The 245,147-nt window shown below is 40.2% G+C and overlaps 10 protein-coding genes and 2 long non-coding RNA genes across 22 annotated transcripts in view; 2 read left to right on the forward strand and 10 right to left on the reverse strand.

The window, feature by feature from the left end:
- Positions 1–21,980, reverse strand: part of arhgef10lb (Rho guanine nucleotide exchange factor (GEF) 10-like b) — a 37,416-nt gene extending 15,436 nt beyond the window's left edge. The window contains exons 1-11 of the mRNA XM_044352590.1: positions 21,802–21,980; positions 18,676–18,784; positions 18,010–18,113; positions 17,446–17,523; positions 16,075–16,254; positions 14,384–14,500; positions 9,768–9,860; positions 4,706–4,876; positions 4,396–4,541; positions 2,239–2,405; positions 479–594 (exon numbers count right to left, since the gene is read on the reverse strand). Of these exons, the coding sequence (XP_044208525.1) occupies positions 479–594; positions 2,239–2,405; positions 4,396–4,541; positions 4,706–4,876; positions 9,768–9,860; positions 14,384–14,500; positions 16,075–16,254; positions 17,446–17,523; positions 18,010–18,113; positions 18,676–18,784; positions 21,802–21,810 (1,290 nt within the window). The 5' untranslated portion in view covers positions 21,811–21,980. The remainder of the gene's footprint in view (positions 1–478; positions 595–2,238; positions 2,406–4,395; positions 4,542–4,705; positions 4,877–9,767; positions 9,861–14,383; positions 14,501–16,074; positions 16,255–17,445; positions 17,524–18,009; positions 18,114–18,675; positions 18,785–21,801) is intronic.
- A 5,112-nt stretch (positions 21,981–27,092) lies between these two features.
- On the reverse strand, positions 27,093–27,922 carry LOC122983130. The gene is made up of 2 exons (XR_006403593.1): positions 27,773–27,922; positions 27,093–27,687 (listed from the first exon to the last, which is right to left on the reverse strand). It is a non-coding gene; the product is annotated as an uncharacterized LOC122983130 (long non-coding RNA).
- A 7,922-nt stretch (positions 27,923–35,844) lies between these two features.
- On the forward strand, positions 35,845–46,555 carry rcc2 (regulator of chromosome condensation 2). Of its 4 annotated transcripts, none has more exons than XM_044352368.1 (13): positions 35,845–35,951; positions 37,152–37,366; positions 37,492–37,585; positions 39,553–39,696; positions 39,819–39,950; positions 40,072–40,160; positions 42,543–42,657; positions 42,818–42,984; positions 43,085–43,265; positions 43,352–43,457; positions 44,811–44,883; positions 45,156–45,233; positions 45,425–46,555. In XM_044352368.1, the coding sequence occupies exons 2-13, from the start codon at positions 37,166–37,168 to the stop codon at positions 45,527–45,529; spliced, it is 1,485 nt and encodes a 494-aa protein (XP_044208303.1). In that variant the 5' UTR covers positions 35,845–35,951; positions 37,152–37,165; the 3' UTR covers positions 45,530–46,555. The 4 variants fall into 4 exon arrangements, with proteins under 4 accessions (XP_044208303.1, XP_044208300.1, XP_044208301.1 ...); XM_044352365.1 differs by lacking the exon at positions 35,845–35,951 and adding an exon at positions 35,975–36,077; XM_044352366.1 differs by lacking the exon at positions 35,845–35,951 and adding an exon at positions 35,984–36,091.
- Positions 46,556–51,269: 4,714 nt separating this feature from the next.
- On the reverse strand, positions 51,270–56,879 carry LOC122981951 (60S ribosomal protein L22). Of its 2 annotated transcripts, none has more exons than XM_044350836.1 (4): positions 56,776–56,879; positions 55,942–56,052; positions 55,322–55,446; positions 51,270–51,464 (listed from the first exon to the last, which is right to left on the reverse strand). In XM_044350836.1, exons 1-4 carry the CDS (start codon positions 56,785–56,787, stop codon positions 51,320–51,322), a joined length of 393 nt encoding a protein of 130 aa, XP_044206771.1. In that variant the 5' UTR covers positions 56,788–56,879; the 3' UTR covers positions 51,270–51,319. The 2 variants fall into 2 exon arrangements, with proteins under 2 accessions (XP_044206771.1, XP_044206772.1); XM_044350837.1 differs by having other exon boundaries at positions 55,942–56,049; positions 56,776–56,861.
- A 5,197-nt stretch (positions 56,880–62,076) lies between these two features.
- On the reverse strand, positions 62,077–67,351 carry icmt (isoprenylcysteine carboxyl methyltransferase). 2 transcript variants are annotated; one of them, XM_044350834.1, is made up of 6 exons: positions 67,284–67,334; positions 67,098–67,144; positions 66,346–66,434; positions 65,507–65,676; positions 64,138–64,355; positions 62,077–63,526 (listed from the first exon to the last, which is right to left on the reverse strand). In XM_044350834.1, the coding sequence occupies exons 4-6, from the start codon at positions 65,670–65,672 to the stop codon at positions 63,347–63,349; spliced, it is 564 nt and encodes a 187-aa protein (XP_044206769.1). In that variant the 5' UTR covers positions 65,673–65,676; positions 66,346–66,434; positions 67,098–67,144; positions 67,284–67,334; the 3' UTR covers positions 62,077–63,346. The 2 variants fall into 2 exon arrangements, with proteins under 2 accessions (XP_044206769.1, XP_044206768.1); XM_044350833.1 differs by having other exon boundaries at positions 67,098–67,351.
- A 1,456-nt stretch (positions 67,352–68,807) lies between these two features.
- Positions 68,808–96,230, reverse strand: rtel1 (regulator of telomere elongation helicase 1). 2 transcript variants are annotated; one of them, XM_044350832.1, is made up of 33 exons: positions 95,971–96,230; positions 95,334–95,532; positions 94,337–94,430; positions 93,381–93,462; positions 92,999–93,059; positions 92,177–92,252; positions 90,929–91,013; positions 89,704–89,769; positions 88,998–89,154; positions 88,833–88,871; positions 88,657–88,732; positions 86,692–86,789; positions 86,009–86,064; positions 84,641–84,712; positions 84,448–84,529; positions 83,667–83,799; positions 82,408–82,521; positions 82,017–82,057; positions 81,731–81,816; positions 80,874–80,951; positions 80,296–80,373; positions 79,306–79,452; positions 78,174–78,289; positions 76,290–76,413; positions 75,627–75,792; positions 75,392–75,549; positions 75,084–75,179; positions 73,832–74,042; positions 72,566–72,703; positions 72,003–72,125; positions 71,118–71,306; positions 70,920–71,033; positions 68,808–69,099 (listed from the first exon to the last, which is right to left on the reverse strand). In XM_044350832.1, the coding sequence occupies exons 1-33, from the start codon at positions 96,073–96,075 to the stop codon at positions 69,029–69,031; spliced, it is 3,531 nt and encodes a 1,176-aa protein (XP_044206767.1). In that variant the 5' UTR covers positions 96,076–96,230; the 3' UTR covers positions 68,808–69,028. The 2 variants fall into 2 exon arrangements, with proteins under 2 accessions (XP_044206767.1, XP_044206766.1); XM_044350831.1 differs by having other exon boundaries at positions 72,003–72,131; positions 95,971–96,228.
- Positions 96,231–96,297: 67 nt separating this feature from the next.
- On the forward strand, positions 96,298–98,196 carry LOC122981952. The gene is made up of 3 exons (XR_006403363.1): positions 96,298–96,392; positions 96,665–96,761; positions 97,397–98,196. It is a non-coding gene; the product is annotated as an uncharacterized LOC122981952 (long non-coding RNA).
- A 1,151-nt stretch (positions 98,197–99,347) lies between these two features.
- On the reverse strand, positions 99,348–153,648 carry LOC122983041 (voltage-gated potassium channel subunit beta-2-like). Of its 4 annotated transcripts, none has more exons than XM_044352743.1 (16): positions 153,487–153,648; positions 145,067–145,118; positions 144,373–144,713; positions 142,503–142,546; positions 138,055–138,092; positions 114,578–114,657; positions 112,106–112,150; positions 109,746–109,790; positions 106,682–106,725; positions 106,440–106,526; positions 104,265–104,350; positions 103,720–103,840; positions 102,879–102,973; positions 102,186–102,306; positions 101,861–101,949; positions 99,348–100,228 (listed from the first exon to the last, which is right to left on the reverse strand). In XM_044352743.1, exons 2-16 carry the CDS (start codon positions 145,100–145,102, stop codon positions 100,139–100,141), a joined length of 1,362 nt encoding a protein of 453 aa, XP_044208678.1. In that variant the 5' UTR covers positions 145,103–145,118; positions 153,487–153,648; the 3' UTR covers positions 99,348–100,138. The 4 variants fall into 4 exon arrangements, with proteins under 4 accessions (XP_044208678.1, XP_044208679.1, XP_044208677.1 ...); XM_044352744.1 differs by having other exon boundaries at positions 145,063–145,118; positions 153,487–153,509; XM_044352742.1 differs by lacking the exon at positions 145,067–145,118.
- Positions 153,649–157,785: 4,137 nt separating this feature from the next.
- dedd (death effector domain containing) lies at positions 157,786–174,742 on the reverse strand. Its single transcript, XM_044351590.1, has 5 exons — positions 174,433–174,742; positions 171,479–172,115; positions 166,106–166,210; positions 165,820–165,957; positions 157,786–163,064 (listed from the first exon to the last, which is right to left on the reverse strand). The coding sequence occupies exons 2-5, from the start codon at positions 172,038–172,040 to the stop codon at positions 162,658–162,660; spliced, it is 1,212 nt and encodes a 403-aa protein (XP_044207525.1). The 5' UTR covers positions 172,041–172,115; positions 174,433–174,742; the 3' UTR covers positions 157,786–162,657.
- Positions 174,743–180,563: 5,821 nt separating this feature from the next.
- On the reverse strand, positions 180,564–186,166 carry tnnc1b (troponin C type 1b (slow)). The gene is made up of 6 exons (XM_044352693.1): positions 186,014–186,166; positions 184,166–184,196; positions 182,565–182,711; positions 181,942–182,056; positions 181,416–181,552; positions 180,564–180,886 (listed from the first exon to the last, which is right to left on the reverse strand). The coding sequence occupies exons 1-6, from the start codon at positions 186,035–186,037 to the stop codon at positions 180,855–180,857; spliced, it is 486 nt and encodes a 161-aa protein (XP_044208628.1). The 5' UTR covers positions 186,038–186,166; the 3' UTR covers positions 180,564–180,854.
- Positions 186,167–194,752: 8,586 nt separating this feature from the next.
- On the reverse strand, positions 194,753–208,501 carry si:ch211-218o21.4 (actin-associated protein FAM107A). 2 transcript variants are annotated; one of them, XM_044352344.1, is made up of 6 exons: positions 208,434–208,501; positions 203,740–204,276; positions 202,220–202,521; positions 199,615–199,717; positions 196,898–197,039; positions 194,753–195,433 (listed from the first exon to the last, which is right to left on the reverse strand). In XM_044352344.1, the coding sequence occupies exons 3-6, from the start codon at positions 202,335–202,337 to the stop codon at positions 195,314–195,316; spliced, it is 483 nt and encodes a 160-aa protein (XP_044208279.1). In that variant the 5' UTR covers positions 202,338–202,521; positions 203,740–204,276; positions 208,434–208,501; the 3' UTR covers positions 194,753–195,313. The 2 variants fall into 2 exon arrangements, with proteins under 2 accessions (XP_044208279.1, XP_044208280.1); XM_044352345.1 differs by lacking the exons at positions 203,740–204,276; positions 208,434–208,501 and adding an exon at positions 203,255–203,311.
- A 2,684-nt stretch (positions 208,502–211,185) lies between these two features.
- On the reverse strand, positions 211,186–227,679 carry efhd2 (EF-hand domain family, member D2). Its single transcript, XM_044351408.1, has 4 exons — positions 227,114–227,679; positions 217,335–217,482; positions 217,104–217,238; positions 211,186–216,235 (listed from the first exon to the last, which is right to left on the reverse strand). Exons 1-4 carry the CDS (start codon positions 227,398–227,400, stop codon positions 216,104–216,106), a joined length of 702 nt encoding a protein of 233 aa, XP_044207343.1. The 5' UTR covers positions 227,401–227,679; the 3' UTR covers positions 211,186–216,103.
- Between the last annotated feature and the right edge of the window lie 17,468 nt (positions 227,680–245,147).

Consider the following 245,147-nt stretch of genomic DNA (forward strand, 5'->3'; position numbering starts at 1 on the left):
CTGAGAATACAGGTAATCATTCAGAAGTCTTGACTCCAAAACGACGTATAAATCTTATTGATGTAGAGTATCTTATGACTCCTAGAAAGAAAGGGTCAGCTCATGAACATGTAGCCCATGTTCTGGATCAAAAAGCATGACCAGGGGGTTGTCTACCTTTATACAAGAGAAGACGATGAAATGTTTGTAAATGGAACAACGCCTCACATCCAAAGACTGGGATCATTTCAGAAACAAAATCTGTAAAGAGCTGAGCAATTCATCAGGTCTGTACAAAGCACAACGGGATGGATCAGTTCCTGGAGAGACTGATCATGTAGAAACAGACATAGATGTGTACGACCCTGAATTCTACATCTTTTTCAGACAGTGCATGGACAATACTGTTATTCAAAATGCAGGAAAGGGTGACGTGACGAGGATACCAAGAGACAAATCCTGCAGTGTACCTTTAACTGAAAGCAGTAATCATTATTACCTGGTAGGTTCCACTGAGTGTCCCCACCAGCAGTGAGACCTCCTCCACCACAGCCAGGTCATGCTGCAGCTCCTCCAGCTCCTGGTACAGTCTGGGAGGACCCAGGAATACTTTACCTAAATCACAGGGAGTCACCCTTTACCAATGTGACACACACCTGATCAATATAATCAACAAGTGGTGGACAAGACTGAACTAGATGTAAAAGACACAAAGGAGTCTGACTGTGCTGCAGAGTTCAATACTGTGATCAGTTACAAGGAAGCATTAGTGCTGACACTATTAGTCAACTAGTTGGTAAATTTGATAGACAGAAAACGAATCAATAGGTAAACTAATCATTTAGAGGCTCATTTTAAAAGTCTAGGGAAAAAAACAGAAGCCGCTACTTTACAGACATGGAAATATGACTTTACCATAGAAAAGACAAAGATGGAAGATAACAATAAAACAAAGCATTATTTTGGGGGCTTTTTGCATTTATGTGACAGTCAGTGCAGAGCGACAGGAAGCATGTGGAGAGAGGGATATGACAAACCATGGACACTGGTTATGTGGCATGCGTCTTAACCAACAGGCCCCCGGGGGCCCCATTGTTTGTTTTTTCAGATTTTTGGGGGGCAATTTAGAGAAAGCATGCATGCTAATTCCCTTAATTGCATCCACGTTTCCCACACTTGTGTTTTTTCCTTGCATCTTAGTCCCTCCCACTGAAGATGTGAGAGAAGAAACCAGGAAACATGGCTTTAGAGAGATGAGTTGCTGTACTGTAGAGTTTATATTTGCACATATATGCACTGTCCAAATAATAATAAAGGTGCAGTGTTACCACTGCTGGATGAGTGTTGTTTCCTCCTCTTTCCTCCTCAAACACCTGCACATCAATAAAAACCTGCATTCTGTATTTACATTGTGTACAGATCAGTCCTGCTCAGACACTGAACACAAATGAACCATTTCTACTGGCAGAATGCCTTTTTTAAATTCAATTTATTCATTATTTTATTTAGTTATTATTTGCATCTGCATTTGCTATCTTAATTGTAAATAAGTATAATAAGTATAATATAATTAGAATGTCATATAAACTGTAGAAATTATTCATTAAACCAACTGTTTTAGGGAAAGTGGAAATCATGTAACTCAAATTGAACTTCTACCTGTCACTCAGGGATTCCCAGACTCATATGTGACTGAATGGAAAAGACAATAACTTATTAAAATGTGTTTCTTCCTGTCTCTTTGCTCCTGTCTCCCTGAACACAGATCCTCTGTTTTTAACTGGATGGTGAATCAGAAAACAAATCAAATATAAAATCTGGGAGTAATACACTTGAGCTGAATCTGTTATTTGTCAGTCCCCTTTGGTATAAAACTGCAGTGATGTTGTGATGTATCAGATCAGTCTGATCAGCTGTACAGTCATCACACATCAGTGTGTTGGCAGGATGGTGTTGTGTATCCTCGTTAATGGCTCCTCAGTGATCTCTCCTCGCTCCTCAGAGCACTAATAAACACAGTGGAACAGCCTTCATGAAGGTGGACCAGAATGATTTCTGGGTCGAGTGAGGATTGGGAATCGGCATGTACCCTGAGAGAGAGAGGGGCGCACAACATGCAAGAGAGGACCCTGGCTGGACCTGAACCGAGCACATTGCAATTATATATTTATTGATTTCCTAAGCTGTGAGTGTTTGTATTTACTGTACTGCACATGCGTGGCGGCTGTTGACAGGCTGGATGTTGAGTGGTGGATGTACCAGTGGTGCTGAAGGTGGAGCTGCGGTGTCTGACTGTGACTACACTGTCCTTGCTCTGCAGACTGTCCTGTCCCACCTCCACCACCTGAGTCTGCAGCAGAGGAGTACACCACTTCATCGTGTACTTAGGACCAACAGGAACCAGGGTGCTGATGTCAGGGGGACCCCTGGTGGACAAACACATTATGGATGTTTAGTGATGGAGGTGACAAAATACCCTCTGACTGGTTGACGTCTGACCTGGTGCCACCAGTTATGATGTCATGTTGGTGTAGTGATGTGATATATGATCTGGAGTATGCACAGCGTGTTTTATTTTGAAAATTGAGCAGATGCCCTATGCCCTTCCTGTGTCTGACTTACTGCCCGGCTCGATCTGCTCTGTGTAGCTTGACATGGCTTCCGTCAAAAATAGACTAGGCATTAGGGATGTGCAGAGGGCCCAGTATTTGTATTTGTATCTGTATTTGTATTTGAATAAAAGTGGAAAGATGCTTAAAAATCCTGTTTTTGTTTTTATTATGCTGTTAATTTTAGAAAATTAAAGTGTTATAATAAGTGTTCATAAATAAACTACCTTATGAAGGAGGTCCCCACACCAGGTCTCTAACTGGAATCTCCCAGATCATAGACGACTGCACTGACTACTGAGCTAAATCTTTCCTCATCGCCTCATTGCAGACAAACCTCTACCTATTTATACATCCATAACACAGAGACAGCACTGCGTGTAACGTGCAGAGAAAACTTCAAAGGTGATTATTGCTTTGCACTTTTCATTTATTGCCTAATTTTTACAACCTAACTTTGTGGAAAGGAGAAGAGGAACAACAGGTTATAGAGAGTCCCTTGGGAGCACTTCACATGTCAGTATCTCAGCTTTATCTCTGGGGAACACCCCCAACTCTGGGAGTGATGTCCAAATTAGGAAATGTGCGTCATGTAGCAGGTGGATGTGACTCCCCTTGTTGAGACCTGCTGATAGATGTGTAGCCCAGTCTAAAAGTGTTTCATTTTAGACAAATAAATATGTAAATAACCAGAGATGAATAAATAATCTTAAATGTTTAAAAAGTATTCAATTAAAACTAGTTAAGTTGAATGTTTAATACAGTTCATAGTGAATTAAAAACACTTACAGGCAGATGAATAAATCTTTGTCATTGTGTTGGTGAAGTTCATGCAGTTCAAGAACAACAACTGTCATGTACGTCTAATAGACTGAGGACCAGGAAACAGTCCTTGGACTCTATGGACGAGTTGATGTCTCCCGCTCAGCTTTCACTTCATCTGGACTTTTATAATTGGTTTAAATATTTGTTTTCATTAACTAAATTCATTATTTGCATTTAAAGTACTGTGTGTGTGTCATATTCACATTTCATTAAGGTGAGATTTGAGTTTTAAAAACAGGGAATAGTAATTAAAAAACATAATTCTTAGTGGGATTTAAAATGAGTGATTCCTACTATGCATTCCTGCTAAGTGGAGGCACCGTCATTTATTTGTAGTTCATAGTTAGGTTAAGTTTAAAAGCTGGTAGTTTCATTTCTGTTACACAGGTTAGCACGGCCGGCCACAGTACTACAACACTTGTTAGACAGATACTAACTGAATAGCAACATGGGACGGATGCTACAGACGTAACGGCGGAGCAGAGGAGAGAGACTGAGACAGCGACGTAACCAGCCTGCGTGCTGGTATTTGACATGGTTTCTTTTTCCTCCCGAAAACAAATCATTTTTAAAATATTTGTATGAAACAAATATTTGTAAAAACCCAGTATTTGTACTTTGCCAAATAATGTATTAGGGTACAGCCCTACCAGATGTGTATTTTTAATGGAGCAGAGCAAGAGAGGACACTTCTGAAATGTACTGCGGTGCGTCTGGTGGGATCACAAGCATCCATCAGCCAGAACATGACGCAGATGGGCCCGGTGGAATCAAGCCGTTAACTGCTTAAAACCAGTTTTGATTGGACTCTAGGTAACTCAGTAAACAAGCATATTTTGCTAAAATGTTTGACTGTTCCTTTCAATGTCAACTAAAACCTAAAATACACACTTTTAGCTAAAACTATTACAATTGTAATGGAGATAACAAGAGAAAGATTCGAGCTAAAACAGAGCAGCTTCAGGGTCAGCGAGGTACTCACTTCAGGTTGACATTAGCACAGATCAGGGTGTCATTGAGGAGGAAGATCTTTCTCTCCTTTGACTTGAGAATTTGACCTTTTTCATCATGAACAACTTCAGTCAGCAGTTCACACTGGATCAGCTGCCTCTGCTGCGAGTTCAACAACTGGAAGGACAAAGAGGACAATGTCTCACTGAAAGCATGTTAATCAGTAAATGAAGATCTGTGGAGTCTGATTAGTTCCTTTATATATGAAGACACTTCAACAATCTCAGACCAAAGCATCACACTGACTCAGATGTTTCATGAATACATCATGCATGTGTCACCTTGTTGAGGTTGCGGTCTCCCACGCTGTGTGCCAGCTGCTGGATCTCAGCTTCCTGGTCGGCCAGACGTTTCTGCTCGTTGAGTTTCTTAGCCAGTGTCTCCAGCTCAGTGAGAGCCAGCTGCAGGGGCAGCCGGTCAGTGTGGGACTTTGGTGTGCTCTTCAACATGTCCTGATGCCAGGAGACAAAGTGTTAGAAAAAAAGTCCACCAAAAATATACCCCCACTCCCCCCACCTGAATGATGACGACTTCAGGGTATTCCTAGAGGTAGTTTTAATGGGAGTAATGGATTCTCATGAAACTACAATGAAGTCCGTCTTCTTAAAGAGTAACTTCACACCAGGCTGAGCAGCAGTGTTTCTCTGTTTAGTTTTCATCTGTTTCACTTCTGATGGCAGCCAGTATCCCTGAGGTCTGAACTACGAAGCAAGTTCAACACACCCAGGATATCTTTTCGTTATCTGGCTTCACTGAACCTAACATTGTCCGTCCAGATAACCAGAACTATGAAGCTGGTTATCAAGCAGCTCAGTCAACCCGTGGTTTTCCTGTCCAGCTACGAACCATGAATGAAGAACTTCATGACATGAGATGAAACAAACCAAGAACCTGCAGAAAACTTCTGTTTAAGAGACAGCAAAAAGTCATATTCAACCATTGAAATGTAAATGAGCCTGTAATCATCAACAGAATAAGAAGATGTAGAAACACTAGAAATAATTTCCACATATTAAAAGTAGGCTACGGATTAAAACACATGTAGGATTATTATATATGACTTTAGTACAGAGAGAGTATGTTTTGCTATTTAGTTGGATGATGAAGAAAACATCTCAATATGTCACATAAAAAAGTAAAGTTAGACTATTTCTGCTACCGAAGCGAAGAGTGTAAAGTAGTTAATGAATGACGAGGTCTATTTGACTGAAATGTTGCTTTATAATCTGATAAAAGACCATATTTGGTTTTTATTTCCAGTTATCATCACACAGTTGTCTCATGTTATTCTGAGCTGCAGTGATGAATCAGAGTGTAAAATCATCCAGACTGTCAGCTTCACTCTGGGGAGAAATAAACTTTATACTATTAAAATGCAGCTAAAAATGAGCACTTTCCAGGCTTGGCAGGAAACTCGTGCATTGCTGGGATTAGATATCTCATTACTGAGAAAGTCTCCTCTGTGGAACAATCCCAATATACCTTATCCTACTGCAGACGGAGCACTACAGAAATGAACCAGGAAAGGGATCGAAACAGTTAGTGACTTTTATAGTAACAACATACTGTCGAGCTCCCGACAATTATCTTCTAAATTTAATCTATCACAGAACAATCACTTTAAATTCCCTCAAATTAGGCACCGGCTCCAACATATCTCTGCTGACTTCCCAAAGTTACCAGAGGAATCACTCTTTGAGAAGCATCTGCTTGATACACAAGTCTCCTCCGCAAGTGGACTGACTGGATCCTCTATATATATATATATATACACACGTCAGTATGCTTAATGCAACTGAACACAAAAAATATTTTGTCTCACTAGCCAGCACGGCAGGGAAAAAAATTATACTGGTGAACTGGAAATCAGAAAACCTATCCTCTCAAAAGCACTGGCCGAAGGAACCTTCATCATACTGCACACCAGAGAAGATTCTGTACAACGTCAGGAGAAAGCCTGAAGCATATAACAGAATATGGGGCTCAATTTGAACATTTCTCCCTTCAATCATTCCTCCCAGTTAAAATATGTATATCTATTCAACATGCCTCTCTGACCTCTTAATATGTCTTTTTGTTTGTCTCAAATAAGGACTGAGTGTTGTGGATTGTACCATTCAGTGGTGGTGGGGGTTGGTGGGACTGGGTTTTTAAACTCCAAGAGTTAAGCCACGTTTATTCTTTTCCTTTCTCTGTTATTCTATTTTATATGTTGTTAAAATGTGTCAAATGTACATGTGCATTGGCAATAAATAAATCTTTAAAAAAAAAATGTAGCTAAAATCATCATCATGTGTTTAGTGTCATAAACAATCTCTCCGTTTATTAGAAGCTCTGTTTTGAAACTAGAGTGGAAATAGAAAGTCTGGAACAATAAAATGTTTCCACTGACCTATAAAAATATATATCGCTCTTTTTACTTGTCACTTTATTGTAACTCAGGACTTTTGTCCATGTCGGGATCTTGTAGGAATGAGGACTCTTTCTTTTTTTTCCAGTGATCTGATTGGTCAGTGGTTGGAATGTTGACAGGTTGTGACCTGCTCCGGAGCAGGTTAACTGTTCAGCATCAGTTACCATGGTGATTTATCCTGGTAAGAAGTGAACCAGCATCATAGGACTGAAAATCCAGAGTTAAACCTGAAGTTACCTCGCTAACCCTAAATCCTGCTTCGTAGTACAGGCCTCTGATGACTGGTTGGATGTGGTCAGAAGTATAAAAAAACAAAAGTGTGCTTTGTTGCACATGTAACCACACCCAACAGTGATGTCACAGTGTACTCTAGTACACTGTGACATCACTGCAGCAAGGTGAGAAGTTAAACCACTGGAGGTCAGAAAAAACAAAAACATCAATGAATTGCACGTTGCATTAGGGTAACGCTACTTTACGATTTAAAAATACAAAGATTAGACAATTATGAATTAATCAATCGACAGAAAATTAACCTGCAGCCATTTCATATTGATTAATCGTTTCAGTCATTTTTCAAGCAAAAATTTGTTCTTTAGTTCCAGCTGCTCAAGTGTGAGTTTGCTGCTTTTCTTTATCACATATGACCGTAAATTGAATATCTTTACGTTTTGGACTGTTGGTTGGAGAAAACAAGTGAGGGATCTTGTTTTACTCATCAGAATGAACTAATCCTGTCTGCTGATCTTAGTAAGTATCAGCTGGTTCTAGTAGTATCTAACTTGGAAATCATACATGAACAGTCTGATTGCAACACCTGCTGTTCACTAGTAGAGGTCTTGGATTACTTTAAGCCCCTGTGACCATTGTTAAGTGGAGCGGAGCAGGTGGATCCAAACGCAGGAGACCGAAGGCAGAGCAAGGCTGAAAAAACTTTTAGCTTGAGTGCAGTCAAAGAAAACCAGAACTGAACAGAACTGATAAACACGGAGCAGAACAAAGGATCCAACAAGACTGTACTGAAAACCAGGACTTCAATATAAACTGAACTAATGAAACAGCAAGGAACAGGTGGCGAGACACAAGGGCAGGCTGGGAGCTGATTGGCTGTGGAAGACAGGGAGCAGGACAGGGCTAGTGAGACTGATGCAGGGCAGGTGTGGAGGGAAAAACAGGCTGGGAAAACACAACAAAACACACAAGACACAACAAGAACAGAACTTCTTCTATGAGCTAAATAAAAGTCTACAATATAATCGTGCACAATCCTCTTCATATATAAACTGCCTCAGAATTACATTAATATAACTTAAAGTGCACAAGTCACACTGAGCAAACAACAAATAAACTTCAGCTTTACTTTGCCAACCTACAAACCTTTAGACAAGGCAAGTTTACAGCACATTACAACAACGAGGCAATTCAGAGTGCTTTACATAGAGCATAAAAGACATCAAGACAGAATATAAAAGCAACACAAGGCAATATAAAAAGACAAACACAACTAAAGAGTGTTAAATTGGAAATAAAAAAAGCTAAAATAGAATAAGACAGACAAATACAAGAATAAAAGTTACAGTGCAGTGTAAGATATTAACCCTTAAATTTGGTTTAATTAAAAGCAAACAGAAAAGTCTTCAGCTGTGATTTAAAGGAACTGAGAGTTGCAGCAGACCTGCAGTTTTCTTGGAGTTTGTTCAGATATGTGGAGCATAAAAACTGAAACATAAAAACTTGTTTAGAGCAGCAAGTTGTTCAGCTGTTGAAAAACAGCTTTTTCAGTGATTTTACTCATAATTGTTCTCTCTAGATCTCTTTTAAGAGTAGCTCGATGACGGCGGTTTTCAGGGCCTGTGGGAAGACACCTGAGAGAAAAGACCATACCATACCATAAAGACTAGAAACATTAATTGCTGTTGGTATAAACATGAACCAATAAATCCGTCGAGCAGAGTGGCCTGTTTAGTACGTCTGCGTGTAACAATATAAAGAAAGACAACTGTTGCTCTGAGTTTCAGTTCACTTTTGAGAGAGTAAATGAAGTAAGCAACAGTATCTCAAGTGGTTGTTAAATATAACTGGCAACCTCTGATCATCCTTGTCCCCCCCAGTCCAGTCTGAACAAACAGGGAAAAAGTCTGAGGGCATCTGGAGGACTGGTGGAGGGACATAGAGCCAGACTTATTTTATGTTTATATGTTACCCAGATATAAAGAAAGACAACCAATAACCATGTTTATCCCTTCTTTTTATCCTTTCACATTCCTACCACCATCTAACAATCTATGCTATATCTTAACAAGCTATGCAGCAGCAGGATGAGAGAGTAATGCCCACTTTTATTTGTTATTTAAAAGCAGCTTTTAAGGGGGAGATTGAGGTTATTTTTAGCTTCTAGGACTCACAACACACTGCAGCAGACGCAGGAGTGACTGCCTTTCACTTCCTCTAGTCAGAAACTCCGACAGAAAGTTTCAGTGCAACAATTAAAGCCTTGAAATGAAACAAAATGTTCCAGTGGTGGTGCTGAGTTTCATTTGACTGCACACCACTTTACTGTCTCTTACTGCAACATTTGCATTTTCTGTTTGAAAATGCAGAACAGCAGCTTCATAACTAGATATCCATGCCCTGGTGGTTTACAGGTGAAGAGACATGTAGGTCGGAGGTCATTCATCTCTGCTGCATTATAATGACTGTAATTTAATGTGTGGCAGCTTCATTGAAAGTGGTTCTATGTCATTTACACATACATGTAAACAGTCGCTTCATTTTGAACATGCTTTCAACAACTAGATGCACCTCATCAAAATCATGCTCCCTATGATGTAGCCGAATTCAAATATTTCATAAGTCATGTTTTTTCACTTTTAACTATTATGTGAAAATACGTGCTGATGTGTGATCAATGACTGCTGTCAGTCACTCACCTGCAGCAGCAGAATGAACTGAGGAAAGCGCTGGATCGGTTTCACCATCAGACCGTACAGAGTGATTCTGTCTGGACTGGACACCTGCTTCTTCTAAAAAGCCACATGGAGAAGAGAGACTTATGATGAGACGTGGTATTTAAAAAATACCACAGATTAGGAATGAAAAGTATTTTGTGTGATCATTTTAATCCTTTTGTATAAATTACAGTGATTATTCATACAGGTCTTTATTTCTTACAATAGACAGTTCACTAACTGAGACCACATTGAGAACATTAGATTTCAATAGTTTAATTGAGATAATGACAGAGAGCTGATATGTTGATGGATGGGTTGGAGAACCTGATGAAGGATTAGAGATGGGGGGAGGAAAGGGATGAGGTGTGAGAGTTGAGGAACATAGAATGGAGGCTTGAGGGACGATGATGGATGTATGGTATGTCGACTGGACGATGACTGCCAACAGTAGGGAGGTAGGAGGGAACAAGGGGGAGAGGTTGAGACTCTGAGTGGGGGAACTGTCTCTCCAGTCCATCGCCTGGATAGAGCCCCCAAAAACTTCATGCAGAGATGTGTTCAAGAACGTGGCTGGTGTATGGTTCTGGAGAAATCACCGACTTGTGTGAAACTTGCAGGTTTGCAACCAGGAACATGTAGCAACTCTGGTTTGGCGGTGGAGAGCGGGTCTTGTGGATATGCGTGGTGGGCTAGCCTCTGGTTTATGTAGGTTTGAATTGTTCTGAAGGCTCGAATAAGAATTTACATGAAGAGAAATGTGGGGCAAGAGAAGCCGAGCTGGTTGGTTTGCTTGCTTAAGGTTAAATATGAGGGTGTCTGGGAGTGGCGTCCTTGTCTCCGAAGAATGAATGGGAGTATCAGACGTCGTTGCATGCTGTAGAACGTCTGTAGAGACGTGGATTCTACAACTTTGTCAGGGTAGGGAGGCAGGTGGCCTGTATGGGGAATTCTGGCGTAGCGGGCCAGGATGATGATGATGATGAAGTCAGGGGCAAGCGCTTCGGCTTAAGGCTAGGTTCGGCCTTACTGACCTTTGGATAACATGCTGAAGTGTGGAGCGAGGCTGGATATGATGTCCTTGAGGATTTCTTGTTTATAATGGTCGGCGATGATATAGCGTGGGAACGAGGATGACTAAGACCTCTCTTGCCCCCAAAGAAGGGCTTCGATGGTGACTTGGCATGGTTCATCGAGCAGGGTGGGGGTGGGTCTGGGGGCAGTTGAAGTGGCCGATTGGAGGTGAACCACTTACAACCGCTGTAACCCCGGAAACGGAAAAAGACACTGAGTCAGTGCAGCTGTATGTTGCGAGAACAGGCACTGTGGTTGTCTCCGGAAGGGTCGAGTGTCAGGACTTGGTAGAAACTGTGGGACAATCACGTACGAAAAATGGATGGTCTGGCGTTGAGATAGTTCTTTGGCGTTAATGGCAATTAGCGCTTTAGGATATAGTGATGTCATGGACCGTGCTTGGTGGGGTTCTGAGGGCTGCTGCACCTAACATAGACACCACTGAAGGAGGGATACTGTACATGGGTATCGACAGGCGTGATGCACCTGGATGGGTACGATGCCGTGGGAAGCAAGAAGAGAAGTGCGTGGCCTGTGATGAGCTTTAGCTGTTGAGACTTTAGTAGCCTGTGACGGGGCTTGAGACTGTCAGGACCTGCAAAGCCTGCTGCATGAAGGGAGTCGAAGAAAGGGGGAACAAAGGCGGAGATGGTTGAGTGTGAGGGCTGAGTGAGAACTGTGGGATGACCATTTACGGGAAAACTGATGGTCTGGATGGCTCTCTGGAGTTGACCAAATGGAGTGGGTCGGAAGAAGGAAGCTCCGTGGCCCGCTGATGTCATGAACTAGTGGTGAGGGGATAGAAGCTGACTGGAGCACTGAATTGATGATGAATGGTTGTACTGAAGATGATTCGTTGGGTGAAGCATTTTATATAGTCGGTTGACGGCAATGAAAGAGTGAGGGCGCACCCTCCATGATGCCTTGAGATTCAGATGAAGGTAGAATGGATGAAAAGAAAACAGATGGATTTGAGTGAGCCATATCAGCTGTGGCTAGAAAGTGAAGAATGAAAATATGCTGTTTCATGGATAATATGAGAGGATGAAAGCCGAGGTGATATATGAGGAAAAGATAGAAAGTCTGGAGGGAGGCACGTGGGATGAAGGGGTGAAGGTTGGAAGGATGAAGGGTGGGGGATTCAATTCAATTCTATAATATAGCACCGAATGATGACGAGGTCGTCGAGGGAACCTGGAAGTGAGCAGCTGGATACATCGGTGATGAGCTGGAGGCTGTGTGGAGCGGGAAAAGCACGGCTTTTGAGACGAGGAGGTGACGTCTGAGTCGGCTAGAATGCATGTATGATACGCTGTGGATGATCGATGGTGGGTTGTTTGGAGGGAAGAGGATGAGAGTTCCTGAAGAGGAGTAGAAACGTTAACGAAGAAACACAATAACAGAAAAGTGAGTTAGTATGAACCATGGAGTTACACAAGCACTTAATAAATAAGCAGGAAAATGGGATGAAAATTTAAAAAAGGGGGTAAGAAAAGAAAGTGGAGTGTGCCCTGGCCGGGGCTGGAGAGTCAGGGCTCCGTTGTAGCGGGCAGCATGGTGACGGGTCGGGTTGGCGTTAGGCGGTGAGCCCGGAAGAGTGGGATGATATGAGCTGCTGGCTGGAGAGGTGAAGAAAAGGTTTCCGTAGAGTTGGAAAAGTTTGGCAACGCTATTGTTTCACTGGAACGGTATGTCCGTCTGTCTGAGAGCACTCTGTAGGTGAGTGAGCATCCGGCTGAAGATGTTGATTGAAGGAAAACGAGCCGCGTGGGAATCGGCTATAGCGTGGGTGTGTGTGGGTCCCAGCTGATCAGCAGTGTGGCGTCTGAGGGAGTAGCTTTTCCTCCGAGGAGCCGCGGTGTAAAAGGCCTCTGCAGGGATGTGGTGGTGAAGGAGGTATCTTGTTGGTACTGCTGGATCGAGTCATGGATGGTATTGCTGGGGAACGTGGTCCATGGAGCGCGGGCGAGGGGTAAGCGTTTGCGATGCGACCCTGTCACGGATCACTTGCAACTGAGACGAGGGGAGAAGAACGGATGGGGTGTGCCTAAATACTTTGTTGTGCAGAGGTGGGATGTGTACTCGTCGTGGTCTCTGTTCCCCAACTTCGTTTATTAATCTTCCAACTTCATTAGTTCCATAATTGATTCTATTTTAGTTTATTTGTGGCTTACAGGCAGTTTCTGTGTTGTATCTACCGTCTGTATCTCACCTTAAGAATCTTTTTATTTTACCTTGATATTTAACTTTCATTTGATGTAAAAATGTTCTGCATATACACTCACTGATCAGACAGATATGCCCAGTACAATGTCATTAAAGCAGTGAACAAGGCTTTGACGCTGAAACAATTTGTCTCCACCGGCTGCGTGGTGGAAACACTCAGCAGTAGTGCTGAACGATCAGCTGATCAATCAATTAGTTGATATTTGAGAACAATTTCAATAATAGTGTATAAAAGTCATTTATCAAGTAAAACTTACAATCATTCTCAGATTGTAGTTTATCAGATGTGAGAATTTGCTGCTTTTTATATCATCGACTGTTGGTCGCTCAGAAGCAGATATTTGAACACATCACGTTGAACCCTGGGAAATTGTGATGGGGCATTTTATTGGCTAAATGATTATTGATGCTTTCTGTGATTGTCTGTTATTTTCATACAGTTATAATATCATCTATGTTAATATGGCTAAATGTCCAAAACCTGAAGTGAACGTATGTAGAAATGCTCCCTGTGAGACAAAGCTCAGGTAACAGCTGCTCTGACACTTAGTTTGCAATGTTTTCCTGACGAGATGACATCAGCTTGTCACACATGTCTATAAACGTGTGTCCACTCTGCAATGTTCACTACTGAGGATGTTGTTATAGTTGCTCCATGTGTTCATGTCGTCCACTCTTATTTCAGATCTGTCTGTGGCTCGAACATAAAGAAGTTGACATTTTGAGTAAAGAATGAGAAACAAAAGTGAAATCCTACCACTACTGAGGGGCAGCTTCTGTGAGCTGACCAATCAGAGCAGACTGGCGGGGCCTTAAAGAGACAGAAGCTAAGACAGCCTGTTCCAGACAGAGGCTGAACTGAGGGGCTGCATAAAGGACCAGTAGAAGATAAATAACTGTGAATGATGCAAAGATAGTCCAGGAGAGCCCCAGAATAATGTGATAAAATGCATGATACATCCCCTTTAATATAAAAATGGGCTGACAGATGAATCAATAATGTAAATAATCATTAGTTGTAGTCCTAGTCAGTAAAAATACAGCAGCAGCTGTCACACTGTCTGTTCACAGTGCTGCTGTGTGCTCAGAGATGTTGTGACCGACTCACAGCCCAGGACACAATAAATGCAGATATCTTAGGCCTTTAAGACATTTAAGGGTCACGCTATCTGTGTTGGTCAAAGTAAAATGGAGGCGTATCAGTTCTGTCAGACAACTGAGAAACTGGATTGAAACCCGTCCAGTCTGAAACACAAAACATCACAGGTTTGAAATGGTTAAAAACAAAGAGCGAGCACCTTCAGAAAGTCCAGGAAAGCAGGCTTAGACATGCAGGCCTTCTTGATCAGCACCATGGCGTTAGTGAAGTTGTTGATGTAGTCACTGTACACATTCAGCACCATGGACTTTGAAAACTGTGGAGGAAAGAGGTCAAAAGACATGTGCACAGCTACCAGTCACCATTTCTTTTCACACACACTGATTGAACGCTACCTCTGCAGAAGGTCACTGCTAGGTTTATAGATTTTATCTAAAAGTAACAAGAAATGTTTAACCTCTTCAACCCCAAACAAACTTTATTATTTGAAATTCTAGCCGAGATAAAAATACCAATTCTGTCAAGCTAAAGTTTGGGGAAATTCCATCATCCTACAAGCTGTTGTGGATCACCTCTCTCGGTGAGTAACACACACACACGTCCCCCTGATGGTTAATATACTGTACATCTTTTGGTTTATATAGGTGTGTGTGTGTACATATGCGGAGGAATTTCAATTACAGACTTAGTCGTGCACGCAAGACTGTGGAATGTGCATTTGGAAGGCTCAAAGGGAGATGGCATTGTCTGCTGAAGATGGATGTCAGCATCTTGAGGGTCCCAACCGTTGTAACCAGCTGCTGTGTCTTGCACAACTTATGCACATCTCAAGGAGATGACTTTTTGGAGGAATGGAGGGAGGAAATGGAGGAGCCAGCAGAACTTAGGGAACCAGACCTTCCAGTGCCTCATGAAAGAACAGCAGAGCCACAGAATGTTTGACAAGTACTCTCTACATCGTTCACTGAAAACTGAGCAGATGAACTGATGTCACGTCTTGTGTCATTGAAAGAACCGACAGGGAAGTCACTCAGAGGCAGACGATGGCCCTCCATCCTACACTCTGACCCACCTGTGAATTCATTTTTCTTCTTTTCAACATGTAGGGACATTATTGCACATTATTTTTTAAATGTTACATTTATAGTGTTTTTACTGCACTTGATCATATATTGTGAAGACAGTGTTTACACATGTGCAGTGATATCCTGACATGTATTGCACACATATGTAAACACTGTCTTCACAATATAAAATATTCAAACATTTAGAATAATAGCTGTCGACTATAAATCCAGATGTTTGCTCCTGGAATCACAGCTGTTAAAACCTCATTAAAACACTGAAGGCACAGCGATGTGAGCAGCAGAGTCCCAACATTGATAAAAACAGTGTTTCAGTTAGAGTAACGGTCTGTCAGTGAGCTGAAGCTGTTAGCAGCTGCTGTCAAAAACATCAGTATTTGGTTAATGCTGAGGTTAAAGAGAGTATGTTTAATGCTGTCCAGACCAGGAAAAAACAACTCAAATAAATACTGGATCATAAAACAAGACAGCGATTAGTCAAAGTCTCATCCTGAGAACACGTTTCTGCACAAATGTAAGCTAATGTTAGTCATACAGGAATATGAATAACCAGGTTTCTAATGTTTCATATCTACCCTGAAAATGATTAAAACCAGAATAAGACATTACAGGGACTAGTGTGCATGCAAAGGTACTAATTCACAGATAATGTGATAACAGGACGCAGACCAGAAGATGAGTGAAGATGAATAAAGATTCATTTAAAATAATAAGATTATAAAAAATATCTGTTAAAGTTTTTTTTTTTTTTTAAAGATTAGTAGTAATTAGAGTTTGGAGAGAAGTAAAGATGTGTGTGACTGACCGAGGCAACAAACAGGTCTCCGATCTTCTCGCTGTGATCCCACTCGGCCACGCGGGATGCCAGAGCGATCTGGAACATGGAGTGGCATTGATGGATTTCCTGCAGACGGTAAAATATCTGACGCACCTTCTTGGGGCTTAAGATCCAGTTCTGTGACTCTAGCAAAGGCCTTTGGTACTCCTGACAGATTTAAAAAAAGGTTAATTTAGCATGATGTAGATGTGTGTTATTATCAGCTGTTACTGTGAGTGAGCATCTGTAGACCAGGTGAAACGTTTCCTTAATTATTTATTAATGGCTAAATGATAAACTTGTCAAGATTAGTAAGTAAGATTTGTTTATCATCATAAATCACCTTCATAAGTTAAATTAAGTTAACCTGAGGCTTTGTTTTCAGTCTGTCTCATCATCTGACCGCTTGTGTTTCTTGACCCATCTCAATGTCTGTGTGTCTGTCAGTGTGTCTGTGCATCCACACTACTCCATGACCTCCAGCCTGGCGACTGGGTAGTGATAAAGGACCTAAGAAGGAAGCACTGGCGCTCCAAACGCTGGCGAGGTCCATTCCAGGTGCTCCTAACAACACACACTGCTGTGAAGATTGCTGAGAGAGCAACGTGGATTCACTCCAACCACTGCAGGAAGGTCCCAGAGCCAACAGAGGAACACCGCTGCCAACCCGGACGACAGGAGGACCAACCACACGAGGACAAAACGTGAGGACCAACAACACAAGGATGGACGACGCAAGAACAACACAAGAAATAACTCTGTGAACCCAACAGACACCGGCCAGATGTGCAGGGTAACACCACCACACTACAACATGCGTCACCTGATCCTGATCCCATCGTGTTTGGTGATGCTTACACCTACAAACCCGCCAAGACCATCACTCTGACAGGAGGACAAAGTGTTACATTCACCTGCACTGTTTAATCCTGACATTCAGCCTCACTTCACATTCCTGACGCCCATCATTATCCCAACTCAGACTCTGACTCTGATGATGACATTTTGTAAATAATGTTTCATTTCATTCTTTTTATTATTATTATTATCATTGGTATTATTATCTTCCTCAGGTATAAATATTTAGCTCTTCCCATGCTCGGGGTCTTTCTTCAGTAACCGCTCGCATGTTGAATGATCTTGTCTTTGCAAAGAAAATAAAACCTTGTCGGCCAGCAGAAGTCTCTATTTTGTTCTTCACCAGCAGCAGAGAATTTCCACTACAGTCTGTTTGTGTGTTTGTCAGTGTGTCAGTGTGAATAAATCCCTGTTTTTGTTTTGTTTTTGATATAAAAATGTTGTGGTTCTACTGTCTCCCATGAAAAGGAAGCTTTTCTACACTGACATGAAGAGACTCACCTGCAGGATTCTCTTGAGAGAGTCCAGGTAGCTGCTCTCACTCTGCACGATGGAGCCGAGGATGAGACGTCTGACAACCTGAAGGAGTCAGTGAGAGACTTTCACATCACACACCTGCAGTAATTCTGCTACGGCTCACATCAATAGACCGTTTAAACAATGTAACAATACACGTTGTACTACAGTTTTACTGCTCTCTGTTTTTTCATTCTCTTAATTCCAACCACTTCCTCTTTGCTCTTCTTTCAGTCAGCGTTAAGTTATGATCAATGAAACTCGAGACTTAACGGGGGAGGGTGTTTCCACTTGAGCTCCTGGGAGTTTTAACTGACATTAACTTGACACCAGTTTGACTTCACTTGTGGCAACATTTGGAGAATTTTCTGCATTTATAATAATTCATTTTCTTTGTAACATATTATAAAATTGATGCCCTGCCACTGTGTAGTTGACTCAAGGAGGCAGTAAAGTTAGATGATATTAATGCAACAGCCATGCAGTGTAGAAGTTAACTGTCAAGACTATCTGCTCTTTTTTTATATACAGACACATCCACACACACACCTGCTGACTGCTGAGCCCCTCTGGCATGGGACAGAGTTGTGGTGGAGGGTGTTTTATATCACACACAGACACATCCATGTAACCGTCATCATCCTTTCCTTCACCTGGAAAATCAAACACTTCATTCACAAAGAACAACATACAGACAGAACTGTTACTTACTTTAATTGCAACTAATTTTATGTATTATTTCCATCTCTGTATGTTAATAGTGATTTCTTTTTCATGCAGTGTTTAGGGTCTCTGCAGCAAAACATCTCCAACTCTGAAGAAAAGTAAGGATGCTGAACAGGAGCAGACATGGATGTTTATTGTTTGTCTTCTAAGACTGATGGTGAAACAGTCGTTGTTTGACGGGTCTTTGTATGTTTGTCTGTGGGTTTGTTGTACTGCAGAGACACTGAGGAGAAGGTCAAGAATGTCTCGACTATATCTGAACTCAATATGCTGATGTTAGTGCTCGTGACTTGTCCACCTCTGTGGGCTTGTTTATGTGCACGGTCAGGAGTGCTTTTAAACATGTGCATAAGCACTGTTTACTCACAAAACTGTGTGTAATGAACGAGCCTCCGGTCTGCACAGAAGTGATGAACCAGACTCATAAACAACTGAGTGAACTTTTACTCGTACCAAACATATTAGGTGAGCTTGTTACAGATGTTGTACCTGTGAAGTCTTTTCTGTGCAGGAAAGACACTTTGCGGATCATGGCTAACTTTGTGTTTTTTAAACCGTCCTTGGTGTCATTCCTTGATGTTTTCATCATCTGCTTCGCCTGGAAAACACAACGAAAGTCCAGCTGTAGAACCAAGGTTACTGCACATAGTGACACCTGACTCTAATATTAAATCCAGTTGGATGATACTCTAATTCATATCTATCCTTTACTTGTCATGTATACATACTGATTATACTTTCTATCACCTTACACTATTGGTTGCTGCAGTGAGCCCCAGTTTCTCCACGGAGATCATGTAAGTTCATCAGATACGACACCTGAAAAGGACCATAACAACAAGTCCTTTCTCCCTGGCAGTAGACGTTGAGTTATAACAATACAAGTAAGCAGAGGTCAGAAACATGAAGTGGGATTCGTCTCAGTCAGAGTTCTACCTCAGTGTCACAGCTCTGTCTGATGTGGGCAACATGAGGTGTACTGAGACGTGCCGACAACTCCTTCAGCCTCAGCACATCTGCAGACAGCTGGCAGTCAAACACCAGACAGAAGAGTAGAGAAACACTATGGACAGGACAAAATAATCATAATTTGTTGCTACTTGGGTTTTATTTTCATAGCTCTGACCATCATTTCCATCATGATAACATTGTACTAATCAAGCAACGTGGTGGCTTTACTACAAAGTCTGAGAGATGAAGAAACACGAGCAGTAGGATGATCAGACAGGTTGGAAACAAATCTCCAGGTTAGTCCAGATTATTTGGAAGAGAAAAGGGAGGTGACTGTAAAATTATCACCCAAACTGATGTGCTCACAGTTTTCCTGTTCAATAAAGGATTATTAGTTAGATTTCAGGTGGGCTCGCTTTCAGCTTGGCCTCCAGATAAATTGGTTTCTGGATATAAACTGTCTGACTGCTTCTGTTTCCTGCCCAGTTGGACTTTGTTGTATTGATGTCACCATGTTCCCAGATCTCAGCTATGACCTTGGTGACTCCAAAGTTATTATTTCTGATACAGACGATGGGAAAAGCTGAGGAAACAAAACCCAGGTTGTAGGAAACAAGAAAAATCCTTTAATTCTAGAGGGAAAAACAAAAGCAGTTTCATAAACTGTTCAACCGACTGATGCCCTCTTGCAGATGAGTATGACAGTATAATGTACTATGATACATTTATAACGTGACATCTACTTCTACCCTAGCTCTCCCTGAACCACTCTATAGAGGTAGAGCAGGTTAGCAGGTTATCCATTGACCTGGCTCTTCCTGTTCATGTGTCAAAGTGTCTTTGAGGAAGACACTGAACCACAAGTTGCTCCTGATGGTCGGGCCTGCATGGCAGCTCCTCCGACATCAGAATGTGTGTGTGTGTGAATGAATGAGGCAACGTAACGTGCTTTGTCTGTTAAGGTAGAAAAATGCTACATAAGTGCAGTCCACGTACCATATAATGTGTTAGTAAGTCTGTTATCCATTAACACCTGTTAGAACACTTTCAGTCTATTAAACTGTTGATCTACAGCCGCACCTGACAGGCGGTCACTGTCACCCATTAATAGGCTGTAGGCAGTACAGATGAAATGAGTGTTGCTCAGTAGAAACGATACCACATTTATAAGCCTTAATGTTCAAAAACAAAAAGTAAAACCTTAAAACTCATTTCCAAGTTCTCCAGGAACAAACAAGCAGCATTGCTCCACTTAACATGTGGAGGAGAAGGAAAGTCAACTTTAGATCAGTTATACAGAGTCTTTCTCATTCAGGGGAATGGGAAGGTGTGTCCAGACTTTTGACTGATACTGTAGTTCACATTTATTTTTAGAAAAAACGAACACTAAGGAATTATTTTCTGCCAAATGTTCAACACTGAAACAACACCAAAGAGCGTGAAAATGAGAGTGAAATGCGGCTGGCTGGAAAAATGACATTTTTCTGCGGCTGGGGGACGTGTCCTTTCATTTCTGTCATTCTGTGTGCTGCAATAATAGACTATCAATATGAACCAATATGAACCAAAAAGCATTGTTGACATATCTGATAGGTTATGTTCTCTGAAGTGAGATGGGATGCTGTTTCCACCGCTGTGTATACGGTCCAGTCTAGCTGGTAACATGTGAGACATGTACTGTCTCCTGTGTGCTGTCACATATATGATCATGATGTTGCCCACATGTCCGACATAAACAGACTGTTTTATCACTTGTGTGTGAGGTGGATATTGAACTTGAAGAGCAGAAAGGCAAACTCTGGTTCAGGAATATTATGAAACTAATCATCCAAATACTGACCCACAAGCAACTAGAGCTCCTCAGTCCAAGCTCACCAGTGACACCAAGCAGACTGGTGATCTCCATCCATACAGCCTTCTTTTTTTATGCATCTCTGTGATTGTACAATGTGTTGTCGTACAGTCTGGGGTGTGTAGAAACAGCCACAATCAATTTATCTTCCATTGTTAATGTGTTTCAGGCGGGAAGAAATTATTTAAAACACAGGTCGGCAGGTCAGAGGGCTCTGCGTATTGATTGGCTGCAGGTTTTTTGGCCGTAATTTGCCACAAAAAGTTAAACTATTCCCAACTTTTGCTGCTCTTTGCTGTGGATTCAGCATCAGAGAGACCTCGCTCTCAAATCCATCAAAGCTCCTGGTTGTCCATTACACCATGCAGGAGCATTCTTTACTTTGGTAGCTGTAACAATACTTTAATGTAAAAACACTCCAGTGCATGTAAAAGACCTGCAGCTCTTAGTAAAGTAATGTCAGCAGTAAGTATTATTTCTCTCTAAAATGTAGTGGAGTGGAAGTGTAAAGTAGTACAAAACAGAAATACTCATGTAAAGTACAAGTACCCCAAAACTGCACAGAAGTTGAGTACAGCAGTACTGCAACACACTAAGAATCCATCTAGCAGCAGCCCTCTTTCTAACTGAACTCAAGCCTGGTCGACATGTGTTTAATATGCTCTTAAAATGTAACCAGCACACAAGAACTTTGCAAGAACTGTGTAATATAAATGTATCACACTCTCATCTAAAAGCAGGAAATATCTGATGCAACAAAAACTCAGAATCTGATCCAGCACTCAGTGTCAACTTTAAACTTGACCACCTACCTCATACATCAGTGCATCTCCCTTCTGACAGATCTGCTCTCCTGCACAACCCTCAAACAAAGATGCAGGTTTTCCAAAGCAGGAACAAAATCATCTGGATGGAAAGCCAGCTCTAAACAGTCTTATCCTTTTGAAGTGTGTAACACTCCCACTCTGAAGTCTTCCTCAAGTGGCACTGTGTCGTCTCTGAGACACTACAATGTGAGCTGAGGGGGAAAGTCCAACAGCGGGAGCGATACATGGTGGCAGAAGCAGAAGACAGAAGTGCTGACAGAGCAAGGGACTGCCAGAAATATTTTACTTCCTCTTTTCATCTAATCTGGTTTCATTCATGCTGTATATTCAACCACACTTACTGTTAGTTGTGGTCATTCCACCATCAGGGTTGATGTTTAGGTCGGAACAGTACGGATGGAGTAGCAACACTCATTATCTGTAGATTCAACAGTGTAAAAGCTGGAAACAGCTCTGGAGCAGCTGTGAAACTTTGTCCGATGTAAAAGTTGCACAAATCTATTTTTTCACCCACATTAATCACATGACCATGAAAGATGTTGCCAGTAGTGAAGAAACCACAGAGAATTAACGCTGACTCTGCAGTTCCACGGAGCGTTTTTGAGTCTTTCAGCTCATTGTTTTGGTTTTATGGCCCATGACTTCACTGTTTCCTCAGCGTTCTGATCAACGTGGTTCCAGCAGCAGCAGCAGCAGCAGTAGCTGTTTTCAGTCATAAACCTACTGTACTCTGTACCCACACAGTCAGAGACCAGCTGGTGAACATAGTGGAGCGTTTAGCAGAGCTGACAGGTGTGAGTATGGTGCTTACATTCATCAGGTGAACACTAACATGACTCCAGATGAATGATAATGTTGTTCTGTGTCTGCTGGCAACACATCAGTCATATCAACACAATATGGTGATAATATGTCAGTGTTGTGTTGATCATTTCTTATGCTGCCTGCGAGTGGCCAAAATGTATTAAAGCTGCTTTAAATCTTTATTGTCAGACTTCTTTTTGTACATTTGTAATTTGAATTAAATCTGTGTTCTTTTGCCATCATGTTTATTATTTGTTGTTTAATATACTGTATGATATTCAGTGAAAACAATGTAATCATAATGTATTTCATATATATGTTTATCTGTTAAGTACTGAATTGACTCTGAATTTTCTTTTCTAAGATACATTTAAAAATGTAAGATAAAGGGCTGTAACTAACGATTATTTCCATTATTGATTAATTTGTTGATTATTTTCTGGACTAATCGTTTGGTCTGTTAAGTGGTTGAGTGTTTCTCAGAGTCCAGGATGATCCTCAGACGTCTTCAACTCAATGATTCAGTCGACAGTCACAGAGGAACAACAGAACCAGCAGGACTGAAGAAAGTCTATTACCTTATTACTTCTGCTTCACTCCTTAGATTTATATATTAATTTATATATCTGAGCTGATTAAACTAAACTAGGAACATTTCTAAACTATCAACCATTTGAAATAAGTCAGAAACAATACAGAAATACAAGAGAAATGATGAAAAACAACAACAAAACTGAAATAATATAAAAGCAGAAGTAACGGGACAAAGTGCAACTAAAGGAAGTGATGAGCAGGCGACCTACACAAGATGTCTCCTCGTTTCCACTGTGGCATGAAATAAGTTTCACATCTGGCATCACTTCTTCATATGATGTGTGCATACTGCTGGAAAAATAACATTCAGTGAACAATTACATATAAATTCACCTCTGTGTCATGGACACTATGAGTGAAAGGAAGCGTCTTTATGGACAACATCAAGACCAACTGTCTCAAACCCAAACACCAGGGAAATAATACATATTTAAACTCTTCAGTCAACTGATATTCACGTCCTTTTTAAATATGTGAATGAGTCACCTGACTGCTGTCATGGAGCTCCAGCTGTTCCAGCTGTTAGAGGTGTGACGAGCAGGTCTCTGGATGACCTCACATGTGTCATCAACATCTACACACAGAAGCCGACAGACAACCAACACACACACGACGCTGTGTAGTTGTATATGACAGTTAGACACTCACACTGTGTCTATAATGTAATCAGATCAGCATTCAGCTGGGTGCTGTATGTTGTCAGCAGGTATGTCATCATAGACTGAGCTGCAGCTGACTGGTCTGACTGGTCTGACTGGTCTGTCTGTGGACTGTGCAGTGGTCTCCTGTGGACTGGTCTGGTATCTGCAGTGCTGGACCCGTCCTGACTGGGATTAAAGAGACTTTCCTACAAAACTATGAGACCATCAGTTGAAGTGACAAAGTGTTTTTCAGTATCTTAGTCTGATGTTAATGTTACGTTTGTCTTTGAGCCAAAGATTGTCAAAGAGGATTTTCTGTTTCTCTGTACAATAAACATTTTACCTTCAATTCAACAACTGAATATTAGCAAAAGAAATTTGAGATTTTGAGAATTAAAAGTGAAATATTTTAAGTAGTCATTTTAAAAGACTAAAGCCATGTTAGAAGAAAAAGTCAAATTATGAGAATTAAGTTTTTAAGTTGTAAAATGTAATTAAAATGTCCTTTTTAGTGCCAGTAACCCGTTTAAAACTAGAACGAGACTGATAAATCAAAATACAACACAGTCACAGTCATGCAAACAATGCTGTGGAAAGAATATGACACATGATGTTGAATTTACATTAGAAGTCATTATAGTTCAGGTCATTTTGTTTCCTCTGCTGCTTTGTTAACTCAGTATAGAATAATCATCAATATACTTTATTTTCAGGCTGTGATGACGATGCAACGTTCTCTTTATCAACTCAACCGTCTGTAACAGTTGTTTCCATCCTCTACGCAGCAGTAGGACGACTACTGTACTCTAATGTTTGAGAGTACATTACATAATACTGTGAACTATTAAAAACCCAAATATTTCTACATGGTTCATGCTGCCAGTGAAAGCTTGTTATAAACTGATGCTTAAAGGATTTGTATTATCTGTTATGCTGACACACTTTGCACTTCTATGAATGTAACGTACAAAGCGTGCAAAGGCCTGTTGGTCAAACCAAAATACATCTAAAAACACAAATATGTGAACAAGAAGTGCAAATCACACAAGTGAAATGAAACGGAAAAACATCACATAGAAGCCAAACATGGTTCCCTGTCTTCATTAGAGGTGGCAGTCTACTTACATCTCTAAACACGGAGAAAGATTGTGGGTTGAATTACATTTAGTCATCTTTTTTTGCAGTTCTGGATAAATATTAGAAACTTTATCTCTGACTGACAGCAGCAACTGTGTTCTGGGACAAGAAGAAGAGACAAAGTAAACCAACTGTAGCCATGAAAGTCATGGACGGACCTATACGTTCTCTACGATGTGTATTCAACAGACGACGGGTGGAAGAAGCTGTTGTTGGTTCATTAGTACGTCAGAAAACAATGACATCCTCAACACAACACACACACACACACACACACACACACACACACACACACACAGCAACAGATGAATGAAAGGCCACAGACTCAACGCTACTCTACCTGCACACACACACCAACATCTAAGCTGACTGAAGTCACATTCGCAGCTACGTTCACATGATGTCAAAAGTGGAATTTTTCCCTTTCGGTGTCTGATTTTGTTTCTCAAAGGAAAACAGATGATTTTTATGCTGCAGCAGAAAAAAACACTCACCATGCCCTTTAATTAGAGGTTTTTCTTCCAGGCTGTTTCACACACATACTGCACATATACAAAGTTATTATTTCTCTGTTTTGTTTCTTCCTTTAAGCTTAACTTAAACTCTGAATATGGGATTCACAAGTCTTTTTAAGGCTTTAACTTTCAACTTTTTATACAGAATCTGCTGTATAAGACGTATGTTTGTATACTTTTGATAATAAAATGGTAACTGAGGCCAGTTGTAAGGCTGGGCAATATGGACAGAACAATAAAAACTCTTTTTTTCATATTTAATGATTTTAAACATTTGTTTGTAATGCAGAGGGGCATGATGGTACCTGTGTTATCACACTGAGCACATGCAGCGAGTGTGTGTGTGTGTGTTGTTGCTGTGACAGATGTGTGTCGGAGTCGATGCACAAAGCTCTGCAGGTGGAGCTGCAAGACTGGCAGAGACCAGGAGCCGGATACAGACCAGCCCGCCCACTATCACCACACAGGTTTACACTACACAATAAACACACACACACACACACACACACTAATGTAGCACTAACATGGATAAAGTGTATTTACTAAAATCAACAATATAACTTTGTGTCCTTCTCAAGTCTGATTTATCAAATCCAACATGCAGAAATCAACATTGAATCAATGCATCATGTTTCAGTGCTGCTGAATATGAAGCAGTAAAACCTCAGTCTACACTCTGGATGGATGTGAGCTCATCTAATTGACCTTTCTCAAGTCATGTGTGTCATGATTTGAAATGTTTTTGATCAGATGCTTCAGTTTAATCTGTAAAGTAGGAATAACGACACACTTTTAAATGAACAAACCCGACAGCAGCTGGCAGCAGTGGACCAGTGTGTGATGAACAGTACAGTTTAACACTTACAACAACTTACCCACAACATGTTTATGTGTGTTTGTGTTTGGTGGGTAAACAGAGAGTCAGTTTTATAACTGAATCTGCTTTTTTCCTAAAATTATTTTATGTATAGACCTGATTCATTTTCTCATGTATGGCTAATTATTCACATGATGCACCTGTGATATTAAAATATATCAATAACATATAACAAATATCCATAATTACAATGGTCTAGCTTAAATTGGCTTATGTTTTTGACATATGTGAATTAATAAATGTTGTGACAACTCGTCACAGTTCACTTATCAATTACTATTTATTAACTATCTTTTCAATCGTAACATTTTTTCCTTAAGTAACTAAAGTACAGTTTACATAAGTTCATTTCACCCACATAGTTTACACGATACATACACACAGGAGGCGTCTGTGTGTCCCCGTTGGATTAAAGCTCAACAGTCATAAGTTATCACGAGATGATACGACACTGTATGTCCACATATGAACTGTGTCAGGCTCATTGTCATGACAGGGATTGTCTTTGGCATTTGGAGCAGAGACAGTAGTGATGACTGTAGGCATCACAAGGCATCATTACTGCCTCTGTCAGGAAAAGCCAGTGTGTTGAAGATGAGGTGGAAACAATCTGGCTGACTGCTTTCACTAAACGAAAAATACAAAACACATTTAAACATATTCGAAATGCACAAAGTCAGTGACTCAAGAGCAAATGAGTGACTCAAATTTAAGTTTGTCAGTTTTTCATTTTTAACGCCAAAACGGAGCTGACATTAAGGCCTTATCGCTATTTGTTCAAGTTTCTTCTCTAGTGCTAATGGAGCTAACAGAGCTAATAGAGCTAACGGAGCCAACGGTGCTAATGGAACTAACAGAGCTGACAGAGCTAACAGAGCTAATAGAGCTAACAGAGCTAATAGAGCTAACGGAGCTAACAGAGCTAACTGAGCTAACAGAGCTAATGGAGCTATATGTGAGTGAAAGGTGAGAGTGAATATCATGCTGGGAAAATGTCACCAATAGAAAGGCTAGGATGTGAGTTTTTAAAAGGACTCAGCCTCGCTGAAGCAGTAATACTTATGAGCCAATCAGGTTTTGTAGATGTTTAAATATCTCACAACTGGAACGAATAGTAATGTGAATGAATAGTGACAGTAATGTGATTGGACGAGACCGTGTCTGTATGATCTGACAGACTCAGGTCTGTTGGTTCTGCACAGTGCAAAGTGCCAGTCGATCAATCAGTTGGTCCGTCTGTGAAATGCTCTTCACCATGTCAGCCAGTTCTGTTGAGTCTGTTTCAGGATGTGTCTTGTCGTCTCTGTGAGGAAGTAAGAGTGTCTTCAGTTTTACTTCACAGACACACAAACACAAACACAAACACCAGCTTTTTACTACAGTCTTACTTCTGTTCCTGTCGTAGTTTGTCGTCTCCTCATCGACTGGAGGAGAGAACGATATGATGAGGCCCTTTATGATGAGAGCAGCAGAAATAAGCATTTTCAAGATTAAATCCACTTCTGCTGGTTGAGTGCAGCCTCAACTGATGTAGCCTGCAAAACTAAAGAGGAAAAAAAAATTCAGTTATGAAACGGACAACAGGTGGAGAGTATAACATATATATAACATATTTCACATCTTAATACATTGTAGAGCAACTGCTGAGATGTCCCATCAGATCACTGATCAAAGACTGGAAACTACAGGCTTACTGGACTTCATTCATGACTTCTCTTTACTGTGTCCTGGTGCATTGAAACAGAAATGAAAGTCCTGGAAACATTGTAGACTTTCTCTAACCAGTCTGTCCTTGAGGAGTAAAAATCAAGCTGGAGACCTCGGTGTGATCCTGCCACATGAACACTCACCAGGTTGAACAGACGCTCTCATACTATCCCTTCACTTCAATCTCTTCATAGGATCCAGTTTAATGTTCTCAGATTGACAGAGCATTACACGGTCAGGATCCTGCACATGTGGCTGATCTACTAGAGCTTTACTCATCAGTTCACTCTCCAGGGTCAAACATGCTGAAGTTGCTGTCTGTCCCATGTAGCCACCTTAAGACCCGTGGTGATCGAGCTTCAGATGTAGCAGCTAAACTGAGGAACGCTCTGCCTGCAGCCTCACAGTCTGCAGCTCTACAGTGTCTTACTTACTCAGAAACTTCAGTGTTATTCTGGATTCAGACCTATATTTCAGTAGTCACATGAAATCAATAATAAAATCAGCCTCCTACCACCAGACTGGTCTACTGCAGTGGACTGTTGACAGCTCTGTCAGGGTTGTTAACAAGGACCAAAAGAGCTCAGCATATAACTCCAGTTCTCAGATCACGACACTGGTTACCAGTTTCTCAGAGAATCACCTTCACAATATTACTTCTTTTCCATAAATCACTGAACAGTTGAGGTCTAAGATACATATCAGATCTCCTGATCCAGTACGAACCCTGCAGACCTCTCAGAGGTGAACTCAGCGATGAAGACATAGAAGGACTGGTGACCAGTAGATTCAGGGTTCTGCACTTGGAAATCATCAACAACATCAGTCAGAATTGTTTTTTTGTTTTATTTTGTTTTTTTTTTACGTGTGCACAGAATGTTGTCTCACCAGAAGAGGAGGAGGAGGAGGAGGAGGAGGAGGAGGAGGGGACATTCAGGTTACTCTTCAAACACACCACCAGGATCATGAAGGGAACCACTGACTGGAAAGAACACAAACACACCAGATCACTAATGCACACTAGATCAGCTGACCCTCAGAGATTCACTTCCCACTAGAGACGTTTTCCTAGAACTCACAGAGAATTACGTAATCAGACTTCTCAGATTGTTGTACAAGTGCAGTTTGATCCTGCTGGAAAAGATTTAACAAAAAATGTGAAATAATTTGTGTTATATTCATAATTCATCATTATTCCAGTTAACAAGAAGTTCACAGTGAAAAGTGCATTAATACAAACTGTAACTATTTATGTGACTAACCAGTACAACAGCTGCATCTGGTGATTTATGACACTTCAGTCCCAGATGTGCAGAAAACACATGAATATGTATACAAAATAAAAGCCAAGTAAAAAGGTCAAAAATCTAATATGAGCAGAGTTTGAAGTAGAGCTACAATGTTCATGAGAAATTATATTTTGATAATGGATTCATTGTTTCCTTCTTTTTAAAGAAATATGCTCATATGAGAGGTGAGAATAATGATAATAGATCGTATATAAATACTGACATGAACATCTCAAAGGACTTTTCAAATGTCACAACTCTTTGATCACATTCATGAAGCTGCATAAACATAAACTGCATAAATGTCAGTAACTATGGTCAGATTATGTAGAAATGAAATACATAGTGCTATAAAAATCTAGATTCAAGAATGACATCATTATAATGGGCAGGTCTCTGTACCGCTGACTCATCTTGTCACACCCTGCCTGGACTTTGTGTGTTTTTTGGTCTCTTTATGTTCTTGTGTTCTTTGGGGTCTCCTGGTTTGCACTTCTGTTTAGTCCTTCGGTTCATATGGGTCTTGTTATGTTTGGGTGGTGGGTTTGAACTGCCTTTTGTTGTTTAGCCTGGTGTGTTGTGTACGTTAGTTTGGGTTCATGATGGTTCAGGTTGGTGAGGGTTGTATTTAGAGTATTGTGTTTTTTGGGGTTTTGGTTTTGTTACTGTGTTTCCCCTGTGTGTTCATGTTCTCCTCCTCACCTGCCCTGCTTCACCCTCGTTAGCCCTGCTCTGCTCTGTCTTCCCCACACCTGCCCTGTAACAGTCTCGTCAGCCCTGCTCTGCTTCCTGTGTTTCCCTCAGCCAATCACTCCCAGCCTGCCCTTGTGTCTCGTCACCTGTTCCCCATTCCCTCATTAGTTTAGTCTATATTTGAGGTCTGGTTTTGAGTTGAGTCTTTGTTGGATCATTTGTGTTGTCTCGTCTGCTAGTTCTGTTCAGCTCTGTTTGTCTGTACTTGACCATCTATGATTAAAGGAGATTTTTGTCAAATCTGCGTTTGGGTCGACTCCTGCTACCTCACCTGACACATCTTATCATCCTGACACTGATCACATCATCACAATACTCACCCTGTTAAATCCATGATGTTTCTCCTTCATTCAGAACCAAATGTTGTACGTGGTTTGCCATCATAAACATGAAAATATGATGTATTCTCTGTGTTTTACAGACTGTCTGAGTGAGCTGATGAAGCTCATGTTTGATGAGGCGTCTGTTACAGCAGCCCAGTAGTATCAGTATCAGGAAGTCTTGGTCTGTCTGTCTCTGTCTGGTTGAGTTTGTATCACTTCAGCTATTTAATAACTTTTCAAAGAGGCTGATGAAACATGTCAGAAGGTCATCGTCTCTCTTCTTCATCTGTTCCAGATGTGGAGGCTTCTGTCTCGTCTCATAGGACCTGTTTGATGAAGCAGCTCCTCCAGCTGGATGAACGTTCCCTCCCACAACGTCTGCTGCTGTTATTCCTCTGACTCCACTAACAATAAATATAAAAACTTCAATATCAACTGTCTGTGACTCTGGTTCAGACATGTTTTATGTTGTTTTACTGTTTATTTTGTAAGTTGTCCTGTTGAACTCAGCGTTAGCATGTCAAGTGTCTGATGTGGCTGACTGTGATTGTTGTTTGTTGTTTGTTGTTTGTTTGTCAGCGTCACCAGTGATGATCACTGGTCTCAGGTTTGTAGTCACTGAACATTCAGACTCAGTAGAATTAACATTTCTTTGATTTGATTGGTCTGAAGTTTGCAGGATTTGCTTGATTAATGTTTTAACATTTGTGAAGATGAACTCTGGTGTTTATCACTGTGACATGAAATTAGGTTTTTAAATGTGGAACAGTGATTGTTGAGTGATGAATCTGTTTGATTCCTGTCACAGTTTGTGTTTGTTCAGTAACTAAAGAGTGCAATCATTTATCATCATCATCATCATCACTGATGAAGCTGAATCATCCTAGAGCTCTACATTAAGAGCATGGTAGGTACAATCACTGAGATCATGAGAGGTGAGAATAATGAAAATAGATTGTGTATAAATACTGACATGAACATGTCAAAGGACTCTCTGATCACATTCATGAAGCTGCATAAACTCTGTGTTCTTTACAAAAAAGACTTATTTAAATGTCAGTAACTATGGTCAGATTATGTAGAAATGAAATACATAGTGCTATAAAAATCTAGATTCAAGAATGACATCATTATAATGGGCAGGTCTCTGTACCGCTGACTCATCTTGTCACACCCTGCCTGGACTTTGTGTGTTTTTTGGTCTCTTTATGTTCTTGTGTTCTTTGTGGTCTCCTGGTTTGCACTTCTGTTTAGTCCTTCGGTTCATATGGGTCTTGTTATGTTTGGGTGGTGGGTTTGAACTGCCTTTTGTTGTTTAGCCTGGTGTGTTGTGTACGTTAGTTTGGGTTCATGATGGTTCAGGTTGGTGAGGGTTGTATTTAGAGTATTGTGTTTTCTGGGTTTTGGTTTTGTTACTGTTTCCCCCCTGTGTGTTCATGTTCTCCTCCTCACCTGCCCTGCTTCACCCTCGTTAGCCCTGCTCTGCTCTGCGTCTTCCCCACACCTGTCCTGTATCAGTCTCGTCAGCCCTGCTCTGCTTCCTGTGTTTCCCTCAGCCAATCACTCCCAGCCTGCCCTTGTGTCTCGTCACCTGTTCCCCATTCCCTCATTAGTTTAGTCTGTATTTAAGGTCTGGTTTTGAGTTGAGTCTTTGTTGGATCATTTGTGTTGTCTTGTCTGCTAGTTCTGTTCAGCTCTGTTTGCCTGTACTTGACCATCTATGATTAAAGGAGATTTTTGTCAAATCTGCATTTGGGTCCACTCCTGCTTCCTCACCTGACACATCTTATCATCCTGACACTGATCACATCATCACACTACTCACCCTGTTAAATCCATGATGCTTCTCCTTCATTCAAAACCAAATGTTGTACGTGGTTTGCCATCATAAACATGAAAATATGATGTATTCTGTTACTGCAGCCCAGTAGTATCAGTATCAGGAAGTCTTGGTCTCCACAGCTCCGCTACCAGCTGACACATCCTCAGTATAGAAACCATTATGACAGAAACATTATGGCTTTGCTACTTTGTGAATTATTTAGATACACTTTATGTTTCCATTTCATTGGCTATTAATAAAGTGCATCATTTTAAGGAGGGTTTTAGTCATTTTTAAATTTAGCAGTAAGGTAATATCATGTTCATAAAGGTTTTATGTAATTACTGTTTAAACAGGTGATTATTTGATCTCATGCATGTAGAATTAACATCCTGACTGTGAGAATGTTTGTAAATGACTACAAGTAATAAATAATGACTGCAAGTATCACAAGACATTTATCTCAAGGTCCAACTTTACTACTGTGTTGACAGATCACAATATTAAATACACAATATTCCTTTACAGCATTTTAAAAGGGTATCTAACAGATCATCTGCAGCTTTGACAAACATTTATGTGAAAAAGTTATTCTGTCAAACATGGACACAACAATCATCAACTATATTATTACTTTGATTACTATCATATGTTTATTAGGTGTCTTTTTACCAGAAATACATTCTTGACTAATATTTCATTAGTTTTATTTGTTTCATATTGTGCGTCTACATCCTGACAGTGACTATAAGTGTTACATGTTAGCTCTGCTCTCTAACGTTAGTGTGGAAGTGAGTAAACCAACAGGAGGATCAGAGGTTACTGAGGTTTGGCAGATCCTTGTTCCTGCAGGAGGAAGGTGGGTTATTGACTGCTGGTTCACTGGTGGACTGAAGCAGGAACTACTGACAACAACTGACATTTATTGTTTTCATGTATTTCAGAGCTGCTTCTCTGCTGGTAGGACCAGGTATTTTAACATGTAATCAGTATGTATTTTAATATTTGTGTAATAAAGTGTTTTTAAGATTGTTAATATTTGCTTCCCTGCAGATTAGCTGCTCTTGCTGTGAGACTATTTTCATTGTTGCTTGTTTGTTTTTTGGGTGTTTCTCTTTCTGTTAAGTGAACTGGTAGCAGACAGAATATACGTGTACTGTCCTCGGAGCGGACTACTTTTCTTTTTGTTTTATTGTCAGTCTGCTTGCTGTTCCCACCCGTCACGAACGTTACTCAGGTTCAGTCAGGCTGAAGGTCTGATGTGGTTGTTGATCGTCTGCAGTGAAAATGATCACATGTAAACTTTGGAATCTATTAACTCATCGTTGATGACAGTGTCACTGGTGTGTTTAGTGAAACTCAGCCCGTCCTGTTAATGACAGCTGGGAGGTCAACTGTGAGGAGGTTCAGGTGGGCAAATATAAATCGTCAAACAGAAGTTTTGTCTTAAAAATATTTACTCTTTAGCTGCTTTATGCTGCTGACCTGCAGTGGGTCCAGCATGTTGGTGTATTTGGCAGGACTAGCTAAGCACTCATGTTATGTTTTGGTGGGAGTGGATGGCAGTGTGGAGGTTTTTTTGGGGGGGTTTGTTTTTTTTTGATAATGTGAAACAGCAAAAGCAGCGGTGGGTCAGACCATCTGACTGAGAAGATCAGGACCATAGTTTTCTTCTCAGGTCAATGAAGCAGTGCATACATGAAGTGGAGCAGCTGCAGAGACACTCAACAACTTCTCCACCAGGACCTTCCAGCAGTACCACAGACACTGTTGAGACTAAGGTACCTCTAATCTGGATACAGCAGACTCTCCTACTCTGGAGGAATGGATTAAACTGATTGAGAACCACATCCAATTGAAACCTACTGAAAAAGAAAGTCAGTTGTCTGTATCACCATTTGGAAGGGGCAGCCCACATAGAGGTTGAATATCTGCCTAAACAGGAGAGGGAGACTGTTGATGGTGTATTTAGTTTTGAGAGAAGTATATGGATGTTAACACTCACTAATCTTCCTTTAGTGCAGGTTTTTGAACTGTAAACAACATGAGAGAGAGTCATTGTTAGATTATTCCCATGCCTGGATGTCCCTGATGGATCAGATTGTAGGATCACAGTTGTACAATCAGTGACCAGTTTGGCGAGGGTGTCAGGGATCACAGTCTGAGTATAAGACCGAGAGACAACGTTAGTTTAAACCCTCAGTGGACAGTTCAGGATGTATGCAGGGAGGCTGTTCAGTGGACATGTGAAGGCCAGTCATTTAATCTGAAGGACACTGAGGTGCTGTTACCTGCCAGCGCCACTAGGAGGATCCTTACTGAAAACGGGCTTGATAGTGTTTTATATATATTTAATGTGAGATATCTATATTATATCTAAAAAATATAAGAACATAACTTTAGATATAATTATAGTTAATTACAATATATAACCATTATCATTAATATATTATACATGTCTTAACATGCTAATAATAATAATAATAATAATAATAATAATAATAATAATAATAATTTAAAAGGCAGAAGTGTATGTTTTATGTTGTTAAAATCTCAGTGTTGATTTATAAGTATTTTGTGAACCTTTAACAGACATAGAACAAACATTATTTCAACGTTGGAGAACAGTTGTAACCGCAGTGTTTACATTAAAAAATGAGCACGTGCACACCTGAGGTGATTGTTATATGTTAGATTGTTAGACTCCAGTATAAACCAGCACATCAGTAACAAGCTACTGGTATTCAGCATGATGAAACATTGACTTTATATCTGCTGGTGTCTGAATTTAGATTTCATTATTGAGTTAATACGATCACAAGAGTCGACCTACATTTACAGTCACCGTGTAATTACTGATCATCTGTAATTATACTGACAATTATAATGTGAAGTATTGCAGTGATTAGATTCAGGGGTATTTTTTGAGGTTCCTTGTCAGAGAGGGCGAACAGCAGACTTGTTGGAGGTGAAGATGACGTACACATGTCATCATAGTCATAACTTTTAATATTATAACCTATAAGAACACACTGAACAACACGAGGGTCGAAAATAAACAAACAGAATTCAGAGAAATGTTTTCCAAAATAGAAATGACCCATTTCAAGATTAAACTGGGATTAAATCTCCCCTAATCAGTGTGACGTCGTTGTGACGTAAAGCTTTTCATCACACAATAAAACGCTCAATAGACGAAGCTTCAAAATGGCCGCAGTCACTGTCGACGTCACGGCGACGTATATGTGCTTACAGGGAATATATGTCGACTGAAGATTATCATTGAATTACAACTTTATGTAGAAATGAACTGAAATGCGCAAAACCCTGAAATACATCACAAAACAATACAGAGAAATAAATCAATACGAGCTGTGATTAGTGTACAAGGTCAAAAACTGTGATATTCATTCTTTATTAGCCTGAAAGTGCAGAGAGTTGTGTTGTTGCATTCATTCATTCTTTGTTCCAAGTTTTGTCTGATGCCAGTGTTTTATTTCTCTACATAACTTTTCTTCTGTGCCAGTAGTTGCAGTAGTCCAGAGTCAGGGTCCAGCTGGATCAGACACGTTTAATAAAGTCCCTGTTCTGGCTTCGCGGTCCGGATCAGCTGTGGGTCCAGGTGGAGGCTGGATGTGGACTCTCGGATGTGTTGTGGGCTGTACCTGGACTGGTGAGTCTCGGCTTCCTGTGTGAATAGTAAATGCAAACCACGTGGTGTGAAAGCAGACTGCAGCTTCTTTTGTTCAAATCAATCAAACCGGAGACGGACGGAGAGCTGCTGAATCAGGAAATCCCGGTACATGATTTATTGTAAGCTTTATGAAATTACAAGTAACCTCACCCGAAATCAGAGAGGCTGAGAGTACTTTAAACCTAATATGCGTCCAATCAAGAAAATGTTGACAAAGTTTTAGTAGTAGCATCGTTTGATGTAGTAACGTTATAGGCTCTATATTTAGAGCGGCTGTTAGCTTAACGTATAGTAGCAAGGTAACGTTAGCTTAATCAAGTCCGCTTTTTTGTCTCATACACGCTTATTCAGTCTGAGGTCTTTGCTGTTTACGATCACCTTGCTCGTACTTTGCCTTGCTGGTTTGTGAAGCGGCCAACTATATAAGTTCATATGTTGCGCGTTAGCACGTCAGCTAGCTGGCTACCCAACCATTATGTGAACAAAGAGCGACAGTGGTCGGCTGCTTAGCCTAATGAAGCTAGCAGCTAGCGTCGACACGGACACCGGTTGTCCGGTACATGTTTTAGTTTGCTGCTTGTTTTTATTTAGTTCATTTAGTTTTACTATTCATTCATTACTCAGACATTGAAGAGAGTTATTTGAGGAAATGAGCCAACATTTAAATTGTAAAGGCTGGTAGTTGACAATAGAGGTAACCTGTGTAGTAAACTTAGTTCCGTTAACATTACCACTCACTCACCAGCAGGTAGCGGCTTGAGAGCCTGTTTAAAGTCTGTATTGTTCACTTGTTGAAGTTAATTTACCGCAAAGCAGAAGCATCAAAGCTATTGTCTTCATGATGCTCTAACAGCCTGCTCATGAGTTGATCTGTGTGTTTCTGGCATATTTTATATAGCTGTTAGTTTTAATGTGGCTGTTTCATTTGTCTTTGTGCTTTTCTACAAACATGATTGATCCTGTGAATCATGCAGTTTTACTAAAGTAGTCTTGAATGTTTTAATGTGATATGTAATATCTCCCACTTGCTTTGTTCTTAATATTTGTCTTTGCTGTGGCTCAATATCCCTGCAGATTGTTACGTTTCATTGTTTATTTGAAGATTTTGGCTCAAGTTCAGCCACTGAACTACAGATTGTTGCTCTCTGTATTTACTGATCATCGTCTTCTCACAAACAGCTTCTGATTGAAAAATGCCACGTAAGAAGGTGACAGATGTGTCGGGGAACGGTGGGATGAAAAAGAAGAGGGCCAGTGGTAAGAGGAAAGAGAGGGACTTCAGTAGCGATGATGAGTTTGACTACGAGCAGGAGAACAATAAGAAGCCTGGAAAACCTGCCGCCAAGTCCGGTCTGCAGCCCATCACCGTGGCAGACGACGTCAAAGAGAAAATAGTGAGTTTGATGTCTTAACACGGACCATTGTGATATTTTATTAATGTCAATATTTTATTTTTTTTTTACATTAGACTACAATGTATACGCGTTTTTATGTCATTGACTTTGTGTCCTTTCTACAGAAACTTGAGTGCCCAAAGGTGAAAGGTCAACTGCTCATCTTTGGAGCCACTAACTGGGATTTGATTGGAAGAAAGGAGGTGCCCAAACAACAAGGTAAAATATTTAAATATCACAGATACCTGAGGCTGATAACTCCATTTTTAAACAATCATTAATATCATCATAGTAAAGTAACTTCTTCCTGTTAGCAGGCGTTGGCCTGGTGCAGCCATGTGAAGTCTAATCAGTGACAGACATTAGCTTATTCTCCTGATTAAAATATTGAAATGACGAAAGAAAGAGAACAGGTGTACTTTCCAAAATGTTGAACTACTCCTTTAATTAAACTTGCTGATGAACCTCGTTAGCTTGTTTAGGCTCCGCTGCCTCCTGAAAACAAGTCTTCACAGATGTATCACAGTCGCCGCCGTCTGGGATCCCTCAGTTCTGATTAAGAGATTCTTACATTGATGCCGAATAGTTCAAGAGGGACTGTGATTCAACTAGTAATCGATTTACTTTTGATCTCAATCTTCACTGTGTCTTAAAGCAGTGCAGTGAACACAGACCTCCTGTAGTGATACTTAGTGATCGGGCTTTGACGTGATGTATTGGTCCTCTGCATTGAACAGTCAGACAGAATCAATAAAGGACTGATCAGCTGCTCCAGTGTGTCTGACTGAGGATGTCAACATGTTAGATGTACATGTGTCTTTGTTTGGGATGCACTAGGCCACACATGTTCAAGCCAGTGAGATCCCATTAATTGATTGTGACAGTAATGTCTATTCATATGTATGCATGTTGTGTGCTGCTCCCCCCTGCAGTGGGCCCTCTGATGCCTGGGGCAGGCTGCCGACTGCCTTGTTCCATCCTTGCCTCCCTACTCTGGTACACACTGATAAATCTGCTTTGTTGAGACTGGATGGGGGTTGGGGGTGTCGGCAGGAGCAGCTGCATAGACAAAGACCATCTCTAGATGGGCGATATGCTGCGCCTGCCAGAGCACCAACAACACGTTGAAATCATTCCTTTGTTAGGCTCTTGATTATATAAAGCTTTAGTGGAGTATTTTTAGCAATCGGTGTACAAGTATAGCAGCAGTTAGTCTGGAATTAAAAGTGGCGTCTTCTGGTAAACTTCCTGTTAATCTCAGTGATGTCGATTTATTCAATTAACTGACAGATTTAACAATCACACACTCCTGATAGTGTTATCAAGATAACGAGTGCAGTTCAGCTTTGTGATCTAACCAGAAATATAAACATAGTTTCTATTAAAGAAAAAAAAAACATTTTCATTTAAAGGCAGGTTTTATTCTATATTTTTCTTATAAATCCCATGAAAAGATCAAAACAAATGTTAGTTTGTGTCCCAGTACTGTCTGTGGCACTGGTTCCACTGGTTCCTGCTGAAGACTTCAATGTTGAACAACTCAAAAATAAATAGTTTTTTTTTTTTTTTTTCAAAAAGGCTCAGTAATTTCCTTTTAAAAAAAGGGACTATTTTCAGGGGTGGATTAATCCGCATTTCTGGCAGCAGGACAGTGTATGTGGGAGTGTTTCTGTGACACAGAGGAGGGAGACGTATCAGGCTGTAAGAGTTAGTAAGTTCTCAAAATATTCAAAGTAACAGTAGCAGACAGGAGAATGATCCCAATCCTGAACTCACTGTGTTGAAGGGGGGAGTGTTTGGTTGAAGAGGGGGGGGGACATACGTCAGCCTGAAGCCTGGAGGGTGGGGTGGGGGGCAACATGCTCCATGTGGATCTATTTCCCTTTTGATTTTGGAGATAATACAATAATAAAATCTATTGATACATTTATATGTGGAATTTGATCAAACATTTCTATCAGTGTCAATTCACACAGAATAATTAAATGAATGTTTTTAGACTCTAGATCATAGAGAAATACCTCGGTGGCTGTGGTTTGGGTTTTATTAGGACGCAGTATTTAGTAAATTGTTCATGTTCTCCACCCACTCATACTAAGACAGTCAAAGCAACATGAATCAGGTCTTGACGTCTGATGCACATATGAAATGTTTCATTGTGTGTGTGTGTGTGTGTGTGTTTCCAGCGGCTTTCCGCAACCTGGGCCAGAATCTGTGGGGTCCTCACCGCTACGGGTGTCTGAATGATGTCCAGGTCAGCTGTGTGATGGCGGGCCCCTGTGCTGCACACAGTCTCCTCCTGACCACTGAGGGAAAGCTGTGGAGCTGGGGTAAGTTACACTCACAGCCCTGATTGACAGCAAGTGGATTTGTATGCAGGTTTTTGTCAGTGTTTGAGTCCAGAGTGCAAGGAGTGGTCCATCAATGAGCTCTTTGTTTCTGGCGTCCTCAGGTCGTAATGACAAAGGTCAGCTGGGTCACGGTGACACCAAGCGCCTGGAGGCTCCCAAGTTAATCGAGGGCCTGGCAGATCATGTGATTGTTGCTGCAGCCTGCGGACGCAATCACACCCTGGCACTCACAGGTAGACTGCACCATCATACGTGCTTATCATGGGGGGGGTGGTCACTGAATGAATGGTAGTGTGATTGTATTGGTTACCAAAGTCACAGAATGATGTTTGTTGCTGTCATACTCTTCCTCAGAGGACGGCACCGCGTACTCTTTTGGTGAGAACAAGCTGGGTCAGCTCGGCCAAGGCAACCAGACTGATGCGGTCCTCAGCCCAGCACCAGTAAGCCATCACTGTGACACCTGCTACACACTGAAACCAGGGGACATACTGTCACTCATCATCCATATCTCTGCTTGCTAGATCTTGTTACGTTGGCAAAGGTCCAGTTGATCCAACCCAAACACATTATTACATCAATAAATATCCATGAGTGGATGTTGCATCATTTCATATTAGCCAGCAGATGTCTTAGTCTTCCAACGTGTTCTCCATCGTAACTCGCGTTAGCATGTAAACATTAGCCACATCTTGGTCAATATGGTGGCTGTGCTCTGATTGACACCTCACTTGACCCAATAGGAGCCTCCATGTCTTGTCCATAACCTACAATAACCAACGAGAGTCTCCATTGAAATGGCCTTTTTTTTAGAAGACGCCTAGACATACTCTTAGAGAAACATGTAAAATATTCATCTGTGTGGTTTTGTCATTACATTTAAACTTGGACTGGTAAGGCTCCATGCTGTGGTCCGGTTGAGTTTTCCAGCTATAAGTCATCTGCAGGCATCTGTTAGCAAAAACATGTTCAGATTATGTTCAGACTTGTATGACTCAATGCCAGTAAGACTTAAAGTGATTCTGACTGTTGGGGATAAAGCTTCAGTGTTTCCTTTCAGAAGAGACTAAAGCCATGCATTTACTCCTGATGTTAATGTAGATGTTTACTATCCAGTTAGATAATGATAATGTAGATGTTTACTATCCAGTTAGATGATGATAATGTAGATGTTTACTATCCAGTTAGATGATGATGATAATGTAGATGTTTACTATCCAGTTAGATGATGATGATAATGTAGATGTTTACTATCCAGTTAGATGATGATGATAATGTAGATGTTTACTATCCAGTTAGATGATGACAATGTAGATGTTTACTATCCAGTTAGATGATGATGATGATAATGTAGATGTTTACTATCCAGTTAGATGATGATGATAATGTAGATGTTTACTATCCAGTTAGATGATGATGATAATGTAGATGTTTACTATCCAGTTAGATGATGATAATGTAGATGTTTACTATCCAGTTAGATGATGACAATGTAGATGTTTACTATCCAGTTAGATGATGATGCTAATGTAGATGTTTACTATCCAGTTAGATGATGATGATAATGTAGATGTTTACTATCCAGTTAGATGATGATAATGTAGATGTTTACTATCCAGTTAGATGATGATGATAATGTAGATGTTTACTATCCAGTTAGATGATGATAGTGTAGATGTTTACTATCCAGTTAGATGATGATAATGTAGATGTTTACTATCCAGTTAGATGATGATGATAATGTAGATGTTTACTATCCAGTTAGATGATGATAGTGTAGATGTTTACTATCCAGTTAGATGATGATAATGTAGATGTTTACTATCCAGTTAGATGATGATGATAATGTAGATGTTTACTATCCAGTTAGATGATGATGATAATGTAGATGTTTACTATCCAGTTAGATGATGATAGTGTAGATGTTTACTATCCAGTTAGATGATGATAATGTAGATGTTTACTATCCAGTTAGATGATGATAGTGTAGATGCACTACTACTACTACTACTACTACTACTACTACTACACTTATGACTGGTTTTACTGGAGTCGTCAGTAACCACCGTCTTCAAGGATGTGTTTAATAGTTTAAAGACAACATCAGAGGTCTACGGCACAGAGGAATGAATATATATATATATATACACACACACACACACACACACACTTGTTAGTAGAATGAGTTCATTGAATTTTGTCCTCTTTCTTTCTCTCATTGTAATCGAGGGCTTCACCCTCAATGATTTCTGAGTTTAAATAAAGACAAATATTGTTGGTTTGGATCCAAACATGAGATTGTTGACAATAAGACAAACATAGAAAATCAGCAGTCCTTATCCTTCAGATGATATGAACAGGTGGCAGTATATATATATATATATATATATATGTATATAATGTTAACTACCAACCTATTTCATTTTTATTTATTTGACTTTTGTTTTTCTAGTTTACTGCTGCAGTGTTAAACTGATCCTCTGCCTGTATGTTGGTGTTAATGTTGGTGGATTCATACATTTTTAAACAGTTTATTTCTGTACCTGCTGCTGATTCACTAATTATGATCCACTGACCTTGTGCCACTGTAATTTAGCATCACTTCATGTTGGTGTGCAGTATATAAACATTAGTGGTAACAGTACAGACGGGCTGATTCACATAGACAATTGTGATGACAACCAGTGACTGTAACTCCAGTCAAAACTCTTCTTTCCTCCAGAGAAACAGATGAAAGAGAACACAGAAAGTAGTTAGAAAACACACACACAACCTCTCAGAGGCGTCATAGTAAACATGTTGGTGTTTCTCCTCTGTTCCTCTAGATCTCCTACAATGGCCAGCCGCTGGTGAAGGTGGCCTGTGGTGCAGAGTTCAGCATGGTGGTGGACTGCAAAGGAAACCTCTACTCCTTTGGCTGCCCAGAGTACGGACAGCTGGGTACGTTCCCCACATGCACATCTGTTGTTTTAATGTGTCTGCTTTGTTAAAAGTCTGCTGATCAGTGGGACAGATGGGAGAATGTTTGTGTTGGTTTGTTAATAATACTGCGTATAGCTGAAGGAGGCCAATGTTTGTGCTCTCACCTTCCTCATTGCAGGTCACAACAGTGACGGGAAGTTCATAGCTCGTGCTCAGCGCATCGAGTTTGACTGTGAGCTCATTCCTCGGCGGGTCGCCATCTTCATCGAGAAGTCCAAGGACGGTCAGGTCATGCCTGTGCCCAACGTGGTGGTGCGAGATGTGGCCTGTGGGGCGAACCACACGGTGAGAAGACACTTCTATCCAACTTTGTCCATAGACAGTGAAGGCACCACGCTGTTATCCTCAATACTGAGCATTAAAACTAGTGTGTGTGTGTTTGCAGTTGGTGCTGGACTCTCAGAAGCGGGTCTTCAGCTGGGGTTTCGGTGGGTACGGACGTCTGGGACACACGGAGCAGAAAGACGAGATGGTTCCCCGCCTGGTCAAACTGTTTGACTTCCCTGGACGCGGTGCCAGTCAGATCTATACAGGCTACCAGTGTTCCTTCGCTGTCAGCGAGATGGGTAAGAGCCCTGATGATTACAGACAAATAATATTCATACTACAAGTAATGTGTACAGTAGATGTCTGACCAGCGTTGTATTCACAGGGGGTCTGTTCTTCTGGGGGGTGACAAACACATCCAGAGAATCAACCATGTACCCCAAAGCTGTGCAGGATCTGTGTGGCTGGAAGATCCGCAGTCTGGCATGTGGGTGAGTGACATGAACTGGTTGGTTTTTCATTTGTGTGGTGGACATTTTACTCCTCATGTCCAGTGGAGACGTTTGAGAAGCGGAGCGTCTCTCCTTCAGCAAACACTTCTATTATATAGTCCAGAGCTGTTAGAATCTGAGTGTATTTATCTTTAAGGACACTTCAGTTCAGTCAGGCTGTATGCAGCAGCTCACCACCAGATCAACACACAGATCACAACACTGAAAACATTCACAGGCTGTTAGCTTAAAAGCTAAATGTGTCATTGGTCATAAATAAAGAACTATAATAACTAAGTTGAACCATCTAACAAACTGAGATCTTAAGGTTCAGACACACATGGATTCACCAACAAGACACTGGGCCTCATGCAAGAACATTGTCTTAATTTTATCCTAAAACACTTTTCTGAGGTTTGTTTGTACGATCGATCCGAGTCAGACTCTTAACTGCCTGAACTCGTCCTGACTGGCTGGTTCCAGCCTGATGAATAACACCTGTTCATCAGTAGATGCACATTAGTGAGATGTGATCACTAGTATGATCCACATGTCCATATAAGGCTCCATGTTCTGCTCTGTTTGTGGGCGAGTTTCATTCACTAAAATGTTACCGAAGTGTAAAAACACTGCAGAGCTTCAAGTCGTCAGCAGACAGAAACAACAGGTTGATGAGTGTCAGTAGCAGGAAACACTAAACAATTATTAAATATGAATCCAGCTGCTGATGACGTGTCATCAGAGCAGCTGAGAGAGCAAAACACTCCATGACTAATATGAGAGGAGGTCATGTGACTGTCATGGAGATATTAGAGGAGAGTATTATGGTCTGCAGGAGGTGATGCTGATGCTGGAACTACTGAAATGTAGAAGCTGCTTCACCAAAATATACCAATAAACATCTAAAAAACCTTTCAGTAAACTGGCAGCCAGTCATTTACTTATATATTTAATTTTTGTTAATTTCTGTGTCATATTTAAACTCCACATTGATTCAGATTAGGACATTATAATATATATATATTTCTCCCAGTGAAGAAGGCCAGAGATGATCTATTCATGACTGGTAAAGTTCCTTCATTCCTGAGAGAAAACTGCTGAACGCCACTAATCTATCAGTCCGATGCTTCTTGCACGAGGCTCAGTGTGAACAGAGCAGCTCACCAGCTGACATCCATGAGCTGATTGTGCCCTCTGCTGTACAAAGTGTGTATTAGTTGAGGGATAGCGTTAGTACCACTGATAATAGATCAATAACAACATGAGGCCACGTACTGCAGCTGGTCATGTGTCTGTATTGTGATGTTTCATATGATGTGCAACACTTTGACTGTGTGTGTTTGTGTTGAACAGGAAGAGCAGCATAATTATCGCTGCAGATGAGAGCACCATCAGCTGGGGCCCCTCGCCCACATTCGGAGAGCTGGTAAGACCTGAAGCCTCGGCACATGTGACACACTGAGGTCTGAAGCATCGCTGTCACCCTCCTCTAACAGGATGCACCGGTCCTCATCCATATGTACTGTACAGTGGAGGAAGACGGTGGTGGTGTTAACGGGAAGCTGTTGGATGTTTCAGCGTAGCCTGGTCTCTCTGACCGTGTGGTTCTGTAGAAAACTGTTCAGATATGAAATACTGCTGGATTATTGTCTGTGTTGATGGTCTGTGGCTCAGCGCTGATTCTCATGTGTTCTTCAGGGATACGGAGACAACAAACCCAAATCCTCCACCACCGCTCAGGAGGTCAAGACCTTGGATGGCATCTACATCGAGCACGTAAGTGGACATAAATCTGATCGGTCATAAAGCTGCTTGAATTCAGTAGATTTACATGCATTTACAGTAAGCAGAGAACATATGAACATGCACTGTAGTATATAAATACAGCTGATCACACATCTGGAAGAGGATGTGTGTATCTGCCGCTCTAACTGTGATTACTGAGCGTGGTGTGTCTGTTCTTGCAGGTGGTGATGGGCTACGCTCACTCTCTGATCATTGCCAGACAGGACACTGAGCAGGAACAGGAGAAACTGAAAAAGCTGCCTGAGTACAACCCCCGAACAATCTGATTGGGCCTCCAACAGCAACACCTCAACCTTTTTCACTTGAGCAGAGACCAGCGACGCGAAGCAGGAACACCTGGCCGGGTGGTGCACTAGTGGGATGGTTGAGTTCAGGGGGGAGGCACTCACAAGTCTGCAGGAAATCCACACATCTCAACTACCAGCAAACTAGTTCTCCACCAATTTGGACTCTGAAATCAGACAAACTGGGACTGGAGACGGACAGATCCTCTGGATGGTCCCGCTCTCTCAGTGAACGGTCAAGTTATCTTCACTCCTCAACCTCAAGTGAACCTGCAACAGTTTGCTTCAAGCACTTCACACCTAGCAGAGTTGTGCTTCCCAAAAACCCTTTTTCCATTTTGTAATACAGCCAAACGTTCATGTCTTCATTTCTCTTGTTCTGTTGTTTCTTCGTCTCAGTATTTGAAATGATAGAGTTGTTTGTCACATTTACGGGTGCTACAGCAGAACCCTCAGTCTTTTCCTACTGAGGGCTTTTCAAAGACCAACACTCCATACCTGTGCCTTTTTCTACGTGTATGTTCAGGATATGGAAGTTTTGTTTGTGTTGTTCCAGACTGGTCAGCTGATCAGTCTGATTTCACGTATGTGGCGGTGCGAGCAGGTATGTGTGCAGCTGCCACAGAATACAATCAGGATTTGGAACATGATGTTCTGAGTTTGTGCACTCCACTCGATGTTACATTCCTTTTGTTCTCTTCTTCCTCAGTGTTTGCATCAAAGATGCACACCTCAGTCCTTCCCAGACCACAGTGTCTGCTAGCTCTAATCTTTGCTAATATGAATTAACTATTCCAGCGCTCAAAGCGGTTTCACATGCAGGTCAGAACTTTCAGAACCAATAATGCACTGTCTGGAAACGGTTCAATGCTGGAGAAGGCTTTTTCCGAGTTTTAAAAACAGCAGAGGTGTTTTCCTCCTACCTGTACTGCATTCTTTTTTATGGAAATTTCTCTGGGTTACATTGTTTTTTCATTGAAATGGTTAATAAAGATTCATGTAAATTGATTTGTTGCTGTTTGTGTATTTATGTCAGAAAGTCTTCAAACACTTTTAGCAGCCATCTGTCATATCTGAGCGTTTACATGATGTTGCTGTGTGCAGAGAGAGCAGGTGTAGGGAGGCTTGTGTCGGACTGGAATGGTGTCACGGCATCTTCTCTAACTCTGGATCACCTGGTAAAATACACACAGTATGTATTTATCCATCAATCAATCAATAATCAGTATCAGCACATAGATGGTGTCTGTCAGATACAAGTAAACATTTGACCTTGTTTCATTGATGAAATCTCTACTGTGTATCTGTCATATTCCATCTAATCACGCTGCAGTGTGTTGATGTTCACTGACAGCCCAGTCACCTGTCAACCAATCACCATGGAGACAGTAACGTGTCATCCATAGCAGCAGGGTAAACCGGAGGTTTCAGGAGTTCTGGTCTTACTAAACGTTACTCTCAGCAGCTTTGTGAGTTGGTTTTAGAGGATGTGTTAAACCAGCAGTCTGGTGTCCATGGTAACAGTGAAAGAGGTTTTCCTCACTGTGATTAAAAGATTCACCTCAGACGTGCTCTCAGTGTAACTTGGTGCTTGAAAGTCTGTAAACACTTTAGAATCTTCTCTATTTCTGCATAAATGACCTAAACAGTGAAAATAAGAACCTGATTAAACAAATGAGACCAAAAACATTCAACATTCATGTATTTATTGAGGAAAATGATCCTCATTATCTTACACATTCATGTGAGGCAAAATATGTGAAGCCTTGCTTTCAGTAACTGCTGTGAACCATCACAGCTGAAGGTCTGATTCAGTCTGGAAACACTGAGGATAAACAAACAAACAAACAATAAAAGTTCTTTAAAAAATTCATATATATATATATATATATATATATATATATATATAAAAGCTAAAACACACCTGTTTAAGAGGTGATTGTCAATAAAAGAATACAACATTAAGCACAGGATAATAAAAGTAAACAGATTTTACATGTATATAAACAAGTTCTACAGAATTCATATTCAATAATAAGGTCGACGACTGAGACGTTATATAATGTTTGTATAAATGTTTAAACTGTAAGAAGAAGGTAGAGGTTCATATATGTACAGAAACATGATCTTAAACCATGATTGTTATTAAAAGCAGGTAGAAGATTCAGCTCTGCTTATTCCTCCAAGTCTGATGGAGTTATGTCTTCACTAAATAGAACAAAGTATAAATTAATACCATTAAATACTATATAATTATAAAAAATGTAACAAATGAGATTGTGAAAATACTTCACAGTGATGTGTGCAAGCAGAAAATCTAAGATGAATTTATAAAGTCTATCAGCTGTTGGATCAATAAGAGACCAATGTGAGAGACTGTGAGACAGTTTTGAAAGTGTGATGGTATGAAGATATGTGATAGAAACAGGAAGTCTAAGATATGACCTGATCTGCTGTAAACATAGAGTTTCTGTTCTGTTATTAGTCTCTGGAGATGCTCTTCATATGGAAGACACCAAGATGTTTCAACTCTGCACTATAGTAGTGCTCTGGTTGGACACAACTACAGGATGAGACATGAGGCAAAGATCTTCTAGGAGAATGACACACTTGTTGTGAAGCTCAGAGTTTGATAGTGAAGATTCAGATTTCTCTTCTTTAAATAAGACAGAGCCTCTCAGACTCACACATGATCTTCATCTCATTGACTGAAACACCGACTCTAACTTCCCCTTCAATGAACTGATAACCCTGAAGGGTTCACACACATCATCAGATCATTTTCAACTGTAAGGTTTTTGTCTCATTTGTGTAACTGATGTCTCTTTATCTCGTTATTCTGATCATGTTTGAGGTTATATTTCTGCAGAAATACAGCAAATTCTAAAGTAAACTTTCAAGCAGCACTCTAACATCCACAGTCCTCATTTAAAGGTTGATGTGGAGCTTGTTGTGGAGTTTTCCATCTTTAGGGGTCACAGGTTGGGGTTACTCTGGGTCAAGTCTGGACTGTGATTCTTCATCAGGAGGGAGACATCGTCTCTTCTCCTTGAGACTCCAGCTGTCTGTGATGTTTTGGGGAAAGCAGAAACCTCTCTGATAGAGCCATGATGATCAGCGTTGCCATGGTTACCAAGGTCGAGGGAGGCTTTCCTAGACGACACAGATAGGTGGAATGTCTGACAGTGACCTGAAGTGACACGAGTAAAATGCAGTTCCTTGTTTAGACCAATTAGACTAATGTTTCATATTGAAGGCTGATCTGCTGAGGTTAAAGACTCAGACAGAGACAGCATCTGAGCTGCAGATGACTTTGATGTTCCATCTTTCAGTTCTCCTTGATCAAGTACTTCAATAAACATTTTCAGCTTTAAGACATTAAAGGCTGGTGTTGGTTGTTCTCCACCATCGCTCCAAATATCCACAACAATCTGGAATCAGGAACAGGATTTCAACACAACAAAGACGCTGTAAGTGCAGAGTTTCTATGATTATTGTGTCGTACCATGTCTGAATTGAACAAAAAGAAGTTAAAGGAGCAGATGGTTGAAAATCTTAATACATAGAGATGTTGAAAGTGATTAAGTGAGGCTGAGATAAGTTGGTTGCAGAGAGGAAAGGCTTTAACCCCTGCAGTGCCACAGAGTGGCTGTTGATGTCTGGGCTACGCTGAGGTTTAAACTGTAGAAAAGACGTGTTCAGGGTAGTGCAAAGAGGCCTGCTTCATTTAAATCAAGAACAGGGATCATCTACTCCACGTCCTTTGAGATGTTGAGGCTCAGGATTCCAGATCTCAGAGTCCAGGTGCCGATAGTTTTAAAAGTGTGTTCACAAGACGAAGAGCCGGCTTCAGACTGCTGCTACTGTACCAAGGACAGAAGTGTGAAAAGAACTTTGATGCTGCAGAAGATGTTGTTGAAATCTGTTTGTGTGTGAAAACGGGCGACAAAACGTCCAAAGCAGCAAGTAGAACAGAATCTACAAACAAATACACACACTCAGAGACACAACACAAAGCAACGTTCTCCCCACAATAACCTGCTCGAACTGCTGGTAGACTGAAAGGACGGACTTCTGTTTCCATTTACTTCCCTCATGAATGAGTGGACCAGTAGTGTCTGACTGTATGATAAAGATAAACTTCAGGTCACTGAATTCAATGTTAACCCTGATGCCGGTGACCCATGTCGGAGCGTAGGATACATGAAGGACTGTGTGAATGTGTTGTTGACTGTTGTGACTGTATTTATGATGAGCTGAGAGCAGCAGTGGAGAAGTGTGTTAAATGTGTGACAGTGTGTCATCTGTTTCAAACAAGAGCTTTAGAAATGATGAAAGTTAACGGCATGGTGATAATTTAGAGGACATTTCAGAAGATATCATGTATGGTTGGTCGGGCAAAACACCAAACTAAAGCTCCCTCTCCACGAGCTCTGCTGAACATTTTAACAAGAAGTCAGGATGCCGTTGCAACTTATCCACAACTGTCAACTATAAATCCCTTTTCAGCTGCTAATATGACCAAACTAGTTCACTACGACAGACGAAGAGTTTCTATTAGCCACAGCTGTAGAGGGGCAGAGAGGACAGGATGAAGCAGAGAATAGAGAGAGAGAGGAACAGGTACAGAGAGAGGAGAGAGAATTAAGCAAGAAAAGAAGGACAGAGCTGAGAAATCTGCAGAACTAGAAAGGAAAGCTAATTTGTTGCTCAACCAGGAGGAGAAAGAGCAGAAAAGGAAAGAGAGGAAGGAAAGGCAGTCAGCTGTCATGGAGACAGACACAGAGGACGGCAGCGGGGACAGAACTCTTCTTCGAGTTAGTCCTATCAAGTAGATATCTGACATATTTCCCTCTTTGTTTCCCTGTCGAGCTGCAGTAACAGAAAGAGGAACTTTGGCACTAAAAAGATTAACACTGAACATCTAATCTGTATCTTTGATTCATTTAATTTCATATTAGCTTCAGATCAACTTTAAAATATATTTTTACACAGGAGGGTTTCCATAGTAAGGTCATTATGAAGGATCTTCTAATGGTCAGTATGATTACAGCAAGAAACACAGCTTTAATGTTCATGAAGGCTCCTGACTGATGGTTTAAGACAGACTTTATGAACTCGTCCTTTAAGAGGAACCTCTTAGTTAGAAAGTTCAGGTGACTTTGGAGGACTCCTGGTGGTGGATCAGACTCTCTGTTAATGCAGATCCTGGTCTGATGTGGTCTTTGTTCTATTTCTACTGAAAGCATAAAAAGCTCTTACAGATCAGAGACTGTGTGAAACTCTGGAGTCTACATGATGTGGTCTGTTTTTAATCTGGACCTGGTCTCATGATACTTCAGTGGAAAATGATCACTTATGACTGAAGATTTATTTTAAACTGCTTTAACACTTTTTCACAACTATAAGTTGAGCAAAAACAGAGAATGTGTCTCTGAGGACGACGTCACTGTACAGACGTCATTACAGTACATTCAGAATGAAACAACAGACTGCTGAAGACTCAGGTCAACTTCACACCATCACACACTGCTACTCCTGAACGCAGCCTGTGATGATGGTCCTTCTGTGTTTCCTGTCATCTTCAACATGTTTAGAAACCAGTGGTGATAAACGTGATGCTCCACGTTCATTATCACCACAACGTTACGTTTCTCCTGCTCACTGATGACACCCTGGAGGTTTATGTGTCCTGTGACAAGAACCCAAACAACACACGCTGGACTGTAAACAACATTTATTTAAATGTACAAAATCAGATGAAGTGTGAATTTAATCCTCATCTTCCTCCTCCTCTTCATCCTGGTTGATCTGGAAGTAGCGGAGCTCGTAGCTCTCCTTGGTGTTGGCCACGACGCGCAGCCAGTCACGAAGATTGTTCTTCTTCAGGTACTTCTTGGTCAGATACTTCAGGTATCTGCGGAGCAGGAGACAAAACACTTTATTAACTTTGATTCATTCACAGTGAGAGGAAGCTCCTCCTCTTCAGGGTTACGTCACATTCACACCTGGGAGCTGCCCAGTACAACCAGTATGACCAGCTGCCACTGGAGCAAGTTGGTTTAAGGACGTATTCAGACCAGATCAGGCCGGGTGGTGTTCAGCTGCAGGGTGGTGGGGGGGAGGGGGGTGTGGGTGTGTTTGTTTGTGCTCTAGAACGTAACCGCTGTGAAACAATTAAAATAACATTTTATTGATCTGATTCACCAGCTTCCTCACTACCAGCGCTCCTCTTCATTCACTCTCTAGCTCGCTCAACCACAGCTGCTCTCTCTCTCTCGAGTGGAGAAGCCGACAACAAAGTCTAACTTTACTTTTAACGTTATCATAAGAGGAGAAATGTCCTCGTTTTGTCCTCCCTCACAGCACAGTTTACTGATCAGTCTGATCTCCAGCTGTGATTGGCTGCCGCAGCCTTCAGCTGCAGTGACGTCAGGTTGCGTTTCTCCAAAAGTTGACTGTGACTCAACTTTCTGGCCACAGTCCGGTGCGGCGCCGCAGCAGCCAAAATGGCCGCAGCAGCCAAAATGCATAATTCCCATTGAAATGAATGGGAGAACTGGTGTTTTCACTGCACCGCCTGATTAGGTGTGAATATGACCTGAGAGCCTCGATTCATCCTGCTGGTCACAAGTTCACTGCTCATCAATCACTAATCCTCACCCGATCACAATCAGTCTGACCAGCAGACACTGAGGATCAGTTCAAACTTTCATTACTGAACAACAACATCAAATATAACGAAGTCCCATCAAACTGATACTGAAACTCATGTTCAAACGGTAGAAAACAACGACCTCAGTCTGTCATTCATAGAAAGTCCCTAAAAAGTCTCCAAATATTTTCACTTTTCATATCTTTAGTTGTCAGTGATCTCCAGCTCTTACTACACTTCATTACTAATCATTTAACCAGCAAACTGCGACCTGAACGTCTGTCTTCACACCAACTAACACTTATCATCATGATTGATTCATCCATCTATCAGTATAGATCAGTATATAGATTATCCTGAAATAATATGAAACACACATTTAAATGTAAAGATATTAAAAAGACTAAATCTGATGATCAAGTGCTGTTTATACTAAAGTTAGTCAACTTTATAAGTAAAGTGATGAGTGTTTGATGACCGACTCAACGTGTCCACATATAGAGAACACAGGACGGTGTTATTACATTAAACAGACATGACATCACCTGTAGTGTCTGATAATAATCAATAATAAAATGTAACAACATCTCAAAGTAATTATGAATCAAATAATACTAAATAATGACTTCATTTAAAACTGTGGAGCTCCAGTCTGTAGTATGAGTCTTATTATAACACAGTAAACAGACCAGACGTGTTTCATATTAAACAGTTTGTCCTTCATCAATAAATAAATCTATAAATATATATGATGGACTCCAGTCTGACATGTTTTATATAAATTAATCTGCAGAGCTGATCTACATGATGGCTGACGTGTTGTTGACTGCAGCTAACATCAGTCCAGCTGCTGGAAACAGCTGCTCAGCTGGAACAGCTGTATGAAGACAGCAGGATGTGTTTATCCTCAGAGCAGAGGTTCATTTATTCATGACTGACTGATGCAGACTTGATTGATTTGATATGAATCTAACTGGGCTGAGTGAATAATCAAAATTTACTTTCAATCATAATTTTGGCTTTTAACAATTATGAAAACAAGATAATTGAGATAAAATGATTATTGCGCCGCATTCTGTTTCACAACGATGCTCTTATTCTGTCTTGTGTTATAAATCCAGCGCACCCCTTTCCTCCCGCCCTCCCCAGACACCCAAACTCTCTCTCACTGGGAATCCACACACACATCCATCCACACAGTAAACGAGACGTGATCGGTGAGTCAGCGCTGCGTTCAGCGTCTGTCAGCTGCTTCACCAGCTGACTGACAGCAGAAACTTACTGAACCACAATAGTTTTCACGTCCAAATCCAAAGTGTTTGTATTGATTGATTCATTGATTTTATGTCCCCGCCCACTGTAGTGAGTGAATGGGAGCTGATCAATCAACAGATACTGTTGATAAATGTTAATACTCTTTAGTTACAGTTCCATCATTTCTCCTCACACGGTTTCAAATAAATAATGTTTAAGGCCCAAAGACATTAAACTCTGAAATATTTCACAAAAATACAATGATTAATTAAAAACTTATGAAAAATTAATCCAAATTCAGTTTTATGTAACAGAACTGTTTTTCCGTCTTTTCCACTCGGAGTGGGAATCTTTGGGAATCTCATGATTCCATTCAATTCTGATTCTTGGTGTCTGATTTGATTTTCAATTGAATGAATAGGAAATGCTGCTCTAGTCTCCAAACCCTTCACTGGTGTCATCAGTCCACTGAAACAACATGAAACATGTATTTATTATAAAAAGTTAACTGCATTAATGAATGAATTCATTGATTTTAAAGCCTCATCTATGAGAATAACAACGAGAGGAGGTGGAGTTATTTTATTACTGCTCCGCTCCGCTAACGTTAGCGTCTGAGTGACGACAGAGAAAGTTGACAGTTTACTTCATGTTCATCTCACAAAGGTAATTATTTAGTCATTAAATTAAAACACGCTGCCTTTTGTGAAGATGAACTCTATCATGTGCTGTAGACTGTCCGGGTGCTGCTCTGCTCTTGAGTTTCACCTTTTTTGTTCTGTCAACATCACGTTAAAACCAACATTTAGAAAATCAATTTATAACATTTGTGAATTGATTCTGAATCCACGTCTGCATCAGGATGCATCTAAGAAGAGAGAGAGAGAGATGTGTGCATGTGTGTGACTGCGCTGACACCGGTCTGCAGCGCACACAGACACGGGGGCAAACCAGAGGACGACTGCTGCTGAGAACCAGAACCAGAACCAGAACCAGAACTAGAACCAGAACCAGAACCAGAGCAACCTGCCTGCCATCCGGAGAGAAACACACTGAGAGCAGACAGAGAGTGAGAGAGTTTCTGAGAGCAGCTCTGTGTGTTTACGGCAGAGAGCAGCAGGGAGGACAGACGTCTCACTCTGCTGCTGTTTCTGCTGACGGAGCAGAAACTGAAGTTCATAATTGTAGCGTCCAGCCGTCTGACTAAGTATTGATAAGACGCAGTAATTTACAAATTAGAGTTTTTTTATTTGATGAACATGAGCGCTGATACACGAAAAATGAACTAAATGGTTTTTATCTCTTATTAAAAAAAAAGCAAAACGACGATGAGTGAATGTCTGAACACCGTTAACACCTTTACACACGTTTAGCTCACCACCCACCGCCAGCCCTAACAACACACACACACACACACACACACACACACACACACACACACACACACACACACACTGCTCTCCCCATCAGTTCTCTCCTTTAGTATCTTCCTCTTCCTCATGTAACCAGGAGCTACTGTGCATCCTGCACTGAATACTGGTAAAGTTAAAATAATGAAAGTCTGTGTCAGCAGTTAAAGACAACATGTTGTGTAGCCCTGAAGTTAACTACACTGTTAGCTAACGTTAGCGCTGCTGAGTTACAATCATCGCCTGTCAGTCAAACGTATATCAAACCTGTGACTGCTACAGCTCGTTTCTTTTAGAAAAATGAGGACTTTCCAGTCAATATGATCTCAAAAACAAGCGGACATTCAAGAAATACCTTCAGGTAACATCTGGTAGCAGCGTACTCTGATGTTGACGTGTGTCTGCTACACAGATATGTGTAACGGTTGGCAGGTGTGTGAACTGTGAGCGTCTTACCTTTTAGAGAAGGGCACTTCAGAGGACACGGTGATCTTGCTCTTGCTCCTCTCGATGGAGACGACACCGCCACCCAGGTTGCCAGCTTTCCCGTTCACCTTGATGCGCTCCTGAAGGAACTGCTCCTGGATCCAGAACGACACCAGACGTCACACACACACACACCACTGACAGTCATCACACACTGTTCAATATCTGTTTATGGCAAATACCTCATTAAAATATTCACTCAACAGCCCAGAAATAAGAGCGCTGAATATATTTGACAGAAACACATCTGAGGTTTCATCTCATTTACTGCAAAACACATAAACTTTATATTTTACATTCAAAATGTACCACGGTTTTACATTTGAACGTGTTCAATGTGCAAACTTGACTTGTAGAGACTTAATTATGTTAATGTATCACAGTAGACATAGTTTCTTGTATTTGTTGTCAGTTATGTTGGTATTAAACTTGAATGCAGTGCAGATTTGTGTAAAATCGTTCCAACTCTCTACAGCTTGATTTTTATACTAAACTTCAGTTCATTTCTGCATGTGGAAACTTGATTCGTGTTCAAGAGAGTCAAACACAATGAGATGTTATAGAAACCACCCGGTGAGTGGTGGACTTACAAAGTTGGCAGCGTCCATGATGCCATCTTCAACAGGATGGGTGCAGTCCAGTGTGAATTTCAGGACCTGCTTCTTCTTCTTACCACCTTTGCCGGTGTTCTGCTTCTTCTGCTAAAAGTATAACAGTAGAAAACACTGACTGGACAGATAATACAGCAACACAATGACTGTGAGTCCATGTTTACTTCTGGTGGAAACTAAACTTTGCTTGTTGACAAATGCACAGACTTCACAAAACATTAAACCTTTAAAATAAAAAACATATTTTTTGATTCGGACACAATGTTTTCAACTGGAGTTGGTTCACTGTGTATTTTATCGAGGAAACTCGGATAGAAACTGTTAAAAAATGCTACAACACTACAGAAAGTGAAGAATGATCCATTTATTGTTCACGTTTCGTCCTCTGAAGGCACGATGGTTTGCCAATAAGAGACACAGTCCGTCAGATATCACGTCCCGGTGTCCGGGCTAAAACACGTTAAACGGGGCGAGCTAACTACACCGTCACATTGGACATGTATCGATTATGCAGCTAGTGAAACATAAAGTGCTGTCATGCAGACTCCACACAGGCTGGCTGAGCCACAACGTGGTGTTTCAGTCCCACCGACGTTTTCTAGCCCGCTAACGTTAGCCGAGAGGCGGCCATAGGCCACAAACACTCCGCTACATGTGAGCTCATTAAAAACACTTCTAAACCCGACCCCGACCCCTGTATCCCGACCAGGACTGTTTAAACATGACTGCTGTTACACCCTGCTCGTTTTCTCTGGCTTTCACAGAGGAAAATATACAGTTTGAGTGCATTTATCGACACGCGATTTTACTTACAATAGGCGCCATGGCGGAGAAGCTAGCAGAAAGGAAGAGCGAGCTGTGCGCATGCGTCACATTTGGCTGTACAAATCAAACACCAATATCATCGATTGAATCCGCGGATCTGATCTGAGATCGATTAACAAGTTGGGTTGTTTTTTTTACCACTTCAAAATGTAAAAACACACAATACAAAACCCTGACAACGATTTAAACAGCAGAGAATAAAGTAACGATGCTACCTGGAGGATTAGTCACATGTCAAACAGGCCTCTGTACACGCTTAGATTTAATATTTCAAGTCCTTTCAGAAACCTTGCATCTATGTAGGCTACTGTATGTAGTGTTTCACTAATTAATGGAGGAGCCTTGTGTGGTAATTTGATTAACCACATTAATTTAGGAATATAGAAAATGAAATGAAATGTAGTTTTGTCAAACCAGAATGATGTTTTTCCTGTTAGTTTTCTAAGGTCCCTGTATTAAGTTCAAAATCTATAGCTGCTATGTGTTTATACAGATGAATATTTACTGATATCTCAGACTCAACACTTCTTTTTTTTCTCTGAAGCGTCTCTGAAGACACTTTGACCTCTGGCAGAAGGTTGAGGGACTACTCTTCACGCTGCCTCAGCTCTCCTGTCTGGAGGACTTGACTGACCTGGTTCAGGTCCAGATCTTCACTCTCCTCTTCCACTTGAATGAGCTCCTGGTTCTCTGACAGCCTTTCAGCTTGACTTCATCTCAGCCTCAAGCTCCATCAACCGGCATCGTTCTGTTTTCAGCCTGGAGCTCAGGTTCATACCTCAGGTGGAGCTCACGGTACGAAGCCGTCTCTAGTGATCAGCCAGCTGTCTCAATGTCCTCCAGATGTTGGAGCAGAGTCACCTGGGGTCCATCTCAGAAAGCAGTTTAACAAACTCTGAGTTGATGAACCTGAGATGAAACTCAGATTTCATTTCCAGAACAGCTGATCAGAGTTTGTTCACTCTGAGTTAAGCTCATGTGTGATGAATGAAAACAGCCATCATCAATAGAGCTTGATACTATGAGTCACCATGGTAACAGGTAAATAAAAGGCAGAGCCCTCATTTGAATCCAGTGGACGTAGAGAAATTAATGCATGTGTATGCAGACGATGCACATCTATCTTTGAATAAAGAGCCTGAATCAAAGTGGGAAACATGTCAATAAGTTAACACAATAAAGTTTTATTCATTGTCCATTAATTCATCATTTATCAGATTTACATTTCCTTCATGAGTGGAATCTGACTGTGTATCAGGCTGCAGCTACATTACATTTAAATATATTTGTTCAGCTTTAATCTGACAAAACACAGGAAGCAGCAACTGAAGATGAAAAATATAGTTAAAGATGTAAAACATATATAGATCAAAGACACAGAGACGTGACTGTAGCTCACAGTCTGATCAGTAATAATGTGTTTAATGATTTGCACTTAAAGAAAACATGAAGGTTAAAAAAAGTTTGAGACGTCTATTTGTATCTCAGTTCAACAGCATTCAGCGACTTTATTTCAGCTGCTTCAACAGATGCAGTAAATTAAAACTTTGTCACTGAAATGCTGTTAAAACACGTTCAGTTTATGCTCCTTATTTAAAAATCTCACTTTCACCTTCTGCACCAGGATCCTGCTCACTCAGCATATTAACATATAAGCTACAATATTATAGGAATGATGATCCATCTGTGGACCAATCACATCATGAGTGATAGAGATAATTATTGATTGATCCCATGTGTCTGAAATAAATACTGTTTTGTTTTATTTATTTAAACTGAGATTAAACATGATGTGCAGTAAAGATTTGAGGTCAGCAGCTGCTCTAACTAACTGAGCGTCAGTGTTACAACAGAAGGACGTGAAGATGAATTCATGCTGCAAAAACAACTGTTCAAAGAAACAGATGACTGATGCACATAGAAGTAGTAACTGTATAAAGTCCTGAGTATCAAACTATTATCCAACCAGGATTTAGATTCTGACAGACAGTAAACCTCCACTAATGAACGAGCTTTAATACGACTGAATGAACGAGGAAATGAACCTCTGTAAGAGGAGACAGAGAGAAACTCAGCAAGAAAACCTGCCAGCGAGCAGGTTAGCTTCACAGAGTCAGTTACCACGGTAACTGAGCCAGAGTTTCCCTCATCTTAGGGTGAACAAACTCAAGAGTTTTCACTAAACCAGCTTTGTGGAGTTCAGCCCGGCTCTGTGTCGCAGTAGAGAACCAGATCCGGTCAGAACTGTAGCTTCACCTGGGACGGTTCTGTTCCTCCACGTCATCCATCACAATCACATGACTTGTGAGGAACTGTCATTTACGTATATCACAGTTTTTTATGGGGTTGTTTGTTGAGGGAAATCTTCAGGTCACCCACAACTTAAACTCAAAACTTATAGAGAAAGACTCAAAAAATACACTTGAAGCTGAGTTCAGAGTGAAGAAGTTTACTGTGAATAAAGAGCAAGACAACACAACCCGAGGATTAAAAACCTGATGCAAAATCATAAAACATGATCTTATATACTTCTCATAACCTTCATATTGTGGAGCCTATTCTCTAGACTCAACCTCATATTTAAATCATATTCAGAACTATTTGGTTTGATGCTTTGGTAATAATCCAAGTATGATTTATCTTAATAAAACTGTCTCAGCATCTTCCGTCTTCCTCAAAATAAAACCAGACTGATTACTGATTAGTCTTCTCTTTAACTTCCTGGAACTGCCTCTTACTGACATCATGTTATCTTTGTACACTCACCGGCACATGCGTCTGATCATGGGAAGGCAGAATAATGATGATGTTAAACATACTGTAACAGTAGAAGTACAGAAGAGTGATGCAACCTGCAGACAGACTCAGTAATGTTCATTTCTCAGCAGTATTTATCTGATATTTGCTACCATTACTGACTGTAAGCTGCTGGTCGTACCAGACCAGGTGAGAGTGTGTCCAGGTGATGTTTTATCGTTTATCAACTCAACATTTTCAGATTGTTTTGTTTCATCTTTACAAAGTTACATAATCTAGCTTTAAGATTTCAACTTGTGTCGTCTGGAACAACATCAGGTGACTTATTTAAACCTGCTTTATTATTTATTTATCCTGAAAATAAACCTGATTTACTGAAGTAAGCCTGACTCAGCTGATAATCCAGCTTCATCAGACACCACCCAGGACTTTATTAGAGAAATACAAAAGGCATCTTTTATAACTTCATCTCTTCCTCTGTGTGACAAAATAATTATGTTGTTTGCTTTTTCATAAAGTGACAAAAATGTGATCATTTTTCAGTCATGACTGTAATGACATGTAATCTGTTCGCCCCCATGTTCACTTTATTAATATCAGACATCACTCCTGCATGATGGGAGATATGAAGACTAATCTTTTACAATAATTGTCTTGATTTTATTTGACACAAGTGCTGCTTTGTGAATAGACGCACAGTAACGAGCCGACAGTTTTCAGTCAGTGACGTGTGTTTAATACAGGCTGAAGATAAACAGAAGTCTATACACGCTGCAGCAGTCAGCTCATACAACGGCCTCATGATCGAACCCTGTACAGTGCACTTCACACAGATGCTACAAGTGTGTCACTTTAAACTCATCCCCAAACACACACACACACACACACACACACACACACACTTTAACTGCATTACAAAAGTCCCGTATTCAGCAGATTGTGCCATTGGTCAACATTAAAGCATAAAGACCAATAAATAAATAAAATTTAAAAATTCACATATCCTTGGTTGAATATCTTCAGTTTCCAAGCGAGTCCTGAGTGTTAGATCAGTATTGATGAAGAGGTTGTTTACTTGTTTACTTCAGACCATGTAGTGATCAGTGCTGGATATTGTTTAGTATTTGAGCAACATGTTTCTCCACATTTAACTAATAAAGCCAAACTTTTAAACATTAAACGTTGTCTGTACATATTTCAGACATATGAAAACTGTAATTATAATAATGATCAAATAATGATCTAAATCTGCAACTGTCTTAAAGAATAAGTAAAGAAAGATTCATTCTTGTTAGTGTCACATGTGGGTCAGTACCAACACAGGACTGTTAGCTAGTCCTAGTAGTGCTAACAGGTTAGCATACAGTATTTTAAATGACAGTAACAGTCAGAGTCTGCAGCTTCAGCATACATGAACTCATGTTAATAGACTTACTGTAGTTTACATCATACAGACTGATGTTACGTCAGTGAGGTTTGAAGTGGTGACAGAGTGAAACAATGTGAGTGAAGTTAACCAGCTAAACCTTTAGCATTCAGGTACAAACATGCTAATCGCTTTATGTTTTTATTGCAGCTGTGACGACTCAACATCCTTCCTGACACTTAATGTCTGAACGTCCGTCCAATCACAGCTTCCACCTCTAACTCTTCACTGATGATGATGATGATAGGTCTGATGAAGGTGAGCAGGTGCCATGCTCCAACACTAACACACGCTGTTTTCAGTGACTACTTGGAAAAGTCTTTATCTATGAACACAATGTTAGTTTTCATGATCTGTAGATTTGTAATGACTGTTTATTTCAGGTTTATTCATCCCGTCACGTCCTCCAATGGAAACATTAAAAACTGTGACAGCTACGGAAGCCCGGCAGGTGTCATGGAGGGAAAAAACAAACAAAACATTGTGTGAACAAATAAATAAATAGTGCACTCAAATTAATATTTGCTGCTCTCAAATGAACATTAATTAGTTAATTTTTGAATGAATCGTTTGTTAACACAGATGAACAGAACATGTTAATCGAGGGTTTAAGAACAGCAGCTGCTGTTCAGACTGTAAAGCTCTGAGATAAATCTGCCCTATATCTTATTATAAATATCATATTCTGGGATATATTGATAACAAATGACTTTTTCTATTTGTTTATATACAAGTTGACCAATGGCACAATTTCCCCAAAGCATGTTGTATTTTTACACATCCTGAAGAAGAAGAAGCTTTGACCTGCGTCAACACACACAGACACACTCGTCATGCTCTACAGTGGCCACTAGAGGTCAGACGCTCCACACGGTACCTTTAAACATCCTACAGAGCGTCTTCGCTATCAGACTGATCTGTCCGACACACAGTGGGGATCAGGGTCTGCAGAGAGAGAGCAGCCTCCCTCCGACCCTTCACCAACACTCCTCCGTCATTTGGTTGGTTTCTAGCACAAAGTGAGTATGAAAGATGAAGAGGAGGATGATGAACTCATGCTGATGGAAACGACAGGACAGAAACAAACTGATGCTACAACACAGGAGGAAATGGAGACACTTTTAATGATCTATTTTGTCACATTCCTGTGTGCAGAAATGTGACCAAATAAATTAAATATAAAATATTTCACCAGAGACGATCGATTCATGAGGCTTCAATATCCAACCATCCAAAAAACACCTGAACGTTAAGTTTCATCCAAACTGAAGGTGTGACTAGTGGCTGAAGGACTTTAGCCTGAGTGGATTACAGTGTTAAGACATTAGAGCAGCCCAGTACTGACCAGTATATTCAGTCTCTGTCTACCAGTAGATGATGGAGCTCCCCAACAACGACTCTACCCTCTTAAAAAACTTCAATATTTTGGTGGATAAAGTTCTAAATGAAGGCGTTTTATGACCTGTTGTTCCTTCCTCAGTCAGCCTGTATTAAAGAGACTCTGCGTTCAGGGAGAATAAAGTAATGAGGGACACTTCAGGATCACTGTGACCGTGTGACTGTTGTTAAATACGCTACGTGTGTCTGAACTTTGGGACTAAAGCAGGACGTGAAGCAGCGTCTTCAGCTCTGTCGTCGGTTTGAGAAGCTTCTACAATCATTTTGTTTTTAACCGTTTTTGTCGTGAATCTGAGATGACGACAGCTGTTGTCTTCTGCAAAGATACAGATGATGTGAATGAATTCATTTCCAAAGAAAGACCTGATCCACATGGACCAGATCCACATCACTGTTCCTGCACATTTCACACAGCCATCAGATCCATGTGGACCCTGTTCTGCCTCATGGTTTGTAGATACAGAGTGGAGGGTGAAGAGCTCTACTACAGGGGATGATTGTTTTCTATTTAACTGACAGACTTTAGTGAGAACTGGGGGCTGATATTAACGACCATAATCACTCAAACACCTTCTGAACCTGGTGGACTTCCTGTGAAACTGAAACATCTCCAAACATTCGTTGTAACAACATCAAAGAAGCGTCATTTCAGTCTTCAGCGCAGGTCATCATGGTCAAAGCATGCAAACAGAAACAAGTGAGACAGATGGAGTGAGTGCTAGTGGGAGACATGGAGCTCATTGGTCGTCTGGCCTTTCTAAGTGGACTATGGAGGTTGGTAGAAAAACAGCAGCCCAGCTGCTTCCGCTGCACCAGCTGTCATGGTCTCTGTCTGTGAGCTACAGGGCTCAGCCAGCTGCAGGGTCCCCCCATCCCCCCCCCACTCCGGAGGGCAGCCATGGCTAATGCCTCACATCCACCAGGTCTGACCTGCTTCAGTGCTTTAAGTCTGTTAGGTCCAGCATCCAGCTCCTTGGTCTAGTTGACGCGGATTCCTGAGATGAAGGGTAGCCCGGTGGGAACCTTCTTCTTGTACTCCACATAGTCCTCTGCAAAGAAATGGATGAGGGACAGCTCCTCTTCCTCGATCCGCTCCCGGAAGAACCGCCAGCTGGCTATCGTGTATCCCAGTATACACACCGGGTTACACAGCAAGACCTGCAACAGAGACCAGTCATCAGTCATGTGGGACAGATATTAATACTGAACTCTGATCTATGACTGGACAGAGTCTTTATGGAGAGAACGTCTCACCACCAGACTCACATATCTGTTAACACATCAGATTATTTCTAGATTAAAGTGTACAGATGTCCTGTATCCTCCTGTACTGTCACCATGAACTGCAGAAAAACATTTTGTTTGTAGAAAAGAAAAAGTACAAAGTGTACAAGTACTGCAGTACAAGTACTGCCTGGCTGCCTCCACTAGCAGCTGCTTATTGAACATGAATCAAGTCTTTGCTTCAATAATTCTGGTCTAACTCGCTGACTTTGATTCTAACAAACCATCAAAGCAGAGATCACACATTACAATCAGGGAATAATATTTATAAAGCTCAGCATGACTTCTTTTGTAGTTTTCAGTAATAACTGTATTAAACAGGATTGGGTGACATGTAAACCTAAATTAACAGAATATAATGACATTAAACAAACTACACAAAGTTCAACAAAACAGAGAAATCCAGCTTGCAGGTTATATTTCGTGATATTTGTCAGGATGCATTAATATCATTCTGATTAAAGAGAAACACTGCTGTGTCAGACCTGGGTTCCTATGCTCCAGTAGAACCAGCCCACGTAGGAGGGGTGTCTGAAGTAGGAGTAGACTCCGTCGGTCACCAGGACGTGGCTCTGGGCCTTCTCATTTTGGACGATGTGGTTGAAGTTGGAGCCGGCCGTCAACATGGCTGCCTTGCGCAGGCCCTCGCCACACAGCACCATGAGCAGACCCACCAAGCTCAACCAGCTCAGCTGCTTCAGCTCTGAGAGAGACGACAGGACAGACACTGGTGATTCTACACATTCATCACCGTACGTCCAGTCTAATGTGATGCAGGATCTGTGACGGGCCTCCGAATGTGAAGAGATGAGAGTGAGATGTGGTGGAACTTTAATCAACGTCAGGTTTGCACCTCTACTGGTCTCCTCTCACTGGTTTCCCTCCGCAGCACGTGCACCACTTCCTGCTAACAATCCCACAATGCAATACGCCGCATAGTACAGATGTGAAAAATGACTGCTGTGCAACTCTACATCTGTCAGTGATGAGACGAAATGACGATGATCAGTAAACCCTCTGAGTTAACGACAGTCTTCATCATACAGAGAGTAATGAATGAAGGAGTGACGACAGTACAGCTGCTGCTAGGCAACGGTCAGATTTTTCAGCTGTGTCATCGTACGCACAGTAACAACAGGTCTGAAACTTTTACAGAGTCTTGTCTCAAGATGACTGAACATCACTGTGATGGAGACGGACAGGTGATGGACATGGAGGACAGAGCAGAGCGACACGGTTGTGTTCACTGCTGAGTGTCAGCAAAGTCAACTAAACTGGTTTTGAACCTGATGCTGGTCCAACTTCCTCTGTGTGTGTGATCACTCATCAGCTGACAGCCAGTCAGCAGCCAATCCGACGCCACGCTTTGTGGTGCAGTTGGATTTTAGAACTGAACTGTGATCGTGACTTTTTATTTTTATCTGGACGTAGCGACACGTAGCGACAAACCAAACATATGAGTGAGAAGTCTTGTTCCTGCAACTGCATTTATACGTCATGTGATGCTACTTCACTACACTTTAACACAAATATTACTGGGACCACTACAGGAAACTGCAGATGAACATTTAATATTCAGGAATTCACATTATAGACACGACTGCTGACTATCACTGTAACACACTGACCACACAGAGTCCAAACATGTACGAGGTTTTGACCTCAGGCAGCAGCAGGGACATGTGTCAGAAACCTCACGGAGACGCATCATGTGGTCATTACACTATGAAGTCATCCATGAGCTGGAAGTCACTTCAACAGGGTTTATACTGACAAATACACAACAGGTCTGAGTGGACTGAGCGCAGTGACAAAGAGACATACGAGAACATAAGAGACAGGTGACACACCAACCTGGAACTGTGAGCTTCTCCACAGTGAACTCCACCCATGATGAGACAGCAGCCAGGGTGTACTCCACACTGTGGTTGAGCAGGAACGAGTCCAGTGACAGACTACGAGGGTTAATGATGGCCGTCACCAGGTACTCAGAGTAATGGAAGAATGACAGCGAGCACATGTACCTGCAGAGACATGGTCACACTGTAACGGGCAGACTGGATCCTGTTCATACTGGATATTAAAAAGATCCTTCAAATGTGTTTTCAATGTAAGTGATGGAGGATAAAATCCACAGTGTGTCCACACAGTCATTTAAAAGTCTGTGTGAAGCTTCTATTCAGCTTCATCAGTCTGAGTTAGTCATATCAAGTGGATATCTGACACATTTACAGTCTTTTTAGCATCAAATTCCCTCTTTGTGTTTCCTCAGACAGTGTTTCCCTGTTGAGCTGCAGGTGGAAGTATAGTAACAAAAAGAGGAACTTTGACACTAAAAAGACTGTAACGTTGAAAGATATCTACTTGATTTGACTCATTTGGACGCTGAAGCTTCATATTAGCTTCAGATAAACTTTTAAATACATTTTGTCCTCCATCACTTCCATTGTAAGGTCATTATGAAGGGATCTTCTAATGGTCAGTATGAACAGGAGGAATGATTATGATAACACTACTATGGGTTTCATTCAAGTTTAATTCACTGATTCAACTGTAAAACAACATAAAAAGGTCAGATGGGTATATTACGGAGTGGGTGCTGTTTATAAGCACATTAATTAATTTCCACAGAGCAGCATCATGTTACTGATGCTATAAAATGACTAAATGAATGAATGAATATATTTACATACCAGCCAAAGTGTGTCCAGGTGGTTTCAGAGCAGCTTATAACTAAGCCACAGCCGAAAGTAACTCCCAGAAAGCAGGCTCTCACAGCAACCTGCAAGGCAGGACAGTCAGGTTATCCCGGGTCATCCCGGGTCAGACAGACACATAAACAAACTGACCCTCCTTTCTCTCTAGTCAGCCCCGAGACCACCGGAAGTTACTGCGGACACCCCGTCACAACACTCACACATTTGAATTATGTATTGTCTGTTCATAAAGCCACACATCTTATATTTACATGATATAGAAGAAGATATTTGTTAATTCGTCAAAGAGCTCGAGTCATGTTATATAAACAGCTTGGGGACCGACCAGGACAACAGTGAATTATCAGCCCTGTGGACTGGGCTTTGTCACTTCTTTCTACTAACAGAGTCATGAACACACACTAAGCCGCAGTCAGGATTAAGCCCTGCAGCTTAGACGGTACCTGGCTCAGGTTTCTATCTTGAGCACATCAGCGCCGCTTCAGCTAATGAGCTTAAAACGGCAGCTATGTTAGCTAGCTAGGTGATTTAGTTAGCCAACATTAGCTGTGCAATATTTAAGTTTAAACGGCAAAGTTAAGTATGTCAGATTCCACAATTAGTTTCCATGTGGTGGATCAAATACTTTACTGCTCAACAGCGCTGAAACGTGTTTAAAGTTGCTCAAACTGAAGTATAATCTGGATCCAGCGAGGAAGTTAGCTAGCTGTTAGCTAACGTTAACTTACCTTGTACAGAGGTCCCCTGTATGTGATGAGCAAGAGGCCGTTGATAACTGCAATGTAGATAATAATGGCTATTTTCCCTGGAGTTTCTGTCAGATAATCAAAGACCCAGTCAAGATGTCCAAAGCAGGTTCTGATCAATGGGATTACGACCACGCTGAGCCCTAATATAAAGCTTTTTATACTTACTCTTCCTTCTAGCACCAACTTACTGCCTGCCATGATGGAAGCACTGCTTAAATAAATATCGCGAGAGAACAACGAGACTTCCATCTGGCATCGTGTTTTGATTTTGACAGCTTTTACTGTATATAAAGGAGACCAACATCCACAGTGTGTCCACATAGTCATTTAGTGCAAAAATGCATTTAAAACTTTATCTGAAGCTTATACGAGGCTTCAGCAGTCTGAGTTAGTCATAACAAGTGGATATCTGACACATTTACAGTCTTTTTTTGGCACTAAAAAGACTGTAACATTGAAAGATATCTACTTGATTTGACTCATTTGGACGCTGAAGCTTCATATTAGCTTCAGATAAACTTTTAAATCCATTTTTGCACAGAAGGAGGACTGTGGATTTTGTCCTCCATCACTTCCATTGTAAGGTCATTATGAAGGGATCTTCTAATGGTCAGTATGAACAGGAGGAATGATTACAAGAAGAAAAACATGTTTCACTGTTCATTTGGGTTCCTGACTGTTGTTGGCTGGACTGCGACAGCAGGGCAGGGCTGTAAACGTGACTGAGGCCCAGACCACCTCCAAATGTGGTCTGAGTGGCCCTGTTTACACCAGGTATTAACACGCGTCTCCACACGTCTTGAATGATCACTTGTGATTGGATCTCACGTCCCTGCTCTATCTGCAAATAACCACGTACATCATTTCCATTTGCAAAGACCGAATTCGTTGTTGTTTTGACAACAACGGGGGTCCGCTCCGTCCACAGCTGTGTGTTCAACTTGTTTGATAACAGGATAAACAAATATAAAATGCACTGTATCCCTCACAGAAATCAAATGCTGGTCCTATTGATTTGCTCTGATGCTGCGTTGGATCATATATATATGTGTGTAACAAACATAGGGGAGACCAGGGACAGTTGTAACACCTTGAATATTTCCACATCAGAAACAAGCTGCAGTGCTTACACTCACTGTGCACATGCTCAGTTAAATTGTCTTCTTGCTTAGAAAAAAGGAGCCACATTTGAAACTTCCAGAGAAAATTACCAGCAAAAGTGTTTTTTGAGGTATAACTTAAGATACTGTATTTTTTAGACACTGTCCTGAGATCAGATGTCTAGAAATCCAAACAAGTATTATTAGAATCACTGTTTTGTAGGTTAAAAATAGAAATGGCGAACATGTGTCAAAGTCTATGGGCGGAGCGGGAACTTGAGGGCGGGGCCAGCGGGGGAAACACTACTGTGCATATTCAGTGGGCTGCACAACACGGAAGCAAACCCAGAAGCTAGAAACTTTGCATTCAACATAGTTGGGAATTTTGTCACCAGAATGGATGAAATTCCTGACTTTGTCCAGCCAGAGTGTTTTCACTGACTAAACATAACATGAATATATGGCGTCTCCTATCATGATGATAAGATGTACAAAAGCAGTTTGTCTGGTGGAGAGTGAAGAGTATCTGCGTACTTCATCATAGACGCAGTGCAGCAGCTGGAATAACAAAAGAAACACGATGCATGTGTAGGTTTTATGAATTTAATTAGCTTAAAAATATAAAAACATTTTAATTCAATATTACATTTGACCACTTTCCATGACAGTAGTTAAATACAGATCTGGCTTTATTTAGAGTTACCAGGTTACTGCACCAGAGCAGAGCCCGCACAGTTCAGGGTTTGTTAGCAGCAAGTTTATGAGCTGTTTGAACGGAAACATACACACAACGTTCCTGTAACTCAGATCCTACTTTCTCTGGCTGCTTGAGAAAAAACTGGAAATCTTGCTTTGTGTCTTCAGAGAAGGTGATGATGAAGCTGCAAAAAACAAGCACAAAGTGTTTCAGGGTCTCACACATGTATAATTATATTTAATATTCATATAATAGACAGTTTTGTTCTGTAAATAATAACATATTGAAAGATATCTGTAATGTTCCCACTTATTCTCTGACAAACATCAACACGCGGTGTTACATCAGCCCCACATATCTGATCCACCAACACTGAGAAGAAGGTAAAACATTGTTCTGTTTGTTTATTTTAACTCAACCATCAGACACACCGTCCTGCTGCCAGATACTCATGACAGCACCAAATGAAAATAGTCCCTAATAAATGCACCTTTCCCTCCACTTTCAGTAACATTGATAAAAACTACAGTGAGCAGCTGTTCTAGAAAATTATTGAGCCTTTTAAAAATTGAAACTATATATTTCTAAGTAGTTTTTAGAGATCAATATCTTAAGTAGGAACCAGTGGGCCCTGAGCTGAGAGCCACAGACAGAGTAGGGAAGTCAGAATGTAAAGAGAAATAGTCAATCATGTTGTTGGTTTTGGTTTTTCATGGTATTCATTGACAATAAGAACAGACCGGATAAATTTACTCAGTCTTAGTGAGTTACACCACTGGTCAAACGTCTAGTTTTCCAGTTTTTATTGACATTTAAGCAGTTCAAGTGAATAAACTTGAATGGTACAAAAGGTAAACAACAAACTGTCTGAGGTGAAAAATTAAGTTCCAGTAATTGATTACCAACTACAGTCATGATTTGATCAATTTAACAACTCACATCTTTTCTGCAGCAATGGAAGTAAATTAATTTCATTCCTCCAGGTGTCCTAACCTCCAACTTTCAAACACTGAGACATTACACGACGTAAACCTCAATAAAAACTGGAAAAGCGGAGGTGTTGTAGAACTCTGGATAAGTAGTGTAAAAATGAGCTCAATATATAAAAATATATACGAGTGAGGACAAGTACTCAACAGTGTGTGAGATTCTGTAATTTCTTCACAGTCAAGAGTTTTTGACTTTATACACCTGTCAATAAGATTTTATGGTTTGCAAGAACTTATACGTTATAATTGTTCTCTGTGTTAAGAACAGTGATATCTCAGTGGTGCGTTACTCTGCTTAGCACTGGAAGCAGGGAGGGAACTGGTAGCTTCTGTTAGAGTAGTTGACTGATCTTCTCATCTACATTTTAGTTTGATGTTCCTGTAACCATTTTCAGGTCAGACTGGAAGGCTGTTCCAGCGCCGTGGTGCAGTGCAACTACTAACATCTATCAACCACTGACAGGTACGGACTAGACTGCCAGACGGTTCGTTACAGACATTAACAGCACCGTGCTGGGCACGTGACAGCTGTGTTTATGGTGTTTCTGTGCTCTGAAAGACGTCACGCTGCAGATATAAAGTCACATAGCTGACAGACTGTTAGCCTAGCATACTAATCCTACCGTCTATCTGTTATTAGACCATCACACGTTGCTGTGATTGAGACCGATATGCTGCCAATCAGTGTGGTAGAGATCGATTATACCAGCACTACTGTGACTAAACACATTGAAAACACTTTGAGGTGAAGAAGCATGAGCTGAAAATCAAGCTAACCAGGGCAGACAAGCTAGCTCTGACCCCGCCTGCTGGACAGCTCTTACAAATAAAAGCTACATCACAACTTTTCTTGAAAATGAACCTGTTAGTTACCTAATGATTATATAATAATTCCTAATGATGTCAATGACCTCTGAGCTCGTACGTAGCACTAGAAGAAGATACAAAGTACAAGACAAGATATCAAGTATGTAAACACATGTTGCTATTATACTGTAATACAGTTGTTCTTTACCGTTTGTTTGCTGGTCTTCACTCACAGCAAGAACATCAGCTGGCTGACCTGCCAGAGCAGCCAACATCTCTTTGTACTGCTTCTTATGATGAGGACGAATGAACATGCCGAACCCTTCAGAGGAGACGATAAAAAGATCAAATGAATGGAGAACCACTGACAGGAAACATTTTGATGCAGCGATGAGACAGAACTTACTGACGAGAAGGTTGAAGTCCTCGTCTTTCTCTGTGAACAAGCTCACCACTGTGGTCACCAGGTTTTCATAGTTGTCCGTCATCTTATAGCTTCGAATGGCCTGAAAGAGCTGAGCTGATTTTTCTGCTTTGAGAGCTTTTTTCACGTCAGCCAGAAAGACACCGTGGACTTCAGTCTTTGGAGCAGAACCTGGTGGACATGAAGAGAGAGTTGTAGAGAGTTAGAGTTAAATGTGGAGACCTCCTTGAAACCAGTAACTACAGACCAATAAGTACGCTGCCAGTACTCTCAAAGGCTGCTGAGAAGCTGCTCAGCTCTGTAACCACTGACCACATCTCATCTCATGAATGTAAATAATCTTGCTTTTAATTTGACAAACTTTAGTCACTTCTAGTTGACATTGTGGGTGTATGTGATGTGTTATTGTGAGTAGATTTGTATTTTGTATTATGTGTCCTGTGTGTTTTTTTTTATTGTTCTGTTCTATGTTTTAATTGTGACCTGCTGAAGGGACTGCAGATGAAAATGAGCTATAAACTAACTCTAGTACAGTCCATCAAATAGTAACATTCATGTTTAACACTCTACATGCTCCCAATAAATACATCCAGACTTTCTCAGCCAGCAAACACAAATTTGGACCAAGCACTAAGTTATCAAGTCTAACTGGCAGCTGCATCACAGTAAAAGTCTTCTCATGATGCCTCATCGCTTCATGTAAACTCTCTTCGCTCTACATTTGCTTTTTTACTGAATGATCACACTGAACATTATGAGGCAGGAATGGACTTCATTACTGAACCTTCTGTCATATTCATGTCTGTATACACTGGTCAGGTTAAACGATCACTGAAGTGTGTGCAGCATCAGAGGAATGAGTCCTACCAGTCTGAGTTTCTCTTAGACCTTGATGGTTCAGGTGGTGTCCTCCTTGATTGAGCTGCTGTGTATTCAGCTGACTGCAGCCAGATGTTCCAGTGGATGTTAGAACCACTTTGGGTTTTCCATCTGTTGCTTTAAGAGAAGAAAACATTTACAAATTTTAGTCAAACTGCTGTGATTCCCAGTTTCTAGCTGGACTCTTCTGATCCATCGCTCTCTAATGCAACACCATCAGGGAGGCGTCTGATCATCTGCAGCAGGACAACGAGCCCAAACATCCAGCCAGAGTCATAAAGAACAAGAAGAACAAGGAGTCCTGCAGCAGATGGAGTCAGTCTGGGATTAACATGAAGAGACAGAAGAAGAACTGTGGCAACTTCTCCAAGATGCAGGAACAACCGACCTGCCGAGAACCTGAAACACTGAGAACTGCTGCTGTTAAAGACAAAGCTGCTATTGATTCACTTGATCCTTCCTTTATTTTTAGTGTCTAAAACCTTTTCATTGTACCGTTTACATCTAAAACAAGATAAAACATCTCGAGTGCATCGTGGAGTCTGACATACCGCTGTGCAGCATCAGGGCTTTCTTCTCGTCCTTGGACAGCGAGTGATCTGGTTTGTATCCACAGCCGCGTCCAGTCAGCTCCTGACATTTCTCATCAAACCTTTTCTTGTGGTGCGGTCGTACAAACTGGTAGAAGCCTGTGAGACAGAGTCTGCTTTATTAATCAACTCTGACAAACTGGACATGGACAGACACACACGTTCACTGTCTGGATGCTCAGACAACAATATTACATCAAGATTATTTGTGTTTCTTAGGTTAACTGCACTTGGAGCATTTGAAACAGACATTAAAACAGGTGATCACACTTTCACACTGGGCCTGGATCAGACCCAGTCCTGAGATTAGCTGACAAACACAAAAGTTCTCATTAATTACAGTGCACACAGTTAAATGATGAGCCTAGAGACCAACCAGAGTTTATGGGCCGAGGTCAGTTGTGGGGAAATTGATGAGCACAGTGTGGCCAATAAAACAAAACACTACAACCACAACATTAAGTAGTAATGTTCTGTAGTTCTTATAAGTTGGCCCAATTCAGTCGTTACTGTCGCCAAATTTGCAAGTAATCAAATTATATGCAACTAATTAACGGCAGTGAATGTTAAGCTTTCTGGGAGCTTTGCCTGGTCAGTGATCCAGCCTTCCTGATAGGTCACCAGGTCAGTGATCCAGCCTTCCTGATGGGTCACCAGGTCAGTGATCCAGCCTTCCTGATGGGTCACCAGGTCAGGAAACAGTGAGAAAAACTACCTTAATGTGTCTGGTTCTTTTGGTCATTTTGAGTCGGTGGTGGAGTTTCATATATTGTTGCTCCTCCATATTTGTGAATGAAAGACAGAGTACAGTCTTCACACTTGGATTTAACTCACAACTACAGGGACATACAGCAGGATGGATGTATTGTTGTGTTGCAGAGTATTATAGGCAAAGGTGGTGAATCAAAGCAATACAATATTAATCTATCAAGCTCACTGACAGCAGAGAAATCACACTATCAAACCTCTTCACAGGAACTAAACTAGGAACTAGAAGTCCCTGCTGTGCAGTCCTGTTTGTGTTTCATCTGAAGAACCAGGTGGATCATACAAACTGGACCCATGAGAACAAAAACAGAGTCATCCTGGTGCTGTCTGCAGAGACGGTTGATGACTCTGATGTTTGACTTATTGAATTAATGAAAAGGAGACTGAAAACTCAGAGTTCCTGTGGTGGAAACATGCTGTAAATGTGCAAGTTGCTGTTCACTACAGCAGATGACCTACCCCAGAGGAGACTGTGAGTATTAGAGTCTTCAGTCAGGACCGCTGTCTCCGTCAGCAGGAGGTCCAGGTTGTCAGTCTTCTTGTAGGTCTGCAGGGCCTGGACAACTCGCTCAAAGTTGACCTGGCTCAGTGACTTCTTCATCTCTGCCAGGAACGTCTTTGCCTTGCTGGCTTTATTTTCCTCAGACAAAACCTGTGATGCAGTCGTTCTCTTCAACAAGGACGGAGACAATCACACAATGTTCATCAGCAACACTTCTTATATCTAAAACATCATTTACATGAGTTCGTCACAGAATATAAAGCTAAAGGAATCAGAGCAAGACTGTAACACATTTCAACATGCAGCATGTGTTTGGAAGGTCCCTTTAAACTAACAGCTACTATAGATGAAGTAGAACAGGAAGTATGCATGTAAAAACTCAGACCATCATGAACTGGAGTCTTATGACCTCATCTGATGTGGATAGTGAACTCTCAAAAGGACAATGATCCAAATTTAAGACACATGGTTGCTCATTAGCAGACCTCCCAGCATGCATTGTTGGTTCGTTTAACTCCTCAGACACAGAGTGACTGATGATGATGAAGACTTATTGTGTCTTAATCTCTGTAAGTCTTCATTTAATTGTGTATTAAAGAAGCCTGACAAGTTGAAATGCTTTGTGTTACATGATAAGTGTTGTTTGATTATGTTCTAAAGACCCTGAAGACACCAGCAGGGTTCTGTTGTCAGACCTGAACCACAGAAAACACTACTGAGTGCTCCTCCTCATCACTCGTCAACTCACCTTTACTTTATGTCTAAATATGGTGGAGTTTCCCTTTAACAGGCAATAAAACAACACTAAATTCATTTTAATGTGCACGTCTCCACGTTGCTTTATGCGTTAACATTTACAGATTAATGTAAATGTCAAAACACTGTAAGAATGACATATATCCAACGCATAGAGCAGCAGAGGGAGCTGTGATTGGCCAACAGGAAGCCCAGGTGGGATTAATAACAGTAATGATGCATTAAGGTGAGCTGGTCCAGGTTCCAGGTTATGTGCTCACTGACATGACTAACTGGGACAATTAATGGGATGAAACCACTGTTAATGTTATTATTTGTGTTTTTCCTGCCTTCACAAGTCAAATGTCTGCTGTGTGAAGGGTCTATTTAACATTTCTTCTGTTAATCATCATAAAGACAAAAACCAGGAACTCTGACACCACTAGTCTCTGGTGTTGTTCAGCAGACATGTACCTGCTCTTGGACCAGTTTGATTTTACGTTTTCCTCCTCTCAGTTCATCATCCACCTTCTTGTCATATTGAAGAGACATCGTCGACAAACGGTCGGCCTGCAAAAGAAAAATACACCATTGAACAAATAAATATAGAAATAAAATCAATAACTGTTGTTCTAAGATGTAAAACACTGAAATCAGTAATAGTTGGACTGACACACTAACTGTTATTCACACTGACACTGGTTCTGTCCCAGTATGAAATACAGCACATGTCTTATTTATGTATAAAACAGAACCAATGTGTCTCACAGGACTCAGTCTACCTTCTCCTCTCCCACAGCAGCATCATCTTCGTCTCCACAGCGATGGTCACCCTGCTCCAGGGCGTCCAGCAGGTTGGCTGGTCTCCTGTGACTCTCCTGAACCTCACACTCGTACTCTATACAGATCTTGCTCATCCCCGGAGCTCCAGTGTGGTCGTCTGAGCACAGAAGACAACAAATCAATGAAGGACTAACTTTTCCTCTGTGAAATGTTTCAGGTTCTTTTTATACTGACTGAGTCTCCTCCTCTTCAGACTGGGAGTGTGGGCGTCCAGCGCCTTGGCCTTCTGGGTCTGGGAGCTTTGGTAGGAGGAGCAGGACGTGAAGCCAGAGGACTGAGTGTCTGGTAAACATGCGGCTCCACAGCTCTCTGAGGCCGCCTTCTTCTCTACGACGGGTCTCTGACACGTTCAAACACAAGCAGCGACGGTCAAAGTCACAATGTTAACGTCTTCTACTGATGTCGACATTTCACACTAGATAACTGCTGGAGAGCTCTATAATACACTGGTTTATTATTACTACTATACAAAATATACAGTATATCTCATCATTTTATTAATTTCTATGAAGAAAATAACTAAATGTAATAGTTTCTAAAAATGTAAGAAAACTCATCTCTGATGTAAAACAGGAAATAATCTGCTCATAATTCATCCAAACTGCTCATTTTAAACATCCTGCAGTTATTTTATTCACTATTTGGGTTCATTGTTCTGTTTATCAGTTGTTCTCTGCTGTTATTGAATATGTCTCTTCGTCAGTGGTCATCAGTTTACTACATGATGGAGTAGAGGTCAAAGGTTGGGAGTTATGACAGATACGCTTTGTAAGGAAACTGTGATTTGAGGGATGATGGTTTTTAGCTCCACATATCAAACACCGTTCATTAACTTACCATTTTCTGTGCGACCCTGAAGAACTGAGAGACGTCTCGGACGATGTTCCCAAAGTTGTCATACACACGAACGTAAGGCCTGACCCACGACGGCAGATTAGCTCGAGCATCTGTACTTTTAAACCTGTAGAAAAGTCACATATTTGTCTGTTATTTCATGACTGTATTCTAAATATCATCGTATTCAGAGCTGCACTACTCTGAAGATAAAATCTGACTACTTATTCTACTGTTGTGTTTTACTATCTGTAATACTGTGATGCATGTAGACAAGAGAAAAGTGCAAAGCCTTTTGAAGAGATGAGGAAGAGGAGGTGACGGGCCCAGCAGAGGAAGTCACTAACAGGAATCTCTGAGCTGAGCTAGAACTGAACATAGTCCACCATCAGAGCAGGACCTGAGACTCATTTATCAAGTGTCCTCTGACTTCAGTGAGGAAGACTGAAGTCAGAACCACAAAGTAGAAAATATGATGACATGTTGTAGTTCTCTCACATCTCTGAACAGCAGCATTTATTCAGGTTTCATGTGTATTTATGAATAACTGTTTGGTTGTAACAGTTTTAAAGCCGACTGTTCCCGTTTATAAGACAGTGTAACGTCGTCAGGACATCAAGGATTCTCCTCCTTTGTTTGGTCCAAACCATCTTTCAATAAGCTGATTGTCATCAAGTGTTCCCAAAACGTCTCTCCTCTCGTCAAATATCTCTGCCTGAAGCTGCTAACAGGTCAGGACGGAGACAGGAGTCATTTAAGACGGTTGATAAAATGTCTCTTACTGCTCGTCCTGAAAGCAGGACGGAGACGTGTGACCTGCGTTCATCACACACATCTCTGCATGTTGATGTCTGAACTCAAACAAACTGGACATGAAGCTGTAAAGACAAGTGTCCAGTGATGAGATGTGAATAAAGAAGATTTCTCAAACACTCATCAGGACAGACAGCGAGAGTCTAGAGTCTTTTAAATCAGGAGCTTCTGGTGGATTTTTACTCAAGTGTTATGTTTCTACATTTTGAGTTTGAATTGTTGATCTTTCCTCGTGATGATTCATTCATTCAGTTATTATTTTTCATGACCAGTGGAGCCAACAAATGATTTAGATTCTGCTTTCTATTTCTTTTATAAACTAAACACAATTGTAAGAGAAAAGAGGAAGTTAAAGCTCCTTTTATCCATGAAAGCAAAGTTAAAGTGGATTTGAAGCTGAAGAACTGTGATTATTTTGGGTTAATCTGAGTCTGCTCTCACATCGCCAGATCTGTCTCCACATGTGGTTTTAGCACTGGAGGAGGGTGGGGGGGGGGACTTGTTTTGGTGGAACATTTGCATGGGGGGGGGGCTGGCATTAAAATGGCTAAATCCCTGTAAAAGAAACTTATCTTTACAACCACTCACTGAAAGAACCAGCAGGTTATTACTGCATGATCCAAATCTTCATCAAAACCTGTGATAATGATGATGAGGTTTACACCACAGTCTACCTCTGGTGAGTCAGACTAATCTGAGAACTGAGAACTCTTTTAAAAAATATCCTGATTTTCAATAAGTCAGCTTTCATACAAGTTATTGTAACAAGACTTTAACAGACTAAAGATGTTACAAAACTGTAACTGCTGCACAGTTTCTATTTTTACAGCATCTCCAGACTCAGCCCATCTGTCCAGCTGCCGGCTGATGTAGAGACTGACATGAGTTTCAGAAAAGCAAATCTAATCAGAGTGTTGTTTCACACTCAAACTGCAAAAGTGATTTTATCACAAGATATTCTGGGTAACTTGGTAAAGATTCAATAAGTCTAAACAGTGCAGGTTGATCAGAGTCACGCTGGCAGCGCTGCAGGATCTCTGTTGATGTCTAACAAGTCGTCATGATACAACTGACCTCTGATCACACAGGAAGATGGCTCCATAGTCGTCTTTGTGGCGAATGACTCTGCCGATGGCCTGATTCACCGCTCTGAAAGCCTGCTGCCTGTACCACTCCTGCCCCGACAGGTACTATACGCACACACACACACACACACACACACACACACACACACACACATACAGAGACAACATCAGAACAACTAAAGGCTAGCAGTGAATCCCAGACTGCACACTGACTCTAAGCAGCAGCTCCTGAATGAACAAACAACCAACAACAACAAAACCAAAACAAAATCAATATAAAATCTGAGAAAACACGTTGTGAGAACTATTAATTAGCAAAAACATTTCAAAGTCTCAGTTTGACATTCACTGTTATACATATTACATCATTTTCTATATATACTGTGACCATTAGCATGTACACACTGTGGAGTCAGGACATTAATTAAGAGTCTACAGTCATGTCAGCTACAGTGTTGTGTGTGTTATTTTGTCTGAGAGAAAAGTTTACAGTTGTAAGAGCTTTGAGCTAAATGCTAACATGCTAATGTTTAGCATGTATAATGTTAATCACTTTTACTGGTGTTTCTGCTATAACTGTACAGGCCTGGTGAGTCGCCAGGACAACGAGAACCACCGCCAGGACAAAAATGTGTCTTTTCTTTTTTTTTTTTAAATGCAAAAACAATGTAAAATATCTACTAATTAGGAAATCAACAGTGTTTGCGAGCCTCTGTACAGCACCGTTCCAAAACATGAGTCAACCTCTGTCGTTGCCTGGGAAACTGTTGGTAATGTAGCTCCTTTAAGGAATAGGACAGGGTGTAATGTGTGTTTGTAACGAGGGTGTGGTTGAGTGAGAGAGCGAGCGACAGAAAAGTGATGGTGAATGTGAGCGGAGCAGGTTAGCAGTCAGTGTGTCAGTTAATAAACGCTGCAGGTTCTCAAGACCAAGAAAAGTCTCGTCTGTTGTTTCACCAACTGCTGGAAAAGTGAAGGGGTTAGCTCCAAAGTTAGCAACAATGGGTTAGCCTAGCCTGACCAGGCTCACTTAAGGTGGACTGACCTTTAAGGTGGACCAGCAATTCTCATTTTAGTGTTAATCTCACAGTTTTAGCTGCTACCAGACAGCTGCTCCTCACCTTCACACCAGGAGGTTTCTTCCGGTTCATCTCATCCAAGAACTGCATTTTCAAGATGACTCGAGGGTCCATCTTCGGGGGGAAGGGAAGGCCGGTGATGATAACACCACGACCAAAGGTGTTTGCAAAATCCAGACCCTCACTAGCCTGGAAGAGGAGATGCTGTGAGACGGAAGCTTTTGTCTAATCTTACATGTTCATGTCTAAAATATGTCATAATAAACATTAAATGTTGGATTACTTAAACATTTTTATTGGATTATAAGATTAGACGTCCTTGCAGTAGCCTGCTTTAAAGATGAAAGACTGAAGCTGACTGACAAATCATTCACACAGTTTTCTAAAACTAAGATTAGCTGGGACAGTTGCTGTGCAGGCAAATAAGACGACGACTTTACAGCTTTAAGATGAAAACGCTGAGAGTGTTTGGAGGGAAAAGTGGGAGAAGATGGACACAAACACACAGCTGTCTCTGCAGCTTTTAAAACACAGAACAAATAAATGCAGAGTCTGAAACCTGAGTCTGAGAGGGTCTTGAAATAAAATATATTTATATTTATAGATATATTATCAACCTTTATATTTTATCTTATCTCTTGTTAAGGGGTTAAATTCTTATGACTTCTGTCATCTCCTGACTTTCCCTCTAGCGCCACCATGAGGTCCTCATTTGTGGTTTTTAGTGAAATATGATATTACTGGGTGAAGTTTGGTATATTCATGTTTTGTTCCCCGCAGGATGAACTGTCATAACTTTAGTAATCGTAACACCATCATCAGGTCAAACTTACAATATGTCCAATATTTTGTTTTATACCTTCAACACTAATGACATTTGTGTCTTTGTGTCTACTGCTAATTAGCAAATGTTAGCATGCTAAACCCTGCAAACAGACACCCGCTGAAGGCCACAGTCTGATTCAAACACTACAGAGATGTCAACGTAAAACTGTAGATTTTTAAGCATTTAAGAGCAGTGAGTAACTTCACCTTCCCTCGACAGACAGCAAAGAAACTTCCTCCTCTGGATGCTGGATCATTGACTTTGTTGTAGTAACCATCAATCACCTGAGAACACACAGAGACGTCTTCCTTCAGTTAACACTTGAAGACCTTTACAGATACATGTAGATACACATACAGGACTGTACAAACATATCAGGCCCTTTAGATGTTTAGGTTCTTATTCATTATGAAACATCATCAGAGGCGTCTGATTAGATCTGATAGAACAATAAGAAATTAATAACACTGCTGTAGGTTAACATATCAGTGGTTCAGATTCAGCCCACACATTCTTATTAAATTAGTAAATTATATTCTTGACAGAGATCTGCAAATGACTTCAGATTATTATTATTATAATATAAATCATCAACTGTCTCAATGTAACCAAATCCTCCATATTAAATGAAGAATTACTGATACAGAGTTTATGGTTTGACCACAAACGATGAGACATTTAAATACGGACTGAAGTTAAACTGCCTTGATACTCGGCGCCGCACCTACTGCACATGTGCAATAAACACATCTAATAATAATAATAATAATAAAACCACACTCACCTCAGTAAAGTTGCTCTTTCCTTTGGGTTCAACAAACATCGGCTTTATTTTCTCAATGCGATCTGCGTGTCCGTTAGCCTGGTGAGAAAACACACACACACACACACACACACACACACACACACACACACACACACACACACACACACACACACACACACAGAGTGGCTGTAATATTTTACGGTGCCATGAACAAGGATTTGCATCCTTCCTGATTTCTTCTATTTTTCAATTGTTTCAGATCTTCAAAACACCTTTAATATAACATAAAGACACAAAATACTGTTTTTAAATGATAATTTAATTTATTGATGGAAAAAAAGTTATCAAACACCTGAGTCACCTGTAAAACAATAATTACCCCCCAAGTAACCAAATATAATTGATATTTGGGTTGAATGCGTCATCCATCTATCAGTCTAGAAAGGGTTACAAAGTCATTTCTAAGCCTCTGAGACTCCAGTCAACCACAGTGAGAGTCATTATCTCTAAACAGAGAAAACCTTCCCAGCAGCCAGGTACCAGCCCAAACAGGAAGCTTCAGGTCTGGAAAGTGAAGCCAATGCTTCAGTGACTTAAACCTGCATTCTCTGTAATGACCAGCAGGGGGCGACTCCACTGGCTGCAAAAAGAAGTCTCATTGAAGTCTATGAGAAATTTACTTCTCACGTGATTTATTACCTCGTTAAACTGCTTCCTAATGAGTTTATGTTCTCAGTCACTAGTTTCATGTCTGCTTCAATACAGCATGATGTTCATTCTGTAAATTATTTAGCGTAAAATAGATGATAGATACTTTTTCACAGCACTGTATATAGCAACATTCAATGCAGGGATCATCTGAAACACCCACTTACTCTCCAGAACTCCAGGTTTTTTTCCATTAAGAAGAAGGAGGGGAAAAACACCAGGAGACCATGAGGGACGACGCGGCTCAGGTTGGCTGAGGAGAAAACACAAACAAGCCACTCAATCATATGATGATCTCACACTTCTGGCATAACTGAAGCTAATAGATCCCCTGTTGATGTGAAACAATGAGTACAACTTTGTTACCTACAGGCAGTCATAGCTCTAATGTAGCTGATGCCTTCACAAACCTAGCAGAGTATAAACATGTTTGTACATAGAGTGTGATCTTACCAACAGTGCTGCCCAACGATGACATGTTTTCAGGAACAAACCTGTCACATAAGGAAGGATTATAATTGTTATTTACAGGTTTGTCAATTGTAAAGATCCAACAAAACAATCCCAACACATGATACATGTTTGGTGTTCAAGGAAATGGATGCGTGACAGAAAATGTAGCGCAAAACACATCAAAATAGAAGAAAAGAAATGTTATCTGAGCCTTCACACCAGAATGTCAAATGCACAAGATGACTTATTATAAAGTAATGTGTAAATGGACCCATGAGTCATGTGACTTCTGTCCTCTTTGCTAATGTGGTTCCTCTTGAAGAACTGTGGGATCTTGTGTCTGTGACTGATGCTCAGGTGCATGTGTAGAGTGTAGACAGCAAACACTAACCTTCTATCAAATGCTGAACTTAACCGCACGTCATCTGGACCCTGTTCAACAACGCTAACAAAGATCTGGTCCCGCTCTATCACATGGCTGTTCTCCAGACACACGGGGAATTTTCTACAGAAACAACAAGGACAGAACACACCGGGATCAAGATCAAGGTTTTCTGCTGTGTATGCATCAAAAAACAATGATGAGTAGGGTTTCATGGATATAGTGCTGGTGACCTGGGGACTAAGGTGTTGACCGTGAACCACCATGCATATCTGCTTTTCACATTAGCATTTTTCCACCGTGGAAGTAAGGTAACATTAGCTTGCATAGGTGAGCTAAGAGTTGGCCAGATTGGTATCAGACAAAACTGATGAGCATTGCTATATTTCTGGCTCAAACTGAAACAATCTGAAAGTAATATTTAGATGTAGATATTTTTATAGTGTGTCTAGCTAAAAGGAAAAAAAATATTATTTAGATTTACAGTACTCGTTAAAAGTTTGGTTAGTATTGGCTTTGTGGCTTGCTAGCTTGCTCAAGTTTGCTAGCTAGCTAAATTTTAGCTTTTTTAGCTAAGCACGCTGTAAAAATATCAACATCTAAATAATACTAATATTACTTTCAGATTGTGTCAGTTTGAGCCAGAAATATAGCGATACTCATCAGTTTTGGCTGGTAGCAACCTGGCTAACTGTTAGTTCACCTATGCAAGCTAATGTTAACTTACTTCCATGCTGGTATAATGCTAATGTAAAAAGAAAATATGCATCGTCATATCATAATAATAAAGCTGTAGTAGCACACTAGTGTAAACTACTAAGTAGATTTGAAAACTTTCGTGTTGGTTTAACCTTGTACTTTGTACATCTTTGCACAGCTGTTTTTACATTTATTTTACATTGTATTTATTTTGCAGGCATCGACAGCAGGGCTGTATGATGACACTGACAACATTGATTGGCTGAGACAGTCGTTGTCCCAGGGCTATCATACAGGACAACAACTACTTGGCAAAATCAGAATAAATAGGTAAATAAGTGAGACGGATGAGGAGGTGATTAATGCACCAGCTACCGGCTCCTACAGGTGATCAACTCCCTTCAGATGACAACTCACTATATAAAAAGGATCTCAACTCTGGGTTTAATTTTTAATTTAATTCTGGGTTTATTCACTCTTTAGTGAAGTGTTTGGTATTCAAGTCAATAGCACACCTCTACAGGTAAAATAAGACTTGATGTGGGACAGGTGAGCACAAACACACTTACATCCTCATCTCAGAGGTGAAGGAGGACAGAGGAGACAGAGTCCCGCTGGTCAGAATGATGCAGCGAACACCTTGATTGACCAGATCCTGCATGCTGAAGCCAGGAGAGAAGCACCAGTAACTCAGAATGTTGCCTGCAACAAAGAAACACATAAAAGCACATTTAAGTAACAATCTCTCACAAGTGAGTTTACGAGCTGCATTAGCTCCGCCTACCCTCTCTGGCGGACCATCCACCTCTGGGTGATGGAAAACACATCACTAACGGTGCGCCGCTTGGGATTTTTCCCGGGAAAGTCGCCAACGACACCAAATTCATAATACTCATAATACTGCAAATGCAAAAGCTTTCATCAGTGGGCCACAGGCTCAATCACCATCGTGTTACTTCATCCGGGGATTGATAGTGACTTAACAGACTTATTTAAATTAAAATGTTTAAGATTATTACTTTGACCAGGTTTATTCAGAGAGAACAAAGGTCACTGAGAGGAACTAATGACACAGTCAAACTTTCAACAGTGTCCATCCTGTGTGTGTGAAAGCTTCATTCATTATTCATCCTCTTTATTTCCAGACTAATTAAAGACAGGGTGTTGTGGAGAACAAGAACCCGTTGAGTCCTGGAGTGGATTTTACAGCTCGAGTTCCTCACTGCTTCACCAACTTTCTGAGATGATAAAATTGCACTGAACAATATTCAGTATCTAACATTTCCATCTCAGGGTCTGAATAAGCAGCTAAATGATTCTGTAACACTAACACATCACGGGCTGTGTTACCTTGTTTCTTTGACGTGGAGGGCCCCCACACATCAGTGTTCTGTTTTTTCTTGTGATGGCTGGTGTCTTGATGGATATGAACCTGCACCAAACAAGCGGTTAAGATGATAAGTTGATATCACTGTACTGTATATGCAGGACAAACAAGTGATCATCTCCATGTGGCTGCTCATGTCTCTGAATGTACACACACCTTAAAATGAGCCGTGTTGGACTGCATCTGCTGCTGTCTGTCCTTTTCTGATGGTTCACCACAGAACACCAACTACAGGAGAAGGAAAGTTGTTGTTATTGTAACTCAGGATATCTCTTGATATTCTTAAAAGCTTGATGTTGGCCTACCAGCAGGCGGTGAATGAAGCAAGGTATTCATATTTCTCAAACTGAATTACGGATAACTGTCAGAACCCCAGTGTTTTATTCCAAGTAATAAACACAGTGGTCAACCCTCCTCCCAACCAGCATCTAGAAGCATCCAAGGACATATGTAAGCAGTTTCTCCATCATTTTATAAATAAAATAGATGACATCAGGCTCCATATCACACCTGTGACCAGAAAGCTCTTCATCTGCATTAAATCCTCTGCCACTGTTTGTCAGTTCAAGCTAAGCTAATCGCACACTAAAATTCATTCACTTGTCAATTAGATATTTTCCCGACTAGAAAGAAGTATTTCAGACTTTTGGCCCCCAAATTCTCACTTTTATCAACTGCATACTAGACCATGATTGGCTCTAAACTAGTTGTGATGTCACAAATCATTCTCATGGGTTCATGAGTTAAACTGAGATTTAAGGTGAGCTCAGAGAAACTTTCCTCCTACAGCAGATGAATGTGAAACACTCGGCTTATATATCATTCTGCACAGAGAAGAGAACAAGAAGAAAAGTTCTTGACTGAGTGGGACGTTAAATAAATCAGATACATGTTAATCAAAGAGCTGTAGAGGTGTTGGTTGGTGTACAGAGCTATGCTAGCTGTTTCCCACTGCTTCCAGTCTTTATGCTAGGCTAGGCTAACTACATCCTGACTCCAGCTCTGTGAGTGATATCTATCTGAACATATAATAAGCATATTCCAACAATGAACTATTCCTTTAAAAGACTTGGGTGGTGATTGTTTGCATCTTCATGCACTGAAGTTCTTTGAGAAATGTATGATGTAGTACAAAGTCAAGAGGTTGTGATATGTAGCACAACAAGCTAGCTAAGATGTAAAGGGAACCACGTTCCTGTGCAGTGGCGTCTGCCATACTAGCAACTTTTCTCCAGAGGGTTATTATCTCACTGTTATTAGTCTTTGGAGTCGTTTCTTAACAGGTTACTGTAACCAACGTTTTCAGGGACAAAGGATCATGTGACCCAGTGCAGCACTGTGGCTCATTGATGTGTTTTTAATAGTTTTTGGACAACAATGAAGATCTACGGTACAGAGGAATAAGATATATCAGGCTTTGGATACACACATAATACTTGTGCTATGAGTTTATTGTTGGTTTGGATCCAAACATGAGATTTGTTGACATTAAGAAAAGCAGCCAGATCCTTTAGTGTTACGTACCTGTATGATATCAGACAGCTTCTGCAGTCCACTTGTATTGAGGAATATTCCAGACTCTGATGAGAAACGTGTGTCACACAGCTCATTTGTTAATTATACACATAACTTTGCATATGATTCTGTATTGTAACAGGGTTTGTAAATCAAGATGAGCCTGTGTATGAAACGAGCAGAGACTAGGACTAAACACACACAGTTCCTACTAATAAAATATAGACATGAAGGGAAATGAGTTTCTATCTGCAAATACAAGAATATAAATGTCACAGCTAAACACCTAAATGAATGACTGACTAGAGCTGCAACGATTAGTTGATTGACAGAAAATTAATCAGCAACTATTTTGATAACTGAATAACTGTTTTAGTCATTTTTTTAAGGAAAAATACCCAAAATTTACTGGTTGTGGTTTCTTAAATGTGAGGATTTAAAGCTTTTATGTGTCCTATGTGATAGAAAGCTGAATATCTTCAGGTTTTAGACAGTTGATCTGATAAAACAAGACATCTGAAGACATCAGCTTGGGCTCTAAGAAATTAGAACAGGTATTTTTCTTTATTATAGACAAATCAATTAATCAAGAAAATAATTATGGATAGTGTAATTAATGGTTAGTCGCAGGCTGTTGTATAAACATAGCAGCTACGTTAAATGCAGGAGAGAGGAAAGCGAGTCATACTGACGTCCTGCTAAGTATCCAGTGATCTGATCCAGAGCTTCATAGACGGCCGTCTTGCTGCTGTAGGTCAGGTGGGCTCTCTCTAACAGCTCATAGATGAAGCTGAAACACACACAGACACTTCATTTCAAAATCCACTTCAAATCAACATCATCAAATATCTCACCAAACACAAGGGAGTGAGCTGAACCAGTCAACGAATCACCAGTTCTCATACATTTAAAACCAGCTCTGAAGTGATATGCTGATGAAAATATAACTCAGTTTCCCAGCCCATTAAAGAGGTTTCATTAGTTTTACAAACTAGTGGGGTGTCATGGTCCATTCATAATGTGCTGTCACACCAGGCTGGGTGTCATTTGAAATGTTCATCTATTAGTACCAATATGATACCTGAGTTTCTGGGCTGATACCAAGATATGGAGCTGGTTTAACAACAGATAAGGACATGTGTTCACACTTTGGACTCCACAATAACAGAGCAAAACCATGTGAAATGTAAATACTGTTGGATTAACAGCAAAGTCATGCTGCTCCTTTTGGGAGAGCTCAGTGCCGAGTGTGTTGTGAGTGTGTATTTACACTAGAGCTGCAACAATTAGTTAAGTCAATCTACAGAAAATGAATCGGCAACTGTTTTGATATTTGATTAATCATTTAGTCATTTTTTAAAAGCAAAAAAGCCAAAAATGTTTCAGCTTCTCAAATGTAAATATTCGTTTTCTTTAGTCTTTTATGACATTAAAGATACCTTTGAGTTCAAGACTGTTAGTCGGACAAAACAAGCTGTTTGAATGTCAACTTGGGCTTTGGAAGAGTGTGATGGGCATTTTTTGACTATTATCTGCCCAAAGATTTATCAATTAATTGAGAAATTAATCAGCAGATGAATGTGTTCTGGCAGCAGCAGTGACGGCCATCAGAGCAGTCAGTTGTTTGCCAGCAGCTGAATGCAGGGACGTGGGCTAACACCGAGGTTAGCTACAACAACTCTGGAGTCTCCCCTGTGTTCTCCGACCACAGCAGCAGCAGTAAGCAGCCCATTTCAGACCCAACAGAGTCTTATACAAGTGTAGCAAATAACCTCACACTATCATCCTGCAGGTGGGATGAGATAACAGAAACTATACAAGGGTTCTGATTATATTACAACAAATTATGATGTTTTGGAGTAAGTGTTAGAAGAGTTAAGGGTGGTCCACACCAAGAACTATAACCATAACAATAACTATAATGGCAACCATGTCAGCATCCACACTTATGAATGATAATGTTCTGTAAGCAGCTGCACCAAGCACACGCTGCACACTCCAGCTGTGTCGGCAGCTTAGTAAAATGGAGATGGATGACTTGCTGTGATGTTCCAGTATTTACAGACCAAACTGCACCGACTGACGGTAGCAGACACTGAAGGGCGCAGACAAGCAGCTTTTATTGTGCTGTGGCAGGAACACATCTGATCTGGAGCCTATAAGCGTCTCTAACCTTGTTGTTTTTTGACATTATAACGGAGAACAAAGTTCCAGCATCATTGTATAATAAAGAGACACAAACCTCTCTAAAGAAATCACCTCTGGCTGTCATTCTGCTCCAGTTTACAGAGCATCAGTCCGCGGTGAGAAAGCAGCATTAAAATAAATAAATATAGTCATGAGTCAGTTTCCAGAATTAAGATGATATCTGCAGGTTTTGAAGTTTTACTGGAAATTTCCGGCTAGATGGAGGTTTAGTGGTGCCGTATGGTTTAGGAGATGGATTCTGATTGGCTGTCAGTGTTTCTATCGTTCATCAAATCGCTCTGAAAGCTCCTTATAGTTGTGTTGTGGACTCGGCCATCCACTCGAGTTAGAATGATTTTTAAAACAATACATTTATAGTTATTATTATAGTTATTGTTCTTTTTGGTGTGGATGGCTCTTTACAGTTAAGTCGTCACCTACTTTCTATGTACTACCACACTTTCACGTACATTCCAGGTTTTGTGATGCCTTTGTCACTTGGAACCTCGTAGGAATCGATGGCAGCCTCCAGATCCAGCAGAATCTCTGCCAACGCAGACAAAAGCTGTTTGAAAAAGTCTCACAGAGAACTGACAGATGACTGAATAAGCTTATTAACTTCTCTAATACAACAAAGAAAACTTACGCTTGATTTTTGCGATGGTGTCTATTTCTATTTTTAAACCTGAAACAAAACCAACCAACAGGAATTTAAGCACATATACTGTCGGCTGTAGATTTGATTATAACATTCAGATATCTTGCCCCTATGTGTGCAACCTCAGTCGTTGAGACCAACAAGCATTCTGACCAGAGTTGAGGGACTCTACGTTGAAGTCTTGAGTGACAGAGTCTCTGCTGCTGGCTTCTTTAGCCTGCTCCACCAGCAGTCTGTCCACAGCGCTGATGGCTGAGGCTATATCATAGGGAGTCAGGTCAAATGATGTGGACTCTTCACACGTCTTCTCCTGCAGACAAGAAAAGAAATAAACTGGTGAATCACAGAGAGACCACATTAATGTCCGTCTAGATGATCATGAACTTCTAGTATGGGCCGAAGAGTCTGCAACTTTCAGTTACAGCTAAGGCTTCATCAGATGGTCTCTGATCTCAACATCATGGAGTCAGTCTGGGATTAACATGAAGAGACAGAAGAACTGTGGCAACTTCTCCAAGATGCAGGAACAACCGACCTGCCGAGAACCTGAAACACTGAGAACTGCTGCTGATTTAAAGACAAAGCTGCTCACAGCAGATACTGATTCACTTTATATTTCTGCTGTTTATTCAACTTTGTTTGAAGTTAATTGATGGAATAAAAACTATTTATTTATTTATTATTTTTGAAAGCATCCTGCCTTTATTTTTAGTGCCTTAAACCTTTGCACAGTACTTTATATATATAATTAATGTAATACTCGTAAATATAATTTAATATCTTTTACGATCTTCACTGAAGATTTGACTTCATGTCTTAATGTCAGTCACAGATAGTGATACAGGCCAGAGAGTCTTACCACGTTGTGAGCCTCATCAAAGATAACAACAGCTCCATTCAGCTCAATATTGTGCGCTCTGCGGCTCTGTGGAGCAAAGAGAGAGAAAAAACACCACTACTTATTTGGACGAGTAATAAGAGGTCATACTATCATAAATCCATCTAAATATTTAAATCATGTTCGAGCAAACATACTTCGATGTCTGTGTCAATGCTGACAGAAAGCACTCTGAGGTCTCTTTTATGTCTTATGTGTGAAGCACACATCATATAGCTCACACTATAAATACCCTGGGTAGATACATGGAGGTACACAGATATTCTTGCCTCGACCTGCTGCTTACTTTGCGAGGCAGCCGGATTTGCAAGATCATGACATCACAAGATAACAAGATCACACAAGAATCCATCTCGTCAGGCTTCAAGTCGTGCCCTTGTGTCTTTGTGTCTGAAGCACCAGTGGTTTGGACCAATCAACGTCACAAATCCTACTGCCTCGCATGGCAAGACGGTGATAGTCTTGGCAAGACGGCAAGACGGCTGTTGGTAGCATCAGGTTAACCTGCCGCTACCAACAGTTAATGCTTCTGGTTCACCTCTTGATAACAAAGACAATTTAAAATTGTCCCAATTGTGCATTTTGTAGTAATGAAAACTGGATTTTTCATGTTTGACTCACTATATGAAAATCCATAATAGGAAACAACACAAAATTCTGTTTTGAGGACAAAATTAAAAGGAAAACGGCTTAATTTCCATGTTTAAAACATTGTTATTAACAAGTTTTTTTTCAAAAAGCCCTGTTTTCATGTTCGTTTCAGAATAGGAAATCAACTGAGATGAAGATACAGGGATCAGTGTCCTAGTGTAGTAGACAAGGCAACCCTTACGTTGTTGTCCTACAGTAGACTACCAAGGAAATGAAAGAATGAAAAAACACCATTACTTTGGGTACATGCAATAATAAAAGCACAACATGGTCTAATAATGTACGATACATCCATGTAGTGTTGTGGCGGTACTACTTCAGTCATCAGGTAAAATCCTACAGTCCTAACAGCAGACCTAACAGGGAGGCATAAACTCAGCTTTAGCTGTAACGCTGTCATCACATGCTCTTCATAACACCTGAACTTTTGACTTTATTATTACTTCTAGTTACTTTAAAGTAAGCCAACCGTAGCAGGAGATAATCTACACCTGCTCATTCACATCAGGCTGAGACAGCGAGTGAGTCAGTTTACCTTTGGATCCAGCAGGTAGTTGTACGGCATGAAAATCACATCTGCCTGCGTTTTCATGGACCGGGAGAGGTAGTAAGGGCAGACCCTACAGAAAAAACATTACATTGTGAATTAAAATGTACATACTGCATTCAAAAATTAGAGTTAATTTTACACGACAATTACACTTTGTAAAGAACAACTTTTCCTTTTCATCAGTTTGAGAGTTTGAGCCAGAGGACAGTGAGGACAAAATGGTGCTGAGGTGACGAGAGCGAGACCAGGAAAGGTCGAGAAAAGGGGAAACTGCTGCTACATCATCGGATCAATCAAAGCGCTGGACTCTGGAACGAACAGACTGCAGCTGGTGATGTAGTTGTAACACATGACAGACTATACAGTCCACAACAGAAAAAGCTGCTGCCATGAACGGGACATTTTGGACCCGTCATCTGTCAATCATTAATTTCTACTGGATTTAACATCCTACATAAACATTCTTGATCAGGGTAACTTCAGTTGATTATATAAGAACTGTGGCCAAGATACGAAGGGTTACAAATTAAATGAAAAACCAACATAAAGTGTCTTCATAAAGCTTCATTTATACTCAAACCATCAGTGACCCCTCATGTCCTGTGAATTGGGGCATTGTCATCCTGGAAGAGACCACTCCCATCAGGATAGAAATGTTTCATCACAGGATAAAGGTGATCACTCTAAACTACTTTGTATTGATTAGCAGTGACCCTTCCCTCTGAGGGGACAAGTGGACCCAAACCATGCCAGCAAAATGCCCCCCACAGCATAACAGAGCCACCAGACCCCCTCACTGTAGGGGTCCAGCATTCAGACCTGGACCAGGTTTTCCTTTAATTTGTCACCTGTCTGTGTATTGAGCGAGACATTTTAGTGGGCAAATAAACTTGTTACAGCTGTTTCTGGTGGACAAACTATGTAATGGAGACACATCTGTAATTACAGCCAATTAATCTTTGGTTTATCTGCACTCCCCTAACCCCCTAACCCAGGTTGATACCAATATATCTGTGAGACTACTATCAGCTGGCCGGGCTGTGGACAGATGTGGGACAGGTGTTTTATGTACAAGTTATGAGCTTTTCCTGCTGTAACTTTAGATGTTGCCACTCAACACAAAGTGTCCTGCGAACACCATACACTGACAGCTCCACTGGACTTCTAATAAAGTTGGACAGAGATTTGTTTGTGAAACAGATAAATCGGTGACAATAAATACATATCTCCCACCTGTTTTTGTTGCCGAACTTGACCAGGTCTTCCATGTCAAGGATAGAATTCGTCAAGTCTCTGTCAGTGCTTTTCTCTGAGGAAGACAAGGCAAAATGACTACTTCATGTGAAGAGGGGATACAAGTAGCAATTAACAGATGTTACGACACTGCAAGGAGAAAAACACTTCAACTCCATCAGTACTTGAAAAACAGCTGTTTTCAAGCACTAATTGTCCAGTAAATCCATGCAACTCACTGTGGTCGCTGTTAAATACTACATGTAGCTTTTTTAACATGGTAGAACTAAACAGTCGGGTAGACGATGGGGTCTCCATGTACCCTATTGGTATACTCTCCTAACTCACTGTTTTGTAATCCTCAAGGTGTCTAGTAAACTCATTTTGATGTTCCCAACTCAAAATTCTGTCCCAAGGGCCCGTTTAGCAGCCATCTCTGCTGCCATCTTGGATTTCCGATGAAAACTGAAAATCGAGAGTTGACTGACACAGAAAAACGGGGTCATTAGTCTCTGTATGATGACGGCTGCAAAGATGGCTGCTAAACGTCCCTTGGGAGCTGGGAACATCAAAATTAGTTTACTAGACACCTTGAGGATTACAGAAAGCTACGTAAGAAGAAGACATCAGTGGGGTGCATGGGGACCCCCGTTCCTACCAGACTAAAATGTAAACACACTTTTCCTGTTTGCATGTTGCTACATGGATATTGTCTGTGGTAGTCGGCCCTGTTTGCTCAATCAAGTCGATTTATTGTCTATAAATTGACTCATTTTGTGTTGACATCACTGATGTATGTGGTGCATAGTGTGAAACCATTACCGTCAACATTATTGTAGTAGACACATGACCTGGTCGAGACCTTTGCTCTGCACATGTGAACCTGGAAAACAGGTGATTCCAGTTAAATGGAAATCTGTACAGACTTGTTCCACTTTATCATCTCCTAAACCAAAACTGCAATCTTTCATGTTTCACCTGCTATAAAGAGAAGTAGAAACAGGAAGTCCCACAATATGAACTGAATGAGCACATCCAGAGGTGCCCCCCAAAAAATAACCAAACACTTAGAATCTCAACACTTGAATCTCAACAGTGACAGTTTGCTGGATTAAGGACGATGCAGCAGACACTGCAACAAAAATATTCCCCTGAGGCAGTTATGTGTGATCTTACAGCATGAACAGACCAGCAGCAGTCTCACCTTGACATGATTGCTGTCCTGACGCATCACTTCTGGGTTGATACACAGCTGCTCTCTTGATCCCAACACACACACCTTAGGTCTGAATCCGGGGGAGGGAGGGGAGAGAGCTACACATTTCAATATTTAATAACACACATTTAATAACACTATGGCAATTTCAAAGATTTGAAGTAGGGATGTACTACTATTACTATTATCACCAATCTACACTCATATCCTGCTCACTGATGTTTGCCACCAGGGTTTGGTACTTGATCAGTATATCATCCATGTACAGGATGAAAACACAGCCTGTGTCTAAAATTAACATTTTGTTCAGCTTTCATCCAGGAAAACAACATCAGGGGTGTTGGAGATGTTACAGAGCAGGTCATGAAAGACATGAAACCATCCTGTCTGTACACGGTTACATCTGATTACAACCTCTCTGACAGCACTGGTAATTAAATCAATAATATGGTCATGTCCTGCAGTATCAAGCCCTTTATATGCTTTACATCCATTCACAATATGTGCAACTGATTCTCAGTGTTGATCAGATGATCTGATAATGATCGTATGCACATCCCACCACATTATCAGCTGCATCGTATAATTATGACATTTAGACTTCACGTCTTCATCAGCTAATAACCAAGAACGTCCACATACAGACCTCCTAGACTGATCACATCATTACATCAGCATGTAACACCATGAAACTCAAAGCTATCAACTTTATATCCATCACTGGGATCTAATCAAATTCCCTGAAAGGACAATCTGGATATAGTAAATATAACTGTTATAGTTGGCTACTTATTATTTCACCAGCAGGAATATGATCTATTTACAAAAAACACTTTGTTCTTCGGACTGATGACAGTCAAACTCCATAAACATATTTAACCCTGCACAGTCAAAGAATATGTCTGACAGCGTGTCCTGTTTAATAAGAAGATCAATAAGTTCACCTGTATGACGTGTTCTTTAACTCATTGACAACCTGCGTGAGCTGGGAATGCGTCCTGGATGCATATATGATCTTGGGAATGTCGGTGTAAAAGGCTGGAAGACAATAAGAACAAACAATAATAATTCATCACAGTTCACAGAGTTACATGAAGCAGGATATCATAGTGATGTACAAGTTGTCTGATAAAAGTCTGTTTGTCATTCAGTCTGTCTGTCACCTACATGTTCATTATGACGTTACTCAGACATAACAGGACAGAAAGAGTCACAACAGAAAATATTGAAAGATTATTGCTGTTTTGCTCTCTGGCTTTCATAGAGAGGGAAGCAGTCCTGCTAGATACAACAACAATAAACATTCTGGATTCTATGATTTATTTAATCATTCAAATTTGTTCTGGGTGGTTAATGACACATTTTTCTGTGGTGTGAAAAACTCAGAACACAACAAGACTGGAAGATGGCAACATCAAACTCCAAAACAAGAATTACAAAGCAGGCTGCTATTAATGCTAACTTGGCAACAAACTTCCTGACAGACCTACAAGATAGTTTGCAGAAGGTTATGTGTGAAACGGCTCAAGTCAGCAGCATCCAGCAGGATCTACAAGCAGGAGACTCGATGGTGAAAACATCTCAAGCCAAAATGCAGACAGAAGTTGCTAATATCATCGATAGGCTTGAGCAGGCAGACGTGCTAATTATGGACTTGGAAGTGGAAAATTCAGCTTGATAAAGAAGTTAAACTATATAACAATATAACAATATGAGGAGCTTCAGAGATCTGTAAACAGACAGGCTTCTCTCTGCCTTGTTGGTGTGACAGAGGCGAGCCAAGGGAGCTGGTGAGAACCATCATATCTGAAGCACTGGGCTGCTATCTATGATCTGTTTACCACTGGAGTTTGTTGGTCTGTCTGGTCAGGAGTGATTCTAAATGTGCAGACGTGCATATGTAGAGCGTACACACAGTTTAAATGTATGATATGAACATACTTGGCGTGTCCCCGTCAGTAGCAGCCGTCCCCCAGGATGACAGGGGTGTGTCGGGGAACATCTCCTCCCCGCCCAGCCTCTGTGCTATCTTGCGGGCAGAGATGGTGTCCTTAAAGTTTTCCCTCCAGGCCAGGGTGGCACACAGCAGGCACAGGGTTTTACCAGTACCTGTGGGACTCTCCAGGACCCCATTGACCCTCTGGAACAAACAGGAAGACATGAACACAGATCCTGTCAAACTCCATTCAAGACATTAACTCCTGACAGAACAAGGAGGATGATTTATCATAAATGCTGATATGTGGTACTATTATTAATTATTAATACAGTCTCGATCCTTGCACACGGTTCACACAGCTCTTGTTATTGTCTGGTGAGTAGTATTATTGGTGTGTATAATTAGTGGGAGAAACTTTTTTGAAACTAAACCAGACTTGACTGGTAAACGTGTCAACATTGATGATTTATAGAAATGTTACACAGAGGACTGTGAAAGATGATAAAGCCAGAGTTCAGTTGTTTGTTTTGTAGTTTCACTAATCTGAGTGATGATACCGAGCTGAGAGACACCGCAGCAGTTAAACAGGATACAGCAGCTCAGTTGTTTCCATTAGCAACGTTACATGTGAGCACCAACCTCCTGAAGACACTGAAGCACTTTCTGCATGTAGTCCTTCTGACAGTCATACGGAGGGAAGGGGAAATTCACCGTCACTCCGTTCAGAGACAGTGAAGGCATCATGAGTCTCTGAGCTCAGCTCGTCAACAGCAGCATTTAATTATCTTCACTCTGACAAACTGTCTCTGAGCTCCGGGTTCACTGTCAAACACTTAAGAAAGAGTAACAGGTAACACTGACGGCCTCCGCTGCAACTTAAAGAAGGTAAACAGCTGCTCTGCTGTGTGTTTGGCGCCAGCTTTCCGCTCATGCGCACTGCGGCAACGTCGCTCTGCTGCCTTCACGTGCTCGCACTCAGAATATGAACAAATCCCAGACCGGCAGGGACCGGAGGAATTCAAACCTGGAGCAGGGAATTATGACGGGTTAGTAGGACCGAGGTACGTTTTAACTGTTAGTTTTTTCGTTAAAACTGAAACACGTCATTTTTTCGTTTTTTAAATGTTGTGCGGAGGACAAAAAACACAAAACACAGACAGACAGTCTTACTGAGAGGTGCTGCATATATTTTTTCAATGATAATAAAAATGTTTTTCATTCATTTTGAAAATAAAAGCACTTTCGTAAGTTTTCCTCAGGAAGTACTGTGGACAGTGAAGTTATCATATGAAGCGTCAACTGTTGTGCAGTAAATCTGTGTCTTTTCATCCAGGTAGCATCAGGTAGACTCACTGGACTGAAGCCTCCATCAGCTGAGATCATGTGGAGCCACCTGATGAAGTGTAATTCTGCGTAGAAGTAATATTTAGGTATGTGTATAAATTAAAACTGAGTATCTGTACATTTGCCTTTGTTTAAATATGTATTTAAATATACAATTGACACATATAATCAAACAGTATTTTTAATTTATTCAAAAGTGAACAAACACAGAGCACTGAGCATCAAAGAGGTTTTTAAAAACAACATGTTGAAAATTACTGTTTGAGACATATCGGTTTATATGAATCAACGTCTTCATGCAGAAACCTTCGTCAGGTCACGTGGGAAAAAGTTTTAAAAAGTTTTAAAAGGTTTTGGAAAAATGGTGTTTTGACGCTACAACATACTTTGACCACAATTTTAATTTTCAGATTTGAAAAAGCCTACAAATGGAATATTAATGTGAAGCTACAGAGTGATAGAAAAACCTCAAAAACTAAAAAAAAAAATAAGGCAAGCGCCCTTTAATAACATACTATTATAACTTTACAATAAGCTGATAATGCACTATCACATGGTATATGACCGAGGTTTTACAAAGTCAATTTTTAGTTCCTAATGGAAAACATAGTTTAGAAATGAAGGTTGCACTAACAAGAGATGAGCAGTACGAGGATTTGCATGTTTTGGTTAATTTTTAAACAATTAAAAACTTAATATATTGTTTCGTTTTTCTTTTCAGTTGTAGCTTTAACTCCACAGCAAGTTGTGAAGAGTTTCAAGAGTTTCTTACGTGAGTTCAGAGGAAGATAAAACTTGAAATCTTCCTACGTGGCTGTCAGACAGGAACTCAGTGCTGCCACTGCAGAGGGCAAAGTATGAAGATCTTCATCATGAAGAGTTCAGATGCTTTAAGACCTTGTTCTGTTGTCAGAGGCTGAGCATTTGAAACATGAAAACTTCTCCCCATAATGAAGAGAGAGTGAAAGGTGGAGCATGGAAAGTAGAAGGTTTGGTATGGGTATAATATGGGTTTGTCTTTTTCCTAAGCAGGAAGAAATTAGACTGTCGTAATGTCACACAGATCCCAAAATAAAAGAGAGAAGGTCTGGAGAACCCAGAGGACTCTGAGAGGCTTAAACCATCTGGTCCAGTGTTTTATTGTGATGTAAAGTCAGTTTTTGTTTAGCTATGCAGGAATATTGGGTTTTAATTTTTCAATAACTTTTGAACAGTTGTGGAGATTGTTTATAAGAATATTGATGCTGCTCAAAAGTTTATCAGGTTCTACGTTTTTAAAATTGTTTAATTTTGCAACATGTAAACGTTTTTGTTACTCCACTGTTATAAATAAATAAATAAATGCAATAAATCTTTTGTCACTTTTAAGCATCCTTCCACTGTAGATTGTTTTCCAATTTAAACGTCTACAACAAACTTTGCACATGAACAGTAATTTATACATGTTCATGTCCTTTATCACAGTTCAACTGGTGCTGCTCCATGAAAAGATGAAACATACGACTAAAGGTTTCTAAATAACTTACAGATATACAGATATCATTTCTGTTATACTTTATAACCCATTTATTTAGCAATTGTAAACAATAACATTCAGATAATGTTTATAGATAGTTTACAAACAATTTCTCAAAGGTTTATATAAAATATTATAATATGTGCAACAATAAACTGTTAATAGTGTTAGAATGTAATCAGAATGTAATTGTCATCGTCTCTTATCAGCTAAGATAAAATAAAATATAATATATAAACCAATTATTTTATATGACACAAACTAATGATAAAATAACAAATGATAGCATTACTAATAATTAGTAAATATCAATCATTATCATTTAACTGTTAACAGTAAAATATAAAGTATAATATAAAGTTTAATTAACTATCAAATGACCATTTATTAATGATGGTTATTATAAAGTGTTACCAGAATCTCTCACATCTATCACATTGTTCATCAGAGCCACATGTTTAATCATATTGTGAATAAGAAATGCAGAGTTCCAGGTGACACTTTGGTCAGATTATTGATCTGATCAATAGGTCTGATAAGCAAGATAAAGTATCTAGATACAGGTGCATTTTACGCCACATTTACACCTGCATTAACATGCAGTCTGTTAGTTTCTGAAGGCTCGTTCGTCTTCGGAGGAGCTCAAACAAGTAATTATCTGAAAATGATAATTATTGGACAAAATCATTCTGATTGTTTCCAAGAGCCTGACGAGAGTGTGTCAGTAAGTGACTGATAGACCAGCTGCACAAATGTGAAATTCACATCAAACATTCAGCCAATAATCTTGACCGTTGTATCACTTGTTTACTGGCATCAGTAGTGACTTCATGGCAATAATAACTACGTTAGGTTACTACTCTCAAAGTTTCATGATATTTCTATCAAATGTGTTAAAAATGAGACATCAAGTGTGAGGAAAGATTGTGAATGTTCATCTAAAAATACAGTCATATAGCATATCAATGGAGAGCTACTGTATAAATGTTCATTTGTCCACATTCGCCATGACAAAACAGCTAAATAGGTTAACTCACACATAAAACAAAAGGGTCTTTGAATTCTGTAAATTATCTATAAGATATTATTATCAGGTTAAAGATGTTGTAATTTCCTCTGGAAAGAAAACTTCAGGCACAACTACAACTATCTGGATACTTTTTAACTTTATTTCTTTGCACAAATAACAAGATGACAAAAAACAACAAAAAACACTTCATGCATTTAAAGAGTAAAAAAGGAATGTGTTGCTGAGATTTAAAAACTCAAAAGGGCTGATGAAGATGGGAAAAAATAACAAACATCATGAATTTAACTTTAGATGTCCAGAGAAAAGGTCACTGTAAATATTTTATTTAAAATTTCAACTTAACAAAAAATCTAAATGCATTACTACAATTAGACCAAATATAACTTTAATTGACTAAAATAAGACTTTATAAAAGTAACTAATCAAATGCTGACAGTGACTAAAACCAGCACAAGTCCTAAATAAACATATTTAGCACAAGAAAGACTATATATATGCCCAAATATATTGTAAATATACACTGATATATACACTGAAAAGCTGGTGCATCACACCTTAATGCTTTGTGCTGAATACATGTCTTTAACTGCACACATACATTTTGTAAGTTTCAGTCTTAGTGAAATATTGATGCAACAATCTGTAGACAGTGAAGAAGACTGTACTTTGATACACCAAGTTGCAACTTACACAACAATTAGCTAGTAAACATTAGGGCATCAGTGGCTCCGCTGATCAGAAAAGTGTTTCATTTTCCTTGAGGGTGAGATGGTCCAACTACTACGAGAATACTGTAGAACCTTATTATTGAGTGACAGCTGTGATCAAGATACATATTACCCGTGTGTTGTTGTGTCTCATTCATTGGAAGCCTTTTCAAAATCAGACGACAGTGACAGTTCAGTCCAGCGGTGCTTCTAGGATCTGAGGTCCTTTTTATTAAAGGGCTTGTTTCCCAGGATGCTCTCCACCTCATTCACGATGGACAGCGATAACTTTGGAAGAACCTGTGGAAGGAGAAGAGAGAAAGGATTGCTGTACATTCTCAAATGATTTACTTACCTGAAGCAGCTTTTACTTGAAACAGTGAAGTCTTTATTTCTGAGTGTCACAATCAACTCTGGTGTCTTTGCCTGTTTGGTTGTGTTTAATTTTGCTGATGTGAAAGCTGTGATTTTAATGCTGGTGGGCCAATAATGACACCAACTGGGAAATCATACTGTTGTTGTTCTTGGAAATTGTCAAAGCAAAGGTTCCAGTAGAGCTGAAGCTGTGTCCATCCCTGTATTTAACTCTGTTTCATCATTCAATGGTCCTTCATAGCTTTCATACAACATGCAAATAATTTTGCATCACCTTGGGAACCGTGACTGGAACCCACCTCACTCAAGTGGACATTGATTGATTGGTTGATTGATTTTATTTATGGATTAACACACACACACACACACACACACACACACACACACACACACACACACACACACAAAAACCCCAAGGGATAACATGTTCAAGTGAAAACACTCATTTTCAACATGGTCCCAAGATGTTAAAAGACAAAGAAACATAAAGAAGCACAAAACATTCAACATAGAAAACAAGCAATGCAATCATGAAATCCAAAAACACATCACCACAATTTAAGAAATACAAAATAATTTCCACATCAAAATACAAGGACAGTGAAAGTACAGTAGGCTTTTACAGTGTAAAAAAAGGAACTTCTGGCTACATTATTCACTTGAGGCACATGAACACACGCCGGCCCTGGTATTATAGTTATGCTGAATATGGACCGTTGTTATCTGACAACACAAGTATTGAGGAGCTTTGATAATATTGTACATGTTGTTGTATTCCTGCCCTTCTGAATTCATCAATACCAACATAAGTTTGAGCGGCTGCATTTAATAAATGCCAAACAATATTATTTTGCATCACCTGCAGTTTGTTCCTACATTTATCTGTCAAACCACCTTATTAAGCACAACATGCATTGAAATGACACTGTGTCAGTGATAACACAAGATGTTTTTTTAACAGAAAAGTCGAAAAGCTTTGTTCTGCAAAACAGGAAACTTGAGTTTACTGGCACACTTGGATAATATTTTAGCAGCAACAGATTCACAGGAGTGTCTTGTCCAAGATTATTCATAAATATGAGACACTTGTCTGAGATACAAGAGACTTATTGGTTCATTAACTGTCAAACTGTGGCCAGACCTTTGGTTTTAATGTCAATGTAACATACAGATAGAAGCTGTTGAGACTTGCAGTGATCAGTCATCAAGAAATAGATCAAATTCTCTTCATACCTGAATAAACCTTGAAGCTTTGAAGTGTAAACCACCTGACAATGCAATCAAGTATGGGAGTTACGGGAGGCTGTGAATGAATGCATTATCTGTGGGTCCATATGACTTTGTTTTTATACCTTTTGATTTGATGTGAACACAAAGACAGACCAGAACTAAAAGGCAACAGTGGACCATTCATTTCTTTAGTCTGTGCCAAGTAAACTTAACAGATGTGAAAATGACATAAAGCATTCCACACAACGAGGCAAGACTGTTTGGCACCATTAAATGTTGGTTGTGTTTACGGGACCATTAACAAAGTGGTTCCACCTGCTGTCTGACCTGTATCGCTCTGATATTTTCCATCAGCTGCTCAATTCTTGAAGCTCCCAGCAGGACAGAGTTTACTCCTTCGTTCCTCAGACACCAGGCTGTGGGAAGAAAAAGACAATGCAGTCCTTCAGCAACCACTGCTATCGTGTAAAGTCATCTGGACCACAGGGTGGCATCTGGACCAACAGGTTGTATTTGTGCTGTTGACAACCGATTTTACTAAAGCTATTGTGACACAGTCTGAGACGTCAGGTATAGAAAAATAACAAGGGCGAGTATGCAGTAGAATATGATGGATGTCAGGACAGAGAAACTAATTAAAGATTTGTTTTACCAATAGCCAGTTGGGGCAGAGTGCAGCCTAGTTGCTCAGCAACTGCCAGCAGCTCTTTCAGCTTCACCTGCTGACGGTGCCCTTCCTCACTCAGGATCTGGTCCTTCATCCACTGATAACCCTGTTGCAGACAGCACAACACAGACCTCAGTGCTAAAAGGCAATACAGGGATTCTGGTATTGCACTGAACAATTAATGCCACAAAAGATAAGTTGTGCTGTTGTAGCTCAACTCATTCAGGTGAAGAGTAGAGTTGCTTGTAGTTTCATTAGCTACAGTTTCAGAGCAGCCTCTCCTACTAAAGGGGACTATTTCTTCAATAGAAAGTAGTTCAAAAGAAAACACAGTGAGTTGGGACAGAGGTAGAAATCTCAAAGACAGATATTTAAAACCTGAATAAATAAAACAAAGCTACCTGCATAGCTAAATGATAATCAGGCTACATGACAACATTGTTGTATTGTAATTTGATTTTAGCAAAAATCTTATGTGCTCAAATTGCCTCGCTTGCTTGTTATTATGTGTATTTTTGGATGCTGGATGTTCTGTCTCTGATGTGACAGTTATAGTTGAAGAAGTTTAAACAAAGAGCGAGAATAAAGATGAGGATTAATCTGAAAAAGGGTAAAAAGTCAGAGGGATGTGACACAAAGGAATGACGTAATGAGTCATGGGGGAAGTAAGACTGTTACCTTAAGCGAGGCACGTGAAAAGGGGGGGATCCCGATGTCATACTTCCCTGAGATGATCCCACAGGCCAGTGGAGACCATGTCACAGCTCCAATACCTGCACACACACAACAGGCATTGTGGTGTGACAAGAACTGAGAACCACAAGGAAAGGATTCAAATGCACGACTCAGATACTAAACAGGTTTCAAAAGAAGTCTCTTTACTTGGACAAATAGGGGTCAGTACACGAGAAGGCAGAGAAGGTCAAACACAGGCAGACAAATCCAAAGGAGTAGACTGGTCACACACTGAGCTAACTAACCCTGGGAATGGCTGGACGCTTGTCACAGGGAACAAAGACGAACTGGCACAAAGTGAAGGGAAGACACAGTCAAATACAGTGGCGGCAGAGGCACACAATCACAGTGACGGGGAACACAAGAGGGCAGGAAGTGAATCTGAAACGAGAGGATGAGTTAGTGATTACAAAAGAAAACTTGAAATGCATGAAATAATAAAGAAAACATGAAAACATGATGTAGGAAGCGGAGCGGGACAGGACGTAGTGGACCATATCACACACAGCAAATTCCTGATGGTCAGTGACTTTTTTATTTGCAGCTTCATAACAAGGGAGAGTAAGAGACAAGCAGTGACATCAGGATAACAACAGAATCCAAACATCAAAAACTAAAATTCAATTATTAAAATTTACACTTAATGGCAGCTCTCGACAGTTTCCCAACAAAGACCAGCATCTCATGGCTGATTCAGTATCTAACAAACAAAATACCTTTCTAATGAAAAGAGCGAGATCTTCATTATCGTAATTATTAAGACAGTGTTGCGGCAGCTGCTTACCTATCTTGTGGAAGAGTTGAGGGAGTTGCACCTCAACCTTCTCCCTCTGGAACATGTGGTACTCCGCCTGTTCACAGATAGGTGGGATCTGGTTGAACTGTCGTGCCACTGAGTACGCCTCCTGTCACAAGCACAGGGAGCATTTAGTTGTTCACCACAGAAATCTTCACAGGTTAAACATTACTGAACCGTACAAAAACTGTCCTCTGGAAAACCAGAGGACAGTTTAAAGGTCTTTTAAAAGGTCTTTTAAAATGCAAACTGGGGCCCGTATTCACGAGGAACCTTAAGTAACCACTAAGGGGAGTCCTCCTGACGTGACACTAAAAGAAGGGGCCTGTTGCTATGGATGACATCATGTTTCATCAATGAACATATTCACTACCTCCCCAGTGATTGATTATTAGGTCACCGGTGTGTGTCAGTGAATGTTAAGGGTTTTTTATTTTTTATTTTACTGGTTTGAGTCTCTTTAATCTTTACAAGGACTCAAGTGGACCCTTGAATTAATTAACAGATTGTTTGAGACTTGTGTGAGAACTCACCATGATCTCCATGGAGCTCCACCGTGACGTCCCCCAATACATGGCCATCCCCTGATTGATCACATGGGTCATTGCCCTCACCGTCTCTAGCAAAACAGCCCAAATCAGCTAAATTACAAGGGTTCAACAATCATCAGACAGACTAAGACAAAAGAAAGAAGGAGATCAGTACACATGGGAAGAAGAGTGAATAGCATAAACATTGTACTAAATTTAATCTAAAACGTTCTTAGTGGTTGGATCACTCTCAACTGGAAGAAGCTAAATGGAAACATATCTTTTTGAGTAGCTTAAGGTTCCCCACATTTCCAACAACTCTCCAACAATAACATTTCCTGAATTCTTTGTGTTGTGATTGAACTGACCAGTCAGAGGTTACAAATGAGGCCATTCACCAGGCTGTTGGATGAGTGACTTGACTATCTGATGGCAGCAGATCAGCAATCAGATTTCCCACCAACCCCAGACTTTATTTTGGAGGCATGGCTAATTGGTTTTAACTGTGTATTACTGTATATATTCTTTTGGAGGTGTCTGTTTGCTGAACGTGTATTGAGAGAGAACAGACAGAAAGACAGGGTTGACCTCTCCCTCACAGTGTGAAAATGTCTGAATTGAATAAAGTCTCAAATTTTTATTGGTAGAAAACAACCTATTAAGACGTCTGCAGGCGACTCTGAGTTCATTTTAGTTTCGGATGGAATTATTTAAAATATGAGGACGCATCGTCCCCTGTCTGCAGTCTGTTGTTATGCACATACATAATTGTAAAAAGCAGATTTGAAACCCAGTTATGTGTACACATGGCAGAGAAACCAGATGTCTTTATTACCCGACCCCGATTATAGAAATCTGTGCTCTGGTTTACATGGCAGTTAAGAAATCTGCTTTCTGGAGAAAACCGCCTGAAATCTCGTTACTTAAGTGCAGGTTCATGCACTGAATGAAAGTTGTGCTGAACTGGTCAATTTGCAACATCACACTGAGGATGTTATGAGCAGGTGCAAGTTTTATGAAGGCCAAGCGGCCAACTAAGCTGTTTGATGAGGCCTTTGATCCTTGTGTTGTGTTTCTTGAATGACATTTTCCCAAAGATTTAAAAGAGACATTTAGCAGCTTTTGCTGAGCGCTTATCTGGAATGGAAATGAGGGTTACAAGCTTTAAGATTCTTTAGTACTTGGTTCCAGTATGTCAGCTACATTCATTTCTTGCACCACAGCCAGATGTCACACAACATGATATCATGAAAAATGTGCAGTTTAATGACTTAATCTTGTCGTGCTGTGAAAGGCTTTTTTGGGGGAGTTTTTCTTTATTTGAATCAAGGGTCTAAGGACAGGGGCTGTCGTATGCTGAGACAAAACTGTGATTTGTGATTTTGTCCTTTATATATAAAACTGACTGACTTGGTCCAGCTCTGGCTTAGAGGATCACCTGTAGATTTTACAGTCGAGAAGCGCATTAGAAACATAAATCTTGCTCTAAAGGTGAACACTTAAACAGCAAAAATCTCTTAACAGGTAATTGCTTCATTAGAATTAACTACTGCATATAAATGCAACCAAATCTAACTGAAAACTTATTTCAGAAAATTTTGAAAATTAAACTGTAAAATATTAAATTACACTTAACGCTTTTAATTTCATAGTTATTTTACTGATTGTACTACAGTGGTAACTGCAAATTTGATTAATGTGTGGATATTTGTGCTGCTAGTCACATTTTTAACGTTGCAAATCCTGGATGTCTTCTCTTAGGAAAACTTCCCACTGGAGGACCAAACATTCAGCTCGTCACGGCAGGGAGAGCCCTGCCTTTAAAGGGGTGAAATGCAATTGGACACGATTGTCACATACTCACAAGTAATGTAAAATGATTCTTTCTAATCCAACCCCACCTTTTATCATTTGGATGTTTGTTCTCTATACAATTTCCACTTATGTGCACCATGCACCTCTGGCAACAAAAATAAGAACTGTGTCAGCATGCCTTTGGTATGGACATGGCGTAACTTATACTCCTCATTTCATAAAATTTAAAAAGGTGTTATTGTCTTCTGATGTAAACTGGATAAGCAGCATTCATAAATCTTATTTGATCAGGCTGAACCCCAGTTAGTAAGACTCAGTATAATCTTCCTACCACAGAAAGAAGGAACATGCCTGCACACCCACCTTCTATAGGTGTGTTAGGATCAGGTCGATTCGCGAAAACCACGTCCACATACTCCAGCTGAAGTCTTTCTAGTGATGCTCTTAGACCTGTTTCATAAATTACATAATGATTGTATTACCACATACTGTGTTAAGTGGCTACAGTAGCGCAGGCAGTTATGAACAACTTGGTTGTGCTCTTTTTCAAACAAATACATTTACTTTTGTTCTGTTTGCCTTATTTATTCATTTAAACATCTTACCTTCAATGATATGTTTTCTAGACAATCCTCTTTCCATTTCTGCCCTGAAAAACAAACATCTTTTAATTTCAGAACTGAAGATTTCAAACATATTGATCATTTATATTGGTCATTGCTATACTGAACACATGTAAGCACAAAACCTAGAACCAAATAAAATATTGTGAAGGTCATCAGATCTGATCACCATCAGACGATGTTCAATCCCTAATATATAAATTAAGAAGACCAAATGTTTTATGTACCTCCTTTATAAAAATGATGTGGATGATATCAGTCTGGCTGTAGTTCCCAGTAAGGTTGATGGAGTAAGTGGTTCTAATTTTAACAAAACAACATGACTGATGGGCAATTCTGATTGCTCTAAGAGTAAGGGATATAATAATTACTACAAAATGTATTTATTGTGGAAAATGTGTGAATGTTGACAGTTGAAACAAATCGCAAAGCACTGATGAAAATGCTTGTTCAGCACCCCCATCTGTACAACTTTACTGAATTTAGTTACCATGGAATATTATATTTAGGAGACTTGGCAGTTAATAAGTAGTAAGGTGGTGGGATTATTGGTGCCAATATGTCGTGCACGTTCTCATGGACAACTTTTGTACCAAGTTTCATTTTATTAAAGATGACAGAAGTGTAGAAACATCATGTTATAATATTACAGTAGCGCCCCCTGTTGGTAGAATTGTATCAAATGTTACACACTTGTGCAGTGTGGCTGTATGTACAACATTCCCTAATTACAGACAAATGGTAAGTGATACCTAAAAACAAACTCATAAGTTTTATTTGGGGTCATCTAAATATGGTATGTACCAAGTTTTGTGAAGATTGATGAAATATGTGCCAACAGAAAATGTTTCCAGTCAAATCAGCATCGTCCAAGGAAGGCACTGTGCAAATATTGTTTTGATAGGCCAAATGGTTCATGAGTCAGCCGTTCCTCGTCCATGACACTGTGTCCTACAGCGTTTTCAACATGAGCAACAAGGAGTTAATAGAAACAGGGCGTCTGACAAAAGTTCAGCTCAAAATGGCTTAAAACTTGCAGCCAGTTTGGACATTCCAATAGAAAATAAAGCAATCAAACTGATTTTGTTGCTGTTGCTTATTTGCATCACATTTAGTCAGGACACGGTGTGAGGATGTGTATTGTTTAATTAAAAACAAAATGTTCTAGTGGTCAAGAAAATAACAATAATGCAGTAAACAATAATAATAGTAAACAGACAACATAAAAATGGCAACAGGCATAGTGTCATTTTGCAGCATGCTGTAGTATAAAGTCACAAGCCCAACAGCCGGTGGGAAAAAGCTGTTAGACAGTCTGATGGCTCTGGCACTGGTTCCACTGGAACTTTTCTTGATGTCTATCCTTGACTGACATTGGAGATCTTGATGCCTAAGGCTGGGTACCAGGGCTGTGGTGGTGGGGGCGTGTTGTTGGAGGTACCGTGGAGAAAATGAAATATGATCCAGGAAGTTGGAGTTACAGATCCATGCATTAATGACTTATCACAAGACAAGACAGTGCACAATAGTTTATAATACGCACAGACAGGATTTTACAAGTCTGGAGGGTTATCACAGTGGCAATTATTTTATCTGTTGTTCTACTATCATGACAGCCTAACTGTACAGAGGTCTGGTGTAATGTCTGTGACTCTGAGAGGAAGGAGTGTGCACAAATGATAAATTCATATTTGCTTACAACCCTAACAAGATTTTGTCCCTATTCTGTGTCCATAAATCAAATTTGCTTTTGTCTCCACAAGATAACATTGCCAGCTGGCACAGCGAGTGTTTATGCACAGCCAACCTTCAGACGTCTGCAGTGAAGGAAAGAGGTTTCATACAGTATTATGCAACTTTGTATATCAGATACTGTGAAAAATCACTCACTGTACTTTACTGACATTCCTTCTTTAACCATAGTAAATGTGCACAAATATTTACATTATTGCTGCATTTTCTCCTAGTATTGGTTTGCTCTTGTTGACAAAATTGCCAAATTACCAGCAGAGTGACTTTGCTTTAGAAACAGACTTGGTTTGTTTGAGAGACGTCTATTCTCAGCACAACCACTTTCCACAACAATCACTTTGTTCTGCCTAATTTAAATTAACCTCCCACCTGTTTCACCTCTCCTCTCACCTGTGCACATAGGGAAAGGTCATTTCAAGGTAAGGAAAATTTCAAACTGTTGGAGCGCTGCTTATGCTGGCTGTTGCATTGCCACAAAAATAGAACCTTTTATGTTGCTTATTTTAGACTTGTCGGGGAGTGAGCTACATTTCACCAAAAAATTCCAATGCCAGGCGCCCAGGGGCCCAGGGGCCCAGGGGCCCAGGGGCTAAAGGCTCCAACTGTGAACTTCAACACCCCTGTTTCACATAAGGCCGGGGGCCTTTCTTGCATGTCATCTCTCTCCTCCTTTGTTTCCTGTCATCCATCTACTATCAACTATCAAACACACATACCAAGGCATAATATTAATACTAGTGACTAACAGTCAGAAGGCTTTTGTTTGATCTGTTCTACAAAATCAATCCATATTATTCTGGCCCATCAGAAAGTACTATCTTGGGAGCAAGGACTTCCTGGGGTTCAGGAAGTACAGCTCAACAACCAAAACTGGAACCCAGTTTCTGCTGTCAAAATACAATTTCTGCATTCCTAACAAGGTTAAAAAAAGGGTGGAAAAGGCAATACATTTATCATTAGCTGTTTTTTAAGCTCTGCTAATGTAATGATGCACATGTTCCTTCAACTTGGTGGCAATGATGACTGACAGGAGTTTCTATGTTATTTCATCAATTTGTAGTTCTGATAACAGTCAATGAGGTAGTTCTGTTTCTCTCTTGACTTATAAGGCCTACAATACATATTGTATATTGCACGTCATTACATGTAATGTTACCTCCACATAAGTACTTCTTTCTTATACCTCAGCTTATGGCTAGTAGGGAGCCTATTTCATTCATTGCAATCATAGAAAGCGAGAAAGAAGGAGAGCGAAAGACAGAAGTAAGGACAGAAAAAGATGAAGTATACATACTTTCCTCCCCAGAAGATTTTGGTGGTGATAACTAAACTGGAACGCCTGCATGTGAGAACACATAAAAAAAAAAAAAATGAAATCAGATTGTGGAAGTTTCCTTCATGGGAATTTGACATCTGGAAACAGCATATATGAATAGTAAAATTAAAATGAATTATTTATCAAACACAAACTAAAATCTAAAGGTCTACATATTTAATATTGCCTCATTTTTATTTCTGTTGATAGTCAGATGCCGTGTGATCTTTGGAAACATCATACAAAATAGGAATGCACCAATCACACATTTCTAAACCTAAAGTCTAAGTGTGCTCATTATGACAGTGAAGGTCATTTGCTTTAACAGATAGGAACAACAGAAGCAATACATAAAAAAATTGAATCAATTAATAATAATAATTTGAGGTGTGACCAACATGAACAGCAAACCTTCAGAACTGTAGCTCAGGTAGCAGCCCCACAATCTCAGCACATGCCAGATCTTTTGTTTAAATGTATCAAAACTAATTTGAGTTTTTTCTTGTTTCTTTAGACAATTGTTTCTTGTACCTCTGGAGTTTAGGGCACTTTTTTGCCCTGGGTGTCATGTGAGTGCCTGTCACAGAGTGTTGCTTTCCTTTGTGTATTCCAAGGAGCAACTCAGACTCCACAGGACCTGGAGAGACGCTTGAAATCCTGACTGCAACCTCATTGCTTCCTGCTGATTTCAGAGTGCAGATAAAGACATGTATCCATCTTTGTAGTTGTTTACATCCCCCCACGCTGCACTCCACCACTTGTCTGCCTGCCTTCTGAATGGTTGTCGAGATACGCAAAAGGACAGACAGACAGAGATTCCTTCCTTTATAGTTAGGTATATAAACTCAATGTCTCACTGGAAACAAATTTAAAATGTTAATAAAATAATTAATATTTCTGACATCAAAATACTGAGTGAAGTTTAGATGAAGAACAGACATCAGTCACTATCAGTCATTCATTTTGTGCTCTGTCCTCCCTCTGCTGCTGATGTGATTCATTGCTTGCAGTACCACTGGTAAAGAGAGGAGGCGCTGGTTTGTCAAATAACTCAAATAAACAGACTAAATACAGACAGCTTTAGTTTTAGCTTTTTCATAACCATTTGCTATTAGCTCAACAAGTGCACTGAGGTTAGTAAAATATAGCAGAGCTGGATGGGAGACTGCAGGCAAAGTAGTTGAAAATATTACTTTTCTACAAGTTTATGCTTGTTGAACAGGTGTTTGATAATTACTCTTTTTACTTGTCAAGGTTTTATTGCACTGACAATAATAAATGTAGTTGTTGTCAACTCAAGTAAAACAGTATCTTTCACTTCACCTGGTTCTCCACTGCAGCCTCTCTGTGTGGTGGAGGGTAAAAGATCCATCCTTAAAAATATCACAGGTTCCTTAAAAAATTAATTCCAATTCAGAACCGGGTTTTGTTCCCTAATGACGTCATCATCTACCCTCTACAGGCTCACCTGGATAAAGCTGAGAGAACAATGTTCCTTGTTTTTTTCCACTGCTTTTAACAACATGAAACTTTTGCTGTTAGTAGATCAGTTCAAGACCCTGTCAATGCTCTGCTTGTGTTATGGATTTTGGACTAAGTAACACAGGGGCCTGTCAGGGGACTGGGGCTCAGATCAGTCTGTGATGGTAAGCATCATCTTATATGCTGCAGTATGTTGGAATCGCAGTGGGAAGGCTGGAGACGCCAAGAGATTTAAGACTTAAGTTAGAGAGGAAGTTGAGCTCTGTGATAGGAGGAGAAGTAGGGCTGGACTCTCTGAAAGTGGTGGTGGAGCAGAGGATGCTGACCAAGCTGGTGAACATCCTGAACAACATCTCACACCTCCTCCATGATGTGTTGGTTAGGCAGAGGAGTGTCTTCAGCAACAGACTGATCTCCCCACAGCGTTCCACTGAGTGACACAGAAGGTCATTCCATCAAACCTTATTATTCATCCCCCCTCTGACGCAGCTCAGACCTCAAACTTCTGATGTTGCTGAATGACTCTGGACCTCCCTCTTCACCACAGAACAATACATTCTCTTAACGACTTCTGGACATTCATGACACTGCTATGGATAGAGCAGCACACATTACAGCCTGACTTCATTCAAAATTTCCTTCAATCTGTTAAACTCTGTTTTATTGGCATGCATTAGATACATTTGTATACTGTTCATAATATGCACAATTACACTTTATTGCAAGTATGGACCTATTTCAGTTTATTTAATCCATACACTTAAAGTGATGGATATTATTTTTTAAAATAACCTTCTGATATGATACCACTAGTTTTAAGACATGCACAAACAATGCATATAACCTAAAAACTGTACCTCCATCCTTTCTTCTTTATGATACTTCCCAAAACAGCTTCAGCCCTGGAAGAGCAGAGAGAGAGAACGATTCATGATGTTTCTTTAATAAATAAAACTCAATTGTTTTGGTTTATCAAATAAATAAACGACAGCAGTGTAAGGTACAAGATGAGTAAACCTTTACTGACTCCCATGTTAAGATAACCATTTCTCACAAGAGTTTCTGCATTTCTTCACTCACACCCCTACAGGAACTGATCACCCCACAAACCTCCAAACCTCCACCAGCACCCTGTGATCTGCTAGCAGCTTGCTCCTACAAGCCTCCAGTACTAAGCTCCACACCATGGGGGATCGAACCTTCTGCTCTGCTGCACCACAGAGCAGCCTTCCTAACCACCTGAGGTCGGCACAGACCCTAGACTCTTTTGAAACAGTCCTAAAACCTTTTTATTCAGGAAAGCTTCTTCATCTTAACTCTTGTTAGTGATCATTTTCTTAGTACAAATTAAATGCATTATTATTGTTATTGCTATGTAATAGACTGACGAAGTCTAAAAATGCATTTATTTACACAGTGCAACCACATTACACATGTATCTCAAAGTAGAAAAAAAAGGTGGCCCTTGGTCTTTATTTATTTGCAACCAATAGGCTGACAAATCTACTTACATGTTGCAGCATAAAGCCCTGATCAGAATATGTATGACAGCAGTAAGTGGTCTTTTTGATCTGTCTGTCTGAAGACCAGTACTAAGTAAATATATTTGTTGGGTAAATATATTTTAACACGCAGAATATCTGGAGACTACAAGCTGAAGTTGATCAGATGAACTGTATTGCCTGTTCAAATGTGCCTGAGACGTCCTGCACTATGTCTTTAACATACATACAAAGTTCCTATGTGTTAGGAACTAGAATGGAGCTTAACTCTCTTAAAACGTTTTCAATTCATTCTCTATGGTATAGTATCTGTGAGCCTAACATCAAGAACAAGTACAGAGAGCGACTGAGGGCTGTGGACCAGGAGCTCCATGTCCTGCAGAATAGGGCAGTTGTGTGCATCGTCCCATGCTCAGTTTTCCAATTGATAGTAAGTCACATTTCTCTCTCTCAGAAAAACCACTTGTGTGTGTGTGTTGGCCATCAGAGAGCTGTGGAGTGTTCATTTTTAAATACATTTTAGACTGGAATGACTTGAGATTTTGCGTATTTTTAAAGGGTACCATGACTGAAAAGGTTGAGAATCACTGGTCTAGATAACTGGATAAACTGGTAAGGGAAGGTCTCCCAAATGGCGAAAATGTCAAAAAAGGTACCTCAGTGTCAATGTGGTGTCCACTGGCAAGAACTGGTAATTGGCCATGGAAATTTTTTTGGGAAACTTTCTGATGTATGGGAACCCATTGTGCCGATTGGTGAAATCCTAATGGGGGCGCTGTTGAGTCACTCTGGGGAAAACCTTTTGACACATGGGGGACCTTCATATCCGTATGGGAAACCTTTCAATAAATGAGAACCTGATGTGTCCGTATAAGGCATTTTTTGTCCAGATGGAGGACCTTTATGCCTGTATGGATGGCACTTTGCCCAGATGAGGTGCCCTGCCCCGGGGTATTACCAGGTAGGAACCTTTTTGACAAAAGGGGTACCTGGCTTTCAATTGAGTTTATAAGGTGTACTCTTTGTCCTGATGTATGATGTCTGTTGTCCCGATAGAGTCCAGATAGGAAGAAGGATGTCTGAGTTTCCTTATTCAGTCTAATGCCACCGCAACCCAGTTCTAGATAAGTGGTGGAAAATGGATGGAGCTGGGTATCATCAGCATAGCAATGGAAAGACATCCCATGTCTGCTGATAACACGACCAAGTGGGGAGCATGTAGACGGTAAACAGGATGGGGCTGAGAAACAACCCTTGCAGAACACCACAGGTGAGAGGGAGCGATCTAGACTTGCATCCTCCCAATGAGGCATACTCAGTCCTCCTGGAAAAGTAGGACTGGAACCACTTAAGTGCAGAGTCTGACAGCCCAATGGGGGTGTAGAGGTGCTCTAAGTGTGATCCTCAGTGTCAAACGCATCACTCAAGTCAAGGAGAATCATGAGAGTAGGGGACCCTGAATCAGCAGGTTATTCATAACCCTGAGCAAAACTGTTTAAAAACCTGACTGGAATTTTCCAAACAGGTTGTGTCCTCTCACCTTCCTTGACCCTGTGGCCAGGCTTCTCTACGAATGTGTTTGTTGTGAGATAATTGTTATCATCATCATCATCATCATCATCATCATCATCATCATCATCATCATCATTAAACTCCACTCACTCATGCACATAGCCTTGGAAAAAAAAGACGGATGCAATCAGATTTGTGGAGATGGAGATGCATTTATGTGGATAAGCATACATGAGAGTAGTACAATCCCATCTTAAATTGGATATAGATATGAGACAGTTGGAATGACAAGTTTAAAAATGGGGCCATACTTACTTTCCAGCATGATACACTTCAGCTGTGTCGAACAGATTGATGCCATTCTCATATGCCAGAGTCATCAGCTCCTCTGCTACCTTCAACAGAAAATTTTCAGATAAAGATTAAAAAAAAACGTGTGAAATTACTGTATTTTATTTCCCTTCGACTTGTGAGAAACCATTTTCTGTTGACAGGTTGAAAAGTTCTTCAAAAGACAAGAAGTTACATCAAGAATGCTTCGCTGGATAGAACCTATTTAAGCAACAAGTCTGAGCTTTAGGATTGGTGATGTCACTTGCTTGGTAGGTCCACCACTTCAGATTTCAACAACTATTAGATGAATTGCCATATCTGTAATGTTGCATAATTAAATATAAATTTTTCTGTCTCCACTTTTCCCCCTTCGTGTTATTGTAGGTGTTTGGCCTGGTTCTGCACAAACTGCCACCTGCTCTCACAATTTTCTCTAAAGGTAACAGGCTTCAGAGGGTACCATAAACAGCTTATTGTTGATGTAATATTGATGATGCAACACTCAAAACAGACCCAGGGGTTTTCAGGGAAGAAGCAAGGTCTCTTGTATTATCTCTGTATTAGCTAGAGTTTAGATGATATCTCCAGTTCCCCCTTTTTTTTTTTTTTTAGCATGGAGCCACACAATAGCCCATATGAGACTGATAATGACTGGGAGCAGGGGAGGAGTGAACTTCTCAGCAGGAACACTTCAGCAGGGGTTTACTGTTTGATGAACTGTTATAATGGACAAAAGTTTAGTGCAAATATGTCGAGAACTGCAAAGGTTAACGTTAGTAACTAAATACATCTTAAACAGACAAAAAAAAAAAAAAAAAAAAGATGAGAACTGGTATTCAGAGAGAGAAAGGTGTGTGTGTGGATGATGCGGGCTTTTCCACTGTCATGATGATCTTATTTCCTGATCTTATGAGCATGTTATGTTGGTAATTTAAGGGACGATAGTTGAAGTTTTGCGTATGTGTCAGATGCAGTTGGGGTGTTTCAGTGTCAATACTTTTGCAATCTGAGGCTGGAGTGTGTGTTAATTTCTATAAATTGTATGTGTTAGTTTAGATGAACGGGTCAGTAAAAAGTGGCGATATGGTTACAGGAACCACAATTATATTGAGAGATATTCATATCATCTTTAACTATGAATAAACCAGATTAAAAAGTACTTGGACTTGTCCATGTTTGGTCACAAAGTGAGGAGGCTTTAACAGCATAGTCAGTATTTTTGTTCACTAGGACTGGGCAATAATGTTGTATTGCATATTGATTTATCATTTAAACACATCTGTCGTCCAAATTAACCTCTTAAGCCCAACCGACCCGGTACCGGGTCTGGTAGGACGGTATCATAAATAACTGCCTGTAAAAAGTTCATAAAATGCTGTGGTGGTCTTTTGTTTCTAAAAGAGGAATCATAATACTACCAAAACAACCCTTCAAGTGTATTATGTCCAAGCAGTGTTTGTTTGGCGATAATTTCAATATTTTAGTTACAAAATAAAAGCGTGTTAAGTTGACAGTGGAAATGAAATGCAACAGTACACATAATCCGCTCGCTCTAAACCTGACATGTTGGGTGTCATATGAAACTAGAGAAGCTATTATTTCCATTGATACCAAGCTCAGCATAGCCTGAGCTAACCAGCTCACGTCAGCCCCATAGCAAACACGCAGCCAAACTTTGTTTATGTCTCCATATTCCATCAAATCCCAAAGCAATTGTCATCAAAAGCAACTAATAATACCTTTTCGTGGTCATTTTGAGTCTATCCGTATGACTCTCCGATCTAAATAGGAGACATGGTGGCCTATATTGCAGACTGAACCCTGTGCTTCAATTTTTTTCATGGTCTTTTGCTGCCATTTAGTGGACTTTTGGTGGTACTACAGATTACAAACATGGTGCAGTGATATCCTACTCGAGAGCTTTCAAACGGTGTGCCACTCACCTGTGACACACCTAGCACGGAGTGTATAAAGCTGTGCGTACGCAGCCGAGACTTGCACTCAGCTTTCAGACTTTATGCATGAGGCACGGCCTGTTCGACTGGTATTGTATTGTTTTTGTATTTTCTGCACTTTTTCAATGCCTAAGAAGCAGCAAAAAACAAAGTTTAGTGCTATGGATGCCCTGGAAGAGATTCAGAGGAAGAGTGATGTCAAAGTTCAAGACTCATCCGACAGTACTGACAACAAGTACGACTCAGAGGAGGACGAATTTTTTTAATGAATGTGGATTCACTTTATGAGTAAGTTATTGTTTTCTTGTGCATTTTGAACAACTTTGTAGTACATGTTTGTTAGTTTCACTGATAATGTAAAGCTATGACAATGGTGGCCATGGCGGCAACCCCCAACAACAACAGATCAGCTGTTGCATGTAAAGGGACAAGCATGGCGGCACTGTTTAAAGTGACATGCATTGATGTTACATGAATGCATACAGATGGAGAGGAGGAGGAGGAGAGAGGAGAGAGGAGCATCATGGGAAGTCCCCCAGCAGTCGAGGCCTATAGCAGCATAACTAGGGGCTGATCCAAGGCGAGCCTGGTCGGCCCTAACTATAAGCTTTATCAAAAAGGAAAGTTTTAAGCCTACTCTTAAACATAGAGAGGGTGTCTGCACCCCGGACCCAATCTGGAAGATGGTTTCACAGGAGAGGAGCCTGATAGCTGAAGGCTCTGCCTCCCATTCTACTTTTAAAGACTGTAGGGACCACCAGTAAGCCTGCATTCTGGGAGCGCAGTGTTCTAGTGGGATAATACGGTACTATGAGCTCTTCAAGATATGATGGTGCCTGACCATTAAGGGCTTTGAAATTTGGGAGAAGGATTTTAAATTCTATTCTAGATTTTACAGGAAGCCAATGCAGCGAAGCTAAAATGGGAGAAATGTGATCTCTTTTTCTAGTTTTAGTCAGAACACGTGCAGCTGCATTCTGGACCAGCTGGAGAGTCTTTAGAGACTTGTTAGGGCAGCCTGATAATAAGGAATTACAATAATCCAGCCTAGAAGTAACAAATGCATGAACTAGTTTTTCTGCATCTTTTTAGGGACAGGATGTGCCTGATTTTTGCGATATTACGTAAGTGAAAAAAGGCAGTCCTTGAGATTTGATTTATGTGGGAGTTAAAGGACATATCCTGATCAAAGATAACTCCCAGATTCCTTACGGTGGTGCTGGAGGCCAGGGTAATGCCATCCAGAGTAGCTATATCATTAGATAATGCGTTTCTAAGGTGTTTAGGGCCAAGCACAATAACTTCAGTTTTATCTGAGTTTAGTAGTAGAAAATTGCAGGTCATCCAGGTCTTTGTCGTTAAGGCATGTTTGGAGTTTGTTTAACTGATTGGTTTCATCAGGCTTCACTGATAAATATAATTGGGTATCATCTGCATAACAATGAAAATTTATGGAGTGTTTCCTAATAATATTACCTAAAGGAAGCATATATAAGGTGAATAGAATTGGTCCAAGCACAGAACCTTGTGGAACTCCGTGTCTAACTTTTGCCTTCATGGAGGATTCATCATTAACATGTACAAACTGAAATCGGTCTGATAAATAGGACTTAAACCAGCTTAATGCAGTTCCTTTAATGCCAATTAAATGTTCCAGTCTCTGCAAAAGGATTTGATGGTCAATTGTGTCAAATGCAGCACTAAGATCTAACAGGACAAGTATAGAGACAAATCCTTTGTCCGACGCAGTTAGGAGGTCATTTGTGACTTTCACCAGTGCTGTCTCTGTGCTATGATGCCTCTAAATCCTGACTGAAAATCCTCAAATAAACTATTGTTATGTAGAAAGTCACATAACTGATTAGAGACTGCTTTCTCAAGGATCTTAGAGAGAAATGGAAGGTTAGATATAGGTCTATAATTGGCTAAAACACCTTAACAAAAGTAGTCTTCTTAAGAAGAGGTTTAATTACAGCTACTTTAAAGGACTGTGGTTCATAGCCTGTTACTGAAGACAGATTGATCATATCTAGTAAAGAAGTGCTAACTAAGGGTAAGGCTTCCTTAAGCAGCCCAGCTAGGATGGGGTCTAAGAGACAAGATGATGGTTTAGCTGAACAAATCATTGAAGTTAGTTCAGGAAAGTCGACTGGAGAAAAACAGTCCAAATATGTGTCAGGTTTTACAGCTGTTTCTAAGGTGCCTGTGTTTGGGGATAAATCGGTGCCTGTTGAGGGCAGGAGGTGGTTTTGTCTCTAATAGTTAGAATTTTATCATTAAAGAAGCTAATAAAGTCGTTACTACTGAGAGCTATAGGAATACATGGATCAATAGAGTTATGAGGAACCTAGAGCTGTTTTTATTATCTTCTATTAATGCTGAGTAATAGGCGGCTCTGGCATTACAGAGGGCCTTCCTATATGTTTTAAGACTATCTTGCCAGACCAAGAGAGACTCTTCTACTTTGGTGGAACGCCAAATCCTTTCCAATTTTTGCGATGTTTGCTTTAATTTGTGGGTTTGGGAGTTAAACCACGGAGCTAACCCCTTATGTTTTATTATCTTCCTTTTTAAGGGGTGATGGAGTCAAGTTTTATTCGTAATGAGCCTGCAGCACTAACAACAAGATTATCAATTTGGGAGGGACTAAAGTTAACATAAGAGTCCTCTGTAGTATTGAGACATGGCAGTGAATTCAGTACTGATGGAATTGCTTCCTTAAATTTATCTACAACACTATCAGAGAGACATCTAGTGAAGACATTTTTGTCTAATGGTGTGTAATCCAGTAATAGGAATTCAAAAGTTATTAAAAAATCTGAAAATAGGATTTTGTGGAAAAATTAGTAAATGTTCAATTTCAATCCCATAAGTCAGAACAAGGTGGAGGGTGTGGTTAAGACCGTGAGTGGGATATTTACACACAGAGAAGCCAATTGAGTCTAATAATGAGATAAATGCAGTACTGAGACTGTCATTATCGACGTCCACATGAATATTAAAATCACCTACTATAATTACTTTATCTGTACTAAGTTTGATTAAAAACTCTGAGAATCCAGATAAGAATTCAGAGTACGGGCCAGGAGGACGATACACTATAACAAATAGAACTGGCTGTAAAGTTTTCCAGGTTGGCTGAGAGAGACTACGAACAAGGCTTTCGAATGAGTTATAATTTAATTTAGGTCTAGGGTTGATGATTAGGCTTGAGTTGAAAATGGCTGCAACTCCTCCTCCTTGGCCAGTGTCTCGAGGAATGCGAGTATTAATATGACTGGGGGGAGCAGATTCATTTAGGCTGACATATTCTTCATGACACAGCCAGGTTTCAGTAAGACAAAATAAATCAATATAATGATCTGAGATTAAATCGTTTACTTATACAGCTTTAGATGAAAGAGATCTAATGTTCAAGAGTCCACATGTCATTATCTTATTTTGTTGTACTATTGCAGTACTGGTTTTAATTTTTATGAATGACTCTTTTGTTTACTTTGGATTTAATTGATTTATGTGGTCGGGGGACAGACACAGTCTCTATGTGGTTTTGGGTGGGTAACTGCTCTAATGGAAGCGCAGAGAAGCGTGTAGGACTGCAGCTCTGCTTCCTGGTCTCAACTCTGGGTTGTCATGGTTTTGGTCTACTAATAAACTCAGCCATATTTACAGATATGAGAGCAGCTCCATCCAAAGTGGGATGTATGCCGTCTCTCCTAAATCAGACCAGGTCTTCCCCAGAAAGTCTGCCAATTATCTATGAAGCCCACATCGTTTGCTGGACACCACCTCAACAGCCAGCGGTTGAGTGATGACATGTGGCTATACATGTCATCACTGGTCAGATTAGGCAGCGGTCCAGGGAAATTTCGGAGTCCGACATTGTTTTTGCAAATGTACACACCGACTCAACATTAATTTCGGTGACCTCTGATTGGCATAATCGGGAGTCGTTGCCGCCGACATGGATGACGATATCATACCATATTTACGTTTATTCTTAGCCAGCAGTTTTAAATTTGACTCAATGTCGTCCGCTCTGGCATTTAACTATGGCTGCTGGTGTCGCTAACTTCACGTTTCTGACTATGGAGCTGCCAATAATCAGAGTTGGTTTCTCAGCAGGTGTGTTACTGAGTGGGGAGAACCTGTTAGAAACATGAACTGGTTGGTGGTGAACCGTGGCCTTCTGCTTAGGGCTATGCTTCATTCAGACAGTCACCCAGCCACCCTGGCTTCCCGGCTGCTCGTGAACTACCGGGGGAGTAGGAGCTACGCTAGGTCGGCCCGCACCGGATACTGGGGGCTGGCTAACTACATTAGCTACTGATTGTTTTTCCATGGTGCGGAACCGCGCCTCCAATTCACTGAGCCTCGCCTCCAGCGCTGCAAATAAACTACAGTTATTACATGTACCACTATCACTAAAGGAGGCAGAGGAATAACTAAACATTTGACACACTGAGCAAGAGAGCAGGAGAATGAGAGGGAGAGAGAGAAGCAATCGCTAACTGCTTAGTTTAAGTTAGCTGCTAATGCTAGCTGCAGAGCTAAAATAACTACTGTGCGATTGGCGAGAAAAGCGCTGAGAGTGCTTGTGTAGAACTAGCGAAAGTTTAAATATACAGCAGGTATTAATCCACAGTAATGTGATATATAGCAAAATCAACTGAGTTGAGAGCAGCAACAACGCTATCAGTAGACACAGTCGGCAACCAGAAATGACACAATATGCTTGTTGTACTGTAGCACGTCAGCACCAGTCAGAAACGCTAGCTGGGTTAGCTGTGTCAAGTTGTGATAACGTAATGCCCAGTTTAACTTGTGACAGCATCTGTAATGTTATGCACCATCGATCATGTTTCACATCGAAGGCTACAGCCATTAATCTCTCTCATCATATCAATATACTTACACGATTCAGCATGCTCATTCATCCAAATTGCACATGACTGTTAACTCTTATTTAGCAAATAGTGACAGAAATTGGGTAATGTTCACCCACAGGTGTAGAAACCACAATCACTATGGGGTTACAATAGTCTATATAAGTTCAGTGAACATGTCACAACTTATTTGGTTTTTGAAAGCCTGTCTGTGCATGTAATACTGACTAATGTGCAGCTGTCCTGGGCGATTTCATGCGGATAATGCCTGCTGATACTGTATACTGAAAGGCCAACTATTAGTTCTCAATATAGAGATTAATTTGCATCAATCCTTCATAATTTTGAAATGATGTTTATCTGTTTAGATTGCTCAGTATCCAGAGCCAATATTAAAAGGAGGCAGTAACTGCAAACGTCAATAAATCATTAACTAATTTAATTAATCATTAAAATGTTCTTGTTGTCAGTGTCATATTTGTATCAAATACAACTATATCTCTGATGTCAAGTCGATGTGAGAACTGTTTATACTGAAGAAGAATACCCTTTTGGGAGCAGACTTAATAATTAAAGGAAAACACACATTTGGTTTGGAGACTTGATAATCAAGTGACGTCTGAGACAACTCTTTGATCAAACATATGCCAATTGTCCTTTCCACCTCCTGACCCCTGCTGATTTGACCCCTCCTGTCTTGCCCCTGGATTTGCCTTGATCTTGTAGGTAAATGCCCCCCCTCCTATCTTTTGTTTACCATTTGTTGGTCATTACTTTGATCCTCACTGTATAAAGTCTTGCCATTTCTTCTGCTCTGGGTCAGTCTACTGTATCAGACCAGCTCTGTGTCAGTAAGCTCACCGCATTTCCGGAATGCTATTAAAACACTTCCACCACAGCAAACTTTGAACAAGGACTTGAGTGAATTTTCTTCAACAATTGGTGCCGTGACCCGGATGGCAAGAGACCTTCAACAGAGACTCCTTTCCCAGACCAAAAACACGCCAGTAACCAAATCCAAATTTCAGAGGTAAGGTCCTTTTGAAAACCTAATTACTGTTGCTGTGTATTGTTGGAGGTCTGTGGAATTGGAGTCCCGGAGAAGGGTGACGCCATCCTGATTTTAAGTAAGTTTGCTGTGTGGTTGTGTATGGGGGTTAATGAGATGTGTTCTCTGTAAGATGTTTCTGTAGATGTTTAGGAACGCTTGTAGTTTCATAACTGAGGTTACTTGCTTCTTCCTTGCCTTAGAATCTGACTCGCTCTTCTTAAGGTTTTATATCTCCAGTAATATCCAGTTACAGATAAAATGGCCATTATGAACTAGATCCTAACGAGGATAGGACCAAGGGTTGGTCCCCAGTGTTTGGGAAACACAGAGATAGTCTGTGGAGATGTTTCTGTAGATGTTTAGGAAACGCTTGTAGTTTCATAACCTAGGAATCTTGACTTTGTTGTGAGGTTACTTGCTTCTTCCTTGCCTTAGAATCTGACTCACTCTTCTTCAGGTTTTATATCTCCAGTAACATCCAGTGACAGATAAATAGATCCTGACGAGGATAAGACCAAGGGTTGGTCCACAGTGTTTGGGAAACACTGAGAAATAGTCCAAAAGGGGACTAGTGAGTAGGCCTACGCAGGTTCCAGTGAAGAAGTAGGGTGATTTGTTCTCCCAGGGATTGACTAGTTCTCCCAATACTCAGAAACAGGTATATTTCATTTGTAAGAATCTGACTCGCTCTCCTTACACAAAAAAATGATTTGTATCTTCTGAGTAGAATGTTGATTTGAAAGATTTGGTAAGTGAATTGTAGGCAAAAGTAGGTGTATATGAAAGATGTTTTTTGAAGGGATTTTACAGAAGGAAAATGGAAGTTATTTTAGCAGAAGGTTTGGGAAAGTGTTGACTGGTCCTGTTAAATACATGTATGGTAAATGGTACCAAAAGCTTAAAATTTGTTGCAACATAAAAAAAAAAAAAAAAAAAAAATAGGAAAACGTGATATAAAGAAAATAAAAATTGAAGTACGGAAAATAAATGTTGAAGGAAAAACATTTACAACAAATAAGAGAAAAATGTAGCAAAGAAAGAAATTAGCCACAAATGTAAAATCCTACGCAACTAAGACTCTAGAAAGAAATAACACAACGCAGAGTTAAAACTAATGAAACTAGTGCCACAGCTAGAAAGAAATAATACAACTCAAAGCATAAAACAATGCAGTATGCACTTAAAAAAAAACTGGATAAGTCTTCCGGAAGCACCAAAACAAATATGAATGATTAAATCAAAAGATTTAATCTCATATTGCTATAAGTTTTTGTTGATGTCTGTCACTTCAAGTGTGTCTTTGTAACTGTTGAGAAACGCGTTTTATGTTTTCTTTTCCTTTTCCAAATCTTAGAAAATAACTGTTGTAGAAATGATATGGTGATCTGAGACTAAACAAAATTGTTTGTAGATCAAATTATAACAGTTTTTCTAAGTATCTCACTACACAGGCGGAGCAGAGAAAATGGCAGAGAATCCCTGTAGGACTTCACAATTTGGACAAAGTTGACCTCCTGGAAAAGAGGCATTGAGAATTCCTTCATTTGGGGTGAGAAATTGCTCATTTGCAGCAACCCAATCCACATCAACCCTGTCTATGGCACCTCCAGCAGAAGACCTGTATCTGAAGGTCCTTTCACTGACAGCATGTGAAGTTTCACAACTTCACACTCCTTTCTTCTGTCAGACACCTGTAAATCTATTAGGGAGAGATTTGTTATGGAAACTAAACTGCACCATCTATTACACACCAGATGGCATCTTTTTAGACTAACCAACATAACATAATAGCTGTGCTTGCAGCCCTGATAGATCAAAATCTAGACACACACTATTTGGTTCAACAAGAGTCATAATTGCCTCCAGAATAAAAGCCATATAGAGATAGAAGTACCCAAACCCACTACTATGTCACAAATGAAAACATTTTTGGGAATGACAGGATACTGCAGACAATGGATAATTGGTTATGCATCACTTACAACACCACTCCAAGACATTTCCAAACCCTAAACATGTTCCCAGCCACTCAGCTGGTCACAACAAGCCGAGGAATCTTTTAATAAGCTCAAACAGGTACTGTTGTCAACTCCTGCACTAGGAGTTCCTGACTACAATCAATCCTTTAACCTCTTTGTACATGAGAAATGTGGATTTGCACAATCTGTTCTCACTCAGCGCCATGACTCTGCTTACAGACCTGTTGCTTATTTTTTCCTCCAAATTAGACCCAGGAGAGAGAGGACTTCCACCTTGTCTAAAAACTGTAGCTGCACTTACAATTAACAATTCTGCTGATATTGTTCTAGGTTTGCCACTCACAGTCATGGTCCCGCATGATGCACTCACCCTAATCACCAGAGAGGCACACAGACACGTGACAGGGACCAGAGAGGCAAAATATGTACTAACACTCACTGCTCCACACATTACACTCAAAAGATGTACCATCCTTAACCCTGCTACACTTCTGCCTACAGAAGAGGATGGTGATCCTCATAACTGCATGAATGTCATCTCATGTCCATCTAAAGCTCGTCCTGACCTTTCAAAACCTCCTATCCCTAACTCTGATCTTGGTTTTCTATACTGATGGCTCTGCTTATAGAGAAAATGGAGTGCCATACGCAGGGTATGCAATTTGTGATAATTTTTCAATTATTGAAAGCCTCGCCCTGCCACCCTCAAGCTCCGCCCAAGTAGCTGAGTTGTATGCACTGATGAGAGCCTGCTACCTGGCCAAAGGTAAAACTGTTACCATTTACACCGACTCCAGGTATGCCTTTGGATGTTTACATGACTTTGGCATGTTATGGGCGAACCGAGGATTCATTACATCCTCGGGGACACCCGTTAAAACATGACAAATTAATCAATGAACTGTTAGATACATGTCAACTACCTTCATCTATTGCAGTTGTTAAGTGTGAAGCCCACACCAAATCCAATGATCCTGTTTCAAACGGCAATGCTTTGGCTGACCATGCGGCCAAAACAGCTGCCAAAATTGGTAATCCTGTCCATGTAAAGCTCTGTCCTTCCATACCTGCTAACAACCTTGCTTCTCTTAATGATGTGGTCCTCTTACAGGAGACTGCTGATGTGAAGGAGCATAGGTTGTGTTTTTCCCATGGATGTAAATATGTAAATAACTTGTGGGTCCACAATGACGGCCGCATTGTGGCACCTATGTCCCTGTACCCATAGCTTGCACGCATGTCACATGGCTTGTCGCATGTAAGTAAAGGAGGAATGTGTCTGACAGTGTTGAAAAACTGGCATGCTCCAGGATTTACATCCTATGCCCAAAAGTACTGTGAGAAATGTTTGATCTGTCAACAGCACAACCCCGGGAAAACAGTAAAAACAACAATGTCGACACATCCCCCTTCAGGGACCCTTTGAAGCTCTACAGCTACATTTTATTCATATGCTGAAGTGTGATGGATATGATAATGTTCTTGTATGTATAGATATGTTTTCAAACTGGCCTGAAGCCTGGCCTTGCAAAAAGGTGGACTCTGCTTCTGTAGTGAAATGCTTGCTGAAAGACATTGTTCCAAGATTCGGCATCCCACAGAGCATCAACTCAGACAGAGGAACTCATTTCACTGGACAAATAACGACTGAACTCTGTAACTCACTGGGAATTAAACTAAGACTACATTGTCCATACCATCCTCAGTCTGCAGGGCTATTTGAACGACAAATTGGTGTTCTGCAAAAACAAACTAGCCAAACTGTGTGCCGAAACAGGCCTAAAATGGACAACACTATTGCTGTTGGCCCTAATGTCAATGAGGTCCACACCCATCAGGAAACAAACTTACACCTCATGAAATCATTACGGGTAGACCAATAACGGTACCAAGTAATTCAATGCTATGCATGAAGAAGATGGATCTTCATGCTATGGATGAATCAATGATATCATTCTGCTCTGCTCCAACCTCTGCTGTTCAGTCAATTCCCAGGCAAGTAAAAGCTGTCCAGTCTCCTCCTAGTGACCAGCTGTGCCATAACATCCAACCAGGGGACTGGGTCTGCATCAGAGAGTTCCGACGAAAAAAACGCCCTGAAACCCCGCTGGTCCAAACCACAACATGTCCTGCTTACCACCATCACAACAATCAAGTGTGAGGGTTGTCCCACGTGGGTCCACGCATCCCACTGTAAGAAGACGCCTTCCCCACCATGCACCTGAAAACGGCAGGATCCATCTTCTTCCTGTGGGCTTTCTTCTTCATCACCTGTGGGCCCGTAGAGGGGTGGCTGCAGCTCTGGGAAGAAACTCCTCCCCCGAAGGACAACGCAGGGCTGACAGCCCCAGAAGAAGAGGTACAGCACCCGCAGCCACCAGAGGACAAGAGGAGCACCACAGGGCCCAGAGCCCCAGAAGAACATGTACAACACCCACCGAGAGTCATAACAGGCACCACAGACCCAGGAAAAGATACACAACAAACCCCAACATGCTCACAACCATCAAAAGGAGCAAATCAAACAATCCTACAAACATCACAAACGAGACCTTTCGATACAAGAGGGGAACACACCCAAAATATATGAACCACAGCCCTCAACAAACACATACCTCCAACTGGTGAAAATGGTAGCTGATAACAGCCCCAACCCCAAAAACTGTTATGTATGTGGATTCATCCCACACAGCTTTGACTGGTTGGGTTGAACCGCCCACCAAGAGCCGGGGTCTGCTTGAGGTTTCTACCCGTTAAAGGGGAGTTTTTCCTTACCGCTGTCGCCAAGTGCTTGCTCATGGGGGAACTGTTGGGTCTCTGTAAATTAAAGAGTACGGTCTTGACCTGCTCTATGTGAAAAGTGCCTTGAGATGACTTCTGTTGTGATATGGCGCTATATAAATAAAGATTGATTGATTGATTGATTGACTCCCACTGATGGCCTTGCCCATCACTTCCTGTGACACCTGCCACATAATACACTTTCTCAACCTACGAACACTGTGCCTGTCCCAACCCACCTCCAATCAGACAATTAAACTGCCACCAACTATATACCAACTGTCACTCTTGCAACGCTCCTGACCCTCTCACCCTCACAATGGTCCCAAAGACATTAACATGGTGTGTTGAAGGTAAAGGAACCATTCACATAACATCCAAAAGTGACACAATTTACACCCCAACAGAAAACTCAATAAGACAAAAAGGAATGAACTTCTAAAACAACAACAACCACCATCAGACCCTATTGATGATTATGATCACCTGGCTACAGTGATCGGACATTATTCTATACCACTACCAAAGGGTGTGTATTGGATTTGTGGCATGAAAGCGTAAGAATTTTACCCATTGGATGGTCTGGAAGACGTGGCTTGGGTCATGCGATACCAGCCATGAGAGTCCTTACCGTGCCACCTAAAGCACATATTGTTAAAAAGAGACTTATACACACACAAACACCATGGACAAGATTTTTCAGTGCCCTCATTCCAAGTTACAGAGCCATGGCAGCTTTAGATCAAATAAGGGACCTTTCTCATGCGGTTGAAGATCTTGCAAACACTACCGCAAGAGGCATGTCCATGTTCTCACAAGAAATGACTGCGGTGAGAATGATGACTTTACAAAATCGTGCTGCACTGGATTATTTACTGGCCTCTCAAGGAGGAACCTGTGCAGTAATTGGAGCTGAATGTTGTACTTTCATACCTGACCACAATGCCACCATACAAGAAATAACTAACCATTTGAATAATATTGCCAAAACATTACATAACCCTGTCACCACTGGTCTGTTTGATTGGTTTAAACAGAAATTAGGAGCATTAGGTTATGTAGTCCTTGAATTTGTCTTGTTTGGTTTTGGAATCTTAACTGTTATAAGCCTTTTGATCACCTGTCTTAAATCTATCTGTAACTCATTTATCACTCAAACAACCACTAAAATCATGTACACCACTGCAACTCCACCTATCCTACCAATAGAGTTGGAAAATGCAGACTTTGTTTAAAATTGAAGTAGATTTAGATTAAGCAGACTATAGCCATATTAAAAAAATAAAAAATAAAAAAAAAGTGTGGATTGAAGAAGAATACCCTTTTGGGAGCAGACTTAATTAAAAGGAACACACACATTTGGTTTGGAGACTTGATAATCAAGTGACGTCTGAGACAACTCTTTGATCAAACATATGCCAATTGTCCTTTCCACCTCCTGACCCCTGCTGATTTGACCCCTCCTGTCTTGCCCCTGGATTTGCCTTGATCTTGTAGGTAAATGCCCCCCCCCCCCCCCCCCTCCTATCTTTTGTTTACCATTTGTTGGTCACTACTTTGATCCTCACTGTATAAAGTCTTGCCATTTCTTCTGCTCTGGGTCAGTCTACTGTATCAGACCAGCTCTGTGTCAGTATGCTCACCGCATTTCCGGAATGCTATTAAACCACTTCCACCACAGCAAACTTTGAACAAGGATTTGAGTGAAATTTCTTCAACACCAGTAAACAAGAATATGTAATTAAGAGAAGAGCTGATAACTTCAGGATAAAGGGTGTGGATGCATGCCATGTGCTCTAACACCACAATGATTAACTGCTATGGTACGATTCCCAATAATCTAATATCATGACATTGAAACACCAGATGGAGACCTGTACTACTTATGCAGGCGCAACAGGAATAAGACTGAGCACCTTGCAAAGATTGTAACAAATGTAGAGGAAGAAAAATCAATCTTTGGGGTGGAAAAGCGGTATTATTGGCCTGGCACGGAGGAGCACATTCGCAAGTGGGTGAGTTGGTATCTTTAAAATATTGAGGTGGAATACAAATTTAGCGGCTGTAAAGAGGACATTACAGATAATTCCAAAAAGTGTGCTGATAATACCTGCTGATACTGCACGCTCAACAGCCTACCACTAGTTCTCTATATGGAGCACATTTGTAATCTGTTTGAAATGTTTGTGTTCAGATTGCTCAGTGTCCACAGTGCCAGGCCAAGAGAGCTTAAAGAAAAGAGAGAGTATGAGCCCATACAGGTAGTGATACAGTGATAGTCTACTATAATGATCACGTCTCATTTTTTTCCTTTTTGTCTATTCCTCACAGGTAACTGAGCCTCTCGAACTTGTGGGAATGGATCTGGTGGGTAAACTCATGCAGACACATGGTGGCAACCAGTACATGTGTGTCATGGTTGATTATTTCACCAAATGGGCAGAGGCCTACCCACTAAAGAGCAAAACAGCAGATGAGGTGGCCAATTGTATTCTTGACTTCTTTTACAAATTTGGTGCACCTAAAAGACTGCTAACAGACCATGGCTCTGAGTTCTGCAACAAGGTACAGTATTGAGTCAATATGAATCCCCAATATGTAACTGTTGCTGTGCTGACTTCCTCCATTCTTGTCCAACTAATTGTTTCTAGGTCAACTATGGCCTTTGTTAGAGGCTGGGTAGAAAAAGAAGCCTGTGCTCCCCAAATCACCCACAGACCAATAGCCTTGTGGAGAAACTAAATGGAACTATACAGATGTATATTTTGTCATTCACATGTGAATGAATTCTTGCTCTCATTATAAGAGATATTCTATCGTTATCTGAACATGCAATCGGTAATAATAATTTCTGAAAAGAGGTTGTCATATTGTACCAGGGAACCCACATTCTCTCCTTCCTCCTCATGCCTGTACCTGAATTCTGTGTTCTGAAGTCCCTGAACAAAGTGGTTGCAGATAATCCCCAAAGATGGGACCAGTACCTCCAGTCCACCATGTTTAGCCTTTGAACAAAAAAAAAAAAAAAAAAAAAAGGCAGCTGACCACTAAATACAGCCCATATTACCTCATGTTTGGGAGGGAGGTGAGGTATCCCTCTGAGGTTCCAGAGGAGTATGTTGTAAGATTCTCTTATGTATTGTTTTTATTGTTTTAGAAATTTAGATTTGAATGAACAGTCAGCTATTCCACCATATTCTCAACATTCTATCTGTGGTTTGTGGCAGGTAACGGAAGAGTCACAAACATAGTTAAAAATGAGGAGATCCCTGAGGGGCTGAAGAGACAGCAGGCAACATACACGGAGTTCAAACAAAATATTACGAAGAGCCAGGACAAAGTCCGCAAGCGACGAGGAGGTTTTAAAACCAGCATCTGACACACAATTTTAATTGATAATATAGTAATGTCTGAGGTTTTAACTGCTTCACTGTACGTCCTTCTCTGGATGAGTGATCTAAGGTCTTTCTGTCTTTTTCCTTTCAGATTGAGTGCACCACCTGTGCATTATGGTATCACACTGTGTGTGCACCATCCCTCTACAGAGGGGGACTATCTGTGCAGAGCATGCAAATAAAATGCATAATGACAAATCATTATTGTTGTCCTTCCTTCAGTCACAGTAATGGTCACTGTAGCTACTATGAGAAGACATGACACTTGCATTGCATATTGACCTTTACTTTGTCCATAGTGTCAATGAATACATTAAATAAAAATGTATATATTTTTAACAGCAGGGCTGGCATGTTGCCTTTGCTGTTAAGTAGGTCTGACTGATGCCAGTATTGCTAGAATGTATTGTGAATGAAAAAAAAAGGAAAAAAAAAAAATTCTAGCAGTGTATGCTCCACAACATAACACATAAAAGTGCAATTTGTATGTATTAAACAACATTTTCATAAAATGCTGTTTGACTCCAGCATGGGTTGTTTTTAACGTGACCAGACAGCGAATGGTGTTTTCGTAATGGAGAGATCCACTATTTTCACTTTTTTTTGCAAGAACTGTTGTTCCAAGACTGACTTTGTTATGACTGACTGTTATATTGCGAGTCCAGTGAGGTATTTGATCTGAGTCACTATAGAGAAGAGTAGACAAAGTGAAAAGAGCTAGGGGTTGTGCCAACAGTCACGCGTTGGCTTTCCCAAAAACAACACAGAACAATTTACCAAAGAAGGCTGAGAGGGCTGATATGAGGTGGCTGCGGAAGGACAACCTCCTCTTTGTCAAGTGGAAGGACACTAAAGATGTGACAGTGTGCAGCAGTTTCCACAAAGCATTTAGTGGAGACACAACAAGCAGGAGAGTGAAGGAGGCTGGACTGATGCCATCAAGGATAACAATATCCTCATGGATGGGGTGGACCTGTCAGATGCCCTCATCTAATATTACTCTGTTCGTGGGAAGACGAGATGGTATAAGACATTTTTCATCATTTTGTTGATATTGCAATTGTGAACTCATACATTCTATTCAAGTTCTTGGCTATTGGACAGTCTCAGACTCTGATGACACACAAACGATTCAAGAAGGTCCTGATGAAAGAGCTGGTTGCAGAGTCCAAAGCTGTAGTTGCTGCTGCTGCCCCCCGCCCCACCCTCTGAACCATGTGTATGCCCATGTACTTTAGGGAAACTGTCACTGCCCAGTGGATGGTCTTTGTTCTCTGCAAGGACCAGGAGAAGAGGTGAAGACGCCAGTGTACTGCAGCAAGTGCAGTGTTGCCCTGTGTTTCACCTCAAACAGGAACTGCTTTCAGGAGTACCATAGGAGGATGTAGACATTTGTGAAACCACAGCACTCAACCAGTGCATACCTCAGGAACATCCTTTTTATAGTCATTTTTGTGTGTGTGTGAAATTTCTTGTTTTTGACCTCAGTAGTGTTTTTATTACTGAAATTGCATTAGGGCACTAAGAGTACATTGTTTTTGCACATATTGCACATTGCTCTTTGTTTTTTTACTTTATATTTGATTTTTATATTGAGTGTACATAGTTGACCGCCTGGTCCTGTCCTTACTAAAACCTTTCTAGGATCTATGTTCTTTGTGGTATTTCTGTTTACTTTGGTACAGTTGTAGTCAAGGAGTTACTGAATGAATTCAGTGGCATCTCTGTGCATGGGATCATTGTTATCATGGTGTTTTCCACTGTCTAATCTAGAATTAATTTTAGGCAAAGATACTGATACTGGAAATACATTCTCTGAGGTCTAACCCATCCATAGAGACCTAGATTATGCAAATATACTTGATAGTTGTGGAGTTATTCTTGATTTATTCTGTCTAGGCGGGCTACACCTCTCAGCACCCTAGGGCTTAACAGGTTAAGCATTTAAAGGAAGTCATAAATAAAAGTAACCAAAACTACTTTTGTAAGGTTTCATTTAAGAAGCGTGAAGGGTTTTGTTTCATGTAATGCCTAACACTAAAACAGATAGACCCAAATGCAGAACAAAGGCAATATGAACTTCAGACAACAACTTAACAACTTTTTTTAGTTTAGCTCGAGTGCAGGCAAAGAAAAACTGAACTAAACAGAGCTGAACAACACAGAACAAACAGAGCAGACTGAACAAAGGATCCAACAAGACTGAACCGAAAACCAGGACTTAAATATAAACTGAACTAATGAAGCAACAAGGAACAGGTGGCGAGACACAAGGGCAGGCTGGCAGCTGATTGGCTGTGGAAAGAACCAGGGAGCAGGGCAGGGTTAACCAGACTAATGCAGGGCAGGTGTGGAGGGTAAGTTTGACGGGAAAAGCAGAGCGAACCCAGCGGACCCAAAATCCCGGAAACAAAATCCTCTCTTCAATATGTCACACTAACATTTTAAACTTTCAAACATACAAATGAAACCAGCATAAGGAACAAACCACCTTCTGTCTACAGATTCTCCTTCAATCTATCCATGAATGTCACTAGAGAACAGATCAATAAACACAAAGGCATCTATGGCAATGTTGGAGCACAACGCAGGATTAATCAGTCAGTTCATCTTAATATTCAAAGTATCTGTCCTTCTCCCACTCACTGGTGGAGATTCAGGAGTCGCCCCCTGCTCTAGCCTGGGAATATTTTGGACTCAGAGCTGATGACTCAGGTGAGCCAGCCAACACAGACAAAGCTGTGTGCGCATCTGCTACAGTTGTAAAGTAAAGTTGGGGGGAAAAATAAACCTCAAACTGCATCAACCATTAAACTAGGCAGACGCTTTTTATTCATCTTGTATTTTGTGTTAACTCACACTACATGTTGAAACTGACCTTTCCACACAGACACATTTATGCTCACACTGTACAGATCAATCTGCCGTCCTGAACATGGAACTCACACTGCATATACATGAACCCCTGTGTTTTGGGCAACTGACTTTTGGTATTGTCGACAGTATGCTATTACTGGATGGATATTATTTATTAATACTGCAATATAGTTATGGATTTATCAATGAAAGTGTGTTGATGTAAGATTAAAGGAGGAAGAGAGAGCATGTGTGTGTGACAGAAAGAATGAAGTCATCAGTATATCTGTGAACGTAGCAGTGCAGTGTGTGTACAGTTTAGACCCAAGCCAAGTTCCCGTGTCCTGCTTGCCAACTGCTGATTATAGTGAAGGGGGTTAGCCCCAAAGTTAGCGACAATGAGTTAACCTGACCAGTTCACTTAAGGTGGATTGACTTAAGGTGGACTCTCATTGTCGTGACAATCTCAGCCAATCCTAAACAGAGATCTCTGTCATCCAAAGCCGTATTAATAAACAATCTAATATCAGATCATCATATTGATTCATTTTGTCTTACTGAAACCTGGCTGTGTCATGAAGAATATGTCAGCCTAAATGAATCTGCTACCCCCAGTCATATTAATACTCATATTCCTCGAGACACTGGCCGAAGAGGTGGAGTTGCTGCCATTTTCAACTCAAGCCTAATCATCAACCCTAGACCTAAATTTAATTACAACTCATTTGAAAGCCTTGTTCTTAACCTCTCTCACCCAACCCGGAAAACTTTACAGCCAATACTATTTGTTATAGTGTACTGTCCTCCTGGTCCGTTCTCTGAATTTTTATCTGAATTCTCAGAGTTTTTATCAAACTTAGAAAAAAAACTTTTATATATAAAGTAATTATAGTAGGTGATTTCAATATTCAATATTGAATATTCATGTTTATAATGATAGTCTTTGCACTGCGTTGGACCCTGCAAACACATTATCTAATGAAATAGCTACTCCAGCACCACCGTACGGAATCTGGGAGTTATCTTTGATCAGGATTATGTCCTTTAACTCCCACATAAAACAAATCTTAAGGACTGCCTTTTTTCACTTACGTAATATTGCAAAAATCAGGCACATCCTGTCTCAAAAAGATGCAGAAAAACTAGTCCACACATTTGTTACTTCTAGGCTGGATTATTGCAATTCCTTATTATCAGGCTGCCCAAACAAGTCTCTAAAGACTCTCCAGCTGGTCCAGAATGCAGCTGCACGTGTACTGACTAAAACTAGGAAAAGAGATCATATTTCTCCCATTTTAGCTTCGCTGCATTGGCTTCCAGTAAAATCCAGAGCAGAATTTAAAATATTTCTCCTCACCTACAAAGCCCTTAATGGTCAAGCACCATTATATCTAAAAGAGCTCATAGTATCGTATTACCCCACTAGAACACTGCGCTCCCAGAATGCAGGCTTACTGGTGGTTCCAGTTATCCTCCAGTTTGGTTCCGGGGGACAGACACCCTCTCTACGTTTAAGAGTAGGCTTAAAACTTCTCTTTTTGATAAAGCTCATACTTAGTGCTAGCCAGGCTTGCCTTGCCTTGCCTTGCCTTGCTACAGGCCTAGACTGCCAGGGGACTTCCCATGATACAGTGAGTTCCTTTCTTCTCCTCCTCCTCTTCATCTGTATACATTCATGTACCATTAACGCATGTTACTCGGCTTCTTCGCTGTAGTCTTTTGCTTTCTTGTCTTGCAGGTGACCTTCAGCTGTGGACCAATGGATGTCCAGCATGACGCCCACTGCTGCTGCTATTATTATTAGTCATTTTTCTATTATTCTATTATTATTGTTATTGTTGTTGCTGTGCTTCTCTATCTCTTTCTCCTCTCCCTCCCTCCTTCTTTCTCTCTCAACCCAACTGGTCAAAGCAGATGGCTGCCCACCTAGAGTCTGGTTCTGTTTGAGGTTTCTTCCTGTTAAAGGGGAGATTTTCCTTACCACTGTCGCCAAGTGCTGCTTGTGGAGGAATGTTGAGTCTCTATAAAATAAATAGTTCGGTCTAGACCTGCCCCTGACTATACTTCTGTTGTGATTTGGCACAATAGAAATAAAATTAACTTGACTTGAATTGACCACAATGTATGCTTCTCCGAATGCTCCTGTGTGCTTGTTTACCATATTAACTAGTATGATGTCAAAGTACAGCTGTCCATTAAGGGTAACAGGATGAGACTACAACTGTACATAGACCCTACTAAAGATAAGTCCCCAGCGTCCAAGTCACAGACCATGACTGCTAGATCTAAAGCAGTGATGCAGATGATGGATGAAGCCTTGCAGATATATGGACAACAATTAATTCCTTTCAAAAGGACTTTGCTTTTTATTCTAATTCTCATAAAACCTTCTCAAAGATTGATCTTATTTTAATTCCTTTTGCTTATCCTGGCTGAGTTACATATATCTGACCACGCTCCTATCCCATATAATACTAAATGCTCAGTTCGGGAATTTGACAGATCAATATTCGCAGACCCCGAGTTTTGTAAAACTCAGGAAAATTGCAGGAAAGTTTTGACAGCTAAGATTGCCCTTAATACCATTTTGTCTCGGAGAGCTGAGAAAGCTCTGTTTTTACAAAGACATCAACTATATTCACCAGAAAACTGGCCCAGGAAGTACTTGGCATCAATTGTTAATAAAAGCCCAAAACATACATTCATTTCCAAGATTAATGATGAAGCAGGTGCTTATCATTATACTCCAATGATATTTGTATGGTTTTTAAGGATTTTTACACTAGTCTTTACGGATCAGAGATTCCACAGTCTTCTGATACAGAAAAGAAAATGAATCCATTTTTGCAGTGTATCTCTCTTCCGCAGTTGACATCAGCAGAAAAGAATCAGTTAGACATAGAAATCACTTCCAAACCAATTATAGATACCATCGATTCGTTATCTAGTGGGAAGACTTTGTTGCTAATATTGTTGCTAAGGTTTTTCCATGTTTTGTTTGTGTTGTCCACTTGCATATTTCAGATCTGATTTTGTCTCAAACATGTATGGATGTAATTGTTTTGTATTGTTAGGACTGTCCAAGAAACTGGTGAAGATTTCCCTGAACAAGGAGTGTGATAAACTGAGGAAGTGGCTTTGCAGCATATAAAAACCTCATCCACTGGACAGCAGCTACTTCTACATCTGGACCAGGGCTGTAGTGGTAAAAACAAGCTTGGGTGAACCTTAGCTTACCTCAGCTATTGTATAGCAGCTGCAAGACCTTGTGGATGGATAGATGGACCAATCAGTCTCTATGTTGATTCTCACACCATTTATATGGTCCTTAATATAGAGCAATGTTTGGAATATAAGATAATAACAAAACAGACTAATTGGGAATTAATTAGTGCAAACTTAAAGCCAAATCTAGACAGTCTGACTTACAGATGAATCAGTCAGATGAATGATGACTCAGCATTTTGTGTTTCATAACCACTGAAACAATCAGTCAATCATAGTTCTGTGTTTCCAACAGTTAGTGAGGTCAACAACCTTTTAACAGCTTAAGAAAACATCATATTCATAGAGTTGCTGTGTACTCATGTTGATGCATGAAGTCAACATGTGAGATTTTAATATCTTCCCATCGGCTTTTTGAAAAAACACATCAGTCCTGATGATTTCAGCTGGTGAAAACAATCTTATATGAAATGAAAATAAATGAAAAAAATCTTATATGAAAACAAACAATTGTTTGAAGTCTCAAAACATTATTGTAACTTAAATGCACCAACAGGACTAGAGCTTACAAAACAATAAATCCTCTGTGCCTATAATGTCCTCAAGTGATGGACTGAGGTCATATATTAAGGGAAATTAAAATGCAGATTTAAATAAAATTTGTTTGGCCCAGTGAACATTACACATTACTAAATCCAACACATTTCAATTGTTTGTATTACCAGGGATTTAATGTTTTTGAGTTAATTTGAATAACATATTCAATACATTTTAATAAAAGCTTTAATACTTGAAAAATAATCAATTATATTATGTGTCACTGTTGCCATAATTTTTTTAAAGTAGGCACTGATCACATACTTTACAGTGCACTTATGCACCGCTCACATCTCACTTTTGATGTGGATTACCAGTGTAGCTAATTGTAATGCCAATGCAGCTTCTCAGGTACCAGAGCATGAACTGGACAAATTTACCTTTTTGACCTAATGATGGCTCTAAATGAAAAGTCAAGGTTCTCCAAAGTTATTACAATTCATCCAGTAGTTGCTGAGATATTCATGCAAGTGGTGGACAAACTGACGTGCCTAAAAATGTATTATGTGTATAAATTTATATTGACTTAAAACACCCAAGTGGAAAAGTCTAATTTTCTGTCTTTTTCCAGTTTATTCCAAATTATTTTCTCTGCTTCAGCTTTGGTTTACAGTACAGTATACAGATTGAATCCATATATTTTACTAAGTGAGACAATTCTCTCATTCTTATTGTTTGTTAACTTGAGCCGGTATTTCATGAGGCTGTACAGGTGTTCAAGCATTCTCTCCTACCTCATCTGTTATCTGGCCTCCAAAGGTAACCCACGTGCCTGTACAGAGAGATAAAACAAAATGGTTAAACAGTGTGTGTGTGTGTGTGTGTGTGTGTGTGTGTGTGTGAATTGCAGCAGAAAGTGCTATCAAAGCAAGTGTAGGGAACCCAGTGCCCCTTTTCTTCTGCTATCCTTGAATGTCTCTGAAAGCCCAAAAGAAGGTCTGGGCTTAATCAACGATAACCTTTAACCTCAGGATATGGATGTATATTCAACGTTGGGTTTGGAACTACTTCAAAAGTAAACTGAAAGTCCCTTTCTCAATGTTAAAATGTCAGTCTGACACTTCACGGGACCAATCTTCCTCTCACTTTACCTCCAAGGGACCCCCAACTGTGTCAGAAAGTGGGATTTATGACACAGACTAAAAGCAATCACATTCCTTCATCAACTTCTCAAATCTCAGAAAACTGGATTAAAAGACTTTCCCTTGAAAAAAAAATAGACTGTGTTACCACAGAAAAATTCTCCAACTTTTCCACTCTTTCCTCAAGTCAAAATCTGACTCAAAATGTATTGAATTAGAGATTAATTTAAAATTAATTTAAAATTTAAAATTTACTGTTAATCAGGAGAAAATGCCTGTCAGAAAGATCCAATTTTGGAGTCTCTATGAACAAAATGTATCAATTTGATATTATTGTGAATATTGGTGTCTCAGTATCATGTAACGACGGTGCCCTCCAGAGGCCACCCTTAGTATAAGTTTTATGAAATATGAGGCATATGTGCTTAAATTCAAGTTACTGTTTACTGTATTTTGTGTGAAAGGTTATTCTGGAAAGTTGTAATGAGTAAAACCACATATCCATAGGGTCTAGTAGAAATGTAATTTTGAGTATACATAACATGTATGCTCATGTATATGCATTATTTGATTGTCTTGTTTAATCATAAGTCTTTGGTCCCGTTATATTTGATAGTTAAAGATATGTCTAACCCTGTGTGCCTTGATATTAATAGTGAGAACTAGTTATGTTCTACTGTTCACTACTGTGAACAGGGCAGTTGGCATCCAGAAAAGACTGGAGGGTGGTCAGGGAAGACTGACTGATGGCAGGAAAGACTGCACTGGGGGTGGATGGGCTAGTTACCCTTTCCACATGCCCATGAAGTAAAGTCCCACCTACACTGACTCCCCAAATCAACTACAAGCACAACACAAAGAGGACAGCCCAGCAGACCACTGAGAGGCAGGGTGGAAGATGGACCAATCAGGATGGATAACACGGAACCAAATGGCAACAACTAATGAGAAAAAGATCCTTAGAAAATGCAGCTGCAGATGGTCCAAAGTGATGACTCATCAGGGTCTGCGAATCCACCAAGGGAAAGCAAAGTGCTGAGGGAGGAACCAGTTGCAAGCTTGCACTGCATCAGCAGGTGAGACAAGGACGACTCAGAGCCCGGTTGAGCACCACAGTGCTGCTGAGCCCACTATTGCAGATGGTGAGAAAGAGGAGCCACACCAGCTTTCCCAGCAGGAAGTGCACCATCAACAGCAGGAGCATAGCCCACTGCATGAGTAGCATATTGACCATGCAAGCAGTGAACCCACAAGAGAAGTAACACCGAAGGAGAAGCCAATTCGTCAGGCCAAAGTCAGGTGGCCAAAAGCCAGTGACAAGGAGGCATGGAGATGCACTGGGCAGAGCTTACACCTAATCCTTCAGATCTTGCTGGCAGGCAGCACATCCAACAAATTCAACCTCTTCAGCAACATTGTGTACAAAGAAGGCAAGGAGAGATTTGAGAGATGCCCCAGAAGAATAACACCCCCAAGCAGAAAGGAAGGTGAGAGATGTAAATTATTAAGTTGGTGAAGGAAAGGCAGCTTCTGCAGAAAGCATGGAGGAAAACTGAAGAGTGGGAGGAGGGTCTGAAGGCTCTCAGGGACCAGCTAAAATCCAGGCTTGCAAACCTAAGGAGAGCAGAATGGATTTGGAAACATGGGGGGGTGGGGAGGGGACAGCACAAGGGAGTTTCTTCCTGGACCCCTTTAAGGAGAAGAAGTCCGGGAAGCTTGTGACCAACCACTGCACAGGAGCTGGAGAACCACATCAAAGGACAACTTTGCAACAGCATCAAGAACATCCGCCTCTGCTCACCAAACAGAAAGATTCCCAGAACATCAGCCAGTTTAGAGGCATCACCCTACTTAATGTGGAAGGAAGATTTTCTTCACGATGGTGGCAAGAACCACAACTAGCTACTTCCTGTCTAATAACTATATTGACACCAGCTGTCAGACGGCAGGGGTATAAAGGTTCCATTGCTGAGTCGAACACTGCACCATGATCTGGGAACATGTCCAGACAGCCAAACGTGAGAAATCAAATCTCCACATAGTTTGGCTGGATCTGGCAAATGCCTACGGATCTGTCCTGCACCAGCTCATCACCTTCACCTGCAACTTCTTCCACATACCAACCTGCATCCAAAATTAGGTATCTACCTACTTCATCAACTTCTATGTCTGCTACACAACTCAGGAAACCACGATTGGTTGGCAGCAGCTCAAAAAAGGCATAGCAATGGATTATTTGATCTCACCTACCCTGTTCATGGCAACCCTCAAAATTATCTTGATCAATGGAAGACAGATGGTCCAAGGAGTGATATGCCCATCAGGACAGCGTCTACTGGCACTAAGAAGCTACATGGACGATGTCACCTCACTCCTGCAGACAACTGCTTGCACGATCAGGCTCTTGAAAAGACTGGAAGACCTCCTCATTTGGGTGATTTTTATCACTCCCCACATTTCACCATCGCTCATCCATCACTTGATTTTGACAAAACAAAAAAAACCTAAGCCACAGTGAGGGGCTGTTACCGAGATATGTAATTGACACGTCGTCATACGGTGGCTCCATGTGGTAAATCAAACATCTGTGGCTTAAGATGTATTTATTTACCACCGTGTACCAATACAGCCTTTGCGATACACACACTTACACCAATAACTTGCATGAAAACAAACAAAAAAAGGCTTAAAGATTAGCCTCTAAACGGCGGTCAAAAAACTGTGTGCTTCTCCTGGTAAGCAGCACACCTGAGGAGTAGTTGCCTCTTCTTCTACATATGCATTTCCATATGCTGCTGTCCAATACGCCACATACTGTGGCAACCAGGGAATGACCTTAACACACACATAGATACAAATGGCTCTAACAGATATAAACAAAATGTATTCATATTGTGAGGCGCGTGTGTATATTTTTAAGCTAGTAGTGCCGTGTCACTGACACACCAGCACAGCTGAGTGAAAGCTGAGATATGCTCTCAACTGAAGAGAAAATGGCAAATTTTGCTTTGTATGAGTGTTCGGGTTTTTCAGTGTGTGTGTGTGTGTCTCAGAGTTCAATCCACTCGGTAAAGGGTCCGTTTTGTTTTCCCCACAACCCCTAATCAGTTCAGTTCAATCCAGTTTCACAAACACAAAAGAAAGACAACTCAAAGCTCTGGGTTTTCACCGCAGATCCCCCACAAAACAAACCAAACGATAGACACTAGCAAAGCAACACAGTTCATTAAATAAAGCCAGCAGAAACGTCAGATCGGTCGGACCACCGTGTTAGACTATATATCTTCAAACGTTACAGTTACAACTGAAAATGACAACAGAATAAAACAAGTTTGCCAAGTTCACATATTCAATTCAAATCAACCAACAGTCGTCTACCCAGAAGTGTTGTTGTTAGCGTGACGTCACAGTCTGTAGTTCTAATGAATGGCGGAGTGATATTTTTAGTGATGAGGCTTTTTTCATTTAAGCATGGCTAGGTGTGCTGTCACGCTGATTTGAACACGTTCTAAATATCTAGTTGACCAATCAGATTGCTTGGTCGGAACTACCTGTTGTGTAATTTAGGCTTATGACAGTGGTGATGTAACGTGTTGAGTTTTATAATTTATCTTGTTTTTGTGGCAAAATACATGATGACAGAGCATCCCATCATAGCGCATTTCATTTATTAAGGTTAATCTCCTATGTTTCTGATACATTCTGTCATATATTGAACAAATGCAATAAAAATTCAAACATATATATATATATATTGCTTATTGATCTGTAGCTGGAGGTTTGGTGTGTGTTGAGTTTGAGCAGAACTGAATTAGGTTATTATTTATGTGTCGTGATATTTCCTGATAACTTAATTATGTTATCCATCCCGATAGAGAGGAGATAGATATGAATTGCCAAAACTGTTGTGAACCAGGTGATTTATTGTTAGGTTTATTGTTTGTAAGATACTTACAATCTCAAGTGCTCATAATCTGCCAGAATAGTTGAAGATAATAAAATCCATTGATTCTGCTCTTATAAATCTGTTGCAGCATGCTCAACAATGTTGACGTGCAGATGGTCTCATTGTCATAGTAGATATGCATGCATGCACTCACCTAATCCAAGACAGGAAACTCTCAGCCCTGATTTGCCCAGATTTCTGTTGATGAAAAAAATCACAGTCCAGTGAGAACAGCTAATTATAAATCCAATCAAATCAAGTTTATTTATGAAGCACATTTAGAAAAAATGTGCCACCAAAGTGCTGTACAATAAAATGAAAAATAAAATAACATAGTGACAGCAAAGAAGCAGTAGAGAAAACATAACAACACTATCCCATAATCATACACAAAAAATAATTAAAGGAACAGCTGGAAAACACAGAAGAATAAAAAATGAAACATAAAACCTGAAGGACACTCGACGGGCGTGAGAAAACATGTGGGTCTTAAGTTTAGCCTTGAAAGTGTCTACAGATGGAGAGGACTGATTTGAAATTGGTAAACTGTTCCAAAGCTGTGGGCGGCTGTGAATGCGCGACCGGCCTTAACCCTCAGCCTTGACTGAGGGACAGCCAGGAGCAGCTGGTCTGAGGATCTGAGAGATCTGGGGTTGGAAAGGGGGCAGAGGAGCTCAGAGATGTACTGGGGCACCAGACCACATAAAGCTTTGAAAACAGATAGTATAACCTTGAACTCAGTCCTATAACTCGACTGGTAGCCTATGCAGGGACACCAGTACAGGTGTGATGCTGTCTCACCTCCTGGTACCAGTTAGTAGTCTAGCAGCAGCATTCTGCACCAGCTGCGAGCGAGACGAGGATGACTGGCTAACACCCAAATCAAGAACAGTGGTCCAGCCCAGAGGAAATGAAGGCATTTGTGACAATCTTAAGGTTATTAAATGAGAGGAATGGTGTCAGTTTGGTGATGTCTCTTAGCTGGAAAAAGCAACCTTTCACAACAGTGTTAACATGTTTGTTAAATCTACATGTTCATGCCCAAACTATATATCATATTATTAGTTATTAGCTATTATCATAATATCATTAATAAAGTGCAGTGGGAGTGCAATCATGTTTAAATTAAATACATCTACCTGCTGAGTCTATACTGTATAAACTAAACCTTATTCACACCAAACATTTTGACTCATCATAGTTGGAACAACACGTTTCAACTTCAACTTTCAACTTTATTATTATCCTGAAGGAGATTTGGTTTGCAGGCAGGAATAACACGCAGGTCACAGGAATCGATGTCAGTGAGCAGCAATAATTAAGAGTCAAGAATAGAAAAAGCAATAAAGACAAAAATATAATCAAAGAATTAGCATATTTAAAATAAAGACAGAAACATCCAAAGTGATAACACTAATACTCGTAATACGCTACCAAGAGTTTCCTAGGCAGCGGCACAGAGGTTGATACACGTATCGGAACAACATTACACAGAGGCTCCCAAACACTATTGATTTACAAATGAATGGATATTTGGTGTTATTTTTGGCATTAAAAATATTTTTTTTTGGCCTGGCGGGGTTCTCCTTTTTATAATTATAGGAGAAACACAAATTCAGTAAACGTTGAGTACAGTTAGACCCAGCAGTCTCCATCAGGTTGGGCGAGTTCACAGTTGTGTAAACAACGGGGGTGTTTTGAATTTACCCCGTTTTCACAGGTAATTTGTTAGTCTGTCCGTCCCGCTGCAGGAAATAATGGATTAATCCTGGAAAGATATCGATGTAGCACTTTTCTCCTTATGAAAGTAACACAGCGATTATTTGACCAATGAGAATTTGGAGCAACAAGAGCATATCTACCAACTAATGGACCAGGAGACTACAGCCCTCGTGTTTTGTTGAGATGTTTGTGCTTGAGTGAACTCTGCTGCTGGGAATGAATTCAGTTTTTTAAATTAAATTGTAAGTGGCTGGTTGAAGACTTTCTCTACCATATGTGCACCATATCTGGCCTCATCTTACCTGTAAGTCATACCAGTGGCATAAGACATGCTCTCCCTGAGTGAAACATGGTTCATCCTAAGGAAATCCTCCAGGTTTTTGTGCTGAGCAGCTGCGCGAACCTCCCTCAGACGCTGGAACTCTGCTAACTGGCTGCTGCGCTGCTGTCTTTCTTCCTGCTCCAGTGCCTGCTCTGACAAGAAGCAGCTCAGGCCACTGCGGACACTCTCATTCATAGACGACAGGGACATTATCTTGCCTCCAGATCCACTACATCCACTGCTGACACTACTGCTTCGACATATCCCGATGTTTTCTCGACTCCCAGGTGGCACCCCTCCTCCACCCCCAGGCTTGGGCATCTAGAAGTTGAGGATGAAACAAAATCTGGTGTCAAAACCAAACAGGAGTGTGATAAAGCCATGTCTACAAATAGCCCCACACAGACTATCAGAGGAACAGGTGGTGTCAATCAGCAGGATAATCCTAACACTCATCTCTTCCTACTGCCCTGTGTATCATGGCTTGTAACGTAATCACAGCTGTTTTTCATGGTCTCTGCTGTCTGCATTATGAATTACAAACACTGAATCATTTATGGGTGAGTGAAGTATTGGATGTGTTGGACTGATGTGCTTTGCAGAGGAAAAGATAAACGTGCACACATGCACATGAAAATGCTTTTTGAAACCGTGCAGTATCCTTACTCACATACTGGGTGCCTTGGTAGACATCTGTGGAATTGTGGCATGCGGGAAGATAATTCACTGTGGAGAGACATAGCAGTGTTGGCTGAAGGAACAACTGAAAGACAAGATGATCTTTTGAGAACTGACAGTCTCACAGCTGATCTTCTCTGCTAAAATGAAGCGTTCACACAGACCACTGAAGTCCTGCTTGTTTTGGCTGATTGCCATCAGCTGTTTCTAATATGCTTCATAATGATTAGCTTATTCACAGTATAGTGAGTAACATCTGGTCATATTCATGCAGGTGTACACAAGGTTAGCGCCATGACAAATTAAAAAGTGCAGGCAATATGTGTTTAGAATACAAATTAAACCTACAATATTAGCGCACAGCTACTTAACAGAATCAACACAGGTCATTATCCAACACCGTACAGTATTACACACAGGTAACTGCAACTTCATCACAAACACTGCTGCTCCAATCACAATCACAATCTGAAGGAAGAAAGTCCTGATCACATTCACACAGTACAGCCAGTACAACCATAGTCTGATCTGCTGCCACTGGAGCAGTTGGGGTTAAGGGCCTTGCTCAAGGGCCCCTCAGTGGGGGTCACGAGGGAGGGGCAAGTGCTGCTTCATCAGTTTCCTGCCGGTCCGAGGGATTGAACTGGTGACCCTCCACTCACAAGATCGCTTCTCTAATCTTTAGGCCACTATTGCCCCCACAGTACAACATCCCTAAAATACAACGTGTTCAAACGTATCTTATCCATACATAGCCCATCACGGCATCAAGACTACTGAAAAAACTATACAAGACTGATCTGTTAAATGTACTCAAAGACACACAGACACTGAAGCTGATATTAATGCACTGAACTTACCCTTAGAAGAGCTGAATTTGACACGTCTAGGAACTGAATCTCCTCATAACTGTCTCCTTCCACTAATTTCGGTACTTTCGAGTTAGATCCTTCTCAAGGCCAGATGCACCAACTGGGCCCTTTGGGTGTGAAGCGTGGCTCGTCTGTGGTCCGTGAAAACATTCCTCAACGTTGGAAAGGAGTTTTCTCATGTGGCAGTAGAGGCACCGAATGTCAAAGCGAGTTTCAGAGCTTTCATCACACTTGGCATGACCTCCAAACTGTTGTGCTTAAAAAGCAGTTTTGAAAGTGTCCACTTTTCCCTCTGTTGCCTGGTCCATCGCAGCGTGAATGAACTGTTTTGCCACAACAAACTCAGATTCCACAACAGTCAGTGCCATGCTCCAGATCAAGAGTGCCATTCCCACCAAAGTCTTAGCCTTGCTAGCTTCCTCAGCCTGGCTGCTGGTAGCAGTAGCACCATCATCAGTGACAGAAGTCTCCTGTAAACCACATCCCACAGATTTTTCCTCCCTGCAACCAAACCACTTCCTAATATCCATCAAGACTGACAGGCCAACAAAAATATTCAGACTTCACCTTCAGCCAGATTCAAAGCTCAGAGAAATAGTAAGTGATATGACCGAGCATCATCGTCATGTCATCAAAATAGCAGTGCATTGCCACAACATTTTTTATTTATTTTAATTACACAGTAATTTGTCTGGATATTTGTTTAGCTTTGTCCTTATGATCTACAAACTCTTGCTTGAAACTTAAAATTGTTTGTTTATGCAGGATATATTCATGTATTTTGTCATGTCAGTGTTGGTAAAGACCTAATGGTAACGACTGATAAGACGACCGCCAGTCCATTTCAAGTGGTGGTCTAGTCCTGCCCTCTGCTCACTGCACACTGGTTGTTGTCTTGGGGCTTATTAGCTCCGGGTGTTCAGTGGTTATCTCACCCGGCTCAGAACCATCTTTTGCAGGTTCAAACCCCACCATGCCAGTCAGGATTTTTATGGTCATTTGAAATTTACCTTGTTTTTGTGGCAAAATACATGATGACAGAGCATCTGAAAGGTGCAAAAACTTTCACTATAAATGTAGAGCTGTGGTATTGAATGAAACAGCTGCATATTGATAAATATCCCTAGGATCATTCTCAAACAGGATTTACATCTAGAGGTTTATCTAAATTTAAGAAATCTGCCTGATGTACAAATTCTTTCTCCTCTCAAATGAGACATTAAACGCATGTGTTTATGGAGGACACATTAACGATACTGTATAGTCATACTTCTGTTTGGCTCACATTGCTCATGCACTATAGTACTGCTTGAAGTTAAAATTGACCATCTAAAACAGTTAAGATCATCCTTTATCATTCTCTCATAATGCTTAATGCTGGATATTAGTGGACTTGGAGAGCAATTGTATCTTTTACTGTATTTTTTTTTTAAATTAATTCAGCTAAATGTGTATTTTTTCACTTTTTTTTTCCCAGAAAGGACATTTCATTCATTGGCTCATGGTGACACCAAACCCTTTGTGCAGGCAAAGGTGCTCCCCCAGAGGGCAGGACTGGACCACAAATAGGAAGTCACTGCCATTCAACATACAGTATTTACTAAGAATTATCTCAGTGTGAGGAGGTTGCGTCTTCATGTGGTTCGCACAGTCTGTTGAGCTCAAGAAGTTGTGGTCAGTGTTTGTTTTACAGGATGATACTTTACAAGTATACGTTACAAGGCTGTGCAACAGGATCACCTTATTTGCATTTCATTTGTCAGTTTTTAAGTATTAAATCTTGTTACTGGGTGAATTTTTTGCATCTATATTCACTTATTCATATCTATATTGTTATTAAAATGCATACATTTCATGTGCATTATTATCAAATTTATTGAAAAAAACTTACATTGAAATTGTTTCACTTTTTTTCCCCACATTTCAATTTTTATACATGCAGCAATACTTTATTTACCATGCTTGCATATAGGAATTGCTTGAAAAGTTAAATTTCCACTGAGAGTAATTCTATGGTTATCATGTTTTTTCATTTATGTCTTTTTTGATAGTAAAATAAGTCAAATCTATGTTTGGGTATATTGCTTTTGAAGTGTTTCCCTTTTGAGGTTTCTTTGTCTTTGTGGATATCTGATGCCTCTCAAACAAATGACTGGTGGATCAATTGCATGTTGGAACAGGTTTGCAGAACAGATGCTGGTTGATTTTTTAAATATGCATTATTTATATTTCATGTCATCCACATTTTTAATATTTAGAGTTAGGGTTTGTTTGTTTAGCTACATATAAACATTATTTTTCTCCTACTATAGAGGTATTTTGCTTAGAATAATATAACATTGTTTAATATTTAAAATTACTTTCCCTTGTGTGGTTTCATGTCACCATCTCGTGCTCTATATGTTAGTTTCAGGGCATTAAAAGAGATTCTTTGCCTGACGTTCTTCCGTTGAGTTGTCCACCCTTCATCTTTCCTCCTCATCTTAGATGCTAAATAACATCTGTCCCTTGTTTAAAATCCACAGTTTCACAAATGACCCGTGACTCATCATTTGCCTGCCATCCTTTTTGAGAAACATAGAATTTCCTTTCCAGTTCACATCACTCTGTGGGTCTTGTTCAAATGGTTTCAAGAATTTCTGTTTTTGCTGATGTATATCTATCTGCATTCACTCATGCCTTTACCTTCCCTGCAGCTTCAGTTAGGAAAACAGCAACATCCTGACTGATAGCTTGTGGCTGGTTGTCCACTGACATTCAGAAGTTTAGTTTTGATCTGGTGATTGAATAGCAACTCAGATTAGTTGATACGCTCCCCTGGATATGTCCTAACACCACTGGATTAGCTGTGGAGGATCCCAAACCAGCCTTCCCTAATGACGCTTCGTGCTGACACTGCACTGGCGCCAGACCAAAAGCATCAACTCCAGCCAGGACTTGGTCGGACGTCAGCTGCTACAGAGGCAAATCCAGCAAGAAATCAAATAAGAGAGCACCACCACCTGAAATCTCGTTGCTTAACAGGTATGATCCTCTGACTAATACTAACAATGTTGAACACAAGGAAGCCAATCACATCACTAACATTAAGGCTAACCAAAATGTAAGAATAGCCCAAAAACCACTGCTAGGCTGAGTGCCAGAAGAAAGGCTGCACCTGAGCCAGACACCAGTCTGATTCAGGACTCTATAACCAAGCATGTAAAAATGGCAAGGACTGAAAATCTAACCGTGGATAACACATCTGTCAGGGAGCTAACAGAGATGTTTCACTGGGTCTTTAAACATTCTGCAAAGGAAAACTGGCTCTGAGATCCTGAAAAAAGACTTTTCCCTGCTACTGGAAAAACTGAGCAACTGTAAATTGCAACATTTATACATTTCTGGACCAGTAGCAAGTTTTGGGAAAGGAATTGAATCTTTTAGCAGACTCCTTGGCCTGAATACATGGCTGACATCAGCATGCCTCACCCATGGAATAAAGTGTACTGACAATTTCAATATTCTTTGGAACTGTAAAGACCACTTTAAACCTGATGGGGTTCATCCAAACATCACTGGATCCAGATTCCCTGGTGCCAATCTACCTCATGCCCTTTCTCCTCTCCTGTCACAGAATCCAAACAGCTCAAATTAGCTCTTTTGAATGTCAGATCATTGGCTAACTAATCCTTCTTGGTTAATGACCTGATAGCTGAAAAGAATTTGCATTATATGTTTTTGACTGAGACCTTGCTAAACAGCACTACTGATGTGGCAACACTGATAGAGGCTTATCCTCCAAACTATCATTTCTATCATTCTGTCAGACAAAACAGGAAGAGAGGAGGGATTGCAGCCTCTAGTCCGTGTGTGATGACATTGACTTGGGTGAATTTGCAACATTTGAATAACTGTTATTGTTCAGTGTGTATTCTATTTTATGTGTCCGTGGGCTTTTTTTTTTATAAGGGCCTGAGCATGAAAGTGCGAGGAACCTATTGTTTTTGTAAAGATTATTATTATTATCATTCCCCCACACCATTGCATTTCTGAGGGGTTTGGGATGCTCGAAAACTTACAAAAATTGGCACGTCAGAACTGGCGAAAATTGCAAAATTCTGTAGTGACAGTAGTGACAGGCGAGGCCAACGGGCTCCATAGCGCCCCCAAATGCAGGGCCGTGTTGGAACAAAGTTGCTTTGATGTTCATGAAATTTAGTGGGATCATTGCTCTCATCGTGGTCATAATACATATTTTTTGAAATTTTTTCACCAGACAGGAAGTCAGCCATTTTGGATTTCATGCATCAATATACTAGTATACTAGTAAATGGATTTCATTTTGCAATTGGACTTGGGTGTGGCATGTTGGCTCTATAGGACCCCCCAATTTCTTTTAGCATCTTTGAGGTGGTAGGGGTGCTCGAAAACTCACAAAACTTTGAGCATGCATCAGAAGTGGCGTGACTTGATATCTGATATGATCTTGGGCTTGGGTGTGGCAAAATGGCTCAAGGGCAACCCCTAGAAAATTTCAAACTTTTAAATTTGATGTATATTTATGAAAATTGGTAATGAGATGTAACATCTCCAGACTTTAAAAAAGCCTCTTGGAGCCATACCATAAGTCCAACAGGAAGTCAGCCATTTCTTTTGCAATGTGAAGCCTTTGACTGGCATTGTGCTTTAATGAACTCCTCCTAGAGATTTAACTCGAGCCACTTCAAATTTGGTAGGTAGCATCTAAAAGCCTTTGTGATGCTAAATTGTGAAGTTTTTCAATTTTAATGGAATGCCCTTGGCGTAGGGTGTGCTGGTCAATTTTGCCCAAAACATGTTTGGGGCATTAAACAGGAAGTTGTTGTAACTCCACTTTACATTGTCCAATCTGTCCCATATTTCTCATGCTTAATAAGAGTCCCAGCCTGAACACATCTACATGTTACCTACTAACAACAGGAAGTCAGTCTTATGTGACAAACATCCGATTTTACATGAAATTTATATGGTGTGGTCTACACATGATATACAGCATGTTGTATATCATCAAGTATAATTAGTAGGTATGGAAACAGGAATGTCTACATGTCCAATATTCATGAAAATGTATATACATTACATACAATTTTACGTTAGAGGAATTCAGCTAAATTGGTTGCATAACAATTAATGTATGAATTAACTGTCAATTAATATTCCTTAACTGATGATCTATTAATTGTGAACTAATCACTTAAAGTCATAGTGACTTCATGTTCATTTGTTAATGGTGAGAAACAGAAATTCATGATACATTCTGCCTTAATTCATGCATTAAATCATCACGAGTCATGCATTAGTTAATATTAAATATTAATATTATAAAGTGTTACCAAAAAACATCATGTTCAGGGTGCCAGTGTTTACATTCAGAGTGAGCATCACTACAAGACGAGTCACGAGGATGTTTACATAACACCATTTTCCTTGAAGCATGTTTCGAATTCACATACAACAGAGTATGGTTGTCATTCACAATGTACTGATTTACAAAAGACTTTCTCATTTAATTATGTTCGCCAAGGTGGGCTTTTTAGCAATTTCAACTTCCTCCTATTTTGAATATTAGTCAGTGAGAACAAGCAGGTCTCCTGGTGGGAACGGCCCACATATCTTGAGAGTGAGTGTCTGCCATTGCTTAGTTGGGAGTTCTGTTCTGGCAGTGAGGAAACCAACATGATTCTCTAACCAACCATAATTTAAGTCAGATCAAAATGTTCAATAAATTAATTTCTTCATACAGGCTGCTTTCATACACGTAGCCCTTGAAAGAACATCAAACGTAGCCCTATAGATACACAGTCACAGAGTTTGCTGTGTGGGTTTATTTCATAAGTAGAGTCAACATTGTTCCACCTGCAGGTCAAAACGATGTACATATTTAGGCGAAACCACACAAGTGTTGGAGAAATGCAGCTGGGGGCGGGTACAGATGAGAACAAGCTGCTACAGAAAAAAAGGTGTAATATCCATTGTATGGAACATATGTGTCATTCAACACAATACAAAATAAAAAACAAGCTACACTGAAATATAATGGAAAAACAGCAGAGAAGCAGAGCACTGATTGGGGAATGTGTGAGGTGAGTGTGTGGGAGGAAGAGATGGCAGGTGAGCTTAATGTTGGATGGGAGTCAGTTTAGCAGTAACTGATGTATGTATGACCTACAGTTTGTCAGAAAATAAGTGTTAAAGCTCCTCAACAACCAAGCTTTGTTCTATTGTTTAGTTTACCAGCAGCTGAGTGCTTGGATGTGGTTAATCCTTACGTCAGCTTCAACTTCTCTTTGTATCTGTACAGCAGTATCTCCTCTCTCCTCTGCTTCCTGACCACAGTCTGGAAGCTGGAAGTTTGTTTTAGCAAAAGAATACCTAAAAGTGTTCTTAATTACTGAATATGGTAAATAATGTATTACTCTATCCATAATTTCCTGTTTGATTATAATTTTTTAGTGCAAATAATAAGAGCTCCATTATGAAGGCAGAGAAGGTACTGTATATTTAATAAGATACTGTTATTCAGGTATATGTAATCTAACTGTGATATTGATTTTAGGTGATTATGCAGCCCTACAGTGAATCAGAACTGTCCAGTTGACAGGCATGACATGACTAAAATAATGAACGTACTCCTCTGCTTCTTGGTTAATTCTGCACCATCATACTTTTGTTCTCAGCCTTTGCTTTGTCTTCACTATTACCTAATATCTTTGATGTATTAACATCAGCATCTGCCATTGTGCAATACTATTTTCGAATGGTAGTGAGCTCAGTTTTGACAGTTTGATAAGCTACATCACACTTACTCCAGTCAACGGTCTGTATGTATCCCTGCAAGGTGCCTGCAGGTTTTCTAGTTCTTATGGCGCTGCCTTTCAAGCCTGCTGGTAGACGAGTCCTTCAGTGATAGTAACATGCTGGTGGGTTAACTGTGAGCTGTGACACAGAGTCGGCTGCATTCTGTGTCCTTGGTTTTAAAACAGTGAGGCTGCAGCTTTGTTGTCCACTTTTCAATCCTGAGTGATGGGTTTGGAGTTTGGTGTGTATTACTGCCTCAAGAGGCCTGTGGCCTGTGACTAGGGCTCTGCAACTAATGATTATTTTCATTATTGCAAAGATGCTCTGCAATAAATGCTCTTGTATAAATGCTCTACCGTATAATAACTTTTCTATAAAATCTAACCTTTATTATGTCCTCACACTGCTCTCTACACAGTGCTATACCAAGAAATCCCAGCCATTTAATAATTTAAGCACCTCTTTCCACATCCTGATGACGATGATGGAACATATCCTCTGGCTAGTTTCACTGACGCTGAACAGAAGGACAGCAGTGTCTCAAGTAAAAGAGGAATAAGAGAAAGACATTGGACAAACAGATGTTGAACTATTTTGGGCCACAACAATTTTCCCCTTCGCACTAAGGGATGTTTGTCCCATAGTCCTCCAGACATGGGCTGCATATCCATGCAACATCTATCCCGTTATCCATCAATCCATCCCAAAAACTATTAGCTACTCACCCGAGCGGTTGGGGTTCGGCCAATGTATGGGTTCTGGACCACACTGCTCATGATGGAGGTTGGTGACGGCCAGATACAGCACTATGTAGCAGAACTGCTCCTGGATTGCTTTAAATGTAGTGGATGGAGGAGTTAATATGGCTTCCACTCCCTCCTACTCGGTCACACGGCACAAAGAGCCCTATCAGCGACGTAGTCTGCACTGCAGAGGCCAAAAGATAATCTCAGAAGTAAATTATTTATCTTGCACTACAACTGGCATCAGCACTAAAAGCTTGTGATTGTCTGCAACAGCAGCAAGCATGCTAAAAGCCTGTCAGCTGCCTTCTTCCAACAAACTCTCTGTGTATCTATCAATTAGATAACAGACTTGGCCTGCGGTACCACTAGCAGGTATAGATTTGGGTATGCCCAGTAGAGACTTGTTCCCACCATTATAACTCCTCACTGGGTTAACTGGAAAGGTATATGCAGAGCTGCCAGGTTTGTGTGTTTTGTTCAAAAATAGAGTTCAACCCCTCTGTCTGTACTACACATTGTCAGCTAGCTGCGGCACTTTAGACACAAATAAAAATGATTTCATCACTGGATATAACTAACATCAGTCAGTTCATACATCGTTTATATATGGCTCATTTCTCCCAATCAGAATATTTTTTAAATGGTGTGAGATAAGGGGCGTATATATAATCTGGATTAAGTGTATAATGGAATCTTCTTGAGGAAATACTAAATCATTAATAGTACAAACTCACAGCGTTAATGTGAGAATGACAAACAACAGGCAAACACTGATATTGTAAGATAAGTAATATTGTGTATTTGATAGGTCTGTGTCCGTAAAGGCTGCAGTGTCCCAAAATCCCATCCAACATCCCAAGTCTTAGATGTTCAAATACATCAAACCAGCAGACATTTCACGTCTGTTTCTCTTCAAGCAAGTAACTAAACAACAATAATGTAGCCATCAAATAAAATGAAAAGAGTGAGTGATATTGTAATTATGAGGTGTGCTGCCTTACAATAAAAAGAATCCCAATAGTGGAATTTGTCTGTGTATATGTATGTGTAATAGTTCATTGTTTTGATCACATTGACGCTCACTTTATCAGAACGACAGGAAATTTGGCCTCTTGTATCTATAAGTTATGGTGGTTCCTAAGGACAAAGCACATAGAAGAAAAACTAGTTCCAAGTCAAGAAATGCTAAGAATACCAAAACACATGCAAAACTGCAGTTATGTAACTAATGTCAATATGGACCAATCCAGACACATTTTTGCTATAATTCTATCAAATATTCATAATCAGTTTTGAACATACGTAACTCATCCTGTACATCTGGAATGTTTTGTCCATTTGTCCACAAATGGATGTTAGAGAGTCTATTTTTATTTGACAGTACTTTTACCAAACCTTTAACCATTTTCTAACCTTCACAATGACAGAAAGTCACGAAAACTGCAGCTTGCACACACAGATTTTTAAAAAATTGAAATGAGTTAGAACTACACTGAACTATGGGTCCATTTAAGAAAGTTTCAAGTCAAATACCAATATTATCTATGATTAAATGGTTTCTTACATACTTGAATTATCATGGTAACACTTGCACAATAAAATATATTGAATCATAAATATCATTTCTATAATAAGAAAGGGAACATAGCTAATTTAAATACTAATCAATATTAGACTGCGACCATCTATATTTATTCAAGTTGTCTACAGGACACATTAAAGCTAGAATAACTTATTCCCATCAAAAATCATTTAAACCTGGATTCTTGACTTTTTTTCACTCATGTAATTGAACAGTTTTGATCAACCGTTATCTATAATTCATGCTTCACATGTGTTTATTGCCTGATGTGTTGTAATTTATGAATAATTGTATGTTCTTACTAAAGGATTAATAACTATATTTGCATGTATGTTTAGATTTACCTGCAGGTGAAGCAACAACAGACACAACATCCACTGCTGCTCTACAGCCTGCAGACACCATCAACTGGACCAGATCCTGAAGTATGTGAGTCCATCAAGGCAGCAGCTACAGATCCCGTCTGATATGATGAGGATGGAGTTAGTCAGCAGAGGCCATATCAGCTAAAATAAGACTCAACATTTACAAAATGACAGGATGGGAGAAGTTCTCATCACCACCACTTTACAGAAGTGAATGGAGAGAAAATCAAGAGAAGCTTGGTGGAATATTCCAAAAAAACAAAAAAAAGTCTTTACTGCTTCTGCTGCAAACTGTTCTCACAAAAAAACTACAAAATAATCAGTAATGGACTTAATGACTGGAAAAACTGCAGTGAAATACTCAGAACTTATGAGAAGAGTCCAGAACATTTTAGGCACATGACATCATGGAAGGTGTCATCTGTGGATTGTAATCTATGAATGACCAAGTCTCAGTGTCTTGGATGTTACTCACAGGTAGTTGGTAATATTTAATCATTTATTCATTCTTTGATACGTGATTTGTTTGTTTGAGGATTCATTTTAATTTATAAAAATTAAAATATTTATTTTTGCCACCATTGTGGTGTCTGATGTTTGTTGTCCATGTTTTTACCGTAGAATGAGCGAGTGGTGACGAGGCAGTACTGGTGGGTCATTTGGTTGGGGGGGGGGCACCAAATCCTTATCTCACCTAGGGCACCAAAATGGCCCTGATCATAATCATAACTAAACTTAACAAATTGCAATTGCATATGGTTTGTCCAAGTGGTGTTGCCGTACCTAGCTGGCCAAGATGGCAGACCCGCTCATGCATGTGTGACTCAGATCTGGCAGAGACACGGTGGTCAGTCTCTGTCCTCTGACCCCCCTGCATCACACTGCATAGCCACAAGACCATGCCTCCTACCACTGGCAGGCTTTACCCTCCTCCCACATTCTTTTTAAGTTGTGAATCACTGTTTCCCTTCAAATGCTCCTATATTGCAGTGTTTGTGTTCATGTCAACACCAACAGCTGTGAGCGCAGTGCCAAAACTTTGGGTCCATCCTTCAGGTCCTGTGGGCTGCCACTGCTTTGAGCTGAGCCCTGCATATTTCTGCTCCTCAAAAATCTGTAATTTTAATCAAAGTTACGGTCTGTTTCATTGGTTGCCTGTCAATGTCATACCCCTCTACCAAATGCCCTCTATATGCATACAAGATAGTACATCGGCATAATGGTTGTCCGGTGGAAACTGTCATAAATCGACTTTTATTCAGTTTTAAGCCACATTTTTACGCTAAACTATTTAAATCTTGGTCTTTGTTTATGACCAAGAAATAAGGCCAAGATCTTTTGAAGTATATCTTTTAATGGGATGAAGGATTTTAGTCATCGGACATCTGGATCTTAAGTTTCCAGAGAAACAAGCTGAGCAATCGTTAGCAGCAGCTCGGCTCACACGTCTGTTTAAACAAGAGTTTAGCCGACTTCACTGCATTTAACACCGTCAGAGCTCGGAGCAGAAATACAGTCACTCTGCGTTGTGCTGCTGTCCTCTGCTTCTACCATCTCATGCTGATTCATTTTGAAAGAGCAAACTGCAACACTCAGCCAGCCAGCTGGCTAACTTCATCACTCACTCAGTCAATCACTCATGGACAACCGTGGTTGTAGAGCTGGACTCTGGCCGTTCCAGCCAAAAAGAGATGCAATCAAGTTATTTCTTAAACAAATCAGCACAAGATGCAAAGCCCTGGTGAGCCTCAATAACAGAAAACATACAGAAAGAAAGACAGAATTCACATCATCATAAACATACAGCCAAAGCAACCAAAGAGCTGTTCAGGGTGAAGAGATGGAGGATCTCACCTGGCCGAGTCAATCACCTGATCTCGATCCTGTTGAGCTGCATTCTGCCTGCTGAAAACCAGACTGAACAAGCCAGAGCTGAAGGTGTCTGCAGATGTCTGAGTCCAAGACTTCAGCCTCTCATCGACATCAACTAAAAATGAAATGTGATGATTGTGTTTGACTTCATGTGAGTCTGTAGAGTTACTTGTGAACTCCTACACTTGTGTTAGAAGGGATATATCTCCCATACAGTTCTTTCTATAGTGATGTAAACCTACTCACATTAAAGCTGAGACTTGGCACATTGATGTAGTATCCATTATTTTATGTGCTGTGTTTATTATTTTAAATGAAGTACAAAACTGTCTGAATACTTGTGTCTGGATTGTAAATCTGCTGCTGCAGCGACTGAACTCAGTTTAATGAACGAGTCCACTGATTGCAGAGTCTGTATGAAAACACCGTCTGGAAACAAGGACACACGACTAGCCAACGTATTTTCAGAAATTTGTTTAATCTATTTTGTACAAAGTTGGATCATACTGACTGACAGGCAGCAGACCCGCTGTCACGGCGGTTAGTCAAAGCTCAGTTTGGTGATCAATAAATTAACTGATTGCGGAGTATCCATGGCATACAGAAAACGGCAAGGCTTACTTTTATTGGTCAACAGTTAAACAGAACTAACCACCAACTTTTGTTATCATTTCACTTACATGTGTTGAAAGCTATACCATCATACTGGTAGAGTGTTTGGTTCATACTGACATACATTACATTCAAGTCTCTGCAAGAACATTCATGGCCCAAACAAACTCGGTTTGCCTAGTTTGTCAAAAAAAGTGTTGCCTGGATTTGAGAAAGTCGACTTTCTCGTGTCCATAGAGTGACGAGCTGATAAGCAGGAGGCGAGTGGAAGGAATGAGGACACGTGTATGAGAGAAGTGAGATGCACCAAGGCCCAGTGTGTAAATGTTCATACACAGTTTAAACATTTACATGTGTTGATTATTCCACAACTTATAAGCATTAGATCTATCAGGAAGCGTCTTGTGTAAATATGTCCTCTATATTTTGTTTTACAGTCAGATCTGGAAATTGTACATTATTTTCCACCAACAAGATTAATTTTTATATGTGCCATGTGACATGAAAAATTAGGATTGGGACTTCAATAAAACCCATCCACTTCATTTATTAACAGTCCTACGTGTCTGTTTTCAGAAAGAAATGCAAAAGTAAGAAAACCTGACATCCAATAAAGTTATTTACAAAATGTTAGCACTGTGAGCGTCTATGACATTTCTGGGGGATCATGAAGGTTACATGCAATTTTGCGTAAAAGACAGCTGCATTTAACAACTAACATAACATACAATCAACAAAACATACACCAACCTATATAATAGATACTAACTTTCAACCTTATATGAAATTCCACTGGGGTAAAAATATAAAATGTAGGCCTACTTTATATAATTCACAGTATTAGTGGCCTTCCAATCATGACTTGTGTGTTCTGATATGTACCCATGGATGTGATGACAACAGAGATAATAAGTAAGGGCTTTTTTTTTTTTTTTTTAGCAGGAAACGTATATACAGTAAAATCATACACTTAACTTTTAATATGATACGTCAAAGTAAAATGCTGAATTTCAGCTCACACTTTAACTAAAAGAGGCAAAAATTTGATTACAAAAATTTGGCAAAAAGAATGATAATGCAACAAGAACAAATATTCACAATGGGAAGTCGAACACTGACAGAGAGCTCTGTTAAACTCTCTCTGGTTGAGAACCGACCTGAAAAAAAAAATGTAACAAATCTTGGACCTCCTCCAATTCAGAGCCGAGTTTCGTTGGGCGTCCCTAAACAATACGCAACCAAAATATGATACATTATCAAACTGTTTAGACAGAAGCACAGATCTTCCAGTAAGGAAAACACATTGATTTTTAACATGTTGGATTTATCCAGAGCATACATCTCACACACACACACACACACACACACACACTTTTAGTTTCACAATCCCACTTCAGGGGCCGATTGTTATTTTGAAGAACTGAATCAAACCCTACTTTGCTGACTAAGTACACATTTGCAGCTACATCGTGTGAGCCTGCGAGCTGACTGGTATTATTTATGTCAGTCATTTGGCTGTGTGCACCGAGCAACAGAACAGTAAAGGAAAAATACCACATATTGGCGTCTTATTACGATGATATTCGGTCTCTGATCTACTTCTGTTACAGGATTGAAATAATCTCATCATAGAGCTGCATTATGCTACATTATCTTTGATAGAGATCAGTGGTTTTCAAACTAAAGTACTGTGAGTTTGCATTGAGTCGTAGTCAATCCTGGTACACCCGTCTAATTCTGTCTTTTTAAAGCCACAATGAAAATGTATGACTGCAGCCCGGTAACCGTGGGAACTGTGTCCATATTGATTGAGTTTGCTCTACAGGGTTTATGTCATATGTCAATACTCAGTGCAGGTGCAGGAAGTACATGACATCTAACTTTTTACTAAATGTGACCACAATCTTTCTCTGACCTTTCCATACCATAGTTACCATGATGAGATACTGAAGAAGCAAGAATTTGAAGTATGTTGTCATTAAATATATATTAAAAAAAAATACTTTAACATAGCACAGTCTCTGTGCTGTGTTTCAGTCAGACGGCTGCCGACATGCTCAGAAGTTCTGCACCTACATGAGAACAAACATCCAGGCGGGAGCCGTCTGTGTTCCTGATTCACACAGTAAACAAACCTGCCATCATCACCCCACCATCAATCCCATTTAACACTTTTGCCATATGCTCAGAATACAATTGTAGAATAAACACATTGTGAATGAAATGCTTCACACTCGCACTGTCAGCCTGCGGTTTAGTGCCTCTGGAGGAAGGAAGCAGAGGGCAGTGGAGAAAGCTACAAATAAATTGCACTAAATGTCTGAAATCAAAGGTTGACGAAGTTGAACAGACGGACAGCTGTTCCATCGACAAACAGTCAACAGACGACTCTGCTGACGCCGTGACACCCATACACTGTGTCTGTTCTTGAGCTTATTACCATGACAACTAAAGTGAATCTACCAACACTGGCTGTGATTTTCACAAGGTCATTTCAAATAAAAAAACAAATAAAACTTCAATCTTGTAACAGTCTTACATAATGAGTGAACAGGGGTTAGAGGCAGAGGTCAAGAGGTCCAGGCCGACAATGAAAATCTCAAACACCTGTAAATGACGACGTATCGATGTTCCATCGGATAAAACTCAACACAACGGTTTAAATATTGGCAGTGACTGAGATTAAAATTCAACCAGAATCACAGCTGCTGTTAAAAAGATATTTGAGATTCAGCCTGTCACAATAATTACATCATCAACTTATCAAACTAAATACGGACATGACCTTTATCGGTTTTGCTCTTTGTGTTTATATGCATGTTTGTTGAGAACATTTTAGCGAACATGATGCCAACAGCATCATTTACTGTGTGGTCTGTCTACTGGTTCAGCAGGTTGTTTCCAGAAGGTTTCAGCGTTTTGATTAATCCAGTTTTTGCGAACCACAACTGTGGAAAACCGCAGTACGTAGTGTTCATGAAACAGGCTGTTTACCCCTTGTTTTTATTGTTTCATTTAGCAAGCTATGACAATAAAACGTTAAACTCTGGGGGAACATTACTGAGTTGTTTCATTTTGATTTTGAGAAACTTTGCATCCCAACTAACCTGGAAAAAGTTGTAAACAGTAGTGAGTGAACGCCGCGAGTCGTTCCTGTTCAACAAGTGCTGCTTTATGAGTAAAGTCCGGTCCCCAGAGGAATCCTGGGTAATACTACCACCTACTGACATAGACCAGCAGAAAGCACCAACAATACTAATGCGGTGGTCGTAAATTTGAATGTTTTCTTTTTTTTTTAAGACAAACAGAGAAGGACTTGTGTATATTTAACTCATAAAATTCCCTTTTTTTAACGTGAGCATCACGCTCGCCCCGACAAATAAAAACGGCTCCTGACGTTTCTAGAAACCCAAAACTCTTCGCTAGTGAACGTATGCTGGGGGTCTGTGGACTGTTTGTGTAGGATGCAGGTATGTGAAGAAGGTGAAGGTCCTGGCACCTCTCAAAACAGGTACGTATGGTATTTGAACTGCTATTACCATGTTAACTGCAACTGTGGCATAAAACGGTCTTAAAATGACAATAATATCTTTTATCACAATTATTTCTGGGACAATACATCGTCCAACAAAAGTCATTATTGAGATTTTGTTAAAAGAAAGCCGAGACTCACCGGCTGTGTCAGAAATCACTCGTTCACTCCTCCCTATATATAAAACACCCGATCATTTATTCTATAGTGAGCAGTAAGTTGAGATTTCAGACACGTATTGTTTTGCATCTATGAAACGTGCTACACTGCACTGTGGGATTGTTAGCACATAGTAGTGAACATGCCATGGACACCACCTTCATCATTCGGTTGTAGAAAGTTTGAGGACATTATATCGTGGATACATTTACACACTCAGAATTCAGACACTCAAATAAAATGGCATAAGGTAGATATAGTGCACTATTTACTAAATAGGGAGTGATTTCGGACACAGCAAATAATGTTGAGAGTGACCAAATATGAGCCAGTAAAACAGGCTCTAAAAAGGGTTCATCTTTACAGACAAGGAAACTCTTAAAATTCTTGGGGAAGTAGGATAATAAGATGACAGAAACAGAGAAACAAATGGTAAGTCTACTACGGTCTGTGCCTTTCTATAACATACAGAACACTTTCTGATTGGTTTAATCCAATCAATCTATAATGTACCTGAAAAACTGAAAGTTTTCACCAAAAATGAACCACTTTGACAATAAAGTACAGCTCCCACTGGGAGTAACTTGTCAGCTTTAAGCATGTTTTCTGTAGTAACTCTGCTTTTCAACTGGAGTTAAGAGCATCATGGGAGTCAACAAATGTGTTTCAATGAACTAACATACCAGAAATAACAAACTTGTCTTTAGATTTAATGCACATGAGATCAGCATTCTCCTCCCTTGAAGAAAATGAACAGTTTCATATTCAAAATTATGTCAACCTTTAACGCATTGCCTACTTTTTGCTGACACAGTTCCCAATCACCTCGCATGCTACGCTTAGGGGGTGACAACTAGATATCCTCCGGTCTTCGCTCTCCAGGAATCAACGGGCTGGCTGGAAATTCTTGAGTTTTCTTTTAGGCACGCACTTCAGGCACCTCAAATGACACCACCACATCTCACTCTATTCCCCGCGAGGGAAGCACAGCAGTGTTCCTTCCGAATGCTATCACCTGGACAGTGTATCTAAGAGACACAGTCTTTGCTACTTCCTGGGGGAGCCCCTCCGCTTGTGACCAAATTACGGAGCAGTTTGCGCCGACCTGCCTGGTAGTCCTCCTCGTCTACGTTGACCAACAGTTTTATAGCCTCATGGCCCACAGCCTGTTTTAGGGAATCTGTGATGAAGACCCCTTTAAGGGCCTCTAGCAATGATCCGTTGATGTAGTCCCTCCAGAAGGCATCCAAGTAGGTAAGCTCGGAGAATTTGATGTCACAGATGATGGAGCCCAAATCTCGGGATTTGAGGATAGTGTTGGCCTGGTTGAACCGCTCAAACTGCCGCTCCACTGCCTCTTGCTTGTTGGAGAAGACGTTGCCCTGAAGTGCAGATTCATGCTGGCAGTACTCAGCACGAACCCGAAGGCGAATATCTGAGGAGGAGAGCACAAGGTAAGAGTCAGAAGAATCGAGTCAAAACAGAGTGAACAAGAGAGCAGGACTGAGACAAATGACCTCATTTACATTTAGAAATGACAACATCCCAATGACAGCTTGCCTGAAGTATGCTCGAAATGAACTGGTTCATTCTACCAGTTCTCCAACCAGGTCTGCAGGTAAAAGCATCTGTAGCTGTCTAAACTCTCTCTGATTGAGAACCGACTGAAAAAAATCTGCTCTATCAAATCTTGGACGTCCTCCAAAGGCGGTTTCGTTGGGCGTCTCTAAACAATATGCAACCAAACTATGATACGTTATCAAACCACTGAGACAGAAGCAGATACCTTCCAGTCAGGATTTATCCACAGAATACATCACACACACCTCGTACACATGTACACACAGTTCTTTTTAGTTTCTCAATTAATAATTAAGAAATGGGTTTCACATGATCCAGCATCCCGCCTCAAGGTCCAATTATTTGTTATTTCTGGTGGATTATTTTGTTAGGAAACATGTCGGGAACTGAAGATGACATGGTCTGCTCTCAGGTTAGCGACGTCTTTCAACGAAAAGACACAACAGTGTTATTGCCCAGAATGTTGGAGACGATTAGCTCTCTAATAGAGCAGAAATCTGCTGCAGTCCCCACTGAATAGACTGAGTAAACACATTGGAGACAACACCAAAAGAATAACTGACAGAGAGAGAGAGAGCTGCATCTCTGTGGGTGAAGACTGCAGAACTGTGTGGAGTCACTTAACTTGAGCAAAGAGCTAAACCCTTAACCGCACGAGCCAAGGACAGTTAGAATAGAAGCTGCAGAGACAACAAGTCATCAGTCTTAAAGAAGGTGATGAAGGGAGATCGGCAATCAGGTTTTTTGACACCTGGCTTCCAGACATGCTGGTATCGGACACCAAACAAGGAACTGTTAAGACTGACGGGGCACACAGAGTCCTCAGCCTGCACAAGAAAAAACTATAAAAAGGCCAGCTAACGTACAAGGGCAACAAGATTCACATCCACCAGGACTCATCGGTCCAGCTGAGTGAGGCTAGATGTCAGTTCAACAGGACATGAACAGCTGATCTGAAAAGGTTCCAGATGTACTACTGGGACAGCTTGTGTTTCTGTTTCGACGGTGAGGAACACACCTTCAAAAGTCCTCGACAAGTGGACGACTTTCTGAACAGGAATGTGTTGATTGACTGCTGATTATAAGGAATAAATGAACCGGTTTATACTGCACATACAGCACCAACCAAGTGGAGGAGTAACAAACAAAAATGGAGCTGTCTGTGTGTGTGTGCACTCCAAGAGACTATTTTGGACATTTTCATTGACCTAACTCTCTAATTCTCCTAACTTTGTGCTACATTGTAAATTTCTCTGAGAACTTCAGCACAGAGATGTTGGGATATGTAGCCCGACCTAACGCAGCTCTGTCAATGGAACCACATTCCCACACTTACCCAGTGGAATTTACTGTGCGAGGAACTGAGGCTTAAAGTTTTACTGCCGTTATTGGTCTGTGTGTATTAATCACTGTCTCTCTCTGGGGTGAAGGGACATGCAGCGGTGTGACTCACTGACATGTTTTAACAGGACAACAGAGGTCCAGAGCAGAAGAATAAGATATCAGACTCTAGATACACACACAATAATTGTAATTATACAACACGTAGTTCCAATCAAGCGATCTGATTGGTCAACTAGACATTTAGAACGAGACTCAAATCAGTGTGACAGCACACCTCGCCGTGCTCAAATGAAAAAAGCCTCATCACTCCATCACAATGAATATCACTCCGCCATTCATTAGAACTACAGACTGTGACGTCACGCTAACAACAACAGTCACTTCTGGGTAGACGACTGGTGGATGATTTGAATTGCGGAGATATGTGAACTTGGCAAACTGGTTTTTTTCAGTTACACACAGAAAAACCTGAACCCTTCTTCACTCTTCATCATTATCTGGCTCCCCCACACACAGCTAAACTTAACCATTTTCCCTTCAGTTGAGAGTTTATCTCAGCTTCCACTCCAGCATCCTCCATCAGCTGTGCTGTTGCTACGGCGATACTAGCTTAAAAACGTCTGTGAAGTTTACAGACAAAGTAGCTGAATCTGTCCATGGAAAAAATATTTTTTTCAGCAGATATTTTAGTTACTACGAGATTAAGCTAGCAAAGCAGTTTTATGTTTATATGTGTTGTATTTATCATTCAGCTGAAGTTGTCTGGCTGAGTCAGCAGGGACTAGAAATCCTCTCTGTTGCTAGGTCGTTACTAAGGGTCGGTCTACTTGCTGGAGTAGTTAACTAGGTTTTATTACATTGGATTATACTGACGTGAGTGATCGTTTACCAGGTGTTAGTCATACCCCATGTATTTCCATGGAAACGGAGGAGCGAACTGTCTCACAATATGAATAAATCTTGTTTATATCTTTTATTTTGTTGGTAAATGTTGTATAATCACAATATTACACTCGAGGGTGTGATTTACCTTATTGTTGACAAGCGCCTCGTTCTGTAAGCATCACTGAATATTACAACATATTACACGAGAGCACACCCTCTTGTGTAATATTGCTTAAGTAAGATGAGTTCATTGTTGTTTTGGTTCTGCACATAAGATTGAAGTCTTGTCCTTTAAGTGCAGGTTCATAACAAACAGTTTTTTGGCATCATATTCTTTAAGATCAGACAAAATGATCTCTCTCTCTGTTGTTTTTGTTTACCACATGTTTGCTTCTCTCTGCAGTCAGCTGAGGAATGACTTCTCTTCCGTTTGCGGTTGGATACGGGAGTCGCTGGCTTTGTTCGGGGCGGGCCAACATGGGGTCCTGACGGAGAACAGCAGATGACTGGCTGAGGACCTGGAGTGTGACATTTAATGTTAATCAAGCTTCTGCATCACAGCACACAATACACACAATACAATTAGCTACGTATGAGAATGTCCCATTAGCTGATATATTACTCATCTTACTCTTGATGTTTGAAGAGACACAGACAAACACCCACCTGTCCTCCTGTGAGGCGCTGCGTCCCTGCTCTGTACTGCTCCTCTTGGTGAAATGTAGCGCACTGACGTCTCCTCCAGATACTTGTCAACGGGGTCTGGGCACACTGAAAATGACAGTTGATGTCTGACGTTATTTTGAATCTCAGTTGCAATCATCACATTCAAACTAGTGGATGACATCACACAGCAGACAGAGCCGACGCAGACCTTCCCATTCCCTTCAATGTGTCTACACTTTTGACTGGTACTGAACACACCTACATGTTTATGTTTATGTGTGTTTATATCAGTTATTTTCAGTCAAATAGGACACAGAGCCAAAAGTAGCAGCCAGTTTCAGCTTTAATTTGAGTCAGTTTACATCAATATAGACAGAACTGTGTGGGAGATACAGACACAGACTGTGAACAAACAGCGTCCAAAGTTTAGTGGATCAAAGGTAATTGGACACACATGAAGTCAAACACAATCATCATATTTAATATTTAGAGTAAAATCCTTTGCAGTCAACGACTGTCTGAAGTCTTGGACTCTTCGACATCAGGAGACACTTTGTATCTTCTCTGGTGATGTTCTCCCAGACCTTCACTGCAGACTCCTTCAGTTCTTGTTGTGGACTCTCTGCCTTTTGTCTGGTTGAGATCAGCTGATTGACTGGAGGCCAGTGGAGGATGTTCCACCTCTTTGGTTGCTGTGTTGGTTGTTGGGTTTTTTGTCCTGCTGAATGATGAAATGTGCTCCAGTCAGTGTAAATTCATGCTGTTGCTTCTGTCAGCAGTGAGCCGTACATGTCTTTACTATAACACAAGCATGTTTGACAGGCGAGCTGCTCTACTTTGACTCATCACTTGTTCCTTTTTCTTCTTTCCATCTTTTTGATGAGGGATGGGTATCAAGTTTTCAATACCAGTATCTATTGTTCTCTATGATTTTGTAAAACAGAGACAAGACGATGTTTTAACTGTAATTCTTCTTTTTCTTCTTTTGGCAGAAACTGTTTAATTTTTAACAAGATTCAAACAGAGTAAAAACATGTAAACAGGTGAAAGTCAATTCTTTCTTCAGCTTCAGAGAGTTTTTGTTGAGGTCATCAGCGAGTTGACTCTGTTCTCTGCACTGATCACGTCTCCATCTGGAGACAAAACTGAATCTGCTGAGGAGGCCTGAATGCAGAGGGAGGTGTTAGAGGGTCGTTGAGATGGAGACCTCTGTAGACTGATAGTACCATGTTTATATGTTCACTGATGGCTGGTCAAGTGTCAGGAGGTAGGATCCTCCTCTTCCTCCTCAGCTCTCTATCTTCTTCTTCCTCAAGTGCAGAGAGGTTTTCTTGGAAGCTGGAAGATGACACTGAGATATTATTGTAATCAAGCTATGCTTCCTTTTGTGTTACAGAATTTAAGAACATTGGTATCAAAATATTTATTCAGACCAGATCATCACATGTACCTGTCTCTCCTCATGAAAGCAGCCTGGATGTCTAGATACCAGTCAAAACCTCTTCCCACTATGAGAAGGGTTCTGGTGTCACATCCAACACAACAGAATGGTTGTTAAGACTGACATATGGGCACTACTGTAAATATTATTAATGTTCTGTTTAAACTAGAATTATATTGAGGTTAACAGAGAGGTTTTCTTTCTCACCAAGGACACGTTGCTGCTTCTCCTGGAACAGTCTTGACAACGGATGATTTCATCCCGGATCCTTGCTGTCCAAGGTTGATCGGCTGCACTATGCATGAGACTGCAGCTTCTCGCTTCTTCCTTGTTAACATTGATTTTGATTCAATCTTAATTAACTTTATTCTATTTTTATTTCTATTGATTGCTGGACATTAGGACTTTTTGAGGTATTTGTCACGTTTATGAATCTATATTTTGATGTTAATCTAACGTCGTCTTGTGTAGGCGGCTAAAGTGAATGTGCATGTATCTGCTGAGATATGATTCATTGATCTTCATTCATCTTTAATAGTCTACATAGTAGGGTTATATTATGGTTATATTATGGTCTTTGATTGTTTCCAGTCTTATAGCAGGACAGACTCAGGAGGATTAGTATCATAACTGGACTTGGTTCTGGCACATCGGCTCTGTAGCGCCCCCTGATTACTTTTAGCATAGAAGTAATCAGGAGTGTAACTTGATATCTGAAATGATCTTGGGTTTGGAAAAAATGGTTCAAAGACGCCCCCTAGAAAATTTCAAAGTCAAAGCTCCAACCTTCAAATGTGACATATATGTATGAACTTTGGTCGGCACATGTAACATGTTGAGACTTGAAAAAGCCTCTTGGAGCCACAGCTTTAATACAACAGGAAGTCAGACACTACTTTGCATTTTGTTTTGCAAAATGAAGCCATTGACAGGTTTGTACTTTAACAAACTCCTCCTAGAGATTTAACCCGAGCGACTTCTAACTTGGTAGGAAACATCTAAAAGACCTTTGCAATACAAAATTACAAAGACTTTTCATTTTCATGGACCTCCCTTGGCGTGACACGGACAGTCAATTTTGCCCAAAACATGTTTGGGGCATTAAACAGGAAGTTGCTATAACTCCACCTGACATTATCCAATCTGTCCTAAATTGGTCATATTTGATAAGAGTCCAGGCCTGAACACATCTGCATGTCGATATTGAGTCATAGTCAAAGTGCCACCTACTTTAAAAGGTGCTATATAAATAAAGATATTATTATTATTATTATTATTATTATTATTATTATTATTATTATTATTACTGACAACAGGAAGTCAGCCTTCTGTGACAAACATCATCCGATTTACATGAAATTTACATCAACACATGATATACAGCAACAAGACGTAGGTGCTCTCTGGTAAATGTATTGCTGTGTTAATATTTATGTAGTTTTGTCTACCGGCAACAGGAAGTGAGGCCTAAATTACACATAGTTCATCAAATAAAATATTTCCAATATTTCATCTCCAGCTCCACATACTGCACACAGGAAATAATATTTCACTCATTCACACAATGTCCAATAATCAAGAAAATTAAGAGCTGAACTCTAGTAGTGATACCACGACAGCTGCTCCCTCTGATACATGTGATGTGTGAGGGTCCGTTCATCACTGCTTGCAGCTTTAAGTATTATTATTCTAGTACACCGCTGCATCTTTGAGGAGCTCTGACAGTTCTGTTGTGACTGGGCTCAGATGAGGCCAGCGGGCTCCACAGTGCCCCCCAAACGCATTTAATTTAAATGAGTGTGTGTAGTTGAGCAAATGCAGAGAGCGAGTGGCAGAGAGGTGACGGTGAATGTAAGCAGAGCAGAAGAAAAGGTCAGCAGTGAGTTGTATGACATTTGGTGGGCAGATGAACCATCAGTCATTAAGTTTCTCATGCTTGATGAGAGTCCAGGAAGTGATAGTTATATCCTCCAATACTCATGAAAACGTATATCCATGTCAGTTGCCTTCTGGTAAATGTATTACTGCATCATGTTGCTCCAAATGAACAGCTCTTCACGTGTGGTGCACCCCGACGTGCACAAAGGTGCGAGGGCCCGATCATCGCTACTCGCAGTTTCAATTATTATTATTATTATTCTAGTACACTGTTGCATTTTTGAGAGGTTGAGACTCACGAACATTGGCAAACACATCAGAACTGGTAAAACTGCAAATTTCTGTAGTGACTGAGCTCAGGTGTGGTCAACCAGATCCATAGTGACCCCAAACACAACGCCATCAATCTACATGAAACAACAAACAGCTGCCCGGTCAGGTCTCCATATGAACACTGCAATCATTCCTCCCCTTCAAATGTGATTTAAAAGTTTATCTGAACTCTCATATGAGTCTTCAGCAGTCTGAGTTCGTCATATCAGGTGGATATCTGACACATTTACAGTCTTTTTAGCATCAAATTCCCTCTTTGTGTTTCCTTGTACAAGTATAGTAACAAAAAGAGGAACTTTGGCACTAAAAAGACTGTAACATTGAAAGATATCTACTTGATTTGACTCATTTGGACGCTGAAGCTTCATATTAGCTTCAGATAAACTTTTACATATATATTTGCACAGGAGGAGGCTTGTGCATCACTTACATTGTAAGTGCATTATAAAGTGATGTGCATTAGATTACATAGATGTTCCTAATAAAGTGTTTGGTGAGTGTATAACTGTGATATTTCACATATGTTACCATGTGCTCAGTGTTTATTCTGGATGTCAGAAATCTTTCCTTCTAGTTTTTACGTCGCTGTCTAAAAACATTCTGTTGTCATCAATAGTCTTTTGTGCTTCACACAGAAATCAGTCCACAGTTTGTTCCTGCAGCCGAGACGGTCGGGGAAGGTTTCATTTTTTAAGTTGCGTTACAACTCGTTCACTCGATGGCGATAAAAAACAATGAGTACATGTACGTTGTTTCACAGTTCTTACATATAGAACCTTTAATGCTGTATCATAGTGGATGTGCAGAATACACACACTAGGGTCGGGCTGATGGGTCGGACCGTTGTCCATCATCAACCCATCAGCCTCTACCATTGTAACATCAGGATTTAAAGGGAACATTTCAGTCATGGTCTCATGTCGTCCCTCCTCCAGTTTGTGTTCATGACACTAACTGTGCAGGTGAGGGTCAGAGGGCAACAACAGACTGGAGGTAATTACACATCAGTATTGACTGTTTACTGAGACTTTCTCAGTGTTTAGAGGCTCGTACATTCTGCTGAGAGTCTGATGATATAACGTTGTTTAATATTGAATGGGACTGGCTGTGCACTGTGATGTTGCTGAATGTTAGTGACTGAGGATAAAACACAACTTTTAGAGTGACCTATTTACTCAATCATAATATTTATAGAGGTATAATGATCATATTTTTGGTCTAATATAAGTGTGTTGTTATCCTGTAATCATACAACATTTTATCATATTTAATATGCCTTCGATACAATTCAGTCACATGCTGCCATCATAATGTAAAAGCAGCTAAAAGAGATTCTCTGACTGACTTCCTTCTGTTAACGTTTCCTCTCATACAACACGCCAGACACTGAGGTCACAACATGCAGCGACATAATGGAAGCTGTTGCTGTCTTGATATCGAACCTTTTTACTCTGACAGTGGAATAAACGTTGAAAAACTATGAATGTTATTTGTGTAGTTTACCTATTAGTGTGTAATATATATATATATATATGTGGTATATTTTTGATCATACAGTCATATTTAATATCTCCTGTTATCCTCTCTAGTCTCTTGGCTTTTGAGTGCTTTGAGTCAATGAAGCTCCTACAAGTATGAACCTCGTTATACTGGTCTGCAAGTTTAGTTAAACACGTATTGAACTTCTGCTGTGGACACACTGATGACGCTGCTCTACTCACCGGCCTGTCGTTTCCTGAGTGTGACATAAGGTAACAGGTCATGGCGGGTGATAATCCTCAGAAGCTGGAGCACATGTCGGAAGTTGGTCTCATCACAGCGACCCTGGCGCTCTAAGGCCAGCAGGAAATCCCTTCCACTCCTGATGCCGCCGCGCTCGTATTCATCGATCACATCAACAAACAGAAACGACAGTACCCTGACGTCTCTATGCGTTAGCTGGGCTCCGACTATATCAAACATGCGGTGGAGTGAGTACAGCCCGTGGGAGTTGTCCACTGCTTCCTCAGGCCAAGGCTCGAAGCCTCCATCTCTTCTGGACAAGCTGGAGTTGGGGCAGGAGGAAGAAACGTTCCTGTTGGTCACCGCCCCGCTGGTTGTAGCCACACCGGAGCAGCCAGGCCTGCCTGTCAGAGCTCGGTGCTCCAGAGGACCAGCGGCTGCACTGTGCTGACTTGAGTCCAGCTGATTAGCCTGAATGTGAGGCCGGGCCTGATGAGAAGAGTTGTGGGCAAGCTGGGGAGGAATAGCAGCATTGGGGAGCTGAGGCTGCTGTGATGTCATCTCAGGGCCCGATGATGAGAAGGGATGCTTGAATCCCTGCAACTCCTGCTGTCTTCCTCTGCTCCAACTGATGAGCTACGTACAGGGAGGATCACAGATTAATGTACAATCATCTTAGACCAAGTTTACCATCATCATTAATCAATAACCAACTACATACGCAGGCTCTCCTGCAGACCACCTCTGCTTATGTCACATTAATTAATTATACTTTGATGACATATATCATGCAAAGAAACAGAACAGCACCTCATCATAACACAGCAAAGACCACATATTCAATCAAGGACGCAACTGTTTGGACAAAGATGTCATATCATATAGTGAGATTATATGAATGTGTGTCGGCCGCTGTGGGCTTTGTTTCAAATCAATGAGCAGGACTGTTTTATGAGATTTTTGCATAAATGTTATCAAGTGTCTTGACTGTTGTCACAAAACGTTATATCAGTCTAATACAAATGTAAATCATATTCATAGGATTCAGCCTCTACAATCATAACTTATCTCCTTACAGTCTGCTGCAGAGTCAAATATGCGATCAGCCGTGCCGTACACAGACCTCAGTCAACATGAATTAAGGTAGATCTGACACATTTAGAACGTATTTACACGTTTAGATTAGTTTGACACTTATGACGGTGTTGGCTTCATATGATCCAAACTTCTAGAAATGATTCAAATGATCTGAACTGATGCTGAACTTTATGACCTTAAATATCAGTTAAACGAGGTTCTAAACTTTAACTTCAACCTCAGACATGCTGACCTGAGATGTGTTCACAATCACACAACTAACCCCTCATTCACTACTACCTCTATAGACACACATGGGGTATAAAAGATATCTCTGGCCCTGCCGCATCGATTTAGATCTTTTTTTTATTACTGTCCAACAATGTAAAGGAGTGCGATGCTAAATCAGTGGTGTATTCTTTAAATATACAAGAAGCCTGCTTCATGTCTTGCTATCAGTCAGCAGAATATTATTTTCCCACCTGTATCCATGTAGTGCTGATGGTGCAGGATGAGAGTCACTGAAACTGTTACCTGTCTGTCTGTCTGTCTGTCTGTCTGTCTGTCTGTCTGTCTGTCTGTCTGTCTCAGTTCTTTTGTTTTGAAGCCAGTGTGAGCTCAAACTGGATAGAAACATTTTCCCCTTGGACTGGACCAAATGAAGCAAACTAAAGATGTAAATGCACCCTAAAAACATAATTAAGATCTGGACCTCGAAGGTTTTGACCCTTCTGAAACATCAGCTGAGCTAATGACAAAGCAAAAGCCTTTATGTTCCCTTGATCAACCATGGTGACTTGCACCTTCTCCTGCTTACACTGGTGTCTATTTTTGCTGGTTATAACACATGGTAAACCTTGCTTAAAGGCATAGCTGATATTTGTCAGTCTGTAATTCTGATAGTAAAAAGTCAAAATGTCTGCAATGAGAAGGCCTAAAGCTTCACTGTCTAACTGGCTCCATCAGCTGGCTTCACTTTATGAGAGACTGTTCAAAGATGACAATCATTTGCTTATCAAACACAAACTGACTGAAGTAATTTCACAAACAACTTGCATGATGACAAAAAGACATTAACACTGAGGATACTGTCGCACTGGACTGGTTGAAAAAGTACTTGTACTGGTCAATTACACCAGATAACACACAACTCACTGAAAACATGAAGTAGAAGGTTTGATATACATGGAATTAGTATGAGATACCAGTCGGTCCATCACAATATACGTGTTTTTTCTTCTTTTCCAATGTCATACGTTATTCATGAAGCACATAGTACATAGGAAATCATCATGAATCACTAATGTTGTTATGAGGCCGTTGTACTACAATTATCTTAGCGCAAGCTAAGGCTACCGTTACCTTAGCTAACTGAAGCAGTGTATTTGTAAGCACACGCTTTGTACGAACGCAGCTAACCTCGCATTTAAATACCTTATAGGAGGACGTTTCTACCGCAGACCAAAAAAGACACACTTATTACATGTCACGCTATTTAGCAAGATAACAAGTTCACCGCTAGCTAACTGGGTAGCGTAACCAGGTAGCCCGCAAGCTAACGTTAAGTAAGTTACCTGGATAATAAATACTAAGCTAACTAACATCATGTTGATGAATCGTTTCTACTGTTACGCTAACGTTAAACATCAAGATGGGGAACTGGTCGTCGTTCCTTCTTATGGGATTTGCGACTAAATAGTAAAGAATTTACTACAGTAGCATAAATGTGCGCATGATTTTCGTCTTGGTTTGTTGTGACTGCTCATCGCTAATATCCACGTTAGCCAACGCTTGCTGTCAACGTTGACGTGACCCAAACTAATGTACATGAAGTACAAGTCAAGTATACCATTAAAACAATATATGTTTCCATTACCTTCTGTCTTTTGGATATTCCTCTGACTCTATCAAAGTTAGTGGGCAGCTAACGCTAAGTTAGCTTCCCAGCGTCTTCTAGCAGAGCAACGCTTCTTTCAGGATACAAAACACGATTCTGTTTAATGATTTGGACGACTATACGGTGAATATCCTATGTAAATGTTGCCAGTTTCTTGCTCTGCGGCACGGCGCCTTCGTTTAATGCTTTTGGTCCTCAAACAGACACCATAGGCCGTTTCGCAAATACCGCCATCTTGGATTTTGAGGAGCGAATGACGTATGTATCGCGATGCATTGTGGGATGGTTTGGGAACATCTTCTTCTCATGATTGTATTCTTCTTCTTCTTCTTCTTCTGCTTCTTCTTCTTCTTCTTCTTCTTCTTCTTCTGGTATCATGGCGGGTTGCAACAGTTCTTATAAAATGCATACCGCCACCTACTGTACCGGAGTGTGTAATATGAGACATTATCCCTGGACTACTTTGCATCATTATGTAAATAAATAATTTCTTAAATGATAGTTGTAATTAAAAAAAACCCTCACTACATTTAATGGTATAATCTTATCTACTTCAAATAATCCACAACGTCTTTCTCTGTGTCCTGTACCCCACCTCCTAGGGCCGGCTCTAGCCATTTTGGTGCCCTAGGTGAGATAAGGATTTGGTGCCCCCCCCCCAACCAAATTACCCACCAGTACTGCCTCGTCTCCACCTGCTCGGTAAAATATGGACAACAAACTTCAGACAAACATCAGACACCACAATGGTTTCAAGACAAAAATAAATATTTTTATTTTTATAAATTAAAATTAATCCTCAAACAAACAAATCACGTATCAAAGAATGAATAGATGATTAAATATTACCAACTACCTGTGAGTAACATCCAAGACACTGAGACTTGGTCATTCATAGATTACAATCCACAGATTACACCTTCCATGATGTCATGTGCCTAAAATGTTCTGGACTGTTCTCATAAGTTTTGAGTATTTCACTGCAGTTTTTCCAGTCATTAAGTCCATTACTGATTATTTTGTAGTTTTTTTGTGAGAACACTTTGTGGCAGAAGCAGTAAAGACTTTTTTTTTTTTTTTTGAATATTCCACCCAGCTTCTCTTGATTTTCTCTCCATTCACTTCTGTAAAGTGGTGGTGATGAGAACTTCTCCCATCCTGTCATTTTGTAAATGTTGAGTCTTATTTTAGCTGATATGGCCTCTGCTGACTAACTCCATCCTCATCATATCAGACGGGATCTGTAGCTGCTGCCTTGATGGACTCACATACTTCAGGATCTGGTCCAGTTGATGGTGTCTGCAGGCTGTAGAGTAGCAGTGGATGTTGTGTCTGTTGTTGCTTCACCTGCAGGTAAATCTAAACATACATGCAAATATAGTTATTAATCCTTTAGTAAGAACATACAATTATTCATAAATTACAACACATCAGGCAATAAACACATGTGAAGCATGAATTATAGATAACGGTTGATCAAAACTGGTCAATTACATGAGTGAAAAAAAGTCAAGAATCCAAGTTTAAATGATTTTTGATGGGAATAAGTTATTCTAGCTTTAATGTGTCCTGTAGACAACTTGAATAAATATAGATGGTCGCAGTCTAATATTGATTAGTATTTAAATTAGCTATGTTCCCTTTCTTATTATAGAAATGATATTTATGATTCAATATATTTTATTGTGCAAGTGTTACCATGATAATTCAAGTATGTAAGAAACCATTTAATCATAGATAATATTGGTCTTAAATGGACCCATAGTTCAGTGTAGTTCTAGCTCATTTGAATTTTGTTTTGAAAAAGATCCAGTAGGTGGCGATATTGCCTTAAAAATTAATGAAAAAAAATTAATTAATGAGTGAAAATGAAAGAAATAAAATCTGTGTGTGCAAGCTGCAGTTTTTGTGACTTTCTGTCATTGTGAAGGTTAGAAAATGGTTAAAGGTTTGGTAAAAGTACTGTCAAATAAAAATAGACTGAAATTTGTGGACAAATGGACAAAACATTCCAGATCTACAGGATGAGTTACGTATGTTCAAAACTTATTGTGCATATTTGATAGAATTATAGCAAAAATGTGTCTGGATTCGTCCATATTGACATTAGTTACATAACTGCAGCTGTAACATGAACAGAACTCACCTGCTACAGGCTGTGTTTCATTGCAGGTAGCTGAAGTGTTTGATATGATGGTCATTTATTGATTTGGACAGTGTACAGTTTTAATCATTAAAGATGCACCGGAGTAATTTACTTATTTACATCCACAGTCCCCAACAATCAAAACATACAAAAGCACAACAACAAGCAGTGCAAAGCAAAAAACACACAGAACACACCATACAAAATAAAAAGCTACAGACAACAGCACATCACATACACCCACAATGTCAATTAGAAATTAATAATGTAAACTCGTCAAATTAAATGCAAGACTACCTGCGCTAATGAGAAGACCATAGATGAAGTTTACACTCAGTGGTCACACAGTTGATTGGTCTTAGTAGATTTTTTAGTTTGGCCTTGAATGTATTGATTGAACAACAGTTCTTCATATCATCATCTTTCACAGAGAACGCTGACTGCCCAAATGCAGGGCGACAAAATGGTATGGTGCAATATTATATAGAGGATGTTCTGAAGGATCTAATAGAACTTACTGAGCAAGTGTACACAAAGTCACATAGTGGAGGAGGACAAACCATTTAAAATTTTATAAACTAGGCACAAATTTGAGAATAATCTAAAATTGTCAAAGCTCAGTAAAGTGTATTTCTCTAGTAGCCTACAGTGATGGAAATGCATTGAATTTTGTCCAGAGTTTTTAGAATTTGTTTGTTTAAGGACTCAAGAGGTTTTATGCCCCCCAACATGTGATGCAATAAGACATATGGGAAAGAATCATAGTATGCAGAAATATACTGACAGTTTCTAATATGTCTAAAATTTGCTAAGTTGTACTTTATGGTTTTAACCGTTTTTCAAATATGTTTCTTAAAGTTCAAATTTGGATCCAGTGTCACACCAAGATATTTAAAATCAGTGACTATGTCAATCCTTTCACCTTTGACATCAGCATTGGGAGGTTGTACCATAGTCTTAGAGGAAAACATGCCTTTTGTCTTGTTTACATTTAGACTCAGACATGACTGATCAAGCCAATGTGTGATCCTTTCCGGTGCAATTGTTAGCTTAGCAGCAGCTAACTCAGCTGTTTTTGCATGTGTGTACACGATGGTGTCATCTGCATACATTTGCAGTTCTACATCATGAAACTGTTTAGGGAGATCATTAATATATAGGCTAAATAATAGAGGACGAAACACTGACCCTTGTGGAACACCCATTGTGCACTTCATGTTACTGGACAGTGTGTCATCAACTTTAACACATTGTCTCCTATCTGATCTGAACTGATCTGCTTCAGAGAGTGGTCTAGACGGGAGATCAGATGTAACTTCTCCAGCAGTTTGAGGCTTCTGCAGATGTTTCCTGAGAGCATCTGGACAGTTATAAAGTAGATATTAGATTATTACAAGCAAAAACATGTAGCTGCAGAGCAGACAAATAACTGCTGCAGCCAGCTGTGTGTAAGTTCAAACTTAGCCTACTTATTATGTAAATTATTACTAAGTTGTGATTTATGCATTACTAAAATAAAAGCTTGTACCACTGAGATAAGTTACAACATAACTGTAACAACTGAATAGTTACACACATACTGCTAGCGTAGCTGTCAATCATAAAGTATCACAGAGCTCACTAATGATGAAACAGCAGTTAGTTTACTACAATGTGCCAGATGCCAAGTGGCTCATACCAGCTCACACATAGCTGGTGCAACCCAGTGCAGAAATCTATGTTTTTATGGATATAGTGTTAGTCATTATCACTGATATTGATCAGTTAAATTTCAGCACAATGCTTTACGTTGTAGGAAGGAGCAGTTATCCAGATAGCTGCTACTAACTGCCATTCAGTCTCATATCCTTCAATCTGTAATGTTATCTGAATCTGTTATCTGAAAATTATACTATTACAAATGAAATGTCTGCACACAAAACAGCATTTTAATGTTTACATAAGACGACATACCTCTATATTAGGCTTTCTTTTCCTCCTCCTCTTTTCTCCGTTGTCTTCCTTACACACCTGAGAATGGTAAAGGTCCAAAACCTTTACCATTATGGAATAAAATGTGAATATGTGCCTCTTGACATCTCACAGACTTGGCCTGTCTGATGTGCATCATCCCTCCGTTTCAATGTGCACAGTACAGCTGCAGGACAGATGAAACACTGGGAGGAACAGAGGTGTAAAGTGTATTTATTTATTTATTTGTTCATTTTTTTATTTTTTCATTTTTCATTTTTATTCATTTATTTTTACAATTTTTTTATTTATTTTATTTTTTCCTTTGAGGGTGACCTGCACCCACCAGACAAGGTGACACCCTTGGTGACTGCTGGTGACTGGTGACCTTTGAGAGAACTTTTAGTGCCATACTTTACATATTTTTTTCTAGTGCTTTTAATCCAATTCAATTCACATCTTTTAGCTAACAAATTAATGAATTTTAAACTGTACAACACAACTATCGCTTGTGTCTCAGATTATCTCTTGTCTCAACCTCAGTTTGTCAGGCTTGATAACAAACTGTCTGACATGATCTCAACTAAAACAGGAACTCCACAGGGCTCCGTTTCATCCCCCTTTTATTCACACTGCTGACTATAGGCACAGTCTGGTATCTTGCCAAATACAAATGTTTTCAGATGACACTGTGAGTTTACTTAACCAAGGCAATGACCGGGCCTACAAAGGCAGGTTGAATCATTTGTCAGCTGGTGTGATGCAAATTTTAAAAACTTAATGTTAGGAAGATCAAAGAGCTCATTATTGATTTCAGGAGGAAGGAGGAGGAGGATGTCTTTCCAGTGATAATTAAAGGTCAGCAGATAGAATTGTCCAGTCTTACAGATATCTTGGTGTCAACTTGGACAGTAAATTAAACTGGAAAAAGAACACTGAAGTAGTATTTAAGAAGGCTCAGTTAAGACTATTTTTCTTGAGGAAGCTTAGATCCTTTGATATCAGCAAGAAGCTTCATATTTTTTATCAGGGAATTTTAGTTTCCTTTTAAGCTGTGCTCTGCTGGGGGGGGGGCAGCCTTACCCCAGACTCTGGTTTGTTTGTTCACATATTTATCTATCCATCTCTCTTCTGTTGGATATTATACATCTCTTCTCACAGTCCATCACCAAAGACTGCCAAAATAAGGCGGCACATCAGACCAGACCCTAGCACCTGAAGGAGGCTTTGGGGACTGGACAGCTTGGTGACAGAGGGCCTGATCATCGCCCCAGTCCCCCTTCAAGAAGACCAGAATGATTAGACCCCGTCTTATATGAGAGGGTGTTGCTCTAGAGAGGCTCTGACCTGCAGCAGACCAGCAACCTCTTATGGGCCTGGGGCAAGCCTAAAGATGGAGAAAGCAAAGAAGGCAGGGAAGAAAAACAAATACACAAAATGAAACAAAAAGAAAACACAAAAATAATGGAGAATAGATACAAAAAAATGATGCATAGATCAAATTGTGGCCAGAGCCAGCTGTCCTGATCCATCCCAGTTTCACCCTGACACCTCTTAGTCCAGGGGACGCAGAGGCCTTTAACTCTATTTCCCTTTGTTTTACACATATGTGTAACGACAGTGATTGTGTATTGGGCTCTGAGCGCTTCCAAAACCTACACTCAACACTGTACCTAAACGCCTCCTGTGTAAACACACAAACAGAACAGTTGCTGCTCTGCTAACATGCTGCTCACATTACACTTTATATAGTTATGGAGTAAGAGGAGTTCTCTCTCTCTCTCTCTCTCTCTCTCTCTCTCTCTCTCTCTCTCTCTCTCTCTTGTCATTATTATTTATTATTATTGTTAATTCCCACTTTGTTTTTGTCTTTTTTTCGCTCTCTTACCCCTACATCTTCACACACACCCCATGCCCCCCTTGTAAACTAGTAAGTTCTATGTAATTTTTCTCAAGGTGTAAAATACGGTTTCATGAACATATTATTACATCACATAGTATGACAGACAAAATATGCAATTCTGAAAAACTTTTTATTGAAAATAGTCTTCTATATGACACTTTGATTCATCATCACTATCAGAAACAGAGGAATTTGTTGTCAATGAGATCTCTCAGCAGACCTCTGAGCTTCGTTGAGGTTGTTTGAGATGAACTGACAGGGCAGTCTGTTGAGGAGGTGTGTGTTGCTGATGTTGTTAAAAGCAGACAGGAGGTGGAGGCATATCTTCAGGAACGGCCTTCGATGGTGTTGCAGCCAATGGAAAGTGAGGATGCTGCAGCGTGAGGCCTTCAGCTGAATCCTTTATTCAACACCTTTCATGAACTCCAGGAACTCTGCAAGAGAACGAACAAAGTCAAACACTTTGACAAGACCCTGGATGTAGGCTCTGGTGTAGGCTGGGCATGCATTATCTCATGTCATCATAATAATTACATCATGATGTCTTACATACAGGCCTGTAGAATTACTGATTGATTTCATTCGTTTTAGAATAGCGTGACAGTCATGTGGTGCAGCTGGTTCACTTCCTGTCCTTAGTAGTTATCACTGAAATGTCTACAACAACAATCAGGAATGAAATGCTTTTGGCTGCCCAACAAATGTAAACATATTAAAACATGACATTATATTATATATTAATAATGGATCAGGTGACGTGTTATAGGACACATGTTGTTTGTTGTGACAAACGCACAAAGAATTACTTCCCACGACTCTGCGGAGCTTCAGAGCTTCTTTCAGCTCATTGTTTTGGTTTTAGGAGCCACAGCATTGCAGTTTTAATTCTCATCAAATGTCAAATGCAAACTTTCATTGTACAATATTTGCATATGAGTGTTACGAATGGTTTGGCTTTCGTACCATCATAATCAATTTTGCCGTCATTGTTTTTGTCTCCATCCTTCATCAGCTCCTCTATGTCGTCTTCAGTGATGGCCTCTCCAGTGGACTCCAGCATGGCCTTCAGCTCCTCGAGGTCTATGTAGCCGTCGCCGTTCCTCAACACAAGATGAAAGAATCAATCTCAGATGCAGTCAAAAGTAACCTCAACAGGTTTTTTTTTTAAAAAATATATCAGTAATAGTTTTGTATTATTAAAGTCTTCAATATGAACTTTGTTTTCACAGTGCCAACCTTTTTATATATTTGTAAATACTTGGAGACACTGTATATGTACTTATGGACTTGTACTATATATGTGTACTTATATATGTGCATGTATGCTTGTGTTTGTTGAGCTCTGTTTGATTTTAGTGATATTTAAAACCAATGTCCATCTACTAGTGTTAGTCAATACTGATTTATTTTACAGTCAAAGGTGACATTTCCTTGGAATTCTGAAGTGATACTGTGCAGAATATGAACAGAAATATAAAGAGAAACCTACTTGTCAAACATACGGAAAAGTTCAGCCAACTCCTCCTCTGATTTTCCTTTGCTCTCCTCCTTCATGCAGCGGACCATCATAACCAGGAACTCATCAAAGTCTACTGTACCGCTGCCTGTGAGCACACACCATGATATTATATAGACATATATCTATATCATACTTCACATTTAAATCAGATTAACTTTTCCCTTTAGTTGCTTTAATGTCATTAAATATCATTTATACTCTGTAACGTCTTGTTGCAGCTCTTCATTTATCAGATAGAAATATTGTACACATCTGCTGCATCATCTTAGCTTTGGAGACTTTAGGATCTCCACTACAACTTAAAATCACTGTGAGTTTGTAATGAACGACTGACACTGGTTGGTGATGTCAGAGAGGTTCAATCTAAACCTGGTTTATGTTTCATTCAAAATGTCAGCATCTTATGAGGTTACTAACCATTAATTCCTGTGCTTACTTTAATGTTTGCCTTGGCCTTGAATCCCAAAGTCTCACAGTGATAACGTTGATATTTAGAGTGAAGCCTTTTACTGCTCCCAGAAATACATTGCATACGGCTACACTCTTGATGTCAACAGTGCAGTGAAGTGACAGACTTCATGATGCTGACATACCATCTTCATCCACCTCATCAATCATCTCCTGTAACTCTTCCGGGGTGGGATTCTGCCCCAGCATCCTCATCACCTTCCCCAACTCTTTGGTGCTGATGCAGCCATCCTCTGCATCCTGGATGAAGATGTCAAAGGCAGCCTTGAACTCTAGAGGAGACACAACCAGCATTACTGTCTGACAAGGAGATATGTGTTTAAGTTACTTTTTACTACAAACAGAAATCCACGTCCAAAATGTAACACCAAGAAGCAGAGTGGGAGTGAAAACTGGCCCGAGACTTTTGACTGTGACTGGCTGACAACGCCCACCTGGAGACGCAAGAATTATGTACTAAACCGAGATTTAACTATTATAATTGTTGTTTTTTCTGATACAATATATTGTCCTCCTCACAACTTAACACTGATACAATATAATTACATATAATGATAACAGTATAATGTTCTATGTGAGAAACACAGAAAGTATATTCTCAAAAACTACCATATAACTCAACTATATGGTCAGCAAAAACTGGACACTGATAAGTAATGGACAGTACAGTAGTCAATAATAACATTAGACACATTTTAATCCTTCTGTGATGAAATTGTGTTGCTCTATTACAGTCAAAACACTTTGAGTACTTGGTTCATTGGCATATTAGAACTTAGAATGAAAGCAGAACAGAAACTGAGCTTAAATAATGTAAAATCCTTCAAACCCCAGTCTAGTTGATCCCTGCTGTCTTCTATCTACCACTAAACCCTAACCTTGACTGGGAGCTGTGGTTCTGAATCCTCTCTGGTGGTCGTCTGCAGAGTTACTGCTCTTAACTGCACAACTATCTGAAGGATTTGGATACTTCTATTAATTGTGATTTTGTAGCGGAGTAAGTAAGTAACAGAGATGATAACAACCATTGCTATGGAACAACTGATAAACTGGGCCAGCCAGGTACATTTTGGGGCCCTAAACAAATATCCTGAGTAGTTTGATGGTGATCAATGAGGTAAAGTATGTCGGCTAACTAATTAGAAGCAAGACAAAAAACGTTGACAGCCCCTTTTTGATGAAATAGTCACACAAACTAAGAATCCCAAAGATCTCAATTGAGGAAAAAGCACTGTTATGACATAATAATGTCACTTTTTTCAAAGAATTATCAACAACATGACACTATTGTCTGCCCCTCCTCCTAATATTAATCCTTGTTGCACTCAGTGTTGCAGAGGGGCTCCAGGTATCGTATTTAGTTCATGCTTCCTTCAGCTGAAGTGGAGGTATACTTCCTGTGTTCCAGGCCTATAGAATAAATCAGCAGTAGAGGAAAGTTCCTCTCTTCAGACGCTCAGTGCAGAGGGTGGGCCACACTGACAGTTATCATCATTATCCATTAAGCAGATGTACTTGTGCACAATTACATGTAAAGGACAGTGTACGTGCATATTTTATATTCTTGTTTCTGTAAAGACAAATTGTGAAAGTCAATAAAACTTAAATACAACGTTTCCTTCACATACTATCATTGTTAACAGTAGCAGTCCTGCTTGTAAGTGCTATCAGTTGTAGCAGTGGGTATATAGAGAATAGTATTAATAATAACCAAACGTCTCCTCACCATTTTTCTGCTCTTCTGTCAAGTTCTCAACCTGAGGGAAACAAAATCACAATGATCACTGTGTTTTTTACAGTAACTTACTTCTTTTTACCACTTTAACCCTTTCATGCATGGTGTCCACTACAGTGGACAGATATCTGGAAGCCATTTGAACCATTTCAGTTGTAGTACCATGTCCCAACTATCAGGTGGTGAACCCCTAAAGTGTTGTCTACAATTCCATCTGGCTTTTTTTTGGCTCTCTCTGTGATTTTGACATATGGCGGAACGGAGAGGAGATGTACTGAGTAGCTCAGGAAGATCTGTTAAATCCTTTTATTCTCAGAGAAAGAAACAGGTAAAAAAAATATATTTTTCAAATAAATAAAATGTTAGAAATACTTTTATCAGATTTTTAATAATATTTTTCTTGTACATTTTTTTCTGTGAGTGAAAATACATCTGTCCACTCCAGTGGACCTTATGCACTAAAGGGTTTATTCTGCCTATTGGGCCTAGGACATGTCCTCTCTATTGCTGCTGCAATTTAATGTTCCTATGTGTATTCATACCATTTGCTCTTATTAAATGTTAATATCTTAATAAAACATGTTTTTCTGGACCTATATTGATTTCCACTGAATCACTTTTTACACCGTTGATGCACAGTGTCAACTACAGTGGACACGTCTAAATACAATATATTAAAATAAGTTATTGTCATGATTTTTCAGGTGTTTAAGAGTTAAAACAAACAATAAAAAAATTATTACTCTGTGATTTCATAATTCATGCATGAAAAGGTTGGAAGAGAACCTCAACTCAACAACTCTACTGATAACTAAACCGCTCTGTGCTGCCGTCAGTGCAGAATGACTGCAATGTCACATGATGCTTTCTTCACTTACTATTCTTGTTCTGTGGCACAGTAGACTGAAGGAGTTGTGAGCAGTGTGGCGTTATGCTGGAGGTGGTGGTGGGAGGGGGGTGGAGGGTTCATCCATTTGTTTTAAGAGCCATCAGCTGTCTCTTCTCTTCTTTCCCCTGAACTGTCAAACTGTTCTTTGTTCTATTGTCAGGCCCAGAAATATGAACTAACCACAGCAGCCTGTCTCTGCCTGAGCACATCACACCTATTGTTTCACTGTTATTCAAGTTGAAGGAACACACAGACTCTCAAACATATAAATTAGATTTTTTTACACAAACATGAACAGTAAGGAACTGTTCATCACAAGAAGATATATTATAAACTCCAACCAGTGGTCATCACAAAAAACACAGGCAGCTAAAGTGCTTAAATTCCCACAAAAATACAGAGGACATGACCTCAGTGTCCTCAACTGTAACTACAGTCATGACCACAAGTAGAAGTTCATATCATTTACATTCTCAGAAATCCATTAATGTGCCACTAAAATTATTGATTTTCACATAATTCAGATCTGTCTGTACTATGACTCTGTGAGATACTGTAAAAGTTATTTATTCTTTCCATTTGACATGATATAGATGTTCTTTGGTTCAGGGGAACAAAATAATGGGAATTCCTCACAATATAATGTGAAAGATTCATGGTGACTTCAGGGCTACTGGCTGGTTTTGCTCTAGGACTGTTGAACTTGACTTTGGGATTAAAGGAGCAGAGTTATTGTTAACATCTGTCACAGTGGCTCCTAAACTTTATCAAACGTATGTGCCAGCGGAGGCCCATATCATTTCATACAGCTTAGTGACTGCACTCCTTTTGGTTAAAGCACAACACACCAGGACAGGAACAGCTCTAGGATTCTGGTATTATTACATGCTTTGTAATTGAATTATTATCAGATACAGAAATATAAAATACTGGGCTTTATCTGTACTCACCGCTGCTTTATATACATCATCCATGGCTGCTGGTCTGCCCCTGCCTCTGACACACTGCTGCTGCACTCAGACACAGGACAAAGACTGGCAGCACTGACTGTCTCAGTCTTTACTGTTGGGGCAGCATGGCACTAAAAAAGCTCATGACCCATCCCACATAATCCAAGGCTGATGGAGGGAGGAGTGGTAGACAGAAAGAGAGAGATCTATAAATAGGAAACAACAGAAACCACCCAACAATAGTGGAACATCGACTGCAGCACCTAAGTGGAGACACTGAGCTGTCTCTGTGTTCAGCTCAGCCTGCACTTAGATATGACATCATATTGATTTAAATCATAGTGCAGCTGTCATTTTTACATGCGACTCTTTATTCAGACTTCACCTATACTGACTTACAAAGTTAAAAGATGGTATTTAAATATATGGTCAAGTTGAGGGAAGATCAGAATCTAACTTTGTGACTGTTTTACAGCCATCACACACACACAGACAGCCAACTGGACAGCTATAGCACAAGATCTATCTTAATTTAAAGCTAGCTTACTGTGATCGTCCTTTCAGTAATTCAATTCAAGTCTTTTTGGCTTGGCAGAGGTAGTATAACTGACATCTCAGCTGCTGTCTGTAGTGGAATTCACATGAATTTCTTTCGTGGTTTAGCTGCCTTTAAATCACATGTTTAAATGTATTCAATTATATATTCATTTGTTATTCCGGTTCAGTAGTTGAAATTGACAAAAAAGGTGAAAGGACACATTTGAGTGCAGTATCTACATTTTTTTTAGGTCTTATGTAACATATTTGACAAAATAAAATACAGGCAAAAACGTATAGAATCAGCTATTACACAGTCTTGCATATGTATATATGTATTGTAAATAAGTACGGCTGTGTCTCATCTATTGATCAGTCAGGCTAACATGGTCTTCACAGGGCAGAGTGAAGTATATGAGCCCCAGCTGGAAAGCTCTGGCAACAATTGGGATGTCATCACAGAGAATTCTTGTTGGGTCACTCATATCCATTACACCGTAAACACATAAGCTCTCCATATTGGAACGTTTTGAAGGACAACCACTCGAGTCAGATTGAAGGTGAGGTCCTCCAGTTTTGTGAAATGTGTAGTTCTGATAACTGTACATAATTCACTTATTTTCAGAGCCCTGGGTACAGATCGGAGTCAGATGTCTTCATGACAATAGATTCACAGAGAGCGCTATTTTGAATGTGTTGTGCCCTTGACTAGAAATAGTAGTCCTCTACCAATGGGGAGGGTGAGGGAGGGACTGTGGCGATAAATCTCTGATGAAAGGCTAACACTATGCAGGACATACAGATAGCACCTGCCAATGTGCAGCAGCTGTAGAGTAAGCTCAGAGGTCAGAGGTCAAGCCCTGATTTTAGACCTGGTCTCTATGGATTGACAGTAATACTTTTGCAGTGACAATACATTGTAGCTTCACAGGTTATCACACAGCTTCAAGTCAGAGGAGAGAGACAACATATACAAATACTGCAAATAACTCAGGTCAAATATTTGTCCAGTAGGAATGTGCAGAGGGCTCAGTAGTTGTATTTGTATCTGTATTTGTTGAGGCAGCAAAATTATTTGTATTTGTATTCGAATAAAAGTGGAAAGATGCTTAAAAATCATGTTTTTATTATGCTTTTAATTTCAGAAAATTAAAGTGTTACAATAAGTGTTCATAAATAAACTACCTTATGAAGGAGGTCCCCACACCGGGTCTTGAACTGGAGTCTCTCAGGTCATAGACGCCTGCATTGACTACTGAGCTAAATCTTTACTCATCACCTCATTGCAGACAAACCTCTACCTATTTATACACCCATAACACAGAGACAGCACAGCGTGTAATGTGCAAAGAAAACTTCAAAGGTGATTATTGCTTTGCACTTTTCCTTTATTGCCTATTTTTTACAACCTAACTTTGTGGAAAGGAGAAGAGGAACAACAGGTTATAGAGAGTCCCTTGGGAGCACTTTGCTTGTGTCAGTAGCTCAGCTTTATCTCTGGGGAACACCCCCAACTCTGGGAGCGATGTCCAAATTAGGAAATGTGCGTCATGTAGCAGGTGGATGTGACTCCCCTCGTTGAGACCTGCTGATAGATGTAACAGTGTAGCAGAGGAGAGACACTGAGATAATGATGTACCCAACCTGTGCGATGGTATTTGACATGTCATTCTTACAGCAGTCATCTCTTGTGAAAGCATGGACATGCCTTTTGCGGTAGAGTTTGCAAGATCTTCAACTGCATGAAAAGGGTCTCTTATTTGATCCAAAGCTGCCATGGCTCCATAATTTGGAATGAGAGCACCAAAAAATCTTGTCCATGGTGTTTGTGTGTCTGTGTATAAGTCTCTTTTAATAATGTGAACCTCAGGTGGCACAGTAAGGACTCTCATGGCTGGTATCACAGACCACACCACCACTTTTTCCTTTACCTTCAACACACCATTTTACCATTGTGAGGGTGAGAGGGTTAGGAGTGTTGCAGGAATAACAGTTGGCATAAAGTTGATGACAGTAGAGCTGTCTAGTTTGTGATGGGTCGGGACAACCACAGTGTCCAGAGGAGTTAAAGTGTAGTATGTGACAATTGTCAAAGGGAGGTGATGGGCAAGGCCATCAATGGGAGTCCTTCTGTTGTGCTGTGTGGGATGAATCCACACACATAGTTTTACGGTTTGGGCTATTATCAGCTACCATTTTTGCCAGTTGGAGATATGTGTTTGTTGAGGGCTGTGGTTCATATTTAGGTCTCTTTCTCTCTAGGTACACCGAAAGGTCCCATTTGTGATGTCTGTCGATTTCTCTGTTCTGCTCCTCTGATGGCTGTGGGTGCCCTGGAGGGTGTCATGTATCTTCTTCTGGGCCTCCGGTGCCTGCGCTGCTCTGCTGCTCCTCTGACGGCTATGGGTGCCCCGGAGGGTGTCATACATCTTTTTCTGGGCCTCTAGGGCCTATGCTGTCCTTCAGGGGAGGAGGTCCTTCCCAGGGATGCAATCAACATTCTGTGGTTCTGTAGCTGACAAGGAAGAGGGCCCACAGGATGAAGAAGGACTCTGCTAATTTCTGGTGCATGCCGGAGGAGGCATTTGCTTACAGTGGGATGCGCGGGCCCAAGTAGGACAACCTTGACTCTTGACTGTTGTGTTGATGGTGAGCCAGACACGCTGCAGTATGGACCAGCAGGGTTTCAGGGCATTTGTTGGTGGAGCTCTCTGATACAGATCCAATCTCTTGGTTGGATGTTGTGGCATGTGATTGTACAGGATAACAATTTTGGGATATTTGGCGCAGAGGGAGGCCGAGATGGCTTTTTCTGCAAGTTCAGACTTCTGGCCTATTTTAGAATCTGCTTACAGTGACACACATATAGAAAACATTCACATTCACAAATTTTCACACTTAAGTTTTCAAGAATCCATGTGGGGAAGGATGTGTCACCCTTTTTTTTTTGTTTTGTTTTTCCCAAGATGAGCGCTAAAACATCTCAAACTTCTAGAATTTATCTGACATATCCTCCCTTGGCTCACATGTAACGGGCCAGGTGACATGTGAGTTAGCCACGAGTGCAGAGGTGCGAGTGCCACAACACAGCCATCATTGTGGACCCACAGTCATTTACATATTTACATCCATGAGAAAGTCACAATCTATGCTTCACATCAGTACTCTCTTGTATGAGGACTACAAGGCAAGGTTGTTAGCAGGTATGGGGGGACAGGGTTTTACATGGACAGGAATGCTAATTTAACTGCTTTGGCTGCATGATCAGCCAAAGCCTTGCATGAGCTGACAGCAATGCCTGCTTCAACTCATTATAAATGACTCATTGGCTTGTTGTGACCAGGTCAATCACATGCCATTTTGCTGTGGCTTCCTAATCCCCATGTGTTCCTCCTGTCTTGCAGTGTGAATGAAAGCAATTGTGTGCGTGTGTGTTTCACAATACTAGTGGTGGTGAAGCACCCTGGAACCTCCCTCTCACTCTCATCCTCCTGTGGGCTTTCCTGGCACCCTCCCCTGCACTGGTGATGCTCTCAATGTAGTAATATTTATAATTATACAATATATTTTTGTAATGAAGAAATCTAACTTTAACCCGTCCTTTATTGCAGTTTTTACTAACCAAAGCAACAACTCCTGACTCTTTTTAAAATCGAAATAAAATTTATCCTGTTTTTGAAACTTGAAACTCACGTCTCTGCTCCTTCTCTTTATCCAATAACCTCTGTATCTGTTGGGTATTCTCTGGGTGAAATTCCCAGGGTGGCGTTGTCGGGTACTGCCCTGGTCACATTTTTCACATTTGTCTTTTCTGCTGGAGATGCCGTAGTTAATTAGGATAATTTGGATTGGGTTGCTACAAATGAGTAATTTCTCACCCCCAAGGAAGGAATTCTCATTGGCTACGTGTTCCAGGGGCTGGCTGCGTCCAAGGTGCCAATCCTGTGTAGTGAGATACTTAGAAAACCATTTGACCCATAAACAATATTATGTGTTTTTTTTCTGTAATCTCAGATCACCACATCATTCTTACCACAGTCACTGTCTAAGATTTGGAAAAGGAAGAAAAGAAAATCATGAATCATGTTTCACAATAGTAACAAAGTGATGAAGTGACAAACATCAACAAAAACCCAGTAATATAAGATTAAATCTTTCAATTTAATTATTCATGTTTGTTTCGGTGCTTCTGGAAGACTTATCCAATAAGGTTTTCTGTGCTCTACGTTGTGTTGTTTTTTTTCTAGTTGTTGCACAAGTTTAACTCTGTTTTTTTTCTTTCATATTTGTGAAATTAACTAGACTTTTAGTTGTGTGGGATTTTACACTTGTAGCTCATTTCTTTCTAGTTTCTTGACCACATTTTATTTGTTGTAAATGTTGTTCCTTCCATATTTATTTTCCTGTACATTTTCTTTTTTTGTTTTTTTATTTATCACATCTTTTATTTTTGTGTTGCAACCAATGTTATGCTCTTGGTGCTTGGTGTAAATCAGATCCCTACAAAAATGAAATATATTCCCAAGTAGTGAGAGAGCAAATCGTCCCTGGGAGGGTGAATCATATACTACATAATCACTACTTCTTCCTACCAACCCTGCATAGGCCTATTTCTCACTAGTCCCCCACTGGAATATTTTTCTCAATGTTCCAAACACTGCAGACCAGTCTTTTCCATTTTCATTGGCCGTTATCCATTTCCTATCTCTGTTACCTGAAATGTCGAAACCTTGAGAAGAGCGAGTCAGATTCTCAGGATAGGAAGAGGCAAGCATTCCTAAACACCTCTCAGCTTTTTCATGAACCCCCTTTCACAACCATACAGCAAACTTACTTAAAATTGAGTACGGTGTCAACTTGTTTGGGACTCCAGCTTCACAGACCTCCCACAACACACAGTACCAATAATTGGGTTCTCAAAAGGGCCCTTACCTCTGGTGTAATTTTGGATTTTCAGGTCACTGGTGTGTCTTTCCATTTCCATTGTTGAAGAAATTCACCCAAGTCCTTGTTCAAAGTTTGCTGTAGTGATGGTGGTTTATTAGTATTCCAGAGTACGGTGGGCTTACCGACACAGAGCGGGTCTGAGACAGTGGACTGACCCAGAGCAGAGGGCAGAGGGACAGTTATACAGTGGGTCAATGGGCGGTGATCAGACCGTATGCAAATGCAGTTGTGATTAATGGTCTGATCTTACTGTCTTGCCAGCCACGTACGCTGTGTCAGGTCATTTTCTTATTAAATTTGGAACATCATTGGCCTGTCCTATTAATATCAGCACAGGTGTATTTACCACACTGGTCTGCCTACTATAGCTGCATTTGGTCAGCAGTTGCCTGATGTCTTGGCTGCTTTCACTGCAGAGACAAGCTCTGTGGAAAATTTCACTAGTGATTTAAATGTGGCCCTCTCTAGTCTCTTGGATTCAGTTGCACCTCTTACTACCAGAACTCTTAAGTAGGCCGGCAAGACACTGGAATGTAAATGGTGAAAATCAAACGTTTTTTTTAACTCTCTTGGCATGAGTGTTTATTGGAATACAAGTGTGCTTTACCTGCTGGGAAAGCAGCATATCTCTCTCACCTAATTAATAAACATAATTCTAGCTCACTGTAGCTTCACTTACTAAAAAGCAGCTGTCCATCAGCTGCTCACCTATCATGGCCCATGTGTTTCTAGACATTTTCTGCAATATGGTTGATGAGATTAGAAGCAAAATTAGTTCCTCAACTCCGGCTACTCCTGCAGATCTTGTGTTACCAAATTCATATTAATGCAGAGTCACAGATAGTCCTTGTTCTTACAGATTTTGAGACGATCTCTCTTGAAACTTTGACTAAGCTCATTTCAGATTCTAAACCAACTACTTGCCTTCTTGAAACTTTACATGCAAAACTTTTCAAAGACCTCTGGCCTTTTCTGGAACCTACAATGCTGAATGTTGTTAATTTATCACTTACTCTCTTTCACATTAAAGAAATCACCAAGACTGCCTTTTTCCACTAACCTAACAAAGCCAAAAATTCAGTCTTCCCTGTTCATGGCTGACACAGAGACTCTAATACACACATTTGTTCCATCCGGACTTTATTACTGTAATTCTACTACTATAAGGCTTCGGATGGTTCAAAATACTGCAGATCTGAACTAAAACAAGAACATCTGATCATATTACACCAATTCTAGCCTCCCTTTATTGGCCTCCATGTTAGATCAGACTTTAAGGTGCTTCTGCTGACTTATAAAATCCTAAATGGGCCCCATCATACCTGTCTGATCCCCTTAAACCTTATTTACCATCTCAAGCTCTTAGCTCTCAGAATGCAGACCCCCATGCGTACCAAAAGTTAAAAAGAAGTCAGCAGGTGACAGGGTCTTGTCCCATATTGAATAACCTCCCTGCTGACGTCACACAATCCAATCTAAACTTAAAACTCATCATTTGCCTTAACCTACAATTAGTTGTGTTGTGATTGAGCAACATGTATATTTTTCAATAACACCACTAAAGTGCAGCCCCTGCTCACACCACTTCACATGCTTTTCGTTATTGGCTGGACTGGATGAGCAAGGTTGGGTTTGTGTGTGGCTGGGAGCATCAGGAGAATTGAAAACACTTGCTGATCGGCGGACGCATCGGCTGATGAACTGGTGTGGTGTCTGACTTCCCTTCTTTACTGGTTGCTTGGTTTTCTTTTGATTCTCAACTTCTCTGAAGAAGAGATTTTAATAAAACTTTAATGCTGAGCCAGATTAGCGAGTTTGGGATTGCCGTGGCAACAGCGCTTCAGAGAAAGCAGCAGGTTGGTAAGCCTGCATTCCCTCTCCTCCATCCTCCTCCATCTGGTCCAGCCTAAATCCCACACACTGATTTCCACCAACATCTCACATTTATAGATCCAGTCTGGGTACGTACATAACAGTTGCATTTGATTGAGCAGTTCATGACCTTGTACTGCATGGCAGGTCGGTTTCTGTCTCAATGAATTTACTAAGCGCTGTCCTGCCCATGAGATTATTGATCATTGATAACCTTCACATTGTTCTAACCTTCTGTTCCACAAGTACATGACCATCCGAGCTGTGTGCCTCTCTCTCTTTTCTCCTTCTCTCACTATTTTCTCCTCCTGTCCTCTCTTGTCTCTCAGGCATTCCTTGCTGGACCAGCACCCATCCTGGAACTGCTCTGCCTCTCTGGCTGTCGGTGCCATTTCCTGAGGTTTTGGATCTAGTTCTCCATCCTGCAGGAGTTCCGCGTCACCTCATATCTCTCTCTCTCTGGATGATGTCTTCATCCTTCTCTCTCTCCTGTGTGAATAATGTCTTTTCTTGTCTCTTGCCCCGTGTGTGTGGATGGTGTGATGTGAGTCTCCCTCCTCCTCCCACGTCTCCATGGTGATGGAGGTCACGTGACTCAGGTCCTATTGTGTTCTGGTGGCACCTGGAAGTTGCTTGGCATCCTCTTCATGACATTCTTCATATATATTATTAAACCATTATAATTTTGTTATCCTGTTCAATGCTGTATTCTGTCATTTGTTTTCTATTCTGTACACACAACATCTATTGCACATCTGTCTGTACTGGGAGAGGGATCCCTCCTCTGTTGCTCTTCTTGAGGTTTATTCCATTTTTTTCCCTGTTAAAGGGGTTTTTAGGGAGTTTTTCCTCATTCCTATTGAGGGTCTAAAGACAGGGGTTGTGATTTGTAAAAATAAAATTGACTTAACTTGAAGGTTGAGGACCGGAGATGCCGTGGTTAGCCAAAGGAGTGCAGCAGATGAAAAATGTATCAAGCTGACTTCCCTTTGAAATCCAGCAGCACCATCAGTTCTTGTAGCCAAAAAGTCAATTCTCTGACATGGAAACAAAGCGACTCACCTACGCACAAAACACAAGAACTGGGGTGCAGAAAAATGGCAGCAGGCATCTGGACTGAGTCAAAATTTGAAATATCTTCATCAACAAGAAGAACAAGGGGTCCTGCAACACATGGTCTCTGATCTCAACATCATGGAGTCAGTCTGGGATTAACATGAAGAGACAGAAGCAGCTGAGACGCCAAAATCCACAGAAGAACTGTGGCAACTTCTCCAAGATGCAGGAACAACCGACCTGCCGAGTACCTGAAACACTGAGGAGAACTGCTGCTGTTAAAGACAAAGCTGCTCACAGCAAACACTGATTTACTTTAGGTTTCTGCTGTTTATTCAACTTTGTATGAGGTTAATTTCTATATAAAAAGTATTCCTGGCATTATTATTGAAAGCATCTTCACTTTACGGCCTTTTTTCACAAGTGCCTAGAACTTTATTTATAAAGTTATAAGATCCTTTCATTGTCTCTTTCTGGCAGTTGAATAGTCTCATAAGCTTAAATCATAAAGACATTTTTAATATGCATTCACAATAAGGACATTAGCAAATCTGACAGATCAAGTGAAATCATGTTTGTTTTCTACAACATACTACTGATAAATAACAATTGCTATATCAAGCATAAATACTGACAAATATTAGACTTACACAACACGACAGATGACATTTCTTCACATATCTACCATAAAAAAATCATCCAATTTCCATTTTTGCATTCAAGTTCCTGTCAATGTGTCCATATTTTAAAAATTCTGTATTTCATCCACTTCTTCTATCTTTTAGCATACAGCTTGTTACTCTTGCACACAAAGGCCAACAGATGTTGAGAAAAGTCAGATTAGACAAGATATTAATTTACACTCTGGATGCACTCTCCAGTAGCACTTCAGGAGTTTGCAGCCTTGTTCTGGATCACTGAGTGGATCTTTCTCAGGTTCTGTCGGACTCTGACAAACTCCATCAACTGAGCTTCCTCTGGTGTTTTCTCCTCTTGTTCATTCTGCCTCTGACAAGAAAATAAAGAAAACAAGAGAAACGTTACTCATGTAAAGATGGTTAAACATATTACCTCAAGATGAGGTAATACGTTGAATACATTGAAGGATTTTGTGAGACAGGAAATGGAAATGATCTCTGTTTTGACAGTTTCTCTAGTTTTCAGCTATCTGTCCTGACTAAAACAGGATTTTTCTTACCCTAGAAACTGAGATTTTCTAAAATTGTTTCCAGTATATAAATCTATCCATTATTTGTGTGAATAAAAGGTCTTGCATCCGTATAGTGGCCCCGAGGATTAGCCACATCAGCCCAGTGGTCTTCCAAGTGGACAGAAAGGTTCCCCAAAAAGCATCCAAACGGCAGTTCAGGTGTTGCCATTTTGCACAAAATTGACAAGAAAACCCTTACAAAATGCAACATCTGGGCCAGGGACAAGTAACAAAGACATTTACACTCACCAAGAAATTTATTAGGATTACCTGTGTGATCTAATGCAATCCAATACAACAACTGGATGAAGCTTATACATTTTCAGTTTTTGTTAACATTGTCAGAAAGATGATAGTTCTACTTTATGTTTATTATTGAGGTCGTTTTGGGTGGTGATGTACTGGAGTGAATTATATTTAAAAGTGTTCCTAATATTTACTAACCTGAGGGAGACAAAAATTAACTTCACTGATTTGTCCACGTCCTGTAACTGTAAATTATTTTCCAAGAATGTGCTGTTGGACATTTATACAACAAGTATTTTCTGTTGAGCATGACTGTGTACTCTATATTCAGAACTGGGCTCTTTTTCAAGAAGCAGGTTTACTGAGTTATCTGGATATCCAGTTTATTCCCCTGAACATTGGACCTCAATTAAACTGTGCCCTATGTATGCTTTATTAATGCTGATAAATGCTGATTAAATGTTGATTTTCCAGAAGTGTTGGATTGGACATTGTAGTTTATTTTTGCTTTTCCTGATGCAAATGTATTCATCATATTAGTACATTTGCCAGTTAATACTGATTCATGATGTATAAACATAGCAAAGTAAGTGAAATTACATTGAAAATGCTCACACTTTTTAAAATGTTAAGAAACGAATGGTTGTATAACTATCTACAGTATAAAAATAACAAGGAAAAAAGTCCTCTATAACTTCCTGTACATATAATCCTATAACTTTGGGGACAAAAACAAACAGACTAACTCAACTTAAACATTTTTAAATGTATTTAAACTACTTAAGACATGATTTCATCATCATCAGTGTTATTTTGACTCATCAGTGTTATTAAGACTTTTGATTATTGTTGTAAAGTTATGAATGCTCTATAGGAGGAGTTAACAAAGACATTAATGACCACATAAAAATGTCCTTAAATCGGCTTACAACTACATTGTAGTGTGTAATAAACCATTTATTAATTGTTTTTATGCTGCTTATAAATGCCGACTATAAATAAACATGACTTACTACCTGGAGTTGTTTCTGCTGACGTCTGAATAGCTCATCCTCCAGAGGAGTCCTGGTGTGTCCCTCCTCTTCTCGGCCAGTCTGCACCCTCTTCCTCCTCTCCAGCACCTGCTGAAGTTCTGACCTGCTGCTCAGCACCAGACCTCTGAGCCCATAGACAGAGACAGAGCTGGAGTTAGAAAAGTTAAAGGACAGATGGTTTATAGACATTATCACAGGGTTAGGGTTTTCTAAAATTTGAAATATGGACAAACAGGTTAAATTTTTACCCTTATTTTACAGTTGACATAATCACCATTCAATCAGCCAACTCACACGGAGTAGATTATGTAAATGTAGAGTATTCACAGCATTAGTATTTGGCGTCTAAGCTCTGACTTCATCACTCCCCACAAGGAAACACTGAGCTAAGCACAGTAGGGAGTGGGGAGTGACGACTAACTTCCCCCTTAAACCGCATTACATTCAGAGCCCAATGCCAGCCACTATGAGGAATCTGCTGTGTGTGGACCTAGACACCAGACGCCATGTGTCCATTCCCCTAAAAGGCACCTCAAAACATGAGGGGGATCCAATGAAATGAGATGGATAAATCTAAACCCAGTAGTCCACCTGGTATGCAGCAAACAGCTGAGACAGCAAATAATAAAATCCCAAATTCATGGGTCAGGACAGATAATTTCTTTTTATCAGCCATTTTTGTAGATGACCAACAGTTTAGATTGGCAGAGAGTGGCTTTCAATCTGACTGATATAAAGAATACCCCCCAAAACAAAGAAACACCCTCTATCACCACTGAACAACTAGTATGACAGCAACATAAAGCATGTGCCAGATGAAGCAGGAAATGATCTCAATCGCCACACAAACTTAATTCACAATTGACAGCTTGTAGGTAAGAGAAGCATAAGAGTAGAAACTAAACGTTTGCAAGATATGGCCACCAGCAGATCAGTGGGACTGCAACTGAGGGACAGGAAATTAAAGTGCAAGACTCCTGAAATCAACGTGATATAATCATCTAGATTGTTTCATGAGAGAAGAGTCCTCACTCTGTTGGAGTAGTTGGAAGAGCACAGAGCACTGTTTGTGGAAATGTGAAACTTGCTCCATGTGTAAGTCTGCTGTTTTGTTGACCCAACTATCCACCCCAACCTCCTTCCTACGTGGACTATGTCTGTATGTAACAAATGTATTGTATGGCGTATGAATGCAAATATATAGAAATACAGGTTGTTTTGGGGCACTGGCCTAACCTTAACCCTAACCCTAACCCAGATCCTAACCCTAACCCTAACCCTGATCCTAACCCTAACCCTAACCCTAACCCTAACCCTTCCTACGTGGACTTTGTCTGTATGTAACGAACGTATTGTATGGCGTATGAATGCAAATATACAGAAATACAGGTTGTTTTGGGGCACCAGCCTGACCTTAACCCTAACCCTACCCCGGATCCTAACCCTAACCCTAACCCTGATCCTAAGCCTAACCCTAACCCTAACCCTAACCCTGAACCTAACCCTAACCCTGATCCTAACCCTAACCCTAACGCTGATCCTAACCCTAACCGTAACCCTGATCCTAATCCTAATCCTGATCCTGTCGTTTTTCTTCAGAAGACAGTCTTCTTGTGGCTAACTACATATCTAGGAAGACGATGTCACTATCCTTAATCATACCTACAAAGTGGGGAAACAGTGTTGTCAATGATCACAACACCAGACCTATTTGAATCTATGAACATTTCAGAAATGTTGCTGGTGATAAATTGGAAACCAGGAACCACATTTCTCCTGGTAAATTGCAGTGGTGGAATGTGACAAAGTACAACTCAAGTACAATTTCATGCTACTTTATACTTCCATCCCACTACATTTCAGAGGGAAATATTGTATTTTTACTGCACTATATTAATGTCACAGCTGTAGTCACTAGTTCCTTTCCAGATCCAGATTCAGGAGAACTTTATTGTCAACTAGTCTATATACAAGTAAGGGAGAGGAATGAAATTTCATCTCTCAGGGGTCAATGGTGCTACATGTAACATTTAAGCAGTGCAAATCATTTTACAGGTAAAACATGATGCATTTCATGTGCTTTCACATTTGTAATAAGATCACTTTGAGATCTGTTTTCACTTAAACATTAAAGGATCTTTTTTGTTTGTCAGTTTCAAAAGTCACATTGTTGTTTAAAAGAGTAATCAAATATTAATATAATTGTAAACTTGGGGCATTAAGATAAATTGAAGTTCTGTTAAAAAGTCTTTCTGGTTGTAACTTTGTAAACTGTGAGGTCAGATTAACAGGCAGCAACACTGAGATCCAATGCTTTCACTGATACAGTGTGTGCTGTCAGGACAAGCCAATGGTGGAGCCAGGTCAGTAGATATCACTTTACACTGCTTCATGCTCCCAGTGGCCTAGAGGACTGCAGCAGCATGGAGAGAAGGTGTATGATTGCAAGTCTGTGAGAGAAAGAATGAGACTCTCATGTATTCTTAATGACACCTGCTTTAGAGAATAATGACGGAGGAGAGAGGCGTTCCATACACTACAATGATGGAAACAAAGTAAACAAATCCTTTGAAAAAGCCGACTAAAGATTATATAGTAGCTCTTTAGTCAGGTCCTCATCTTACAAAGGAATAACCATAAAATCTTGTTAATATTTTACAAAGGATTTGATCATTTTGTTTCTGCTGTAAGGTACCTACCGTTTGTGGGCCAGCAGCAGTTCTTTGTGAAGCTCATTGTGGGTCCTGGAAGCCTTGATGGGGTTCGACTGACCTGAAGAGGCCTCAGCTCTGACTCTATTATCTAAAAGAGAGATCACATGACTTTTTTAGGATGATGTCCATTGTGATTGTAACCCATGAAAACAGCACTGAATTCCTCAAATGAAACAGATCATCTTCACACGGCTGAGCAGAAGGGAGAAATGAAGAAGACTGTGTTGGGCTGCTCATGATTTTGCTGCTATCACTGTATGACAAATTGTGAACATATCAGTGATATTTAAATGTTGCCATGATCTTTACAAAGTAGCAAAAACTCACAAGTAAAGGTGTCACTTTCCTCACTGAATAATGAGTAACACATCATCACTAATTAGCAACGCCACTGAATGTGCATCCCGTAGTATTGAGCAGCTGTGGTGTCACATGGTTTGCTGATTGCTTGGCTGCTAATGACATGCCACATTTAGGACCTAAAAATTCTGTTAGAGGAATAGTTCAACACTTTCTGAAATACAGTTATTGGCTTTATTTCTGATAGTGTGATAAGACGTCCAATATCAGTCTCAAGTCTGTGCATGAAGTACGAAGATGGAGTCAAGACATGGTTAGCTTAGCTTGTCCCGACGCTAGTCTGGCTCTGCCCAAAGTGGAAAGTTGCCTACCAACACCACTAAAGCTCACTAATGAACATGTTTTGTCTTTTAAAATTCTTACACAAACAGAAATGTATGCATGACAGTTTGTGGTTACAGGGGGAGTTATGGAGGAAGAATAAAATAGCGGGCACAGTGACTGTGTGCAGCTTCCTGAAGTACAGAACATGTACAGAAACCAAAACCCAAACCCGCACTCACACGGGCAGATGCATAAACTGTTGTGATAATAGACATAAATCCACCTAAAACCACAAATTGAGGCTTTTTCAGCACCTTTTTTGGAAAAATATTTTTTTAAGATACAACACACTCTCACACTCGTCCTGTTGGGAAAGTTTCCCTGAGATACTACTAATCCAAAGAGAGGAGAGTTCTCATCCTTATAGCCTTTTCTCTAGCACAGTTGAAAAGATACCATTAAAGCAGAATGTAAATCACACATTTGTGTATCTTGTTATCAGTCACATAGTCACACTCTTTCCTGTCAGGCTGTTAGAAGCATTGAGATTATTTTCTCCAGCAGATACCATTTTTCAGATCGTCTTTTTGAGTGAAGTGTAATCTCCATAGACAGTTGGTCAAATCACACAAATCTCCCACTGTTTATATGTTCTGAACTTATTACCTGTATCGATATTGACTGATCGGCTCCCAGTTTGCCTGTGAGCTCGCTGGTTTCACTACAGACAGGGGAAATAAAATCAATGAATCAATAAACAAACGCTGTTGATTTCTTCCCGTAGAGCCTTCATGAATACTCAAATCAATTTCAGTAAATTTCTGCTGCCAGTCAGTGCAGACAGTTCGGCCGGCCGCTGCCAACTCCTCAGGAGCTGCAACTGACAGACAGCTGGTTCTGTGGACAGACACCCGAACGCAGGCCGGCTCATGTCTCGCTGTCTGTGTGGATTGGCCATAACAGACACACCATATACTGACCTGGAGACACTCGCTATCCTAGCAACATCAATACTACAAACAACCCATAATGCAACACCCTCTCTAGAAGCTGATGTTACATCGATATTCTCTCCATTAAAAATGTATCTCTGATGTCATGAACATGTAATTGTCTAGTCCTTTATATATGACAACCTTTACTTTTTCAAATGTACAGTCATTTTTGGAATAAAACATTGTCTTATATCTGGGCCAATACGTTAACATTAGTGAGCTTTAGAGGTGTTGGTTTGTTGTTCCCCCTGGTTTCACTATGCAAACCATGTCCTGACACCATCACTTGTTTTGGGCAGGGAGGAGGACAATCTTTCCTTATTCAAATCAAGTGTTTAAGGATAGATAATGTACAGATTGTAAAGCCCCTGAGGCAAATTTGTGATTTGTGAAATTGGGCTGAATAAATAAAAGTGTACTTGTCTTAAACACACAGACATGAGCCTGATATCTATCTCCTCATCTCACCCTCAGAAAGAAAAGGTAAATGAAAAGACTTTCCTCATTTTGTACATTTCTGGGGCATGGCATATCTGAAACATATGTATGAAGGCTGTGCTCTAAAAATGGACCAGGAATCAGTATACAATATGTTAAGGGTTTTTTTTTAGGCTTGAGATATAAACGTGCAGCATAGAAGATATTTTCTAATGCCAGGTTCATGTCACATGGGATGGATAATAGAGAGGGGAAAGATTCCTGTGTTTGCAACTTTCAAGTGTTCATGTAGGTCAACTCAAGACAGTTGTATTATTACAGAGTTGGTCGAGGGAGGGTTAAAATTCTGAGTTTCATTTTTGCCATTACGACTTTGAGGTTGACGTGAATACTATTTACAAGTTGGGATCTTGTAATTGCAATAATTCCAATATAACATGAACGCAGCATTATCATCTCTGTGGGAAGGAAATGAAGACAGACTTCTCAAGCCACCTCATACGTCCATCTTGTTTTATTCAAGATGTACTGACCTCTTCTGTGACTGTTGTTCTGTGGATGAGTGCTGTTTATCATCCTGTCTCTGGAGACCGGCTGGATTTCCACATGTGCTTGATTATTGTCGTTAGGAAATGAACCATTGAGGGACATGGTGCCCTGGAGTTGAGGTGTATTCAGTTATACTAAGAAGCTTGGGCATAGGGCAGGGTAGTTTGGCAGTGGTAGGAGACAGAAGGAAGGGGCAGAAGTAGTTCTCAGTGCATGAAAAGGCTCGATGAAGGGCAGCACCCGAGGACCTGGTGTAGAGCACCAGCTCCTGCTGCATGCTGGGGAGCTGGTGGGGGGAGAGGGAGCAGAGGGTGGTGACTGGCTCAGCATCATGCGAAGAAAGATTGAAATCAGAGAGCAGAGCAGACAGAGATACAGTAGTGTGGAAACAGATAGCTTAAGTAGAGATGCATAATGTATCCTGAGAGTGAGCAGGTGTATATGTAAATGACTGATCAGAGCAGATAAGCAATAGCAGAATGACAGAGATTCACTATCAGAACGGCCAGCTAGCTCACTGAACCAGAAAAGAGAGAAGGAGAAGAAAATAAATGGTGTAGCATTTCAGAACTAGAAAATATAGAAACTGATGAAAAACTCAAACTATGCCCGAAGAAGAAAAACACACATATACTGTATACAAACACTAGTATTTGCATGAATTTGTGACCAGCACTGACGCTGCTCTCTTGGGTTCACGTATTTTACTTGAAAGAGAATTACAGTCATAATACTAGTAAATATTCTGGAGCATATAGATAAAATGTAATACATTGTGCATAAAATTCATTTTGTGTTAAAAATGATAAATTATTAAAATGCAGACTAGCATTTCTTGTGACACATTAGATCCTGATCATTGAGGATGCTCCTTAATATTAAGGCCTTGTTGAAATATAAGGAGGTCACTGACACCGAAGAGGAATGACACATCTAGAAACTTTAGCAGCTGCATGCAGCATATACTTCAGACAATGCAGTCGAATCTAAAGGAAAACGCATGCAGGCTTCAGACCTACCTGTGCTGGTCTGGTCCTTCATGAGAGGCTGTGAACATTAGCCATAGTGTGAAGCAGACAGACAGTGATACTATTGAGAGTAGTGTTACTTGAGAGTATTGAATGTGACACTGAATTACTGTCACAGTCCACCGGGAGACACTGTTTGACAACTAAGATTAAGCAACACTGCTGATGGTGCTGTTACCAGTTTATATACAACATGCATGGAATCAGCTCTGCAACGTACTGCACGAAGTATTCTCATCTGAATATTAAGCTACAAGAAACTTAAAATTGTTCATTTGATACTAAATACATTTGTGTTGGTGGTGAATTAATTCTATTGTCTTTATTCTGCTGTTCAAATGCACAGTCTGAATATTTGAGAATTGTAGTATCACCTTTGTTTGTGATATACAGGTTCATGAGTTCATTAGCTCCCTGCTCAGATCTTTATTGTCATATGCACTGAGAACAATGATAATGATATATGATATACTTACTCTACGCTTCTTATTGGATGTGAAGTGTTCACTACTGTACTGTTTGCCAGATGGCTAAAGTGTGAACAGGCTGTGTTGGGGTGAGCAGGGTTGCTGATGATGTTTGGGGCCTTCCTGTGGACCCTGGTCTGGTAGATGTCCTGCAGTGGCAGAAAGGCCGTGCCTGAGATAACCTAGGCAGGGATTTGCAGTTGCCATACCAGGCCATGCTACAGCTGGTGAGGATGCTCTCTGTGCATCTGTAGAAGCTGCTGAGGATTCTGGGTGACATTCTGAACTTCTTCACTCTCCTCAGGAAGTATAGACATTGTGTGATGTTGTGGGACCAGGTGAGGTCATTGCTGATGTAGACGCAGAGGAATTTAAAGTTGGTCACCCTCTCTATCTCAGACTGGGGCCACAATCATCTCTTTTGTTTTGCTAACATGCAGGGATAGGTTGTGGTCCCTACACCATGTCACAAGATCTGCCACCTCCCTTCTATGATGGTGACACACTGACCTGGAGGCTTGTGATGAATATTACAGAGGAAGAATCCTGTGGAAGCAAAGAATGGCCATGAGGATTTGAGTCTTATAAGGAACTGAAAAACTGATTTAATAGAAATTTAATCACTACTAAATTCTTAATGTTGAAATGAAAACACCACTGATTTCATAGCACTGAAATATTTGAATACTTCGAAAACCATCTATCTGAATTTATGTGGTCTGAATTTGTTTTGCTTAATGAAATAGTTTAAGTAGTGTAAACGTAATTTAAAAAAAAAATCATTCTAACTTAAATATTTTGTGTTTCTATGACATTTTCCTCCTTTTTGAATTAATTAAATAATTAAATTAAATTAAATAATTTTTGATTAACTTGAACTATTTTGCAGATTAAGTAAGCACAACTTAAAAGTATAATTTCACTGTACTCATTTCTATTGTTATAACATTAGTGTGTGTCTGACATCAGTGATATCAGTATCGTTAGTGCGTTTGGTGAGGGATAATAGGAAAGCATCCAACCGGTTTATGTGAGCACTGTCAGGCTGAGGAGACTATTACACATGCAATCATAGATTGTACTAAGTATGATCAAGAAAGACAATATATGAAAGAAGAACATAGGAACTAGATGTGCAGAGAGCCCAGTATTTGTATCTATATTTGTTGAGGAAGCAAAATTATTTATATTTGCATTTGAATAAAAGTGGAAAAGGTGTAAAAAAAAAATACAATTTTTGTATTTATTAGGCTTTTCATTTTAAGATATTAAAGTGTTAGTGTAAGTGTTTATGAATAAACTCTCATACTAAGGAGGTCCTCACACCGGTTTGCAAACTCCAGTCTCCCAGATCATAGACGACTGCACTGACTACTGAGCTAAAACCAATCGCATTGCAAATGTGCAGACAGACCTCTACCTATTTATACACCCATAACACAGAGACAGAACATCATGCAACATGTAGGGAAGAACTTCAAAGGTGATTATTGCTTTGCACTTTTCATTTATTGCCTAATTTTTCCAACCTAACTTTGTGGGAAGGAGAAGAGGAACAACAGGTTATGGAGAGTCCCTTGAGAGCACTTTGCGTGTGTCAGTAGTTCAGCTTTATCTCTGGGGAACACCCCCAACTCCAGGAGTGATGTCCAAATAAGGAAATGTGCATCATGTAGCAGGTGGATGTGACTCCCCTTGTTGAGACCTGCTGATAGACATAACAACGGAGCAGAGGAGAGACACTGAGATAGTGATGTAACCGACCTGCATGCTGGTATTTAACATGTTTTTTAAATTTCTTCCTGAAAACAAATAATTTTAAAATTATTTCTACAAAATAAAAAAAAAACACCATTTGTGCTTTGCTGAATAATGTATTTGTATTTGGGCACACCCTTATTAGGAAGACTGGAGTTCAGGAGCTCAGGATTAAAACTTTAATGAACCTCATCAGCATCATTGGTCTCACTGTAAGTTTTAAATATTCATGTCTTCACATTTCTTTATTTAAACATTTGTTAATATGTAGAGATTGATCATGTTGAGCTAACTGATGTTAGCCAAATAATTGCTAGTTGACATTAGCCAGCAGTTGAGTCAGGAGATTCACAGAATTTAATTATTTGGACAAGCTTGAATTATTTGCGCAAAGTTACTGTATGTGTACTGTATGTAATGTTAATTTAGATTATTTATAGCTAGAGATGTGGTCGTTGATGGCAAAGTAAGGCTTTCACTTTTTGTTCTTTCAAATGTTCATTGAAACATGATGAATAATTAAGCGTCTGCTTATTATCTATTCAAAATCAAAATGAGAGTAATGTAACATTACAAGGTCAAAGTCTGAACAATTGCTGCAGAACATTTGAAGTAGTGTGCCTTCAAAACCAGTAGGTGGTGGTCTTGCACTGCCAAGCTGAAGTTACAGCCCATGTACTGCATTTTAAAACAAAATAGAAGATACTAGCTAACAGTTAGCAAGCTAACACAACCTCACCTCACTAAATTAAGTCATTTTTGCCCACATCAGCCACAAGACACGGACAGTTGTATGTGTGTTGAATGAAAACAACATTAATTCAAACTTGTTTGGAGAGACAGATTATAACAAAGCATTATATTTCTAACTTCTAACTGAAACCAGTCACAGTTGGAAGCTGAGGAAACATGCCATGATTAATTGTTAAGTAAGTGAAATGAGCTGGTTAAACCGAAGTTAATGTTATATTTAGGGATGTGACACTTATTGGGGAGGCCATTTTGGGCATGTATTGTACACGAAAGAAAAATAAAACACTGGGTTAGTACACAGTGTCCAGAATTTACTCCCGCCAAGTGCCAGATATTTGTAGACACCATGGATTCTTTTGTGATTAGTATCTCTCATCATGGGAAATCCCCCAGCAGTCTAGGCTTATATAGAACCATCCCCTATAACTAGGAGATGGTGCAAGGCAAGCCTGGCTGGCCCTAACTATAAGCTTTATCAAAAAGGAAAGTTTTAAGCCTACTCTTAAACGTAGATAGGGTGTCTGCCTCCTGGACCCAAACTAGAAGATGGTTCCACAGGAGAGGAGCCTGATAGTTGAAGGCTCTGCCTCCTATTCTACTGCTGGAGACTCTAGGAACCACCAGTAAGTCTACATTCTGGGAGCACAGTGTTCTAGTGGGGTAATAGGTACTATGACTTCTTTAAGATATGATGGTAAACTCCCAGATTCCTTACGGTGCAGCTGGAGGCCAGGGTAATGCCATCGAGAGTAGCTATATCATTAGATAATGTGTTTCTAAGGTGTTTAGGGCCAAGCACAATAACTTCAGTTTTGTCAAAGTTTAGCAGCAGAAAATTGCAGGTCATCCAGGTCTTTATGTCCTTAAGCGATGCTTGGAGTTTAGGTAACTGATTGGTTTCATCTGGCCCCATTGATAAATATAATTGGGTGTCGTCTGCATAACGATGAAAGTTAATGCAGTGTTTCCTAATTATATTGCCTAAAGGAATCATATACAAAGTGAATAGTATTGGTCCAAGAACAGAACCTTGTGGAACTCCATGTCTAACTTTTGCGTACATGGAGGATTCATCATTAACATGTACAAACTGAAATTGATCTGATAAATAGGACTTAAACCAGCTTAATGCAGTTCCTTTAATGGCAATTAAATGTTCCAGTCTCTGTAATAGGATGTGATGGTCACTGGTGTAAAATACAGCACTAAGATCTAACAAGACAAGTACAGAGAGAAGTCCTTTGTCCAATGCAATTAGGTCTTTGCGTGTGTGCTGTGATGTGCTCTAAATCCTGACTGAAAATCCTCAAATAAACTATTGTTATGTAGAAAGTCACATAACTGATTAGAGACTGCTTTCTCAAGGATCTTAGAGAGAAAAGGAAAGTTAGATAAAGGTCTACAGTTGGCTAAAACACCTGGTCCAGATTAGGTTTTTTAAGAAGACGTTTAATTACAGCTACTTTAAAGGACTGTGGTACATAACCTGTTACTAAAGACAGATTGATCATATCTAGTAGAAGAGTGTTAACTAAGGGTATGACTTCCTTAAGCAGCCCAGTTGGGATGGGGTCTAAGAGACAGGTCATCAACCTGTTTGGATGAAGTTAGTTCAGAAAGGTCGAGTGGAGAAAAGTAGTGTAAATATATATCAGGTTTTACAGCTGTTTCAAAGGTTACTGTGAGGTTTGAGATGAAGGAATCTGTTCAGCACAGATGATGAGATGACAGCAGACAAACAAACTGTGGCTCCTTGTAGCTCACTCTAAATACAACACAGAAAAAGCTTTAGTGATTTAGGTTGTGAATTCATACAACCACTTTTACCTATCACCCTCAAAATACAAAAGTACTTTACTAAGTGTCATATTACCTAGTATCATTCACCTAATATGTTGGTTGACTCTGACTGACACAGCATGCAGCCAGTGAGGATTTGTCTGGTGCAGGTTGCTAACTGAAAATATAGTTTATCATCCAGGCTGCTGTAACTAACATAAAGACTTTACAGCCTGTTGATAATAACATTTGTTCCCTGTTGACCCTCATGTTCCATCACATGAGCTACATTTGTTTACAGAAACAGGCTGGATGCTAACGCTAGCAAACCCCAGCAATAAAACACAGATGACACTGCGCACATCAGTTGTAATAATGTTAGCCACAAATACATGACGTTAGTGTTTACTTACAGTTGAAGTTGTCTCGGGGGAATCACTGTGACAATACTACCCTGTCTGTTAGCTAACGTTAGCCTGAGCCAGCAGTTTCTAAAACATTTCAGGTCATCAGGTTGCAACGTTTCAACATTAGTGGTGCTGAAGAGCGACCAGTCACTCACTAGCTAAGATGGAAAGCCATGGAAATGTAGTGTAGGTGTGCATGTTTCTGCTTGTTGTTAAAGCAGTGGGGAACAGTATAGTGACTTTTGCAACTGCATTGCATACTGCCTTGTTGTTTTCGTTGCTCAGCTGTGGAGCCTCCTTAAAACATCCATGTTGGCAGCAGAAGTTCTTTATTGAGCGTCAGCCTGGCAGTGTGAGCCTGTGAGCCTCTGCTCAGGGTGAAGAAAACCTGAAGTTACAGATAAATTGCCACACACATTAACAAATCACCCCATATTTGCAGATCTCTGCCAAAGAAGAAGTGTAGCAAAAGTTACATGTGAAAAAACAACCAACTGAGAGGCGTATCTACGTTTTAACTGATGACTCGTCTGTATTTCCAGCTCTTGGAGCAAAATAGGCTTTTCAGTCATTAATATGTAATGCGTATTTACAGATTTGTCTAAGCATTCACAAATCTCACACACACAGATTCTGAACACACATCTGCAGATTCCTGTACTTTTAGCTCAACATAGTGACTCAGAGAAACTCTCTTCCTGTACCAAGCATTTTCTTCTTCTTGGAAACTGCACTGCAAAACTTCCCCAACCCAAAAGTCAATGGTTCAATTGTTTATCACTTTAGTCATTTCTATTTGAACTCTGTTTGTTCAGCTGTGTTACACTCAGTATAATGTTTCAGGTACTGAGGAACAATGAAGGTGTATGAGTAATACTGAGTGTGATGTGGAAACTTGAAGCCTCCAGTGCACAAACACTGAGAATTAACTTTACAATGAAGGAGGAGACATCTGGTGTCCAACAGTTAAACTTCTGAAATGAAATATATTACATGTTTTATAGTATTTATAGATTTTGGAATTTTTAATGGGGGAGAAAGAGTAGATGTCATTTTAAGGATTTTAACAAGATAATTTATTTTACAATAAAGATCTATTCTATATACATCTTAAAACATGTCTGAGGAGGATCTTTAAGTTTATGTTAACTGCATCTTGGAGGACTTGTTGTTTGGATACAGGATGCAGTATTAGGTTGCTTGTGGATGTTACACAGGTAGGAACTTTAGTATGGGTGCGTGACCCAGGGGCCTAGAATAAAGGGCGGAAGTCAAGCCAAAGAAACATGTCGAGTAACAAGTTTAGTGTTGCTTTCTCCAGTAAGCTGATTTATTAAATGTCATGTACACAAGAAACCTGGTTTCTATAATTGGGTTAGGGGATTAAAGAAAACTGGGGCTGTTTTTATCAAGCTTCTCAGAGTAGAAAACTACAAAAGGAAAGAAACAAAGCTACTCACATGTGTTAAAAAGTCAATGTAGCCTATCAAGTAAATTAAAATAAAAGATAAACCTAATGTGACTCAGCTGTGTGAAATCAGCCCCATTCAACCACATTGTTTTACAGTTGTCATACGTTGCAAACGGCGTGCTGTGGTCACCACTGTATGACATCTTTTCCTCCACCGTCCACTTCCCTTTTAAACCTGCAGTGAGGATCTGTTACATATAAATGAACAAAAGTCTCACACTGCAGCTTTAACTACACCAGACGTTAACTTCTGTTCCCACATGAGGGGAAAATGATTACTTCTGTAATGTCACAGTGTTGGGAAAACGCACCATGTGAACAGCCTATCTTTAGCTTTAATAAATAATAAGATTTAAGACCTTATAAAAATATTTGACATGTAAGGAAATAAAGATTCATCAGTCTATCCAGCCAGCGGGACATGACTGTGTCCATAGAAGTTTTAGTCTGTTCTCACATACGTAATATTTGTATAAGCACATTTATCACTTGATTTATTGATTTATCACGTTTTTTTTAAATACAATCTGTCGATAAGCTTATTTCCATCAAGCTTTCATAAAACATCTCTCCTCTCACTGAATATGTGTGAAGCTCTAACAGGTCAGGACACCTCTGGAGCTCCACTACATATTGAGACAGGAGCAATTTCTGAAGTTAACAAAGTTGATAAAATGCTTCCTTGTCCTAAAAGAGACCAAAAACTGCTTCAATCTGAGAATTTTGGGCCAGTTAAGAGAGATTCTTCTTCTTCTCTCAGACTTAAAAGCCACCTTCAGCTCTTAAGTCTGCTTTGAATTATTCTTAGATAAAAACTTAGTGGTCCCAAAGTTAGGACTGATTTGTCCCATAACTCAGCCAGTTAGGAGCTACTTTGAGCAGGTTTCTCATTAACATGACAGTGATGAAAGCAGACTGTAACCTGTTTACTTCAGTTTACTTTATATTTGTCTAAATGATCACATACAGTAACCTTTTTCTTTTTTCCACTCTTATCTGCATAGTAGTATGATATTTTACTCATAAAGTCTATATTTCATCCCCAGTCTGTGTGGAGTAGATTAGTGTGGGCTGGGTGGAAAATAGCTGCCATGTCAAGACCTTTAAACTTAGAAGATATGACTGAATGAATTCACAGATGCAAAGCTTTCATCAAGGGTTTTATCCCCAGAAATCATATGAGTGTCTGCACAGACACCTCTGACTGACAGGAAGGCCTTCTGCCAAAAGCTTCATAAAGATATCATGACACACACACACACACACAAACACACACACCAGAGACAGTTTATTGCAACAAAAGGATGCATTTTATTAAAACTTAAAATAAAGGTGTATAGAGATTAACCTCATTTCTTATCAGCATAAAATACAGTGAAGTTAAACATACTATAAACTGATCTCAGACACTGTGACTGCAAGTGACACTTCAGGACAACAAGGAAAAACTAAATAAAATCAAACCACAGAAGGAAAACTTACTGGATGAAAGAAAACCTCCTTGATGATGTTATTCAGCCCACAGACCCCAAACCCCCCCCCTCCCCCCCCAGCTCACTGTTGATGTCTTCACATTCAGCACAGTGAGTCTCTGAACCTTCAACAGTGAGCTGAGTGTCATACATCTACACCACCGATGTGTCTACAATAGTATTAAAAACAAACACTGACAGTGGCCAACTACATTACATCATCATCATCATGGTCAATATTATTTCCATTCACATTTGTTTTGATGTAGAGGGGAAAGCTCCACTGGACAGGGCAGAGTGACAATAGTTCAAACATTTGGCACCATTGTGGTAACAATGAGGACGTTATGGAATGATGTGGGAGAGGAATTACTGGAATGATAAAATATTAATGGAATTCACTATGTGTCCACCAGTAATGATGTTTCAGGGGAAATAAACCAGACTGTTGTTTCTTGTTACTCCTCCACTACATAATACAGTGTCAGCATAAAGCTGGATATAATCAGGGTTCATCATTTTTGTTTTTTACTTCTCTGAAGTTTTGAATATTTAGAATATGGGGAAATCTGTAACAAAAAAATCCAACTTGTTACAGTCAACAGCAGCAAATAATAGTTTTTGATTGTGTGAGGACATGAAGATCAGTCTGAGAACCTGTTTACAGATCTACAGGTCTCTGTGAACGTCGGTCAAAACCAAAAACAACGTAGGGCTGCACGATTCATCAAAATAAGATCACAGTCTGCAATCATCAAACAGAGTTTTTCCTTAAGCTGCATCAACAAATGACAAACTACAGGAAGATGGAGCTCATGTCATGTTGAATTCTTAGGAATAATAAAAAGAGAAAAGCTGATCAAAGTCGCAAAAACTCCTCAACGCTCAACAACGCAGACATCTAGACTGCAACTCTGGAAAAAATGGTTTATATAAGAAGGGATGAAACACTGAGGACCTCTGTGTGTTCTGAGGTTATTAGTTACAATTTTCTAAGAATTTTTAAAAACACACACAGGAAAACATGATTAAAGTGTTCTGAAGACGACACAATTATTTCTGAATTTAGCGTTTCATGCAGTTTCATGAGTTAATAACTGTGATTCTCATTCTGACCAGAATCAAGCAGCCCCACCTTATTGTATATTTATAGCAAACAGCAGGAAAAACATGCAGTAGACTTGACAAAACCCAAAATCACAACTACTCACTGACCATTCTCTACTTTACAGACATCTAGACACTCTTTTCCCCAGACGTCCTCCCAGCTCACCGATCACGTCTCAACACCCAACCATCAGCAGTGAACTGGGAGGACGTTTCAAAATCCCTCATCCTAGAAAAAGGTTTTCATCGTTTGATTATTCATTAGGAACGTTTTAGTCATATTGTGCTGTGAAGTGCTGGCATGCATCATCAGACGGTGTTGTATCAACACGACGGGAGTTTCTCACATTTACAACACTTAAGCTTAGAAAACACTGGCTCGAAAAATAATCTGAATTGCTCTGAGCAATGATACAAAATGTAAATTTAGTAAAGATTTAGATTATTTAAAGTGATAATCCTGAAGATTGTATAAAACTATGATATCTCACTGGTGTGTTATAAATAGATGAAGGATTAGTGAAGTTTTTCACTTTTATGCGTTACATCAATAAAACTTTTTTTTACTTCAGTTGCTTGAAAATGACTAATTTTGACAGAATTTTCAAGCAACTGAAGTAAAAAAAAGTTTTATTACTTGTTCATTTGTTTAAAGTGAAGAGTGACAGATATCAATTGTGTCCCAAATGTTTTGTAAAAGAAAAGTCTTGGTTCAAATGCTCACATGGTAGAGCTGGATTATCTTTACACAGATGATGGACCACTTTGAGTCTCTTCATGTGAATCTCAGTAAGAATATGACCATGTAGTCTTCTGGGAAGACAATCTTCAGGATTAACACTGTAACATCAGCAGGAAAGGAAGCTGATGTTGAACTGAAGGTACAAGTCTAACAAGGTTAAATCTGCTATCTGTGGATTAAGACACTTACATCAAATGACCACGTAAGTGCAAATTGTGCAAATCACATAGCTAAAAGATTTACCTGATTCCAGACAATGGAAGTGAACCACACACCAGCTGGGTCTCACAACAATAGGAAATAAGCTGATTAGCATTTTAAGATCTGATTATCTTGGTAAGAAGTAAGATTGGTATGAATACAGCATTTCATATGAAACATGAGAGGAAGTACTTTTCACATTTCTGCAGGAAGTCACACTTCCCCCTCACTCGCAGCACAGGGTGAGCTGTAGTACTGACGCTAAAACATCTAAATTCACATAACTTATGATTTTATAGTGACACAACAGTGAAAAAAGCAGTGTAAGCTTTTCAAAGCAATATATAGTACTGTCTACATGCTGTAATGGCACATGTGATAATCTGTGTCAAACCTACTGGTTCATCAAGGGGAGAGAATTTCTTTAAAACAACAAAAAAGAAAAAAAGAAATTAAAAAAAAGAAGCCTGGGCCTCATTTGCACAGTTTTGGCTATAATTCCTATCAGGTATGAAACCACACTCACTCACTTGTTGAGCTCTGGGTAAACAAGTCCAAACCACTGATCTGAAATGTTGTTTATGACCAACTGTGGTAAAACCAGAACCAGGAAAGAGTTCAACTTTCACTTCCAGATGACTGCTTTTGGCGGTCTCTGATGGTTCGTGTGGTTGGCGTGAACTGAGTCACTACATCCTCTCATCTTAGATGCTGGTGAATAAAAATGACAGAGCTGATAGGAATCATGACCAAAAACTAGTAAGACCTTCCACAACATGATAATGAGTGACCACCATTACTACACACACACCCTGGAACATGGATACAGATAATACAGCTGGACTATTTGTTCTCAAGTAAACACTGGCTGAATGTGTGATACAAAGTTTACAACTGAGTGTAGCTGTGGAATTAATACGAGTCGCTGTGTGAGTGTGAAGTCAAATACTCTTATTGTCAACAAATCTCATGTTTGGATCCAAACCAACAGTGAACTGATCTACTAACAAGTATTGCCTGATGTATCTTATTAAAAACACATCAGTGAGTCACTCCGCTGCACTGGGTGACTTGTTCCTTTGTCCCTGAAGACAGTGGTTACTGTAGCTTGTTTAGAAACGGCTCCAAAGACTAATGACAGCTATTATGTTTTCAGTCTCAGGAGAGGTTCCTAGTACGGCCGACGCCACTGAGCATGTGCAGGAACGCAGCTATGTTTACAGCTCTACTAGCTTGTTGTGTTACATATCACAACCTCTTGACTTTGTACTGAAGTTCTTGAAGAAATTTACAGTGTAGTACAGAGGTGATGAGTGGAGGATTGGATGTGAATATAATGTTAGTAGTTGTGTGTTCTGACCAGATGTTGTATCTGTTGTGTACAGCAGCAGACCTGCACATAATGAGCATTTAGTTATCATATCATTATGATAATTGTTATTTTGTTAAATTACTGATAATAGTTACAATAATTATATTAAGTATTATTTTCTTTTAGTCATCATTCCATGTTGCTGTGGATTATGGGTAATTTTAGGAGTGACCAGACTCTCTGCAGAGAGTCTACAGAGAGTCTACAGAGAGTCTGCTTGAGGCCACTCGTGGACGTGATGAATGGTAGACATGGAGAAGCCCTCTGTAGTTGCAGATTGAATGTGAGTGAAGTGATATTTGGCATTTGGATTCAGCCTTAATTTAAAACGTCGAACATTAAACAAATGAAGGAATGACTGAACATACCGATAGCAGTACCGAACCAGGAAGCAGTACCAGTACCAGACTGGTCCACCGTACCCATACTTTGTCATTTTAGCTACGGATCACAGATTTAAGATCCAAACAACAGATACTGAACATTCAGGCTGCATTAAACAAACACACACATGCTGAGTTGTGCATGTTTTTTCAGGAACAGGTGAGACAATCAAATACTGTCCAGGAAGGCCGACTGGATGAACAAGTTCACGGGTTGGAAGGTTTCTGTGACACCCAAACACTGCACAGCAGTTTATTATACTATGAGGCAGGATTTTACAAGTTATCACCATATCTCACTCATTACAACCTTTATGTTGCTGAAGCTCTGTGCTGTGCCAACAGTTATCTCATTGAAATGAATAAGGCAGCTGCTGAACATGGTCTAACACCACTGTCTGAAAGGTCTACTGTCACTGATTGAACCAGCCATATTCAGTTCAACAATCAAATAAAGGGGGCAGAGCAAAGATTGCAGCTAACAGCGCTCAGATCTGCTGCCATTGTCATGGCCTGGAAATTCCCTTTGCCTGTCCCTTTGGTATTTTGTAGCGCTGCACAGCACATAAAGTGCAAAGATAAGAGCAGAAGATACAAACAGATGAGAGCTCCATGAAGGTGAGGCAGATCAGGTCACATGACTGTTTGGTGGATGACAGACTGTAAGAATCATCTGTTCATTTAGCTCCGAGCACACCGTCGTTACGGAGCTAAACCAGTAGATGATTCTAGACAGTCGGATTGTTGATGATCTTTATCTGCATTACTGTATACACAGTGGTGATTTTAGTCCACTGTATGGTAGACTAGTGACCAGCATGGATGGGAGTTTGACGACTGCTGTCTGACATTCATGGAGCATTCAAACACAAACATTGAGGAGCTGACAGTGTTAGTAGGGACAGGTCCTGAGAGGAGGGAGAGGAGGTCACTTGAAGGCTGACTGCAGTTCTTTGAAGGCGGCTCGTCTTTGTTTCTGATCCTCGGCCTGCTTCTTCTTGACTTCCTGCTCCTGGCGGATCTCCGCCTCAAAGCGGTTGGACTCATTGATGGCCTGGACCTATCCGACAGGGATACACACAGCTGTCAGGTGATGAAGGCCACAGTGGAGCTCCACATGTGTTTTATAAGGAGCCCTCTTTCCTCTCATAAATCAACATTTTTTAACTGTTTTAAGGAAAGATTCATTTATAGATGTTTGTATTCAGATGGAACCACTGACTGCTGTTGCCTAGTTTTTATTTCCATGTCTTCATCTGGCCTGTCATATGCTGTCATTTTCAGAAGCAGTTGAGCTACTCAGAAATGTAATCAATGTGCATGTCAGCCATACCAAAGATGTTCTAGACATGTTTTGACATCTCAAGAAAATGTGAAACTTTTTGCCTGTGTGGCCACAGGTTGTCAACACAGCAAATATCTGTATATAGATGAACAGAAGACAGTAGCAGTTGAATTTAGTCTATAAATCTAACTTTTCCCCCAAGAACTACTGATGTTAACCAATATTACTGACAGCGACTTAATGTTACTGAGATGTAAGAAGCTCCTTAGAGTTGTTCTGATACAGATCTGACACAACAGACGAGCTTCTACTTTAATCAACACAGGCCACTCAAAGCATATTTTCATGCTTCCAGTCCATTTTCCTCCATTTTCACTTGTAACTACAGTGATTGTGTGTTTGGCTCTGAATGCCACTGACATGCGAGTGACCTACACTCAACACTGTGCCTGAACTCGTCCTGTGTGGAGGCTTTGTTAAACACTGGAATACATCAGCTTTGGCAGAGCAGCTTTCAACAGTAACTTTCAGTGAAGTCATTTTGTGTGAATGTATGTAGCATACCGTTTCTCTCTGTGCTAAAGTGTTGACTGTAATGAAACAATGAATGTTTGTTGTTAGAAGAAGTTTGGAGTCAACTTACTTTGGCTTCAAAGAAGGTCTTGGCTCCTTTGACCCCCTCTGTGGAGACATCGATTTCAGAGAGACGAGCGAGCACACCGAGGCCGCTGTCCTCTGCCAGCTCTCCTGCTGCTGCCTTCCTGAAGATCAGCAGGAACTGAGAGGGACCGGAAGAACACAGAGACATGAATGAAGGGAGCAGAAATCTATCACATCACATTTGACTGATTCTACTCTGGTTTTCTTGTCTCACCTCTCTGAAGCTGAGCTTGTTGTCCAGGTCCTCGTCCACCTCCTTGATCATGTTCTTCAAGCCGAGATGTGTCTGTGGAGCTTCAAGCTTCTCCATCATCAGCTTCAACTCCATCAGGTCGATGTAATTGTCTTTCCCAGCATCATACCTGACAGAATCCAGCAGAAAACCCGTTACAGCAGAGCCTCCTACATTGTGCCATGTAGATATATGTTGGCTTTTTTCATTCAGTGTTTGAGGCGTCTGAGGTTTCTGCCTCTTGTCCATTACAATGAAGATGAAAGGAATTTAGTTGGAGATGCTAACAGAACTGAAAACTAGAAATACTGCCTCATGGTTGCATGCTTCTGCCAACCAGTCAGGTTGCACTTAACATCCATGTCTGTCCAGACTCATATAATATTTGTAAGTTATCACTATATTAACATGTATGATTCAGGTGAGAAACATGCTGTCCTCACTTGGAGACTGTTTTCACAGAGGAGTGCAGAGGACTGATGGAGAGCTTCATCACATGGTGCAACGATCAAGACAGAGCGCAATTATGTCCCACTGGGATGGACTACACCAACAGGCTAAAACTAAAAAGTTGAGCCTTTATGGAGACTAAAGTGGTAACATTATCGGGCTGTGTGGGAGAGACAGACCCGACCTGAGCTGCACGGACGGCCTGCAGCTCAAAAACCTCCGACACATACCTGGACACGCTGCTGGTCACAGAGAACACACATGACAGCAAAAACAGAACAGCTGTTTAAATTAAAGGTGTGCAGTGTTTGGAACAGACGTTTAAATCACTGAATATCTAACCTGCATTCAGCTGAAATGGTAACTGTAGAACGAGCCTGAATGGGAAATGACTGCATGTCTGTGTGAGTGTGTAATTTCCCGCCTACGTTTACAAACTGTACTCACCATTATCAGCTGTGAAAAGTGTCGCACCAGCCTGTTATGTAGTGGAGTTTGCTATATTAGACATTTATGTGAAGTTTTGTCATAATTAGTGTATGAATTCTTGAGTTATGGCCAAAAACCTTTAAATTTGACCACCAAAATCTAATCAGTTCATCTTTGAGTCCAAGTGGACGTTTGTGCCAAAGTTGTAGAAGCTCCCTCTGCCTGCCTGCTTTCTAGTCCATCTGAGTTGAAGACATATAGATTAAATGCTTTACATTTATTTATTTATTTATTTCTCTCCCTCCCTCTGAGTTGTAGCAAGTTTCATTGCCACAATGAAGTTTTTTTCTAGAAGGGACTTTCAGCTGCTGGCACATTGCCCTGCATTTCCTCATTCTGTTTTTCTTTTTTGGGTGGGTGGGGTGGTATGGGTGCCACTCAGTCACTACTTTGTTTTCCACTTTCCACTGAGGAACATTATGGGCCTGTGATTATTGACTACTTGACCACAATTCTAAATGACAAATTTACACCAACCTCAGGGAATGTCAGGGGCCTTGGAAATAGCACAAAATGTGGGAAGGTTTATTCTCATTTGAATCCACTGAAAGCTGATATCTTATTTCTACAAGAGAGACAAATTATACAACAGGTAGTTCCAACCAAGCAATCTGATTGGTCAACTAGACATTTAGAAAATGACAGCACACCTAGCCGTGCTCAAATGAAAACTCACTATCTCAACTCATCACTATAAATATTACTCTGCCATTGATTAGAACTTTAGTGATGTCGCGCTAACAACAGCGGTCACTTCCAGGTAGACGACTGGTGGTTGATTTGAGTTGCAGAGATGTGTGAACTCAGCAAATTCCTGCTGAATGTCTTGTTTTGCTGTACGCTGGAGGACTTTGCCCCTATCTATGATTGAGTAAATGCCATTAGGATGGTTATCTGTGTAAAATAGCACATACATGTCACTCCCTTTTCCTGCCTGCCTCCTAGCCTTGACTGTTGGACCACAATGGAAACAAGACATGTGACTTTACTGAAATATCCTGATGAATTTTAGGACTGTATGCAAATTCTGCATATTGTATTTTAATTTATCAAATAAAGTCAATCAAATAAATATAAAATCAATCAATCAATCAATCTCTCTTTCGAGATTTGCTGACATTGATCTCGGCTGACTTTCAGAAGTTAGAGTCAGTCATTTTAGGATTTATTTGGTTTATAAAAACACAGACTATCAAAAAAACATCCATTTAGGCCCACTCTGGATGGAGGTCTGGGTCTTCCAGTATTTAAAGATTACTATTGGGCAGCTAATGTTAGAGCGCTGGCATACTGGTGGTGAGGTTCACCAGACCATGAATCTATCAATTCTGCCCTTCTGTGGCTAAAATTAGAGCTCATGTCCTTAATAAAACCATATATGCCTCATTGTCCTCCTTACTTTTTACAAATCCTGTATCTGCTATTAAATCAATAAGTCACAGTTTTGTTGTCAGAAATTCACTCAAGATTCTTACTCAACATATTGAACATATCTACAGTCTGTGGCGTTTTGAAATATTACCATTTTGTCACAACCGCACCTGTATTCCAGCATTGCTGGATAACACATTTGCTACATGGTGTGTAAAAGGGCTTAAGTGCATAAAGGATTTCTCTTTACACAACAAGTTGGCGTCTTTTGGTCAATTAAGATTAGAGTACAATCTACCTCACTCTAAATTTTTTCATTATATGAAACTTAAGTATTTTGTGGGGGAAAACACCCCCCATCTGGAGTCCACTTGTAAGAGACATATTCTTCTGGAATTGCTTTCTCTTTCTCCAGCGAGTAAGAAGCTTATCACTAAATTTGTGAATTTCTTTTCTAAGGATTTTGTATCTGTCAGTTGTATTAAGAAGGTTTGGGAGAGAGAAATCAATGCTGTGCTGCCTGATAAAATATGAGGACCGCACTTTCCTGTATTCATAGTTGTTCAATAAACAGCAGACACAAGTTAATTCAGATCAAAGTGATTCACCTTTTTCGTTATTCTTAGGTCATGTTACATAAATTTTACCGCTCTTTGTCTCCAATCTGTGATAAATGTAAATCAAATGATTGTAAGTTGTTGCATTTATTTTGGGACTGTCCACTAATTCATCCATTTTGGTCAAGAATTTTTTCTTTTTTTCTGGGGTTTACTGCAGGACTCTTTCTCCTGACGGGGACTTGGCTGTCGTTGAATGCTTACATACATTCTCTAACTGTATTTAAACAATACTGTGTCTCCTCCGTCTCCGTCCCCCTCCCCTCTCCGCAACGGTCAGCGTTTCACTCCCCCTTTGAGTGAAGCTGTTCTGAACAACCATAAACACGTTAGATTTCAGATGTGGTCAGACAGCACATCGTAAGAACCAGTTCAAAGCGATCATAAATCATCATAAAAACAGCTGTGGTGTCCCGACTCCTTAAAAGAAACAGAAAGGTTTTTTCCTTTTCCACTGAAGCACAACTAAACTGTTTCAGTAATAGTTACGGCCGATCAGCCATTGATGGAAAATAAAGGACTAAAATGTTACTTCCTAACTGTTTTTTTTCTCTCTCTGCTTTACTGATAACATCCCTAACCATGACCCCAAAACTGAGTTACATACCGAACCATGACTCCAAAACCGAGGAACATACCGGACCATGACCCCAAAACTGAGTTACATACCAAACCATGACCCCAAAACCGAGTTACATACCGAACCATGACCCCAAAACCGAGTTACATACCGAACCATGACCCCAAAACCGAGTTACATACCGAACCATGACCCCAAAACTGAGTTACATACCGAACCATGACCCCAAAACTGAGTTACATACCGAACCATGACTCCAAAACCGAGGTACATACCGAACCATGACCCCAAAACCGAGGTACATACCAAACCATGACCCCAAAACCGAGGTACATACCAAACCATGACCCCAAAACCGAGGAACATACCGGACCATGACCCCAAAACCGAGGTACATACCGGACCATGACCCCAAAACCGAGGTACATACCGAACCATGAATATTCTGTACCATTACACCCCAGTTAGATCCAGAACTTAATAATCAACCATGTAATCAATTAAGAAATTAAAAGCTGACCATAAATGATGCACCTAAACACAGGATCAGTTAAAAAGGCAATAAATATAAAATAAAACCATTAAAATTAACAGAAGGAAATGGAGTACATATAAAACCAGGAGTCTGGCAGAGAACACACAGGTGTGGCTCTGAACTATGATACATGTTGACTCAGACTGGACAAAGGGCATGTTTGTACATACTGACGGAATAATAATGATTCATTTTCTTACACTCAGCTTTTACTTACCACACATTGATTAATCAAGATCAATAAAATACCAGTGATAAGTTTGGACATGTACACCCACTGATTCAAGGGTTAATTCAACAGTGGCTACTTTGAGGAATCTAAAATATGAAACATATTTTGGTTTGTTTAACACTTTAACTACATGATTCCATATGTGTTATTTCATTGTTCTGATGTCCTTTATTGTTCTGTAGAAAACCCTTGAATGAGAAGGTGTGTCCAAACTTTATTCGTGTTTGTTTTTTATACGTGTTTCAAAATAAAGTTGATCAAATCAAATTTGGAATAAAATTGATACGACTGTCAAAAACTGAACTTTCCAAATAACTTTCTCTCTCTCTGTATATATCGTGTGTGAGACTCGCCCCTCTCCTGCTGGCTTGCTTCATTCCCCAGTCACCACCCACAAGATCCCCACACTGAAAGACATACTGGTACCACCATGTACAACACTGCCTGATGTCTACATCGCATTTGCAGCCTTCAAATATATACACACTACTTTACTGCGAGGTTTAGATTCAGTACAGTGTATGCAGGACGGAACTGCAGAGGATGTGTGTTTTTGTGTGAGTGTCAGCTCTGAGTTGGCCTCAATACAGAGGAAGTCAGTCTTTATCAGATGGCACTTCCTCCTTGGCAGACAGAGTCATGTCTAGCCGAACTCATTGCTTCCTGAATACTCACTCCAGAGATAATAGAGTGGCTAAAGCTAGCAATCATGCAGTAATAGACTGTGGGGGGGGGAAATACACCAATTACATAACTTTCCCACCACCAGCACTGTCATTTTGCTTTTTTTAAAACTAGAAATAAAACCCACTTAGTTCATTTTCACGTATCAGTGCCCATGTTCATCAAATAAAAGAACCTAGTCGGATGACAGACGCTACAATTAGAAACTGAAGGCGGCTGTTCTGTGACCGTCTGCAGCAGTTAGACGCCTCCTTCTCTCTGATGGAAACACACCTAACTGCTCTCATGTCTCCCTGACTCTCGGTGCTTGTTTTTGGCAGAAACTCTCTTGCTCTCTGCCTGCTCCTGGATGGTAGGTGGGTTGCTCCGGTAGCTGCAGCCTCACCGTCACACACGCCCTCTCTGTGTCTCTCTCGGCTGCACACTTGCTACGGACTGAAATATTCCTTAAAGGAGCAACGCCGGCAAGAGTTTCCCAGGCAACGACACAGAGGTTGACTCACGTTTTGGAACAGCACTGCACAGAGGCTCCCAAACGGTACTCATTTCCAAATGAATAGATATTTGGTCTTATTTATGGCATTAAAAAACTATTTTTCATTGGCGGCCCACCAGTCCTGTACTATTATAGGGGAAACACTGCTCATGTCGGCTGTTAAGCTGCACTATATTGAATAGTTCTCCTAATATTTTGTCCATCTCATGTATGTTAATGGGTTTGACAAAATATTAGGAACACTTTTCGATATAATGCACTCCTGTACACCACCTCCACCTCCCACTACGACCTCACTAACATGAAGCAGAATTATCACCTTTCTGACAATGTCAACAAAAAGTGAAAATGGCGGAGCTGTTGTATTGGATTACATTAGATTGCTCAGCTAAGTTGCAAAGCCCCTCCACTCTGAGCCTGTGAATATCCTGACTCTGATTGGCCAGATTCCATATCTATTCTCAGATATTTGTTTTCCACAGAGGATTCTGGGAGAACCGCAGAGAGACACAGGGCCTCGTTCCCATGAATGTTCTCCTTCAGATTCTTATCAACCACAGAAGTGTCACTGTTTTTCAGAACATCCCAAAATAGACAATAAGACATTTGTTGTATTCCTCCGTTCACGTGTCTGTGCTCACTGAGGCATGAAGTGTGGTTACATCACAGGGAGGAACCATCTAACACCTTTGTTTCATTCTGACGTCTTCTTTATGCTTTTGTCTTTACATATAACTTATTACCACTTTAATTTAATCTGAGACTATAATTAACATTTACCAGCACACTAGTTTTCTATTTAAAAATGTTTTTATTTGTGCTCGGGCTGGCCAACATGTTGAATTAATTCAAATTTCTGTTTTGCACGTGTAAAATGTCTAAATCATAAAATCCAGTCATTACAATATGCACAAAAAGTTCATTTTTAGTCAAAACATCCTGTAAACTGTGATGTGATCAGTTTCACATGTTCAACTGCTGCACTTTACAGGACTGTAGTGACTACAGGTGGTGAGATGTCTCTGGATGTCTCGTAGTGAATTGAACAGGTTTGGTACATGTGAGAAAATGTCTCACTGGAGACAAAGTAAACAAACTGCTGTCAGTACAAGTCCTGGACAGACAACATGTTGTTAATACAGATTCTGAGGAGTAACGACCAAACCAGCATCTGACGGGTCCATCATGACATCTGCAGGTAGTTTTAAATGCTGTTCAATGTGCTGCAGCTGAGCAGATAATTAGCATCTAGCTGCTAACTGAAGCTAGCGGTGAATGTTTGTTTGGTGGCTCGTTCAACAAGCTGCAGAATAAGACGTGTTCATGTTTATAAGTTATCATCAAGTTTTGATGATGTGGACACAGACTGTTTCATACACTACTGTGTTTAAAGGAGGAAGGTATGATGTCCAATGTTTGATTTAAACATTGGACATCTTGAATGTTGTTTTCATTTAAGAACAGGGGCAAAAGTTCCTCGCTTTAATTGTTTTACAGAATAAATGGAAAGCAAAGTTATATTTGCCCCCCCCCCCTTTTTTTTTTTTGGTTAATCTGAAAACCTATTTGATGTGTAATGATGACATCCTGCAGGTGATGCAGGTCTTTCATTATTCTTACTGGCCGTATTGTCTAATTAGTGCTACATGTCTCTACTAAAGGAAGGAATCTCTGTCTGTCTGACTTTTACACTAAATGCTGTTATAGTTATATTTTAATGATCAAATTAAGTCTATAAATGGGCTACAGGTGATGAAGATCAGGCTAATCTGAACAAGTTTCAACACTCATGCAATTAGCATTAGCTATTAGCATTTGAGTCTGAGATCTTAGGAGCAGTCTTAACATTTGTTTACACGTTAAACATTAAACACACCATTGAGAAACTTCTCAAGGAGAGAAGCTGTGAGTCATGTGACAGCCGACAGACTCTGATCCGTCTGGACTGAGAGCTGAACACCATATCTGGTTTCTGAAACGTGGATCTGCTACCGAGAGTAGTCCAGTAGAAACCAGGACACTGTGGCATGTAAACACTTGATCCAGGTTTGGTAGAGAAAGAGGCTTAGAGTCATGTAAACATGAATATGAATAACCAGGTTTCTCATGTTCCATGTAAACATCTGATCCAGAATATGATGAAAACCACGATACACTGGTGTGCATGTTAACTTCATTTTTACACATTAGGATGCTTTAACTCACAAGATAAAGGCTCAAACTGTAAATATGTGATCGGTGTGAACCCTCTGAAGATGCCTGGATGTGTCTGGACATGACAGGAACCTGAGGAATCTGGGCAGGGCATCACACACTAACAGCCACCAGTCAGGAACATGCAGAGACAAAACCTCAACGTGAGCACGTCCACGTCTGCAGCACCATGCATCCTACGACTGAAACATGTCCAAACCTCTAATTTATATTAATTCACAATGAATTTTTAAGCATTAGAGACACAACCTGCCTCAGTGAAAACAGTGTCAAGAGAAGGGCGGGAGAAGAGATGGACACACACACACACACACCAGCTGTGACTGTCTCATGAAACCATAACAGAACCACAACCATAAAGACAACAACACCGAGAAGAACAACAGGATGAACGCAGGACTCTTTTACAGAACACTGTGTGCAAAATATAGACGCTCATAATAATAACTTCATTTGCATCTTCACTTGTCAAGCCAAGTGTCAAAGATATTCTTTGTCACAGAGTGTTTTGCTGTTATTTATGGTCACGCTACTCTCCTCTGCTCTCTATGGTTGACTGCGGTCAGAGCTGTGTGTGCTGCACACAGGAGAGACAGGTGAACTACTGGACTTGTTACGTTACTGTAAGTGCAACCAACAGCGAAAATGTTCACTGAATTTATAGAAAATCAGTAAAAGCAAACTCTAATGAATGCTTGTTTCCATCTGCTGCTGTTATGTTAATATATTAAGAGTCGGTTCATCAAGATCATCAAGCAGGAAACAACGAGATGACGTCATTAAAGGAGCGACAGTCAAACTCAAATGATAGACACCATGTGTTGAATTCACATCTCTAGAAAACAAGTTTTTTTTCAGTGTGTTTCTGGGTCTCTGATGTGAAATTAGACCACCCCGTCAGTTTGGTGGGGGCTAGCTTTACTCTTGTGATTCAACAAGCTATTCATATGTGATGCCCCTTCTTACATCACATGGGGCGCGAAGCTAAGATCAGCTAAGCTAAAGGGCGAAAAATTCTCGCTGCTTGCCGACAGACGGCCGCTGAGCGTCGGCGAGCTCTGCAGGAGAGAGACGGCCAAGGAGCCAAAGAGTCCTGCATCACTGCTGCTGTCTTCTGCAGGAATGAACACCTGATTCTGCTCAGATCTGGACCAGTTTAGTCGTAGAAGGAGTTTGTTTTTTAGACTTTTGGCATTAGGTGGATTTATCTTCAATCTGGCTTCTCAACCTAGCCGGAGAGCTGCTTGATCCCAAAGCATGTCAGATACATTTAATTAAATGTGTTAAAGAGGTATCATATGATCCCTTTAAGAGTATGATATTATTGCTGGGCTGTTGTTTTAAGCTAGGTGTACCTGAGAGCATATACTGCTAGTGTCATATGACATGATGAGAAGTTAAACCTGTTGCAGACCTGGAATGACTGAGCTTCTTTTTATCTATCACCATGTCTGATCTTATGAAAGCAAGTGTCAAACTAATATAACTAATGTACATGTTACTCCAGAAGGATTGAATTCAGTCAGTACTTCTTGAGGTCCTGCCCTCAGCAGTGTGGGCTGACAACACTACGCAGTATTGTACAGTCAGAGGAAGTCACCAGCCTGTTGTCTCATTTCCTTATCACTGACTTGTGTAAGGTCTCCACCCTGCATTCCTACACAGATCCATGTCTACTACGGATTTGACATTTTGTACAGGTGCAAATACTAAATCTTTTACTTATTAAATGAATTTCAGTTTAAGTTCAACCATTTAACCTCACAAAATGTCAAGAATAATGACAGACACCTTTCATCAGCAGTAAGTTACTCTGACTGTCTTTGAGCTTTGTTCACTACTCTTCACTCACTAGTAACTAAACCTAGATAAACGTTTCTTTCCAACAGTAAAACTATCTGATTAAAATGCGACTTCTATGAGCAACCTGCCAGCTCAGCTTCCGTATGAGCAATCATGATGTGACCTCCCTGTCAGAAGTCAGTGACTCATAGGAAATAAAAATGGGGAACCACCAGCTCGCCTGGAGGCATGTTAAATATTTAATAGTTACCAGTATTCACCAGTATTCACTAGGACTGTCACACACTCACGTTTTGAACAGCTTCTCCATGTCTTTGATCTGCTTTCGGGAGAACTCTTTGAACTCGGTGTAGGGGTTGAACACCTTGGTGCTGGGCTGGCAGTGCTCGCCCTGCCCCTCGTTCAGCTCCCCTCGCCGCATCAGTTTAGCGCCCAGCTCCGAGTCCGCGTTGGCGGTACTCGGTTTATCCTCCGAGCCGTTCTGGTGTTCCTGGAGCTCCACGGCGACGGGCTCCTCGGTCCCTTCTTCGATCTGCAGCCGACGGCTGAGCTTCGACGAGAGCTCATCTGTGGCCATTTTCAAACTGGACAGTCAATATTGAAGAGTGTTATCAAGCTAACTAGAGTAGAGCAGAGCCTGTCCGCGGTCTTCTGTCCGGCTGTGTCTCCTCCCGCAGGCTCTGTACGGATATCTGTAACAATAGCGAAGCTAATTAGCCTCAAATGTGCTCGCTTAAACCAAAGTTTAGTTTGAATTTCCTGGGAAGAAGCCTCACATTCAGACTACTACTTCCACTCCAGGATGTTGCACATTGGCTCAGCAGCTACGTAGAGCTCCGTGGCCCTGTGACGCTGTAACCACGGTAACCACGCCTCTTAAAGAGACAGAGAGCCTGACAACAACTGTTCACACTCACCAAGCACCTTATTAGGAACACCTCTGCAAACTAATGCAATCCAGTGCAACAGCTCTGCCATAAATTCTGCTTTTACAAAGATTATACATTTCCAGTTTCTCTCAGAAAGGTGATAATTAGAGGAACCCTCCTAAGTTTGTACTGGTTTCATAGGGGTCAAACCCCAGAGGGGTTGAACCCTTCTAAGTTTGTACCGGTTTATTATTAGGTTTCAAACCCCAAAGAGATACAATCCTTCTAAGTTTGTTCTGGTTTATTTTTCTTTGTCTTCCGCCACGGCTCAAATTGCTGTGAGCTGGAATGAGCTAAAACCATGAAACTTGGCACAATAACTGGAAACGATGTTCATGTGCTTTTCAAGAAATATAAACCCAATCTGCCAGATGGTGGTGCTGTAATTAATTCAGTTTTTGAAAGGTTACGCCCCTCACACTGTAAGTCCGACTGACTTGAAATTTCATGTGCTCAAGTCCAGCTCAGTGTGCTCTACAGAAAAGCCCCTGGGACCATAAAAGTCTGCCATGATGGATTTTCTGCTAATTTGCATAAACTGAAAAACAGTAAAATTACCTTTTTGAACTTTTTGAAATTTGATTCTATCAACACAAAATTTGATATACAGCCTTGCAGGCCTATCACATATTTGCTCATGACTCAAGACACCTATAAGCAATCCTGATTAAACTCACTGGAGATTTCCTGCACTATCTACTGAACATACACACCGAATTTCATTCAAATCAGATGAAGTGGGAGGAATAGCAGAACTCTGAGTGCACAATTATTGAAATGCTGCATGCTTTCTGATGATTGGTGTCACTCCTTCTTTAAACAGAATTTAACTAGCTGAAGTGACTTCATTTGACTTTTTGAAGTCTGAAATCTGCTCGTTGCTGCTTTAAATTTTTTGCTAATTTGTACAAACTGAAAAACAGTCAAATGAATAGAACTTTTTGAATTTTTACTCTATCAACACCAAATTTTGGTAGACACTATTGCAGTACTGAGATACACATTTCTATTACAAATGAGAAAGACTGGTCTTGGTACGTTACCTCAGTCTGTGACTGTGAACGGGTCTGCCAAAGCATTTAGAGCCTGGCCTATAGGGGGCGCCAAACACGTATCTGAAAACCTGATTAACAGAATTTCACCAAAATTGGTGTGCATGCTCTGGGGGCTAGTATTAAGCAAAATCTGAAGCGCCATATTGATCGGTACAAGTGGGTGTGGCTTGTTTCTCAATATCTGCCATCTTATGCCATTGCTCAATTTACTTTGAGCTGGAACGAGCTACAGACATGACACTGGGCACCATAACTAGAAACGATGTGTTAATGCTTCATAAGAAATATGATCCCAACTGGCCTGATGGTGGCACTATAATTAACAATCCAAAAAGTGAACATTTTAAAAGTGGTGGCCCCCCCACATTGTAAGTGCCTTGAAATTTGGTACATTTATAAATCTCAACATCTTCTACAGAAAAGTCTGTTGGACAATAAAGACCACCATCATGTATTTTTCTCTAATTTGCATAAACTGAAAAACAGTAGAATGAATATAACTTTTTGAATTTTTACTCTGTCAACACCAAATTTGGTATACAGCTTTGGGGGACTGAGATACACATTTCTATTATAAATGAGCAAGATCAGTCAAAAAACATGGCCACCATCAAATAAAATATCTTCGCAAAGGGCAGGGCTTAGAGAGTATTCGCCATAACTCATTAAGCGTTTGTCCAGTCATTATAAACCTTGGTACGTATGTTCAGTCTGTAATTGGGAATAAGTCTATCACAACATTTTGAGGCCAACCCATAGAGGGCACCAGAAATGCCACAAACAAGTATATTCAGTTCCCTGCTTTGATTTATGATGGAATGATGCCATCTGTTGGACTTTTCTATGTAGGTGTGCTGCACACAGCAAACAGGAAATAGGTAGTGGGTAGTAGTCTCCCATCCTTTTGTTCCTCTGTTTGCAAACCATGCACCAACACCGAAAGCAATCATTTTCAATCCTGGCCTATTATGCTTAAGAGAGCAATGGCTGTAAGTTTACTTTCTTTGCTTTATGTATAGAATCCTATATTGAAGAGTATTTATGACGGGTGATGTTTGGCACCATAGCATTTCGTTCAGTTCAATTTACCAGCATGTAATTGTGTTGCAGCATAGATAACATACAGTGAATATGATTTGCAGTAGCACTAGCTGAGTCCAAGTACAATGTTTGTATATTTTGCCTTATATGTTTCCCTGTATCAGATTAGTTTATTTTTATCTACATTTATTTGTTTATAAGACCTATTGTAAGGCTAGTAGATTAGCTCTGTACATGGTTCTGTGATCCTGTAAAAGACAGTGATTTGTGTTTTTTCCTTTTCTTTATAGTTTCACTCTTTTTCAATGACAAGAATGTGATGGCAACATGAAAGTCATTAAACTCAACAGCTAACATGCTAACTTCCTGACTCACATGTTGTTATTAAATGGCGTTTGGCTGACTGTCAATCTACGTTCCACTACTCTACAAACTCGTAGGGAGGACAGTTACAACATATCTGAAAACCCAGTGGACAGAATTTCACCAAAACTGTAGTGCAGGCTCTCAGGGTGAGTATTAACCAAAATCTGAAGCGTCATATTGATTAGTGCAAGTGAGCGTGTCCTATCACATGTTTGCTCTTAAGTCAAGATGCCTTTCAGCAATCCTGATCAAACACACTGGAGACATCCCTTACCATCTCCTGTACATGCACACCAAATTTTGTTCAAATTTGATGAAGGGGGGACAAATGGTGGAATTTTGAGTGTGCAATTAATGAAATGCTGCAGCCTTTGTGACGGTGAAACAGGTGTGTGATTGGTCTCGCTCCTTCCTTAAACAGAATTAAACTAGCTGAAGTGACTTTGCTCAACTTTGTAAAGTGTGAAACCCACCTCACTGCTTTCAGGTTTGAACCCATGAATTGCCACTTGTTGCTATATTTATTATTAGGGCCCAAGCAGAGTTATAGTCATTGCACCACCCACTGACAACAGGAAGTCAGCTTTATATGACAAAAGTCATCAGATTTATATGGAATTTACATAGTGGGGTGTACACATAATATATAGCAACATGATATATGATTAGTGGGTGTTGTCTAGTGCCACATAGCACACAGGAAATGATATTTAACTCCTTCATGCAATGCATACAAAAGAGCCTGGTGCGCCTCAACATGCACAAAGGTGCAAGAGCCTGATCATTGCTGCTTGCAGCTTTAATTATTATTCTGCCAAAACAATCACATTTTTGAAGGGCTAAACATGCTCGAAAACTCATGAAACTTTGCACATATGTCAGAAGTGTTGGAAAATTATATATTTTATGGGTGTAGGCATGGATGTGGTAAAATGGCTCGATAGTTCCACTTAGAAAATTTCAAGTCGAAGCCCACACCTTTAAATTTGATGTAGATGAACCCAACCAATTTCAAATTCGGTCGGCGTCATCTTAGGGCATTTGTGATGACAATTTATCAATATCTTGCCTTTTTCATGGAACACCCTTGACATGGCTTGCTGCTAAATTTGCATGTTCACCACGCAACAGGAAGTCGTTGTAACTCCACTGGACTTTGTCCAATCTGTCCCCCGCACCACGCCAGCCCACCACCATTATCACTCACTGAATATAGCATAAAGCTTACTGTTTACAGAGAATCTGTGCTATGGTGTTATCAAGATATTAAAATGCTATGGAGTAGAGCCAGTGGTAAATTACAAAGGAGCTGCACAGATCAGAAAGCAGTTGCACCATGGAGATAAGTTACAACAGAACTATATATATAGTAACAACTATACACACATGCCCCTAGGGTAGGTGTAAATTATAAAATGACAGAACTCACTAATGGTAAAACAGCTGTTTTTCTGCCACACAGCATCATTTTTTTCATTAATTGCTGCCATTTTACAACACAGTAATCCAGTAGAGACCTCATTTATTGATATGATATTTCAATATTGATCCAGCTTACTATGATGTGCTAAGATGCCAAATGACTCATGCCAGCTTTACACATAGCTGGTGCTACTCAGTGCAGTTTGTCGGATTAGCTGATGTCTCCCCCCTCTGTAGCAGCAGCCAGCTGCTCCGACAATGTTGGAGCAACTTTACAAATAGGTGTTATTTGGATAAACTGACCACATAGTAGGAGTCTCCATGTTACTATCCTGCCTTACTTCAAGTAAAAACTTAATAAGGTGACATATTAACAGTCCTATAACAAAAATTTCAATAGCATTCAGCCTGGCTTTACCATTACCGGGCTGTGCTGCTTCTTCCTGTCATGTTGGGCTGAGGGCAGACTGAGTGCTTCAGTAGCTCACTATCGCCCCTGTGGTACAAAGTGGTACTATGTGATAGTTTGGGCCAAAGCTAGCTGGTTAGCAAGCTAACTTCAGTAGATATTTCTGCAACACAATATAGGTCTTTGACATAACTTCAAAACTGTTATTTCTTCACACTCTGTTGATAATTTTAGTCAATTTGGGGATGTTTTAAACTAAAATTCTGTCCAATTCTTACACAATATTGAGTCATAGTCATAGCACCACCTACTGACAACAGGAAGTCAGCCTTATGTGACAAACATCATCCAAATTACATGAAATTTACATGGTGTGGTCTACACATGATATACAGCAACATGACGTATAATTAGTGGGTGTTCTCTCGCACCAGATAGTGGACACATGAAATGATAGTCATCTCCTACATGCAATGTCTAACATTCAGGAGAATGTATATCTGTGTCTGTTGCTCTCTGTTAAATGTACAGATGGGTGACAAATTAAAGGAAAACCCAGTATAGTGTCTTTGTAATTTGTTGGGCCATCAGGTGCCACCAGATCAGCTTCAGTGCACTTTGGCATTGATTCTACCAGTTTATGGAACTCTACTGGAGGGATGAACACCAGTCTTCCCATAGATATTTTCTCATTTGGTGTTTGGATGATGGTGGTGCAGAGCGCTGTCTAACACGTTGGTTCAAAATCTCCCATAGGTGTTTACTGATGTACTGATGTGACTGAAGCTCCTGCCATCCGTGCCCAATCAACTGGGCCTGTTCAATATCTTTTACATGCCACAGAGCTTGATTGGATGTTAATTGCTCAGTTGTACCATGTGGTGAAGCTGTGTGGAAGCATCTGCATTTGTTATGTTTCTCCAGTCATTTATTCAGATTTTTCCTTTAATTTTTCATCCACCTGTATTGTAAATGTAAAGTAATGTAATGTAGTTCACACACACTTCACACATTTGGATCTAAATACACAAAGACATCACATATACAGAAAGAGATTTGTTTTTATAGGTCCAGGGAAATGTGCTTATCTGTGGAGACCTCAATGCACATACTGGGTCCTGCCCAGAGTCAAACTCAGTGAATGGTAACAAACACATAGTTGGACAAAACTCTCTCCAAAACACCAGTAACCTTCCTCACCGTAATTCTGGACCCCCAGGTCAACAAGAATGGAAGAGACCTGCTCCAGTTCTGTACATTGTTAACAGTAGGTTTAGAGAAGACAGTAGTACAGTAGATTACATGATAAGAGATTTAGACCAGTTCATTTATAGTCAAACCACTAACACCTCTGTCTGATCACAGCCAAATTACTGTGTTCATTAAAAGGACAGAAACTAAACACTTCACACACAAAGCCCAAAAATCTGTGTAAGAACAGGACAGCATACAGACGGGCTCCAAACAGTACACAAGAGTTCCTGAAAGCACTTGGAAGCCAACAAATTCAAAAGCTCTTAGACAACTTTCTGGACACCACATATGTTCACAGTGAGGAGGGCGTAGTCCGAGCAGTTAGAAAAAATTAACCAGGTCTTTATAACTACTGTTCATAAACCCCAACTGCAAAGCAAACAATACAAATGTACACTGACCTGATAATTACAGAGGCATTGGTGTGAACAGTAACCTCAAGAAGGTTTTCTGTAGCATTATAAGGTCATGGCTCATACTCTTCCTTCTGAAACAGACAGACAGAGAGAGAGAGAGAAAATGTCGCAGTGTTTATACAGTTCTTACTTATTTGTATTATTTTTTAATCACAATGTCTACATTTTTTATTTTCTTTGAAGTTATCTTTACCTATCTGTACATTTAACATCAACATCACGATTCTGTTTGTGATCATAAGTTAATTTGACTTGTTCTTATTTATTCATTGACTTCATTGACTTTATTCTAGTAGATCTTTACTTATACGATGCACATTTTTGTTTTTATTTCACACTTGCTTTGGCAGTGTAAATGTATGTTTCCCATGCCAATAAAGCCCCTTTGAATTGAAATGAAATGACAGACAGAGAGAGAGACAGACGGAGAGAGAGAGAGAGAGAGAGCACAGCTGCTGTTCCACTCTCATCATCCTGGTGCTGATGGGAAGAAAAACATTATCCTTTTTCAATTCTCTCTCTCTCTCTCTTTCTCATTACACAACTATCCTCACTGGCACAACATCACAAGCACCAACACACACACACACACACGGTGCATACATGCATACAGTGCATCTGTGTGGGAGCAGTGAATGGGTGTTGGGTGAGGGGGGGGGGGGGGGGGGGGGATCTCAGCTGTTGTGCTTCTCAAAACCCTGGGAAAGTGTCCCTTTTCATGGCAGCCCTGATCCCCCCAGTACGGCCCGCTCACTGTTCCCCTTCAGCACTGACTCATGTCTGTGTGAAACCTGAAGCCTTGATTCTGATACTTTTTGGGAGATGACTGTGGACAGCGGAGCAGCACCACAAGGCTTAAACAACCATTTCAGCCCAAACATGAGAGCTTTTATTTGCCAGTGACTCATGGCAAGTTGTGAGTGATGTACAGTTTCTCTGAGTCAGGCTGTGGTCACAGCTTGAAGTAAATCTGTATGAAGCTTCTTCTGTTTCTGTGCCCTTCAACATTCAACCTTGCACAGTCAACTAATAGCATTCATTGTTGACCTGTGAGGTGAAGTCACACTGTAGAGTCGAGAGAGAGAGAGAGAGAGAGAGTGTGTGTGTGTGTGTGTGTGTGTGCGCGCATCAAATCTTGTACCATGGCCACATAAACAGGATGAAGACGGGGTTATCAGACTGGACTTTAGATTTCACATCCCTCATTTAATCCCTGAACTTGTCACTTTCATATATTTCATCAAACTGGACTTTACATCATACATTACATTCATCCTCCACTGTTACATAATTCAGTTATTTATGCACATGTCACATTTAATTTCTGCTCGTCAGCTTCATATATTTCATACACGTCATTTCTTTGTCCACAGTCCATATTTCCTTTGTACAGTCAGTATTTCATTGCAAGTTTTATATCCCATTTCAAAACTATTACTGTTCCATTCTGTAAATAGATTTTTTTTTAAAACAATTTTAATATTACTTTGTTTATTTCATTATTATTATTATTATTATTATTATTATTATTATTATTATTACACTACTTTTGTCTATTTTTATTCTTCTGTGTTGGTTTTTTGGGGGCAAACACCAAGACACATTCTCTGTATGCTTACATTGGCTAATGATACTGCTTTTCATGCTGACATAAAATCCCAAAACCAAGAATCATAAAGATGCATACACGTCGTTATTTTAAAACCTGGAAATGAGAACAGGTTGGTCTTTTCAGTCCTAACCCTAACCCGAGCCTGTTGTAATGAATAATTGTCAGCAGTATTGTGATCTCTGAAGGTGACTCGTTTCAGTCATTATTTCCCCTAAAAAACCAAAAAACAAACAAACAGAAAGCTTCACATCATATATTGGGCCTTCAAAGTGCTCTGAAACTAGGCCTGGGATGGCTTTTATCCATGAAATGAGGAAATTTAAACTTTGTTGTAGAGATAAACTAAATACATCGTTGGAAAGGTCTCAACCTGGAGAATAACATAATATGTCAGTATGATATGTATAATATGTCAGTGGTTCCTGCTTTGAAATACTGACCTTTGAACATTGACCTCAGTGCATGTTTGAAGGCTTATATTCAGAAACTAAAGGGGCTTCCACTTCTGGGAAAAACACCAATATTTTTTAAAAACTACTAGAGCCACACCATACAACTACAGATCAGCAGCACAGTTGTAGTTCCTCCAGTTTGCAAAGTCAGGTTGTAAATAGAGTCATAAAAAGATATATCTACTGAATATATCAAATATCTAGTGCTGCTGAACTAGTAATTACACAGCATTTAGATGATCTGTGTCAAGACAAAGTAAAGATGTTGGTTTATTTCAGATATAACTTTCTCAGAATCAAAGGAGAAATAATTAAAACTGATGGACTTATCATTAAACTATCATATAGTTGAGTTATCAAGGTCACTTTCGTGTTTTTATGTTGAAAAATGTTAAAGATTATCATTAAAAGAAAATCTTAACATGGTGACAGTGAGGAAAATACCTCGGGCGGCAGATCCTCTGGTCAGATAATTCAATTCATCTCTGAGGCTCTAAAATCTACATTTTTATTGAAAAAACATCATCAAACAGTTACATAAAATAACACAAGTAACGTAACATAGTATTGTTCTTGCAACTGCATTTATAACCTTTTTTTTTGGACTCAAATGTAGCTTAAAAACATGTCATGTGATGCTACTTTACCAGTAAATATTACTGGGACCACTACAGAAAATTGCAGATGAACATTTAATATCCAGGAATTCATATTATAGACACGACTGCCGACTATCACTGTATCAAACTGGCCACAGTTTCACACATTGAACATACAAGGTTCAGCCATATATAAGGTTTTGACCTCGTCTTGTCTGTTTTTGCAGACAGAAGCTTGACAATCATGTGACGTGGACGCAGGCCAAGAAAATGTAGACACCTCACAGTTTTAGAGCCATTATTGTGAAACGAATACGTTTTGCTCTGTGCACCAACATAGCTATTACACATTTTTATGTGAGACTGGGTTGACTTTTTCTCAGTTTGTGGCTGTAATGTTACTGAAACACTGGTGATTGGACATGTTTTTGCAACCATGTTGTATCTAATGGAACCTCATGGTCTTGGAGGTTTGCCCACCTGATTTTCTGTGTGTCCACCCACATTATTACATCTGGCTGCTCCTGATCAATCACTGCATGGACGGGGTGTGATTGCTGGATTGTCTGTTTTGTAAAGTTACAAAAATTGTTGGTCATACAGACCCTGCCTCTACTGTACCTGTCCAAAATACAGAAAATATCAGTTTTTTTTAGGAAACTCATGTCATTTTTATTCTTTTTTTTTTTTTGGGCATTTGACAAGCAGCATTTGCCATAAGCCCTGGACCATTGTGGGTTAAGCTCTCAGCTCTAGAGAAGAGTTGACGATGGACAACGGAGGGTCTGTAATAACAGCAGGACTAAAGAAGCGAATGCTGAGCACAGATTACAACTAGAAAGATGAAAAAATGACATCAGAAGAAAGTGAAACCAAGTTAAAATGATGGAAGTACCTGTGCTGTCACGCTGGTAAATTTTATGGGAGCTGTAGTTTTTTATATACTCAACAAATGACCCATTGTCTAACAAAAGGTTTCAACTTCTGATCGGGGGGTTTCTAGGAGTGGACGAGGTCTGGGTCTAAGCCCAGACCATCTGGGGCTGTGGTTAGGGTGTGTGCACATGCAGAGCGTTCAACAAATGTTTTTGGGTGTTCTGCCTGGAACCCTACTGCCTGAATTTCATTTCATTTTACTGTATTGTATGACTACTGCAAACATTACATTTCATTTGAAATTGAATTTTTAATATTAATGTTTAGACAATTGTTCTGGAAAATATGAACATCTGCAGGGCCTTATGGTGGGAGCGTTTAATTGCTATTTTACTTTTTTATTCTGATTTTACATTTTTATTTGACTGCTGTAATGTTTAGCACTGTGTGTTGTACAAATAAAATAATCCAGATAACTGGTCTACAGCCAAACACTAACAGCAAATTGAAAAATAACCAAATGAATTTAAGTTTTTCTTCAGAAAGAAATCTAACGTCTTTAGAGCAATATGCTTCAATAAATATAACATGAAAGAGCAAATGCTCACTTCATAGCAGAAGTACACAAATCCACTATTTTAGAAAAAAACAAACAAAACAAAATATAGCCGCAAGGGGCAATGATTGGAGTCTAAGCAGATTGCAAGCATTCAAATTAAAATGACCTCAATAAGCATTGAAAACATACCACATGCATGAGTTACCACCTGAGGATTTGAACCATGGACCTTTGTATCCATGGAGAAAGTAACTCACTGACTGTGCCACTAAGGACACGTGGTTTTCCACACACCTTCTCACAAATTGAGGCAATGACACCACATGTGCAAAACTTAAAAGCTTACAACAGTCAAAATGTTGGTGATAAAATTCTGAAAAAAATCACACATCCTACTGCTGGTGTTGCTGGTTTGTATTGTCAGATACTTTGAAGTTTGATCAAACATTTGGCAAAATAGAAAACATTGTGCATAAAGTACAAATTACAGCAAAATATTGAATATCACTGCAGACTTGATATCTACCATCCAGAGAATGTTGTGTCAGTTTTGGTAGAACATGAATGAAGACTTGTGGAGATATAGATGTTAATTGTTTTTGCATATTTTGAAAAATATAAAGTGACAGACTTCTGAACTGACTGTAGGCAGGGAGGCAAACTTTTGTCAATTTCGTAATAATCCTAATAGATAAAATTGAGTTCCAGCACCTTCATTGTTTGGACCCCTGATAATCTTAACACCGTCCTATTCAACTGGCAGCCAATGGGCCACATCTGGCCTACAATCAACCTTCAAGTGGCCCAACAAGCTTGAATTAAAAGGCAATTTAATAGCAATTTTAATATTTGTATTGTATTATTATTTGTTAATGTAAATGTTATTGTGTAGCCTGAATCATTACAGCACTGTGAGCGTGGTCTAAAATCCACAGCAGTCAGGAATCAAAACCAGATACATATCCTGCCAATCAGGACTTCTCTCACAAATCAACACTTCCTCATGTGACACAATGCCGACCTTGCTCGTAACTTTTCATAACATTTGGCTACTGACAGTCTCAAGCAAGTTCTCTACTGAAAGTATGTTTCTGTAGATCCTGAAACATAAAACTGACAATGAAAACCGTCAGTTAAACCCTGCCTGGACTGACAAATACTTATTTATTTTACTGCCTCCAAACGCCAGACCAATGTGTTTAATTTACAAGGAGGGCTTCATGGTAGTAAAGAATATAATATTCAGAGGCACCACATTGAGAAACACCAAACCTTCCAGACAAACTCTCCTGAGGGATCACAGGAGAAGGACGCTAGTGCAGAGTTTGATTGCATCTTATAATCGGAGCTGTATTAGCCTGGTGCGGTCATGCACAGATCAAGAGAGAGCTACAGCAGCTTCTCTTCATATATCCTGGATCTTGGCAAAGAAAAGGCCATTCACAGACTCTGAAACCGTGAAAGAATGCATGCTGGCCTAGTGTGATATCCACCATTACAAATGTACCCTTGTCTGACACTTCCGCTAATCGCAGGGTTGAAATTCTAGCTACAGATATTTTTTAAACGCTGTTAGAAGAACTAAAAAAAGCTGATGTCATGTCTATAGCAGTATACTGCACAATCGTCCATATATGTTTGATTTTTTGACAGCAGATGCTTCAGAGAGGAATTGCTTGGCTTACTGACACAACTGGTGAGATCATCTTTGGGAAAATTTCATCATTTTTTAAAGACGATGGTCTGCATATGGAGCTTGTGTGGATGCTTGTAGCGGATCGGGCTCCATGATGGAGCAGGGAGAGTGAGCGGTTTGACAGCACGTTGGTCCGCTGCTGCACCTCAGATGATGTCCTTAAACTGCATTGTGCATCAGAGGATGTTGAGCTTAAAATGACAATGGACTGTGTGATGGCTACAATTAGTTTCATTCACTCCACATCAAGCCTCCAACATTGTTTATTCTGACTTTCAGACACGTCTGCTGAGCATCACGATCTGCTTTTGCACAATGACGTTAGGAGGCTGAGCAAAAGCAAAGAATTGAATAATTTCTGTGATGTCAGAGAGGATATCACAAATTTCCACAAAAAGGCGGAAACACACTTGAATCAAATGCTGAACGATCACTTCAAGGCCAAAGTCTGCTCTCTGAGCGACATTCCAACACATGAATGATCTAAATTTGGGACTACGGGGCAGAGACAAAACTGTCAAACTGTCAAACACACATTCCAAGTCAAACTGGACTTGAGCACAGGCAGGATGCTACATTTTCCAAACCTCCACAAATGCATCGCATCACCAGCACAAGTTACTGATGTGATGACAGATTTTATTGCCAGGTTGAAAGAGAACTTTTCTGATCGATTGGATGGATTTGCTCTGCTCACAGAGATGATGGGCTTTGCCAGAGACCCGTTCACTGTTGCAATAGAGAGGAGCTTTACCTCCAAAGCAAAGGACTGATGTCAACGTACACCAGTTCGTTAAGAAGATAATAATCATTGTGCTCAGTATGTTTGGATCAACATACATGTGAATCAAAGTTTTTGCACATGAACTCAATAAACAACAACTCTTGTTGCTGCCTGACTGACAGCACTCTCCACCAGTAACTTCGGACTGCATCGACATCTTATGAGCCAAACGTCACTGCTTTCATTCAGAACAAAAAAACTAAGAAAGTCATGTCAGCAGAGTAACTGTAACCTTCATATCTACATAATGTGGGATGTGAAAACAAGGATATACCTAATCACATAAGTCCTGGTGATTTACAACAAACACGTTATGTTCCTTCAGTGTGCAATAGGAGGTGTTGTGTTATATGTGTGTGTGTGAGAGAGAGAGACAGAGAGAGACAGAGAGAGAGAGAGAGCCGGGGGGGGGGGGGGGGGGGATATTGGTAGAGAGAGATAGGGTGTGTTATTGGTTAGTGTTATTGCCACTTGTTATGGTTCTGTGCATTGATAGCTCTTTTTTATTCTGTTTCTGCACTTTGTGACATGTGTGGGTCAGATGTGTGAAATGTATTGCTATATTAATTGCCTACTTCTGTAGTATCGCTTACTGGCAACAAGAAGCAAACCTTATTTTATTTATTATTTATAAGTTGGTTTGATTTACATGAAATTTAAAGTATGTGGTTTACATTTGATATGCAGCAACATAATGTACATTTAGTGCCTATTATCTAGCACCACATGGTGGACACATGAAATGATGGTTGTCTCTTACATGCAATGTTCAATATTCAGGAAAATGTAAATGTTTAGCTGCATTGTGCTGCTCTGCAATAACAGCACTTCGACTGCGATGCAACCCGACATGCAGGAAGTTGCGAGGGCCTGATCATCACTGCTTACATCTTTAATTAGAGCTCAAGCATCGGTGAAAAGACCCTGTTGTATTTGAAGGAATTCTTCTTCCTCTCTTTTTTCCCCAAAGAAACACATTTTTGAGGGGCTAAATATGCTTGAAAACTCATGAAACTTTGTATATTCATCAGATTCATCAGGTCCGGGGCATGGTGTTAGCAAACTGGCTCAAAGGCATCCCCTCGGAAATTTCAAATTCAAAGCCCCCACCTTTAAATTTGACATAGATGAACGAAATTTGGTAGGCACATATATCATATCCAGACACACAAAAAAGCGTCTTGGAGCCATACCATAAGTCCAACAGGAAGTCAGCCATTTTGAATTTATTTTGCAATTATTGCACACTTTTTGCCATTTCCAGGCATTGTATTTTAAGGAACTCTTCCTAGAGATTTAACCTGGCCTAGTCCTAGTCATAGTCATAGCGCCACCTACTGACAACAGGAAGTCAGCCTTATATGACAAACATCATCTGATTTTCATGAAATGTACATGGTGTAGTCTACACATGATGTACAGCAACATGACATATATTTAGTGGGTGTTCTTCAGTGCCACATTGTGGACACAGTGTGGTATTTAACTCTACTCACTATGCGAAATCTATGACAATAGATTCAGGTGACCTTGACTTAATGTACTGCTGCATTAATGACCCACGTGTGTAGCACTGTCTAGTGGCTATAGCAAGCTAGCCTCATGTTACAAATTTCCTTTAATTTACATTAAATTTAAAGTGTGTGGTTTACATTTGATATGCAGCAATATAATGTACATTTAGTACATGTTTTCTAGCACCACATAGTGGACACAGGAAGTGATAGTCATCTCCTACATGCAATGTCCAATATTTATGAAAATGTATATACAGGTGACAAATTAAAGGAAACACTGGTCCAGGTCTGAATGCTTGACCCCTACAGTGAGGGGGTCTGATGGCTCTGTTATACTTTGGGGGGCATTTTGCTGGCATGGTTTGGGTCCACTTGTCCTCTTAGAGGGAAGGGTCACTGCTAATCAATACAAAGTTGTTCTGAGTGATCATCTTTATCCTATGATGAAACATTTCTATCCTGATGGGAGTGGTCTCTTCCAAGATGACAATGCCCCAATTCACAGGACACGAGGGGTCACTGAGTGGTTTGATGAGTATTAAAATGATGTGAATCATATTATATGACCTTCACAGTCACCAGATCTCAACCCAGCTGAACACCTATGGGAGATTTAGGACTGACGTGTTCAGCGCTCAACACCACCATCATCAAAACACCACATGAGGGAATATCTTTATGAAGAATGATGTTCATCCTTCCAGTAGAGTTCAGAGACTGTAGAGTCAATACCAAGGCTGAGGAACACCATTCTTCAAAAAGATATTACCTTTAGTAGGCAAAATGCCTCAAGGGCACCTCCTAGAAAGTTTCAAAGTCAAAGCCCCCACCTTTAAATTTGACATAGATGTGCAAAATTTGGTAGGCAGATGTACCATCTCCAGACATTAAAAAAAAGCCTCTTGGAGCCATACCCTAAGTCCAACAGGAAGTCAGCCATTTTTAATAAACTGTGCATTTTTTTCACAAAGTGAAGTCATTGACAGTTGTTGTATTTTAACAAACTCCTCCTAAAGTTTAACCCGAGCGACTTAAAATTTGGTAGGTGACATGTAAACACCTTTGTGATGCTAAGTTGTGAAGCTTTTTAGTTTTCATTGAACGCCCTTGGTATGGCATGCCAGTCGATTCTGCCTAAAACATGTTTGGGGCATTAAACAGGAAGTTGTTGTAATTCCACCGTACATTGTCAAGGGACATGCAAAAGCATATACATGTCAGGCAACCTCCACTAAATGTATTGCTGCATTAATGACCCACTTGTATAGCACCACCCACTGACAACAGGAAGTCAACCTTATGTGACAATCATCATCTGATTTACATGAAATTTACATGGTTTGGTCTACACATGATATACAGCAACATAACATGTTGTGTATATCTCTAGCACACCATAGTGGACACAGGAAGTGGTAGTTATCTACTACATGCAATGTCCAATATTCATGAAAATGTACAGTGGACCCCTTTCCCATTCAGTTGAATGGGAAAGGGGTCACGGACTGCCCAATGGTAAATGTATCACTGCATTAACATTTCATGTATGTAGTATTGCCTATGGGCAAGTGAAGCCTAAATACATAGTTCATGTACAGCATCATGTATTGCACACAGGAAATAATATTTTATCCATTCACACAGTGCCTGATAATCCTGAAAATTCAGAGCCATGTCCACCAACCTCCAGTAGTGATACCATGGCTTGTTGAGGGCCTGTTCATCGCTGCTCGCAGTTTTAATCATTATATTGTTTTCACATATCCTGCATCTTGTGTTCTATATTTTATCTCTGTCTTATTGTTTCCTGTTGTTAACGTAGCCTTTATAATGCTTCTCACAAAGTCAATTCTCTAACCTCCACCTGTGTCAGTGGACCTACTCATAGCAGCATTAACATGCAGTGTCACTGTAGCCTTTGCTTGTTGATGTGATATTGCCGAGGCTCCATATTAGTCTGTACGCTCAGTATTCAAGGATTTGACTCTCGAGTCTCAGCAGTGAAGAAGCTTTAGCTGAAATATATTGGCTGGAACATTTTGCGTGGTACATTTTAGAAACAGAGTACAGTATATGGACAGGGTCATCACTACAGATAGGGGTGAGGAGAATTAGCATAGTCATTGTTTTCTCCGCTCTGTCTTCTCATGTACTACAACCTCTAAATTAATCTTTTCCCTTTTTTTGATATTGAGTCACTCTAGTAATCCTGTCGCTTGAAATATCTCACAGTTCACTGCTGGAATGGGAGTGATTATCATCCAGGCCTGTGATCTTTCAAATTAAATTTACCTCACAGGTCTGGAGTTTTCTCATCCCAGCAGGATGGAGCCACAATGGAGGGTGGGGTCGCACCATCTCGGATACAAGGCTTTTGTAATCCTGAGCTGTGGTGTACATGAAATCCCGTTGTAATTGCCTTCCTTCCCAAAGGCAGGTCGGTTAGAGCTAAGATATTCACTGTTCTTAAGACAGCTCACAGGGACAATGGAGGGGATTTAGTTCCTATGCAGATGCTCACATGTACTGAATATTTTTAGTGCAGGTGCTTTACAAAGTCTCTGTAGGTGCTGATGACTTCCTGCTCTGACAATACACACTGAGCCCAGCTGTGTCAGAAACAAATGTTTAGCACGAAGACCAAATACGTGCCGAAAAGCTTTAGAGGACAAACAAGCTGGAACTGCAGACTGTGTGCTGATATTTTCAGCTCTGCTGTCTTATCAAAGACAACTGTGTACTACATTTCACATACAAAACCACACCAGGTTTTTAAGCCAACAAGATTGTCAGTTGTATATAAAAAAAACTGTTAAATTTCAATGAACATGTGATTTGAACACAAAAAGAATTTGAGACACTTTGCGTACATGTATTTACAGAATGAAAACAAATCCACCAGCTGAGGTTTCTTCATTAACAAGTCTTTTTTAGAATTACAACATCATAACATCTCATAATATTGACATACTGTCTTATGATTATATAAAAATGATTTGGTAAGCATGTAATGTAATTTGATTAACGGCGACATCAGGCAGTCAGGATCAAACATAGAACTATTTCTGAAAACAAAAGAAACTGTGACACAGGAACAAGCAAACCGAGCAGACGACTCGACATAGAATGAACTGAAAACTGGACTAAAATACTCACTGAACTAACGAGGAGATGAGGTGTAGGTGTGGAGACATGAGAACAGACAGAGAGCCGATTGGCTGGGAGAAACAGGGAGCAGGGCAGAGGTGACGAGGCTTTTCTATGTCACGACAACATTTTAAACTCTTAAACATACACATGAAATCAGCATAAAGAATAACAAAAATCTGAAAGACTG

This window comes from Thunnus albacares, chromosome 5 (genome assembly GCF_914725855.1).
Source record: "Thunnus albacares chromosome 5, fThuAlb1.1, whole genome shotgun sequence".
NCBI classification, from domain to species: domain Eukaryota; kingdom Metazoa; phylum Chordata; class Actinopteri; order Scombriformes; family Scombridae; genus Thunnus; species Thunnus albacares.

Excerpts from the sequence above, each read along its gene's own strand:
- rcc2 (XM_044352368.1), top strand. The coding sequence starts at position 37,166 with ATGCCACGTAAGAAGGTGACAGATGTGTCGGGGAACGGTGGGATGAAA. Across the intron at positions 43,458-44,810 it reads ATCCGCAGTCTGGCATGTGG|GAAGAGCAGCATAATTATCG; the intron begins GTGAGTGACATG and ends TGTGTTGAACAG. Across the intron at positions 45,234-45,424 it reads ATGGCATCTACATCGAGCAC|GTGGTGATGGGCTACGCTCA; the intron begins GTAAGTGGACAT and ends CTGTTCTTGCAG.
- LOC122981951 (XM_044350836.1), bottom strand. Across the intron at positions 55,447-55,941 it reads TCATGGACGCTGCCAACTTT|GAGCAGTTCCTTCAGGAGCG; the intron begins GTAAGTCCACCA and ends TTCTGGATCCAG. Across the intron at positions 51,465-55,321 it reads GAAGTGCCCTTCTCTAAAAG|ATACCTGAAGTATCTGACCA; the intron begins GTAAGACGCTCA and ends CCTGCTCCGCAG.
- icmt (XM_044350833.1), bottom strand. The coding sequence starts at position 67,316 with ATGGCAGGCAGTAAGTTGGTGCTAGAAGGAAGAGTAAGTATAAAAAGC. Across the intron at positions 66,435-67,097 it reads ACAGGGGACCTCTGTACAAG|GTTGCTGTGAGAGCCTGCTT; the intron begins GTAAGTTAACGT and ends CCTGCCTTGCAG. Across the intron at positions 63,527-64,137 it reads ACTGGAGCATAGGAACCCAG|GTCTTGCTGTGTAACCCGGT; the intron begins GTCTGACACAGC and ends TCTCTGTTGCAG.
- rtel1 (XM_044350831.1), bottom strand. The coding sequence starts at position 96,075 with ATGATGCCTTCACTGTCTCTGAACGGAGTGACGGTGAATTTCCCCTTC. Across the intron at positions 83,800-84,447 it reads CTCCACGTCAAAGAAACAAG|GCAACATTCTGAGTTACTGG; the intron begins GTAACACAGCCC and ends TCTTTGTTGCAG. Across the intron at positions 71,034-71,117 it reads GGACTTCAACCTTCTCGTCA|GGTTCGGCATGTTCATTCGT; the intron begins GTAAGTTCTGTC and ends TCTCCTCTGAAG.
- LOC122983041 (XM_044352741.1), bottom strand. The coding sequence starts at position 145,132 with ATGTCTCTCCACAGTGAATTATCTTCCCGCATGCCACAATTCCACAGA. Across the intron at positions 102,974-103,719 it reads TCAACTCTTCCACAAGATAG|GTATTGGAGCTGTGACATGG; the intron begins GTAAGCAGCTGC and ends GTGTGTGTGCAG. Across the intron at positions 100,229-101,860 it reads AAAATATCAGAGCGATACAG|GTTCTTCCAAAGTTATCGCT; the intron begins GTCAGACAGCAG and ends CTCCTTCCACAG.
- dedd (XM_044351590.1), bottom strand. The coding sequence starts at position 172,040 with ATGACATCACAGCAGCCTCAGCTCCCCAATGCTGCTATTCCTCCCCAG. Across the intron at positions 166,211-171,478 it reads ACTCAGGAAACGACAGGCCG|TGTGCCCAGACCCCGTTGAC; the intron begins GTGAGTAGAGCA and ends TGTCATTTTCAG. Across the intron at positions 165,958-166,105 it reads AGCGCCTCACAGGAGGACAG|GTCCTCAGCCAGTCATCTGC; the intron begins GTGGGTGTTTGT and ends GTCACACTCCAG.
- tnnc1b (XM_044352693.1), bottom strand. The coding sequence starts at position 186,037 with ATGGATGATGTATATAAAGCAGCG. Across the intron at positions 182,712-184,165 it reads GACAGAAGAGCAGAAAAATG|AGTTCAAGGCTGCCTTTGAC; the intron begins GTGAGGAGACGT and ends TGTCTCCTCTAG. Across the intron at positions 181,553-181,941 it reads CTTTTCCGTATGTTTGACAA|GAACGGCGACGGCTACATAG; the intron begins GTAGGTTTCTCT and ends TCTTGTGTTGAG.
- si:ch211-218o21.4 (XM_044352344.1), bottom strand. The coding sequence starts at position 202,337 with ATGTCCCTCAATGGTTCATTTCCTAACGACAATAATCAAGCACATGTG. Across the intron at positions 199,718-202,219 it reads GAACAACAGTCACAGAAGAG|ATAATAGAGTCAGAGCTGAG; the intron begins GTCAGTACATCT and ends TCTCTCTTTTAG. Across the intron at positions 195,434-196,897 it reads GTCAGCAGAAACAACTCCAG|AGGCAGAATGAACAAGAGGA; the intron begins GTAGTAAGTCAT and ends TTTTCTTGTCAG.
- efhd2 (XM_044351408.1), bottom strand. The coding sequence starts at position 227,400 with ATGGCCACAGATGAGCTCTCGTCGAAGCTCAGCCGTCGGCTGCAGATC. Across the intron at positions 217,239-217,334 it reads ACAAGCTCAGCTTCAGAGAG|TTCCTGCTGATCTTCAGGAA; the intron begins GTGAGACAAGAA and ends GGTCCCTCTCAG. Across the intron at positions 216,236-217,103 it reads AGACCTTCTTTGAAGCCAAA|GTCCAGGCCATCAATGAGTC; the intron begins GTAAGTTGACTC and ends CCTGTCGGATAG.